We start from the raw sequence: 288,358 nt of genomic DNA, 5'->3' as shown, positions 1-288,358 counted from the left end.
TAACAAAGTAGTGTTAAAGGATGTCTAGAGTTACAAAAAGAAGATCCAGAAGTCCCTTACTTTCTGGTGATCCAAGACACTTTGGCTTTGAAGATAGCCCAAATAACCTCATGCATGTGCCTCTAGGCTTGATAATCATGCCATTTTAAATTTCTCTTTAACACTAAGTCCACTATGAGGATGACAGGACAAACACCGGAACTTCATTGTGAATGTCAAGACCAAGAAATATCAGATTAAATAGGTGGATATAAAATGCTTTTTTTTTCCTTTGATGTAGTCAAGATCAATACACTGTTCTGGCCTGATAGAGAGAAGAAGGGTGATATCCTATTCATCCCAGACCATGATGCTTTGGATGTTGCCAACAAAATTGAAGTAACTTAAGGTATATACATCTATCTTGCTCAACTTGAAAAAAAAATCCAATTAAAAAAAGAGCATTAGTAGTTCCCCATTTGTCAATTTACTCTTGAGTTGCTGCCTATTGCTCTTTCTTTCCAAGAATAAAGATTCCCCCAACCCATTTTCCAGGCTCTAAGACCACCTTAGTGACAGGGAACTTCATCAGTTATTATCAGGAGATCTCATTCCCACAAGAACTTTTTAGAAATTGGACATAAATGCCACCTTCAATTTCCTATTGAAATAATTATCCAGAAACAAATTGAGAACTACAGTGAACAAGTATTTACCCAACAATTGGATAAAACATTTCACCAGAAGTGGACTTGATTTTAAAAGAAAAATAATTCTAAGAAATATTCATAGTTAATCAGATACCTTCATGAATCAGTTTTCTTTTTAATGTTATTTTACTCAGCATTGGTTCATATAAGTCTTCCCAGTATGTAGATTATCATATTTTATGATGAAAAATTAGTCCATCGCATCCATATGCCATCATTTTTTTAATCTGTCCCCAACAGGCGTATCTCCCCTTAATTTCCAGATTTTTGCTATTACAAAAATATCTAGTGTAAAAATTTTTGTGCATGTTGATTTTTTCTTCTTTCTTTGATCTCTTTAGGGTAGAAGCCTAGTCATGGAATCACTGGGTCTGAGAGTATGTAAAATTTATTGATTTTGGAGAGACATGATTCCAAATTATTTTCCAGAATGGCTAGCCAGTTCACAGTTCCACCTCCCAAAAAGGTTGTAATTTCCATTTTTTGTCATTTTTACCAATCTAAGGGGGATAAAATGAAACCTCAGAGTTACTTCATTTTGCATTTCCCTAATTATTAGTGATTTGAAACATTTTTTCACATATTTGTTGATTTGAATTTCTTTCTTTAAAAAATTTCCATTCATATCTTTTGAGGATTTGTCTTTTGGAGAATGGCTCTTGTTTTTATGAATTTAAATCAGTTCCTTATATATCTGGGATTGGTTTTGTTTTTGCAACATTGTTTTAATTTTATATAATCAAGATGTCTATTCTATCTTCTTTGATCCTTTCTATCCCATGTTTGATCATGAAGCATCCTTAGTCCACTAAAGTTAAAGATAATCTTTTCCTTGTGTTTCTACCTTTTTGATGGTATCACTTTCTATGTCTCATGAATCCATATTGAGTTTATTTTGGGATTTGGGGAGAGACATGGATCTATGCACAACTTCTGCCAGAATGCTTTCCTATTATCCCAGCAGAAATTTTGACTGTTGTCAAATAGTGAGTTGGAGGCAGAAAGAGGGAAGAACTCAAATGAATAACATAAGTTTTATGGAAGACTCAAATGCACAAAGGAACCATTGGAAGCACAAAATATTCCAGACAATTTTGGAAATGTATATTAAGAAATGAAACCAACCTAGCTTGTATTGCCTGAGTTTACATAATATAACAGAATTCTTCTGCAAATACATGGTATAATATGACAAGAATGCAAATTGTCAAACAGATTAAAAAGAAATTATTATTTTATTAGACTCTACTATTCCATTCTAGTTCATCATACAGCATTTAATAGAATGATTGTATTTAACCTATATCAAATTACTTGCTGTCTGGGGGAAGAGAGAAGGAAGAGAGAGAAAAATTTGAAACACAAAGTCTTACAAAAATGAATGTTGAAAATTATCTTTATATGTATTTGGAAAAATCAAGTATTATTAATTTTAAAAAAAAGGAATGATTATTTAACAAAGGCAAGTTTTCTGGCATCCATAGTATGGAATTAAAATAAAACACAATAGCTGCCAACCAAAGCAAATCCAAATGGAATAATCAGAAATGAAACATTGAAATATAAATTAACCAAATTATTCATTTATGATGTTATATGCTTCTTATCATCTATATTTAGCTTAAGAATCAAACTAACCCCCAAATATCAATGTATCAATGTTTTGACTCTAGCGTACATTTGTAAAATACATTATTATCAAATAGTGCCTTTAAAAAAAAGGGGGGGAGCTTTGATTACAAGGGAAGCAACAAACTAGGAAAACATTTTTACAGTTAAAGGTTTTGATAAAGGTCTCACTTCCAAAATATATAGAGAATTGACTCTAATTTATAAGAAATCAAGCCATTCTCTAATTGATAAATGGTGAAAGGATATGAACAGAAATTTTCAGATGATGAAATTGAAATCATCTCCACTCATATGAAAGTGTTCCAAATCACTATTGATCAGAGAAATACAAATTAAGACAACTCTGAGATACATCTTAAATAACAAGAAAGATAAATAAGCACAACAAATGAAATAAAAATTAACAAAACAATTAGTCCATTTTTAGAGACTATTTTTCTTTTTAATTATTTATTTCAAATATTTTCTTTTAAAATTTTGAGTACCAAACAAAACTAATGCAGACAAGATTAGAAGGGAAGCAATAAGCTGGGAAAATATTTTTACAGTCAAAGGTTCTGATAAAGGCCTCATTTCTAAAATATATAGAGAATTCATTCTAATTTATAAAAAATCAAGCCATTCTCCAATTGAAAAATGGTCAAAGGATATGAACAGACAATTCTCAGATGAAGAAATTGAAACTATTTCTAGTCATATGAAAAGATGCTCCAAGTCATTATTAATCAGAGAAATGAAAATTAAGACAACTCTAAGATACCACTATACACCTGTCAGATTGGCTAAGATGACAGGAAAAAATAATGATGAATGTTGGAGGGGATGCGGGAAAATTGAGACATTGATGCATTGTTGGTGGAGTTGTGAATGAATCCAACCATTCTGGAGAGCAATCTGGAATTACGCCCCAAAAAGTTTTCAAACTGTGCACATCCTTTGATCTAGCAGTGTTACTACTGGGTTTATATTCCAAAGAAATACTAAAGAAGGGAAAGGGACCTGTTTGTGCCAAAGTGTTTGTGGCAACCCTATTTGTAGTGGCTAGAAACTGGAAAATGGAATGGATGCCCATCAACTGGATGGTTGAGTTGGGTAAATTGTGGTATATGAATGTTATGGAATATTATTGTTCTGTAAGAAATGACCAGCAGGATGAATACAGAGAGGCTTGGAGAGACTTACATGAACTGATGCTAAGTGAAATGAGCAGAACCAGGAGATCATTATATACATCAACAATGATACTGTATGAGGATGTATTCTGATGGAAGTGGGTTTCTTTGACAAAGAGAAGATCTAACTCAGTTTCAATTGATCAAGGATGGACAGAAGCAGCTACACCCAAAGAAAGAACACTGGGAAATGAATGTAAACTGTTTTCATTTTTGTTTTTCTTCCTGGGTTATTTTTACCTTCTGAATCCAACTCTTCCTGTACAACAAGAGAACTGTTCAGTTCTGCACACATATATTGTATCTAGGATCTACTGTGACATAGTTAACATGTATAGGACTGCTTGCCATCTAGGGGAGGGGATGGAGGGAGGGAAGAGAAAAGTTGGAACAGAAGTGAGTGCAAGGGATAATGTTGTAAAAAAGTACCCAGGCATATGTTCTGTCAATAAAAGGTTATAATAAAAAATGACTTTGGTAAATTTTGAGAAATGTTTCAGCTGATTTGTGGAGTTAGAGGCTAGATTGCAAGGAAGTGAGCAGAAGATAGTAAGCAAGTAGAAGCAATAAACTGTCAGCTACTCATTGGAGCAAATTAGCAGTAAATGGGAAGAGAGATAGTACGATAAATTATGCAGAGCAGCAAGTAAGGATTTTTTTAACATGAATTTATTTTTTCAATTAATAAAACCCTATTTTTCCTTCCTCTCCTTTCTTAGCTTTCCACTAAAAAGAAAAAGAAAGTCTTTGTAAATAAATTTGCACAGTCAAGTGAAACAAATTTGTTTTAGCCATGTCTAAAAAATAGATATCATCTTCTGTACCCTGATTCCATCACCTGAAATCGTGGTTTGTCATCAAGTTGATTAATGTTTTCAAGTCTTTTCAAGTTGCTTGTATTTGTTATTATATAGATTATTATATAGATCTTGATTCTGTTCATTTCACTTAGTTCATACAAATCTTCCCAGGTTTTTCTGAAACTAGTTCTTTCATCATTTCTTTTGACCAACATAGATTTTAAAAAGTAAAGTAGAATTAGGAGCCAAGATGACAAGAGTAAAGGAAGCAATGCAGCTGAGCTCCCATTCAGAATTCCTTCAAAAAGATCAAAATAATGTAGATCAAATTTTTATAGAGAAATCCAGAAAAAAATCATAGTGAATTCTTTGCCTAATTCAGGTCAGCATAGGGAGACAGAGACGTCTGCTGACATTGGGGAATGAGGCAGGTCCAGAAGCAGTACTGCAACACCCAGGGAGAAGCTATGCATTAGGACAAGAAAAAGTCCATGACCCATTCCAGGGCACCTTCAGAACCCATATTGTTGCAGTCTTAGGGGGAACCAGTGCCAACTCACTACCCAATTTTGGATTATAGATCCAAGGAGAATTGAGAAGGAGATTTTCTTACAGGGGTGGTATTCTGATAAGAAGGCCTTGTATATTTTATCCAAAAAGGAGGATGCTCAGAACCAAGCAGTAATGCTTTGGCACAGAGCAGAGCAGGATCTCAATTGCAGCATCTATCCAGTCTCCAGAGGAATGACCAGAGAAGGAATCCCAGACCTAAAAGGAACCTGGAGTTCTGCCATTATGAAACGGTAGAATATCCTAGCTAACTGATAGGGCTGAGTCTAGCAGCATTCTATTGTTGTTTTAACCAAAACCAAGGTCAGATACTTGCAGAAATCAGACAAGGTCATTAGTTGATAATCAGACTTTGGATGAAATCTCTCTGGATACACTGAAAGTTTGTAGCCTGCCACTCAGAACCTGGAATAACATTAACCCTCAATATCCCCAAGAAAGCAGTGAGATGACCAGCCTAGATATCCCCCCAGCCTTGGCATCAGTTCTAGAGTCAGGCTGGATTGGGGAAAGGAAGAAGGAAGGAAAAAGTAAGGGAAGGAAGGAAGAAAGAAAGGTGGAAAGAAGAGAAAGTGAGAGGGAGGAGGGAGGGACGGAGAAAGGGAAGGAGGAAGGAAGGGAGGGAGGAGGGAAGGAGGGAGGAAGGAAGGGAGGGAAGGAGGGAATAAAGGAGGAAGTGAGGAAGGGAGGAAGGGAGGAGGAAGGGAAAAAGTAAGGAAGGAAGGATGGAAGGAAGGAAGGAAGAAAAGAAGGAAGGGAGGGAGGAAAGAAGGGAGGGAGAGAGGGAGGAAAGGAGAGAGGGAGGGAGAGAAGTAGAAAGAAGGAGGGAGGGAGGGAGAGAGGAAGGGAAAGCAGAAGGAAAAGAGGGAGGGAGGAAAGAAAGAAGGAAGGGAGGAAGGAAAAAATAAGAGAAGAAAGAAAGAAAGGTGGAAGGAAGAGAAAGCAGGAGGGAGGAGGGAGGAAGGAAGGGAGGGAGGAAGGAAGGAAGGAAAGGAGGAAGGGAGGAAGGGAGAAAGGGAGGAAGGGAGAGAGGGAGGAAGGAAGGAAGGGAGAGAGAGAGGGGGGGAGGGAGGGAGGAAGAGAAAGAAGGATGGAGGGGGGAAGGAGGAAGGAAGGAAAGAAGGAAGGAAGGAAGCTAGAACCCCAGCATAGTTATTATGCAGCCAGATTTGAATGAAGGTCTTTCTGATTCTAGATCCAGTTCTCCACCAACTGTGCCACTAGCTGCCTCTGCCTAAAGGACTTAAAATTAAGATCAAGCTTTACCCAGAAAAAAAAAAAAACTGAATATAATGCTACTGGAGGGAAAGGGGATCTTTAGTGAAATAGAGAATATTCAAGCATTTCTGGTGAAAAGACTAAAGTTGCATATAAACTTTGAAGTTCAAAGTCAGGAATTAGGAGAAAAATAAAAAGACAAACATGAATAGGGAGATTATATGTGTCCCCTCTGAACTCCTGTTATCATCAGGGATCATAAAGAGAATCTAAATACATAAGACCTAGAAGTGGTTGATGATTTTAAAAACTTTATTTAAAACTTACATTAAAATAGAAAAAGAAACAGAAACAGGAAAAAAAGACTGCCATGTATACAGCAGAATATGAGAGGATTCAAAATACGAGACAATAAATTTCCATTTCAAGAAAGCCTATATAATAAATACTAGACATTGTTTTCAGACCAGTCCATCTTTTCTTTATTGTAGGTTTTTTCTTTCTTGTAGGTTTTCTTTTGTTATCTGTTGCGTACTTTTAACTTTATTCTTTTTTCCCCTTTCCTTCCCTCTCCTACCTCCCCCAAGAAGGCTACAATTAAGTATGGATATATTTATATATACATACATATTTATATATATATATATATATATATATATATATATATATATACATACACATACAAACGCAAAGGTAACCATAATCATACACACACACACACATACATGTATATTCATATTCTTCTATGGAAGGTCATTGTTTGTCCTCTATTTCTCTGAAGTTGGATGACATTATCCTTTATAAGTCCAAGTCTTTCCATAGTTTTCTAAATCTACGACTTCATCATTTCCTACACCACAGCAATAGTCCAACCTTATACTATCTAGTTATTTTAAATAGTCTAAGACAATATAGAATAATATAGTTGGCATATAGTGTAGTTTCCCTATTTTTCTTTTTTGATTAAATAAATTTGAGCTTTAATTTTGCCTGAGAGCAATGATAGCAAACACTGATTTTTTTTCCTAGATTCTACTCCTGAACACTATTATGTTTATGCCTGTCTCATATTTACTATCCCTGATTTCTCTGCTTAACTTCTTCCCACTATTTTGCCTTGCTAGCTACCCATTCCCCCAAAGCTCCCTCCCTTTTCCTCTTCTTCCACCTTTTCTTTCCCTATTTATCACATTCCCATTATTCTACAGCCCTTCTATATCCATCCTTTATCTTATTCCCTCCTCTTCTCACTTTATAAATTTATAAGGCGTTTTATGTCCTTCTAGATATATATGCATTGTTCCCTCTTTAACTTTAACATATTCCTAATATGGGTAAGATTCCAGTATTATCAGTCCTCCTCCATCTAATTCTTCTGTGTCAGTTCTTGCTCTCATACCACATTCTTATAATTGTTGTTTTATCTTTTCCTATATAATTTTGCTTTTTTAGAATCACACCATACTAAACATTAATCCAATCTTTCTTTCAAACTATTTAATTACTAAAAACAATCTTAAACATGTGGTTTACATTTCCACATATAAAACATAAAGTTTGTCTTTATTGAGTCCCTTAAAATTTGTCTTTGATGTTTAACTTGTATTTCTCTTGTATCTTATATATTAAGTTCATGGGTTGAAGGTTTTTTTGTTTGTTTTTTGTAACAAAATCCTGAAAATTTGGCAATTTATTGAATGTCTTCTTTTTTTATTTAGAAGTATGCTTAACCTTGCTGGGTATGATATTTTAGGTTGCAATGCTAGTTCTTTTGCTCTGCAATATATAGTGTTACAAGACCTACAGTCTCTTAATGTAGCCACTACTGGTCTTGTAAGATGCTAATTGTGACTGTCATATTTGAATTTTTTCCCTTACTGCTTGTAAAATTTTTTCCTTGATCTAGGGGTTTCAGAATTTGGTATTGATTTTCCTGTAGATTTTCCTCACAAGTAGATTTCCCCTTTTACAAGTGGGATTTTTTCTACTTCTGCTTTCCACTTTTGTTCACTACAAGACAATTTTCTTTAATTATTTCTTCTATTATCATATCAAGATTCTTTTTTAGATCATAGCTTTCAGGTAGTTCAGTTATTCTTATGTTTTCTCTTCTTGAGAAGTTGCTTTGTGAAATTATGAAAAATTACATCTGTTGTTTTTCTAATGAGATGCCTCATATTCTCTTCTATTTTTTCATTCTTTATATTCCTAGCTTTCCCTTGCCCAATTCCAGTTTTCAAGCAACTAAGATTTTGGATCACCTTTTCTAGTTGGTTGACTTTTTCATAACCTTCTTATTTTTTGGATTGTTCTTTTTTTTTATTTTTACCTCAATCTCTCATTTGTCTCTCTCTCATAAGGTCTTTTCTTGAGTTCTGTGAATTTTTATTCAGCAGATGACCATTTAATATTACTCTTTGGAGGTAGAAGAAGCTTTTTTTTTACTTTGTTATCCTCCTTTGAAGATGAACCTTGGTCTTCCTTTTTTAAATAGTAACTTTCTATACTTGGGTTCTTTCTTTTTTGCCTGCTTGTTTTGTTTTGTTTTGTTTTGTTTTGTTTTGTTTTTGTTTGTTTTTTTTTTAATAAGAGCTTGTTGGTATAATCATCTCTGGCACCTAAAGCTAAGAACTCTACCTTCCTGTAAGTGCTGGAAGTCAGCAGTGTCCCTGCCCCACTGCTTTTGCACTCACTGGGCTTTTGCCAGTTCATTCTCACACAGGGCCATTTCTCAGAAGCACAGCTGGATCTGGCATTCCTTATCAGCAGAGATTGCCTCAATCTTCCCGAAATGGGACATGTCCTGCATGGCAAGTCCAAGTTCCCGTGTCTGGGAGGTCACCTCCCAACCCAGCTAGGCCCAGGATCTGCACCTTGCTGGAAATATTTACACTTTACAGAGGCCAAATCTCCATCTTGGTATCTTTCTTCCCCACTACTTGTTCCAGGAGGACTACTGTTCTTCTATTTGTTTTTAACTGCTCTACATTTTCTTTAAGGTGCAATTTTGTCTTGTTTGTGGGGGAAATTTGTATGATATAGTCTATCATCTTCCAAGAATCCTCTCCTTGGGGTTGGATAGAAGAGAAATACACTGGAGGTAGGGAGACAGGCAGAAAAGGAAGATTAGGGGAAAATATCTCATAATTAGAGTGCCCAAGTAGATATAAACATAAACAAGGAGAGAGTGAGGGGAGTAGCTTCAAACTCACTGTCATCTCAACTAGTTAAAGGATGGAAGAATACACACACACATACACACACACACACACACACACACACACACAGGGTGGGGAGAAGAGAGTTAGTTATGTACAGAAAATTATTTCATTCAACAGAGGATAAAAGGGAAAAGAGAGCAAGAGTAGAATTAGAGGGAGGAGGGATTAGACCTAAGCAAAACAAATTCTAAAAATGTACAAGAATATTGATAGCTCTTTTTCACATAGCAAAGAATGGGAATTAGGGTTAACTATAAATTTCAGTGTCTCTGAACAAGTTATGATATATAAATGTGATGAAATACTATTGTGTTCTAAGAAATAATAAAGGAGATGATTTCAGAGAAATCTGGGAAGACTTGTATCATCAAATGCTCAGTAAAGTGAACAGAAACAAAACAATTTATACAAGAACAGCAAATAAATAAAGACAACTCTGAGAGAATTAGAAACTCTGGTCAGTGTAATGATCAGTTAGGATTTGAGAGGATTAATGATGAAACATGCTACCCACTTCCTGATAGAAAGGTACAGGATTTAGAATATAGAATATGACAATTTTTGTTACAGTTATCATGAAAATTTGTTTTGACATATTTGTAATAAAGTTGTTTTTTTTTAATTCTCAAAGAGGGGTGATTTAGAAGGATGATGATGATGATAACGGTAATGAAAACAACAATAACAAAAAGATGACAGTTTAGGAGAGGGGTAATGAAAGCAGTTCATATAGCTGTTGTGTAGTTTGTTCTCCCTGGTCCCAGAAGGCAGAATTATTCCAATTACATTCAGTAAATGAAGAGATATACTGAAGCTGAAGAAGAAAGAGAAAGAGAAGAAGAAATTGTCACAGAAAAAAAGACATTTGGAAAGCTTGGGAATTGTGCAGAAGGCAAAAGAATGAAATTTAGAGCAGAAAAATTGGGGAGAATTGAGGAAAAGTCAAAGAAAGGGCAACAGAGGGTAAGAAGAGAAGAATTTGAGAAGAAAGGAAGGAAGGAGGAGCTGGTAAAGGAGGACAAGAGAGAACTTGGCAATGACCTACATAGACTGTGCAATATTTGCCTTGCTGCCATAGTCAAGTATCAACTTGTTATCTATGTTCAAAGTTCAGGCTTGTCACTCTCCAAAAGAAAAGGGAGTGAGGTTTAAGAAATACTTTACTATTTAGTTTTTCAGGGAGAATAAAATGTACATTTTAAAAATAATAAAGGAAAAGTTTCAATGCAAAACTAAGAAGAAAAGGTATCTGAAGAGGCAGAGAGGGGAAAGCTGGAGGTTTGGGGTCAGGGAAAGAGAAAAAAAAATGTGGCACAGTGGAGAAAGGAAAAAGAAAAAGGACTTCTGAATGTGTGAAGATAAGGCATAAATATTAGGCTCTTCCTAAAAAAGGAACAGGACTCTATAAGGAAAAAGCTACTGCTTATATTCCAGGAAAGAATAATCTGAATCCAGTGTCTTCAAGTGAGAGAACATCCAATAAGGTTATTCCGGGAAGGAAAAAAGAGTAATTCTGAACTTAGCTTACTTCTTGCAGAGGAATATGGAAGTAGCTGACTGTAGACCTGACAATGAAAAAAAAAGAAAAGAAAAGAAAAGAAAAGAAAAGAAAAGAAAAGGAAAGGAAAGAAAAGAAAGAAAGAAGTTGGACAGCTTCCTGGGTCTGGTATCCAGAATGTGAAAGGGAAACACAATATTTTACAAACTTGGTGATTGCTTACTAGCTACATTTGATAGTCTTTTCTAGTCTGCATCATCCTTGACCAATCTAGAACTTTTGAAATTATTGTCTATCCCTCCTCTTAAAAGACTTTCTCCTTCTTTGGTTTCCCTAAGCCTACTCTTTTCCTAGTTCTCATACCATCTGTCTGACCAATCTTATTCAGTACCATTTGCTAAATACTCATCCGTCTCACATTCCTAAGCAATCATTTCTCTTAAGGCTTAGTCCCAGACTCTTCTCTATATGCTCTTTAGCAACTCTATATACATGACTCCTAAATGTATGTATATATATATATATATATATATATAACTTTTATCTCTTCCCCTAAACTTCAGTCCTCTTTTTCAACTGCTGGGAAGACAACATGCCAGGATATCACATTAGCACCTAAAACTTTACATCTTCAGATTTCAAATAAGCTTTGTCGTCAGTATTCTGTTACACAAGTAAAATCAATGTAGTAAGAGTAAAAAGAGAAACTTTTTTAATGAGAAAATTTTATTTCCATCAATATCACTGATAAAAATCTGATATCCAATATATAAGGAATTGACATAAATAAAATCTAAAGTTATTTCCCAAAGGGTAAATGGTCAAAGGATTTAAATAGTTTTCAAAAGAAATGCAAACTATCAACTGTTATAAGAAAAAATATTATAAAATATTACTAAGAGAAATAAAAACTAAAAGTGAATTTACACTGCATACTCAACCTATTGGCTGCATATATTCCTATATATCAGTGTGTATATATGTGTGTGTGTATATATATATATATATATATATGCATATAAAAAGACAGAACCAGTCCATCTTTAAAAGGTTATAAGAAAATAGGAATATTAATACATTTTTTGAACTGTGAAATAATTCAACCATACTGGAAAATGACTAGTAATTGCATCAAAAAAGTCACTAAATTTTTCTTTCTCTTAAATGAGCAATCTTGCTATTACATACATATCTCAAGTAAATAAAAGCAAAAAGAAAGACCCTGAGTATTCCAAAATATTCTTAGTAATGCTATTTTTCATTATTATTGATAGTTTGTTATTATATCACCTTTATTTCTAATGTATTCTTCCTATCTCTCCCCAGCAAACCATCTCTTGTAAAAAACAAAAATACAAAAGAGATTCACATCTGAGAAAGGGAAGTGTGGGGAAGCATTCCAGTCAAACTAAAGAGAGAACTCAGCTCAGACATCACCTCATTTCTCATCTGGATATACTACTTTGGAATTTGTTTGACTGACTTCTATGCCATTTCTTTTGCATCTAGTACCTTTTTCTTTTCCTTTCCCCATGCCTAATATAGCCCTTTCCTCACTTTTTAGCTTCTTTTTGTGTTTTATCTTCCCCCAATAAAATGTAAATTCTTTTATATTTGTATTCCCAGAACTTAGCAAAATGCCTGACACTTAAAATGTTTATTGACTATTAACCAACCAAAAAAATCAATAGTGCTGCACCCAGAGTCTCCCATCTTTGCTACTAATGGAAGGAAGGTATATTCTCTTATCTCTTGATCATTATAGTTAGCAGTTACCTGCAGGTTTTTGTTCTCTTGGGCTACAACATGTGTTCAGAGAAGACTAGTATGGTACCTCTGGTGGGAGAGCTGCCAACTCCTTTTCAGGTTGGTTTCCACTTTTGATGTCTATCTATGTGATTCACCCAACTCTCACCTGTAGCTCTTAGAAGTTATAACATACAGTAATCACATTCCAATAAATCATCTTGTCAGACAGGCTAAGTCAGGTTAAGGGTAACTGAGGGGTCTCAAAGCCTTCAGTGATGTAGAAGTTGTCTACCCAAGGATATGAAGTAGAATGGACAGGCGAGAACAATTTGTTGCAGTGCTCTGAAGGAGGCTAAAGCAAACACAGTGGACCACTTAGAGCTTGGTCAGACAGCAAAGACACCAAAATCATCTACTGCATCCCAAGTCATTACCAGTTATCTTGACTTTGTCTTACCGCTGGACTTCAATGACTCTGGAACACAAGGTGAGGCAATGACTTCTCCTAACTCTGCCTCACTTAAATCCAATTTATGAGCAAATCAAAAGACATCAATCACATCATTTTACCATTTTTGCCGATCTCAAAATCCTGAGATGACAGGCAAGTGACAGAGCAGCATGTATGCAACATTGGGAACTATTGCTACAATCCTGCACACAAATGACCCAGACAACAGAATCATTTTTCCTCTGGTAGCAGCAGTGTGGAATTTAGCAGCCTCCTGGGTGACTGAAAAGTCTTTTCAGTATCATATTGCTCACATCCTAATGTAAAGAAGGGGCTAGAAAAGAGCCTAAAAATTGTTTACCTTACCAAATCTTGATCTATTTACTGTAGCAGTTGAGGATCTCACCCTTCAATTGAAACAAAAAAATATACGAAAACTTCTGTAAAGAGGGTTCCACTCATCACTGGTACTTGGAATGCATGCATGTGTGCTTATGGACAACACAACAATGCTTATGGACAACAACAATAGGCCTGACAAATGAACCATTCTTGTTGCAAGAGAACTCAGTAGGTATCCCATCCAAATAGCTGCCCTAAGTGAAACAAGACTATCAGATGAAGGGAAGGTTACCCAAGCTGAAGCTGGATGCAGATTTTTCTAGAGTGACCTCAATGAAGGGGAGCACCATGAAGCTAGTGAAAGTTTTGCAATCAAAACTAATTCAGCCCACAGCTAATATGCTTACTAAAGGAGTGAATGAGAGGCTCCTGTCAATACAAATGCCACTTGAGAAAAGTGTCATATCACCATAATCAGTTCATATGCTCCCACCATGACAAAATATGATAATTTCAAAGAAAAATTTTATGAAGACCTAGAGACCCTCATCATCAATGTGCCAAAAAGAGGATAAGCTTATAATTCAGGGTGACCTAAATGCAAAAATAGGAATAGACTAGAAGAATAAATTGGAAAAGAAATGAGACTTTTAGAGGAAAATCTTAAAAAGAGAATTAACAACTTAGCACAAGAAGTGTGAATAGATGAATAGATGAAATCTATCCAAGTTAACAGATCGCTGAAAATCACTATAGCCCAAAAAGAAGTAAATGACTCCATGAGACAAGAAATCAACACATTGAAAAAAAGAAGAAAATGAAAAATAACTGATCTAGAAACCAAATCAAAGAGAGACAATTTAAGAAGCACTCAACTACCTTAATCCATGACAAAAAAAAAAAAAAGCCTAGACATCACATTTCAAAAAATGATAAAGGAAACATTTTTCAGATTTATTGTAACAAGAGGAGAAGGTTAAAATAGAAAGAATTCACAAACCACCCCTAGAAACTCCAAAACTAAGACTCCCAAGAACATCACAGCCAAAATTCATACCTTTTCAGATCAAAGGAAAAAATTGTTGAAGTATTCAGAAAGAAAGAGTTCAAGTACTAAGGAGCATCAATCAGGATCACACAAGATTTAGCAACTACTACTATGAAGAAATAGATAGTGTGGAATACAATACTCCCAAAGGCAAAAGATATACACTTACAAACCAAGAATAACTTAACTAGAAAAAGTGAGTATAAGCCTAGGGGAAAAGAAGAATTCTTAATGAAATATAGGACTTCCAAGAATTCCAGATCAAAACACCAGAGTTGATCAGAAATTTTGAAATACAAAAATGGGAATAAAGAGAAACATTAAAAGCTTTATATTTGAGTGAATAATTAGAAAAAATTTTTATAAAGATGAAGTGTTTGGACTCTAATGCAAGGAAGGGAAGATAATATAAGCATTCCCTAAGAATTATAATGTTATGAAGAGTCATAATAGACAAACAAGAGAGAGGACCCAATTGTGATTTTTGTTTATCTTTTTTTTTTTTTTCTGAAGCAATTGGGGTTAAGTGACTTGCCCAGAGTCACACAGCTAAGAAGTGTTAAGTGTGTGAGGACAGATTTGAATTCAGGTCTTCCTTAACTTCAGGGCTGGTATTTTATCCACTGCACCACCTCGTTGCCCCCTGTTTTGTTTATCTTTAAAAAAGAAAGGAAAGGTAGGGGTGAAGGTTACACTGGGAAGAAATGGGAAGGAAGAGAGGTGAGGGAAATGTATTAACTTACTAACTACTTCAAAAACCTTCAAAGGCCTACAGAATAAAGTAGCCTGAAGTTCACAGTCATATGTAATTAAACCTTTCTTTCTAGTATTTTATTACTCCTCTTTACTCTAGCCAGACTGTATTACTTGTTCTCAAACACATCAATCAGACAATAAACATTTATTAAGAACTGACTATATGCCAGGTACTATGCTAAGGAATTAATTCCTTATCATGCCTCTTCTCCCATTTATGTCTACTAACTGATAATTCTATGAAACCTCTCTGATTTTCTCTGTCAGAAATGATCTTTCCCATTCCTTTAATTTTCATAATTTTTTGCTTTTTTATTTCATATGCTCTATTTTATTCAAGAATATCCTACAACATTATAAGTTTTTTGTGAGAAAGAATATGGCTTATGCATCTTTGTATTTCCAATGCCTTAGCATGCAATAGATGCTCATTAAATGTTTCATTAATGAATGAATAGGTAACCAATGATCAATTTACCAACCAGCTTTTAAGTTCCTTCTACATGTCAACTACTTGCTCTTATGGAGTTCACGTTGTATCAGGAAGCAAACAAAGTACAGAAGATATTAAATATATTCAAAATAAATACAAGTTATCTTGGAGGCAAGGATTGGAGGAGAGAGGACTCTAGTCACTAAGATTATCAAGAAAGGTTCATGGGGCTCTCAAAGGGAGATGAGAAGAAAAGTAGGAATTCTACCAAGTAAAAGTAAAAAGGAAGAACATTTAAGGCAAAGGGAAAGAGATAAGAGATGATGTGTCATATATGAAGATGAATAGCAATAAGGTCAATTTGTCTAGAAGATGAGAGTGGATTTTTTTTTGTATCTCTCAAGGAAACCATTACATTGGGTATGCAATGAGCAGTTCCCTCTCAATCTGTCTTTATCTCTTTCTCTGGGTATTCCTGCATTTCTGACTTTATTCATCTGACTTTTCTTTTCTTACCCCCTTTAATCTTGGCCTTCATTTAACCTTCCACACTGTTTTTTGCCCCTCAACTGGGCCATATATAGGACTAAAGCTTATATAGTTATTGTCCTTTTATTTATTGAATAGGCTTTGATGTTCCTGTTTTCCATTTTTATATGTATGAATGGAATATTGCATGTGTTCTTTCTAAAAATTCAATTTTTTTTAACATATATGGTCATGAATAGTATATATAGTCATGAATAAATTTTGTTCCTGTGGGGCAGTAGCCATCAATAGAAAAGTACTTCTCATACTAGTCAATAACCATTATTGAACCATACAATTTACTATAATTTTTATATAGGCATTTTAATTGTATGTCTATGTGTGTGATGGCATATGTATGTACTTTTTCTAAAGTTAAACAGCTCTAAAACCATCAAGTTCATCATTTATGATAGTATACTAGTTTCCCTAATTGATGGATACACCCACAATTTCCAGTTTTTTTTGTCACTACAAACTACATAATAGATTTATAATTTCATGTGCAACATCTTTTTAATTATTATAGGTTACGGAAATAGTTGTTTTATTCCATAAATTAAAAATAAATTAATTAATTAAACCACTCATATTTCCATAGTGTTTAAAAGTTGACAAAGCACTTTCCTCACAATAAACCTGGGAGGCAGGGGGAAATACCATTACTCCCATTTTACGGGTTGTAAAGATATCTGGGAAGTAAACCAGCAATTTGAATAGCTACTCATGATATTATACCCTGAGGAGATTATAACCTAAATCTGTTAAGATTATAGGCCTTGAGACATTGTGTGGAAGCAACTGAACATATTTTTCTTGAAAGGTTAGCATGTCCACTGACTCCATATTGACTGAATTTCATTGACCAGAGCTGTCTCCAGACAACTAGTTGGCAGATCTGGTCTATAAAAGTTGGGTGTGAGACCCACCATTCTTCTTTTTTTTTAGGGGCTTTCAGAAATTCCTTGAGTTTTTATAACTCATTTTCCTTTTCTATACATCAAAAGAAAAAGGGAGAAAATGAAGGAGAGGTGAATTCCTGACTGCAATTCTAACACTTGATGGCCTACAGTCTGTATGGATAAAAAGAAATAGAGAAGGTAGAAAAAAAAAGAGAAGAAGGAAGAAAAGCAGGAAAAAAGAGAGAATATATATTAACAGGTCATCAAGAAAAGAGTCTGTGATATCATAAAGTATAGTTTGGTTGTGTCATTAAAAGTTTGGTAGCTTAGTTGTAAGACATACTCAATACATTTATGAAAATGGTAGGCAGAAGAAAATAAGAATTAGGGAAGAATATACCTAAATAAATAGTGATCTCAAAATATAGGAATATTACTATATTTTCATAAATTTTTGTGTAATCTATATTTTGTGTAAATATTTGCTTTATGGAATCATATTAAAGCCAATCCTTGCACAGCCTGCCCTCACTTAAATCCAGTTCACCGCTGTGATGTTATGTTCTTCTTTGAGAACAAAGCACAAATAACAACAGTTAATATTTGACAACTGTCTCTCTTCCACTTAAGCTTAATCTACATCATTAACATTTTTCTATTGGTTTCTTAAGTCTAGACAACCAACAAAACATTAAATCAAGCCCTGATTTATAGCATTTACTGATTTCTGAGGTAGGAATGTTCACACCAAAAATTTAACACTGGACTGGTTTGAACCAGCTGCAGCATACCCCTGCATCCATACAATTTCATCCTGTGAAAATGTCCATTTTCTCCCATAAATTTCCAAGGAGGCATTACCCAACAAACTGGAAATATTCTTCTAAGTCTTTTACCATTTCGTGGTACCAGAGCAGCTCTTGGGGAATAGTTATTATCCTCTCTCTTTGCTTCTTAGAAGAAATAAAGTTATGGAACATATAGAAAGAAAATGAAAACATACCAAACACACTATATTGTCTATTTTTAAAAAATAAAACATAGACAGTAAAGCTTATTTGGCAAAAAGAAAACTGTTGTCTTTTTTTTGTCAGACAGCAATATTACCAGCTTCAGACTGTCTGAGCTGTACTTATTTTTTTATTTTTCCTCTTGAACAAATGTGTATTCTTATTTGGTTCTATTAGTGAATGTGAAGATAACTTCAGTAAAAATAAATCAAGGACTGTGAGTATGTATGGAGGAAATGAATTGCATAAAGGAATGATAGGAATGGAATTTTTTTCTTTGGGAGCTCAGATTGTATTACTGTAAAATAATTTGTGTGCTCTTAATGATTTACACAGGACTATGATCCAAAGGTCCTGGAACGGAAATTCTTTGTGTTTCTTCTTTATTTTCATCACTACAGATACTTCCTGCCTGCTAGTTTCTTTTTTTCAGAATTAGCAAGAGCTGCTACAAGTATTTCTGGTGTGTGTGTGTGTGTGTGTGTGTGTGTAAAGTTATGTTATCTTTGTTATTGCTGAGATGTTCAATCTTCCTACCTGGGCTATAAATAGCCTTATGTCCCTAGAGAAAAAATATTATGGTTCCCTAATGTATTCTATTATAAACTACATAGCAGAGTTTTCATCCCACTCCTCCAAATCACAACACTTTCCTCTTTTTCCTCTTCTTCAGAGGAATAAATAATGGAAGTAGCAAATCTCTGTAAAGAGAAATTAAATTTTAGGTAGTGGTGTTGAAAATAGATAAACTTAAGAAATTTAAACACAGAATAAGGAGTTAAGATCATTATTGTGGAGAATACAGCATCATTAAGAAAGTTAGACCTCCAAAATGGGGGATTTGGCATTAAATTAAGTTGACCAGTATTAACAGATGCACAACTTAATGTAGGGTTTTATTTTAATCAGTATTAATTAATATCTGATTAGAAAGTATCCATGTCAATTTGTCTATACTAGACATGAATAATTTTGTATTTAGCCTTAGTATCACATTCTCATTATCTTCATTATTATTCTCTTACAAGGTTAAATTATACCTAACATCCAAACATTTGGAGACATAGTAACTATGTCTATACATTTATGACAGTGTCTCTATTCATGTCTCACCAAATTGCTCTGTTCACAAGGAGGGACTGATATTTATGGAACCTTGACATTTAACTTAGGGATTAAAGTGATCCCAAGATTTCCTCTAACAACTTTCCATTCATGTGGTGACAGCAGGAGCTCACCAATGGTCACAGGCTCCAGGAACTGGTTCTGCATTGGAAATTAGACCGTTCTATGAGAGGCAGGGAGGGATTACATTGCCATGATATCCTGGCTAGCCAGGGAACATTATACTCAGGATTGTGAGACAACTATGCTTTATTTGGGAATGATTCCTAAATGGTAAGATAAAAGAATATTTATCCTGTTAGAAAAAAATTCAGTTACTTTAAAAGTAATTTGGAGTTCAGTTTTTATAGTTTCTCATTTAAGATTAATACTTGTGTTACATATATTAAGTATATGTAATATAGAGAGATCTGCCATAAGATACATAATATGTAACATATAATATTAATATTTTCATTCATTGATTTTTCATTGTATTTATTCTGGCATTTTATGTTTAACTCTTTGTAGAGTTAAACACAGGGAAGGAATATCATATCTATAAATGATATATCATATATTGTACAACGAAATCTATACCATACATGAATATAATATATATCTGGTGATACATACATACACATATTATACATTTGAACGTATACATTAGGACAATACTATTCTCCATGAAGAACCAGTTCCTGGGAGGTTACCCATAGTTTGCCTAATAAGTCCACACAACAGATAGAGTTTAGATAAGAAAATCAAGGCAGGAAAATATTAAATAGACTTACCTAACACTCTAGAATGATGTACTTTCAAAAGAAAAAAAAAGGAGCACTGAACTGAGAGTCAGTAGACTTGGGCTGTAATCTTGATTTTATCTGTGACTTCCAGACAGCTCACTTACTTAAATTCTCTTGGCCTTAGTTCCAATTTTCTTTCTCGAGATAAATTAGGCACTTGGGGAAAGTTGTGTTGATTCTTTCAGGCCAGTTGCATGCTTTATGAAGTATTTAATATATTGTTCCAAAGGCCATGAAAGCAGCTCAAGTAGTGCTGTGAATTTGGTCAAACATCAGACACCAAGGTAATCCATTGCATCTTGGGCCATCTTCAATTATATTGACTTTTTTTTTATTATTAGATTTTAACGGAAAGAAGAGAGAATGAGACTGAACTTTGTGCAACTCTGCCTCACTTAAATTCAGCTCATGGGCTATTCAAGACATCATCCTGTACTGTCATTGGTCCTTTTCAAAAAGAAGGACAAGCAACAGCAACAATATATAAAGATGATACTTTTGCTCCTCCTCCTCCTCCTCCTCCTTCTCTTCCTCCTCCTTCTCTTTTCCCTTTCACAACCTGATTCCAATATATCTCTGTAGGTTCCCCCTAATATACTCTGTATTCCAGACAAAGGAGTCTCCTTGATGTTCCCTGTCTCTTACCTCCTTGAATTTGCACAAGCTGTTCCCCAGCCTTAGAATATTCTCTTTTTTCATCTTTGCTTCTTGGAATCCATAACTCCATTATGGGTTCAAATCAAGTGTTACTTCCTACATGTCACCTTTCTTGACCTTCTCAAATATTAGTTTTCTCTCTAACCCCCAAAAGTATTTTGTATGTATTTTGCATTTAGTTGTCTATGTGCCCATTGCTTCCACCCAGTAGAATATAAACTCCTTGAAAGCAATGACTTTTTTTCTCATTTCTCATTATTTTTCTCATTCAGTCAGTATTCCTCCTGACTAATTAGCACACTACTTGGCACATCATAATTGTTTCATTAATGTTTATTCAATTGGTTGTTTAAGGTTGTACTGATGCACTCAGTCATTATCTAATGGCCTAAAAAAAAGGCCATAGGCTACTTCCTAAAAAGAGCTTCAGCACCCAGAGAATCTGGCTCAATGATGGACAGTAGTAAGGCTGCTAGTATGGATCATAGGATCATGGGGAGAATCCAAAATATACTTCTGACTGCCTCCCCTAAGACTCAGCAAGCACAATTACCAATCAAACAACTTCTATAGATTACTTTGATGAAATCATTTCAGAGGGACAAGTTGAAAGCATCACAGAAACCAACCAGGTTTCTGTTTGTATAGGTTGTCACCAGAACAACAACTGAGTTTCTTTCACACTAGTATACCAACTTTGGATCAGCACTTGGCACCTCCTGGGCTTAGGGCCATCCCAGGACTATATTTGGCAGCTGCTGGAATGCCCAGAAACATAAGCAAAAGCAAGCAGTCACTGTTTTCTTTGTTGCTGTTATGACCAAATATATTCCAAGCTTGAAAATATAGTTTATTCTGTTGCTCTGAGAGCTACACCAAACAACTCCTGAGCTATTTTTCCTCTGGCTGACTCATCCAGAATTCTTTGTAGTTTCTTTTTTTAATTTTGTTTGCAGCTCTGTGGTGGTCTACCCTCATCGTTTAGCTTCTCTTAATATTCTCCCCCACCTTCACATCATCACCTAAATGACATGGTACCCTCCTTTGGAAAGGAATAAGGTCAGTGACAGGCTGCTTTTGGGATTAACCCACAGGGCAATTCAATTCATTTCAAGCTACAAAATCATTAAAAGTCCCTTCTTATATATAAGACACTGTTTAATTTCATGAACTACATTTCTCTCTATTATCACTGAGGATGACTATGAGAGTTTCACATTTACTTAAAGTTTGTTTGTTCTTTTCTTGGACCTGATAGACCCAACGACTTATACTTTAATAGTATTAATAATATTAATAATAGTATTCCCAAATCAATGGGAAAAGCAAATAAGTTTCTAAACAGAATGTCAATGAGCTTAGCTTGAGTAGTAATCATGGCTAGATGTATCAAAGAATAAAACCAAACAGATCAAGGAATTTAGTCCAAGGGGACTAAAATATATTTCTATTAAGAGAGAGTCCTCTGGCCTAGTAATTCAACTACTTGAAAACAGTGGATGATATTTCTGAAGCACTTTAAGAATCATAAAGACACTTCTCCCAACAATCCTGGGTTGGTTAATTTGAGTGTTAGTCTCTCTGTTTTATAGTTGAGAAGACAGAAGCTTAGAAAAATGAAGTGATTTCCCTATGTCAGAGATGAGACTTGAACCCAAGACTTCTAATTCTAGCACTACTCAAATGGTCACACTAAAATCACAGTTGTTTCCCTTCTACCTTCTGATCTCCCTGGCTTCCTTTAAAAGGAAACCTTCCTCAGCCTAGTGGCTTCCCTCTGTTCATCATTTTCTATTTATCTTGTACATAGCTTGTTTATGAGCTCTTTGCTGTGAGAGATCGCCTTTTGTAGATCAGCAGTGGTGAAGTTAGGAGGACCTGAGTTCAAATTTGACCTCAGACATTTAACAAACTTCCTGGCTATCACTTAACAAGTCACTTAACCCCAGTTGCCTCAGGGGAAAAAAAAGATTGTCTTTTGACTCTTGTATTGTCAGTGCTCAGAACAGCACTGGTGATTAATAAATGTTTACTGATTGATGAGAGATGATATAAATTAACATTCTGAAATTACGATTCCCATCTTAGAACAATTACCTTTTCTAAGTCTGATAAGGATGCTATGCAAAAGTGGAAAAACACTTTCAGTTTCTTCACAATGAAAGTCTTTAAGCAGAGGATCAATGATTTAATTTATGTCATTTAATGGATGTCATTCAGGATGTCAACCATCAAAATAGAGGTCTAGAAATATTTACCAGCCCCTACTAAATCTCAGAAATGCCCCAAAAGATGAATTATGCACCAGAGATAAAAAGAATTATAATAATTTACATAGGCCAGATACCAAGAGACCTAATAAGGTAATATCCTTATAAATTAACAGCAGATAATTCTCTAAGATATTCACTCCAGATCATTCACCACCCTTCTAGTCCATATTCATTAGTAGGCTCACAACCCAAATCGTGGGCTCCTCCTAAGGAATCTATTCAGTAGTTTCCCTGTAGCTGACTTCATACATCTTGAAGACACACTCTGAACCTACCCTCACTCCATAATTTTATGGCAACAAGCAAGAGCCCTCATTTCTGTCCACCTATTCATGGAAAAAAAGGAGGCATAGTAAGATGGGAGCATGGGTCACTTGGGGTCAAGCAATTAACTAAAGAATAGAGACAACTGCATTATGGCACCCACATATATATGTGACTATATTGAAAACCTGAAGGAAAAGGCAGTGGCAGTCAGTGAGGCCATTTTCATACCTCCTTTCCACCAAAAGTTGCTTGAGTCAGAGACTAAGGCAATAGTGAATTTCTCAATTTGGGAGAAGACTGAGGGGCAGTTAGATGACTTAGTTAATAGGGTCCTGGCCTTGATACTTAACACTTCCTAGCTCAGTGACCCTGAGCAAGTCATTTTATTCTAATTGCCTTGTAAAAAGAAAGGAAAAGAAAAGAAAGAACGAAAAAGAAAAAGAGAAAAAGAAAGAAAGAGAAAAAGGAAAAGAAAGAAAGAGAAAAAGAAAGAAGGTAGAGGGAGAAGCCTGAGATAGTTCTGGGGGTAGAAAAGGGGGACTGTAAATCAAAGTGGGAAATTTTGGAGACTATTAGGGAAAAGGACTAAAACTACCAAAGACAAGAAAGCAATGAAAACAATTAAAAAATTTAGAATACAAGCAGATAAATCAACACCAAAATAATTATAAGAGAAGGGAAGATAGTTACCAAGAAATTTAAATGATTGCAAATACATCTAAATAAATATTGCAAGACAAAGGAAATTAAACCAAATCTTATGAAATACAGCTTCTGTGTATACCCAAGAGCATGGAACATATCCAATAGAGCAGTAATGAAGTGAACCAGCTATACCCAGCAAAAGAACTCTGGGAAATGAGTGTGAACCACTACATAGAATTCCCAATCCCTCTATTTTTGTCCACCTGCATTTTTGATTTCCTCCCCAGGTTAATTGTACACTATTTCGAAGTCCGATTCTTCTTGTGCAGCAAAATAACTGTATGGACATGTATACATATATTGTATTTAACATATACTTTAGCATATTTAACATGTATTGGTCTACCTGCCATCTAGGGGAAGGGGTGAGGGGAAGTAAGGGAAAATTGAAACAAAAGGTTTTGCAATTGTCAATGGTGAAAAATTATTCATGCATATATCTTGTAAATAAAAAGCTATAATAAATTTTTTTTGAAAGAGCATGGAACATAGCAAGATGCTCCTGAATCTTTCAAGAGAGGAATCATGAAAAAGTAATTAAAAGAGGACAAATTGCAGAAATGTTTGGCTTGCATAGCAGAAATATTTAGCAGGATTAAAAAAACTTGCTTCTACATGTGTGAGTCTTTGAAAAGAGGTGAAAAAGAGAGCCACTCATTGGAAATACAAATAGACTGAAATAAAGGAAGAAAAGAAACAAAAATCAATAGTATTAAAAGAACACATACCTTCTATACAAGTAAAATATATTAATCTGGAAGACAGAAGAAAATTTAAAATCATTGACTTCCCAGAAGAAACTGACACATGAAAAAGCCTGAATACCATGATATAAGAAATAAAACAAGACCATTATCCAGAATTTCTGAATAAAAAACAAAAAGATTCACAGACTGTCTCTAGGAAAAACAAAATCTATATAATTTATACTGATAAACTATATATATATAAATTATAAAATATTTAGTGTTCAAATTTAAAAGATCAATGACCAAAAAAATACACATATATTCTATACATGAACAAGAAAAAGACCTTGAAATATTAAGGAAAGGAAATTCAAATAAAATAAGAATGTTCTGTTCCCAGCAAAAACTATAGAAGGGAATAGAATAACATTCTGAAAAATAAAGGAATTCAAGTTGAAATCCTAAATGGACAGAAATTTGACACATTCCTACAAAAAAGAAAAATACCAGGTGAAATTTTTCTATTAGCAAACATCTTAAATAACAAGAAAGATAAATAAGCACAACAAATGAAATAAAAATTAACAAAATAATTAGTCCATTTTTAGAGACTATTTTTCTTTTTAATTATTTATTTCAAATATTTTCTTTTAAAATTTTGAGTACCCAATTCTTTCCATTCCTTCACTGTTCATCAAGATGGCAAGCAAAATGAGGAAATAATAAATAATAATGAGTGAAATGAGCAGAACCAAGAGAATGCTGTATATAGTAATAGAAATTTTCTTTTAAGAATAACTTTGAGAGGCAACTAGATGGTACAGTGGTTAGAGCACAGGACCTGAGTTCAAATCCTTAGATACTTAATACTTTCTAGCTCTGTGACCCTAAGCAAGTCACTTAACCCCCAATTGCCTCAGGAAAAAAAAGAACAACTTTGAGTGAACGAGTTATTTTGACTACTATGAATACCTAAATAAACTACAAAGGAAATAATTGATCAGAGTGGCCAAGTCTTTCACAGTTAATCATCATTACAATTGCTGTTACTATGTGCAATGTTTTCCTGGTTCTCATTTCACTTGTATCAGTTTATATATGTCATGCCAAGGTTTTGTTTGTTTGTTTGTTTGTTTTTTCTGAAACCAACTCCTCATCATTTCTACTAGCACAATAATATCACAATCATATGGCACAACTTGTTCCGCTATTCCTCAATTGAAGAGCATCCCTTCAGCTTCCAATTCTTTGTAGCCACAAAAAAGTAACTATAAATATTTTTGTACATAAGTTATTTTCCTTTTTCTTTGATCTCCTGAGGATACAGAGCTAGTAGTGGTATTACTGGTTGAAAGGATATATACAGTTTTATAGCCCTTTGGCCATAGTTCCAAATTGTTCTTCAGAATGATTGAACTAGTTCACAGCTCCATCAATGGTCCATTAGTGTGCCTTTTCTTCCTCATCCCCTCCAGAATTTGTAATTCCTGATAGATATTGTTTATCAGGTTGTTTTAATTTGCATTTTCCTAATCAATAATGAATAGAACTTTTTTAATATAGACAGCTTTGATTTCTTTTTCTGAAAACTGCTTGTTTATATCCTTTGATCATCTCTTATCACTCTTATTTTTATACATTTTACTTGGCTCTCTATATATTTGAGAAATGAGGACTTTACCAGAGAAACTTGTCCTTAAAATTTTATGATATTACTTTCCTGTCTATGGTGCTTTTTTTATCAAATGTAGTTTCCTTCATTATCTCTTTTATTAAATCTATTTTTGCTTTTGATTTGTGTGAGATCATAATTACTACCCCTTCCTTTTTTTTTAAGTTGAAGCATAATAAATTCTACTTTCACCCTTTATTTTTACTTTGTGTGTATGTGTACACTTGTGCAAGCATGCACACTCATGTGTTTCTTACTCTTGTAAGCATCATATTATTGGATTCTGATTTCTAATCCACTCTGTTATGCATTTCTGTTTTATATGTTTTATCACATCCTATTCACATTTTAATTATGATAACTGTGCAGTTCCCTCCATCCCATTTTCTTGTTTATCTTCTCTGTCTCTCGGTGTCCGTCTGTCTGTCTGTCTCTCTCTCTCTCTCTCTCACACACATACACACACACACACACACACACACACACACACACACACACACACACACTTCTAACTGCTGCTTCTCTTAACCCTTCCTTCCTTCTATCAGGCCACTACCAATATCTCTAATCCTCTTCCCCTCCTATTTTTATATTTATAAGATAGAGTTCTATAACCAAATGTATGTGTGTATGTATATATATATATATATATATATATATATATATATATATATATATACACACATGACGGATATGGAAATATATTTAGAAGAATTGCACATGTTTAACCTACATTCGATTGCTTGCTATCTATGGGAAGGGGTGAGAGGAGGAAGAGAGAAAAATTCGGAACACAAGGTTTTGCAAAGGTGAATGTCAAAAACTATCTTTACATATATTTGGAAAAATAAAAAGCTATTAATTTTAATAATCTTGAAAAAAATAAAGTTTTGAATGTAGCTTTTTAAAATTTTGTTGTCTTTGAGTTTGAGTCTTGATCTTCCCTGTTACCTTTGTAAATTTCTATGGTCAGATTCTTTTTGTTTGTGTGTTTATTTAATCAATTTACCAACTTACTTCCTGATTTTTAACTTTATGTAAAAGTTGGGCTCTACTCACCTAGGAGGCACTGTTCCAAGTTTCAGACTTTGTTGCGCTGCAGTTTTCAGAACTAGTCCTGGGGGTATGTAAGTTTTTCATGCTTCCAGGATGATGTGATCTAGAGAGAAATGTTGTCACGGCCCTCCTAGTCCACACTCTTATTTTTTAACGAGGAAATTCCCCTGTTCCTTTGAAGTTGCAAGTGCTAGCACTCCATTCTTCTCTGGAACTGTGGCCAGAGCTCCTGCTCCCTTGTGACTGACAAGTACTCCTCTCTGCCCTGGAACTCTAATCCAAAACTAGGTATGAGCAACAGAGTAATCAGTCAGCATCAGGTCTACCCAATGTCAGAGAAATGGCTTCTGTAATCTCTTTCTGATCAGTTCTTTGACTCCCTTATTGTTTGAGGGCTGAGACCTCCCAAAGCTGTTATTGCTGCTGTTTTCTTGTTGCTACATCCAAGGTTCCTAGTGCTGAGATGCTGGTTAGGACTTGGTGTGTGTTCTGGGCCCATGCCCATCCTAGTGTCACAAACTATTCCTGCTGACTTCCTAAATTGTCTTAGATAGGAAAAATGTCTTACTTGACTTTTTGTTAGTTCTGCCATTACAAAATTTGGTTTGAAAAAATATTTTTAGGTTGTTAGGAGGGGAATGTTGGGAAAGTTCAGCTGGGTTGCAACCTTTATTCTGCCATCTTGTTTCTGCCCCACTTCTGACACTTATTAACTGGTTATTTGGGGCAAATCTCTTAAACTTTATATACCTCAGACATTTCCCTATTATTTATCTACTAAGTAGAGGGGTTGGTAGTAAGTATATTTTCCAGACATTATTAAAATAAAAAAGACAAAGATACCCATGAGATTAGAAAAAGAAATAACAACAGAAGGACCATTAAGAGATTTTTTTTATGTACAAAAAGGGATAATGATGAAATGGAAAATAAATTAAAAAAAGTTGGATTAGAAGAATGAAACTGAAACACTGTGAACTGAACTTCAACTCTTTCCTGTAGATGAATTATGGTATGTTTGGGGAGTCTATTGCAGAACAGTGGATGCATGAAAGGAGAAACGTGAATTTAAAAATAGAAAGGGAAATATAACGTATCCTAATCAAATCAAAGGTTAAAAAAAATTACGGGGGAAAGTAAACCTTCTTTGGCAAGAAAAAGGACTATAAGTTGAGGTGGTAAAGAGAGGCATTAAACAGAGGAAAAGAAAGGGAGATGTAGACTCAGTGGTGGGAGAAGATATCAATGAAGAACACTTTCATGTGGGGTAGAAGCATATTCTAGAATGGGAAATGGGACCTTTATAATGAATAAATCTACATTAATTTGGCACTCAGAAAAATCATTTCCTTTAAGATACTGGACAGAGAATAACCTCTCAAGAAAAAGAATCAGAACTCCTTAGGGCAATCAGCATCCAAAAATCAGCTGGAAAGGCATGAGTGCAGAAAGGAAATTTAAAAAAAATTATCATGAGGATCACAAGGGATAGAATTGTGCAGAGAAATTTCTACCATGGAGTAATACTTCTATCTTTACTATATCTCCTGAAGGATTTGATACTTCTATAAGTAAGGCATAACAGAGAAAAGGAAGAAGGGGACAAGATCTACAAGTTAGTAACACAGAAATTGTTTAGAAAAAGGATTTCAGAACTGATTATTTACAAGCCTGAATTTCATGAGAAACATAGAGACCAAAAAAGGTATAAATAAGGCATCAATTAATAAATATAGATCATGAATTAAAAAGCAAATATTTAAAATGAAAAGAGAAAATAATTAATAAAGAGGAGGCAAAGACCTTTTTTAAAACTTTAACTTTTAAAGTTTAAGAACTTTAACATTTTAAACAAATGAAAAAAATACACAGAAAATGAAAACAACTAACAAAGAAATTGAAAATAAGGAAAGAAGGGATATTTTAATTAACTGAAAGAGAAAAAGGAGAAGAAAAAAGACAAATAACTAAGCAAAAGAAAAAAGAGTAAAAAAAATGGAAAGAATTTGGAGGTGAGAGGCAGAGTGCTTGTGGGAATCAGGTTGCCTTAAAATAGAGTGAGCAAAAAATATGGGAACAACATGTCTTAAAAGGAGAAGTAGAACATAAAGTCCCAGTTCAGTAATAAAGCAATACTACTGCTATAAATGAAAGAAAATATAAATCTAACTCCCAATGATCAAATGATCCAAAATAATGAAAGAAAATAACTGATTACATAAGAAAATAAAATCCTATAACCTGTTGCTCACAAGAAACATTTCTTGGAAAGCAAGGACACACACAGAATAAAAATTAAAGTCTGGAGCAAAATTTAATATGCATCTGGTAGCAAAGGAAAAATTGTGAACATGGTATCAGACAAAGCAAAAATAAAAATTCACAGTATAAACAAGGATATGATATTATACTGAAAGGAATCAGAGACAAGAAACAAATATCAGTATTAAACTTATATGTTTAAGTGAATTAGCAATTAAATTCATAAAGGAAAAATTAACAACTACAAAAAGGCAAAGACAGTAACACATTTTTTTTTGGTTTGTTTCTCTTTCTCTTTCTCTCTCCCTTTCTGCCTCACTGTTTCTCTCTCATGTTTGGAAAATTTTGGCCAAAACATAAATACAAAGGAAAATACAAAATTGAATAAGCCACATAAATTGAAACTGAAAGATCGATGGTATCCTCTAACATTATATGGTAAAATATAATGTGTATATAGACACACACATTGTATATATTATATATATATATAACATATATATTTCTTAGCACCACATAAATATTTGCAAAAATTGACCATGCATTAGGGCACAGAGATATTGCAAATACATGTAAAAAAGGAAGATAATGTAAGTACATCCCTTATTGGTCATAATACAGTAAAAGATATTTTAAAATTCAGAGGTAACAAACAAAAGACATAGAACTAAACTTAGTAATGAAACTCTAACTAACAAATGGCTCAAATAATTAATCATATAAAAAACTAATTATTATGCAACATACCATAATGATGAAATAACAAACCAAAATTTCTAGGATGCAGCTAAAATTCCCAGAGGAAAACTTAATTCCTAAAAAAGATGCATTAGCAAAAACAAAAGGGGAGAGAATTAGTAGACTGAATGTACAATTTTTAAAATTTGAAACTCAACAAATAAGCAAACCTAAATTAAGCAAAAGGAGTAGACACTGAAAATTAGAGGAGAAATAGATAAATTGAGGAAAAGTGCAATAGAAAGAATAAATAAAACTAAAAGCTAGTTGTTTGAAAAGACTAACAAAATTGACAAACTTTTAACCAACTTGCCTAAAAAAGAAGAGATAAAAAAAATAATAATAAATGAACAAAGTTACCAAAAAGAAAAGAAAAGAAGTATCTGAGTTTACTGTCCATAGTTATATAACAAAATTGAGGATTACCTTCCAAAATATAAAATAACCAAACTAAATGAAGAACAAATGGAGATCTTAATAGTCCCATCTCAGAATTCTGTAATTAATAAAACCCAAGAAGCAATAATAGAAAAGGAAATTTCATACAAAATAACAAAATGTATAAAATATCTGGAGGGGTGTATCTACCAAAACACTTAAAATACTTGCATAAATTCTATTACAAAGTACTTCATAAAGGACAATTTAAATAGCTGGAGAAATATTCAAAGCTTGTGTTTGAGCCATGCCAATACAAGCAAAATGACAGAATTACCAAAGTTAAAATATTAATATTATGCCATGTAAAACATTGAAAGGATATGTTACAGAATTCAATAAAATAACAAAAGGAGAAAATTTGTAAGGAGAAAATATCTAGAATATCAAGGCAAATAAGAATAAAGAAAGAATGTCACGTTTGGACCTCAAACTATGTTATAAAGCTTCAGTCATCAAAACCATTTAATACTGATTTAAAAATATGGAGAGAAGTAGATTAGCGAAACAGTAGATGAAAGAGAATCAGAAATATTGGAAGTCAATAACACAGTGTTTGATAAACTGAAAAACATAAACTACTTAAGAAAAGATTTACTATTTTACAATGCTCCAAAAACTGGAGAATGGTCTGGCAGAAATTAGGCATACACCAGCATCTTGTATTATATTGGATAATAAATTCAAAATGAAAATGTGACTTTATTGTGTCATAAGAAATTCAAAGATCATACATTTTTATAATCATGGGGAAGAAATATAATATTAACCTAACAAAAAACAATACAAAAAATAAAGGCAATTATAAAAAAATAAAATAGATAATTTAGATTATATGAAATTTAAAAGCTTCTGTACCAAAAAAAACAAAAACAAAAAAACAACAATGCAGTTAACATAAAAAGAAAAAAAATCATTTATGGGTAAAAAATATCTATTGCATCAAATTTCTTATTATTCATCATAATAGATAATTAACAGAATAAAAACCGCTTTCTCAATATATAAGTGGTCAAAAGATATGAACAAATAGTTCTCAGGAGATTTGTAATATAGTATCAGAATATAATGGAAAATTATTGAGCCACAAGAGATTCTGAAGGGCATAAATGCAAAGGAAACTGAGAAGACTGATTCAGAGTGAAGAGAGCAAAACCAGGAGAGCAATTTATATAATGACTACAGACAAGCAGCTTTCAAAGATGTAAGAACTCTGATTAACATAATAACTAGCCACAATACCAGAGGACTGATGATGAAGCTCAAGGAACACCACCCACTTCCTGACAGAAAGGGTATGGCTTACAGTAGGAGATGAGAAAAATATTTTTGGAAATGGACTATGTCTGAATTTATTTTGGTTAAATATGCTAATTATAAGAGAGTGATTTTTAAATTTTTAATGAGGAAGAACTGATGGAAAAGGGAGAATTAGTAATAGCTATGGCAATAAATGTAAAGAAAGAAAGGATCAATGAAGTATTTTAAGTGTACAGAAGAAAACAGAAATTAGTTTAATAGGAGGCCCAGATAAAAGGACAACTTTGAAATTAATACGGTGAATATATTTTATACTTTAATAAACATAAAATAGAGATTCACAGTTACATAGAAAATCCTCTTTTTCTTGTATGTGAAAATGTTCATGTTTGTTAGTATTTGTGAAGTCCAGAATAACAATACCCCCCCCAAAAAAAATCACAGAAATTTTAAAAGAAAAAATAAAATTAAAATATGTCCCAGCTCATGAGACCACACTGACTAGGTGCGATAAATATACCTAAATGGAAAATGTTTACATTTAGAGAGGCATAGTTTTCAGGAAAAGGAAGTTAGTAGCCCTATTGTAGTCTATCATGATATTTCTGATCAGTTTAGTTAATAAACATTTATTAAGCCAATGCTTGATACTTAGTAGACAGCTGGTGCAGTGGATAGAATGTCAGGAAGACTCCCAGAAAAGAAGTTCAAATCTAGCCTTAGACTCTTACTAGCTGTGTGACTGGGTAAATCGTTTAACCTTGTTGCCTTCATTTTTTAAACTGTAAAATGAGCTGGAGAAGAAAATAGCAAACTAGTTCAGTATCTTTGCCAAGAAAACCTAAGATGAAGTCACAGACATGACTTTAAAAAAATTACTGAACAACAAAAGGTGCTATATAACGAGAATTTTTAAAAAGGCAAAAGACAGTTCCTGTCCTCAAGAAACTCACAGCCTAGTAAGGGAAGACAGCACATAAAAATGAAGCTGAAGGGGGAAGGAGGAAAAAAGAAGGGACTGGAAGCCTCATGAAGTCCTGCAGCCAGGAAGGAAATTACAAGGCATCTGTCTAGACTCCCTACTTAAATGGAAGATCTGGGATGAAATCTCCTATGTCCATACTCTAACCTCTCCAATTGAGGGAGGGAGGGGACTAAGAGCTTGGGGGTTCTGGGGAGGTATAAATTTCAAAACTGATTTGATCTTTCAGGGATATGAGTTTCTGGAGGTAATGTTGACATTCAAGTCAGCAACTAGGTGGGAAGTGCAGCTCTGAGCATCACATTTTAGAAAAGTCTTCAATAAACTGTAGAATAACCAGAAAAGGTCACAAAATGGTCAAAAACTATGAATCCATGCCACATAAGGAAGAGTTGTAGGGAACAGGGGTTTTTCAATTGGATAAAAGAAAGCTCAGAATAGACATTATAGCTGTCCTCTAGTATTTGAAAGGCTATTATGTAAAAGAGTATGGAATAGACTTGGTCTATGGGTACCAGAGGGCAAAAAAAGTTGCAAAGAAGCAAATTTAGGCTCAATGTCAGGAGGAAAAAACCTTCTGAATAATTATAGTTATTCAAGAGTGGCAAGTTGTATGATCATTTGTCAGGTATGTGGATTCTTTTTCAGGTTTGTGTTGGATCAAATGACTCCTGAAGTCCCTTGTGATGCTCAACATCTGTAATTCTGCACATCTGTGATGGGAAAACTCTTTTCTGAGTATCTTTACATTTTTTATATAATTCAGATTATTAACAAACAACCCCCTGGTCTGGGAAATGGCTCACATCAGAGATTATATATGCAAAATTGGGCTCTAAATAAGCCTTGGTTTACACAGTAGACCTAAGAGGTCTAAATCTGAACCAGGAAAAACAAACAAAATGCAGAATGGTTCCTCCAGGGGAAGGGAAGAAAATGTATGTATTTTGGGGGTGATCATATACTGTGTTATTGTCTTACTGGTGTATATCAGTTATATTATGTTTTGCATTTCCAGCAACAACCTTGAGTTGTACAATTGGGATATGGATGCTCCTGTCCATTAACTGGGCACAGTGAGTGTTCTCTGAAGAGAATTATAGCTCTTTATAACCCTGCTTGTGTAGTACAGCGAAGGTGAAGAAGCCATATGCCGTGTAATTCTTTTTGCCAACAGCATAGCTACTTGAAAGAAGGGACCTACCAACTCAGGTCCTTATGGAGCTGAGTCGGAGATCTCTGGCACCATCTAGAGGTTGTAGACAAGGATACAGAGAAAGATGAAATCTCTGGACATCAATAAAATATATTCAGTTTGAGCTTTGCTGGTCAGCTATAGATTCATTGTGAATGCTAACTTAAGTTAACTTGTAATTCAAATGTGCTGAGGAAAAATCTTGATTGGATTTTTATTTTTCTTCTGAAACTTATGGAAGATAGCCTTCTGATATAATAGAGCAGATGAAAAATGAGATAATAAATACTTAAGGAGATTATAGGATGGATTAATAGAAAGGAACTCATTTGGAACTTTTGGATCCCATATTATATTTTTCAGTTATTAAATCAGTTGATTTGATCTCTTGTTAAATTTAATTTTTAAAATGAGAGAATGTTATGTTTATCAGTCAACCAATATTTATCAAGTATCTACTGTGTGTCAAGAACTATGCTAAATGCTAGGAATGAAAAAAGTATTTGCTCACAAGAATCTCACAATTTACGGGAGGAGGGAGACAAATAGAAAGAGCTATATACAAACAGATTTTATACTGGGACAAGTGAGATAATATCCAAGAGAAGGCACAAAGATTAAGGAGAACTAGGAAAGACTTTTTATAGAAAAGGGGCTTTAGCTAAGACCTGAAAAAAATCAGAGAAGCTAAAAGGCAGAAATGAGGAGGGAGAGAGTTCCAGACATGGAGGACAGTCAGTGAACAAACCTGGAATCAGGATATGGAATATCATCACATCCAAGGAAAAGCCAAGAATCCAGAGTCACAGTGGAAAGAGGGAAAGTGAAGTGAAGGAAGACCAGAAAGGTGGGAAGAAACCAATCTATCAAGGAATTTTAAAGCCAAAGAGAATATTTTATGTTTGATAGTATGGTAAATAAAGAGATAAAGGAAAACTTGTAAACTGTAGCATGCAGGACAGAAGGTTGATGATGGGAAAGAGGGCAGTAACTGATCCAGACCCAATGGTGGTCTCTTTCACTCCAGAAACAACCTTGTTTGTTTCAATCCTTTAGCTTTATTATTTCTGCAAACATTTTATCTCAAGAAAAACAGATGCTGACAAGAAGGATCCTTGAGAGAACTTGAGACAAGAACTATTGGATATTAGCAGAAAAGTAGCATTCCCTAGAATTTAACAGGAATGCTAAACCTTCAGGTAGCAACAGAAATGATGTGCTCAGATCAGACTTTTGCATTAAAAAATTTACTCTGACATTAATGTGTAAGATAAATTGGAGAGAAAACAGGAGAGAGACCAATTAGCAACTATCAAATAAAGTAGTCAAGCCTCTCCTGGGGTGATGGCAATATGAATGGAAAGAAATTTGAAAGAAATATTTCAGGATTAAAAACAAAGCTTAGAAACTGACTGTATAAGTATGGTGAGGGCAAGGTTTCAGATCTAGATATTTTATGAAGAAATACAGTCAACTGGAATAAAGAGGCAGAAGAAAAGGTGGTTTGAGGAAGAAAGACAGTGTGGTCCATTTTAGGCATAGGATCATAGAGAACTGGAAGGAAATTTAGAGATCATTGAGTCCAACCTCTTTATGTTGTAGATAAGAAATGTGAGACTCAGATTTGGATTTTGCCTAAAGTACTAAGTAGTGAAGTTAAGATTGAAACTCTTATTTTATAATCCTAAACCTAGTACTTTTTCCATTGTGCCACACAGACCTTTCAGGGTCTCTTGTGCTGAGTCTCTCATGTTGCTAGTAGTTTATCCAAATGGAGATGACTTACATATAGTTAAAATGCAGATCTGGAGATCTAGAGATCAAGGCTTTACCCTGAAAATATTATCAGGGAGACAAGGGCTTTGCCAAGACAGAAGGAACGTTAGCAAAGGGTCACAGTGTGTGCCCTTTCTCTCCAACGTTTTTAGTGCCTTCTTAGGGCTTATAAAAACTTCAACCCGATTTGCATGGCTAAGTTCTAGCTAAGAAATAGAGATCATGGACTACTATAACTAACTACTCTTGGAAAATAGCTCTTATGAGCCACATAAAGTCTCCTATTGTTCAGATTAGGTATCACTATTTCCTCCAACCAAATCCACATATGGTTCCTAATCCTCTTATGATCCTGGTCATCTTTTCACTCTCCAATCTACACTCCACACAGCTATCACAGTAATTTCCCTATAGCATAGTTCTGATTATTCTACTCTCCCCTTATTAAATAAGCTCCAATGGATCCCTATTGTCTCTAAAATCAAGTACAATTTCTTCCATTTGTATTTAAAACTATTTATAACTTGATTCCAACCTACTTTTCCAGCTTTGTTTTATTCTTTATACATGTTTTGCTCTAGGCAAATTGGCTCGCTTGTTGCTTTTTACATATGATACTCGAATTTCTAGTTCTTTGCATTGGCTATCTCTTATGCCTAGAATATACATCCTCCTCAGTTTCATTCCTTAGAATTCCTAATTTCCTATAAAGTTCAATGAGGGGCCATCTTTGGTACTAAAACTTTTACAGAACTGTTTCTATTTCCCTCCACCAGGTAGGTGCTGGTACTAACCCCACCAAATCACTTTATTTAGCATACATTTGTACATATGCATATAGACATTCTATCTCTCACAATACTCCTTAAAAGCAGATTATTTCATTTGTCTTTGTATCTATATCATCAAATACAATAAGACTTCATTTTAAGTTTCTTGTTGGCTCCTAGAGTCAAATTGAATACTATTTGGTCCAGTCTGACTTTCAGGGAATTTATTGTTTGGGCAAGATTTTATACCTCTGCTATTAATTCTCTTTCCAGTTTTTTCTTCCACAGTTTGCATTTCTTTTCCATGTTTTCCCCTTGATTAATTGCTCTCAATTCAATTCTAAAAATGTTGTTAAAGTATTGCTTTATCTCTTCTAGGAATTCTAGTCGACTTTGTACCAATTATATTTTTCTCTGAATTATTATTGCTTATAGATGCTTTGGAGCAATTTTCTTTTGCATTTGTGTCTTGAGCATACCTGCATCATAAAAATTCCCCCTGCTGTGAGATTGGATACTGCTGCTACTCATGACCTTTGTTTCCCTCTCACCCCAGTGAGACAGATTTTATCTGCCTGGCTGATAAGCTGATTCTCTTTTCTTAGATCAATTCAGAAGCAATTTTCTAGTTGTCTGGAATAGAGTTTGGGAGGGCTTCAGAAGTCTCTTTCCTCACCCCATCATCTTGACACCAGAAATCCTCTACTAAATTTTTAATAGTATATATTTGGCCCAGTTTTCTAGGTGATAGAGTGATTTTTGGACCCTGATTATGTCATCCATTCAACACATTAGTCATTCCTTTGAATTTGTCTTTGAAACTTTGATAACCTTGGTGTTAATGTCTTCATGCAAGTGATTGAAGAAAAGTTAAAAAAACACCAGGCTAATTACAGATCCTTTGGGTACTCCAATGGAATCTTCCAAGTAATATTCAAGCTATTAATAGATAACTACTCCTTTGATTAGTTCTGTATCGAAGACTAATGTTTAGCCCATATTTCTTCATTTGGCCATAAGAACAACATGAAAAACTTTTTCAAATAGTCCACTATTTGCCATAGTCTTGGCAAATTATGTGTAAACTAGTATTTCAAAACTAGTGTATTTCCTTGAGACTCTCCTCATTAATGGAACAAATGACTACTTAACAGTACAAGTCTGAGTAAGATGGTGGGAGATCAGGTGAAAACACATGTTTTTGCTTTTAATTTTAAGAGAGAATGCCAATCATTTCAGGTTCTATTCAAGGAGAAACTTCTGTAAATGGAGGAGATTTCACACTGTAAATGTATGAAGGAGTTAGCATTTTGACATGTCCCTAATTTCCAACTTGTCCCCCTAGAAATTTTTTCCCTTGGATGATACGGAGAATTTTCTCTCTTGGTTGATATACTTCATTCCCTGTTGGAAAGTTTATTCACTTTTTATATTATCTAGTATATTCTAATCTATATAACTTCTCTGATTTCTGTTTGCTATCACTTTGGACAAATTGGTTTATTCATTATTTGTAATGGTCCTTTCAGTAAAATTAGCACTTTATGGGAATGGAGTCAAGCCTTCACATATAAACTTGACACATCTCTTCACCTTTTAAGGTATAGTGATGAGGAGGCTTATATAAGGATATAGATCATTCTTTTGGAGAGCTTTTTTAATGAAAGGCAGGAGAGACAACTTAGAGCAGGGGTCCTCAAACTACAGCCCGTGGACCAGATGTGGCAACTGGCAAATTGCCCCACATTTAACCCCCTCGCCCAGGGCTATGAAGTTTCTTTATTTAAAGGCCCACAAAACAAAGTTTTCGTTTTTACTATAGTCCGGCCCTCCAACAGTCTGAGGGACAATGAACTGGCCCCCTATTTTAAAAGTTTGAAGACCCCTGAAAATTCTAGAGTAACAGCAGGGTAAAATGAAGATTTTTTTAGACCATAGTGAACATATAAGTAGGCATCAGAGAAAAAATAGTATAATAGAGAGGGATTGAAAATTAGAAAAAAGAAATAATCAAAAGAGAAAGCTTCTAGATGAAAAGAGCACAAGTAAAGGGGTCAGTCTTGGTAAAATAATAATAATAATAATAATAATAATAAAAGGGGAAACCTCTTCATCATGGACTATAGTAGAGGAGAAGGTAGAAGGGTTTAAAGGGTTGGAGAAGGGGGAATCATAGGATCAGAGATGAGGAAACTAAAAAATGATGGCTTTAATTTCCTCAGTAATATAAGAGGTTATCAACTGAGAGAAATGGTAGGTAGAGGAATAGTTGGATGCAGTTAGAAATTTTAGAACAAACACTAGGACACATGATAGAGAAATGAGTAAAGAAGAATAAATAGTTATGCTGGAGTTAGAGGAGATAGCATGAATTTTTAGTGGAACCAGTCAGAACAGTTGTTGATTTTTTTCCAGAATTTATTTTTCTAAATTTTCTAAATTTTCCTCCTCCTCCTCCTCCTCCTCCTCCTCCTCCTCCTCCTCCTTTTCCTCTTCCTCCTTCTCTATTGCTGGATACAGCAATAAGACAAGAAAAAATCACTATTTTATGATGATGTGATGATTTGCTAGGAGAATACCAAAAAAACAATTAAAGTTAACTAAAAATGATCATAATTTCAATAAAGTAACAGGATATGCAACACACTTAACAAACAAAAATAATTAGCCTTATTGTATATTATTAACAAAACCTATTGGAAGAGATGGAAAAAGAAATCCCATTCAAAATACCTAAAAAATGTATAAAATATCTGAGATTTCAGCAGTGTACATAGATAGTCTTAAGGCAGCAAGTAATCATGATCTCAAAAGATAGATAATAAAAGATAATTTGTACCTCTTTGCAGAAAGAAGTTGCATTAGAACTACAGAATGACAAATGCACTCTCAGATATGGCCCATATGTTGATTTATTTTGCTTGGGCATGCATATGTTACAAGGAAGTGTTTTAATCCATAGTTGGGGGGGGGGGGAGAGGACATGTAAGTTAGTGAACAGCGATAGAATAAATAAATGAGTGAAAAGAACATTTATTGAGTACTTGCCATGTTAAGAGTCAGGAATCCAAATAGAAAAAAAAAATTAAGATAATCCCTACTCTCAGGGAGCTCATGGTCTAATTGGAAGAAACATAATAAAGAAAATTTAGCTTCAAACCAGATGGAGAGGCCCAGAGATTCTATAGGTGCTGCAATGAATCAGATGGCAAGGCCCAGAGGTTATATAGGTAGTTGATCACAGTGCCAAGGGACTGCAGAGCATGGAGGCAGGACAGATGGTAAAACCTAAAGGACCTTGGGAAGCAATGAAAGGGCAGATGGTTGGACCTGGTGTTCCTTCATCTCATCAGAAGGAAAATGAGCAATCAAACAAACAAGGTAAAGGTGGAAGGCAAGATGAGAGGGTGCTCCAATAGTGTCAGTTCTTCTTCTTGCCCAGCCATCCCAGATGGATTCTGGGATGTTCCTGAACCAAGGAAGAAAAAAAGACATGCAGAAAGGAACACAAATATAGATACTACCTGGTTAAACTTTCTGTGTTTGCTTATATAAATATAATTCTTTTGTAAAAATCCTTTCTCCTGTTCTTTGTATCTTTAAATATTTGTGCTTGTTTATCTTTAAGTTCATGAGAAAAAAAAAAGATTTTTTTGGTTTAAAGAAAGAGTATCCAGGTCCTCTTTGTTGATAAGAATTAAGTCTAAAACAGTTCTCCTTGTTGCTTCCTCCACTTTTTTTTGAAAACTATAATTATCATGGTGTCAAGCCACAAATGTGTTAGCTATTCTTGGGTCACAGAGAACTTCAGCAATTATGCGATAATGAATGTTCTACAAACACTATTAGATCATGTCTTCATATCAAGTTTGTGATCTGTTTTCTGAATTCTTCATCTAACATAGTTACATGTGTATGTGTTATTTCACCACCATCCTTCCCCCATCTCTGGTAGACCTCCTTGCAGACTCCTTGAATGACTATATTACTATTCTTATATTACCAATACTCAGAATAGTTTCTTGAAAATAATAGTTGTTTAATATATGTGTGTTTAATTCAATTAAGAGAAACTTCCCCCTTTTGTCCAAATAGTCTTTAAATAAATAAAATGATCTATAGAGTTGACTGTCTTGTGAGATGGTGAACTCCATGGCTCAGAAGGTATTCAAACAGATGCTGAACTACTACTTGTAAGGGATTTCAATATGGATAAGTAAGAGGATGGACTAAAAGACCTCTCAGGGCTTAGACAGGAAATTAAGTTTAGGAGGCTGGTGTGGTAGCCTCTAAACCTAACTCTATTCTCTGCCTCGATTCTTCCCTAATTTTAATTGCTGAATGAGTGCAGTCTCAGTTAAACTAAGTCCTGTTGAAGACCTTAGCTTAAAAAGGCCCAGGTCTCCCACAGCATCCAGGGCCATTTCCAGTTGTCCTAATCTGTATCTGGCCACTGGACCCAGGTGGCTCTGAAGGGGAAAGGGAGGCAAGTGACCTTGCCCAGCCCTCCCTCACTTAAATCCAATTCACTTGCAAGTCATGACATTATCTCCCTGATGTCATGGTTCTCTTTATGAACAGAGTACAAATAATATTATCCTATCATACCCTATATCCGGGCTACCTCATATCTATCACAGCAGTTTCCTCTTAAAAGCTGTTCCTTAAAATTTTCCTTAAAAAAGATATTGAAGCTATCCTTAACTCCTAATTGGTTCAGGGGAATAAAATCAGGCTATTGGCATAATTTCTTACCATCCTACAAAAAAGTCAAGGCCCTAATATTCACCTGCTCTTCCTTCATGCTTCTAATTGGCAACACAACAGCAGAGATGCTGTGCCCAGCTGAATCAGGGCTCTGTCCTTGCTAAATATCCTTTTTCTGCTTTGAATACCCTTCCCCTGTTACAGCTAAGAAAGTCTCCTCTGTTAACAGATAGATGTTTTATAAGTATCTCATTACATTACAATCTTGAGCCTGAATTATCAGGTCTGAGTCAGATTAAGCCCATTACAGAGTGCATTGGACATTTGTGTGGGTATATCATATACATGTACAAATTATACATATATATTGCAAAATACTACACATATACTTGTATATATTTTACAGCACACATATATAATTTTATTATTACATATTATACTTTATCATATTTTATATTATAATATATATAATAATTTATATATAGCAAGGAGGTGGTACAGTAGATAAAGTGCCATGCTTCCTGAGTTTGATCCAGACTCAGATACTTACTAGCTGTGTGACCCTAGGTAAGTCACATAAACCAGTTTACCTCAATTTTCTCTATAAAATATCTGGAGAAGGAAATGGCAAACTACTTCAGTATCTTTGCCAAGAAAACCCTAAATGGAGTCATAAAGAGTCAAACATGACTGAAACAACTTAATATAATTTTATAATATTACATCTATTATCCTTCTTTTAAGTGGCAGAAAGACTATATATGTATGTATATATATGCATATATATGTGTGTATATGTATATGTAGGTATTTGTATTTGCTTTAGGACCAGATGATAGACATTTCACTGACTGTTCTGTTGTTTTGCTTCAGTCCACTAACCGGGAAAACTTGCAAAAGAGATAATTCCCCAATCTGGGTAATGTTGGATTCCTAAAGCTCTGAAGGGCTCAAAATACAAGTCTATGTATCCATATTGTGAAGAATGGTCTTAATTCAGGCCCAGTAGTTTAGATTTTATGTTGCAAAAAAAAAAAAAAAATGAGGGACTCATAAATCTCTCAGTGTTAACCACAGCACCAAAGCCTTATATAGCCATAGTTTAGAAAGGGTGTTCAACAAGGATACTGTAGCACTTACCTTAGATACGCGTAGTCTTCACTGGGATGGATCTGGCAAGCAGGGCAAAGTAGGCAACAATGAGGATAGAATCTGGTCAGTGAAATATTCATTAAATGCCTCCTATGAGCCAGCAGGCACTGGACCCCTCAAAGACCTTACTTGGAACAACATCTAGTTGCATGAATGAAAGAAGTCCCCGGACTTGCAGCTAAGTCTTCTTTGACAAACATTCTGTCTCTTCAGGGGCACTAACCAGTCCTGGTTTTATTTCTGATGGATTGATCTTCCTTTAGCTAATACAGAAAGAAGCTTTGACACAAGCATCTACAGTAGGGGATGGGTTGGGATGGAAATAAGGGTACCCTGCTGTGTAATTGATCAGGAGGTCACAAGAGGGGAAAAATGATTTTTTTTTTGTCAAGAGCACCAGGATAGGGGACTATGTCCCAACTCTTTTGCCATCTTGCTCAGACTGGACCTGACCTCTCTCCTGCCTGTCTGCTTTCCTATTAATGCATTTCTATCTTGCTCAAAGGAGTGGTGTCTAGGGGCCAATTACAACCCTATAGCTAACACTGAGGATAATTACGTTTTTGCTACTCAGCACATGCATGTCTCTGGTGTCTGTCAACCCAGTGATCCCTAGGCAGCTTTCTCCTGCTAACTCAGCTCTGGTGGGCAAGACCTTCGCAGGCTTTCTGAATCCCTTCTATCCTGCTTTGTGTCTCCCAGCTTTAATTCTCTCCTTTCCTAGCCTGCTTCTATTCAAGGCTGCCCCATCTACACAGGTAGATAAAGTAAGCATTTGTATCAATTACTCTGGTAACTTAGGCCCAGAACAAACTACACTGGAAAAAATGATGGTGTTTTTGCCTCTTGTTTATCTGACATTATCATATGGCTAGATTTTTTTATTCACATCATTTATCATATAATTGTTCAATTCTACATTTTTCCTTGCCTTCAGAGAACCAGACTGAATCTTCAATAAAAAGAGATCCATTTTCTCCCTATTCCATCCAGATTTAAGGGGAATATGTCTTTCTGGGCTGTTGTCATTGACCTCCCTTCCTAATAGCCAGAAACCAGCAAGGCGCATCTTGCTTCAAGTATCTCTGACAGCATCTGTCTGAACATCAGATTCCTGGCACTCCCTTCCCTCCACTCCCACCGCCAAGTGAGAAAAGAAACAGAAGGAGAGAGAAAAGTGTCTCACCTGTCTAGGATACTAGGTTCCAAATGTAAGCAGAGGTCACCATAGTATTCAGATGTTCTTATTTCTCCCTGGATTCAGGTCACCTCTTCAAAATCAATTTCTACCATATAAATCTGGCTCTAGGGAAGGTTTGCTTTTAAATCATCCCTTCCCTACTCCAGAGCATTGTTCTCTGCCTGCCCTGGAGTCTTTCTTATTATGCTCCATAGGCATCTCCCCCATCCCTAAACCTCAATCCAGACTTACCCTTCTGGCGTCACATTTCCTGAGACCCACTGAGAGAGCTCACTGAAACCTAGTGGATGAATAGAGTGGGAAGAACCCAGCTTTAGAATCAGAGGAACAGTGTTCAAATCTTACTTCTGTCACTCATTGTTATTTATTGCCCATATGACTTTGAGCAAATCATATAAGGTCTGCATCTAAGTTTTCTCATCTTTAAAATGAGGGATTTAACGAGGTAATCTTTAAGGTTCCTTCCCACTCTAAATGTATAATCTTATGATCCTATAAATCTAAACTACAATGAGCAATAAGAGCTAAAGTCTAATTTCTCCCCATTCCCTCTACTCTGCCATCTCCAGGTAACATTGGCACTTATAGAAGGATCTTTTGACCATAATCCTCAGATAATGAGTTGTGTGACCATCACACAACTTAAATGTAAGACATGTAAACTGTAAAACATGTAAAATGTAAACTGTCTGCTTCGGTTTCCTCAACTGTAAAATAGAAATAATAGCATGTACCTCTCAGGGTTGTTGGGAAGATCAAATGTGGTATTTTTTAAGTACTTGGTGTTCAGTAAGTGCTCATTTCCTTCCTTCCACCTAAAGCCCTGCCCTATTATCAGTAGCAGATATTTTTGATATCTTTTTGTGTCATATGACACACTGTTTTTTAATTGTTTTATTGTTATTATTATAGCTTTTTATTTACAAGATATATGCATGTGTAATTTTTCAGCATTGACCCTTGCAAAACCTGTTCCAACTTTTCCCCTCCTTCCCCCATCCCCTCCCCCAGATGGCAGGTAGACCAATACATGTTAAATATGTTAAAGTATATGTTAAATACAATATATGTATACATATCCATACAGTTATTTTGCTGCACAAGAAAAATTGGACTTAGAAATAAGGTAAAATTAACCTGAGAAGGAAATCAAAATGACACACTGTTTTTTATAGAGGGAAAGTAAATAGATCTATAATTTCATTGGAAGAGGGATAAAGAAACTCCTTTTACTAATGTGTCTTTTCTACAATTTCTAGTTTTTGAAAGTAATCTAAAGCATCAAGAATTTAAATGCCTTAGGAGTGAAAGGACCCACATGTGCAAAAATGTTTGTAACAGCTCTTTTTGTGGTAGCAAAGAATTGAAAAAAGAGTAGATGCCCATCAATTGGGGAATGATTGAATAAACTGTGGCATATGAAGGTAAAGGAATATTATTGTTCTATAAAAAATGATGAACAAGCTGATTTTAGAAAGTCCTGGAAAGATTTTGAATTGATGCTGAGTGAAACAAGTAGAACCAGGAATACAATGTGCACTAAAACAGCAAGATTGTGTGATAATCACACAGTGGTTAAGTGCTTCAAGACAATCCCAATAAACTTTAGGACAGAAAATACAATCTGAATCCAGAAAAAAGAACTATGGAGATTGAATGTAATAAATCAACACATGCTATGTTCATTTTTGTTTGTTTGTTTGTTTTTTCTCTTCCATGGCTTTTCCCTTTTGTTCTGATTTTTCTTTCCCAACATGATTTGTAAAGAAATGTGGATTTTAAGTTTATATACATATATAATCAGAAAAAATAGAACATTAAGAAAAAGAATTTAAATGATTTGCCCAGGCTACTATAGCCAATGTGATTCAGACATTTAAATCCAAGAATTTCTGACTCAAGAGACACCTCACTATCTACTAATCCATGATGCTGACCTTTTAAAAATTCTTTGTATATGTAACATGTAACCTAGATCTATTGTAAATCTACTGTATTGAATCTTGAGGACTTTTCAGAAATTCAATTCAACAAGCATTTATTAAGCATTTGTCAAACATGGTTCTTCAGACTGGGAATAAAAAAATTGTCTTTCCCTTCAAGAAGTTTACATTTTATAGGGGAAAGCAACATGAAGTAATTGGGAATGGAAATTGAAAGTTTGGTTAGGGAATTTGATATTTAATGGGAATAAATGTCAAGTCTTACTCTTGGATTCAAAAATAAATTTCACAAGTACAGTATGGAGGATATATGGCTATGTAGCAATTGTCAGAAAAAGATCTGGGTATTTTAGTGACTGCAAGCTCCAAATGAGTTAACAGTGTGATAAGAAAACCCCAAAAGCTAAATAATATTCTCTTTAACTATATTAGTACTGGAATAGCATTCAAGACTAGTAAAACAACTGTCCTTTTAAACCCATCTGAATTATTGTGTTTAGTTTGGGGGCCACCATTTAAGGATGACATTGGTAAGTTGGAGAGCTTTAGGAGGACAATTTGGAGTCCATGTCATATGAGGACTAAAGGAATGTGGATATTTAGCCTGAAAGAGAGAAGACTTAGGAAAGACCTTATGTTTAAAGGACTATGGTATGAAAGAGAGATTAGACTTACTCATTTTAGCCCCAGAGGACAGAACCAGAAATAATAGGTAAAAGTTGCAAAAAAATCAGTTTTGGCCTGGACTGCCAGGAGAAGTGAGTTCCCCTTCCTGAAAGATCTTCAAGCAGAAGCTGGATGCTTACTTGGCAGATATGTTATATTAGTAATTGCTTTGGCATATAGTTTGAATTAAAAGGCTACTATGGTCCCTTCCAATTCTCAAATTCTATGATTCTATAAGTCTGCAATTTTTGTGGGGAGAATAGTCCTAATAGAAGAGAAATTTATCAATACAATGGCTATTCTAGAGGTCAAAACAGAAAGGTAGGTTAGAGTAGGATAAGAACAAGGGAGGGATATAGCTGACATGGATGGATATAAGGAAGTGGTGGCCAGAAAGGCCACTTTCATTCCAGGCAGCATACAACTAATTCAGAATTCCTGGACTTTTGTAGGCATCCATGGGACAATTAATTATCTTGTCAGTAATACTAACAATGACATGTTGATTTGCTTATCAATATCCAAGCAAGATGTAAAAGGTGAGGAGATGTATGTTCCTTTATTTGGAAGAGGACTAATGACATGAGAGGGTAATGTCTTGACTGCCATGTGATTCGGGTTAAGTGAGGTAGAGTTGCACAAATAGTTGACCTCATTCTCTCCCAATATCATCATAGTCCAGTGGCAGGACAAAAGTCTGGTTGACCTTGGTGATTTCGATGTTTGAGCAAGATCTCAGCACTCCTCAAGACCCGCTTCAGCCACCTTCATGGCCACCATTGGAATAAATGTTCTTTTCCATGCATTCCATTAGGGAAAATATTCATATGTTTCACATTACCCTCACCCTTTCCACAACTCACCAAAGGATATGAGATCCCTTCAATTATCTTCCACCTGGTTTAGCCTGTCTACTACAACTTCTTGGAGTCACAGGTAATTGTTGGATGGCAGGTGGATACCAAAGGTAGATGAGCAGCTTTGAAAAGAGTTCAACAAGCCTTCATACCAGAGGTGTTAGCCTTCTCTGATTACCCACATACAATCCTTGATATGTAAAGGAAGGGCTATTATAAATGCTGTGTGAGTCTGAGATGAAAAGAGTTTGAACAAAGAGCAGATTTACACTGAAAAGTTCTTATAGAGAGAAAATTCTGGTATAAATAATGTAATATATTCAGATTCTATATTGTATACACTTATCTCTGTCACACTCACAAAGCTTTGATCTCTTCAGGTATTAAAAAGCCATCATGTGAAAGGGAGAGTAGATTTATTCTGTACAGCTTCAAGGGGTTAAAATTAGGACCAAGGGTAAATGTTGCAGTTGGCTTAAAAAGAAGCAGCACTTCCTTTTTTTAAAAAAAAAAATCTATTTATTTATTTTTATTAAAGCTTTTTATTTTCAAAACAGATAACACAGTTAATTTTTGACATTCACCTTTGCAAAACCTTGTGTTCCAGTTTTTTCCCTCCTTTTCCCTCCACCCTCTTCAGATAGCAAGTAATCCAAAATATGATAAACATGTACAATTCTTCTATAAATATTTCCACAATTATCATGCTACACAAGAAAAATAAGATCAAAAAGGAAAAAAAAACAAAACAAAACAAAATTCAAGCAAATAACAACTACGTTGTTCCCACAGTCCTCTCTCTGGATGTAGATGGCTCTCTTTATCATGAGACCATCAGAACTGTCCTGAATCATCTCATTGTTGAAGAGAATCACGTCCATCAGAATTATCGTGTAATCTTGCTGTTGCTATGTACGATGTGCTCCCTGTTCTACTCACTTCACTCAGCTTCAGTTCATGCAAGTTTCTCCAGGCCTTTCTGAAATCATCCTGCTGATTGTTTCTTATAGAACAACAATATTCCATAACATTAATATACCATAATTTATCCAGCCATTCCCCAACTGATGGGCATCCACTCAGTTTCCAGTTTCTGGCCACTACAAAAAGGGCTGCCACAAACATTTTTGCACATGTGGGTTCCTTTGCCTCCATTAAGATCTCTTTGGGATATAAGCCCACTTATAGAAACACTGCTGGATCAAAGGGTATGCACAGTTTTTAGCCCTTGGGACATAGTTCCAAATTGCTCTCCAGAATGGTTGAATCAGTTCACCACTCTACCAACAATGTATCAGTGTCCCAGTTTTCCCACATCCCCTCCAACATTCATCATTATCTTTTCCTGTCATCTTAGCCAATCTGAGAGGTGTGTAGTGGTACCTGAGTTTTAATTGGCATTTCTCTGATCAATAGTTTTTTAGAGCATCTTTTCATATAACTAGAAATGGTTTCAATGTCTTCATCTGAAAATTATCTGTTCATATCCTTTGACCATTTTTCAATTGGAGAATGACTTGAATTCTTATAAATATGAGTCAAGTTTCTAAATATTTTAGAAATGAGGCCTTTATCAGAACCCTTGAATGTAAAATTTTTTTCTCAGTTTATTCAGAAGCACTTCCTAATAACTAGTATTGTCCAACAAATTATCACATGAAGCAGGTAGCTTTTTGCTATAGAAAGTATTTAAATGGATCATCTGTCAAAGATATTACAAAGGGGATTGATTGATTCCTGAGTGAATTAAAAGATTGGGCTGAAAAATATCTTTATCTTGCCTCTCAATTTTAAGATTACATCTAACAATGAGCTTCACTAGATCAAGGACTGACTTGAGTTTTATATTGTGTTTACTTCATCATTAGTATTGACTGATATGGACTTTATTTATAAAAATAATCTTCAATTGTGATTATGTCTTCATACTATATAATTATGTCTCAAACTTAAAAATGCCAGAAATGTCATATTACATCTTTCTAGATTATTTGTGTGTATATATATATATATAATATAACATTTATATTTTCATAAATATATTTACATTATATTTTATATTCAAGTGAACCCACAATTTAAATCCAGTGGTGGTACAGTGGGTAGAACACTATACCTGGAGTGTTCTGGAGACGGGAAGACCTGAGTTCAAATCTAGCCTCACACACTTACTGGCTGTGTGACTCTGGGCAAAACACTTAACCCAGTTTGCCTCAATTTCCTCATCTGTAAAATGAGTTGGAGAAGGAAGTGGCAAACTACTTCAGTATCTTTGCCAAGAAAACTTCAAATAGTTATAAAAAGTCAAATATGACTGAACAACAAATAGTTTATGTTCTATGAATTTATACATTTTTCTTCAATTTTCTTTATAGTTTTGGTGTATGAAGTCCTTTGCTTTTTTAAAAAATACTTGCTTTTATGAATCTTTCAAGCTTCAAGGATGTCCCATACTTCTACTATACTTTACTACACTATACTATACTATACTATACTATACTATACTATACTACACTACACTACACTACACTATACCATACCATACCATACCATACCATACTATACTATACTATACTATACTATACTATGCTATACTTCTCATTCTAGTCTATAAATCTGTCAGTCTGTCATTCATAACTCTCAGACTTATAATATCCAGACTTCCCTTTACAAATCTCCTTTCCCCCTAGATTGAAGCCTTAGGTCTTTTAGTCATTCTTTACACAGAAGTTTCTCTTAATAATTTTCTTTGACATCAGGGAAACAAGCATTTCTACTCTCATTATGTCTTTACATATTTTTGCTGTCCCTGACTGACTGCTCTTTAAGTTACCTCCAGACTCTATGATTCTGTAGTGAGACATTTGTATGACTTTCTAAAAAGGAAGGACAGCAACCATAGTGTCTTTTCTGGTTTGTGTTGGGCTTTTTCTTTATGTAGGTATATTTGAAGAGATATGATTTGACTATCAAAAACAGTAATAATCTATTATAAGAGAACTCCTATACTTAAGGGAGTCCATAGTCACCACAAGGTGCAGAAAGTTTATTTAATTTTGCCATGTGTCTGTCCTAAAGAATTTGTAAAGATGTTAATAGAAGTTGTTAATTGAACAACATCTGAAGGGGAAAGGAATGGACCCAGATACCTCACTGTTTCATTGTCTGGATCTTGAAGAGTGCCTTCCAGAGGGAGTATCAGTCTCTTCCATTCCTTGGGCCATTTTCTAATAACCATACCCTAGACAGCTTCAAACATTTTTGAGAGTGGCAAGCAAATAGGACTCCTTTTAATGCACTCATACGAGGGCACTTTAGTTAGAAAAGCCATTCTAGCCCCCTCCTATCTATTAGAGCCTCAGAGACTCTAAATGGAACCCCTGTTGTTTTTTGTCTATAAAACATGCTGCAACATAAAGCCTTGAAAAACTCGATGAGATTTCTGCAGCATGTTCACACAGCCTCATTGAATCTGTGTGTGGTTTTGAAGCTCACATAGGTCTCTAGTCATCAGCAACTTTTTAAAAACGCCAACTTAAATTTTTTTTTCTAAAAAGGAGAGAAGAAAACTTTAAAGGACTGATAAGGGATTGTGATGAAAATGTGAGAAACTGAATTTGTCAGCCTTCAATGTGTCCAAAGGTTCAATTTAGGAGAAGGAAAGGAAAAAAAACAACACATGAGGATTGGGTGAATAGCCTGGCTTTGTTGTGTTTTGTGGCGGGTTTTTTTTTCCACTACATAGAGGAGCTTCGGAAAGAGAGGGGGAGCCTCAGTAAACACAGCATGAATTAATCTGCATCAAAATGCCTTTACCTGTATCAAAGGAGCAAAATGGTCAATCACCCCAGCCAGAAAACAGCAAAGATTTCGATGTCTGTCGGGAAAATGCTTCTGAGACTGTTACAATGGAAACGTGTCAAGTCCTCCTAGCTCTGCCCCAAGAAGGCATTTCTCACACCATTCTGGCATCAATCAGAGCAGGCAGCCAAGCCTCCGGGTCGAGGGGACAGGGTGGGAACAACATCCCTGTGCCCTGAACACAGAGCATCCCTTTAGCAACCCTTCCTTAGAGGAATTTTGGACCACCTAATACAATGAGAAATGCTGCTTCAATAAAAGTTCTCCCCAAAAAGTTTTTATATGAAAGCCATGGTTCCCTTCTGTGGCTGATTCCACTAATTTCACACTGGTAAACATGATAATCGCTTCTTTGGGTTACTGGAAGAGAGAAAAGGAGCTGGACAGAAGGAAAACTAATTAAAGCAATATTCTTCTTATTACTAAAAATCTTCTTTTTACTTCTTTTCTTCTTCTTCCATTCTTACTCCAAGTGCCCACGTCGTTGGGCATGCTTCTGTTCTATGGAAGATCTGGGTGGCTTGGTAATGCTTTAGCTTGCAGCTCACTTCCTCGTTCAAAATCGTGGTCGCCCCCGGAAGCCCACTTTGAAAGGCATTGGGAAACCCAGAGATCATGGCCTGTGGCCCTCTCTCCCTCCCCACCACTCCCACCCCCTCATTCAGCACCAACTGCTGGCCTCAGAAACCAATTGGAGCTGCCCAATACAATGTGAATATTCCCCCTGGGCTTCTGAAACTTGTTCCTTATGGCTTGCAAGCATGAGATTCGAACTTTTAAAAATGGCAAATGTAAATGGCTTCACTGTAAATGGTTATCTGGCATTCACAACACAAAACAAGCATTTGAATATTTATTGTGAGCACAGCACCATTTTGCAGAGCACACACAAAGATCTCTTACTACAATTATCTTGTTCCAGCTTTAAAATATTAGCTGTCACTTCTTTAATGGAGCTTGTGAGAAAGGAAAAGTTTCTCTTTCTTTAACTCTTTTTTTTCCTGAACGCAATTACCACCTCATTCATCGCTCTTTGTGGCCACCTAATCTTGCTGATTATGTCTGTGACATGGCCACAATGGGACATGACTGACATACCTGACAGCTCTGACTACTGACAGAATAGTTACAATGAAGAATAGCGCTTTGCAGGATGAGTACTACCTACCGCTAGCCATGGAGAAAGACTATGGAGGGAAGGTAGAAAAAAGAAGGGAGGGAACAGAGGGGCCATTTCAACCACTTTGCTAACCCCTGCTGATTTTTTTTTTCCTTTTAACATCAGAAACCAATAGCATGGAAGAGCAAGGGCTTCTTATACACATCTACCTCATTCACCCATTGTTGACTAAATGTGGAACATCCCCACGAATATTTAATTATGAATTCCTAAAGTCAAGAGAGCAAGTTTGGAGACCCACCTCACAAGTGGGTCTTGATATACCAATTTGTCTTCCCTTGATCCTTTTGTGTTTTGCTAAAAATGTAAATTCCTGGGTATTATTCAATTTGCCAGGTTGAGGTAGGTACCAACATTAAGAGAAAGATATCAACCATGTGGCACCTTTACTTTCAGTTCCCATGAAAATTAACAAGGGATTGGGAGTTCTCTGAAAATAACAATTACAAATATTCACCCCCTTGAAATAATATGGCTATAACACAAATAAGTACACAGCACCAACAAAATGCCAAAGCCAAAAATACATTCTTAATCTATTATAGTTTTTGTCCGTTTTCTGTTTATAATTCATAATGTTCCCAACTGTTCATGTCTATATGAATACACTTAGTTACTTTAGAGATTGAGCACCTCTGATGCTTAGCCAAATCTTGCTGCTTTAGGTCAGTTGTGATTTTTTTTTTTTTTTTTTTTTTTTACACTCTTGGTATATGCTCTTCTGTTTTTACTCTGTTTCATAAATGGGATATATAAGTTTAAGCAAGGAGAATTGTGTTGTTGTTTTGTTTTGTTTTTAAGCAAAACTGAGTCTAGTTTTCTGGGGCTAAAAATTTTTCAGTCCCTCACACATCAAGAGAATCCAAGGGAGTTTTGAACTTGCTTTCACTAGGAGTGGAGTAAATGACAATCGTACTGTTCATCTTTATGTGAGATAAATACCTCTTCAGCCACAAACTATATAAACTTGGACAAATCAGTCTCTCTGTATCTCTTCATTTCAGCATTTGCAAAATAAGGGAGTAGCATTAGATGATCTTAAGTGTGCTTCAAAATTAATAAATGTTTATGGTTATTTTATCAGTTCAGAGAACTTTGAAGGTGAAAGGCATATTGGATTATTTCTAATAGCTTTTTAGTAGAATCTCTGGGGTTCTCTAGGTATACCATCGTGATAGTTTGGTTTCCTCATTATCTAGTCTAATTCCTTTAATCTCTTTCTTGACTCTTATTGCCAAGGCTAATGTTTCTAATACAATATTGAATAATAATGGTGATAGTGGGCAATCTTGCTTCACTCCAGATCTTACTGGGAAAGGTTCCAGTTTTTCCCCATTGCATATGATGTGAAAGGTATATTGGAAGTGATTGAATTCAACTCCTTACTTTACAATTTTTACAGAAAACAATTTGTTGATATTCTGAGAGTGGAAGATGGTAAACTGTAGCTACACCTTTGTTATCTCTATGATGATCTACCAGAATCAAGACTTTTAGTCTTGGAGAAACACATGCTAGTTAGACAGGTAGGTGACAAAGTGAATTGTGTGCTGGACTTGGAGTGAGGGATTTGACTTCAAATTTGACTTCAGATACACTTATTTGGGTGGGTGCCCATGAACCAATTATTTAATTCCTGTCTATCTTAGTTTCCTCATCTATTAATTGAGGATAATAATAGAATCAACTTACATTTTTAAAATTCTATATGGGCTATCCCAAAAGTCTTAATGTGACTTAAACTTTGATAAATATATTAAGACTTACATTGCACTCAGACTCTTGTTTACCCTGCAAAAATGGTAACCATTAACTATTACACTGCTTTCCCAAGAAGAGTATTAACCAAGGGTAGCCTTTGCCTTTGTACTGATTAGGATTATAGCATCATAGATTTTAGAGGTGGAAGGTCATGTACTCAAATACCCCATTCTTTTTAGTTAGTGTAATAATACAGTCTTTTAAAGGTAAAGTGAGAAGATAAATGACATTCATTTCAGGGTAGAGCATGAAGTTGTTTTGTGATTTAAAAATAAACAATTCTGCTCAATGTCTAGGATTCTATGACATATACCATGATAGTAAAGTCTGAGTTAATACTAGACTTCACAATAAAACTATCAGCAAGCATTATATGTACTGGAAATAAATTAGAAGCATTCCCATTAAGATCAGGGATGAAACAAGTTATCATTATCACCAGTACTATTCAACATTGTAATTGAAATTTTGACTTTAGCAATAAGAGAAGAAAAAGAAATCGAAGGAATTAGAGTAGGTAATAAGAAAACAAAATCATCACTCTTTGCAGATGATATGATGGTATTCTTGGAAAATCTTAGAGAATCAAATAAAACTACTTGAAATTATTAACTTTAGCAAAGTTGTAGGATATAAAATAAATCTACATAAATCACTGGCATTTCTATGTTACAGCAAAGTCCAGTAGCAAGAGATAGAAAGAGAAATCACCTTTAAAATAACTGAATATAATATGAAATATTTGGGAGTCTCTCTGCCAAGACAAAACCAGGAACTCTATGAACACAATTGCAAATTACTTTTCACACAAATAGTTAGATCTAAACAATTGGAAGAATATCAAGTGCTCATGGGTAGACTGAGCTAATATAATAAAAATGACAATTCTACCTAAATTAGTCTACTCATTCAGTGCCAAGAAATCATAGCATTAGAAAAAAAAAATAATAGCAAAATTTATCTAGAAGAACAAAAGGTCAAGAATTTCAAAGGAATTAATGAAAAAAATGCAAAAGAAGGTGACCTAGCTGTACCACACCTAAAACTATATTATAAAGCAGCAGTCACAAAACTATTTGGTACTGGCTAAGAAATAGAGTTGTGGATCAGTGTAATAGGTTAGTTTCATAAGACACAATAGTCAATGACTACTGTTTGATAGTAATCTAATGTTTGATAAATGCAAAGATTCCAGCTTCTGGGATAAAAATTCACTATTTGACAAAAATTTCTGGAAAAACTGGAAAAAAGTATGGCATTGACCAACATCTATACCAAGATAAGGTTGAAATGGGTTCATGATTTAAATATAAAGGGTGATATACTATAAATAAGTTAGGAGAACAAGGAATAGTCAGATCTGTGGAGAAGGAAGGAATTAATGGCCAAAGAAGAACTAGAGAACATAATGAAATGCAAAATGGATACTTTTACTTACATTAAATTAAAAAGACTTTATACAAAGAAAACTAAAGCAGCCAAAGGGAAGCAAAAAGTTGGGGAAATTTTTTTTTGCATCCAGTGTTTCTGATAAAGGCCTCATTTCTAAAAGGTATAGACAATTGACTCAAATTTATAAGAATATAAACCATTCCCCAATTGACAAATCATCAAGGGATATAAATAGACAATTTTCAGATGAAGAAATTAAAGCCATTTCTAATCATATGAAAAAATGCTCTAAATCACTACTGATCAGAGAAATGTGAATGAAAACAACTCTGATATCACTACACACCTCTCAGATTGGCTATGACAGGAAAAGATAATGATGAATGTTGGAGGGGATGTGGGAAAACTTGGATACAAATACATTGTTGGTAGAGTTGTGCACTGATTCAAACATTCTGGAGAACAATTTGGAACTATGCTAACAAACTGTGCCCGACTTTTCATGTTCCCATTTAAGATTTTCTTGGCAAATATATCAAAGCTGCTTTCCATTTCCTTCTCCAGTCAATTTTACAGAAGAGAAATGGAAACAAATAGGGTTAAGTGACTTTGCTCAGGGTCACACAACTAACAAATGTTGGAAGCCACATTTGAACTCGTGAAGGGTTTAGGCCTGACTTTAGGCCTAGCACTGTCTACTGTACCACTTTGTTGCCCCAGTGTCATTTTAAGGTTTGCTAAGAACAGTATACTACTTAGGACTAAGGGAGTGATAGTCCTACTGTGTACCCTATCCTAGTCAGACCATACTGTAAGTCTGTTGTTCAGTTTTGGAGACATGTCCAAATCTGCACAATGGATACACACACACAGATTAGCTATCCTAAGCTCAAGTGAATGGGTTCACATTCGCTAAAATTACTGTCCAGTTTCTTTGCTTTTAATAGCAAGGGGATACAAAAAAGAATGAAATAGAATGGTTCAATAAGAGTCGTAGCAATGTTCTCCCATAGACCTGGAACATACTCTCCCACAAAAAAATATACCAGAAACGAAAATAATGGAAATGCAAAGGAAAACTATAAAGAAGCATATATGTGGGAACATGGAAAACCACTGAATATTCCTGAAGGTTCAACTTAAGCCTTAGATGTGGTAGGGCTGCTCATATCCCCTAGAGATGTCATTGCCCTGTTCCTTCCTATTAGGCCTGGACATTGAGTTTCTCCCTGGATACAGGGCTATGGGGCTCTGCTTCCAGCTTCAATTGAAGCCCTCCTTTATTTCCTTCTCAGAAAAGTGGGTTCTGCCACGATCCTTCTATTACAAACCAGATATTTTAAAAATATTTCTAGAAAAGCAGCTGCTTCAACAGACAACCAACAAAATGCTTTCTTGGGTGGGACAGTGTAGGAGCAGTAAACTTGCTCAGGTTTCCCTCTGCTATAGCATATTTTCTTTATGTCTGTTCCTAGTTTTCTTAAGTGGCTTCATTATGTAGGCCTTTGATCTCCAGGAGGACCAAGCCCTTTGGAACAAAAAGGAGAGATACTTCTAACTGGGTAGAGAGTGCCCTCAAGCTTAAATCCATGTTTTCTTTGGACTCTCCCTGTCTCCCCCATTGCGGTAGCCTAGTTTCTCCAAGGGCAACTTTATGCTAGCTCATGGTGAGATGACTTTTTTTCCTTTAATATTTTATTTTTTCCCAATTACATATAAAAACAATTTGATGCATTCATTTTTTAAAATTTTGAGTTCCAAATTCTGTCCTTCTTTCCCTTCTCTCCTCTATTGAGAAGGTGAGCAATTTGATATAAATTATACAAGGGCCTCAAGCTTTCCACATTCCCTTCCACATTTATCATTTACCTTTTCTGTTCTATTAGCTAGTCTGACAGGGCAGATAGGTGGTGCACTTGATAAGGAGCCTAAAATCAGGAAAATGCATCTTTGTGAGTTCAAATTTGGCCTCAAATTAAAAACCCAAAGTGAATTACAAAAAGTCAGAAATAACTAAAACCACATGACAATAACAGCACCCAGTCTGATAGGTGTGTTGTACCTCAGAGTTGTTCCAATTTACATTTCTCTAATCAATAGATTTATGGAGTTTTTTCATATAACTTTAGATGGCTTTTACTCCTTCATCTGAAAACTTCCTGTTCATATACTCTGATCATTTATCAATTGAGAATGACTTGTATTCTTATACATTTGACTCAGTTCTTCAAATATGAGAAATTAGGTCTTCATCAAAGAAATATATTTTTAAAAATCCCGCCCAACGTAGTCTTCTGCCTTCCCTCCAGTTTTCACTGCATTGGTTTTATTTGTGCAAACCCTTTTTAATTTAATGTAATCAAATTATCCATTTTGTATCCCATATTGCTCTTCATTTCTTTTTTTGGTCACAGATTCTTCCCTTATTCATAGATTAACAGGTAAATTATTCCAAGTTCTTCCAATTGTCCAAGGTGTCACCTTCCTATTTAATATAAGGATCCCATCATGTTCAAATCATATAATCTACTATCTCCTACCGTTTTAGTGTGAGTTCATCCTGTTCACATTCAGTTCTGATTTCTGTGTATTTCTCTCCATCCTATTTTCCTCCTTGTTTATTCTTCTCTCTCTCCTTTCACCCTGTCCCTCCACAAAAGTATTTTATTTCTGATCACTCCCACTCCCCCCTCCAGTCCACTCTCCCTTCTGTCAGTCTCTTCTTTTGTCCTCCTACCCTTCTACTTTCTTTTAGGTTAAGATAGATTTCTATACTAAATCGAGTGTTCATGTTATCCTTTCTTTGAGACAATTTTGATGAGAGTAAGATTCAAACATTGTCACACCCTTCTAGCTTTCTCTCCACTGTAAAAAAAATTTTATGTGAGAAAATTTGTGCCATTCTACCTCTCTTCATTCTTCTCTCAATGCATCCCTCTTTCTCTCCTTAATTTTTTTTATATCAGCCCAACATAGTCAACTCATACTTGTGCCTTCTATGAATATTCTTTGTAACTGCTCTAAAAATGAGAAAATTCCTAATAGTTAAAAGTATTATCTTCCCATGTAGGAATGTAAATAGTTTAACTATTGAATTCTTTATTTTTCTTTCAAGTTTACCTTTTTATACTTCTCTTGAGTCTTGTATTTGAAGGTCAGATTTTCTGATCTTTTTATGAGGAATGTTTGAAGGTGCTCTATTGTTTCATTATATGTCCATCCTACTCCCACACCCATCCCTCGAAGGATTATATTCAGTTTTTCTGGAGAGATGATTCTTGGTTGTAATCCTAGTTCCTTTGCCCTCAGGAGTATCATATTCCAAATACTACAATCCTTTACTGTAGCAGCTGCTGAAACTTTTATTATCTTAACTGGGGCTCCATGGCATTTGAATTTTTCCCCCTTAGTTCCTTGTAGTATTTTCTCTTTGACTTGTGAGCTCTGTAATTTGGCTATAATATTGATGGGAGCTTTCATTTTGGGATTTCTTTGGGGGAGGTGATTTGTGATTTTTTTTGTCCTCTTATCCTAAGATATTGGTCAGTTTTCCTGAACACTTTCATGAAATATAATGTCTAGGTTCTTTATGTAATCATGGCGTTCAGGTAGTCCAATATTTCTTAAATTATCTCTCCTGGATCTATTTTCCAAATCAGTAGTTTTTCTAGTGAGATTTCACATTTTCTCCTACTTTTTCATTCTTTTGTTTTGTTTTATGGTTTCTTAATGTCTCATTAGCATTTAATTCTACTTGTCCAATTCTAATTTTTAAGGAGTTATTTTCTTAATGAGCTTTTATATTCCCCCTTCCCCCTTCTATCCCTAATTTGGCCAATTCTGCTTTTTTTTTGGTACCTTTTTTTTTTTTTTAAACCATGTGGCCAATTCTGTTTTCTTTAAGTTGCTTGTTTCTTGACTTTTAACTTTAAATTGGGTCTACTTATAATACCAAACTTCAGGCTTTTCATGCTGTTTTTTTTTTTTTTTTTTTTCCTAGAATAAATTCTGAGATTTGTAAGCTTTCAGTTCTTCCAAGGTGGTACAATTTACAGAGAGGTGTGGCCAGTCACTGCGCTTCTTGCCTATATTCTTGTTTGTGAATGACCACAAGCACTCTTTTCCAACCTAGAACTGTGCCCAAGATCCCTACTCCTGCAAGTGCTCCTCCTTGTCCTGGAATTGCCATCCAGAATTGTGGATGAACAATGAAACAGGGAGCTACTCCCATTGTCAACAAAGTCCTTTGTAATCCCCTTCCCATCAGTTGTCCAACCCCCTTACCATCTGAAGGCTGACCACAATTCAATTGCACCCAAGGCCTGCTGCTGGCTTGCCAGGCAGTTTGTGCTGGACTACACACCACTCTCACACCTAGTGAGAAATATTTTTCCTCTCAACTTTCTAAGTCTTGGGCTGGAAAATTGTTTTATCCCATCCTTTTGTTAGTTCTGCTGCTTCAGAATTTGTTTTGAGGCGTTATTTTAATCTTGATTGGAAGGGAACTGGGGAGAGTCTGGGTGATTCTCTACCTTTACTCTGCCCCTCACCACTTGATTATAATCTCTTAACAGTAAACAAACAATAGAGAGGGTCATTATCCATGAAAGGACTATTTGTCCTAAACAAACAATAGAGATGGTCATTATCCATGAAAGGACTATTTGTCCTTTAACTACCAAATACTTCTGGGACTTGGGAATATTCAGTTTTTCAGTTCTAAACTCCTACTATTCTCCTATGCAAGGAAAGGATCAAAGCTAAAATCAGAGGACAAGGTCATTGTCTTTTCCTCCTGTCTTTCCTAGGTAGATGTGCCTGGCAAAACCTGAAAAGGCTCACTTTTAGACTGATAAGGAAACCAGCAAAGAGTAAGTTGGATCCTGAAAGACCTTAAGATCATACCTATTAGTATTGATGAGGTTCGGCTCCCCCTTGATTCCTGGTCAGGGAACCAAATGATGAAGTTCACCGCAGGGCAGAGAGTTGTGGGAACCCCCTCCTGGTGGTGCAGATCCCAAAAAGTTAAACTGGCAAAAGAAGTTTATTATTAAAAATCTAGTAGAGAAATCCTCTCGCAGAGAAATCCCAACAGAGAGGTGAAGAGGGTCTTGTTAGGGAAATAGGTGAGAAAGATAAAGAGTAAGGCTGAAAGAGAATGTCTTTCAGCAGGCAGAGAGTCCCTCGCAGGTAGTTTTGCCAAGAGAGGTCCCTTGGCCTGACATGATTCCTGCTTTGAGGTTCTCTGCTACCAATGATTGAGCCCAGCTGCCCCCTTGTATAACTGAAACCTTGGCTAGAAGCTGGGGGGCAGCTCTTGGTGGGCATGGAGAGCAGTTTGAGTTGGCATCAGACCAAAATCTTTCAATAGAAATTTCAATTGAATGAGATTATTGCCCCAGGCCTAGATTTCTGGTAGATTGGGGCAATTTACTGGGAGTGGTCCTAAGCTAATTTTCAACTCAATAGAAGTTTACAGAAATCTAAATCTCCAGCTCAGGCTAAATAGGAGTGGTCCTGGACTCAACTAGTCCCACCCAGATAAATGGTAGTTGTAAAGATGAAAGTTTAGGGTTTGTAAAAGGAAATTCTAATAATTTACAATGGAAATGGCACTAAAAAAATTCAACATGGAATTGCAATTAAGATTTAAAAAGAAATGATGAGTGCCTAGTTACACTTGAATTCAAATCACCTGACCCGAAGTACACCCTCAGATCCTAAAAGAAATGACTAATGTGATTGTTGAGCCATGTTAACCTTTCAAAGGTCATAGAAAATAGGAGAGGTACCACAGAATTGGAGATAGGCAACTATCACAACTTTTTTTTTTTTTTTACAACTTTTTATAAAGGGAAAGAGAACAGAGGCTGCAAACTTGACTTTGCCATTTTGACTCCTTGAAAAATTCTATAATGGATCATGAAAGAGATGGTTGGCCAATTATCTTCATAGTGATTACAAAAGGCCAGAATTGCTTTATCAAGAACAAGTTATGGACTAAATTTGTTACTAATTAGCAAAGCAAATGCTCTAGATATAGTTTACATAAATTTTAGCAAATTCTTTTGATTAAAAAAAATCAATTTTTGAGGAGAAAATGGGAAAAGTATTAGATGAAAAAAGAATTCTGTCAGATGGATTCAGAACCAGTTGGATGATGACTCAAAGAGTATCTATTAAAATTCAATTTCAATATAGGCAAAAGATGTCCAGTGGAACACCCAAGATTTGTCTATGATATTGATGAGGTTTAGATTTAGGGAATCAAAATGAAATTAGGGTGTCTGGTGATCAGGGAGTCAAATGATGAGGTCTAGTGACAGGTTCAGGGTTCAGGGAACCAAATGGAGAGGTTTGGCTCCCTTGCAACCCCTTGGGATTCGGCTCAAGGATAAGGAGTTTTGGGAACTCCCTTCTGGTGGTGCAGAGGTTCTCTGTAAAGAAATTTACAGACCTGAAAACCTAGAATGATAAAAGAGGTTTATTATGGGGATTGGAAGTAAGGTAAAAGTCTGGTGAGGGAAATAGGTGAGGGTAAAGAGAGGATGACACTGGAAAGAGTATTCCAGTGGACAGAGGCCCTTAGCATGCCAAGCATAGGGCTGGCATGTTTGGAACTTCTGCAAAGAGGGGATTTTAATTTGGCTCTTTTCATAATGATTTAGCGAAAGGGGGGCCCATGGGTGTAGTCCCAAATTGGCTCCTCTCTGGGTTACAGCTAGAGCTAGAATTTGAATTGAATTCAATTGAGTTTCAGGACTGAGCCAACCCCACCCAGATAACAAAGATGAAACTGTTTGTCCTTTGGGGCGGGGTCCCTCACTGAAGCAGAGTTGAAGGATATTTTCTTCTTTAAGGATTTTCAGAGTTTTGGGGTCCCCTCTTCAATATGAACATGTTGTATAATCATTTTACCAATGATTTAGATAATGGCATAGATGATATGCTCATCAAATTTGCAGGTACATTTAGACATTATTTGTTTATAATATAGTGTCAGGTCATGCATGTACTAAGCAAAGAAGATATAAAGAAATCATAAGACAGTTCATATCCCCAAGAAGTTTATATTCTAAGGGAAGACAACACATATAGGAGTGCTGAAAGGGGAAGAGATATAGTCCAACAGCAACATATATTGACCGGGAAGTAAGATGAAGGCCTAGATCTGGGGAAGATAATGTAAAATCCCAGGGTAAATTTAGATCATAGTCCAAGTTTCTAGAGGGGAAAAGGTAGAGATTAACATTAGGACAAAGATAGTATAATTTAAAGGTAGCTAATGAAAGGAATAACTAACATACTGGGTGACAGAGTTGGAATCCAATAAAATCTTGAGATTATAGTACTGGGCCAAAACTAAGAAAATATAATTTAATAGGGCTAAAAGTCTTGTAGTTAAGTATTAGAAAATCAGCTTCACAAAAGTAAGATAGGAAAAGGTACAGCTAGATAATAGTTCAGAAAAATTTCTAGCTATTACTATTATGTGAAACTCATTTTTGCTAGTTATACAAAAGTTACTCCTTTCAGACATTGGCATCTCAAGAGGAATAAAACTTAATATATCCTAAAAGTTTAGAGTTCAGGCATCAGTCAGTTTTTCATAGGATCATAGATTTAGAGCTGCAGTGGACTTTAAATATATCATAGTAAGTCTGAACCCCTCATTTTATAGATGACGAAAACTGAAATCAAGAGAGAAGGGAAGTGACTTTTCCACACTAGTATGGTTGCCATTGAACTCAAGGGCTCTAATAGCAGAGGCAATATTCTTTTCATCCTTCCAAGGATGTCTTTTTATTTTTTATTTTTTTTTTTTGGGGGGGTCTCCGAAATCACATTATATAGATGGCTCCTTGCATCTCTTATTCCCATAGCCAGTTTTTGGACCACAATGATATTGAATAGAGAGTTGGCATTGCAGCCAAGAAGCCAAGGGTTCAAGCTGTGCCTCTCACATATATCAACCATTTGATCCTGGATAAGACCCTTTACCTTACATTAATTATCTAAGACTACAAGTTACAGAAGTGTTGAAAGGTTCCCTATATTAATAAATCATATTGTGTACTATCTCCTCCAACAGATTGTACCGCTTTGGGATCCCCATTCTTTCATTTATTTTCAATCTTTCCCCTCCTATAGTCTACAATAATATATTCAGGTTTCTTTTATCCTAAAAAAAAATACTTCACTTGATTCTTCCATCTTCGGTATCTTCTCTGCCCTTTGTAAACTATTAAAAAAAAAAAAAAAAAAAGCCATCCATAATGGGTGCCTCCACTTTCCCCCTTTGACTTCTTACAATCTGGCTTCCCATTTTTTCTCAAATAGCTCTTGTCAAAGTTACTAATAATTTCTTAGCTGCCAAATTGGAAGGACATTTTAATTTTCCTTGACCTATGTAGTCTTTGATACTGTTGAACATTCTTTATATTCTCTTCTCTTTAGAATTTCTGCTCTCTCCTGATGCTTCTCCTACATTATTTCCTGCTGGATTCTCTTCCAGATCATCTCCTCTAACTACAGGTATCCTCAGCTTTCTGTCCTGGGCTTTTTCTTCTCCCTACATACTCTTCACTTGGTGATCTCATCAGCTCCTATGTGTTTAGTTAACACTTTCATGCTGGTGACTGTCTAATCTACTTGTTTTGCCCCAATCTCTCTGTTGAACTCCAATCTCACATATTCAGTTGCCTTTCAGACACCTTGAACTTGGCTATCTGGTAGATATTTAAAATTCAACATGTCCAAAACACAATTATCTTCCCCAAAAACCTTTTCCCCAATTCCTACCTTCCTAATTAGTAAAGAGAACATATCTTCCTATTTCCCAGACTCAAAAATTAGGAATCATCCTGGATTCCTCATCATCATCCCTGGAGGCTTTCAACTTCACTTAATTCCAGTGCTTTCCCTTGCCATTTAATATTTATCCTACACATAATTTGCTTACAAATTTTATTTGCATGTTGTCTCCATTAGAATGTAAGCTTCTAGGTGCCAGGGGCTGTCTTTTGCCCTTCTGTGTCCCTAGCACTTTAAAAAAGCGTCTGGCACTTAGAAGATGCTTAATATTTTTTTTTTTTTAGATTCCCACAATTTATTCTGTATAAACATTCTAATGTAGTATTCCCTCTTAGGACTATCTCACTTCTGCCTTGCATGTCTTGCATAGTGCCTGGCTTAATAGGTGTTTAATAAATGCTTGTTGATGGATTTCCAAACTGCAGCTTCTCTTGCAAATTAATTTTATACACTTTTTGCATTTTTTTTCCTATGTACATAGATTCCCTCCCATCAGAAACAAAAGCCCCTTGTTGGTAAGGATAGTTTTGTTTTTGTTTCTCCTGGGCCTAGCAAAGTACTTGGAACCTACCAAAGTGCTTAATAGTGATCGAAAGGAATTGAAAAAGAATAGCTTTGGAAAGGTACTCTCCTTGACTAATAACACTGTGCAATAAAAAATAATAGAGATTCCTCTACAGGAGATATGTAATAGGGAAAAGGGAAGATTGTACTAAAAAGCAAGAAACAAAGGTTCAGGGACTTAAGAAAACTAAAAGGTAATACATAGCAACACAGTGATTGGACTTTGCAATAAAGAAAACTTTATTTCTGAATATAGTGCATTAAAATAAATACAATCTTTATTGGCAAATCATAATCAATGTAAAAATAGAACATTTTCCTCCTTTGTAAAAATGTGTAATAATGTAAGAGAAACATGATATATCAGTAGTCTTCAATATTATGGTAAAAACAAAATTGTTACACATAGCTCAATTTATAATACAAAACATTTACAAAAGCATTATTTTGGCATAGAAAAAAGGAAGCTACCATAACAATTTATTTTACACAGACTGCTTTTCCAGTTAAACTTTTTCAAGAGCTTCACCAACCAGTCGAATACCAATACTTTTGCCTTCATCTGTTTGAACCACTAAGAGACTTTCAAATTTTCCTGTTGACTTTGGTTTGAATTGGACTGGCACGTTGATATAATGCTGAGCTCTGTACCAGACAAAAGGAAATATTAGCAGCATAATAGTAATAATACAAATCATCCACTAGATTTTTCAAAATACCATTAGGGCTACAGTAATAACTTAAGGAAAATATGTACTCTTTAATGCCATTATTCCATATCTCACTGTGATTGTTTCAAGTATCTTTTGATAATTTTCCACTATAACACTATCAAACAAATTACTGAAATACTAAAGACTGTATATGGGCTGAACAGTAAGAAGCTCTAAAAAAATATTTATTTCTGGAATGAAGTTTTGACATTATGGGCTCCTGAATAAGTTAGAAAAATGGGTTTATCTGACAGCACACAGAGGTAGATATTATATTTTTAAAAGTAAATAGTGACCTGCCAAAAGTCATTCTTAAAAGATGTTATGACCTCTTGTTAACGTGAATTTAACAAGGTTGCAATGAATGAACTAGGAATTAGAAGACCCATCTTATTCCTAGCTCTGCCACCAAATCATGAGACTTCTTTGGGACTCAATTTACTCATCTGTAAAATAAAAGGCAGCTCTAAGGTACATTTTGGCTCCAAGTATTTGTATTGATTTATCTAATGCTTTTTTATTTTTGTTTTTTTTTGCTGAGGCAATTGGGGTTAAGTGACTTGCCCAGGGTCACACAGCTAAGAAGTATTAAGTGTCTGAGGTCCTCCTGAATTCAGGGTTGGTGCTCTATCTATTTGCACCATCTAGTTGCCCCATATCTAAACCTTTTTTAAACAAAAATTTTCAAGCTATATACCATGTTGAAGAAATTATTTCAGCACATATGCAGCTATATTAGAAGCCATACAACATTCCTAAAATTATAAGATACAATTAAAATTACCATTGCACAAAATAATACTCCAACTAAACCCTTGCCCTATTTTATAGTTTGGAATCGACTGTATTTTTTTATGAGTTTTTCTGACTTTTCACAGACACACATACATATAAAAAAAAGTGACATGATAAGTCAGAAAAACTCTAGTTTGCATTTAGGTTGTGACCATCAGAGGGACTGCAAATCTGTCCTTAAAGGATCAGCCTAGTTCAGAAAAGTTTAGCACCAAAAAGTTGGTAAATTATTATTTCTGATTACAGTATCTCTGTTATTTTATGACTTTTACAGACTTTAATTACATTCTGTTTCATTAAAAAATACTTAGCATTTTAATGGCTTTTAAAAACACATTCCTGGATCAACTAGTTGGTGTAATAGAGCATCAGCCATTAAGTCAGAAGGACCCGAGTTCAAATCTGACCTCAAGACACTTAACACTTTTTGGAAAGTAACAACCCTAAATTGTCTCAGCATTTAAAACAAAAACAAAACAATATTCCCACTAGTCTTCAAAAAATAGTTTACACTTCAAAGATCTATATTTGTGGTCATATCACTGATAACTAAGGTAAGCTTACTGCTTCATTTGTTTTTCTATAAAGTGTGTACACTTCATAATCAATCTACTTCTTCCCACCACCCTCCATTCCTAGCCAAATAGTTGCTAAATCTTCTCAATTTTACCTTTGTAATATTTTTCATGTATACCCACTCTTCCTCTCCCCGTTGCCACTGCCACATTTTTGGTGTTGGACTTCCTTACCATCAGGTAAGAGCGGAACTAGTGAAAAAGTCTCTTGGATTTCTTCAATTTTCAACTAAAATCCCACTTTCTAAAGAAAGTCTTTTCTGATCCTCCTCAATGTGAATACTTTCCTTCTGTTAATTATCTCCTCTTTATTCCGCATTTATCTTATTTGTACATAGTTATTTGCATATTATCTCCCCCAATAGACTGTGAGCTCCTTGAGAGCAAGGACTGTCCTTTGCCTTTCTTTGTAATTCCAAAGCTTAGCAGTGTGTAGCTTAATAAATGTTTAAAAAATTAATAGAACATTAGAGTTGATTTTCTATATGAGTTCAGTATTTCACTACCCATTAAGAATCTGGTGTTATTTGAAGAGTTGGGGATTAGAATCTGTGGTACTTAAGAACATTCATTAAATGAGAAAATTAATGAAGATCTTCCTAACACTGATTTCCAGGGTATATACTTTTCTATCCATCAAATATTTAAACCTTAGAACTAGTCAGCTCCTGTTCTTTCCCAGATTAAACATTCACCCCAGAAGCACAGTAACATTAGTATTATCAAAGATATACAACTGTCAAAATGCAAAATTTTGTAAAAAATTTCTTTTTAAAGTCTAAAAAACCCTTGCCATTCCAAATACAATGGAAGAAACTAATAAAAACTGAACTAATGCTTATAATAAGCTTGAGATTTAGAATTATGAAAAAATCTTTTAAGAATGCAATCTATAAATGATAAAATATAAAATCATAATATCAATAAAAAGCCTTCACATGCAAATTTCCTATCAATGTAATAAATTTAAAGTATTATATTGTGCTATTATCATGAACTGAATTTTTTTATATACCAGAGAAAAAGGGCAGAATAATGCATATTGAACTTCAATGGAAAACAGTTTAAAACCTCAACTATTAACAACTAATTTCAGTCAGTATTAAGAACATGAAATGGATCAAGAGATCTAAAAAGCAACTGTTATAAGTATAATCCAAACAAGGGCCTTGGACAGTCAGTCTTCTCTCACTACATATAACCATCACATTTAGATTCAAAGAGTTTCTAAAAATCTACAAATCCATTACTTTTCACTCATCTAAAAAAATTGTCAATTAAAAAAAAAAAAAGCTTATATATCTCAAGTTGCAAACATTACCACAGAAACAGAAATGGATAGGAAAATAAAGTCTGAAAATTATTACAAGGAACAGATATTTCATTTGATGATTTTTTTTGTTCCTTGCACAATTGCTTGTGATTAAGATCTATACTAAACAAAAACAAACCCTCTCTTCCTCAAAAAAACCCTAAATAAATCCAATTAAACACTTTTGCAAAAAAAAAATAAAAAAAAAAAAAATATATATATATATATAAAAATTGCAACTCACAAGAATGTCTTAATTTTTCAATTATTCCTTTTGCTAAATATTCATTAAAATTCTTTGTCCATTTGCTCTCATTTCCTTTTATATAGTTGCAATAAGTACTCATTCTATTATTCTGGTTTGGCTTTTGTTATTTTTGCATTATTTCATAAAGGCTTTTCTATATATTTTTACAGCCTATAATATTGGCTATCAATTAGAATATTATATTAACATTATATATCTATATGTATTTCTATACATACATGTAGAAATACATATAGCTATATAATTAACATTAACATTAACATAATATTAACATACCAAAAATTAACAACTCCCTTATTATTGAACAATTATGTTGACAGAGAAGCTGCTTCAAAAATCTCTGAAAATATTTATTTTTAAAACTACTCATAAAATCTCAACAATATAATCATTAGCCAAAAGATATTTTCTTTGATAACTTCACTCTAAGACTGCTTTCCAAAAAGACAAATAAGTTTGGAATGAAGGTATAACTGTAATGGTACAATCCCAAATTGTTTTTCTTTTTTTTTAATAAATATGAATCGGTAGCTCTGAACCAAACAAATTATACTTTCGATTTATAGTGAGATTTATTACTTTTTTCATGGAAATTACCTTTAAACTGCTTTTTCTAAAATTATATTTTCAAATTTTTGACAAATTAATCATTGTGGATTAGAAATTATCTTTGCTCGCTTTAATGATTACTTATATCTAAGATATTAAGTTTTTAATCTAACATTGTCAATTATTTGTTCCAATTTGTTTTTTTAAAATTACCTTGTCCTTAATAATAATTTCTTATGTTTTTAATAGGAAAAAAGTCATCTCTCCTTTAAAATTGAAATGAGCAAACTATTCTATTTTTGGTAGTTGGGAAAAATTTTAATGTCTATTCATCCAGAAGATATTCAATGAGATATATGGTATGATATTGGTATAAATTCTTTTCTCACTAGATTAACAAGCAATGTTCCCATATATATATGTCGACTAATGAATTTCACCCCAATTTCTACTTTTTGTAGTTTTATCAAATAATCTTTTGTTAATATATATGGTACCTCTATATTGTCTAGTACTTAGTACTAGCTATTTATAAATAAGGAAAGAAATAGAAAGAGGAAAGTGGTTATAACAGAAGGAAGTAAAACAATTTCAAAGTATCATAAGGGTTTTAAGATATTTTTTCTTTTTTATTATAAATATCTACAAACAAGAATACTATAAAAAGGAGAGTATATGAATAACAGTTTAGCAAGGTAGAAAAAAATCGCTCTACATGTCAATGAAGTTTCTTCTGCTCTGCTCTGAGTATTTTAAAACATTCTGTTGATACTATTTTCCTTCTTTTCTACATCACTATCACTCTCCACTACATCTGTCACAGCACCCAAAGGAAGCCCTCTCTTGTGCATCACAGGATTTAGAATGGAATAGATCTTAAAAGTTCACACAGTTCAACCCCTTCATTTTACATAAGAAAAAACATCCAGAAGGATCAAGTGACTTGCCTAAAGTCAGTCAGTTAACAAGTGAAAGAGCCTAAATTTAAATGTAGGTCCTTTGACTAAATGGAGTATTCCTTTTTTCATGAAATAACAGAGTTGGGTATACAGATCATAAAATTAGATTTCTGTTTTTTTTCACAAGAGCTTTGCCTACTCAAATTTAAGCTAAACAAAAATCAACACTATTAAAACTGGCAGAGACTAGACATGGGTTTTTGGTTTTTTTTTGGGGGGGAGGTTAGGGAGGGTATCGGAAACTAATTCTCTCAATCATGTAAGTTGCCACCTTCTTTGTAACTTATTTCAACAACTTTGCCTCGATTGCAGAGAGGATGACTTGCTTAGGGTCTCAGCGGCAGAAGTAGAACTTGAACCCAAGCCTCTCTGATTGCTAATATGTTATTCTCTTTTTAATGTTGTTGCCAAATTTGATTAGAGACACTTGCAATAGAATATATTTATGTTGTTGTAGTATGAACTACCTGAAAGGAAGTATTTTTTGAGAGCCATTCCTGATCAAAACTCCTTATCAGCAAATGTTGGAAGGGATGTAAAAACTAGAACCTTAATATACAATTGTGGAACTGTTGAAGAGAAATCTAGATTATGCCCAGAGTCAAGAAACTGTATATATCCATTCCATTAACATATCTAGAACTTTCCCTAGCAATATCAATATTACCTGTTTTCCCAAGATGATAAGGAGAAAAGGAAAAACAAAATCTTTATGTTCTAAAATATTTATAGAATTCTCTCTGTAGTGGAAAAGAACTGGAAATGGAGGGGATGACCATCAAGTGAGAAATGGCTAAACAAGTTGTGATACATGATTGTAAGGAATACTACTTAACTGCCCTGTAAAAAATGATGAGGTGACCGATTTTAGAAAAACATGGAAAGACTTCCATGAAATAAAAAAAAAATAAAGTGAACAGAACCAAAAGAATGGTATATACAATAATGGCCATACTATTTGAAAGGAAAAAATCTTATAAATATGTGTAGTTAAGTGAAACTAAATTCTGCACTAGCTTTGATACAAAAGGGAATATGTGTGAATTTACATACCCTTATACACACAGGCAGAGAGACACCTCATTCTGCACTCTGGAGTGTTTCACTTCTCTATCATAAAGGAGATGGCATGTTTCCTCATTAGTTCTCTGGAACTATGTTTTGTCATTACATTGATCAGAGTTCCTAAATCTTTCAAAATTATTTGTCTTTACAAATGTTGTCATTATATAACTTCTTTCCTTGTTCTAGTTCCCTCTTTTGCATAAGTTCAAATGAGTCTTCCTAGATTTCCCTGAAACAATCTACTTTTATCATTTTTAGAATAGCATTTGATCACATTTATACAGTATAAATTGTTCAGCTATTCCCCAATTAAAGATGCCCTCTTAGATTCCCATTCGTTGCCACTTCAAAAAGAGCTGTATTTTTGTTTATTCTTATTATCTGTTTTGCCTAGGACTTATCTTTCCTTTAGTATGCACTCCCTCTAATTTCCCCTTTCACTCCTATTTCTTTGCAAAGTGTATTTATCCACCCAACTCTTTGTGTATGTAATGAGCCCTACTTTGACCAGTTCAGATGAGAGTGATATTCAAGTATCAGCTTTACTAACTTCTCCTTGTAAATACAGATTATATAGACCAGGAATGCTGAAAAGATCCTCTATTTCATTAAAAATAAATTCTCCCCTCCAATTGATAAATGATCAAAGGATATGAACAGACAATTTTCAGATGATGAAATTGAAACTATTACCACTCATATGAAAGAGTGTTCCAAATCACTATTAATCAGAGAAATGCAAATTAAGACAACTCCGAGATACCACTACACATCCATCAGATTGGCTAAGATGACAGGAAAAAATAATGATGAATGTTGGAGGGGATGCATTGTTGGTGGAGTTGTGAACGAGTCCAATTATTCTGGAGAGCAATCTGGAATTATGCCCCAAAAGTTATCAAACTGTGCATACCCTGTGATCCAGCAGTGCTACTATTGGGCTTATACCCCAAAGAGATACTAAAGAAGGGAAAGGGACCTGATGTGCCAAAATGTTTGTGGCAGCCCTGTTTGTAGCGGTTAGAAACTGGAAAATGAATGGATGCCCATCAATTGGAGAATGGTTGGGTAAATTGTGGTATATGAATGTTATGGAATATTATTGTTCTGTAAGAAATGACCAGCAGGATGAATACAGAGAGGCTTGGAGAGACTTATATGAACTGATGCTAAGTGAAATGAGCAGAACCAGGAGATCATTATATACCTCATACTGTATGAAGATGTATTCTGATGGAAGTGGATTTCTTTGACAAAGAGACCTAACTCAGCTTCAATTGATCAATGATGGACAGAAGTAGCTACACCCAAAGAAAGAACACTGGGAAATCAATGTAAACTGTTTGCATTTTTGTTTTTCTTCCCAGGTTATTTTTACCTTCTGAATCCAATTCACCTTGTGCAACAAGAGAACTGTTTGGTTCTGCACACATATATTGTATCTAGGATATACTGCGACATATTTAACATATATAGGACTGCTTGCCATCTAGGGGAAGAGGATGTAGGGAGAGAGGGGAAAAATCAGAACAGAAGTGAGTGCAAGATATAATGTTGTAAAAAATTACCCTGGCATGGGTTCTATCAATAAAAAGTTATTATTAAAAAAAAAGAAAACAAACAAAAAACTCATAAAGAAAAAAAAAATTCTCCCTTTCCCCACAGGATTATATACTCAGTTTTGGGAAGTGAGTTATTCTTGGTCATAAATCTATGTACTTTCCTTCTGGAATATCATATTGTAAGCTCTCTGTATTTCTTTACAATGCTGGCTATTAAATCACATATGACATTCTGACTATGGCTCCCAAGTACTTGATTTATTATTTTTTTTAATAACAGCTTTTTATTTCAAAATATATACACATAGTTTTCAACATTCACTCTTGCAAAACTTGTGTTCCAAATTTTTTTCTCTCCCTTCCCTCACCTCTTACCCAGCAAGTAACCAATATATGTGCACTTTAGCTTAAAATTTATCAATTTATCTTTATATGTGCATAAATATTTCCACATTTATCATGCTGCACAGGAAAAATCAGATTAAAAAGGAAAAAAAAATGAGAAAGAAAAAAAAGAACAACCAACAAAAAAAGGTGAAAATACTATGTCGTGATCCACATTTAGTCCCCACAGTCCTCTCCCTGGGTGCAGATGGCTTTCTTTATCATAACTCTATTGGAACTGGCCTGAATCACCTCATTGTTAAAAAGAGTCAAGTCTATCAGAAATGATCATCACATAACCTTGTTATTGTTGTATACAATGTTCTCTTGGTTCTATACTCACTTCACTTAGCATAAAAGACTTGAATTTTTTGGCTGCTTGCAATAATTTTTCTTTGATCTGGAATCTTTGCATTCTGGCAATAATATTCTTTGGAACTTTATTTTTTTCTTTTTGGTCTTTTTCTTACTTCACAACATGACTAATATAGAAATATGTTTTACATGATTACACATAAAATTTAACAAACCAAATTTTTTAACGTTTTGGAAAGAGTGAAGGGAGGGATGGAAAGAGGGAGAAAATTTTGGCATAGAACTTTCCAATAAAATTCTGGGGGGAATTCTTTTTAATCTATTTAATCACAATTAAATTCTTTTACACTTCAAAATATTTATTATATGGCTAAAACTGAATTAAGAGCTTAAAAATCTAATGTATGTATGCAAATTTTCAGCACACCTTATTTCCAAGAGAGTTGAAATAAATAAAAATATATAAATTAACAGTATTATTATTACTATTATTTTTTGGGGGGGGGGGGAGGAAGGCTAAGGCAATTAGGGTAAAGTGACTTGCCCAGGATCATAAAGCTAGGAATTGTTAAGTGTCTAGAGTTCAGATATTTTTTAATCCTTTGGGGGAAATTAAAATATTTATTTTCTATAGTAGTTCTGAATATCTAGAAAATAGTGGACTTTGATGTGTCTACAACTATGATGCCCTATTCTCATGTAGTCTGAGATAAATCTGTACAAATGACACATCTAGCAGATTTTGAGGTTGAAAAGATCAAGTGATAGTGACAGACAAAATTACAAAGCCTTATAGCAGTGTCCAACTAGAATATTTGTATAAAAGCACTCTCAAATAAATTTTTTGTTTATATTTTACTCACCTCAAAGAATATTTGGAATGCTTGACGGAAAAAGGCTCTCTGGGACTTAAAAACTTCAACTGGAATTTAATATGAAACACTTTTAAAAAGCAGCACACAAATTATTTAATAAATACCCTACTATATTTTAAATAAAACATGCATTAACTAAAATTTTATTTCAATAAGATTTAGATAAAATAATATAGAATAAAGACTGAAATAGCCCTGAAGATCAGTTTGTTTTTTAAGAAAATTCTATGGATTTCTATAAGAATTTACTCCAATTCAGATAGATCAATTACTTTACACTGAAAAACATGGCAACTGGCAAAAAAATTAATTAGAAAGGGCAAAAAAGGATAAAAATAAAAAACAAAATAAAATTGTGTGTGTGTGTGTACATAGTCACTTTCAGTTTTCAAATAAAATATCAGAGTCTTCCTGTGGATATATAAAATTTCTTCAAACAAAGAAATCTCTCAAAATACATTTTTTTGGCTTTAAGTACAAAGCTTAACTTAAATATTTGTCTTTCATTTATTTATACAGCTAGATAGGCATACAAAATAATAATCATGAAAAAACTTTCATATATTAAACTTGCCAAATTTTATAGAAAGATGTTAAACTTACCAAGTGAGTAGAGAAAGAATTATTCCGTAAATTGACTTTTACAGTTCTTGTTTCTCCAACTCTAGCTGGAAGAAATATGTATATATCTTGTGGAGCATAAACGCCTCGCTGAGCCAAATCAACATGCCTGGTTTAAAAAATGGGGATTTAAGTTACTTACTTAAAATTACTAGGAATTGAAATTCAAATTATATCTTTAAAAAGTTAATTTTAATTATTTCCTTTATAAGAAGTTAAAAATGGCTTCCAGCAGGAACACTAAACTTTAGCAAATAATATCTACAGTGAAATAAATACTAGCAAGATTCACTAACTTTCTCATACTATATATACATATTTATATATTCTCTCTTTTAAATAAACTTATGATTTTTACCTTTGTGCTCTCTGTATTCTGTGTTTAACAGAGTGTCTAGCACATAGGAGATATTTAATGTTTCTCAAGAAGGGGGTCATAGGTTTCATAAGGCTGCCAAAGAAGAAATGTGAAAAATCCTTGGAGTAGAGAATAGTGTAGAACTCAAATGGTTTAACATTAACAATGACATTGGGAAGGAAGGAAAGCAGATTTAGTGAAAGGATAATAGTGGAAGGTCAAAATATGAATGAATTACACGTTTGAGGACATAAAACACAGGGAAATATGTAATGATAAAATATGGAATGATTGGATAGTTTGGTTTCCTTTTCATTTAATTGATTGTAGTAGCTTTATACATTGTTTTTCTAGTTGTTTACTACATACTGTATCAGCTTATATAATCTTCCCCTGTCTCTCTAGATGACTTATAGACATTACTTCTTACTGTAGAAGGTTTATAAGCATTTTTTATCATGTTTTGGTGACTGCTCTGCATCAATTACACTTGCCTAAGAAACAGTATATAAGAGCTGAAGTTATTATTTACCTATTTTCGATTTTTCAGAATTGAAAGATTAATCAGGTCACCCTCCTCAAATTACTATAATTATATATTGGATCTTGTCATCTTTATTCTTTCTCCCCATGTGGTATAGATTTTGATCTCTGCTTTAATGATAATCAAACTGCATGGTGACAGGTGTAAAATGACTGCTTCTTTAAAAGCCAGTGGTTTCACATTTATTAAAGTGAGTCAAATTCAATTAATATGACTTTGTTTGATTATCACTATGTCTATTGCTTTTCTATTTGTTCCTTTAAAGAAATTAATATTTTGGAATAGTCAGTAAGCCTTTGCTTATTTCTTGTTTCTATTTCTTATTTCTATTTGCTCATTTTCTAATTCTGAATTGTACTTTCCAAAACATTTAATGCCAACCTCCTGTGTTCATATTTACATTAAAATTATTGAGTATCAGTATTTATATTGATAAAATCTTCCAAATAACTCAAGTTCTTCACAAAATTTCTCAACTTCTTTATCTTCTGTAACAAAGGATGGTATGTAGTTGCAACTATTTTCAAGACTGGCTATTTGCATATATTCAACAAAAAAGAAATGAATGGGCTTATACTAAATTGAACAAGTGATTAATAAACCAGCCATTCCTTATTAATAAATCATATTACCTTAATTCTCTCCAAGCACTAATGTACCATACTTTTATCTTGTCTAAGTGTCTGACTTACTACAAAGGAGCTAGACATCAGCTCTGGGACCATGTCTCATACTTCCTTGTACTCCACAAGGCTGAACATAGTACCAGTCTCTAGTAAGTCATTCTAAGTATTTTGACAAATGACAATAAAGAGTATTTTTTTCATTTGTTAACAGTGCTCTGAACATAATAATTAGGCTTGTTGACATTAACCTGCTTAAAAAAATATGCCATCATTAAAAATTATATAGGCCAAATTGGTGTTTTCTATGCACATATATCTTTGAAAATTTATAAGCATACCATAAACAAGCACATACCGAGTTGTAGGAATACAAGCCTCAGAGCCAGCTCGTCTTCTGGGCCTAGCTAGATTATCTGTTTTTACAAGAGCATCTGTGGAAATTCTTTCAAATCCATTCTCTGGACTGACACTCTAATAGAAAAAAAGATATAAAGATGAAGGAAAAATATTCTTGGTCATGTGATGACAATGAACCTATTAGGCAGTTATTTCTTTGATCTCATAGCAACACCAAGCTATATAAGGTAGTGGTTATCTACATTTTACCAATGAGGAATCTGAGGCTCTCGCAGATTAAATGTCTCATTCAAAATCACACAAATAATTAGTGGCAGAGCCCAGGTTTCCAGATGCTTCATCTATCTTTCTTACTTCTATATCAAAGCTTTTAAAAAGAAGCAAAAGATGTAAAATCTCTCCAAATCAAGTGTGATATTTATGGATTTATCACTTGCCATAGTTAAATACATTACAATAATTAAGTCACTCATTATCCTTTAAGTTTACTTATGAGTTTTATACATCTTAATACATTTAATCCTTCTACTATATATATATACACACACACACATCGATATATATATATATATGACACTGCCAATTTCCATCAGCAGATATAGTTAATATGAACAGCAATTAAGAAAATTGAGTAGAAGAAAAGCATTACTTTTCCAACTTCTCCTTAGCAAAAGGACACAAGGATAATTTTCACTAACAGCATTTAAAAGCATAATTTTCATTTTAAAAAGTTACTTTAATTACAGGAATCAAATTACAATACATGGCACATATAAGCATTTAATCACATTTTTTTTTTCTTTCATTCATCCTTTCATTCATAATACTCACTAATCCAGATAGCTGAAATCTCAATGTATGTTTCATGTGAGATGCTGCACTGGGAAAACACTCAACATCCCAAAACTGAGCATAATTCCCTCTATCTCTTGGTAAAAAAGTGATAGCAACCTATAAAATAAACATAAAAGCTTTGGGTGATATTTTATCTGCTGTTATTCCTAAACATTGATACTTATCTTTTTCTGTTGGGTACCAATAAGAAGTCTTCACATCAAGAAATGGATCAAGAAATGCTTAAGAGTTGGTCACATTTGTCACTTCTTATGGGGAAAAAAAGCTTGTTCAATTCTATTTCAAGTAGACTAATTCAAATCAGGATCCAAAATACTTTATATAAATCAACAGTTCCAAAAGTACATTGTTGGGTGTGGGGTTGGGGGTGGCTCTCAAATTACACTACAGCTGTTGTGTAGGAGAGCTAAACGAGGAAGCAGACTCAAAAAGGTTTAGTAGATTAAATATACTCAAAAAATATAATCAAGATTGTGAATATAATTCTTTTCATTGTTCTCCTTATGCAACCCTCTACTAGTCAAAAGACAGAACTAAAATTTAGGATATACTTATAAGATTTTTAAGTATGTATATGTCATTAAATATTTTTAAAACATCACAATCTTTAAAATGAATTTTGTTATTGACATGATTACTCTGTCAATAAAGGTGCTAACAAGTTTTAAGAATACCTTATCTGTTCATATTTTCTGTATGTGATTCCTGGCAAATGATCAGTCACAGTACTGTAGGAACTGAACTACATCCAGACTGACATTTATCATACATTAAGCCAGATCATGTAATAAATGGCAATTTAATGGGAAGGATACTTCATAGGTTCTCCCTGAAAAGGCAAATATAAGATCTGGCACAATATTTTTCATCACATACTCCAGTTTTAAGAAACAACTGGACAGACTATAAGCAAAAAAACTCATTCTGAAGGACAGAGTAGCTAAGCTCTACAAAGATTAACAAAATTTTTTCAAAGTTAACATACACATTTATATTCAGTAACAACAATGTAAAAGTGGGCATAGGAAGAGTACAATGTTGGAAAATAGTATCAAGGAAATAAAGAAAACAAAGACATATAGACAGCTTAGAAAATTCCCATCTGTATATCATGAACTTTTTCTTTAAGAAGGGTCATGAGGGATTAGAAAGTAATACTACACAAAAAATAAGGCTACTCATTTTAAGAGAAAAGTTGTGATGTTATTTAGAATCATTGACCCAAATCACGGGCTGGTTGAAGTAAAGGTCAAATTAAACACTAAATAAGACAAAAGAATAATGAGAAAACACTGAAAAAAAATCATAGAAACCAAAACTTAAGCTGAGGCTCCCAAATGGATAAAAATATAACAGTGACTTTATTACTACTTCCTGAAGAAGAGGAATTGACCCATAATAGTAACCATAAAGAGCTAAGACAGAACCCAGAAATCACGTTAACCAGCATATACAATCTCTAAGTTAATTAGAAAATCAGGGGGCAAAATAAAAATTTAGAATACAAGCACATTTGCAAAACACAAATGAGGAGAGATGACTTAAGGTCATAGACAGTTACCCACAAAATAATGAAAAATAGTGAAAGTTTAGCTAAACCAGATTACCCAGAAAAATTTTGTGGATGAAATTGTGAGAAAATAGACAGAAGGCTGCTGGATGTGGATAGAACATGAAATCAATTCAAATCTAGTCTCAAACACTTTTACGGACGGATGGACGGAAGGAAGGAAGGAAGGAAGGAAATAGATGGAAAATAGTACCAATTTTTATAATTTTATAATTGTTCATATCTACTAAAGACTACATCTAGCTGATAAAAACACTACATCACTGAATCAAATATCACAACCTTGAAAGACATAAAAATCATAATCCATAGAGCAGTAATAGAAAAATATGACAGATATTACCAATGACAAGTTGAATGTGTATCAGCATGAAAGATATATCAGAGAAAACATGTAAATATAAATAACAAATTTTTGTTAATCTTTGTAGAGCTTAGCTACTCTGTCCTTCAGAATGAGTTTTTTTGCTTATAGTCTGTCCAGTTGTTTCTTAAAACTGGAGTATGTGATGAAAAATATTGTGCCAGGTCTCTTGAAATGAAAGACAGCTGATAAATAGAACAGCTGCTACACTGGTACCCTCTCAAAATAGTAAATGAAAAAGTCCTCTAGGATGTTAAGTAGGTCTTCTTTGGAAAATTTAAAGGAAAAACATGGAAAAGAATCTTACAGAACAAACAGTTATCAGGGATGCAGAACCATGAGTATTTTTCAAGTTACTGGGCATCATTTAGTGTGGAGTTCAAAATAAAATGTGTCCTTGTCTACAGACAGACGATGAAACTAACTTGTTAGCAATACATATACTATGAATTGTTTTCCTTTACTTACTTCTTAAATAGTCTATTTATTTGTTAAACACAGAACATCAGCATCTTCAGGGTGTAGACTACCCTCTCCCTTTTCTATATTTATCATTAGCTCAGCAGCTGGGATATGGTAATTGCTTAATAAATATCTACTAACTTGACTAAGAATGGGCCAGGGTTAGGTAGTATATGCATTATGATTATGGGAAAAATAATCATTTGTATGAAGTTAACTGTCCATATAGGATCAAGACTAATAAAGACGGCTTCTTTAACAGTGTTGACTGACCTCACCTTTTGTTTTCCATGACCTACTAATGTACCAGAAATACGGGAACATCTGAAAGCTGTATAAGTAGCTCTAAAGACATCTCCACTTTCATCAACATCCTACAGAAAGGAAAAATAAAAATTATAAAAAATTATGTAAGAACAAAGATGAATTCCACACTAAAAATAGCATATCAGCTGAATAGCATCTTACTATTTCACAAAGTATATTCATCAAGTGATTTAATCTTCATAGCCCTCTCATATGGCAGAAACAGAAATCTTAGAAATAATAAAATAATTAACAATGCATACAAAGCTTAATAAGTAATGAGAGTTACTGGAATATAAGTCTTCAGGCTCCCAGTCCAGTGTTCTTTCTTTCTTTTTTTGCTGAGGCAATTGGGGTTAAGTGACATGCCTAGGGTCACACAGGTAGGAAGTATTAAGTGTCTGAAGCCAAATTTGAACTCAGGTCCTTCTGACTTCAGGACTGCTGTGCTTTATCCACTGTACCACATAACTACCCCCTATATTCTTACTATTACCTTCTTCCAAATTTCTAAATGAGGAAGCAAAAAGGAGAACCCACTGATATCAAATGACAGAATAAATAAAGTTAGTATACTGATGATGTTTGAGCATGTGCTAGGATCAATTTAAAATACAAAAACAAAAAATGAGTAATACATTTTCTGGAAAAAAAGTAAGAGTAAATAAACTATATATTTTAGAGTACTGTTACTAACCTTGACATAAGGTGGAGCAAAAGATGATAAATTCCACTTTACTTCTTCATCACCATGATTTTCAAGTTCTAGATAATTTTCTAGAAGGAAAACATAAATCCTTAAGTCAAATCTAACTCACACAAGTTACCCAGAAAGGTAAATAGGAGGGAGAGATTTAAATGACATTTCATTTCTGATTTCTTCTAAGCTAACAACTTTCCTCCTGAGACCTCATACAGCATTATTATTTTACAGTTCTCTGATATATTATTTATCAGACAATACTGAATACGATTTAATAGCTATAATGACGGGTTACCTCCCAAAGAGACTATAAATAAACTCCTTAAGAGACTGTCTTCTCTCATTTAACCTTTTTTTTTTCCAGTCTTTATTTGGAATTATTCTTTATTTTAATCACTGTACATCTGATCCAGCTTCTATTGGTCCCTACCTTATTTGGTTCCCTTTTCCTTTCACTAATTTGTACAGACTGTTTCTAATGGTCTGAGGACACTATCCCTTCACTACCAGATGCTGAAATTTTTTTTCTTCTTTTAACTATGGCATGTTGTCCATGACAGTCTTTTCCGGTCTCCCTAAGATGTGTCCCTTGTTGTCACACTTTACTGATATTGGATGGATTTGTGTACGTGTCTTTGTAAGTTAACTTGTCCACAGCTGGGACATTGTTAATACTAATCAATCACTTGAACAAGATTGTTTGTTAAGCTTGTGCAGGGAGCCAGACACTGGGCTGAACATTGGAGACTAAAAAGAAAACAAAACAGAAGTCCCTGACCCCAAGAAACTCACTTTCTAATGGGAGAGTCAGCACAACTAGATAAATAGTAGATAGATAATATCGATTAGGAATGGCCAAGAAGCCCAGGCTGGTGAGTGAGGGAGCTAATCTCAGTGAGGCAGGCCCTAGCATAGAGGGGTACAAGGTGGTAAAAAATGGGTCTTGTTAAAGGTGGGATTTAAGCTGAAACTTGGAGGAAATCAATGAGACTAAATAGCAGAGGGGAGGAGGGATTAGAACATTCTGAGCCTGGGCATTGCTGTGCCCAGCACAAGGCAGATGCTTAATGAATGTTCCCAGGAATGAGCATGGGCCCTGGCTGGCCTGGGAGAAGGTAGGGCTGGAGTTGCTCATGGCTCCAAAGACTTCAGAAGAGACAGAGCAGAGCAGGCAGTTTGATGAGCTTGACTTCTTTCTAGCAAGGGCCACCAGGCAGCAAGAGATAAAATTGGATTGACTGGTTATCTCCCCTCTTTTCTGCAAACTGCCCTACCTAGGTTCCAGCTTTGGGAGTTCATGTCAGGTCAGGGAGAGGAGCACATTTGAGCCTAGGAAAAGGGGTGAAGGGAGTTGAGTGGGGAATAAAGAATAGAAGATCTCATTTAAACTTTTTAATCTCAGTATCTATCAAGGACCTGTGAACATAGTAGGGCCTAAATATTATTTTTTTTCTATTTTACTTAATTCCAAAAAAGTCTTTTTTTGAAATTTTAAATATTAATATAAAATATTAATCCTAGCTGAGAGTTTTTATTTTTATTTTTTTTTCCTGATTTCACTGTTCATTACATTTGTTACAACATTTCAGCAAGTTACATGATTTTAAGCGCAGCTATGACCAACATAATAATGTCCTATAAGCATGGTTTTGTTCCATTATCATCTTCAATCCATTACAAATCAACTCCACAATAACAGCATGAAATACTGCCTCACTTGACTAAAAGCCATAAGATGCCGAATGCATTGTACGTGATAAGACAAAGAATGTGTTTCCTATCATGTTGTTATGCACTGATCATACATAATGGCATATTTCTATTATTTTCTTGGACTAATACATGGTGTTTAATAGTGTTAAAAAAATTTACTTCTGTATTTTAAAAAAGTTTAACTTCTGTATTTTAAGTCCATTTATATAGAATGTTTAACATTACCATGATCAATATTGCAGCAGCAGCAACATCACAGGATTTATATATAGCTATACTACATACCAGGCATTGTGTCAAGCACTTTACAATTACTATCTCCTTTTCTCTTCACAACAACCCTGGGAAGGTACTATTATCCCCATTTTACAGATGAGGAAAAGAGATTAAGCAACCTGTACAGACTCACAGCTATAACATGTATGAGGCTAGATTTGAAACTCAAGTCTTCCTGACCAGGCCCCACATCTACTGAGCCACCTAGATCAGTCTATTCTTTTGTTTGTTTATTTATTTTTTGATCGTGATCAAGAACTACTTCTAACTCATATAATTGAATTTCTCTGCCACAATGGATCCTCTTTTATAACAGTTTCACCTAACGTTTTTGTGGAATTGATGACAGTAGGTAAGCTTTGAGGTTCTTGAAATATATGTAAATTTCTTTTTTTTTTTTTTAATTTTTATTTAATAGCCTTTTATTTACAGGTTATATGCATGGATAACTGCAGCATTAACAATTGCCAAACCTCTTGTTCCAATTTTTCACCTTTTACCCCCCACCCCAAAATATATGTAAATTTCAATTATTTCTGTTTTCCCTAAGCTCATTTTTACAGATAGCTAGCATTTATATAATATTTTAAAATTGAGCAAGCACAAAGTTAACCCATTTGTAACTCTGTAAGGTAGATGCTTTGTCCTTATGAGAAAACTGAAGGTAGGAGAAGATAAGTGACTTGTCCAATGTTACACAGTTTTAAATGTCTGAGGTAGGATATAAATTCAAGTCTTCCAGACTCCAAGCCCAGTGGAGAAAAATTTTCAGGGGCCAGAATCAGCTTAGAATGTACTTTGGAAATGTTTAACAAAATAAATTAAAATACAATAAAACAAATAATATTAATTTGTGGCTTTCTAAGTTAATATTATGCCCAAAGTTTTTTTTTTTTTAATTTGAGTTTCACATCATTGCACCATAGCACCTAACTACTTTAACTATCAAGAAATTAGATATTTCAAGTTTTTTAAATCCAACATTAAGACATGACTTTAATTTCTGATGTTGTCATCTCATTCTCTCCACTTCCCCCACCAAAAAACTTTAGAAAAATCACTCTCTCTATCATTGCTTTATGCATAACAACAAGGGTAAGATAAATAACACTGAACATTTTAATTACGTGATTTTGGGATTCAATACCTGAGGTTTCACCAGGTTCTGTTTCAGGAAAAGTGATGGTTTTATTTTTTATTTCAACTTTTGTCGAGGGTGGTTTTGTAAATGGTTTTACCATATGACTCACTGGAGACTCAGATGTTAAAATTTGTTTAGAGGCCAAGACGGTTGAAGGACCTTCCTTAGTAATGTCTTCTCTAATTTGTACCTTTACAACCTTTTGAAATAAAGCAGGGAAAGGAAATATAAAATACATAAATTTTAAAAAGTATATACTTGTTTTTAAATTTCAATAAGCAAAAGCATATTAAGATACTTAATAGAGAGATGACTGCCTTTAATTATATCTCCTTGAAACAAAACTTAAAGCATTCTTTCAAAATACCACTTAAATTATTCTTTCAGTGTATGAGGAAGTGACTGCTTCTCCAAAAGGTGATTCTTTCCTATTTTATACCCTATACATTAGTAGATCTCTTAAGATAGCTAAGTTTACAAAAAATAAATATTAGAAAACTAATTTTGAGATATCTAAATCTTAAGAAATCTTCCACAGATGCCAAAATCCTTGATTGAGCCTATTTTGTTTTGCTTTTTAAGTTTTGTGGGGGTTTTTGGTGAAAAAAATACATTTAATTCAACATGTCTCAAGTCTACAAGAATGAAATAGGGGAAAATATGAATAAACAGTTATCTTGAAAAAGGTCTTCAGATTTTAGCGGATAGCAAATTCAATGAGTCAAGAACTAATGCAATCCCAGGCAGCACTGAGGGATATAATTTTCAATCTTGACTTCAATGGGCACTCGCTGTACTTTATCTAGAGTACTGTGTTCAACTCTAGGGACCATAGTCTAAGGACAATAATAAACTAGAGTATCCAGAGGAGAGCAACAAGAATGGGGAAGGACTTGAGTCCACATCACATAAAAATCAGTTTTAAGGAAGCAGACATATTTTACCTTGATAAAAGACTCAAAGATGACCTAATATGTCTTCAAGTATCTATAGGGCTATCGTATGGAGAGGAAAATAGATTTGTTCTATTTGGCTCAGAGAGAAGAACTAGAATCCATGGATGGAAATTGCAAAAAGGATAATTTAGGCTTGATGTCAAGAAAAACTTTAAAATTGGAGCAGTGCAAATGTGGAATGGGCTGCTTAGAGAAATGGTGTATTTCTTCTTCATCAAAGTCCTCAAAAGGTGAATGACAATTGTGTAGATTACAGTGAAGATTCTTTTTTGGTATGGGTTGAATAAGATGGCCACTGACATCCCCTTTCAACTCTTAATTCAGTAACTCTGCATCTCTTGCTAACTATGGGAACATTCAAAGTCTCTGTTCTTGGATCCTCTTCTTTGTCTGTCTTAATAACTCATCAGATCTGATAGTTTATGTATCTCCATGCAGATGAGGACTCCCAGGATCAGGTTTACATATCCAGCTCTTGTCTGATTCTCCTTGAATTCAAGCCCTAAATTACCAAATGCCAAATGGCACCTGAAATTCTACATTTCTACATTCTTTTCTCATTGCTCTCTTTCAAAGCCATTCCTCTTCCAAACTTTACTTTTTCAGTCAAGGACACCAATATCCTTTTAGACATACAGATTCATGACCTCAGAATCATCTTTGACCCCATCCCTTACTTCACATATCCAATCATTTGCAAGAGTTTGTTTCTTCTATCTTTATAACAACACTTTAGCTTATCCCTTTATTCCCAGACAAATGGTCATCATCCTAACTTACATTTCCAAAGCTTACTTAGTTTCTCTCCACTGAGTTTTACTCCTTTCCAATTCATCTTTCACATGGCTGCCAAAGTTATATCCCTGAAACACAGGTCTAAATATGCCATGCCTTTATAATAAGATAACAAACTTCACTCCTAAACAAAATACTAACCCCCACCCCTCCCTCCCTTTGACATTTTAAGCATTTCATGACCAGGTTCAAAATGATCTTTACAGCATTACAATATATTTTTCTCTTGCACATAATAGTCTTTGTTACCCATTCCCCCCTCCACTCTCTTACATCTTTGCTTTTGCATTAACTATAACTCTATGCTGACAATAATACTCTCCCTTATCTCCCCACATCCTACATGAAGTTGTTCCTGAATCCCATTGTCCTAATTCCTAAAATTACTCCACATAACTCCAACTATAAGAAGATGTTTTACAGTTTTCAAATAACGAGAGATTCTTAATTTAAGACTCTTAGAGGCTAATAACATGAACTTTGAGCTAAATTGTAACTATAGCAAGTTTCTATGAACATCTTAGCAATTAAACACTCGATATTCTGATTATTACTAGTAATTTTTTAAAGTCAAAAAATGTTCCAATAAATGCAGCAAGGTAGTATCTAAAATGATTTATCTTGTTATTCTCTAGTAAACGCTGACTTACACATTCAAACTTGACTACATAAAAATATGCCTCTGAGTGACAAAAGAAATATATATTTTTAAAAATCCATTTAAAAAAAATATTGATCTCCCACTAATGAGACACAGTACTATCCTCGTGTCAGTATTTGACTCAGTAGCTTGAATTTCACACATAAAAATAATGATCTTATTAGACTAGATTATTGGTTTTCTCTTCACAAACTCAAGTTCTATTAAATTAGACTCAAGACAACAGCTGAAAGTGGAAGATAGATGAAGAAACAGGGCTTTACATCAAGAAACACTAAAGAAAACTTTTCTAGACCTGTCATAAGCAGTTACATGATCTTTAACAAGTTGAAGTTTACCTAAACTTCACTTTATTCACAATTTAGGGGATGGGTTAGATTAGTCTTAAGGTCTCTTTAGCTTTATGTTTTACTTATGTAAGAATAGCAGCATGGATGTTGATATGAGAAGAATCAGTAAATAAAAATTGTTTAGAAGAAAACAAGAACTCGGAAATACTTATGGGACAGACAGCCCTACAGTCCAAAGTTATCTGGAAGGGAATGGTTATAAAATAACTGATTTTCATAAAGGCAATAAAATCTGGAAAATTTATTTATGGAAAAAGGTTTCATTCCCTAATGATACTTAATAGATGAACTGATTCTTTTTTTTCCCCTTTAAAAATCCTTTTAATTTTTCTTGTTCTTCTTTTTTTTTTTTTTTAACAAAGCCTTTTGTGGGGGAGAGGGGACTCTTGGAAAGTTTACAGAAGTGGTAGTAATTAAAGACTAATACCCTTTCTTGTACTCTTTCCTTTTAAAAGTGAAGCATATGACTGCAATCAGCCTCATTAGGAAATAGGAGCTAACACATGTTAATAGATTCAATTTTTTACAAGTTACCTTTTGTCCATTGTCACAATGTATATAGATCAAACCACTCCACGGAACTGGTGAGGGCTTTATGGCAAGTGACGAATTAGGACTTACAAGAATTAATAGTCGACTTCTAAACAAAAAAAAATACAAATACAAAAAATGTTTAATATCAATAATCATAACAAAACCATGTCATATACAGGGATCACAGTCCTAATCCTGGTAACCACTGCCTTAAATTATATTCACTTTCCCCATAGCAACTAAAAAATAAATCAGTAATTTCAATTTACTATTACTACTACTCCTACTACTACCATTCACTCAACACTCATCATGTTTTTGTTATACCATGTCATCAATAGTTTGATAACCACCTTCAAATAAACCCTGAAGAAAATAACTAATTCTTTAAAATAACATTTTTTGTTATTGTATACTACAATGTTATTTTTTAAAAAAGGAAAAAAAGTCTTTTGCTGCAAATTCCAAGTTATATATTGGTAATGTTTCACAAATACAATGGTAAGAAATTCTGCAAGTTACCAAGAAAAGACCTTCAAATATAAAGAAAAGGGAATTTGAATAACACAAAGTTATTATGCATTCAGCAGAAACTTCAGGAAAGAATAATGTGTTTCAAAGAATAAAGCCCAAGACACAATTCAAGGTAATATATCCTGCAAAACTGATCATAATCATTAATGGAAAAGAATTATTTTCAATAAAAACATTTGTAGAAAGAAAAAGTTTTTTCTAACACAAACAACAGAAACACAAGAAAGATAAACAAATAGAGCTATCAAAGACCAAAAAATCAAAAGATGACTAAGAAATCATTAAGAGAGTACTTTCTTAAATTATACAAAAAAAAAAAGTTACAATGTAAGTCAAAGAAGAAATAGAAAAACAAGCCTAAAATATCATGGAATAAAACCACACAACACCCTACATACAAATTAATGAATTTTGGTGAGATTAAACTGCAAAATGAGAGGGTGCATAATAAGAGGAGACAAAGGAAGAAGAAGATATTAGAAAATATATAGTGTATTCTAGCAAGTCAAAGTTTAAGAATGAAGAGAGCCAGACAGACAGACTCTCAGAGGCAGAGCCAAGACTCACCGAGTTCTTACCCGAACCTCTACAAATTATTTTTAATGACTCTAAAACAAATTTTAAAGCATTAGAACATGCAAAAAGATGGAGTGCAACCATTTTTCGTCTAAAGACAACATAGAAGGTCACTAGAAAGATTTATAGATCCACAATATGAGTCTAGTACACAACCCGGTCCTGGACCAGACCCCAGCCCTAGGCCCAGCAAATCCTGAATGGGCCTTGGGCTTCTAATCAGCAGCAGTATTGATGGTTTCTAGATCTTTGCACCCAGGTCAACAGGAAAGGTTTGTCAGTAGGATGAGAGAACCTTGGAAACCAGCAAACCAGGAGTAGGCATGGTCAGTGGTAGCATCTGCAGCTTCCTGAGGCCTCAGCTCACAGGAGGTCTCTCTTTTAACACTGAGGAAGGACTTTGTTACTTTAGCATACTAGAATTTAAAGCCCCAGTGGAATGGGGACACTTCTCATAGTTCCAGGAAAAAAAAGAGGACTTGTGGTCAGGTTCCTAGAAGGAGCTTTGAAAACAACTGCACAAAACCCCTAAAAGCTTGGGAACAGAGCCCTACTTTAACAAAGTGTTTAAAGCTGAGTAATAGACTAGGAAAATGAGCAAAAATTAAAAAAAAAAAAGTTTCGGACCTCTAAAAGTTATCATGGTGACAAGGAGGTTCAAAACACACACTCAGAAGATAATAACAAAGCCAAAGCTCCTACTCCAAAGCCTCCAAGGAAAATCAGAATTGGTATCAGACTATGGAAGAGCTTAAAAGGGATTTTGAAAATCAAGTAAGAGAGATAGAGGAAAAATTGAGTAGAGAATTGAGCAGCATACCTTAAAAAGCAAAATTGGCCAAATGTGAAAAGAGGTACAAAAGCTCATTGAGGATAATAATTCCTTAAATATCAGAATTGAGCAAATGGAAATTAATGATTTTATGAGAAATCAAAATACAATAAGGCAAAATCAAAAGAACAAAAACACAGAAAACAATGTGAAATATCCCATTGAAAAAAAAATGAGCTGGAAAAATTTGATCTGGGAGAATTTAAAAATTATTAACCTGTTTGAAAGCCATGATCAAAGAACCTAGACATCACCTTTCAAGAAATTATCAAGGGAAACTGTCCTGATATCCTACACTCAGAGAGTATAGAGAAATTGAAAGAATCCACGCATCATTTATGAAAGAACTCTCAAAATGAAAACTCCCAGGAATATTGTACTCAAATTCTAGGAAGTCCCAGATCAAAGAGAAAATACTGCAAGCATCCAGAAAGAAACAATTCACGTACAGAGGAGCCACAGTCAGGATAACACAAGATTTAGCAGCTCCTACGTGAAAGGACTGGAGAGTTTGGAAAAGATATTCTGGACAGCAATGGAGCTAAGAATCACCCACTCGGCAAAATTTATTATAATTCTTCTTCAAAGGAAAAAGTAGACATTCAATAAAACAGAAGATTTTCAAGCATTTGTGATGAAAAAAACAGATACTGAATAGAAAATTTGATTTTCAAATACAGGATTCAGGAGAAGCATAAAGAGGTAATCAGGAAAGTAATATCTTAAGAGACTTAATAAGGTTTATCTGTTTATATTCTTACATGGGAAAATGATACTTGTAACTTAGAACTTTCTTATTATTATGGCAGTTAGGAGACAGAGGGCATAGATGTGGGTTGAAGATGAATGGATAACATCTTTAAAAAAATAAAACTAAAGGCTGAAAGGAATGTACTGAGAGAATAGGAAAGAGAGAGGCGGAATGATGTAAATTATCAGTCATAAAGGAGGCAAGAAAAAAGCTTTATAGTGGAGGGGAAGAGGAAGTGGGATTGAAGGGAAGAACCTTAGTAAGTCTTATCAGAATTGGCTCAAAGGAAATAACAAACACACTCAACTGGGTATAGAAATCTATCTTACCCTGCAGGAAAGCAGGAGGAAAAGGTGATATAAAGAGGGAGGAAGAGAAGGCATATTGGGGGAAATATGGTTAATAGCAAAACACTATTGAAGAAGATCAGGGTGAAAAGAAAGAGAGAAGAGAATAAACAGGGGGAAATAATTATCAATAGTAATTATGAAAAGAATTTTGAAGCAAGCTTCTCTGATCAAAGCCTCATAAATGACAAAAGATAAGAACTATGCCCAAAAGGCTGTAAAATCATGCATATCTTCTGACCTAACAATATCACTACTAGGCATGAGTGCCAGAAGAGATTAAAAAAAAAAAAAAAAAAAAAGGAAAAGAACCTATATGTACAAAAATGTTTATAGCAGCTCTCTTCTCAAGACAAAAGAACTGAAAACTGAGGGGATGCCCATTCATTTGGGGAACGGCTGAATAAATTGTGGTATGTAATAAAGGTGGAATATTATAGTTCTATGGAAATGATAAATAGGATAGTCTAGAAAAAACCTGGAAAGATCTCCATGAACTCAAGCAAAGTGAAATGTACTGTATACAAAGTAATAGCAATGTTGTAGGATTACCAGCAGTGCTGTTAGCAATACAATGATCCATGACTACTCTGAAGAATTTATGATGAAAAATGTTCTCCATAGAGAAAGAACTGATTGTGTCTGAATACAGATTAAAGCATACTCTTTATTTTTCTTGAGTCTTTTTGTGGCAAAGAAGGGGGAGATTATGTTTTTTTTCACAATATGAATTATGAAAATATTTTGCATAACTTCACATGTGCTTTCTTAATGGGATGGGATGGGGTTGGGGATGAAGGGCAAGAATCTAAAACTCAAAAGTTTTTAAAAGAACCATAAAAAATTGCCTTACATGTTAACTGGGGAAAATAAAAATATTAATTTTTTTAAAAAAAGAGTCTGGGAGAACAAGCAAAGAGACAAAAGTCAAAAACTAAAAAAGGAAGTTAAGAAAAAGGGAAATCTTGTTTCAGGGGTAGAGTGTTGTGCCACAGTTCTCTTATTATCCTGACTCAGTTTCCATAAATTGTCCTGCTTCGGTGTCCCTGCATTGTTCTGCCTCAATTTCTAACTGTTCTGCTCAATCATCCCTCCCCTTTTAATCATCAGAATATTTGATAAGGATAAAAGATCTTATATTTTAGAATATCAGAATGCCTCTCCCCACGCCTGTCAGAGTCCCATTCCGCTCTTAGCACTCTGACTCCACCCCTGCCTCTGTCTACCCCCTGTATCTGAGCCACATGTATATATGTCATTGAGAATTCACATTGTTTGCTGGATTCTTGGAGACAATAGTCTCATTCAGCCCTGGTGAAGAGGGGACCCTGGAACTCTAAAAATCCTTGAAGGAGAAAATCCCCTTCAATTCTGCCTCAATAAGTGACCCTGTCTCAAATCCCTTTTCCTTTAAATGAATTTAAGTTATGACTGCTTGAGGGGGGGAAGGAAGAGGGGACCCTAAAACTCTGAAAATCCTTAAAGGAGAAAATCTTCAACTCTGCCTCAGTGAAGGACCCTGTCCCCAAGGACAAACAGTTTCATCTTTGTTATCTGGGTGGGGGTCGGCTCAGTCCTGAAACTCATTTAATTCAATTCAAATTCTAGCCCTAGCTGAAACCCAGTGAGGAGCCAACTTGGGATTCCACCCATGGTCCCCAAACTAAAATCCTCTCTTTGCAAAGGTTCCAAACATGCTAGCTATACCATGCTTGGCATCCCAAGGAGCCTCTGCCCAATGGAATACTGTTTCCAGTGCTATCCTCTCTTTACCTTCACCTATTTCCTAACTAGACTTTAACCTTATTCCAATCCCCATAATGAACCTCTTTTATCAATTTAGGTTATCAGGTCTGTAAATTCCTTTACAGGGAGCTTCTGCGCCACCAGAAGGGAGTTCCCCAAAACTCCCTACCCTTGAGCTGAATCCTGAGGGGTTGCAGGGTAGCCAAATCCCTCCATTTGATTCCCTGAACCTTGAACCTGTCACCGCTAGACCTCATTTAACTCCCTGACCACCAGAAATCCTAATTTCATTTGGGTTCCCCAAATCTAAACCTCATCACTGGGACCAAACCCATGGATCCATCTGGGCCCAGTAAATCTCTCCCTTTCAAATAAAATATTAAATATTCTCTAATCTCTATCTTGCCTCAGTTTCTCCAGCATTACAGGAGTGTATCCCACTGAAGAATGACTCCATGGAAAAACAGGAATATTTTGTAAATGGAGACAGTGATTTAGAATGAATTTAATCTGTAAGGATTTAATGTTTAAAGGGACCAATCCTCCTGTTTCAAGAACAGAGGCAAATCAAACTAAGAAAGGTAAAAAGGCATGAATCAAAGAAAAAAAAAAAAAAAGATCATGGCAAAAGCAAAGGATAGTAATGAATTGCACAATTATGAACAGTTAAATTCCTTCCAGGAGCTAAAACTTCTCTCTTCTCTATTACTCTGGAAGAACTGGTATTTCAAAGAGTTTGACAAAGAGGAAAAATGGGGCAAGGGGTAAAACCTACATGGCAATTTAATACAAGCTATTTAGAAGAAAGAATTCAAAATAGGTACCTTAATTAAGGTACCTGAGTAAAAAAAAAGAATAAACATAAGCTCCATGAATAAAGGTAAAGATATTATAGGAGAACCCTTAAATATCCTATAAGCTTTATAAACTAGATAGGCATCCCATCTTCCAAACCAAAACCTTGATTCATCTGTTTTATAAGTTTAAAAAAAAATTTTTTTTAAAGTTGCAAAATTTTTAATAAAAGCAATTAAAAGAATTGGAACAAAAACTCCTTTTTAGAAAAAGGCACAATTAAAATTTAAAACAGTCAATCTAAATTGAAGGGGAGGAGTAGAAGGGGGATTTTTGGAGCAAAATTCCAAAACTATGAACAGTGGGTTTAAAAAAAAAAAGAAAAGCAGAAGCCGTAAGAGTGAAGGGAAGAAAGCTAATAAGAATAGGTTTATCTTCAAGTAGATTAAGACAAGATAATTGAAGATACAAAGTATTATCTTTAGAGAGAAAACGGAGAAATACTTATTTTAAAAATCACAGAGACAAATGAGGAAAAATATCAACTTGACTTTCATAACTTTAAATGTGAATGGATTAAGTAATCTAATGTATCAAAAAAAGTGGCAAATAGAATAAGGAAGGGAAAAACCCCAACACTCAGTTGCTTAAAAGAAACGCAGTTAAAAATGGGAAAATATTTTTACAGTCAAAGGTTCTAATAAAGGCTTCATTTCCAAAATATATAGAGAATTGACTCTAATTTATAAGAAATCAAGCCATTCTCCAATTGATAAATTGTCAAAGGATATGAACAGACAATTTTCAGATGAAGAAATTGAAACTATTTCTAGCCATATGAAAAGGTGCTCCAAGTCATTATTAATCAGAGAAATGCAAATTAATACAACTCTGAGATACCACTACACACTTGTTAGACTGGCTAGAATGACAGGGAAAGATAACGCAGAATGTTGGAAGGGAAGTGGGAAAACAGGGACACTAGTACATTGTTGGTGGAATTGTGAATATATCCAACTATTCTGGAGAGCAATTTGGAACTATGCTCAAAAAATTACCAAACTGTGCATACCTTTTGATCCAGCAGTGTTCCTACTGGGCTTATATCCCAAAGAGATTATAAAGAAGGGAAAGGGACCTGTATGTGCGCAAATGTTTGTGGCAGCCCTCTTTGTAGTGGCCAGAAACTGGAAACTGAGTGGATGACCATCAACTAGAGAATGGCTGAATAAATTGTGGTATATGAATATTATGGAATATTATTGTTCTGTAAGAAATGACCAACAGGATGATTTCAGAAAGGCCTGGAGAGACTTACATGAACTGATGCTGAGTGAAATGAGCAGGGCCAAGAGATCATTATGTACTTCAACAACAACACTATATGATGACCAATTCTGATGGACCTGGCCATCCTCAGCAATGAGATGAACCAAATCAGTTCCAATGGAGCAGTAATGAACTGAACCAGCTACGCCCAGCAAAAGAACTCTGGGAGATGACTATGAACCATTACATTGAATTCCCAATCCCTATATTTTTGCCTGCATTTTTGATTTCCTTCACAGGCTAATTGTACAATATTTCAGAGTCTGATGCTTTTTGTACAGCAAAATAACGGTTTGGTCATGTATACTTATTGTGTATCTAATTTATATTTTAATATATTTAACATCTACTGGTCATCCTGCCATCTGGGGGAGGAGGTGAGGGGAAGGAGGGGAAAATTTGGAATAAGAGGTTTGGCAATTGTCAATGCTGTAAAGTTACCCATACATATAACCTGTAAATAAAAGGCTATTAAGAAAGAAAGAAAGAAAGAAAGAAAGAAAGAAAGAAAGAAAGAAAGGCATTTAAAATACAAAGAATAATAGTGAGGAACTAAAACATAATTTACTATGCATCAGGTGAATCTAAAAGCAGGAGTTGCAGTCATTCAATCAGACAAAGCAAAGTTAGATTCACAACAAAAGAGATTATACAAAAGAGTGATATTATGCTAAAAAGAACCAAACAACAAACAAACATCATCATTAAATTTAGATATTCAAAAAGCCTTAGCATCTAAGTTCACAAAGGAAAAATTATCTGAATTACAAGAAGCCAGAAACATTTAATAAGAGTAAGAAATGTCAATATCTTCTTTTATTTTGAAGAAATTAACAAAAAAGCAAATATAGAATTAGATATTATTGAAGAAACTGAACTAAAAGACTTAGGATCTCTTCTTTCCTTGGATTTGTAAAGACTGTCCATCATGCCAAGAAACATGCTCCATTCCTTATTCTCTGCTTCTCAGTATCCTTATCTTTTTTTCACAAGCCTCTACTCAGACATCACCTCCCCTATGAAGTTTTCCTTTTCCCTCAACTAAGGAAAGATCTCAAACTAAAAATTATTTTCTATTTACTTTCTTCCTTTTAAGGCACTCATCAGCCAGTCCCAACCAGTTCTATAAATCTATTTTCTCATCAATGAATAACTGATCTATTGACTAATGAAGAAAAGTGGTTAGTGGAAAAAAGAAATCCAGGTAAACAACAGCATTCAACTCATTCAAGTCGCCATGCACCTGAATAATAGAACATGGGGTGCAGAATGAATGGAAAAGCATTCATTAAGCAGAAGTAACTGGGCTGGGGATACAGGTGTCAAAAGCAAGACTAACAAAGAGGTCACTTTTTGATTCAGGAGGGATAGGGATAGGGAGCAGTGTGAAAGCTACAAAAAAGACAAGATAGTGAATATTCTTTAATGTGATTATAAAGTCATATCTCTTTTTCTGATATCAAACCATTTGACAGTGTCAAGGACTGTAGTGACCAAATCTCGATCAGAGAAACTAGGGACATTTTTCTAGGAATAGCTTTCTTACAGCTTTTGAAAACTATTTAAATGAAAGAATTAAGATTTGCTTTGTTGGGCCCACAAGATGGAAGAACAGAGGCATGGATATGAGTTAGATATTAAGAAAACTTCAGCAGTGCAAAAAGTAGTGCCTTTCACTACATTTATTTAAGCAGTGACCAGATGACCATTTAGAGGCAAATAAAAAAGGCATTCCTCATCAGGTCTAAGTTGGTCTTAATCTCTGGGATTCTTTTCACTTTTTAGATGCTAAAGGCTTTGTCCAAGAAGTCTCTCTCTTCTGTCTATTGAAGTTAGTATTAAAAGTCTCAATGAAATTCACTAAGAAGCTCAATCTACCAAAGGTAGTGACAAATTCAAGCAATCAAACCCATTCTGGTGATTCTTTTTGCTACTTATCATCTCTCTCCTGGGTGACAGACTGCCTAGAACCTATATGGGCTAAATGATTACTCCTAAGGCTTAGATGGGATCATTAATTTCTTCCTGTATGAGAGAGAAACATGAAGTCTTACTATCTGCTCTCACATCACTTCCTAATTTCATCCAGGAGTTTACACGTGCCTTATTTCTACGCTCCAACACTTAACTTCTGATGTAGCCAAAGGGCCTCTGGGATGTGTCACCCAGAAATACCTTCAGGATTTCTGGGTCTTTCTATCTGCCAGACGCTGAATTTTTTTTGATCAATCTCAATTAGGATGTGCTTTAGGACAAGCAGTGTCTACCCTTTTCTCTCCTCTCAGCACTTGAAAAACAGTATTTGATATACCCAATAAATGCTTTTCATTTATTCATCTACAAAAAAAGGTGAAATTACATAAAATCTACTATCCTCAGACATTAATTGCATTTACTGGCAGCAAAATAATGAAGAGATACTTTCTTTGGTCAACTTAAAATAATAGTGTGAAAACTATTATGGGTTATGAAAACATAGCATCTAAACATTAAAAATTCAAGTGGAATTTAAAAGCAAAGTCTTACGTACTCTGGGTCAATAACTCCATGCTGTGGTGTTATTGTGAGACAATGAGCTGGCCAAGAGAGTTCAAATTTCAGTGACCTAACAGAATTATTTAAAATATGTATATGTCCAGTTTTTGTCATGCCACCTAGTGTATAAAAAACAAAGGAAATATTAAGTACTTAATTTAAGCATTTTTTTAATTCTTAAAAATCAATGCTAATAAAATTTAACTGTACAATTAATTACATTAATAGGAAAAATGCCGTTTTATTCCACTTATAGTCAAAATGGCTCATCTGTTGTGGTCAAATCAAAAAGCTAAATCGAGGTACATATTATTAGTTTTCATGGGAACAAAATATGGCAACAGCAAATTAATAATAAAGGGCAGTTTTAATAAGAAATGTAAAGATTCTCATATTGTACTATTTTCTCTAAAAGTACAACAGCTAAATATTTCAGCGGTCCAAAGTGTTATTATTTACAAACATGAAGATTTCATATCTAAAGCTAAATGTGAGATATATTGCCAGTGTCTGAAAACTTGAAGAAAGGTGAGAATCCATAGGGACTTATGGATTTAAAAGGAGAGTTTAAAAGGGCTTGGAAAACTGCAAACTACTGTGTCATTCCACCAAACAAGAAATAAAGGAATGCTATGATCAAAAATATGTCAATATTGGAGGGCTAGGAAAGCTCTAGAAAATAATAAACACCTAGTTTAACCCAGTCAAAATAAGCATATACATGCAGAGCAAAATGAAGCAAAGGAGTAGAAGATACAATATTCTATAACCTGCCTGATAAATGATTTGATATACTCACAAACAGAAGGTACTTTCAGAATTAAGTGCTCAGGTTGAACAGACCACGTTTGTTGAAAAATTACTGTGTTTTGACCTGTTTCAGCAGCAGCTTGTGAAGAAAGGGGAGAACCTTGAGGTCCTTTAACTGGAAGAACATCCAAAGAAACATTGTTGATATGTTTCTCAGAATTTCTGGATTTGCTTTAGGAATTAAGAATTCCAAAGGAGGAGAGGGGGGAGGAGGATGGAAAAAAGGAGAAAAAAATGCATCAGTTGATATGTTTTTACCACTTATAATGCTGTTAGACAAAACAAAAAATTAAAGTCATTAAAAGCATGTTTTAATAAGGTGATAATTCATATTTAAAACAGTTTCCATTTAAAATATTTTAAACAGGTGTGCTTCATAGGTCAAAGTTCATAACAGAAACTTTGACTAATGAGTATCCTATAATGTAAAGAATTTCCTTTTTGGTTTCAACTTTTAGGAGAAGACAATACATTCCTGGTTTCTCTGTTAAGAAATGGTGACCTAAGTTCTGAAAATCCCAAGTATGACTTCAGGCTAATTTTCTCATTTTTTTTCTTTTTAAGTGGAAATAAGATACTAAGACAATTTAATCAACAAAATTTACAATGAAACCAAAATAATATTTTATTGGATTCAGGATATATTCACCTACGAATCCACTCCAGTGTATGTGTGTGTGTGTGAAGAGTTCATTTTTTCCTAATGTAATTTTAGTCAAGCAACTGTTATTTAAAATAAAGTTATTATCAAAAGCTTGTCAATATTTTTCTTAAGTTTTCATTCTTATTGTGTAATATATCATGATTCCTAGTATAAAGATGCAGTACACAAAAGTTCCTAATAAAAATATCCATCATTAGTACTTTCTAGTAATAGAACAAGTAGCAATTGTTAATGGAAATAATAGTAGTAAGCATTGTAGTTTATAGTTTACAAAACATTTCACACAAAAAACTGAGAAAAGTAGTTAGAAAATTCATTATTCCCATTTGAACAATTGGGGCCTGGGGAGTAAATTGTACAAAATAGTTTTAAATATGTAGTGGAGGTAATCTATCAATAAGTAAACAAACAAAAAAATCCTTCATGCCTAATTAAGAATTAAGTTAACTGCTCTGGTTAAGAAATTTAGCACCTGGCAGTGAACTTGGGAAGGACCCACAGGAATCAGAATATTTCTTAATAAGGTTTTATAGGAAACAGTGTAATAACAAGTACTTGGAAGAACTGTCAAGAACCTCTGGTATTTGGAAATGAATTGATGTCTTCAATTGCACAGCGGAGAAGACAAAACTTTTTCTCAATTTTTGTGCTTACAAAAACAAAGGCAGAAATCTTTTTGAAAAGAATGCTGCCCCAATTTCACACTAATACAGCAGAAATGACTGTTACCAATTTAGATTATGAAAAATAAGACTAAAAACGACTGGAATTGTGGGAAAATTAATGGAAATCTCGACCTAACTAAGCAAGTGGAAACCAGGTAAAACATTCAAATATAAAAAGGCAAGTGGAGGACTTCAATTGAGTATAAGTACATACTACAGACATTTATCATTGAAAATTTCTTAACATCAGAAAACTATTGTATAGCTACTATAATTTTCCCATACTGTGAAGATGTGGAAAGGACCTTAATGGAAATTTAGTCTATTTTTTTGTTTTTAACTAGGAAGAAACTTGAAGCCCAACAGAGAAATTAAATGACCTGCTCAAAGGGCATGGTACATTCATTACTATACACTGAATTTAAATCCATTTTCTCCAAGATTAAATCAAGAAGGTTTTCCTTTTCTATTTAAAAAGAATGAATCTGAAATATGAAAAAAAAAATCAAGGTATTAAAATAGCATTCCCTTTTATCCATAATTAATGTACAATGGAGTAACACCTTATATCAAAGATTATGCTCTTTATTAGCATATGTTGTCAAAAATATCCTATAAGGAAAAATTAAACAAAATCTAAAATTAACACAAAAGTCTCAGCATTCTTGAAAAATGATGGATTTTTCTTCATGTAAGAGAATTCCAATTGTACATTAATCAGTCCTCTACCTCAAAGCTTCTGTGGGTTGCAACCCACTGTGGCGTTGTATAATTGAATATGGGCAAAGATTTAGCAACAGTAAAAGGCTTCTGAAAGCAATGATCAAAAATTAATCTAAAATCAAATGTATAATGACTGAGATGTTTCTGGTAGTGCTTCCTCATGTTGCATCACACAACTTTCACTGCACTCTTGGTTCTGAACACCTAACATACACAATGCACTGCATATGCATGAAGCTGCTAGAAACACCTCAGTTCAGATTTGGTTTGTGAATGGAAAACTTTTAAGAGGACCTGTTCTACCTGGTACTTTATTATAGCCTTAACTCTCCTTAAAATCCATTTCATGGAAAATGAGGAAAGGAAATGGATTCTTTCCTTTCTCTTGTAATCACACCCTATATAGTACACCCTATATAGTACTATCTACATACATTTCTCTTTTTTATTTGCTTAAGACATACAGTTGAATTCTCATACTTTAAATACATGTTCTTAAGATAGAGCTCTCCACTGTGTATCATTAATAATTAATAAATAGAATCTAATCAACTTTACCAAACTGAACTGCTTTTTAATCATTAGAACCCCATTCAATTAAGTTTTTTGAAAGTTCCTAAGTATAAGATAAATATTATACAAATTCATTGTCTGATAAAGATAATTTTAATTCAGTAAAAGAATTTATACTCATTACCTGTTAGAAGCTAAGACGTGTTGTAAACAATTCTGAAGAGAACTAAGATTAGAACTTGTATCAGTAAAGTCACCAATCACAGAAAGAATAATCTTATGCATGTTTCCATAAAAGCACTGGACATCATCATTTGGTTGTTCAGGAAGATCACACACTGAAACAGAAAAAGATTATGCAATACATACAAATCTTCACACAAGAGCAATTTAAAAAACAGATATTTATAATTTGTTTAGGAGATATTTATCCTTTTGTCAGAGTTATTTTCTTAGATTGAGGACCATTATTAGATTTTTGATGATTAATAGTATTGATTAGTTAGTTGTAACTACTAAAATACTAATCAGGACAGTAGGTCAAATACATTAAAGAGAAGATCCATATTATAACCCCAGCAATTATAAATCTAATAATATAGCAAATCTAGATCATTATATGTTAGGCAAAGAAAGTTATGGTTCATAATTAGCCCATTACAACCCATATAATTCAACAATTTCTGTCATTTTCCTAACTTCTGCCCCCCAAAATAGGTGAAAAGAGAAATAATTTGTGCATTCTACGAAAAGGCAATTCATAAGGCACACTGTTTCTAGTTTGCTTATTTCTCCCAAAAGACTGACTGTAAACTGCCTGATTGGATAGAACAAAATTAAGATATATACTCACATGTGGTAAAACCTGTTAAAAACATAACAAATGGCTTCAAGCTTTATTCTGTTCTATTCCATATTTTTCCATCTTCTTCACAAGTATAGTGTAAGACACTTTATTACAAGCTTTGCTAAAATTTAGGTAACCTCTATCCACTGTATCCTACTTAACTACTACTCTTTGGTAATCCTAACCAAAAAGGAAATGAGGTCATTCTTGCTTGAGGAAACCATGACGGCTCTTTGTAATAGCTTTCTTATCTATGTTTGCCTATTCTAAGTTCTTTCTAGGAATCAATCATTTTTGGCCTCCATTTTGCAAATTCTGTACTTTTCCCTTTTTAAAAAATTGGAGCATTTGTTCTTTTCTGTTTTACATAATCTTTCAAATACTGGTTCATACTTTTTATTGTCTTGAAGACCCTGAACTATAAATTTATCCTCTTTATTCCAGTATCTTTAATTTCCCCCTCACTGGCTCCTTTACTTTTGCTTACTAACATGTCTGCTTACTCCATCTATTAACAAAAAACCATCTATCATCTACTTAAATTTTCTATCTCCCACACAGCCATCCTTCAAGATCTTCCCTTGAAATCTCTCAGAGCCTAAGAAAATACAATGTATAAAGTAAATGCTTTAAAATAAGGTAAATTTATTTAATCTAGGGCCCTCTTCTGCTTCATCCCCAGCAAATAATCATTTTAGTTCAAATCTCAAAAACTATAGCAATTGCTAATCTCTACTCTTTCAATCCACCACTTGATTATATGATTCTATGTATTAAAAACTTTCAAATGCACTACCCATGAGGTTTCAAATTCTTGAAATGGACTATAAGGTCTCAAATTTAAAATTCTGTGAATTTAATCATTATTGAATTATCTTCCAAAAACAACTGTGCCTTATATTTGGAGTGAACAAAGATGGTAGAAACAGAAATAGAGATAGAGGCAAAAAAAGTCCCTTTCTCTCAAAAAACTCACATTCTATTATAGGAGATAAAATATATATCGATCAAGTATAACAATAAACAAATAAGTTAGCTGAGAGCACATAGTAGTTCTTAGTACATCCATCCAAGTACATCCACATCTATGAAATATTCAAGTTCTTTGTTTAAAATTGTTTAGTGTAAGAAACAGCCACAGGGAAAAGAACATCAACTAAGAATCATGAGATCTGAATTTGCATTGTGTCTCTGCATAATTAGCTAAGCAATCATTGGGCAAGTTATCCTATTTCTCCAAGCCTCAATTCCTTCTGTAAAATGCAGGATTGTGTTAGATGGGCTCAATGGGCTCTCTAGGCTTAATGAACTATAACAGAAAGGTTTTTGGAATAAGAAAAATTAAGTCTAAATTTATTAGCTGGTAAACATTATCCTTTTCTTCACTTTTGTAAATAATAATAAAGTATACATAGAGACAGCTATAAATCAGATTTATAAACCTCAAAAAATAACGGCAAGATTTGCATAAAACCTGCTGACTTTAGATACTGTTGAAAACAGCAAACAAGATCTTAAGATGTTGAAAAGTGCCTACCTTCAGTTATTAGCTGCTCATCTTGAAATGCTTCATCAAAACAAATGTTCTTCAGCAAGCTATGTTCTGGAAGTATTTGTTCTATCACATCTGGTTTATGTAACAGAGCTCTGTGAAAAGATTTTATATAAGATACATGTTTAACATATTCATATTTTGAAGCATATTCTTATATTTGTTTGACTTTTCTAAGAAAGTAGTATCTTCACTAGTTATGCATGTCATGACATACATAAAAAATGAAGAAATGAGTTTACTTTAAAAATGTGTAACATACTGAAATCAATAACATACTAGGAAAAAGAAATTTCGAAGTTCTGGATCATGAAGAGAAATTTTTTAATGGGAGATAATATAAGGAATATCACCCACAAAAATGAGTGGCTAGAGTAAGATGGAAGTTTGAGAGTATAACAAAGTACATAGATACTTTAAGTCATTACAGAGATCAGGAAGAAGAAGTCAGGCACAATAAACTCCCTGCAAAAGCAGGAAAAGGGAGGAGAGAGGCAGAGATATGACTATAAGAAATATGATAGGATCAAAAGTGTCATCACTGAGTGATGACAGCAAAAGGAAGATCTGATAATGGTACTGAAGAGCAAGAAATGTGCCTACTATTTCTCCTGGCCTAGTGTATAAGAGTAGACAAGAACACCTAGTATAGAATGGGTAGTCAGGTATGTAGTGTGTTAGTGAAAAGAGTCAAGGTTTTATGGTTGCAAAAAAGATGGAATAAATATGAAAGGAAGAGGTTTACTATAACAATAAAATAAAGGTTCAAGGAGAAAAAGCAAATATGTGCTTAGAAGGAACTAGTATTAAGTGAATCAGTAAGGAGTGCTGATGGTATCATGAAAGTTTTTGGTTTTTTTGCCCTCAGATGAATTGCTATATGTAATCACAATATTGATTTTATGTATTTTTATAAAATTTCATATATTTCAAAGTGCTATGAAAGAGTTGATTAGATCACTATTTATAGCTGCAAATAAAGCAGATACAAAAGTTCAAGGAAATTTAAGGTTCCCCTTAAATTCTGACTACATATTCCATATCATCAAGATTTGTATTTTTATTTTTTAACTGCAGTGCCCCCTGAAAGTTAAACTTCATTCACAAAATTAAAAATTAATAAACTTAAAAATAATTAAACATCTAATTCTTTAGAAAAAGAATCAAATCAACACATGGAAGAGCATTCAGGAATGAAGAGAGATAAAGAGCAGTCAGGAAAAATTTAGCAGTTTTGAGTTTGGGCTGGTAGAAGAGAAGAGCAGTAAGGGCTAAAAGTGGATAGGAGTAAATATTTCTTTGATACCTAACTGTGCCAGGCACTGTGCTAAGCCACTTTAAAATATTATTTCATTTGAGACTCACAACAATCCTGTGATATAGGTACTATTATTATTTCCATTTTACAGCTGATGAAACAGAGGCAAAGATTAAAATGACTTGCCCGAGGTCACACACTGAAGGAAAAAGAGAAGGAAACACGGAGCAGTGAATAGAGTGTAGATCTTTAAGTCAGACAGTTAACATAACTTGCTGTGTGACCCTAGGCAAGTCACTTAATCCCAAATGCCTCCCCCCCCCCCACCCCCAACAAAATAAATAAATAAATAAACATAAGACAAAAAACTTTTACCAACCTTCGATATTGTTGCCTCAATATTTCATCTCCACCAAAGAAATATATTGTTGACAATAATGATGTAGTTTGACAATTTTTTTCCTTTTCAGTTGGATTATATATTAAAGTGATAATCTGATTACAAGAAAAATAGGACCTTTTAAAAATAATTTTCTTGGATCAATTATTTCCCTTTAAAAATATTCAATTTTTTATACTCATTAGGTAACATATTTTTCATTGAATATAAATGATAAATGTTTCCAGTTATGTTCCAGACATTTTCTCCCTAGCTGTCTTGCTCTGCAGGATTTAATCCTCTCCAAGCCCCAGGATCCTAACCCTGAGGTCCCCAATGTCCTTATTAGTGAGTGGTTCACTCCTTCTCAGAGTCCTTAATCATCTTTGCATCAACCTTCTCTCCCATTTTATTTTTCTGAAACCGTTATAAAATTAAGTTGGACACTGCAACTGAAAAAAGCACATCAATTCTTCTCTCCTCTATGGCTCCAATAAGAATTCCTGTAATTTTTTACACCAAAAATACATTTCCCTTGGTAATCACTCCCTATATGAAACAGTCTTCCCCAACAACTTGAGAGAGAACTGTCTTCATTTTTGTATTTGTATTTCTACTACTTATGAAGTGTTGAAAGCAGAGTAAGCACCTAATAAATACGTTAAAAAATTTATTCATTCATGTGTGTATACACGATCTATTTGTGTGCTTAATCTCTTAATGAATAAATATCTAGATATAAAATTTAAGCCGCCTCTTGAAAAGATTTTAAAAAAACTAAATTCAGAAAACGAAGTATGTTTTTCATATGGAAATTATACATACCTCTTGTGCTCTTTCCTTGAGCACAAACTTATCTGGCAAAATTCTCATCACTTGAGGATCCAAAATAACTTTTGCTTGAGAGTCCTTAAAACAAACTGCTTTAACATAGGCTGCTCGAGAACCTGTATTTCTCACAGAGAAAACAATTCTATTTCCTTTTCCAGGTACTGGGTCATTTACTCTGATCATGTAACTATCTGAGAGTTTTTTAACTTCTTCCAAAATGAGATTACTTGTTCCTCCATATCCAGACAATGGTATCTAAAAAACACAAAATGTACACTTAAAATTATACTTTATGGAAACAGAAGAGAATAACATGGTCAATAAAAGCACAAATTTGGTAAACTTTTAGACACAAGTTTTTGTTCCTTGATTACTAGATGAAGACTTAACACTAAAAGAATTACCAAAAATAAAATTTCACTGAGATTTTGTCCCAAGTGGAAAAAATAAGAAAATTGCAAAATGTACCATTTTATACTATTTGCTAAATTAAAGTGATACTCTTAATTATGGTAGCCACCTGATCTGAAGAAGAGAAAGTCACAAACGTTAGTCATAGAAACACTCTAAGTCAACTAACAAAAGCTGGCAAAACAAAGACGGGACAAATTGAAATTTGATGAAATCATTTGCTAAAGTTCAGCAAAGATTTTCTTTTCTTTTCTTTTCTTACTCATTTACTTTCCTTTTTAATTTGATTTTTCTTGTGCAGCAAGAGAATGGTATACATATATTTAAATATACTGGATTTAACATATATTAAACATATTATTATATATTATATAACATTAACATATATTAACATATTAACTGGATTTAACATATATTTTAACATGTATAACATATATTGGCTTGTTTGCTATCTAGGGTAGGGGGAAAGAGGGGAAAAATCTGAAACACTATGCAAAGGTCAATGTTGGAAAATTATCCATGCATGTTTTGAAAATAAAAAGCTTTTAAAAAAAATAAAGTTCAGCAAATTCAAAAAATCCCAAAGCTGAAAGAAACCTATCTATGACTGATCATTAGAAATTCTATTTTTCTCCATTTTGCATTATTTATTCCATAAACATTCCCCTCCCCATCCAAAAGTTCCTCAATTCCTTAAAAACAAATCTCAAGCATCATCTTTTTGCATGAAGTATTTCCTGATTCCACAACTTAGTGATCCTCTCAATCCTCTCCTCCCAAAATTACACTGTTTAACTTAATATTTAGGCTGCATATTCTTTGACAGGTACTTGTCTCCATCTATGAAATATAAGATCCTTGAGATCAGAGATCATTTTTTCCTTTTCTTTTTGCACACTCAGTCTTAGCACAGTGCTTGATACATTGCAGTTCTTTAATAATTGCTTGTTGACTGACTGATATGATATATTCAATATGGTAAACCACAAGGAATCACACACAAAACAGATTTTCTGCCTTCTAATTTAGGGATCCTCATACACCATAATGTTAAAACCAGAGTTTATAGTCTGGGGAAAAGTGTTTTCTATGTAAGGATATCAACAAGACTTTGGAGGAAATAACACAGTATTGAAACAAAGATTTCAAACACTTATTTACAAGCAAATAAAAAAATTAATTGGGCTAATATGGTCAATAAAATTGGTCTCTCTATAATTAACATTTTGCTTTTGAAGGGTCAGCATTCCAGATTTTTGACTCTTAGCAAATTCACTACACAATTCAATTCAATCTACTTATAATTCTTCTAAGTAATGGAGGAAGAGAGTGATTCAGAAACTTATTTTGCCCTAAATCTTTAATTTTTTTAACCAATTAGGAAATTACTTTTACCAATGCAGATCCAGACTTTTTGTGCAACTTAGTCTTAGAGCAGCTATGTCAAATTTAAATAGAAACTGATCTCTGTGACTGAATATTGATTTAGAAAACCACAATTTAACGTTACCTATACCACAATTTAACATTACCTATGCTGTACATATTATTATTTGTTAAACATTTCCCAATTACACTGCCCAAAGTTTGATATCTCTATCTTAAGGGAATAACCTAGGGCACTGAAAGACTCAAAATCACAAGAGGTGGGACTTGAACACAAGTATTTCCAACTATCAGACCAGACTAGCTCTTTATCTACTATATAATGGTTACTTCCCATAACTATTATATTTTGGGGGATTGCTTCAAATTGCTGCAATTATAAATTATAACTCAAAGCCTTAAGATGTTAGAAGAAAAATCTAATCTAAGGTATTCCTCCTTTCTTATTCATTTCAATTATCTAGGAAAATATAGCTTAGTGAAAAGTATACTGGCTCTGAGTTAGATGCTACCATCATTGATGTTTACTGCCTTTATGAAGCTGGATCACAGCACGTCCTTGGCCTCAATTTCCTCAGCTGTAATGAGTCAGATAAGACAACTTGAGGGACCCCTTTCAACTCAAAATCTATGATCCTAAGAATTTTTAGGTTTTGAACACTTTAAAGAAAATGTATAGGCTTTTCTCTCCCCAAAATTTCAAAGCCAGAAAATAATTAGTAAGAAAAAGATAATCTTTTAAAGAAGTACAGAATGATATAGTTTAAAAATCTGCCATGTCAATAAATCATAAAATAAAATAAAAACTATGTGATTTTTAAAAATTCTTTTTCTTTTCAACAGTTTTTTATAACAGAACATATGCATAGTTAATTTTTCCAACAATGACCTTTTCAATCACTTCTGCTCCAACTTTTCCCTTCCTTCCCTCCACCCCCTTCCCTAGATGGCAGGCAGTCTGATACATGTTAAAGTATATCTAAAATACAATGTATGTGTACATATTTATACAGTTCTCTTGTTGCACAAGAAAAATCAGATTTAGAAAGGTAAAAATAACCTAGCAAGAAAAACAAAAATGCAAGTAGTCCACACTCATTTCCCAGTGTTCTTTTGCTGCATGTAGCTGGTTCTGTTCATCACTGATCAATTGAATATGAATTGGATCCTCTCTCATTGTTGAAGAGAGCTACTTCCATCAGAGTTTATCCTCATATAGTATTGTTGTTGAAGTATATAATGATCTCCTGGTTCTGCTCATTTCACTTAGCATCAGTTCATGTAAATCTCTCCAGGCCTCATCTGCATTCATCATCAGAACAATTATATTCCATAACATTCATATAACATAATTTACTTAGCCATTCTCCAATTGATGGATAGCCATTCAATTTCCAGTTTCTAGCTACTACGAAAAAAAAAACCTATGTGATTCTATAAGAACTTCAGCAAGACAAAAATCCACTTTTTGACATCAACATTTTAATACAGCTGAATTTTGCTTTATATCAGTTTTCAAATATCTAAATCCTAAAAAATACAATTGAATAGTATACTTCTAAGGGAATTAAACTTTCTGCAAAGTGAAAAATCCTAAAGCCTCACTCTCCCACCCCCCCAATCTGGACCATTACATACAAGATTCTACTAAAAGAAAAGTACACATCCTTTAGTTTGTAAGACAAATTGGTAAACCACAAAGTCACTGTCACATAGTGAAAGACAAAGAAATTATATTATAACAAAGTTTCTCTTACACTGAATTTAATGCCTGGTTGTGATCGAATTCCTAATTGTTTAATTTCAAGTTTAGCCAGCATACAAGATATTCGGGTTGGTGCAAACAATAAGAAGATGTTAATGTCCTCTTTTGGATGAATTCTGATTTCACAGTTACTTGTTAGTTGTTCTTCTAAACCAAAAGTATTACGAAGCTACAAATAACAAAAAGAACAATTTTTATATACAATACATAATAATGCAAGCTAAAATTACTATCATTCCCACATTTGACAGTTAAAAGATAAATAACGAAAAACAAAATTCATTCTTAGGGCAGAGATGTACAGAATGTAGTATAAGTACTATCAAAATTCGTGAACTGCATGTTTTCATTTAATTGTTTTTCTGTCATAAGAGAAGGTACAAGGATGGGAAATAACTGATAACAAAGATAAAACTCAACAACAAAAAATTTTTTTATACTAAGCTAATTCTCCAAAGACTGCTGTTACAAGTTTTACTAGAAGTGTTTTTCAAATTAATAAATACACTCTACAAACCTGAAAGCAATCTTGATCCTGTCCTCTTATCAACAGACGTAAATGCTGAGTTGTAGTTGATGAGTTATTTCTGAGCGCTAGTTTCTGAAGACTTAAAAAAAAGTTTTAAAAGAAACTTTCTGTCTACATGAATGTAACTAGAAACAAAAATTCTTCACAAATCCATATTTTTTACTTCCTTAAAAACTAAGATTTAAAAACTTACCTTTAAAAGCTCCTGTTTAAACTTAACTCTCATGTATGTTCATCACCCCTTTACTCTTAGTATTTATCTTACGGTACATATATACCTTTATATCTAAAGGAAATTCATTAAAGGAATCCCAAATAAATAATTCCCAAACCAATTGGTCATCAAACACTCTGGAACTGGGCATAAATCAACAGAACCTATAAATGCCACTCAAATCATGTGAAGTTATGAAATAAATGGAAAATGAAATAAAAGGATAAATGAAATTTGGAAGGAGTTTTGGGAGGAAGGGAGGAAAAAGGAAAATTTTCATACCTCCAAATTATTACATGTAATAAACATCTTATTTGTATGTCACAGCATAGTTGATATTTTTGGAGGTAAAAGTATTAAATTTTGCCATTAAATCCTTATTTATATAACATGGGATACCAACTCTAAACATCTGCATCATGTTGCAAATTTATTCTGTAGAGCCAAGATATCCAAACTTACTCACCCCGACATTTATATTTTCCAACTAGAAGTTGTAGTTTTTAATACCTACCTCACCCTTCTTGTTATGTTTCTCATTAGGTAAGCAAACTGAATTATACTCTATCAAATTTTTTACTCATCTACTCCATGATACTTTTATTGTGCTTCAATACAATATATATTACAGAAGTGAGAGAGGATGGGAACATCAAAAATTTTTTATCTCTTAAAAGCCATATATAATAGCTAAAGATCAAATACATCCTTAGAAAGGGTAGAACAAATACTTGAATAAATCTTCTATCTACTTGCACCTTAATCCTGAAGACTAAAGTCATGGCTTTATTGCCTTGATCAAAATGTCTTTCAAAAAAAAGGCTTAGGTATTTATAAAAGTTGAAATTCAAAGTTAAACCTAACATTTATGCTTATTGGGAGAAATAATGCTCCTATATTTCTTTCTAGTTGTCCTTTTACATAATAATAAAGTCTTTTGAAGTAAAGGTACTGCTAATTTTGGTTTAATAAAAAGCTAAAATTCATTTGGCATATATTCAATTGGTAGAAGCTTCCAAAATTTCAAAAAACCACTGATCTTAAGTACATTTACTATAATTATTCTTGAGAGAATACAAAACAGAGAAACAGCATGGCATAGTGGATAGAGAGCTGACCTAGAATTAGGAAGATTTAGGTTCAAGTTCTACCTGTGTGACCCTGGTCAAGTCATTTAAGCTGTCAAGGTCATTCTAAAATACTATAAATTGGAGTCTAGATTGATATGCAGCACATGATTGCTTAGTATCTGTAGGGAGTTTTCACATACTGATTAGACCAAAAACAAGGCTATATCAAAAAGAAAGGATTTAAGGAATTATTGTTTAAGGAACCCATTGTTCATGAACTGGCAAATTACGAATCAATAAGATTTTGATTTATCTATAAAACACAAAAAGTTAAATGTATTAATGGTCAATAAAGCTCTATAATCAAGATACAGCTTTTGAAGTAATTAATAATAATGAGTAACTATTAAGATGACAATTATGACAAACCTCTGCAATAAAGTTTCTTTCTAAAATTATCTTGTTCCTCCTAATATCCTTCTCAAAAGAGAGATGAAATAGTTTTTCTGACTCTTCATCTTCCACTAGTGAAATTGCTCATTTGATCCAAAATCACATATGTACTTCTCTAATGATAATCCATTTATATATGTGGGACATAGGTTTTAGTCCTTAACTGGATCAAAGAATCTGGGAGCTGTAATGTATATTAGTAATTATCCCTTCAATAACACAGATTATTATATCGTAACTTATCTAAGAAGATGTGGCTAACAAGAGTAACAAAACATTTTTTTCTAACAAGGCAAAAAGTGTAGAAATTTATTCAAGGGAAATTTTAGGTTTCACTTGATTTCTTTTAAATTTAACAGAATTTACAGAATTAAGGCTCTGTTTTATTCAATCTCCTAAGAGAAACAACAGCATCTTGTTTTAAAAAGGAGATAAAAGAGAAGAGGAGGAAGAGAACAAGCAAAATTTATTAAATATTACTCTATGCCAAGCAATGTGCTTAAAACAGAGCTTCTTAAACTTTTTCCACTGGTTATCCCTTTTTGCCTAATAAATTTTTATGCAATGCTGAATATATAGTTACATAAAATAGATATACAAATCAAACATTTACTGATACTAAATCATAATTTTGTAATCTTCCCATTGTGTTACAACTCCATATGAGGCCACGACCTACAGTTTAAGATGCTTTGTGCTAAAGCACTTTACAAATATCTTTTGATCATGTGCCATCTCTTTTTACAAAATAAAAGCCATTTTCATGAAATAATACTCTCATCTTAAAGTTTCTGAGACTACTACCAAAGCATTTTAAAATTATGTCTTGCTTTCAAATTACTTGATCACATATTATGTTACAATCCCAGATCACAAAGAAAGTCACTTAATTTTTTCTAAGCCTTGGTTAGGCTAATATTATTTTACAAGCTACCTCTCAATTCTCTTCAAGCCTTAAAATTCTGTGAAGAAATTTTGACCTACTGGTTAGATTTGGCTTATTGGCTACAAGTTTCCGCCTTCTCCTTCCTCCCTGCCAAAAAAGAGCTTCTAGAAAGAGGCAATAAGTTCAAATAATAAGAAAAAAAACACGAAATAACAAACACAAGATTACATTTGTTAAAATCAATCTAAAGTTGGTGTAAAATAGAGATGTCAAACACATAGCTGTTTCAACAATCTCAAGGGTTACTCAAACCAGATTAAAATATAGCTGGGAAATGTTTAACAAAATAAATAAAAACAATACAGAAGTATCACATTACATATTTACAATTATTACATTTTAAAATTAAGTTAATATATTATTTAAAGGGATCTCTATGTATGGAATACAGGGCCCTGTTTCTTAGTGTGACATTCCTGGTGTAAAACATTTTGAATGTAGCATTGAAACCTCTATAATTTTAAAATAAAATTTAACAGGGAATTCATTGATCAGAAAAACTTTCAGCTATCAGCTGGAATTTATATCTTGTGTGATTCCTAAAGCAATTTATAATTAGTTTTATGGTGCAACACCATTTTGAGCTATCTATTTAAAAAACACCTCGAAGCCAGGGACCATGTCTCCAATTCTATTCCATCCATTATATTCATTACAGTGGTAACTTAACTTTTGCTGACTGTCTAATTTAACAAGTAGAGGTTAAGCAAATATTTTATGCTTTTTTGATAGCTTCCTGCAGTTCATGATTTTTTTTTTTTTTTAATAAACCACAAAATTACTGAAAAGGAAAGAACTATTGTTCAATATACAATTACGCCATTTTTCAAATGGTAGCATAAAATAAAGTAGAGAAGAGTATTAAACTATAATTAAGACTTGATGTATTGGTACTTACTGTGTTCTTCCAAGTGCAACACCTCCCCATGTCATGAACTGCTTGTTAGATAAAATAGGTGGAACATTTGAGTAGTGAGATGAAGGAGCAGATGTCTGATACTTGTTTCCTGAAGAATCTACTTCACCTTTCAACACTACTTCATACTGAGGCCCAGATGGCTGCACTAGTATTTTCAAGAGGCTATACAAAGAAAAATTTGAATTGAATAGCTTGTATTGTTACTTAGTAACACTTATTTAATTATTTCTAAATATATCATGTGAATGGTGATTTCTAACATGTAAGCAAAATGATATCCTTTTAAACATAAAAAATATCACATGTACTAATAATAAATGAAAACTGGGAAAATACCCCTCTATGGCTCCTTTGGAATGGCATTCTGTGGATCACTGTTGTTGTGGTTGTTGATTTTGTCCTTTGCTCTCGAAGAGGACCAGGACACAAGGAATGTAATGCCATGACATGCATATGAACTGAACTGAAGTGAGGGAGGGCTGGGCAAGGTCACCTGCTTCACTTTCCCCTCCAGAGCCATCTGGGCTAGTAGCCAGAAAAAGATCCAGATACCTGGAGATGGCTCTGGGTACAATGGGAGACTTTGGCCTTTTTAAGCCAAGGGCTTCAACAGGTCTCAATTTGACCGAGATTATGTATATTTGGTGATTAAGTAGAACTTGGCAAAACTTCAAATGAGCATGAATTTTTCAAAGGAAAAAATTAGTAGCAGATGTTGAGTGGCAAAGTTCAATTCAGTGTAATGATTTCAAATAATAAAATAATTTATTTGATGTAAATTATTTAAAAGAAAGAATGGGCTCCTCATGAAGAGGCATGCAACTGAAGGATTTCATAGATGCTTTGTGAAAAGTGGACTTGATTGTTATCTCTTCTGTTTTCTAAAAAGTTGAGGTAAAGATTCAGAGTTTTAAAGAGCAAAAGTAAACCAGTAAATCTTATGAGGCCTTCCTTTTAATAACTTGAACAGTTTCGTTTGGGAAGCTATGAGCTTCACCACCTGTGGCCTAAAAGAGGAGCCAACCATTGAGAAACCTACATGGCTCAGGTTAGTATGGCAAGGCAAATTAAAAAACGGATAACAAACCAGTGAGGTGTAACTCCAAGACAAGAGTTATCATTCACTAAATATTTATGAGTCACATAACTGGGTAAAATCCTGAGATATAAAAACCTTCTCAAGATTCACAAAAGCATAGAAACAAGCTAAAAAGCTTAATATGAATAGGTTTTCAACATTAAAGAACTACAGATTTTGTTTAAAAAAAAAAAAAATGTACCAGATATTTTCAGAGTTCAAAAATCCTGAAATCCTTTTAGAGATTTAGTTTTTTAAATGGTTACAATAATCTATTACAATAAAAAAATAAATTTCAATAAATAAGGAGTGGAAAATTGATCTTTAAGTCAAGACAATATCTAGAATCTAGGGAAAAAATAAATACTTTATAATTCTGATCAGATGGCTACAGCACAATGCTACACTGTAGCATATTCAAATCACTAGATTCACTTAAAGCTAGAACTAAAAATTTTAAGGAACACTACAAATCAAGGTATAAACTATTTTACATCACCTTTCTTCACAAGTTTCGAAATCCTTCGGAGTAAAGGAAACTGCAATTTCTTGTTCCTCTTCAGGTTTAAGAAAAAGATTCTCTGGGTTTACAGAAAAGTAACTGAATTGATCTGAAATCTATAAAAATGTATATGATTACAAAACGAAAGTCAATTTAATGCCCAGATGAACATCCTCTACTTTCCTGCTTCCATTTTTCTTTTTCTCCCTGTAAGCTTTTGTGACTTCTTTTTCTCTGCTTACCACTTTGTCTTATCATTGTTTCTATAGCCTCCAAATCAGAGGTCCGGGGGAGGGAAATTCAATGGTATCTTCTCCCATTTCATACCCAGTTTGCTAGTTTTGAATAACACACCTTTATATTTCATTTTCCTCTAATTATCCCTTGTTACACACTGAAATCAAGGTTATTCAAGCTCAAAATCTAGATCAGGATGAATTACATGTAAAACTCTAGGTTTTGACTAACAAAAATGCTATATTTTTCAATCAATTCTAAAAACATTCTATTGAATATTTTTCCTACTATATCATATGCTACTACCTCATTGTACTTACGACATTCTCAAAAGTTTTCATTCAGCACTATTAATCAGTCTTACCTTAATATTTAAATAGACATCAATATTTCCAGCATTTTTCAAAGGCAGAAATTGCTTTGTTGATGAACCCACACTGGCAAACAAATGCATACTCTAGGGAAAAGACAGTAGGTTTTTTGTTTTAATATTAAATTTAAAATTAAATATAATACTTAAAAATTAATAGTTTTAAATTTAATTTCAATATACCAGTTGAAAGATTAGCTTTATGTTTCATAAATAGTACCTGCAAGTCTTTTGGAGCATGTATCCTAGCTATTCCTACTCTTGCTCGAAGAGCAATACTTTTAATAACAGTAGTAGGGCTTGGGCTATCAACTTCCACATCAATTCTTGCTAAAAATTCTTCTGCTGGGCCCAGGTTCCCTGTAAAATAACATTGATAATATAACTGCTTATATTAACCATCTTATTTTGTGAAACTGAGCTTAGCCAAAATCAGAAACTAAAGTTTCAAATCATGTGATTCTTAACATATTAAAAATTATATGACTAAAATAAAACTGAACTTTGAGTAATTCATTAAGAATATTTGGGTTCAAAGCATTATATATTGTGGTTTGAAAAAAAACAACAAAAAAAAGTTCTATTTCTCAGTTAATATCACTGACGTACAAATGAAAGCAGCCTGTGAAAACAAGGACCAAAAAAAGAAAGGTCCAACTACAAAGGAGCCTAACAGATATCATATAAGGAATTTTATCAGGAGGTATTACAGGTTAAACAATAGCAAGAGGGGTCAAGGAGGGTCTAAAAAATTCTACATAAATAAGTTCACTAAGTCAGAGAAAGAAATACTAAGATGAATTTTAATTCAAGTGTAATGTCTGGGTTAACTTTCTGGAGCATCTCAGGACCAGCCCGAGTCCTTGGTCTTAGTGGAGAAGTGATGAAGGTAGGAGACCCATGAGGATGGTCAAAGATGGAGTCCAGAGTCTTCTCTTGTGTCTGTGTCTGAGACTCCTTCTGTGATTGCGGCTGAGAGAGACTCCTTCTGTGTCTGAGACTCCCTTAGATACCTCAGTATGATTACATCACTACAGCACACTGAGAATTGTGCAGCCATTATAGATAACCATACTAGATAATTTTTACATATTTTCTCCCAAAATTCTTTTGTTTTTCACCATAAGACAAATATAGTGTCTGCCCCTTAATTTGGGGTTTATTAAAAAGTAAAAATTTTTTCCTTATTTCAGAGTTGTCTACTTGGAGGTATACATCTAGCTCTTTCACACAATAGGATTATAAAAGAATAGAAAGCAAAGAGTTTTTGTCCTTGGATGCAAAGGGCTGGAACTCTGAAAAGGTGTACTTGAATCAAGGATAGCAGGGTGCTTATAGTTAAGCACCTTCTCAGTGTGAGATAATGGTTTTCTAAACATATGGTTATAATTTTCCTGACTTTAAAGATGTATTGAACTGAATAATTAACCATTAAGTAACTGTTAAGTGCCTACTATATATAGTCAGGCACTTTGCAAGATTTTGGTGACACATCACAAAAAAAAAAAAAAAAATAGTCCCCGTCATCAAAGAATTTCTATTCAATTAGGGAGAGAAATAGTCAAAGAGTATGTATATATAAATATTAGATAATTTTTTGATGAAGGCATTAATAGAAGAGGGGATCAGGGAAAGCCTCATGAAGGAGATAGCACTTGAATTGCGCTTTGGGTCAAGAGAACTAAATTTTGTGACAGGATTTTGGTAATTAACATTGTTATAAAACAGCAAAATCTCAGTGGAAAGAAAAAGGAAAATCAGTCTTAACCAAGTAACACATTCTGGCACCACAATATAATGAAAAAAGAACTGGGTCTTATAATGAAAGAGTTCATTTTTAATACTAGCTCTACATTTATACATGCCATTTAATCACCTTTTAGCCCAGTTTTCTTATCTGAAAAAATAAATATATATGCCTTATTTATCATATAGGACAGAAAAAATGAGATAATTACAGTTCTGAACTATAAGGCACCCTTATTATGATCAATGAAAAGTCAATCTTTGTCATAATTACATGTATGTAAATGGCTATTTTGATAATAACAGTACAGCCATAAAGACAGTCATACAAAATAATAATTGAACTGGAATTGCTTTTATTTTTCAGCATAAGATGAATATAGTGTCTGCCCTTTAATAATTTTGGGGTAGTAAGTAAAAAATTTCTTCTTATTTTAGAGTTGTCTACTTAGGGGGTATACATCTGGCTCTTTCACACAGTAGGATTATTAAAAAATAGAAAGCAAATAGTTTTTGTCCTTGAATTAAAATTCATCTTAGTATTTCTTTCTCTGACTTGGTGAACTTATTTATGTAGATTCTTTTAGACCCTCCTTGACCCCTCTTATACTATTGTTTAACCTGTAATACTTCCTGATAAATATTCTTTATATGATATCTGTTAGGCTCCTTTGTAATTGGGATTTTTTTATTCAGCATTGAATTGAAATATAATTTGAAAGTTATTTGAAATTTGAAAAATTGAAATTTATGCAGAAGCAATCCAATATGTAAAAGTTGACCAAAATAATCACTGTCTCTATACATTTGGTTATTATCGCTCATTCTTGAGGCCCACTTGAATAGAGTTGGCATCAATTTCTATATAATGTTGTAAAGATCTTAAAAATGATTAAGTAGGTCAAATGTCTCTCAATAGTAGTATATTGCAGAAGAACAGCAGCAGCAAAAAACTATATAAAATGGTTATACTACTATTGTCCTTTTATAACCAACAAGGCACATTTTCACAACTCTGACAATCAGTTCAAGTATTACTTCTACTTTGCAGTTAAGAAAAATAGACTTAATGAGATTAAATGATTTTTCCTAAAGTAAGAGTTCTTTAAAGAAAAAGCAGAAATTGGATACAGACCTTCTGATTTATTGATTACCTTGAACACTTCTTAGATAGTATAGCTTATTAGCAACTTTTGATAAAATTAAGTTTAACCAGGATATAATATAAACTCAACTAATGATTTTTTAGTATGATTTCAAAATATTCTTTTAAAAAAGTAATTCACTATACACACACACACACCTTTATCTCGACCACTCTACCCTAAGTTCACAGTCCTAATGTTTATTTAAAATGTATACTCCTCCATCATATGTTAGCATTAAAAAGCCTTAAATTATCCAATAGTGTTAGTACAAAAATGTATAAATTACAACATTATATCAAAATGCCATTAGGAAATACCTGAAGGAGAGATTTGTTTTTTTGGACTATGGAAAATAACCCAAATCTTCAGAAATTCTAGCTCCTAGAACGAAAAGATATTAAACATAGATACTGTTAAGATTATTTAAAGAAAAAAAAAATATATATATATATATATATTTTTTTTTTGTAAAAGGGACATTCATTACAAATTAATTTAGTGAAAGAAATCTTTAAAAATTTTGCCCTCAACCCTCTAATTAACATAAATGTTAAAAACTCTCAACTTACATGTCCATCACGACTGGCATACATGATGTGGTTTATAACAGAAGGAGTTATGAGCTGAGCAATCAGATCACTTTGAAAAGCAGTTTCTAAAGCAACATTAACTGGTTCTTTAGAAAATGTAAAACAACGCCAAGCTATAGCATTCTGTTTGGAAAACACAAAAATTAATTTTAGTAATACTAACAATGCCTTTTTCTTTTTAACTGGACCTAGGATTTCTTTTTTAAAAAAAATTTTTATTTGTTTGAACTACAGGTAAAGGTAATTTTTAACATTCATTAAGAAAAACTTTTTTTGAATTCCTAATTTTTTTTTCTCCTTCCCTCTCTCTTCTCTAAAAAGATAACAATCTAAATAGGTGATATATCCACATGAATATATGCATATATCCATATTATTTCCACATATTTCCAAATTAGTCAAGTTGGGAAAGAAGAAACAAACTAAAAGAAAAAAAAAAAAAAAAACACAAAAAAGAGCAAGTGAAAATAATATGCTTCTATCAATTTCAATCTGTATTCAGACTCTATCAGTTCTTTTTCTGGATGTGGATGGCATTTTCTACTAAGAATTTTTTGGAAGTGTCTTGAATCACCATATGACCGAGAAAAGCTAAGTTACTCATAACAAATACATATTATTATACATAATAGGAGTTTATTACCATTTGAAACCCAATTATTTCTAAAATTCCAAAAACAAGACAAGTTCTAAATTTGCTTTAGATAGTTGGCATACTTACTGCATTGATGATGAGCCTAACTGGAATAACAGCATGAGTCTTATTTATCAACTTTAATGGAAGAACTTTCCAACTTCCATAAGTTAGATCTCCAAAATCAAGGATGTCTGCCTTGCCTGGTTCCACCTATTTTTTTTTAAAAGATTAAAGAAATAACTTTTAAAAAATTGTCTCATTAAGAATTATAATATTACAATGGGCATAGCACCACTGACAGGAATATCAAACAAAGTCTTAAAGATGCAATTATACTTAAATCCTAATAATCTCAACATGAGTAAAATGAGCATGAATACTTTTTAGAAATTTTAATTTTAAACTCTATTTAAGAAATATTCAAGTATATAACAAAATTTATCTGAAAAAAATTCCAAACTTAGTTATGTTTAACTAATACATAAAGTCTTAAGGCAGTTTTAAGGCTATAGAGAGAAGAGTATCTACACCAAGAGTTTTTGAATACCCTGTATACTGTTATTGTTGTTCAGTCGTTTCACAGTTATGTCTAGCTTTTAATGACTTCATTTCAGGTTTTCTTGGCAATATACTGGAATGGTTTACCATTTCCTTTTCCAGGTCATTTACAGATGAAGAAACTGAGGCAAAAGGGGTTAAATGACTTACCTGGGATCATACAGCTACTAAATATCTAAGGCTAAATTTGAATTCAAGAAGATGAGTCCTGGCTTTAAGCCTGGCACCCTACGCACGAATTCAAGAAGATGAGTCCTGGCTTTAAGCCTGGCACCCTACGCACTGCACTACTTAGTAGGCACTACTTAGGTTCAAAATTACATAGTTATTTTTTGAAGAATTCACAACAGAAGTTTCCTACATGGACTGTTTTGTACTTTTTGCATGCAGTACTTAGCACCTAAGTGCCTAACAGATGATTACTGTTGCATTTAATTCTCTTAAGAAAACACATGTAAGAAGCTGAAAATATTAATTTAAAATAATGATAATCTGAGGTATGGTTACAGTTTAAATGAAAAAGGAAAAAGTAGTATGTGCATGTATAATTTGTATATTCCGTTTTTTCCACAAAACATTAAATCTGATAGTGATCAGAAGTTTAAGTTCTAGATTAAATTCTTCAGAAAATTATTTTAAAAGGCAAATCTCCTCACCGCAGAAGTTCTTCTCACTTCAACTATGCCACATATATCAGCACTAAACTTATTTTTTTCAGAAATCCAATTTTTGCTATGTCATTACCTGCAACTATTCTACCTACAGGATGAAGTCCAAAATCCTTAATCTAATAACTGAAGGCCTTCCATAAACAAGTTTCAATATACTCTTCTAATCTAATCTTTAACCATTATTCCCTGCAACAAAAAATTTTAGTTCAGGTTTGAATAGCCATCTATGAATATATCTTTTGAATTGTTGCCAACTAAGCTGAATTCATTTCATGCCATTTCCTTCAATACTACTTTGGTGCTAGTCAAATCCTACTCATTCTTCAAGGTACAAAAGATTCACTTATGTCATGAAGTCTGTACCAATTATTCCAGCCCTCTCCCTCCTCTGAGTTCTTATTATACTTAATCACTCACTGAGCATTCAATTATGTACTTCCCTATATGTTTGTACATATACATGTACATATACATACAAGATAAGTCGATCAATAATCACTGGTGTGATTTATGTTAACTTTTCTTTAAAGAAAAATATTAGGGAAAGCAGCTAAGATGTTAAATACCACAGAAAATGGTTTCTAAGATTTGAAAATAAATGAGGTGCTTCTGCAAAAGTGAAGTATGATGTAATGTTCTCTTTGGTTCGGTTTTCTGGAGTCTCTGGAAGCAGCCTTCGTTTCAGTTCAGTAATCACCGAGTAGCCAGAGGTTAAAGACCAAATCCTTTATTATATCTTTCAAAGTCTTGTCTCCTTTGCTGGGGCCTGGTTAGCTTTCTTAAAAGCCTATCTCTCTCCTTGGTGCCGGGAGCTTAAGCTCTCGCCTGTCTTCTATGTCCTCTGAATCTCTCTGAATTCAAAGGTTTATGCTTCAGCCTCCAGCCACCACAAAGGTGGACGATGGAATGAATCTGTCTCAGCCTCCAAGAGCTACTAGTGCAATTGTCTTCTCTGGCTCTGAGAGCTTCCCCTCTGTGGCTCTCAATCCCTGCTTATATGTGCTACACTGAGTATATACCAATCATTATATCACCAGGAAACCATTATTTGTTGTAGGATTAAATCAATGTTAAACTAGATTTAACCATTGTCTCCTCAATTCCACTTAGTACCTTGTTTCAAATTCTGGGTCATAACAGTATGGAGAGAGATGTGAATGGATATGTGACCCACATATGGCAATCTCCTGACTTTCAAAAAATCCAACTTTTATTATATACCTTACACTGAGTAGCAACTTATTTTTAGGGAAAAAAAAAAAAAGGTTCCTCAAAAGCCAGTTTTGTTTTTTGTTTTTTTCTACAAATAAACCTTTTTTTAAAAAAAATATAGTAGTTTTATATCATAATATGCATGAATATATATACATGGGTAAATATATAGATTTCTTTCTCTCTGCATAGATAGATGGATGAATGGATCGATAGGTAGATAGAGATATCTTATTTCAGAGTTTCATTCAGATGAACACCATAGTTGTTTTAAATCAATCATCACATCAAAGCATTTACTTAGACCATATGTGCTAGACAATAGGGAAAACAATGCCAAAAATCAATCAAATAGTTGTTATCCTCAAAGAGTTTATATTTTAATGAGAGTAACATGCATAATACTGATAAACACAAAAAAGATTTTTAAAGGATTGGAGGGAGAACATTAGAAAGTGAGTGGATGTACTTACATTCTAAGTTGCTAAATGGCTTAAACTATATATGATTTTGACCTTTATCTTCTTCCTCTCACAGACCCCACATGTCTAGTATATTGCCATGTATAGAACAGGTGTCTAAATCAATACTCAGCAAATGAATGAAAAATACTTCTAGCACACATGATAGAAAGCCTTTAACTATTGCAGAGAATTATCAACTAATTATATATTCAAATGCAATAAAAGGTCAAGAAAAGTGGGTTAAGATCTTGAATTCCCTGTAAAACTAAATACGGAACAGTTATCAATCTTCTCTTGGTAATTCTCTTGGTATTCATTTCGCAAAAGTCTGGAGGAAATGTAATGATTAAAAGATCAATGTATAGAGACAGTGATTATTTTGGTCAACTTTTGCATATTGGATTACTGCTGAATAAATTTTTAAAAAGAAAAATCAATTTTAGATATCATTAAATTTAATTTCATCATCTGCAATACACTATTTCAACTTCTATAAATTCTAAGATCAGATTCTTTGCTTTTCCAGAGTCAATAACCCATTGATTCTAAAAGTCTCACCATATATCCAAAATATACTCTGCCTTCCACCTGTCCTTTATCCATTTCTTCTGCTTACAATTATTAAAAATCCAAACATGGCACACAGTTGTTTAGTGATTGTTTAAAGAAAAAAAAAAGAAAGAAAAAATAGCTACCTTCCTCTTCCATCAGACAGTATTTTTTAACTTTATTTTTAGTGTTTCTAGAAATGCAAACTACTACCTTAGACTCAACTCATACTTGACTATTATAGTTCCACATTCAGTATTTTGTTTCATAAGTCTTTTTTGGGATATCTGGGTTTCTCTCAATCAAAAATTACATATTGACTATAATGCTGATATTAAATACTCATTGAAAATTTCCTCCCCCATTAGACTGTAAGCTCCTTGACAGTAGGGACTGTCCTTTTTTATAACCTAGGAGCTTAGAAAAGGGTCTAGAATATAATAGGTGCTTAATAAATGTTTATTGAATGCTATATTAGTTTTGTTTACCTAACCGTGTGTATGTATACACATAAATATACACATATTATATATATATATATGTATGTGTACACACACACACACCCCAGAAGGATTTTATACAAAACTCTCATTATCTTAATATGTCAACCGTCATAAAATATTTTACAATCACAATAATACTGCTACATGGGTGCCAAATGATCATTAAAATCATTAACAAAATGGACTGGGAGTACATGGAATAAAAACTATACATAATTCCTTAACATATAATGTATACCTTAACTGAGGAGAAAGAAATTAACAATGAACAAAAAAAACTTGCTTTTTAAAAATATCTTGAAATTTTATTTCTTTTGATCTTTTTTTTCACAGAACTGCAGGTCAGTGTATGTATACTCTTCTAGTTCTCCTCATGTTTCTGCATCACTTTTGATTATTTTTATGTATCCTTATAGTTTGTCATCATTAACATAACATAAAATCTAATTTATGTAGTTAATCTCCAGTTGCTAGACATTATTTCCATTTAATACTATTACAGATACTAATATAGTGAAAAAAATGATATAGTGAAAAATAGATCTTTTTTTCTTGTCATGCTATTTTGAGAATAACAAGCTTCAGAGTCAAGAAAGACTGGACACTAGCCATGTGGCCTTTGGTGCCCCTGAAACAATTTACGTGGTAAGTTGAGAGCAGGTGCTAGTTTATATTGGTAGAAGCAATTTTTTCCTATAAATGAAATCCTTGAGTCAGATGGAAGACTTGAGTTTTACCTATAAAATTTTTTTCCATATTTTTCTCAAAAAAAATTGATACTCATTTGAAGTTTTACTAAGTAGTTCTACCTAGCCTTAATCACTAAAGAAGTATGGACTTAGTCAAACTGAAACCTATTAAAATATCTTAGCTTAAAAACATCATTTCTCAAAATAACTGTATGAATATATATATATATATATATATATATATATATATATATATATATATATACATATACACATATATTGTATTTAACATATACTTTAACATATATATCATGTATTGGTCAACCTGCCATCTCGGGGAGGGGGTGGGGGAAGGAGGGGGAAAAATTTTAACAAAAGGTTTTGCAATTGTCAGTGCTAAAAAATTACCCATGCATATATCTTGTAAATAAAAGCTATTAAAAAAAAATAAAAAAAGACCAGTCTCCCACTGTATCTAGAGCCATCTCTAGTCATCCTGATCTACATATCTTATCACTGGACCCAGAAGGCTCTGGAGGGAAAAGTAAGGCAGGTGACCTTGCAGAGCTCTCCCTCACTTAAATCCAATTCACTTGCATGAGATGGCAAAACGTCTCTAACATCATGGTCTTCTTCAAGAGCAAAGGACAAACAACAATAAATGATTACTATTTGATTTTGAGAGAGAAATTGGAAATGACTTGCCTGAAGTGTGGGCAATTAAATCTAAGTATTCTAAGTAGAAACTCAAAGTAGAAACCCAATTTTTTAATGCTATATCTCTAATAAGTAAATTGACCTATTTTAAATGGCATTAAAAAGCATTTATTAAACTGTTACTTACCTCTATCACAGGATTTTCAGCAATAGCTGTTAAAACAACCCTACTTGCTAAAGCTTCTGCCTGTGCTATTGTATCCAGATCTGATGAAACAGGCCAGGAAGAAACTCTTAATATACATCTGAAAATCCCAGGGTGGGTTGGCATAAAAAGCACTTTTATTTCTTCCGTAGAATGTGGTCCTATAACAGTTTTATTCTTAAAAACCAAATAACGGCATGTTGAGAGATCTATCTTTAAGGAGAAAAACAAAACATATCACACCACAGTGTTAACTAAGCAATGTCTTAGACTCGGTTTTAATAGTTATTAACAGATGGGGGGAAAAAGGCAAAAGCAAAGAAAGAATAGCATTCCTACTTAAGTACCATTCTTCAAAAGTAGTACAAATTATTTTACGAATGGGAAAAACAAGCTTTATTCTATTCTTTATTAACACTGTAAGCCCATTTTTGCCAACATTTTGCCAAAAAAGAAATTTAAGCCAATTTCCTAAACTGTGGGTCTAAGTTGTATAACTGTATGTGGAGGCTATGAAAAATCTGGCAACAATAAAAGCTATCAAATATTCCACCAAGATTTAATTATTCATGTAAAAATAAACAAACATATCTCTTCAATACATAAATTCACTTTCATCTTTGATTATAAAATTATGTATATACCAAAGAATTGTTTTAAAATAAATTTCTTTATGATTTATTATCAGTAAATGTTTGATTCACATAACAATATTTTAAAATTATCAGGTGAAAAGGGGTCTCAAGTGGAAAAAGTCCTGTTCTTGATTATCTTATTCACAATTCTATTATCCTTTGTCAATCAATGTCCTGGGAGACAACAACAGTAATTCTGACCTGACATAGTCTAAATCTGGTATAGGCTAAACAACAAGAAAACTATACTCTTACGCTTCTGCTGCACTGAGGGAAAATGTTCATTGTATCACAAGTATGTGAGATCTCAATATGCTCTCTTAAAAAAAAAGTCATAAATGACAGATATAGTACTCTATTTCAGGTACATCATGGGGAAAATAAGCTTTTCTGGGAAGCTAAGGAATTGATTTAATCAATATTTATATCATATTTTCTATGAAAAAAAGGAGATTTAACTTAAAAAAAAAGTTTTGCAATGTAAACTAGTAAGTGCTTTTGCAAGCAAGAATTAAACAGATTGGTGCTAAGAAATTAGTATTCTCTTCTATGTAAGTATTCATATTAAAAAGAAGGGAAGTAGGAAAGAAAATCTGACAAAGGAAGTAGACATCAAAGGACAAATGAAAATAGAGACATTCTAATAGCTTACATGTTCTAATAGCTTACATAGTTCATTCTCAGCAGCTACTGGCTTCTTTAGCCAAAATTCAAACTCGATGATTACTACCTAATGAATGAATCACATGGCCAGATGATATTGCCAGTATAAAACTCGGAAAATATTGCTAAAGATTGAAATGTTTGGGGCAAGAAAACAAACTCTTAGAGGTGGCGTTTTCCTCTTGACATGAAGGAAATCAGAAGAGAAAAGCTGGAAAGTGACCAGGTGATTAAATAAGTAGTGTCTGAAAATGTGATTAATATTTGTGGATCATGACGAAAATGAAAGCAAAGGTAAAGAAACCAGGTATAGATAAATAAGGTGTTAGAGGTCTGTAAGAATACAACTGAGAAATTAGATAAATCTGTTGTTGACATCTATGGAAACCAAAATGGATTTTCAAAGCTATATTCTAGAAAAGAAAAAGAGCAAAGAAAGAGCAAGACTACTTACTGCATGTCATGATCCATGATGGTATTATAACTAACGGCAGAGAAAAACCCTGTTAAACTCTTATTTTGCTTTTTCTGACATGAAGAATAATTTTTGCACTTCAGTATAAAAATGACTAATGGGTACTTAGAACCAAACTCTTACCTGATAAAAGTAAAAAGAGTCACTATCAGCCATTTGATGAGTTAAAAGTCACCTGGCCCAAATAAATTACATTCAGGAGAACAAAAGAACTGACCAACATGATTCTTAAAAGATACTTTCAGTAGTTTGAAAGACTTCAGAACTGAAGAGGAATCAAAATGAGATTCAAGAGTCTAAAAATTATAAGCAAAGGTCTATCAAGACTTACATGAACGAATGTTAAGTGAAGTGAGCAGAACCAAGAGAAAACTGTACATGTAACAAGATTATATGATGATCAACTGTGATGGACTTAGCTCTTATGAACAATGTAGTAATTCAAGGCACTTCCAATAGACTTGTGATGGAAAGTGCCATCCACATTCAAAGTGAGAACTATGGAGACTGAATGTGAATCAAAGAATAAGATTTTTTTTTGGTTGTTGTGGCTTGTTTGCTTGGTTTTTTTTTTCTCCCTTTCATGATTCCTCCCCCCCCTTCTTGAAATAGAATGATGTTTCGAAGAATTGTACATGTTTAACCTATATCAGATTCCTTGCTATCTTGAGGAAGGCAGAGATGGAGAGAGAAGGAAAAAATTCTGAATCACAAGGTTCTGTGAAGGTGAAATTTGAAAACTATCTTTGCATGCACTTGGAAAAATAAAATAAAATTAAGAGGAAAAAAAATTATATACCAAGGAATTTAATTTTGATTCTACTACACATTATTAAGGGAATGATTAGTAATGAAGGAACATTAAAGGAATTTGTGTGAAAGTAGTTACCATAATCATGTTTTCATCAAAAATAGGTCATAACAGACTAACCTTTTTTTTTTTTTTGATAGTCTTGCTAGACAGATAAATGGGAAAAATGCAGTAGATATAGTTCACTTAAAGATTATTTTAGCAAAGCATTTTATATAGCTTCTCATATTTAACTGAAAAAAGATAAGAGGGATATGGGCTAGATAGTACAACAAACTCAGATCTGGTAGAGGATCAGACCCAAAGAATATTCATTAATGATGTGATGTTAGCTAGGGAAAAAGTCTCCTTGAAGTAGGGATTTATATTTGGCCCAGTAATTTTTATTTTATTTATTCTTTTTACTTGGCCCAGCATTTTTATTGATGACTTGGAGAAAGGGATAAAAATGGCAAACTTATCAAACTTGCGGATGACAGAAAGCTAAGAAACACAGTTCATATAATGAAGTATGACTCGGTCAGAATTCAAAAAGATTTTGATAAAAGTAGAACATAGGATCAAATAAGATATGTTTAACACAGGGGATAATAAAATCAATTTTACAAATGCAAAATAAGGGCATAAAATGTGACTAAGATTAGTTCAGCTGAGATCTTAGTATGCTGAGAGCTTTGTCAGAGGAAATTCTTTTGTAAGCATAGGTAGAACTGATGTACTTTTGGGTCTCTTCATATAGTAAGAGTTTGTGAAAATTCTCTTAGATAAGTATATATATATATATATATATATATATATTTATATATATATATATATATATATATATGTATGTATATATAAAATAACAAGCCTATTTTATAAGTCCACAAACAACGGATTAGAAATTCAGTCTACAGAATTATTACCAACTATGAAGCCAAAATTATTTTTCAGAAATAGCAAGCCAAATCAACATTCATAAGAAAATTGCCTGAAAAACCGTAATATAAAATATACTTCCTAACCCAAAATTTAAGGTAACTAAATAAATTAAACATTTTATTTCATAACACTATGAAAAAAAAAGTTTTAGCTAGAGCAAAATATATCACTGAGTTTTTTCAAATATGAGCAACAAACAGAGTATTCAACTGGAAAACAAAGCTTATTATTTTTAATAAATATTATCAGAAAAAAGCAAATGAATGACTGAAAATTGTAATGAGTAAGGTAAGTATTAAAATTAAAGTATTACTGCCTATATTAAAAATTTTCTATTTCACAAAGACAAATTAACAGTTTAAGACACATATTATGAATAGTTGAATTGAAAAGAAAAAAAGTAAAGATTAGTTCCTGACAACCTTTATGTGATAGGCAGAAAAACTTACCTTTTCACCATCAACAGTAATGCAAAGTATTCCAATGTTGACTTGTGACCAACGATCAGTGGGATTAAAAATACTAAGACTGGTTTGAGAAGCAATGCCCACACAACATGCATGAGGAAACTTCAGCTCTTCAGGAACTCTGACATTGCCTGGATAATGATAAAACATAACAAGAATTATGTGGCTGACTTTTTCTTCAATTTGTTTCTGTCATTTTCTTCAATTCAAAATTAGTTTTATACTGAAACTGCCATGTTATCATTCAGCATCAACAAAGAACAACATCTCCTGGGGCTCTTTAGGAGCTCTTAATACTTTGATTTAAAAAGCCAAAACAAAATTCAGTATTATTAAAAATAATACTGAATCTTTCTTGATATGTGAACTTAGAAAATGTTTTTAACTCTTTAAAATTATAAATTTTTTATTTAATAGTGTTTTGTTTTACACTACTTTTCATTTCTATAAATAATTTACTATCTTTAAATATGCAGAGGAGCTACATAATAATGTCTGAAGAATTTAAAACTGAGGCAGAAATCAAGATGGTGGAGAGCAGATAGGTCTGAGTTCTTTTTGGCTTCCCTCAGAACCAACACCAGATGAAGCCTCTGAATAGATTTTGGAGTAACAGAACTCACAAATAGTTGGCGTGTAACAAATTTTCAGCAGAAAATATTTTAGAAGAACTTCAGGAAAGGTCTGTCTTGAGGGATGTGGCCCAGCACAGGCCAAGCACTGGGAGGCCCAGAAAGGAGACACCTCCACTTACTGGGAAAATCTAGAGGGAGGCTCTTAGCCCCAAATATAGTAACACTGGCTACTCTGTCCTGGTTTAGAAGCCAGTGGATCAGCAGACTAGCTGTGAGACCTCACAACTACAGAAGGCAAATATTGAGCCCCTGAACTCCAGAATAACAAGCATAACTTGGCCACACCTACCCAGCACATTAAGAAAGCTGGCAGCACTGCCCCCAGGGCAGCATAAAACCCCAGTCAACTGTGGACAATCTCTCCTTTGCCCTAGGAGTGGACCTCAACTTTTAAAAATGAGCAAAAAAAAAAAAAAAAGCGAGACCTCTAATCATAAATAGCTATCATGAAGACAAGGAAGAACAGACCTCAAAAACTGTGGACAAAAATGGCAAACTGCCTTCAGATGAAGACTCAAAGGATGATATGAGTTGGTCTCCAATGCAAGAAGATCTCTAGCAAGAATTCAAAAAGAAATTTAAAAGAAAGAAGAAAAATGGGCAAAGGGAATGAGAATTTTGCAGGAGAGTTTGGAAAAAACAAATTTCTGAAGAAAATCACTCCTTAAAAACTACATTTGACAAAATGGAAAAAGAAAAAAAAACCAACTCCTTTAAAACATAGATTTGGTGAAATGGAAAAAGATAAAAATCAGTCTTAAACAGAATTGGTGAAATGGAAAAAAAAAGAACAATTGTTTTGTTTTTTTGTAATTTTTTAAAGTCAGTTTCAACCAATGAATTTTTTAAAAATAACTTTTTATTGACAGAACCCATGACAGGGTAATTTTTTACAACATTATGCCTTGCACTCATTTCTATTCCGATTTTTCCCCTACTTCCCTTCACCCCCTCCCCCAGATGGCAAGCAGTCTTATACATGTTAAATAGGTTACAATATATCCTAGATACAATATATGTGTGCAGAACCGAACAGTTCTCTTGTTGCTCAGGGAGAAGGTATAAATAACCCGGGAAGAAAAACAAAAATGCAAGCAATTTACATTCATTTCCCAGTGGAGAACAACTGTTAAAAAAATAGTGAAAGGGAAAAAATATCCTGTTGGAATCTTTACAAACTGTTAAGCCATTGGAGTTGATAGAGACAATAATTATCTAATTTGGCATGGTTCAATATGATTGATTTGATCTTAGAAGGAGATATTTTGGGTCAGAACTTGAAACAAGGTACTAAGTACAACTGAAAGAAACAATGCTTGTGTTCACACCTTTAGAGAGCTCATAAGTATCTAAGTACTCAATGGAGTTCACATGTTTGGGAGAATTCAGGGTTTAGAAAGAGATATCTGAATTCACACCTCCCTTAGGGCCAGAGAGCATGCTGGGAGATATCCCACAATCCCACTCTCGGAGAAGTAGCATAAATATAGCTCCAGTAAGCCACTCGAAAGAGTTACTTGGGAGCATTCCCAGGAGTCGGAGAGCACTCTGCAAGAAAGCCTACCCAAAAAAGAAAGCAGATTCCTTTTGGGGTTTTTTCGTTTTTTATTTGCTGGTTTGTCTTTGATTCTTTTCTGAGCAAAAAATTTAAACGGACCTTATCCATTGATAGCTTCTATACAGATAGAGAGCAGATTTTAAACTCTGAGGAGACTAAAAACAGACTGTCTCCAGGTGAATCCCCAAAGGAGGATATCATTTGGTCCTCAGCACAGATGAATCTCATAGAAGAAATTAAAAAGGCTCTCTCAAGAGAGCTAAAAGAAAAGTGGGAAAAGGAAAGGGAAGATTGGCAAGAGAGTCTGGACAAGTCATCCCACTCAATTAAAGACAGAGTGGATAAAGAAATCAAATCATTGAAAAATACTATTAGTGAACTGGAAACAGAAAATAGTTCTCTCAAAAATAAAATTGGCATAATGGAAAAAAATTCCATAGAACAAAACAACTCAATTGGACAATTAGAAAAAGATATTAAAAAAGTGAGTGAAGAAAATACTTCATTGAAAATCAGAATCGAACAAATGGAATTGAATGACACAAGAAGACAAGAATCAGTCGAGCAAAACCAAAAAAATGAAACAATGGAGAAAAATGTCAAATACCTTCTTGGGAAAACAAAAAACCTAAAAAATAGATCTAGGAGAGACAATCTGAGAATTTTTGGACTCCTGGAAAAATATGATGGAAAAAAGAGCCTAGACACTATTTTCCAGGAAATTATCAAAGAGAACTGCCCAGAAGTCATAGAGGATAAAATAGACATTGAAAGAATTCATTGATCACCTACTGAAAGGGATCCTAAAATCAAAACCAAGAAATATAGTGGCCAAATGCCAGAAGTATAAGACAAAAGAAAAAATACTGCAAGCAGCTAGAAAAAACCAATTCAAATATAGAGGAGCCACAATAAGGATTACCCAGGATCTAGCAGCGTCCACATTAAAGGATCGAAGGGCCTGTAATATGATATTCCAAAAGGTTAAGGAACTTGGTATGCAACCAAAAAATAACACCAGCCAGAATGAGCATCTTTTCCAGGGAAGAAGATGGTCATTCAACAAATGCGAATTTCACCTATTTTTGATGAAAAAACCAGAACTTAACAAAAGTTTGATCTACAAATATAGAACTCAAGAGAAACCTAAAAAGGTAAAAAGAAATCTTGGAACTATATTTCTGCTATAAAGATATATAAAGAATACATGTATACCTTGGTCTAGAAACTAGAGGTGGAAAGGACATTATACCAGAAAAAGGGTAAAGTGGGGGTACTACATCTCAAGAAGAGGCAAAGGAAACCTATTATATCTGAAAGAAAGAATAGAGGGGGATGAATATAATGGGTATCGTAATATCATTAGAATTAGCTTAAAGAGAAAAACTTTAGATATATTCAATTTATGGTGAAACTTCTCCCACCTCACTGAAAAGTGGTAAGGGAAAAGTGAAAAGGGAAGGAATAAGCTAAGAGGAAGGGAACACAGAAACTGGAATGAAAAGAGTAGTAAGATAGGGGGAGGAACTCTAAAGTGGGGGGGAGGGATACTAAAAAGGGAGGGCTGTGAGAAGCAAGTGGTGCTCATAACTTTAATACTGGGGAAGGGGAGAAAGGGGAAAGAAGGGAGAAAAGCATAAACAGGGGTTAACAAGATGGCAAGTATTACAGAATGGGTAATTTTAACCATAAATGTAAACGGGGTAAACTCCCCATAAAGAGGAAGCGGTTAGCAGAATGGATTAAAAACCAGAATCCTACAATATGTTGTTTACAGGAAACACACCTGAGGGGAGATACATCAGAGTAAAGGTAAAAGGCTGAGCAGAATCTTACTATGCTCAGGTGAAGTAAAAATCAGGGTAGCCATCCTGATCTCAGATCAAGCAAAACAAAAATTGATCTAATTAAAGGAGATAAGGACACTATATCTTGCTAAAGGTAGCATAGATAATGAAGCAATATCAATATTAAACATATATGCATCAAGTGGTGTATCTAAATTCTTAAAAGAAATTAAAGAGAGCTGCAAGAAGAAATAACAACAAAACTGTAACAGTGGGATCCAACCACCCTCAGAATTGGATAAATCAAACCACAAAATAAATAAGAAAGAAGTCAAAGAGGTAAATAGAATACAGGTTAGATATGATAGCTCTCTGAGAAAACTAAATGGAGACAGAAAGGAGTACACTTTCTTCCTCAGCATTAGGAACCTAACAAAAACTGACCAATATTAGGACATAAAAAACCCCTCAAACTCAAATGCAAAGGCAGAAATAGTAAATATCCTTTCAGACCACGATGAAATGAAAATTACATTCAACAAAAAGCCAGGGGAAAATAGATCAAAAAATAATTGGAAACTAAATAATCTCATTAAAGAATGATTAGTGAAACAGCAAATCATAGACATAATTAATAACTTCACCCAAGAAAATGACAATAATGAGACGTCATACCAAAATGTGTGGGATGCAGCCAAAGCGGTAATAAGGGGAAATTTCATATCTCTAGAGGCCTACTTGCATAAAATAGAGAAAGAGAAGGTCAATGAATTGGGCTTATAATGCTAGAAAAGGAACAAATTAAAACCCCCAGTCAAACACTAAACTTGAAATTCTAAAAATAAAAGGAGAGATCAATAAAACTGAAAGTTAAAAAAAAAAAAAAAAAAAAAACTATTGAATTAATTAATAAAACTAGGAATTGGTTCTATGAAAAAACCAACAAAATAGACAAACCCTTAGTAAATATGATTAAAAAAAGGAAAGAAGAAAATCAAACTGTTAGTCTTAAAAACGAAAAGGGAGAACTCGCCACTAACAAAGAGGAAATTAGAGCAATAATTAGGAGTTACTTTGCCCAACTTTATGCCAATAAATTCGACAACTTAAATGAAATGGAAGGAATACCTTCAAAAACATAGCTTGCCCAGATTAACAGAGGAAGAAGTAAGTAGACTAAACATTTTTAAAAAAGAAATGGAACAAGCTATTAATCAACTCCCTAAGAAAAAATCCCCAGGACCAGATGATTTACATGTGAATTCTACCAAACATTTAAAGAACAATTAACTCCAATGCTATGTAAACTATTTGAAAAAATAGGGAATGAAGGAGTCCTACCAAATTCCTTTTACAACACAGACATGGTACTGATACCTAAACCAGGTAGGTTGAAACCAGAGAAAGAAAATTATAGACCGATCTCCCTAATAAATATTGATGCTAAAATCTTAAATAAAATATTAGCAAAAAGATTACAGAAAATCATCTCCAGGATAATACACTATGATCAAGTAGGATTTATATCAGGAATGCAGGGCTGGTTCAATATTAGGAAAACTATTAGTTTGGCTATTGATATAGTCAATTATGCTAACAAAAACCATATGATCATCTCAATAGATACAGAAAAAGCATTTGATAAAATTCAACATCCATTCCTAATAAAAACACTTGAGAGGATAAGAATAAATGGATTTTCCTTAAAATAGTTAGAAGCATATATTTAAAACTGTCAGTAAGCATCATATGCAATGAGGAAAAACTGGAACCTTTCCCAGTAAGATCTGGAGTGAAGCAAGGTTGCCCACTATCACCATTATTATTCAATATTGTATTAGAAATGCTAGCCTCGGCAATAAGAGTTGAGAAAGAGATTAAATGAATTAGAGTAGGTAATGAGGAAACCAAACTCACTCTTTGCAGATGATATGATGGTATACTTAGAGAACCCCAGAGATTCTACTAAAAAGGTATTAGAAATAATTCATAACTTTAGCAAAATTGCAGGATACAAAATAAATCCCCATAAATCCTCAGCATTTTTATACATCACTGTGGTGTTCTCTTCTTTTGTATGATGTATAATCGTTCTCTCTGGGAGCAGGTTTCTTGGGGAGGTTTTCTGGAGGCAGCCTTAGTTTCGGTTCAGGGTAATAATCACTTCAAATACAGCCTGCTGATAAAATCCAAATGTTTATTTTCTCCTTCCAAGTCTTGTCTCTTTCCTTGGGCCCGGGTACCTTTCTTAGAGACCTCTCTCCATCCTTGGTTCCAAGAGCTCTTGCAGTTTGTCTTTTAGCTCTTCCAGCTTCTGCTTCTAGCTCAACTCCGACTCGTGGCTTCTCAATCTCCAAATGACGCTCCTCCTCTTAATCTTTTCAACTGAACTCTCCTGACTGAGCTCAGCTGTTTTTATGCTCTTTCAGAGGTGTAAACTCAAAGGTTGACTCGTCCTCTTAGAGTGGGATTATGGGAGGTGTGAATTTGGAGATCTCATACTGAACCCTGAAATCTCCCAAAAGTGTGAACTAATGTGTGAACTCTCAATGGTGTTAAACTTAAGCATTGTTTCTATCAATACTAGTGATTTAACACCTTGTAAGGATTTGCTCCAATGTGTGAACGAATAAACATTGTATCAATTCCACTGAGTTAACACTAGGATTCTAACACATCATAAACAAAATCCAACAGCAAGAGATACAAAAAGAAATTCCATTCAAAATAACTGTTGATAGCATAAAATATTTGGGAATCTATCTACCAAAGGAAAGTCAGGAATTATATGAGCAAAATTACAAAAACTTTCCACACAAATAAAATAAGATTTAAATAATTGGAAAAATATTAAGTGCTCTTGGATAGGCCGAGTGAATATAATAAAGATGACAATACTCCCTTAACTAATCTATTTATTTAGTGCTATACCAATCAGACTGCCAAGAAAATATTTTAATGATCTAGAAAAAATAACAAAATTCATATGGAAGAACAAAAGGTCAAGAATCTCAAGGGAATTAATGAAAAAAAAAAATCAAATGAAGGTGGCCTAGCTGTATCTGATCTAAAACTATATTATAAAGCAGCAGTCACCAAAATCATTTGGTATTGGCTAAGAAATAGATTAGTTGATCAGTGGAATAGGTTAGGTTCACAAGACAAAATAGTCAACTACAGCAATCTAGTGTTTGACAAGCCCAAAGATACTAACTGTTGGGATAAGAATTCATTATTTGACAAAAACTGCTGAGATAACTGGAAATTAGTATGGCAGAAATTAGGCATTGACCCACACTTAACACTGTATACCAAGATAAAATCAAAAGAACATAGGATAGTTTATCTCTCAGACTTGTGGAGGAGGAAGAAATTTGTGACCAAAGATGAACTAGAGACCATCATTGATCACAAAATAAGAAATTTTGATTGATTCCAATTCTTCCTGTGACACAAGAGAACTGTTCGATTCTGCACACATATATTGTATCTAGGATATACTGTGACATATTTAACATGTATAGGACTGCTTGCCATCTGGGGGAGAGGGTGGAGGGAAAGAGGGGAAAAATCAGAACAGAAGTGAGTGCAATCAATTGATCAATGATGGACAGAAGCAGCTACACCCAACGAAAAAACACTGGGAAATGAATGTAAACTGTTTGCATTCTTGTTTTTCTTCCTGGGTTATTTCTACCTTCTGAATCCAATTCTCCCTGTGCAACAAGAAAACTGTTTGGATCTGCACACATACATTGTATCTAGGATATACTAGGACATATTCAACATATATAGGACTGCTTGACATCTAGGGGAGGAGGTGGAGGGTGAGAGGGAAAAGGGTGAGAGCTGTTAAATTATTCATAATTTCCTTATATCATTCTCATTTATTTTCCCAATTTTTCCTCTACTAAACCTACCACTTTAACTTTTCCAGGAATTCTTGCAGGTCTTGAGTCCAATCATTTTTTTTTTTTTTTTTGAGGTTTCCTTGTAGCTGCTTTCACATTATCTTCTTCCAAAATTTATGCCCTGGTGATGGTCTTCCCAGACATCCTCATAGCTTTTTATGGTCAAGTTTTTTGTTGTTTACTCAATCTCTCAGTCTATTTCTTCACTTTGAACTTTATGTTGAAGATAACCTTCAACTTATCTGGAAGTAGGGAAACACTGTGCCAAATTTTAGGCTTTTTATTTTTTGTGTGTGCCATTGTTATCATGTTCTTCAAGTTTTTGGTGCATTCAATGTGGTATAATCACTTGCCCTAATGGCCTGCATTCTGATCTTTACTTAAGAAGTGCCCTTGGTCCCCCCCTTGCAAATACAAGCACTAGAACTCTTCCTGACCCTGAAATTGTGACTAAAATTCCTGCTCCATTGTAAACAAGTCTTCTTCTCTATTCTGGAAGTATGAATCAGAACTGATTACTGTCCTAACTTATTATGAGCTCCCACAATCATCACTAGCTGTACACAGTGCTAGCAAAGAGTCCCCTGTAATTTCTTTCTGACTAGTTATTGGACCCCCTTACCATCTCTGGGTTAAGAGTCCCAAAAGCAGCCAGCTCCTTCTTGAAGGCCCAATACTGGTGCTCTACTATTTCTAGTCTTGCCTCCATTCCAGTGACAAAGACCTCTTTCTGCCAACTTCTAGATCTCTTAAAACTCAGAAAATTCTTTTTTCTTGGCTCTACTGTCTCAAAATTTGATTTGATTTGATGCATTATTTACTTTATTTGGAGAACACCGAGTGAGTTCAGCTGGATCCCAGTCTAAAAACTGCCTAATTAATACATTGTTGCTGAAATTGTGATCTGATCCAACCTGGAGATCAATTTTGGAAAGCAATTTGGAACTATGTACTAAAGGGTTATAAAACTGTACACTCTTTGATCCAGCAGTGTTTCTACTATGCCTATATCCCAAAAAGATCTTAAAGGAGCGAAAGGGACCCAACATGTGTAAAAATGTTTGTGGCAACCCTTTCTGTAGTAGAAAGAAAATGGAAATTAAGTGGATGGCCATCAGTTGGGGAATGGGTGAACAAGTTATGGTACATGAGTGTTATGGAATATTATTGTTCACTAAGAAATGATCAGCAGGATGATTTCAGAAAGGCCTGGAGAAACTTATATGAACTAAAGCTAAGTGAAGTGAGTAGAACCAAGAGAACATGGTACACAGCAACAAGGTTGTGTGATAATGAACTCTGATGGATGTAGCTCTTTTCAATGATGAAATGATTCAGGCCAATTCCAACAGACTCGTGAAGGAGAGAGCTATTTGCATCCAGAAAGAGGACTATGGGAACTGAGTGTGGATCACAATGTAGTATTTTCACTTTTTTTGTTGTTTGCTTGCTTTTTGTTTTCTTACTGTTCCCTTCTTGATCTGATTTTTCTTGTGTAGCATGATAATTGTGGAAATATGAATAGAAGAATTACACATGTTTAACATGTATTGGATTACTTGCTGTTTAAGGCAGAAATTTTGGAGAAGGAAGAAAAATTTGGACCACAAGGTTTTGCAAGGGTGAATGTTGAAAACTATCTGCATATATTTTTTGGGGAAAAAAGCTATTATTTAAAAAAACTAAAAATCTATCTAAAAACTGGCAATCAGACAGGTTCTCTTCTCAACAGTACTAATCACCTACTAAACTCAGTTTGGGGAGATTTCTCCATAATTACTCCAGTAACTCATAAAGGATTTCAAAGGAATGTTATATTCAGTCCCTGATAAGAGAGCTGATTGGACTCCAATAATTATTTGGATGAACTTGCCACCTCAAACAACCTTCTCCCATCATTCTTCGTAAGAGTTTTTAATAAACTATTTTTATTACAAGAAACAGTGCAGTGAAAAGCAAAGGAATTTGTGCTATTAACCTGGATTACTTTTCTAAAACTTAACCAATAAAGTACCAATATACTTATTAAAAACCCACAAGAATATAAGTGTTTGTAGAAATAAAAAAGTCACAGGAATAAAGTTTAAGCTAAAAACAAAATATTTTAAAAACATATGTGGAGACAGATTGCTTTAAATTCAAATGACATAAGTTTGAACCTCTGGCTCTGTTATTTATGTAACCTTTGTGAACTTCAGCAAGGCATCCGACTTCCCTGGTTAACTTAGTTATCTCATTTGGAAAAGATAGTTAAATTAGATGAATTCCCTAATAGCTATAAATCCATAATCCTGTGAAATGGAAACCCACAGGAGAAAAGGAAACATAACCACACATTTACTATACCAGAAAAGAGAATTGTAGACAATCTATACCAAAAGAAAAACAAGTTCAGAAAATGATTATTAAATATAAGTAAAAATTACTCATATTCTGGGTCAAAGATGATACAAGTACATATCAGTGAGCAATATTTGTTCAGCACAATGAATATAGTAGAAAATAATTACATAACCAGTGAAAAGTATAGGGCTGGCTGAATTTTTAAAAACTAAACATCATTTGGTAAATGAAAAAATTATAAAAACAAAAAAAAAATCACAGCAAAATTTATGACTATTATCAAAACTAAATACAACCAAAGCAAAACCCTTCTTCATATTTACAGTTAATGCCCATGCCACCAGAAAGTCAGACTCAAGTTCAGTCTGCTCCTGAATAATCTAAAAAAAGGAATAAAACCATATACTAACAAATAAAGAAAAATAACTAAAATTGTATCAAAGTAGTAAAACAAAGGAAAAGAACAACCTATTTGAAATCTAAGAAATAAAGGGATGTAGGGAAATGTAGGGGAAAAAAAGATGCTGGCCTAGTTCCTAATAATGATATAAAAATATTTAACTCCAAATCAGAAAAGTTGCTTATCTTGACCAATTAGAATTTATAGAATTAAAATGTATATCAGATAATAGACATCAATTATAAAAAAATAAAAACATCATTAATTCTTTGATAATCAATACATTTATGTTTAAAATGTTTTTAAGTAAGATACTGGAATATTTTCTTCAAATAACAGAAAATATTTTCAACCCCTAGCTAATCACGAACACTTGAATCATTCTTATTAAAAAGCAATTATAAAACATAGTTGTTTACTTTGTCTACTTCATGAAAAAAGTAAATAATGGCAACAAAATATAACAGTAAATGATATAATTGTCTAGGAAATAAAATAGCAAGATAAAACAAAGTTGAACTTAAAATAAGGAATACTTAGATTCTTAAATACATCATTTATGCACATATTTTATGTGCATATAATATGTAAAAATTTTATGTGTATATATACATATGTATATTAAGTTTATATAATATTTTTGTAATCATGGACAAGTTACAAGCTCTCAAATTGTGTATAATCCTCTATAAAATGGGGATAATACCTATGAGAATAATCTTGTCAGGGGAGTTGATAGTAAGTTGAAAAGAGATTTGTATAAAGCATTTTGCAAATTTAAAGACCTAGATGTTAGTTATTGTAATTAATCACTGTACAGCCAAATGAGGAAAATCATCTAATAGTACATAAGTAAAGTAGCAAGATCTAAAATATCCACAAAATCTGCATTTCTCTGTACCTTTCATTATCAAAAGAATCATGGAAAAGATTAAGGGAAATTATAGAAATAAGCTTTCAAATAGTGACAGAATATATACATCCTAGACTGGGAGTTTTTAAGATCTGAGTTCAAATCCTGCCTCAGATACCAATTTAGCTGTGTGTCTGAACCAAGTCATTTCCCTTAGCCTTAGTTTTCACATTACTTACATATCAGGGGTCCTCAAACTACGGCCTGTGGGCCAGATGCAGCAGCTGAGGACGTTTATCCCCCTCACCCAGGGCTATGACAAGAAACCTGATTGGATTCCTATAATTATTTGGATGAACTTGCCACCTCAAACAACCTTCTCCCATCATTCTTCATAAAGAGTTTTTAATAAACTGTTTTTATTACAAGAAACAATGCAGTGAAAAATAAGGGAATTTGTGCTATTAACCTGAATTACTTATGTAAAACTTTATTTAAAGTCCCACAAAACTTTTGTTTTTACTATAGTCCAGCCCTCCAACAGTCTGAGGGACAGTAAACTGGCCCCCTATTTAAAAAGTTTGAGGACCCCTGGGCTATATGGTAGTTGTGAGGATCAAATATGATAAAAACTTGAAGAGTTTTGTAAACCTCAAATAAAATACTATTTAAATGCTAACTATTAGAGGGGAAGGAGGAAGAAAAGGAAATAAGAGTTTATAAATGGCTTATCATGTGCCAGCATTCTGCTAAGAGCTTTACAAATATTATTTCATTTGATTATTATAAAAGCATGGAATCAGAGAAGAAAATGTACTCAATTTGTTATCACAAAACCAGAGTTGAGATTCTAGATGTTCTGCTTACTACTCCCTGTGAGGCCTGGGTAAAAACATTAACTTTTCTAGACTTCCATTTCCTCATCTGTAAAATGACAGTGTTGGACAACATAATTTCTAAAGTCCCTTCCAGTTCCAAATGGACCATGCTGAAACAACTTCAAATTAAGCCTGATGTAAACCAATTAAATAATAACTGAACATTTAATGGGCTATCCTCCTGCTCATCTCTGCTGTGAATAAATGTGGTTAAAAACTCAAGTATTTTTAAGAACTAATGTTTTTCTTCCAAGTTTTTTAGATTTTTGTAAATTTAATTGGTTCTAATTCTGTTACGGGCTAACAGCTGGTTTCCTGTTATTTCTATTTGCAGATAAATATTAAATTCAGAATAAAAAATTTTGCAAAGAAATACACTGGTTGGAACAAAGCACAATATTCAGAAATGAAACCTAAGGCATATTTGAGGTTAATGCTTGATAAATTCATTGTCTAAAAAAGGTTAATAGAATTACTATTCAAGAAAAGCCGATAGGAAAGCTGAATATCTCAACAGCAAAAATATGAGTTTGGTCTACTATTATAAAAGTAATCTAAATTTTTTAAAATAGGAAAAAAAAGATATTTATATTTATCTCAACATATGAAGAGCAACTCGTCCCAAACAAACAGAATTATCTAAGAGAAGGTTAATAGATTTTATTATACAAAGATATTTTTCTATAATGAAAAACTCTAAAATCGAAAGAACAGCGAAGCAGATTGGGAAAAGAAATATACTCCCAACAATGAAATGAAGGTCAAAAGATTAATCCTTTTCAAAAGGAAGCAATAGAATTACATAATTAGTTACAATAAGACATTTAAATCCCTTAATAATCAGAGAAATTCCAACTAATTCACACTGTTTCATAACAACTACAGAAGCAAGAGTAGGAAAAAAAGTAACATTCCACTTTAGGAAGTTTTCAGAGAGAATGAATATTAAAAAATATTGTTGTTGGGGTTTGTCCTTAGTTTTCAAAGAATACCATGACACCAGGGAGGTGATGCAATGACATATAAGTGAACTGGATTGAAGAGGGCTGTGCAAGGTCACCTACCTCACTGTTCTCTCCAAAGCCATCTGAATCTAATGGCCAGATACAGATCAGGATAACTGGGGATAGCACACCCATTTTTTTATGAATAAGGCTAGGTAAAACTGGTTAGCAAAACTTCAAATGAGCAGGAAGTATTTTTGGAACACAATATGGAAAGAAAATTTATCAGTAATACTCAAGTCTTCCATTTGACTCAAGGATTTCATTAATAGGAAAAAATTGCCTCTACCAATATAAACCAGCATCTGTTCTCAACTTAACAGGCAAGGTGCCCCAGGAGCAATGAGAAGAGGCCTAGTCCCATGGCCAGTGTATGACAGAGAAAGGACTTGAATCCAGTCCTTTATGTCTCCGAGGCCAGTTATTCTCAGAATACCATGAAAAGAAAAAAAGGATCTATTTTTCACTCACATCAGTATTTATAATAGCATTAAATTGAAAATATCATGCCTAGCAACTGGAGATTAGCCACATAAATTATAATTTATGTTATGTTAATATTGACATAAACTATAAGGATACATAAAAATACTAAAAGATGAGAAGAATTAGACTAATAGGTACACCAACTACAATTCTATGAAGAAAAGTCAAAAGAAATAGAATTTCCAGATAGGAAAAAAAAAAAAGCAAGATATTTTTTGTTCACTGTTAATTACTTTCTCCTCTGTTAAGATATATATTATATGTTAAGGGCTTATGTATAGCTTTTATTCCATATGCTCCCAGTTTGTTTTGTTGATATCATAATTTTAAAAATTTCAATTTGTGAAAAGATCCATTCATACATAAAAATCCTATGACTTAGCTTTACTATCTCTTCCGACAATTCAGTTCTTATCCTATATTAAGCAAACTTAATAACAATGAAAAAAGTTTCTTACCACACCTTGATGCAATTCGTGATTCCCATGGTTCAATTCCATAAGTTCCAATGGGTGGCCCAGAAAACAGTTTTGTAGTACTTAAAAGATTCTGATTTAAAGTATTAGAATGAGCATTACAAAGAGAAGTAGGACCCAGTAATCCAGAACCAGCATTATGTCCTAGAAACATTCCCACTGCAACAGAATTCTGAATATGTTCTCCTGGAATGGCAGTACAAGGATATCCTCCTGAATGACCACAAACTGTAGAACTGCTGATATGATATTGAGGCAAAGCAACATTTCCTGTTGATGCAGTTCCCAAATATTGCTGTGCATTAAATGGTGGTGTGGTAAGAGAATTCCTATTAAGGAGTGTGGGGACTGCACCAGACAAAGACTGCATTTCAGAAGCAGGAGCCTGAGAGTTAATACCAGGAACTGACACATATTGATCGCCCAAAGTATTCTGAGGCAATGGAAAGTGGCTGCTTGAACCACTATATAGTGGTAACATATGTGTAGAGGTTATTTCTTGACTTTGGGTCACTCTGTCCTGGCAAGACACAGGTGTATCTATTTTAGCTGACATGGGTGGATGGAAGGCGCATGATTTGCTTGGTAAAGTCTCAATTACTTGGCCCAACTCATCATGAGTGAATTGCTGGGTGCTTTTAAGAGAAGAGTTTTCAGAAACTTTAGAGTTTGATAGTATATCTTCAACTTTGTCATCACAAGTAATAGGTCGGTCTGTTTCTGTGTTCTTATTCACACTGCTTGGATTAACACTTGAGATTTTATCATTGTTTTGTAATGGCTCCTTTTCTTTGACACTTTCTACAGCTTGCTCTTCCAAAGGAGTTGGACTGGCTCGAACAATTGTTGTACTAAGTTCACTAGGAGCATCACTCTAAATGTAACAAAAAATTTTATTTAGAACAAATTGCAGAAAACTGTAAATGATAAAATCAAATTATCCTAATAAACTTATATGGATGATCCTTAGATGAATGAATATATATATATATATATATACACATATTGAGAGAGTCCTTGTATCAATCAGATAACATCTTCATTTTAAAATTTTCAAACTAAAAAAACTAATTTTACATTTTAAAAAATTTACACACTACAAAAAACATTCATTTGTGCTGCCTTGAATGCATAATTTGGCATGTAAAGCAGGTATTCAGCTCATACCTATGTAAATTGTCTTTTGCAAACCAAATAAATTTCTGTCGTCATATTTCTATTCCAAATGCTTTTCTTTCTCTGTGGAAACTGCATATGAACCTTAACACACCATTTCCGTGATTTTTAAGGTCACTTCCTTCCAAAATTCTGTAAAATCTATGATTTTAAATATAAAACAGTGATTGTGTAACTACCATGAAGCATATTACCTGACTGTTCCCAGAAATATCACCAGCCACGCTATCATGGACAGAGACATAAGTTAACCGAGCCATACTTGGACTTGAATATACGGACTGGGATAAAATACTATCACAAGGTTTCTGAAGATGAATTGATGAGCTAAGAAAATTTGATTCAAGTCTGAAAGAAAAAAGAAAACCTAGGTATCATCAATTATAATGTGATCTTTATTCAATATCCCTAGAATTTCTGCCATTAATCTTAATTGTTCATATTTCAAAAATATGACCTCTCCTAAATTTCTAAAGACTCTTTACACAGCAATTAATGCAAACAAGCAAAGTGTGACAAAAATTATCAAACTACCAAGTTTGCTTTAAATTGTCTCAAATTAAAATTAAACTCTCATTTCTATGTGGTCTTTGTTGTATTTAAAACACTAACCTGAAAGAAACAAGGACAAAACAAGTAATCTATACAGGTAGATCAAATTATTTCTTTTATAGTTAAATGTGCTTAAAATTCCTATTCTACAAGCTAAATAAAAAATGTTATTTAAAGCTTCAGACTGACTAAAAATTCTACTTTATAAAAATCAACCACTTCATTGCATACAAATTAACCATTTATGGCATTAAAAAAATTTTTTTCCCCAAAAATTGTAAGATATGAAGGTACCAGAAAAGTGAACTTATCCTTCCCCCTCCCCATATGTCACTGTTACTAATGAATTCAAAGCATTAATAGACAACAGAAATAGACAAAGAAATAAAGAAACCTGGATTAGGAAAATCTGTTGATTGGTATTTTATGCGTACAGTAAGCTAGACAAATCTTGCTAATAGTGATCGAGCAAGTCGAACATGAGAGACTGACTAATCAATAGAAAGTTTAAGATTTCTAAGGCCTCATTTCAAATGTTTTCTTTTGAGCAGAGAAAACATATATAACTATTATATGCTAAAATGCAAAAGTGCAAAAAAAATTCAAAAATATCATATATGGGAAACCTGCTAGAAAGGTTATAAGACAAAAAACAGCGTTGATTACACTGTTCAATGGAATGTGAAGTAGTTGAACCGCCCTACAAAACAATCTAAAATCATGTAAAGGAAATTATTCAATTGTTCATAACTTTTTTAAAACACTCAATTAATCCCTAGAAAATGAACTGATTCATCAAATCACTTGATTACTAATTAGACAAAAAATTTCCCTTTTATCTTCATAAATAAAGGATCTGTCAAAATTTGTGTACATTTTAAAATTTACATTCTTAAAAGCTAGGTATATAAGGATAACAATTTTGGCACTTCAAAAAACACTTACCCTGAAATAGGTGTTTCAGAAACTTCACTAGGAGAAGAATGAATCAGTGGTGAAGTTGAAGGTCTGAAGCTAAATTGTTCATCTTCTAAACACTGTAGATCACGTTTAGGAGAAATATCTTTCAAATTTGTTAAACAGTGGTTTGTTCCTCAATGAAAACAGGAAAAAAAAAAAACCCACTATGAAATGTGGTGAAAATGATCACAAAACACAAACACACACATGTATAAAGGAACACTTACCAATAGCAGAAGATTTTTCAAAGATCAGATGTTTGTCACTTCTGTGTGGCTCACAATTGCTCTCATTTCGCTTCTGAGTTTCTCCATCATGCATTTCTTTACATTCTATAGATGTCCAGTTCAACATTGTGGTAGAATTCCTTATTGGCAAATAACTACAAGGCTTTGGGGTGTGGATCAATACAGGTTTTTCACATCTACCAACATCTGGTATTTTGGCATTAGTGGAAAATATCTTATCAACTGTTTCTCTATCCCCATTAATAAGGAGTGAATTTAGAGGACTCATTTCGTTGCTCGCAATCTGCTTTAATGAGGAAGATTTAGCTTTGAGTGAAATATCATTCTCTGAACTATCATCCATTAAGGATTCTCTTACATTACTTCTACCAAATGCCAAGGTTGTTTTGGGTACTAAATGTTTAGTCATCATCTTATCAGGAATATTCTCTATACACTGTTTGTTATCCCAGTGTTTTTCAATATTTTTACTTAAGTCAGATACACCAAATGACTCCTGACTTATTATTTCTGTTTCTTTACTAGAAATAACATCTGGATTCTCTTCTGCTTCCCTTACATTTACACTGTCAGTGTGTACATCTACTTCAAGAAAATCTTGTGTGGTCTGTTTATTGGATAAGGAAAAATTCCAGAAACCTGATAATCCAGTTCTCAAAAAGTTATCAGAATTGCCTTCATGTCTACTAACTTCTGTTTTTTTGAGGTATTTTTCCATATCAAATGTATTGGTTCCATTACTTTCTAAATGACTAGGGAGCATTTGATTCACAAAAGACAAGTCCCTCTCTTTATTACTAGCTTCTAGAAAAATCTTCTGTTTGTTTTTATTTGAAAGTGCCATTATCATAGCAGCTAATTGGGAAGGATCAGCACTCACTGAAGCATTAGCAATAGCTGAAGCAATGGTACTTATATTGAGTATAGTATCACTACTATCAGGAATCTTGCTCTCATATCTTTCATTGTTGCTTTTGTGGACCAAAGTATCCTAAAAAACGAAAAGAATTTATATTCAAAGTTAACTAATTCAACTTATGTATATATGTACATAATGAAAACATGATGTGATCATTATAATGCTTATAAGAGACTTAGTACATCCAAGAATTAATCTATGTAACAGCTAAGTGACCCAATAAAACATCAGTATTTATGCGCATCATTCAACCATAAGCTGTTAAGGAGATTTACAAATCTAAACAATTTCAATGATTAAAAAAAAAAAAAAAAAAAAAAAAAAAAACAAGCAATAAATCCAGCAAGAAAAAAATGGCACTTAAAGTTTGTGAATGACTCCTTCAAGCCTTCCAATAAAGCACATATTGAAAAGAAGGGGTAATAAAGACTCAAAATCTTTAAAATGCCAACAACTTAAGCCAGCCTTCAGAACAGGCAAAACAGACAGCTGCTAAGGATAAACATAGTTGGAAAGGAAAAAGAGAAGACAATTTTTTTTATATAAATGCATATATTTTTAATGACAAAGACTTAATTTTCCACAGTATGCCAGAATTTTTTTTGTTTTATCTGTTTTTCTGAAGAGACTCAAATCTACCCTGTACACAATTATATAGGAATAAGCCATGGAATTCTAGGTTTGAGCATTACATAAAATTATGGTAAAAATAACTTTCAGGGATGTCATCAAAAACTGTCACAATTAAGCATAGTGTAAAAATGAAGAATATGTTTTACATTATATAAAAACAAATGTTTCATAAATTCTTAAAACATGCACTTTTAAACATTTATCTATTATCTCTGATCACTAAAGATAATTAGAGAAAAAATGAGCATCAATATTGCTTCTATATTAACAGTAATCAATAACTTTACTTAAATGTGAATTGTTCATTAAAAAAATCAAAATACCTCTGTTCTTTCTTTAAAATTTTTATTTTCATCTGTTTGTGAAGTGGTCTCCAAATCATCAATGTTAAATGTGACTGATCCATCACATACTGGCTTCCTGGATTTTTCTTTTACATCTTCTGAAAAAAAAAAATATTTACAGTGTAACACAGAAATAACAGAATTGAAAACTGTTAATCCATGAGACTGAAGACTACAAGGAAATGACAACTGTCAAAAAAGAGACTTCAATCTTTCACTAAATAAGAGTGAGTTGAGGCAATGAACAAATCAGCAGCTGATGTTAATATCTATGCTGTTTTATTTTGGGAAGAAGGAGAAGAGACTCCTGACTCTTTTCAGACAGTTAAATAACTATGTGGATTTAGTCCATCCCCTGAAAGTTTCAAATCAAAGTTATCTATGCTTTACAAATGTTAAGTCTTATATAAATGCACAGTAAGAATCATGATTAAGGCATAGCACTTTTCTATAAACAATGATATTCAACTAATATATGAAATCATTAATAATGATTATCATGAGACTGTAATATGTCATTTAAATAAATCCATGCCCAAATGAGTAATACAGATTATAAGCATACTGTTCACAGTAAAAGGATGAAAAGAAAAATATTCCAAATGATTACATTTAAATGTTTTTGCCTTACTTTCCTTCTCTCCAGATGATCTTCTGTCTTATTTCACCTACTCAATTATAAATACCTTGAAAACCAAGACTATTTTTATACACCCTCTACACCCTACACAACAATTAGCACATCTAATTTAAACGCTCAAACATTTAAATAAGTGAAATTTGAACTTAAAATAATTTACTTCAAAAAAGATATGTATATTGGACTACTTGCCATCTAGGAGAGGGTGTGGGGGAAGGGAGAGAAAACTGGAACACAAGGTTTTACAAGGGCTAATGTTAAAGAATTGTCCACACATGTTTTGAAAAAGTAAAAAGCTTTAATAAAAAGAAAAAAAAAAGGTATGTAGACTTATGGCATAAATAAAATTTATGAGGCCAAATACCTTCTCCCTTTCTATAGGTCACACAAACTCAAGCCCTCAGTGACAAAGTGTTTTATTCCAGGCCACAAAACTTATCAGAACTAGGATCAGATCAATTCTCTGACTCCTATAGATCCATTCTTGACTACATTCCATTCTTTAATTTCAAGATTTCATTGGTTATAGTAGCAATGCCTTTAACTATTCCAAAGTGGGAAAGGCCTTTGCTGAGAATACATAGGGACTTGGAAAATTCTAGAGCCCTGAAATGACATCTAGTCCAACTGCTTTATTTTACTGATGAAAAAACTGAGTCCAAAAGTGGTTAAGTGATCAATCCAAGGTCTTAACCAGCTGATCTGGGATTTGAACTCATCTAATGACTCTTAAATTCAATGAATAGTATAGAAAATATAGTTACATATATATTTATTATTTGTATTTATTAAATACAAGTCCCTTAAAGGCTTTAATCCTCATTTTTAGTTTCCAAAATAATTTTCACTTTTGTCTTACACTTCCAGAGCCCAATACTTAGAAGACATTTAATTAATTGGCTTTCATCTGGCTCCTTGGGAAGGAATTCATGTTGGTTAAAGAAGTTTCAAGGCTCTTGTGACTTTATCTATGGTAATGATCTTATTTACTTGGGCTAAACTTCTTTAAGAAACCTGTGTTGGTGTCAGTTCTTTAGCTATTTCATACTTTGTTGCATTCCAAGCTATTCAGCTTGATTAAAAGATTGGGTTATAGTTGGCCCAAAGTGGATGTCTCAGGTTTTCATTTTTATTATAATTTGTTTGATATTAATTTTGAAGTTGATTTGTAAAGATAGTTTAACATAGTCAATTTGGAAATGACTTCTATATATGTTATCATTCCTTTTCTGCTAAAATATGATCAGTTTTCTTCATATTATTTGGTGCTATGTAGTATCTAACACCTTCCTTTTCTTAAGAAAACATTCACAATATATAATAGGAGAGACGTCTATGTGATCTAAGTCTACAACTTATTTCATTTTTTACAACTGATATATTCTCTCCAAAAATTTTAGCATCTTCTCTTAAATCATATACCTTTATATTTAGGGTTAGGGTTAATTACCAAGTATTAAAGTATATGTTGATTGAACTTGACTACTTTTTTGAGTTCTCAGCAAACCATTATCTCACTCTCCTCTGCCAAAAAAACTGACAAAAATGCTTATCTTCATGTTAGTCTTTTTATAAATGTTTATCAAGAACAAAAAGAGAAAATTACTAAGAAATGATAAAACCAACTCTGCCAATTTCTTTGTCTCTCAAGGAAGGCCTCTGAACTGTCATCTTCTCATTTTACTTACAGCAGGAATGTCAAGATTGCTCAAATAACACACTTGAAAATAATCAACATTTAACGTTCATCAGATGACCAAAAACTGATTCTCGGCATCCTTTCCTATCTCATTTATTATTCTGCCACAACCACTGCAGAAGCCACATGATAATGGTAAGACTGGGGTCCATTTACATTTTAATTTGTATTGTATTATGTTAATTTAAGTTATGTGTACATTTATCATATAATTAATGGTCAGCCTATTAGTGGATGAATCTATTTAAGACATAGAATGTAGTATAGTCTGTTAAAAACTGTAATTTAGCTATCATAATGAAAGAATCACTAATAGCCACCACAAATCTCTAAAAGAAATTATTAATCTGGGGGTTGGGAAGCCTACAGAAAAACCTTTTTTGGGGTCCAATTAATCAATGACAGGGAAATCTTTCTTGGACCCAATTAATCAACAAACATTTAAGATCTAAAATCCTAAATTAATCTAAATAAATAGTAATGCAGGGAAAAGAAAAACTGAGCATTTTTAAGAGACTGCTCAGTAGCTATCCCTACCAACATTTAAGAAAATATGGATTTGAGTGAAAGCAACTATTAAGATTACAATAATAAGAGTTAATTAGGCCCCAAAACTTCAACCATTACCTGAAAAGAGAACATGCTGCTCTTGATCTCGTTCTAAATTGTCTGCTGACACATCAGATTCCCTCAATAGAGCTACAGGTTCTCTTTTTTCTGGAGATGTAATAAAGTAACCAAACGATGGCTACAAAATAATTGAACATGTTATTTTTAAAAATTTTCAAACTGTAATATAGGAAATTTTACTATAATGCAGTTCACATTTTACAAAGTAGTTCAGAAATATTACAATCCATCATCAAACCCAACCCTCCAAGCAAAATGTCCTTTAAATAACTCAATTATAGCATCTTTCATTGCAAAATGCCATTTCAATTTGATATACCTTGCTTTATAGTCCTGAAAATGGATTTACAATTGGATTTTTTATTTGACAATTCCCTCCTTAATCCTAGTTTCTCTACAATATATGTGAAACCAATTCAACAGAAAAGCATTTTGTACAATGCCACTTATATATCTCACAATTTAATACACTATAAATGCTTTGTTCACAAAGTTGAAAAAAAAAAAACCCTTAAAGTAATCCCTTCTTTCAGGTTTCTACTCTGCAGCACATTAATAAAATGCATGAAAGTACTTCTTCCTCTATTTGCTTATCTTAATCTATTCATATCTGTCTAATCGCTGAAGAACCAATCAAATGCTACCTCTTCTATAAAGTCCTTAACTGACTACAATAGCAGTGGGTATACATTTTATGAACTTATAATTCTGTATTATATTTCATCCACTTAGATGTTAATCAAATTCAAATAAATTAGATAAATAATTAGATAAAAAAACTCAATTTTGCTGGTCATCCTAACTGTATATATACATACACACATATAAAAGGCACATATATATATAAGCATACATAAAATTCATACATAAATATATATATACACACACATATACACACACAAGATTCATATATAGATGTGTGTGTAAATATATATAAAATAGCATTATATATAGGCATTTAACAAATGAGTGATTTTTATTAGAATCTAAGTATACTATTTGTCTGGTACTTAGGGAAGAAAAGGAGATAGAAAGGCACTAAGCTAAGCAGTATTCTTTTGTTCTATCACAAAAAGCAATTATCTTTCAAACATTTTATTTCAAATATCCTCATCATTCAAGAGAGAAAAAAACTACATCAAATACAAATTCACACTTCACAAAGATCCAGGAACAAGGAACAAAAGAGAATATTCTTTTTACCTTGATGAATTAAAAGTATTTTCTTTTCACTTACCAATTCAAAAAAAGAATCTGGATTAAGACAATTTCATTCACTTCTTTGGTCGTACAAACTAGGATTATGCATTTGCTATTTTAAAAATTTACTATTTTAAAAATAATTGACTACAACCATTTTTAGTGATTTAATTTGAAGTTGTAAAATAATTTTGCTTGGGGGAAAAAAGTTTGTCCTGTGATAATTGGTCAGGGCTAACGATGATAATAAAACCAAATCTCAAATCAGATTAAGATGAGAAAAAATTATTGTATGTTGTCAAATAAGCTTTATGAATTTAATCTATATCAATCTGAGGAGAGTTTAGAAAAATAATTTATAATGCTTTAGGCTCTCTGCAAAGTCTAAGCTAAATATATTGCCCTAAAATTTTAGTCTGTCCCAGGAGCTCTGGAACAGTCACTAATAAGGTATTTATGAATCCAATTCAAAACTAAATTATCAATTCAAAGAATTAACTACATTTTTAAAATATCTAAGAATATATAACATAAATCTTCTAAAAGCCAGTATTTATTACTTTAAAATATCCATAAAATATCCCCTTTAATATTTTTCAATTCAAATATTAACTACCTATATATAAAGACACAGAGAGTAATTTACAAATTTCCCTGAATATTTCTATAAAAATAGCAAAAAAAAATTATTCCACATAAGGAAAAAAATCCTTTTTTTCATATAATGTAACAATATCTTAAGGTTTGGATAGAATAGGGCAATGTTAATATTCCTTCAAGTTTGTTAGAAAGAGATTTAGTTCAAAATCTGAGTTCAAATCTGATCTCAGACACTTAATACTTCCTAATTAAGTGACCCTGGGGAAGTCACTTAACCCCAATTTCCTCAGTCAAAAAAAGAAAGAAAGAAAAAAATATAGATTAAAAGCCACCTGTAGATCTTGTGATATGTTTTCACTGTCAGATTTTAAATATAATTCATTTTTTTTAAATAGGAAAGTTTTGCTGAAATGAACTTTCAATGAAGTTGAATGTTTTATTCAAGTTGAATTATTCAAAGAATAACGCAAAAAAGTTTCTATGTTCCAAACTTAGATTTTGATTTCTAAATGCAGGAATGAATTTCCTCATGTAAGAATATAGTGTAACCTAAGTTTTTAAAGACTGTAAAATAGAAATAAACATAAATCTTTAAAACATGTGAGACAAATTATGACCCATCACCTAGTATAGTACATAAGCATAACTAATAGTATAATTTTTCGTTACTTTGATTTTTCTTTGCATTTTCTTATACTTACCCTTTTTACATTATTATCTCCTCCAAGGCAGCCAAGTGCTTCAGATCTCTGACCAAAGAACTCCCCTAAAGAAAGTCGCAAATAACTGGCATCATCTCCAGCCATATCTGATGTGGTCAGTGATCTCCTCAACAAATTATAATTAACAGATGCACTCCATGATGTATCCCCTAGAGCACCTGAAGTGTTTTGAAGATCAATTTTCTCTTCCTATGAAGAAAATAATTTTAGGAGAGTGTATAAATTTTAAAGATCTTTATAATTTACCTTTTAAAATAGCAAATGAACAAGAAAAAGAAATCTAAGTGAAGATATGTTTAAATTCAATGGCACAATATTTTTTGTCTTACTGCAAGTCTCAAGCTATTGGGTTTTATATGATTAAATTCATTAATAAGGTATTTCTATAAGGAAAATGCTCTAATATCAAAACATTTTTAATATCTAACATTGTTATTATTTAGAGCTTTTCATGACAATCAGAATTGAACTACAAAGATATCTTAAAAACTAGTATGCTTCACTAAGTTATTTATTCTGCAAAGAGAACCCTAAAATATTCAAAGTATAAAGGAGTAAAAAAGGGCTTCAAAAGTATACAAATAACTATATGCTACTTGATACTGTACAACGTGCATGCAATAACCATGATCTAAATCCATCCCCTATTAGAAATTATGTTGACTACATTCCAGAAATAACACTGAAAAATAAAAACACTGAATTGGAATAAGAAAAAAAACTTGGTTTTAAATCCCAGACTTGACACTAGTTGTGTCTCACACTACAGACAAATAACTTTACTTTTTCTGAACTTCAGTTTCTTAATATATATAAAAGGTTATGATATTTATAATACCCACCTAAAAAGGTTGTGGGAAAAGTATTTTGCAAGAATTAAAGCATCAAATAAAAATTTTTATTCAAAACAAAATTTAAATTGTACCTTCATTCACACTATTAAGAACAGACTAACATTTTACAGAGCATCAAGTCTGAAGTCAGAAAAATCCAAGTTCAAATTCTGTTACAGGTATTTACTAGCTGTGTGAGCCCAAACAAGTAACACAAACGGTCTGGCTTAGTTTCCTCAACAGTAAAATGAGAATAATAATAGCAACTACCTTCCAGGTCTGTTATGAGGATCACATAAGATAATAACTGTAAAGTGCTTAATACATAGTGTTATATAACTGTCAGCCACTATTAATGACTTGAAACAAATTACTAACCTGCATAAATCTGTGTTCTCTTTCAAATTCTTCTTCATCTTGAGCAATCAAAGCAATTGCTTCAGCTTAAAGAGAGTTTAGCATAAGAATATTAATGGTACTAACAACTACACACCTACAAAACTATATATTAGTTGACAAAGAAAAATATAAAATAAACCTTTTTCAAGTATCCAAAAAATGTCATCTTTTGAAAGTAAGTCCTATCATATTTGGGTAAAAAAGTTATGGTAGAACAAGGAATAAATTTGGAATCAAAAGACAAAGGCAATTGTTCAAATCCTATTTTGACATGGCACTTATCTATAAATCAATCATTGAATGCTTCAAGTGAAATTTTATTATTTATATAAGTGAATAAAACCAAATTATTCACCTATTTTAACAGAGCTGCTAAGGATACCTCATAAGGCACAAGATAATGGACATAACACATTATGATTTCTAATATCAATTATTACAGGTTTCCTGTGCAATATCCCTGTGTCACTAGTTTCCCCAGACTTGGACAATGACACCATAGTAATGCTCCTAAAGCATGACTATGATCATATCAGTCTTTTCTCAAACTGAGAAGTTTTTTTTTTCAAGTTTTTAAAAATAACTAATTACCTTTATTACTGAAAAATTTAAATTTAAAAAATGTCTCTAGCTTTCCAGTGCCCTCAAAATAAAATCTAAACATTTTCATTTGTGTGTTCCATACTTTGGTCCCATTCTACCCTCTTTACTTACCTTCAATTACTCTAAGCAGTCAAAATATTGGCTTTATAACTATGCTCCCAATCAATCCCTGTGGTTTTGTTCTTTCAACCCCATATTTTAATGAATACTTTTTCCTTGTAGATTCCCTTTTTGTCTCTACCAGATGAAATCCCTAAATGATGAAATCAGTGCCCACCCAATAGCCAGAACACAAAACTCTTATAGTAGCCCCTCATGTGTTAAATGTTTTAAATTTAACACATGAAGCCTTAAATTTGTGTATGAATTATCTTCCTTATAGAATTGCAAACCTAGAGAGGATAAAGACTTTGTCTTATTTATCTTCGTATTCCTGAAAAACTAAGAACAACTAATGTCAAAAAAAAAAAATGTTGAATTTTTTGCTTCACTGTTTTTGTGACTCATGATCATAACAAATATCAAGTGTAGTAAATATGCTAAGGCTATAGGGACAATCCCTTCAAAAAACAAACAAAAAACACAAGAGTCCTTGTTCCTAAAGAGTTCACAATCTAAAAGGACAGAGACTACAAATGAATAATTATGTTTAAAACAAGACACATAAGAATAAATTGAAAATATCAAAACAATATAATGGGAGAGATTCCAAGCAAACAATTATGTAAAAACAATATTTATAAAAATTAAAGAGGATCAAAAGAAGAAAAGCATTAACATTAAAGGGGATTGGGAAAGATTTCCTGTAGAAGGTAGGATTTTTGCTGGGACTTAAATGAAACCAAGCAATAAAAGAAGAAATAATGTTCCAGGGATGGAAGATGAAAAATGAAAGGAATTCTTCCTTTGCTCTCTATAGCTTTTTATAAATTCCCATAATATTAAAAATCCTTTATCTTCAAAGTGAACTTTTATTTTACTGAGTTCTATATTTTAATCTAATTCACATGGCAATAAAATTGTAAATTAACTTGGGTAGAACTGTCCATTTTTATTACATTGGCATGGGTAGGACATGAGCATAAGATTTTCCTTTTAAATTGTTCCTCATATTATAAAGGATCATTTTATACTTGAATCTTTACATTTATTTTGTGTGTCCTGACAGAATGATCCCCAAATATTTTATTAATTTTATAGTTTGTTGGAAAGGAATTTCCTTTTCTAATACTACCTGTTGAGTTTTGTTATTATTGTACTGAAATGGTGATTTTTTTGAGGATTTATTTTGTAGTCTAAAACATCAATAATCTTTTCAAATTAATGCCTTTGGCAGATTCCCCAAGATTTTAAAAATAGTTATCATGTGATTAGCAAATAGTTTTATCTCCCCTTTCCTATCTTTATACCTTTAATATGTTCTTATTGTTCTCCAGTCACTTTCTATTGTCTTATGCAGAACTACATAAAACAATACTGGTAAAAATAGGCTTTGTAAAAGATAAAACGGACAACTCTAATCAAACGAAACTGAAAAGCTTCCCAAAAAACCCATCTAAGATAAAAAGTGAGGGGAGGGAGAATCCATCAAAACTTCTCAGAAAAGAGTGTGATATTCAAAATAAATAAATAATTAACAGAAAAATATAAGAACAAAAGTGATCTTCAACAATTAAATGGTCAAAGGGTACAAACAAAGGAAGAATTGCAAAATATTAAGGAATACATGAAAGAATCCTCCAAATCACTAATAAGAGAAATGAAAATTAAAACAATGGGGTTTCACCTCATGCCCTGAAAACTAAAAATGATAACAGATGCCAATAGCCAATGCTGAAGGAGTTGTGGAAAGATAGGCAAACTGCTAAATTAGTAGAGCTATATGAATCAGCACAACCATTTTGAAAATCAATTTGGAATTATTTGAATGAATTGAGCATACTGTCTATTCCTTTTTGCCTAGAGATTTCAGTTTTACTCTATTACTTATTTGATAAGAATAAAATTCCCACATATAGCAAAACCTTTACAATTGCACTTTTCATGAAGATAACCGATATATCAACTGAAGAATGGCTAAGAAATCAATGAATAAACCCTAACCCTAACCCTAAATTCAGGTAAGATTTTAATCCATGATTTGGCTAGAAGTTATTCATAAACACTTATAAAATATTACGAAGGTATAAAATTGAACAAATAACTAGCATAAGAATGACAAAGTAAGGATCCAAAGGGATTGGCTAAACAGGGAAATATACTCCTACACAGGGGCAAAAAGTTAACTATATTAATTCAAAATATAGCAGAAGTGACTAAACAACAGTTTCTATGAAAATGTTCTGGGGATTTTAGTAAATTGTAATCTCAATAAAAGCCAACAGTATGTCAACAGCTAAATCACCTTAGGCTGGATCGAAAGGGGTATAGTATCAAGAGAGGTTACTGTACTCTATACACTATACATCTAAAGTATAGTTATATTGCACCAATTTTTATGAAGGACAATGACAAGGTGAAACACAATGAAATAAGGTGTCCATCATAGCAAGGAAGATGAGACCATGTCACAGAAGAGAACAACTGACAAAACTAAAAATATTTAACTTGGAGAAGTTACGGTAAAGGAAAGAAGGAATCAAGTGAGCTAGCTTGAGGTATTTTAAAGTCTCATAGAAGAGGAATTGGGCTTGTTATACTTGGCCCCAAAGAACAGAACCCAGGGTTCTACCAAATGAGTAGAGGTACAAAGACACAGCTTTTAGAAATATTCAGAGCTATCCAAATGTGAAAAGATTGTCTTAGTAGGAAATGCATTCTCTATTAGTGAAGGTCATCAAGCTGATACTACATACCATCTGTCAGATATCCTGGGAATAAAAGATTATCTGAAATTCTTTCTAACTCTTGAGATGTTCTTTCAAGTAAGATCATTTGATCCTGCAAAATCCCATTAAGTAATTTTTACCAGTACTTTTGCCAAAACGCTATAATGAAAGAACTTAATGAAACCAAGTTGCCACAAAACTCCCAAATTCCCTTTCAGAAAAAAAAAAAAAGAAAAAACCAAACCCATTATTAAAGTTTTTAATATAGCTGAAATCAGATTAATTTATAATCTGAATCACTTTTAGAAACTTTTTATTGACTTTACGGACTGTCTTATTCATCTTTATAATCTCCATTTTGAACAAAATAGGGGCTTAATAAATATAATATTTCCTGAATTGAAATGAGATTAATTTTCCATTAAAAAGCAATATTTTATTTTCTAACAATTTTTTACTAATGACAAGAAAGGTATCTTTAATGTGAATGAATACATTTTCCTTTTGGCAATAAAATTTTCTGAAATGGAACATATGACTACATTTATGTCAATTCTAAAAAGCCCATCACTGTAAATGAAAGAGGAGAAGTACTGACTCAGACTTTAAAACTTTTCACTAAGAATAAAAAATCCCAAAGGCTAATCTTTTATTTGATTGCATCAAGTTTATTTTAAAAAAATGCCTTTGAAGAAAATATAAATAATATGCACTGTATTTATCATCTCTAATTAAACACAGTAGGGGAAAGGGGGGGACAGGTGAGGAGTTCAGGAATGAAGGAAACACAAAATAACATATACTTACATCCAGTTCTGAACTTTTCACTTCCTTCATTATCTCTACAAAGATTTAAATCTTTTTCTTCATCAAAAGAAGTATAATAAGCAAGATCAGTCACCCATTTACCTTCTTCATTTTGATAGACCACACTGTGTGGTAGAGCACCTTCAGAAAAATAATTACACAAAAGACATCATGACAAAGAAAGTAATTAAAAATTAGCTTTAAAATCCTTTAAAATGTGAGATTTAGTTTATAAATGAGAAAAATGTGTTTCATGATAGATTACCTCTGACAGATCGTGGTAAAGTAAGAAATAATACATTTTCCTTTTGGCAATAAATTTCTTGGAATTAGAATATATTTGGTAACTAGATTTTGGTCAACTATCAAACTCTTATCACTCTAAATGAAATGGATAGAGCATTATCTTATCTGAAGAGTAACTAAAATTAAGCACAATAAAAGCAACCTGCTTAGGAAAAAAAACAAAATTAAAACATTCAGTAAAAATACTGGAAAAGCCTATATAATTAAAGGGGAAATTTTTAGCTCTCTGATTAAAAAAGAAAAACAAAAAAACCACCACCAAAAAAATTTAACATCAAAACATTACTCAAGTATATAAATTTTCTAGTTTCTAATTTTCACACAGATCCAGTGCTTAGCATGAAGTAGACATTTAACCAAAATTAGTGAACTGAGATAGAATTTTAAAGAGTTTTATACCAGCCTTTTATAAAGTAATCTATCAAGGACTTTTTGTATATCTTGTAACATTAAAATGCATACATATATTATTGCTTTCAATTAGACTGTAAGCACACTGAGATTCCCAAAAATGGTTTTATTTTTCAATATGTCCCAAGCATATAGAAGGGTAAAATATTATCAAAAATTTATACTTGCTATTCTGGTATGACAAAGTAGAACATAAAAGTCAATTTTGTTAAGCCTCATGGAACTTCTCTATACCTTTGTATGTTATAAAAGGAGAAAAAATCTATTTGTATGTTTCTAACTGAAATGTCTATCAATAAATGTATATCTTGTAACATTAAAATGCATACATATATTATTGCTTTCAATTAGACTGTAAGCACACTGAGGTTCCCAAAAATGGTTTTATTTTTGTCAATATGTCCCAAGCATATAGAAGGGTAAAATATCAAAAATTTATACTTGCTATTCTGGTATGACAAAGTAGAACATAAAAGTCAATTTTTTTTAAGCCTCATGGAACTTCTCTATAGCTTTGTATGTTATAAAAGGAGAAAAAAATCTATTTGTATGTTTCTAACTGAAATGTCTATCAATAAAATATCTAATAAATATTTGATTTCAAAAACAAACAAAAAAAATTACCATTTTTCTTCTTTTCACTGGAATTCCAATTTTCACAAATCCTCCTATCAGTAGTAGGTGACCAGTAAGCATCAACTGAACTAAATCCATTTTCAAGAAGTTCCACAGAATCTGCATCCACATATTTCTGAATGGATATTTTTGGAGTTATAGTATCATCTAAGGATCCATCAGCTGCTTCAGAATCTGATACAGTCTTATTTTTATGAGCAGACTGTATTCCCAATTTTAAGGAGTGAAGATCGAAACTGCCTTGATTGATATTTGTGTTCTGAAAATAAAGTAGATAAAATTTTATCTTAAACTCATTAACTGTCTTCCCCCACTCTGTGGCAACATTTTTGTTTTTGCTTTTAAAAACCCAAGTCAGGGAGGTGCTGCCAAGATGGCAAAGTAAAAGCAAGAACCTGTCTAACCTCTTCCCCAAACCACTCCAAATTCTTTTAAATAAACAAATTTTAGAATGTCAGAACACCCAAAAAGATGGAATAGAACATTTTTCAGCTAAAGACTACTCAGGTGGTTAGAGGAAAAGGTCTGTGACATCGAGGAGTTCAATAAGCAGTCCTGATGCAGGCTATGTCAGCGCAGGCTCAACCTCTGCCCCAAGCCAGCAAAGCAAGAACGGGTCTAGCAATCTCTGAAACAGTAGCAGTACTGGTGGCTTCCAGACCTCTCAACACAGAGACACAACAGAGAATTTGGAAGGTCAGCAGAAAAGATCTGTGGAACCAGAGTGGGAGCCCAGTATGCAATTCCAATGCAGGCCCTTTCCCCTCCCCCCCCCCAGAGCAGCCTCAACCCCAGCAAAGAACCTCCAAATCACCAGCAGCAGCCATAACAGTGTCTAGACCTCTCAGCCCAGAGACACCTAAGATGGCTTATAAGGTTGGCAGAAAAGGTTTGCCAGTAAACCAAAGAGTAAGCATGGACAGTGGTGGCAACTGCAGCTTCCTGCAACCTCAGCTCCCAGGAGGTCTCTTTATTAACATGGAAGAAGGGCTCTAGTGCTTTAGCACACTAGATTTTACAGCTACAGTGGGGTGGGGACACACCTAAAAGCTCCAGGGAAGAAAAGAATGCTTGTGGTCAGGTTCCCAGAAGGATTTCTGAAAACAGCTGCAAAAACCCCCTGAGGTTTGGGACACTATGCCCTCCACCCTAGAAACAGAGCCTTACTTTAACAGAATTAAAGGCTACATAATAAGGTAAGAAAACAAGCAGACAACAGAGAAAGTTTCTGACATAGAAAATTACTAAGACGACAATCAAAATACACTCATCAGAAAATAACAAAATCAATGCTGTTAGATCCAAATCTTCCAAGAAAAATCAGAACTGGTATCAGACCATGGAAGAGATTAAAAGGGATTGTGAAAATCAAGTAAGAGAGAGGAAAAATTAAGAAGAGAATTTAGGGTAGTGCAAAAGTAAATACAAAAAGCTAAACTGGCCAAATGGGAAAGAAGGTACAAAAGCTCAATGAGGAAAATAATTTCTTAAAAAAATTAGAATTGAACAAATGGAAGCTAATGACTTTATAAGACATCAAGCTGCAATAAAGCAAGACCAAAAGAATGGAAAAATAGAAAACAATGTGAAATATTTCATGGGAAAAACAACTGACTTGGAAAATAGATCTAGTAAAGATAAAGATAATTTATTGGTCTATCTGAAAATCATGATCAAAATAAGAGCTTGGACATCTTTTTTTTTTTTTTTTTTTTTGCTGAGGCAATTGGAGTTAAGTGAATTGCTCAGGGTCACACAGCTTAGGACATGTTGAAGTATCTGAGGGCAAATTTGAACTCAGGTCCTCCTGACTTCATGACTGGTGCTCTATCCACCGTTCCACCTCGCTGCCCCTTGGAAATCATCTTTCAAGAAATTATCAAGGAAAACTGTCCTGATATTCTAGAACCAGAGGATAAAGACACTGAAAAAATTTACCCATCACTTGTGAAAGAGATCCCAAAATGAAAACTCTCAGGAATATTATAGCCAAATTCTGAAATTCCCAGGTCAAGGAGAAAATAGTGCAAGCATTAAGAAAGCAACAATTCAAGTATAGTGGAGTTACATTTAAGTTAACAAATGATTTAGCAGCTTATACGTTTAAAGACCAGATGGTTTGGAACATGATATTCTAGACAGCAATGAAACTAGGATTACAACCAAGAATCACGTACCCAGCAGAACTGTGTATAATCCTTCAGGGGAAAAGGTAGTCATTCAATGAAATAGAGGTTTTCAAAGATTCGTGTCCAAAGCTGAATAAAAAATCTGACTTTCAAATACAGGATTCTAGAGAAGCATAAGGAGGTAATTAGGAAAGAGAAATAATAAGAGATTTAAGGTTAATATGATTATATTCCTATATGAGAGGGATACTTGTAGCTCATAAGAACTTTCTCATTATTGGGGTAGTTAGGAGGAGTATGTATGCACAAATGGCACAGATGTGCATTTAATATGATGGGATAATAAATTTTAAAAAATTAAATTAAGGAGAGAAGAATGTACTAGGAGAAAAGGAAAAGGAGAAGAGGAATGGTATAAATTATTTTCTATAAAAGAGGCAAGAAAAAGCTTTTACAGTGAAGAGGAATAGGGGAAGAGAGGGTGAGTGAACCTTACTTACTCTCATCAAAATTGACTCACAGAAGAAATAACATGTACATTCAATATGGGTACAATAACCTGAAGGAAAGAAGGAGGGGAATGATTAACAGGAAGGGTGATAAAAGAGAAAGCATATTGGGGAGGGAATAGTAAGCACCAAAACACTTTTGAGGGCAGACAAGTTGAAAGGAGAGAGAAAATTTAGGAAATAGTTAGGCAAAACTAAATGTAAAAAGAATTTTGCAGCAATTTTCACTGTTGAAGGCCTTATTTTTCAAACAGAGAAGACTGAGTCAAATTTATAAAATAATAAAGAGCCATGCCCCAATTGATAAATGTCAAAAAATATGGTCTCTGATCAAAGGACTATAAATCTATGCATATCCTTTGATTTAACAATACCACTAATAGGCATGAATTCCCAAAGAGATTTTTGTAAAAAGGAAAAGATACAAAAATATTTATATAGCAGCAATCTTCTGAGGGCAAAACATTTGGAAATTAAGAGGATGTCCATCAATTGAGGAATGGCTGAATAAATTGTGGTATGTGATTATAATGGAACACTAATGTTCTTTGGGAAATGATAAGCAGGATGCTCTCAGAAAAAAAGCCTGCAAAGTCCTCCAAGACCCTCAAGCAAAGTAAAATGTACTGTATGCAAATAAGAGCAATGTTCTGGGATGATCAGTTGCAATGACTTTGCTATTCTTAGCAGTACAATGATCCAAGACTACACTGAAAGATTTATGGAAAAAAAAACCATTCATACCCAAAGAAAACACTAATACCCAAAGAAGACACTAATTGTGTCTGAATACAAACTGAATCATTCTCTCTCTTTTTAACTTCATTTTTTTGAGCATCTTTTTAAATTAGGATGGGAGATGCATGTTTTCTTTCACAACATGACTTTTATGGAAATGTTTTGCATAACTTAGCATGTAGTTTCTTAATAGGACCTGAGGGTGGAGATAAAGAAGGAAGAGAATCTGGAATTTGTTTTAAAAACAAATGTAAAAAAATTGTTTTAAACGTAACTGGGGGAAAATATTATTTTTTAAAAACCCAAGTCATTGAAACAGTCATACTAATATTTAGTATTAATACATATTTAGTATTAGTCATGCTAATATTCCACCAGTGACTCTCAATCACAAATCACCATAATCAAAATTGCCATTGAATCAAAAAGCAAAGGCAGACAAATGGCAGACTATCAGTAAGCTTCAACAGCTGAAATGTAGTAAGATATCTTGGGTTTATGGGCTAGATTTCTTTCTTCCTTAAACACAAATCACTCTGGCTCTCAACGACTGCTCAATAATAGGTCCCAGGCCAGGCTGCAGCTGGTCACTGTTTGGGTCCTGATTGGCTCATAGTAAACTTAAATACCAATGATTCCTGTTGTAGCCAGAAACCCTGCAGGTCTAACTTAGGAAGTCCAAAGTTTTCCACTGCAACAGGGTGGAACCTAATATAAATCTAGCTATTGGACCCAGATGACCTTAAGAGGAGAAAGTGAGGCTGATGACTTTACACATCACACCCTCACTTAAATCTAATTTACTTGCATGTTATGGCACCACCCCCCTTTTGTCATAGTGCTCTTCAAGAATAAAGGACAAATAACATTTTACCAATAGTGAATGGAACTCAAGAATAACACAAAAGCTAAATAAGAAATTTATCAGAAAAGAAAATGGGCCAGTCATTTAACAAAAGCAGACTGTTTGAATGATACACTGATTCAAACTAGACTGTTATACAAAAGACAGATATATTTTTTGTGGAGGATTTTTGGGAAGACATTGTTAAGATTCCAAAAAGAGATTAATAAGATCACAGATTCAGAAAAAAGTTCTCAAAAATCACCTTTTCCAACTCCTTTTTCAGGTATAAACTGGGTCTCAAAGAGGGGAATAAACTTGCCCAAGGTCAGAGACCCTAAATGGCAGAGTCAAGATTAGAGCCCAGAACCAAAGACTCCAAATGCAAAACTTTTTACTATATAATTCCGCAAGAATATGTAATGATGAAAAAAAAGTCTACACTGATAAAATTCACTAAAGTCACACACAGCACTGTTTCTTATTTTTAAAAAAATTCTTAAATAGACCTCTCATTAATCAGTGAGGATACATCCTTTTTATCAATATACCTAATAATCTTTTCTCTTCCCAGCTCCAACCTATGCAATTCTTTTTTTGTTGTTTTTTTTTTATTTTTATTTAAAAAAAAATTTTTTTTTTAACCTATGCAATTCTTAGCTGCTTTTCCCACAAATGCTTCACAACACACATATCCCAAAGCAACAGAGGTCTTCTAGTTATTCTAAATTTTTAAAATTATTTTTATCAATAAAATCAACATAGTATGAAAAGTTAAATTTTCTAGATATTTGACATTTTAAACAATGTAAAAAGCCTTAATATCACAATAATGAGAGGGTAAGCTATCAAATATTATGCCAATCCTACATATTCTTTTCAGTTTTTATCCCCCCCTACCTTAGCAACTGTCATTTCTTACTTGTTGCTTTAATAGTGTACCTGCTTCTATGTTTCTTTGCTCTGATTTACTGTGTCTAATGTGCTTTGAGTGACGACCTTTCCATTGAATGAAGTACATGAGTTTTACTCAAAAACTATATGACATTGATTTTGATTGCCATAAAACCTTTTTGCTCAAAGCCAGGTCCCAGATATTAGTGATTGCTGAATAAATAAATATGGTTAAGTGAGGTGCTAGATTATGGGACAGAACAATTACCTTCCATAGGAGTTTTTAGATAATATAAAGCGAGGTAGCTAAAATCATCAGTGAACAAGAAAAATCTGAGCTTTGCGCCCTCTGGAAAATAAGAGGATCAAAAAAAGAACACAGTTTGTGTATAAAGAGGAAGTAAGAAACCAAACCATGGAAGTCCTCAATATGAATTCTATCATAAAAATGATTCAGCAATTTTGAATAAGAGAAGAAGCATAATGAAGTATACTGTAGGAAAATTAAACTAGCATTAATATGACAGAATATAAACAGAGGGGGAAAAAAATCTACAAACTAAGAAACAATAATAATCCAATCCAGGCATGAGATCTAAATTAGGGTACTACCAAAACAAATTAAGGGAAAAGTACCAAAAAATTACTGCAGAACTAAGGGGCCTTAGTGGCTAGACTGAATTTTACTGTAATAGAGTTTTGTCATTTATAAAGTAGAACTACTACAAAATATATACACACATATACATACACATACATATATACAGATGTGTATGTGTATATATATCATCACACACACACACACACACATACACACACACCCAAAAGAATTTTACTGAGAATAAAAAAGAACACATAAAAAATTATCCACATACTAAAAAATAATAAATACTACGAAATAAGATTGCATTTTTAGGAAGACAAAGAATCAAAGCACATATGTATATACATATATGTATACAAAGTTTAAAGCACATTTAGGGTTAGCATTAGGGCCAGGGTTAGAATTTAGAGTTAGGGATACGATTGATACCACAGAAATTAAGATAAAAGTTTTGACCAAACAGTGCCATCACTATCAAAGTCAAAGATTGAATCAAAAATTCAATATATAAGATCTTTATAGCAACACTGTTGAAACAAATGTTTCCATAAATTGGGGAAATGGCTAAAAAGACCAAAGCATAGTACACAAAGAAATGAATAGTAGGAATTCTAAAAAAGGAAAATTTGTATAAAATGAAGTCCAGTAAAATAAGCAAAATGAGTAAGACAATCATTACAACTATGTGAATGAAAACATCACTAAAAGAAAGTCCAATTTTGAATAACTGGAAAACCAATGAGGGTCTTGGGAAAATTCTGAAATTCACACATGATTTGCCCATGAGCATAACAAAAGAAGAGGACAACCTAAGATAGATTCCTGTATATGCTGCTATAGTTACTATTCCAGATGATTTGGGTTTTTGTTTTTAAGGCACTAGAGAAACTTTAATCAGGACTTAGGAAAGGGTGCTCTAATGACTAACAAAGACAAAAGGCTCTAATAAAACTTATTTTTAAAAGGTGAGAGCTAAATATGTTTAAATTTTGCTCATAAGGGTATAATGCAATGATTTGGATGAAATAAGTTTTTCATCTGAATGATCTGAAAGCAATTCACTCAAATATTCTCCCCACAAAAACTGAAAAAGAAAAGAAAGTTGACTGACCTTGCAGTATGGGACATTATTCACTGAAGGATTACATAATGAACCATCATTTTCTTCTCTTAATCCATTTTCTTCAATTTCCCAAGTATTAGAAGGAAACAATGGCACATTATCCATAATTCTTTTTTCTTCAGTACAGCCTTCATTCTCTGCAGAGTATAAGAAGTTTAAGTTTCATGCTTTTAGCTATCCTGTAAATTTGTATTAGTCTGCTGATAATGTCCCAATATATTATCATGATAACAATTATGGCTATTATTTATATAGTGACTTCATGCTTGTAAAGTACTTAAAAATACTTATTTGATCCTTACAACAATTCTGAAAGCTATCATTTTATAGACAAGGAAGTAAGTGACTTGTCTAGCACTCTACAGCAAGTAAGGATCTGAGCTGCTTTTATATTTACTGATTATTCTCTCAATCTGAGCCACCTAACTGCCTGACCATTTTAATCTTAATTCTCTTAGATTGGATGAGGAAAAAAAGGCATGGGTATGGTTTAAATGTAAGAGAGAAAAGGGATTTTAGAGCAACATAGGCTGTAAATACATTTACAATTGAGGGTAGTAATATATTTTGTACACAAAAGGTTTAATAAGCAAGGCTCTTGGGAGATGATAGAGTTAATATTATAAATATAACTTAAAACTTACTTTCCAAAACTAAAAATTTAACAGCTAAATACAAATAATATTGTATAATCATGCTAATCTAAACTGAATTAACCTTTACTTAATGAGTAACTGCATTTAAAAAAAAAAGCCAGCAAATGATAATTATACAAAAGTTATAGCTACATCAGCCCTTTTCTTAATGTTAGGCTATATATTTAATTTAAATAGTCCTATTAATAAAGTACCTAATAATTCAATGCTCAGAGGAATTATCATTTGCAAAGGAATACTTACTGTTAAAGCTTTAAAACTTGCTTATTTCTATGTTCCACAAAAATTCAGCATTACCTTTTTTCTTCCCCAAATAATAAGTCACACAAATTGAGCAACAAAAATACAAACAAAAATTAAAAGGAATTCTAATAATGAAGGGAAAATTCTAATACTTACCAGGACTCTCTTCACTCTGTCTGGAGTTAAGTTCAGATTTCATAACAATTTGTGTTCCAAGAGAATACACAGAGATGTTATCTTCAGATTTGGGTCTATAGCTTGGACTATTATTTGCATTCACCTGTTTAAAAGATATCAATGCTTTAGCAAAAAATTTGTAACTTGATATTTTAAAAAAATTAAATCTGAAAATCTCTGAGGCATACAAAAATAGAGGAAAAAAATTAGAGGAAGAACACTCCTTAAAGATAATATAAACGGGGGCAGCTAGGTAGCACAGTGGATAGAGCACCAGCCCTGAAGTCAAGAGGACCTGAGTTTAAATCTGGCCTCACACACTTAACACCTTCCTAGCTGTGTGACCCTGGGAAAGTCACTTACCCAATTGTCTCAGTAAAAATTTTTAAAAATAAATAAACTTTTTTCCATTGTAAAAAAAAAAAAAGTCAAGATTTGTGAGTTTGTTAAGAGCAGTTACACTGAAAAAATAAATCTTTAAGATAAAACTATATTATATGTGTCTGTGTAGATGGTGTGTGTGGGGGTGTTGACTATATGTGTACCCTTCAAACAGTCAAGAATATATGCCATTAATATATTTATCATTTGAAGAATCACTTTTTTCCTCAGGAAAAACATCAGCTTAAAAATGCCTTTTAATAAAGACAACATTCTCATTAGACTATTATTAAAAGTAAAATCTTAAATGGAGGAACTGTTACTTTGTAAAGGACAGAGGATGCAAAACAGAGTTATTTGTGATAAAAGACAAAAAAGTGAATATCAAAAAGCCAGGACATTTAAACTAAAAGTTTAAATACTAAATATTAAATACTAATACTAAATACTAAAAGAGGTGGATGTGGACTGAGTCCTAATCCCATTGCCTCTCCTACACCACCCCTACTCTCCTAAAAAAGAAAGTAAAAGTTTATAAAATAGGCTCATTGAAAAGTAAATTGTTGAGTCGCTTTTATCAAGAATGTGGTAGGCCAAAAGGTAGCACATATTTCATATTAGATCAAATCTGTGGAAAATGAAGTTTGAAAAAAAAAGCTATTTTAGCCCTGTAAGAACATAAAGAAATTATTACATTATATAGTAACATATTAGTAACCTATAGATATCTCTATAATTTTAAGTCAATGAACCCATAAGTGTAATACCTGGCTGGTCTGATCACTTGATTGCTTAAAAGTTGGGCTAGATTCCAAAAGTTCCTGTTCTTCCTGATCTTCTCTTAGCATTTCTGGGAATGCTAACTGTTGAAAATACTCTTCCAAATGATCATCATAAAACTCTTCATCATCAATGTCTTCATCTTATGATAATAAAATAAAAGGATATTTTTTAGAAGCTCTTAGAAAAGTGAAGTTTATTTTCATTAGAAAGATAGTTTAATCTCTCTCAGTGGCATAAGAAATTTATTTTACCATCTCAACTTTCAGAAAAATTCAGAAATATTCTGTCACCAAGTGATTTAACCCAGGAATTCAAGCATAGTTTAATATTAGAGAAATCAATTAAATAAAATGAAAACCATTATTTTATGTAGAGGAACACAAATAAAATATAGCATCTAATTTGAAGTTTTCTTGAAATTAGGCATAAAAATTGGAGAATGTTCTTAATATGACAGGAGGGTTGTTATTTTCACATTAGTAATAGTGAGGCTAAAATATTTTTACAGGACATGATCACACACCAAGAAAATGTAAGACAAGAAGTTAATTAATTTATCAAGGTAAGTACATATAAAGTTCATTTGCATTTTAAATGCTACAAATAAAACCCATAAAAAGTAAAAGAAAACCATTTAAAATCCAGAAAATAAAAACAAAGAAGACACAAAGATTAACCCACCAAGAAAGCTTCCATAAAGACAACATAAGCTGTGTCTTGGCAGAAATAAAAAATGCTTAAAAGGATATCCATATAACTATATGTTTACGACAACCCAAAATGGTAAATATTGCAATACTTCTCAAATTAAAACTGGATTCAATGCAACATCAACAGATAGTTTTACAAAAAATAGGTCGAACAAAAACTTATACAGATCTACAAGTAAGCAAAATTATTTCTATATTCAATGAAATAGCCTGCCAAATTTCAAAATATAATATTGCTGAAGTAATTATCAATTCTATCCAGGATCAGATTAAAAAGAAAATAGAACAACAATAGAGAACAGAATTTAGAAACAGAACTAAACATATATAAATCAACAATGGAGGAAATTTTTAACTTAACATACTGAAGAAACAATAGGTATTAACAACTAAATAAAATGTAAAATGCTACATAATAAAAAATATAACTGAGATAACAAAGAGAAACAATAGCTAGAAAAAAATCTTTTAAGGTTAAGCTTATTTAATAATCTATAAGATTATACAAACTCAAATATCCATGCCCCAAGAATCTTAGGGATATATCATTCCAATACTTTAAATAATCACTTTCTCAAAATTTCAAACTCTCAGATAAGAGAAATATTATATAAATGTCAATAGCTTTGCAATACTGCATTTCTTACAAGCTGGCAAGAAAAAAAAATCACAAAATAAAGTTTGTATTGATAGGGTTTTGGAGAGAAACATTATTACCTGGTTGATGAAATTAAAAACAAACAATCTTTTGGGGATGCAATCTGGCAAAATATAGTAAAAGTTAAAAGTCTAATAACAGCCAGTAATTTCTAACAACTAGAAATACACTCTGAGGATATATAAAAAGAGGAAAGAGAACTTTCAGCATAAAAATATTCAATTTCTTTTTCCTAATGATGGAAAAACTGAATGAACTTGTATGTCTCATGATTATGATTTATTACTGCCCTGATAAATAAATATGGAATGTAAAGAAAACAAATGTAAAGAAAAAAGGCTTTTCATAGTCTATATAGTGATGCAAAGTAAAGAAAGCAAAATTCCACGTATATAAACACACATAACTATATAAAAATTTTAAAACTACACAAGAGAGAGACCAAAAGGGAACAGAATTTATTTTTTTCAATGTTCTTAACCTTTCTTTAAGAAAAAATGTAAATAGGCAGAGATTCCAACAATGGTCGCCATGTGAGGACACTCTGTCCACTGGACCCTCTGTCCAGTGCCCTCCTTATCTCTACCTTCACCTATCTCCTACTACTAAACTCAGTAATAAACCTCTTTTATTAATCTAAAAAAAAAAAATGTAAATAGCTTGAATTACATATTTTTAGTCCTTGTTATTTTAGCTTGAAAAACATTCATAAAAAACTAAATTTTTTAAAAAAGTGTTTATTTTTCTCAAAGTAGGGTTACATATTTCAGGTCTCTAACAAATGATAGGTTGGTTTACTTTACTAAGTAAATGTTCATATATTATATCCCAAAAGGCTATCAAACTGCTACTACTAGGTCTCTATCCCAGAGACCATAAAGGAGGGAACCCACATATGCAAAAAATGTCTATAGAAGCTCCTTTTTTTATAGTGGAAAGGAACTAGAATTGAATGGATATCTATCAATTTGGAGGTGGATAAATTAACTTATGGTATATGAATGTAATGAAATATTATTGTTCTACAAGACTCCAGAAGGCCTCCAAGAAATCTAACCCAAGCCCCAGGCAAGGAGACATTATGAAGAAGACAATAAAGATTTTTGGACTTTATTTCTGGCTGTTCTCACGGTGATTACTCTACTGAAAAGAACACTCAAAGACCTCCAGAAACCAACCAGAGCACTACAACATCCAGAGAGAGAATTATGGAGAATGAATGTGGATTGAAACATAGTCATTGTACTTTTTGTTTGTTTTTTTCTTTCTCGTGGCTTTTTCCCTTTTGATGTGATTTTTTTTTGCACAACATGACAAATATGGAATTATGTTTAAAAGAACTGAACATATTTAACCTATAATAAAAGGTTACTTGCTGACTTGGAGATGGGACAGGTAAGGGAAGAGAAAAATTTGGAATACAAAGTCTTACAAAAATGATTATTGAAAACTATCCTTATATATATTTTGGAAAAATAAAATATTATTGAACATTTAAAAATAAAATAAAATGTTCAAATGAAAAAGAAAAATTGAGCACCTTCATAAACTTATCACAAGAGAAACCTTAATAAGTAGATCACATTTGGCAAACCATACCAAAATAAGAAAATGAAAGTGAAGTAGAATATAATTTCTGAGTTTATGACACCTGAAAACTTTTCTATAATCTATAATATCACAATTTCTATAATCATAATTATATGGCTAACAAAGAGACTATTAAACATTATCTATACAATAATAATAATGTTCCACAATGAGAATTCCTTCACCTTTGTCTAAAGAAATGATTTGGCTAATTCACTATCTGTAAGGTTTGTATTCCAATTTTTTTTCTGAATGTAATAGTAAGACATACTATTCTACCTACCATTTTTAGCTCTTATTAACAATGGGCCTAGACTCAGAAGACTAATGAAACAAATACTTTCAACACTAGCACAACATGTATGAAAACACAATTCTCTCTTTCATCAATTATGCAATACATTCCGATGTAACAAGGATTGATAGACTTAAAGTTAGGAAAACTTGGTTTCAAATATCATCTCCAACTTCACTACTAGTAACGAGAACCTACCTCAGGAGGGGGATTGTTGTTATATAAAACATTTTCAAACCTTAAAGCATTATTGTTACAGTACTTTGAACAGAGGTGAGAACAGTGAATGATTTTATGTAAAGATAACAAAATTCAAGTATTTTCCTACTGCACAAGATTAAGAATTCTTCAAAAGCGATCTAAAAAGCCTATGTGCAAAATATAACCTAAACAGTTATCTTTTGAAGGTGGATTTTTTTTAAAATTAAAAGTCTATAGTCAAAACTATAAATCACCTAGGTAATAACAAAACTGTGAACCTGGAAAGGAAACTTAGCTTTTCTTAGCTTCAGTTTCTTCATCTATACAATGAAGATGATGAAAACACTTAACAAAGTTGTACTGTGAGGATTAAATGAAATCTAAAACTCATTTCTACCTAGAAGAAGAGAACATAAATAACAGAGCTGGTTTAAATGAATGTTCAGCTAAAAGTATGACTATAAAGTAATGATAATTATTTTCTTCTGCCTCAAACTAGACATCAAAAATAATTTAATTTTAAAGAGATAGGTTCTCCAAGAATATAGGTAAAAGCATCAATGGATTATGTTCCCCGAGGTTAAACATGCTCACTTTAATGTACAGATTTGCTATCCCTATAATACATAAATTGAGACATTTTTCATTTAGCACCATGCCTCATTCTATTTCTTAAACTTCTATAAATATGTTCTCTGCAGACTTCAAAATCTAATAATATACAATAATATATAAAGTAAAATGCATGTTAGATTCAAGGAATCTTGAGATAAATCCAGGAAAATAGCAATTTTTATTCTTAATTTTGTAGAAATTCCCATAAAACACACAGAAACAAAGCAAGAAAGTCAAACATATCATTTCCAATCCTCTACAGAAATCTGGATAAAGGCATGAAAAGGGAAAAAGAGAAAATAAGTGTAAGAACAAGTATGGGGGACAGAATGCCCTGGTTATCTGCCTAATGAAAAACCAAGTGATTCCTAGTGTCTGGATCCTTAAAAAATTCCAGAAAAAAAAAAAAGAACTGGGGATGGAGATGACCCAGTTCAATACAATTATGTTTCAGAAAAAAAAAAATTCTAAAGGCTGCAATTTTTTCAGTTGTAAGCTAAAAATGGGCAACTAGCTGCTACCACACCTGAAATCAAAGATCCGAGTTAAAATCTGCCCTCATACACATATTAGCCGTTCGATTCTGGGGGCAAGTCACTTGACCTTGTTTGCCTCAGTTTCCTTACCTATAAAATGAGTTAAAGAAATGACAAATCACTCTAGGATCTTTGCCAAGAAAACCTCAAATAGAGTGATGAGAAATTAACTGGTCATGAATGAAACAATAAGATAAAAGTAATTAAGCCAAGAACACTGCTCATTTAAAGTCAAAACTGGATAGCATTGGTGAGAGAGGAACCATATTCATGGCTGGTACCCTGGAATAGAATGCTGGACTTGGAAATACCAAGACCTGAATTCAAATCAAAAGCAGGATTATACAGCTAGCCACTCATATATGTAGCTATGTAACCCTGAGAACAAGTCACTTAACCTCTCGTCCTCAGTTTCCTATCTGAAAATGGGGATAGTAACAGCATCTACATCCCAGGATGATTTTGAAGATCAAATGAAATAATATAGGTAAACCTCTGCAAACCTTAAAGTGCTATATAATTACAGACCATCAATCAATAATCAGTATACATTTATGTAGCACCTACTATGTGTGCAAGATAATGTGCTAAACACTAAGGAAAGAAAAGGAAACAAAAAAGTCCCTATTTGGATCATAACATAGAATTTTCACCTTTTTATTGTTGTTTGCTTTTTTTTCTTTTTTCATTTTTTAAAATTGATTTTTCTTGTGTAGCATGATAAATGTGGAAGTATGTTTAGAGGAATTACACATGTTTAACCTATACTGCATTATTTGCTATCTAGGAGGGAGGATGGAAAGGAGGGAAGGAGAAAAATTTGGAACACAAGGTTTTACAAAGATGAATATTGAAAACTATTTTTGCATGTATTTTGAAAATAAGAAACTCTTATTAAAAAGGACAAAAAAAAACCAAACCCAAAACTTTCCCTACTTTCAAGGAGCTTATACGGTGGAGTAGGAGATAACATGCAAATAAAAAAAGACAAAGCAAGCTCTATACAGGATATAAAAGGGAGTAATTTAAAGAGGGAAGGCATTGGAATTAGGACAGGATAGGAAAGATGTTAGGACTTGTAAAAAAACAGAGGGCAGTATATGGAGCTAAGGAGAGACAGTGTTTCAACCACAAAATATTAGCTACATCAAACAATCATAGGATAAGATATTTAAAAATTCATGGCACTGATTTTTCTTGTGTAGAAAAATAACTTATAAATATGTATACATATACTGTATTTAACATATACTTTAACATGTATTGGACTGCCTGCCATCCAAGGGAGGCGGTGGGGAAGGAGGGGCAAAGCTGGAACAGAAGGTTTCGCAAGGATCAATGATGAAAAATTACCCATGCATATGTTCTGTAAATAAAAAGCCATAAAATTAAATAAATTTTACATAAAAGAAAAATTCATGGCACTATAACAACAATTATAACTTATAAAATGCTGAAAAACATACTAGAATAGAAAATTGATATACAGAAGAATGGAAGACATAAGCTGAGAAATATGAGAGGAAGAAATACTTTTGGAAGGAGCAAAAAGCAAACATAGTGAAGCCAAGAAATCAATGAACACAAAAATAAAATTAAAGATCCACAACTTAAAAAGACAAATGATCATAATAGTAAAATATGACAAATCTCAAAAACTGATCTAGAAGAACAGATCTCAGAAAACTAATTTCCCAGAAATGAGGAAAAAATATTAAGTCTGAAGGAATTTTTTTATAAAAACTTTTTATTTTTCAAAATATATGCAAAGATAGTTTTCAACATTCACCCTTCTAAACTTCCAAGTTTTTTTCCCTTCCTCTCTCTCTCCTTCACCCCTAGGGAGCAAGCAATCCAATATAGGTTAAAAATGTACATTTCTTTTAAATATATTTCCACATATCATGTTGCACAAGAAAAATCAAATCAAAATGGGAAAAACCACAAGAAAGAAAAAAAAAAACAAGAACAAAAGGGGAAAAATACTATGCTTTAGTAATTACTTTTTAATTTATTTAATATTCACATTAATTCCCATAGTGTTCTCTCTGGATGAGCTCTTGTCATCCCAAGTCTTGGAATTTCCTTGAATCACTTCATTGTTGAAAAGAGCCAAGTCCATCACAATTGATCATCATCACATAATCTTCTTGTTATTGTGTACGACATTCTCTTGGTTCTACTCACTTCACTAAGTTCAAATAAGTGTTTCCAAGCTTTTCTGAAATTATCCTGATTGTGTCTTATTATTCAGCCATTCCCCAATTGATGTGCATCCACTCAAGTTTCCAGTTTCTTGCCACTACAAAAAGGTATCCTTTTCCCTTTTTTATAATCTCTTTGGGATATAGACCCAGTAGATCAAAGGCTATACACAGTTTGAAAGCCCATTGGACATAGTTCCATGTTACTCTCCAAAATGATTGGATCAGTTCACAATTTCACCAATAAGGTATTTGTTAGGCAGTTTTTAGACTGGCATCCAGCTGAACTTGTTCAGTGTTCTCCAAACAACTGTAAATAATGCTTCAAATCAAATAGTGCTTTATTTGCATTCCTCCAATGAACAGTAATTTAGAGCATTTTTTTCTTGACTAGAGATGGCTTTAATTTCTTCATCTGAAAATTGTTCACATCTTTTGACCATTTATCAATAGCGTAAGTTTGTATTTTTATAAATTTGAGTCAATTCTCTACATATTTTAGAAGTTAAGGCCTTTTTCAGAAATACTGCATGTAAAAAATTTTCTCCCAGTTTTCTGCTTCCCTTGAAGGAAGAATTTGAAGGAAAAATCAAGATTATATTTTTAAGTGCTAAGAGTGAGATAATCTTCTAAGCAATCATTTGGATGACACCTGTGTTTATGCTGATACACTCACTGCCTTCAGCTGTTAGCATTTTGAAATCATATCAGTGTTGGTGTTCTTCAATCGTGTTCAACGTTTCATGACCCTATATTGGGGTTTTCTTGGCAAAGATAATGGAATGCTTTGCTATTTCCTTCTCTAAGTTGGCAAATAGGGTTAAGTTATTTGCCCAGGTTCACATAGCCAGTGAGTATTCTAAGGCTAGATTTGAATTCACCAAGATGAGTCTTCCTCACTCCAAACCCTACATTCTATCCCCTGCACCATCTAATTGACCACCTATTAGTAGTAGTATTCTCCAAAAATCTTTCTGTGGACGAGATTTCTGCTAGAATGTTGCTGCTTAAATCCAAAAACATTCAAAGAGAAAATGCAAAAAAGTCATGGTGAAGTTTGATATTGAAACTGGATTCTGTTTTCCTGATTTTTTTTGATAATGAATTTTTTTTAATGGTTGCAGAAAACTAATCAATTATAATTAATATGCTAACATAAACTCCAAGAAACATACTTAAATTAATTTAATGTTACAATGATACAGATTTTTAAATGGGGAATTATTTTCTACAGATGCAGGGTAGAAAGAGAAAAAGTTAACTTTATCTCCTTGTTATCCTTATGATTTTCAAAAACGAAATTACATCATATCCTTTTAAGTTTAACAAATAGAGTTTAAAAAAAAAAAAAAAGAATTTTTAGAGGACAATATTTTGTTTCTACATATTTAAGAAGGAAGCATGAACCCTGGAGACCAGATTAAATCCTACATGTGACATTTACTCCCTATTTCTTGGACAAGTTATTTTAACTTATCTGGACTGTAGTTTTTCCATGTAAAAAATGAGGTGAAAAACTAGATAGCCAAGGAGGTTATTTCCAGCTTTATATATATCACATTTCTTTATCTAAGAGATGCAATAAGGCACACATAGTAAATAAAGGGTCAGGTTCTGAATCAGAAAGACCCAAATTTAAATCCTTCCTCTGATCTATACTGTGGACCATAAGCATATGTCACTTAAGCACACGGTATCAAACTAAAACTGTGTACAAATTAGAGAGGCACTACCAGAATCAGAATGAATTTCCAAAGGAAGGCATACTTCTAACATCACAGTTCAAACTATGTGCCAAGTTAATTAAATACATTATTCTCTTTAAATTCTTGATTTACAAAGACAATTTTTCAAAGTTGCAAAATAAACAAAAATGTCAACAATCAAATAATAAAAATATTAAATTAAATCAAGATTACTCAGTGGTTTGTATCTTAGGAACATGTTAAACCAACTAAATTATCTCCAGAGAAGTGAGACCTCAGGGGGAAAGGCACTGGAACCAATATTATACGAAATATAAGAATGGGTAAAAGAAAAAAAGGGGGAAGAAAAGTCCAAAACAAACAAGATAGCTGCTTTCAACATATCTGAAGGGATATCACATGAAAGGCATAATAGGACTTATTCTGACTGACCTCAAAAGGCAGAATTAGAAGAAGTTACAGACAAGCAGATTTAGACTTGAATAAGGCAGTGCTAGATAACAATAAGAACTGCCCCAAATTTATGTAAAACGCTTCATGAGAGAGTAGCCTCTCAATCACTAGAGGTTTTTCTACAGACAAAAGCCAAATGACCATGAAACTAAGGTTGTTGAGAAGAGTCTTAAGATGGTCTTAAATGGACTAGACAGTTTTTGAGGTTACTTCCAATTCTGAGATTCAGTGATGCCACATTGGCTTATAAATATGAGCTAAAGGCTAAAATTTGAAAGAGCTATAAAACAAAGTTAAAATGTTCAAATGATGTATATACTATACCAGAAGAGTCTCCCAAGCTTCTAAATGATATTAACTTCTCATTTTCCAAAAGGCTTCCTTCTTCATCAAATAATGGTCTACGGGGATTGATCTACACAGGAAGAACAGAAAAAGATTCCTTTTGTTCATTTCTAAGGAACTGATAAAAGGCAGACACTTAACCAACCATGTTAAAAAACCTCTACTGAAAACAATCAAAAAGCATTTGTATAAGACTCGCTATATTCCAGGCATTGTCTTAGATGCCAAGGATAGATACAAAGACAAAAAATATTAAAGTATCCCTACTCTGAAGCAAAAACATAACCTATTAGAGAAAATAGTATATATTATGGATAACTGAAAAAGTTTGTTTTGTTAAGTGCTCATTATGTACAAAGCAATGTACTAACATTTAGGGACACAAAGAGAAAAGCATGACACACTCTGGTCTCACATTCAAACTCACATTCAAATGGAGGAAAAAACAAAAAATTAGAGATTTCAACTTAAATAGAAGTTTTCATGATCCTTAGAGAACCATCAACATTACCAAATGGTAATGTATCTTCATTGATGTTGATTCCAATGATAAAATGAAATCCATTTCTAACACTGAATATTAGATGACTATGATTTCAGCAGGCAAGGTAGCACCTAAATAAGCAGCTGCCAGTTGCATTTCCTAGTTGGAAGCAAGACCAATGATATGCAAGTATTACTAGGATGCTCAGGCTTATACTCTGATTAACAGCAGGTTTTGATGGTAAAGAAGGTAGGTCCCTTTTCACGAAGAACTACTCCATTTCAATGTGGGCTGCAGGGCCTATGGGGAAAGCAAGGGCATTATTTTCACAGGCAACGTCCTGAGCTTTCTCTGTCAAGGTCGAAGGGAAACAATAGTTGGGTGAAAGGTTTGGTTTCACTTGCCTGGCATGTGTAGCCTCAATTTTCTCCCTTAGAAGGCCTTGTTGCTTCATCTAAGCTAATTTGCCTGTTTTGTAAGAGGCAGTAAGCAGTTGGTGAGGGTAACTAGTTCCTTCACTGCTGGAGTGTGACTGGACTAGAAAGCACAGCCTGTGGTCTATGATAGTGTCAATTAAAATAGAAATAGGGGGCAACTGATCTGCATATAAGGAACTCTGTGGACCCCATGTTGACTTAGTTTTAAAATGTAACATACCATGTATATTTTATTTTATTAAATATTTCCATGTTATTTTTTAATCTCGTTTAGCTGTATTCAGAAGTGTTGTGCACCACAAGAGGAATGTGTGACACCTTCAGCCTAGTTAACATCACTATCTATAGAAATGCAAATTTATATAATGGATAAATATTTAACAGAAAAATACAAAACAAACACAAGATGTTTTGGGAGAGAGGATGTTATCAGTCGGACGAGAAAATAATGCTTAAGCTTAGTCTTGAAATAAATGAGAAATGTGTTATTCAGATTTTGGAGATGGCCAGGAGGTAAAGATGTGGAACTAGGGGATAGGAACATCTTATATGATGAGCAAAGAGGCAGCCTATTTGATGAGAAAGGAAATAATTTAAAATGAGACTTAGAAAGAGAGATTTGGGATTAAGTTAAGAAGGGCTTTAAAAAACAATCAACAACAAATCAGTTAAAAAAAAAAAAAAAACCTAATGGCAATAGGAATCCACTTACTTACTAGAGAGTAAATAGGGAAGGGAAGTTTGATAGAAAGGACAACATGGAAGGGAAAAATAACACCGTCTCAGAAACTTTTGAGTTGCTGATGGAACATTCAGTTTGAAAAATCCAATGGGAAGTTGTTAGAACTGAAGTCAGGACAGAAACTGGGGTTAGCTGTTCATATTTAAACATAAGGAAGATCATGTTGACAGATATGTGGAAAATGGTTCAAAGTGGGAAGAGACTTGAAGCAGGAAGATCAATTATACAGCTATTTAAATTTAAGGTGGTAACTGCAAAAGTGGAGAAGGGAATGAGTGAAAAGATGTGGAGGTAACTACTGAGATCGGAATGGAAGAAGGCTAGTCAAGTGATCTGGCATATTTGCAAGACTCTTCTGTTCAGAGTCTGGGGGCAGCTCAGGGGAAAAGAAAGGTCTTCAATTAGGAGATGGTATTTGAGGTGAGCTTTGAAGTAAATAAGAATCTGTAATGCTATGTTTGTTTACAGGTTTAATTATCTTTTTTAAAAAATTAATAATAGTCTTTTATTTTCAAAATATATGCAAAGATAAGTTTTCAACTTTCACCCTTGAAAAAACTTGTGTTCCAAATTTTCCTCCCTTCCTCCTCTAACCTCTCTTCCCCTAGACAACAAATAATCCAATATAGGTTAAACGTGTACAATTCTTCTAAACTTATTTCCACATTTATCATGCTGCACAAGAAAAATCAGATCAGAAAGAAAAAAAAAAGCAAGCAAACAAAAAAAAAGATGAAAATACTATGATTCAGACTCAGTTCCCATAGTCCTCTCTCTGGATATAGATGGCTCTCTCCATTATAAATCTACTGGAATTGGCCTGAATCATCTTATTATTGGAAAAAAAAAAAAAAAATATATATATATATATATATAAGTTGATCATCATATAATCTTATTGTTGCTATATACTGTGTTTCTCTTAATTCTGCTCATTTCACTTAGCATCAGTTCAGATAAGTCTGTCCAGGCCTTTCTGAAATCATCTGACAACAATAATATTTCATAACATTCACATGCCATAACTTATTCAGTCATTCTCCAATTGATGGGTATTCGCTCAGTTTCCAGTTTCTTGATATTACAAAAAGGGCTGCCACAAACATTTTTGCATGTGTGGGTCCTTTTCCCTTTTTTATGATCTCTTCGGGATACAAACTCAGTATAGATACTACTGGATCAAAGGGTATACATAATTTGATAGTTCTTCGGGCATAATTCCAAAATGCTTTCCAGAATGGTTGGATCATTTCACAATTCCACCAACAATTTATTAGTGTCCCAGTCTTCCCCCATCCCCTCCAACATTCATCATTATCTTTTTCTGTCAACTTAGCCAATCTGAGAAATGTGAGGTAGTACATCAGAGTGGTATTAATTTTCACTTCTCTAATCAATAGTGATATAGAGCATTTTTTCATATGACTAGAAATGGCTTTAATTTCTTCCATCAGAAAATTATCTGCTCATATCCTCTGACTATTTATCAATTGAAGAATGATTTATATTCTTACAGATTTGAATCAATTCTCTATATATTTTAGAAATGAAGTATAAGTTTAATTATCTGTGCAGATGACTCAAACTGATAATTAGGCCCTGTTCCTCTCCTGACTCCAATCTCAATAAGTGCCAATTAGATTTTTCAATGACAACTCGAATATTAATGTGTTCAAAACATCTTCATTTCCCCCCTCCAAATTGTTCTCTCTACCAAACCTATTTTTGTCATTCTTCTGTGTTCATGCCTATCATTAGTATTATCAATGATTCTTCATGTTGCTTTATCTAATACAACCAATCAATAACCACATTTTGTCATTTCCACTTATTCTAATATTCACTAAATTGAATTTACCTTGTTCCTCCTCAACTTCTAATCCCTTTCAAAACATTCTACTTGTATGCAATGTGACAATATAAGGACTGATAACTCAAGGTCAAGATATAAGGTGTTCCTAATCTTAATGATGTTTAAAGCTATTAAAACTGTATATACGTTTATATATTCACATAAATATGAATATATACATATATGTATATATATATATATATGTATGTAAGCTACTTATATATGGGAATGTTACGGGTCTCAATCTTTCTATATACCTATTTATGATCCTCTAAGACCCACACATTATAAGAACAATGAAATCATTCATATCATGTAATTTTAAAAATATAAGGATCTGGCTGCTTCTTAATCACTTAAAAATAGCAATAGCAATATCAGAATGCAAACTAAATTCACTTAGGTATATTATAAAAAGAAAGCAATATAAATCACTTAATTTTGGGTTCTTAATTTCAAACTGAGAAACGTGATACAGTAAATAGATAGCTAGCCTTGCTATCAAAGAAAAGGTAAAAGGGACTATGTATACGAAAATAATTTAACAACTATTTTTGTGATAGCAAAGAACTAGAAATTAAAGGGTTACTCATCAATGTTCCTCTTGGATCACTGCCTTATTATGGTAGAGAGACTTGTGTAGCTCAATGAAACAAGGAGCTATACCATACAAACCCAAGACAGCCAGGTTATACTGAAGATTTCTGAAAAAAGGGTGATCCTTGGGGGATTACAAATTACTCCAGTATCTTTGCCAAAAACACCCCATGGACAGTATTAAAATGCTAAAAGATATGACCCTGGAAGATGAAAGATGGAAGAGTTTGGCATGCAGTGGTCCACAGGGTCACGAAGAATTAAATGTGACTAAACTGCATCAACTGAAGAATAGCTTAGCTAATTATGATATATAAATACACTGAAATACAATTGTGCTATAAGAAATAACAAGAGGGAAAATTTCAGCGGGACTTGGAAAGATTTATATGACATCTAAAGCAGAGTTAAGTGAGCAGAATTCACAGAACAACTTATATGTAACATTAATTTAAAAACAAACGACTTTGAAAGAATTAAGTATTCTGATCAGTCATAGATCTTTTCAACAATGAGATGACTGAGGCCAGTTCCAATGATCTTGTGATGAAGAGAGCCATCTACACACAGAGAGAGGACTGTGGGAACTGAATGTGGATCACAACATAGTATTTTCCCTTTTTTTGTTGTTTGTTTGCATTTTTTTTCTTTCTCATTTTTCCCCTTTTTGATCTGATTTTTCTTGTGCAGCACCATAATTGCATAAATATATATGTATACATACATACATTAAAAAAAATGTTTAACATATATATTGGATTACTTGCCATCTAGGGGAGGAGGTGGAGGGAAGGGAGGGAAAAATTTGAAACACAAGATTTTCCAAGGATCAATGTTGAAAAATTATCCATGTATATCTTTTGAAAATAAAAAGCTGTAATAAAATAAATAAACAAACAGAATTCTGGTCAGTGCAATAAACAGCAATGACTATATAAGACCAGTGAAAAACAATGCTAACCCATTGCCTGACAGAAAAGTAATAGACTAAATATAGAATGAGACACATATTTGTGAACACAGGCAATATGGGGATTTGTTTTGCTTCACTACTTTTATGTTACAAGGGCTTTCTCTAGTCCTCTTCCCAATCTTCTTTGAAGGCATGAAGGAAGTGGAACAGAAAACAAATGCTAACTGAAAGAAAACTTTTGAATTAAAAAAAAAAAAGCTGGCACAGAAGATCTGGGTTCAAATCTTGCTAAACATACTATCTATGTAGCAATACTGACTTAGCATCTTGATATCCTAGGCAGCTAAAACCATAAATTTAAGAGTTGTCCATGTACATCAGAGGAAGAAATTTCCATCTCATAAGTTGGCTTTATCACTGGAATCACCATATCTGAAAAGCCCCTTTCCAAAAAGATGAATTACTGCAAATGCCAAAGATGCTTTACAGCTAATATTTTCATTTAATACATAAAATATAACTATTATTACTTTAAAATGCCTAAAGTTTGGTCAAAAGACAGACAAAAAATTATTCACCATTAATTTCTGCTAGTTATTAGAAAAATATTTAATATTTTACCTTGCTTTCTCTGCTTCTCAAATCTGGGAAGAAACACACATCAGTGGATAAATCTGCAAATAAATACAAACACAGTATAACAAGCAACTATTATATTATAACTAATATAGCAACTAACAGAAAAATAACTGACATGTAAGTCTAGACCAGTAATAACTTTTCCTGTCAAACAGAAATGACAATGTGACAGAAGCATATGTAATATCAAGAGGGTAGACTTGAAATCACAGTACTCAAATTTAAATCCTATCTCTGACATTTAACAACTATTTAACTATGGGCAAATAAAGCTTCTCTACCTCAGTTTCCTAATTTATAAAAATGGGAATTCTTCCACCTTATGCTTTATAAGATTACTATGGGGAAAGCTTAGGTTTAAACTGGTTTAGATTTCAGAAATCCTGTAGTACAGACCTTTCAATTTAAATAGGAGAAAATTAATGCTCTGAGAGTTCAAAATGACTTGACCAGAATTATACAAGGAGTTCTAAACCCAGATATTCAATGATTCTAAATCTAATGCTTTTCCCATTTTACTATTACTATCTTCCTCTAAACCAATTCTATATAATTAATTCCCAAATATCTCCCTCCAGTTCCAACAGCTCTTCCCAATTCTAGACTCATGCTGTCAATTTTAAAGATGAGGTAAAAATTTGTTATTAATTCCTAAAAACTAAACTTTTTTTTGTTTTCTATTTAACTATATAACATGTCACCAAAAGTAGACTTCACAAAAGAAGGTAAAATATCTAATACATGAAATAATATCTCTATGCTAGGAAATTACCTTTCACCTGATCCAGTGATGAAATCCTTCCAAAACTATCTTTGCCCTGAATGGAATGTTCAGCTCTAATATTCTCATCTGGCAATGTGTCGATATTCTCACTCTGGTAAGACAGTTCTTTCTTGAAAGTATCTGATATTCGTTGATTTCCAGAAAGTCTATTGACATCTGGCCTAGAGAAGAAAAAAAATTTTCCTAATTACATTAATTAATCAACATAAATTTAAGTAACTGCTATCGATTTATTTTACTAAATAAGTCACTATTGGATTAGAAGTAGAGTTTCTCACATAAAAACGGATAAAACAATAGAAATGTCCCTTATATACCTGGTCAAATGCGAAAAGTAGTAGACAAAATAACTTCCATGTTAGGCATTCTGAAAAACTGTAGCAAATCTTTTGAGATACTGCTATATGATCCAGCACTATGAAATAATCATAATCTCATACATGTTTATCATCAATACATCAGGGTAGTCTCATAAACTTCATCACTTCCAATATCTTCCAACCCAAGAATTGCCCTTTCTTAATCAAGAATTGCACCTTCTTAATGGATATTTCATTTCTTTCTACCTCAAAACAATTTCCTATCCCTTCCACACTTGTTTTTGACCCTCAGTCAGGGACCTTCAGTTCCTTGATTCTGTTTTTCACAGCCTCTTTATTCAATTTTGAGCCTACCATTAGACAATTTAATAATGGTTGATTTCCAACTTGGAATCCTTACCCCCTTTCTATCTTTTCAGATTTCAGGTCTACTAACAATTAACCTCAGTATCCCTAAAGCTGTCAAACATTCCCTGAAAAACTATGGAATCCTATCAACAAGATCTAAAAACAAAAATTTGCTATCGAATTTCAACTAAACTTGTACTATTATTCCATCAAAATCCTTTTATTTATCTCTTATTGACCTCTCACTGTAATTGTTATTTTCCTTAAGCCCTCAATTTCACCTTTTCTTCTGGGTTCAGCAGAAAACCTTACCAACTATGTTACTGAGAAGACATGTGATATGAATTCTCTCAGTTGTCTTCCTCTATTCCTTTCAAAGACTTTCAACTCAATATACTGTTCCTTCCCTCCAGTACCAGGGAGAACAGCTGGTGCTCCTTTGTTAAAGCCAATTAAGTCAAATGCTCAAATATATTTCTTCCAATTTTTTCCACAACTTTGTCCAAGTATCCAGTTTCTCTCATGTATTTCCTGTATATTGGCTCTTTTTTACTCAGCTAATAAACATAGTCAAGATATCCCTATCCAAAAACAACAACAAAACCCCTTTTCAATGTCTTTACCCTCAAGTTATTTTTCATTACTGCCAAAGTACTAGAAAAGATCTATATTTGCTACCAAATACCTCCCTCCCAATCATTTATTCCATTTTCAGCAACGTGGCATCATTATATTGTAACAGCTCTCTCTGAAGACATCAATGACTTTATGACCAACTGCTTTTGCATTGTCTTCATCCTTCAAATCCATTTGACAAACATTTACTCAGTTATTACTACAAAGAAGGCACTAAGGATACAAAGACAAAAATGAAAAAGCTTACAATCTACTGGAAGGACATTTTACAAATTTTACAAATCCATTTTTTTATTTTTTTGGGGGGGGCGAGAGGGATTAGGGAAAAGAGGAGATTCTTTGCTGCAAATTGCCACCTAGTCTTAATTCCTGAATGAGTGCAGCCTCAGTCAAACAGACCTGAAGATCTTAGCTTAAAAGAACCAAGGTCTCCCATTGTACCCAGGGCATTCAGAACCATCTCCAGTCATCTGGATCTATATCTGGTCACTGGACCCAGATGGTCCTGAAGGAAAAAGTGAGGCAGGTGACCTTGCCCAGTCTACCCCTCTCAAATCCAATTCACTTACATGTCATGGAATCTTCTCCCTGATATCCTGGTCCTCTGAACAAAGGACAAAAATCAACAACTACTACTATCTGCTAGGCACTGTACTCAGCATTTTTAAAAATATTTATTTGATTCTCATATGCAAGGGCAATAGCCTTATTTTACAGTTGAGGAAATTGAGGCAAATAGATACTAAGTGACTTGCTGAAGGTCACACAGCTAGTGTCAAAAGGCTAGCTCTGAACTGGTGTTCCTGATTTCAGATCCAGAACTTTATCCAATGTGCCACCAGCTTCTCCTGGTGTACTCTGAGCCCTAAGACCTTCTTTATAGGATGGTAAAGAGAAGAGAATCAGGAAAGCCTCCACAAAGAAGGTGGCAAGTATACTCTATCCTATGATCAAGGTGAGCATCAAATCCAAAATACACCCTAATCGGAGCCTTATGAGCAATTGCACAAACAATGTCATATTAAGTAACACTAGCTATTATTCTACTCTCAATCAAATTAATTAATGGATCCTTTACCCTAAAAACACTTGCATCAGCAGAATCTTAAGGAATGACAGGGATTCTGAGAGGTAACAGTAAAGAGAAACATTCCGAGCATCCAACATAATTCCAGCAAGCACAGAGAACAGAGCAAATTTTGCAGTGATGTGAATAATTACACCAGTTGTAGCCAAGAAATTATTAAATTGTTCACAGTAGAAATTAATTTCTTGCCAAAAGAGAACTTTTTTTTTTTTTTTTTGCTGATGCAACTGGGATCAAGTGACTCTCTCTGAGTCACATAGTAAGTGTTAAGTGTCTGAAGCTGAATTTGAAGTCAGGTCCTCCTAACTCCAAGTTGGTGCTGAGAAAACTTAGACTGTGCAAAGTACAATGACTGGATTACAGTGGATAATTTAAGAGTCCCATGCCAGCAAGACATTCCCCACCCCCTCATTTCTTTATCTGGAAATCCCTACTAACCTACAGAGATCAGCTCAAATGCTACCTTGTCGATAAGGCTTTCCTGATCCTTAACCTGTAGATAAGGCTTTTCCTTCCACCCACCATAATTGTTAGTACCTGCACAGACAAAAAAATTATACTGTATTTATTTTCTATATATTTTGGTCTGTACACTGTAAGATCCTTGAGATTGTTCCATTTTTGTCTGTGAATAGAAAGCTAGACTTGAAGTCAGTTAAAAACTGTGTTAAACAGCTGCAAACACTGTGTGAACATGAGCAATGAGCAAGTTACTTAACTTCTTTAAGCCTCAATTTCCTTATCTGCAAAATAAAGACATTTTACAGGGAACGGAGAGGGAAATAAACATTTATATGGCACTTACTACTATGAGTTAGACACTATGCTAAGTGAATGAGACATACTTTTGGAGATGGAAAATGTGTAGATCTGTTTTCTTTAATTACACATATTTATTACAAGGACTGTGTTTTTCTTTTTTCATGGAAGAAAAGGCCTTAGAGAAAGGTAGATATAGTGTTTAAAAAAAAAAAAAAAAAAAAAAGAGGGTCATGAGTGTATTTTTAAAATAGAAGGCAAAAAAAGAAGTTCAGAAACAAATAAGCAAAGAAACTTTGAAAACAAAATATATAAAAAACAAGCTGTTCACATAAGCAGTTTCAAAGATTTCATACATTTATCATTTTTTTCTATTCCTCTGCAAAAGGAAATTTTTACTTTGAAAGTCCAGTAAGTTCAGAATTTTTTAAATTAAAAAGATTTGTTGAACCGAGGATTCTCCATTATCAGAATGAATTATCTAAAAAGAAAAAAAAAAGAATGGGAAAAGACTACCACTATCAACTTATTCCTTGAAACACTAAGCCTTTCTCTTGATGTAGTAAAATAAAACTGCATTGGCTTTTTTATTGCCATATTATTTTGATAATTCATACTGAATTTATAGTTCAGTAAAATCCCCAGATCCTCTTCAGAATTGCAATCTAAATATGATTATACTTATACTTGTAAAATTGATTTTTTTGGTACCCAACTATAAGATTTTATATTTATCTCTGATGAATGTCATTTTTAGTCCAAGGCCACTATTATCCAGTAAATGTGGGTATCCATCTCAGCTTGGTGGCATCTGAAAAATTTGAAAAGCCTTTCATTTTTACTTTATCCAAATAATTAATCAAAAATGTTTAACTTTGCAGGATCAAGAATAGAATCCTAGATTATAGTACTAGACTTACTTTATGCTAACATTTACTCTTTAACAATCATGATATGAAGCTGGACACAAACCAGTTCTGAATTCACCTAATTGCATTATCTCCTAATATACATCTTTTCATCCTTTTCACAAGAATAGTATAAGTTACTGAAAAGCTTTACTAAAAGTGAAATGAGCAAAATAACGTGTTAAAAAAAGCAACACTAGATGATGATCAACTATGAATGACTAAGCTATACTCAACAATACAATTGAGTGAAGACAATTCCAAAAGAATTCCAAAATTCCAAAAGATAAAAAATGCTATCCGTCTCCAGAGAAAGAACTGATGGAAGATGCAGACTAAAACATATTAATTTTTTTTTTCTTTTCTTGATTTTAGGAGAAGTGTTTTGATCTGTGTCTTCTTTTGCAACAGTTAAAAAGAAAATCTATTCTGCATAACTGCACAGGTATAGTCTATATATCAAATCGTTTCTCTTTTAAGGGAGAGAAAAGAAGAATGAAGAAGGGAGAGATTTTAGAACTAAAACTTTTTTTTCACTTAAAAGTATTTTATTTTCAATATTTAATTTTTTTTTTTTTTTTTTTGCAAGGCAACTACAACTAGGGTTAAGTGACTTGGCCCAGGATTAAACAGTTAGGAACTATTAAGTGTCTGAAACCAGATTTAAACTCGTCTTCCCAACTTCACAGCCAGTATTCTATATCTCCACTGTACTATTTAACTGCTTCCAACATTCGCTTTTATAAGATTCTGAGTTCCAAACTTTTTTCCCCTTCTTTTCCTTCTCTCCTATCTATCTATAAATAGATAGATACACACACACACAGATACAGAGATATATAGTTATACACACACATACTGCTATACACACACAAATAATTTTATGCACATATAATCATTTTAATCATATTTCCATATTAGCCATGTTGTGAAAGACAAATCAAAACAAAAGCGAAAAACTATAGGAAAGAAAAAAAGCCAAAACAAACAAAAAAGGATGAAAATAGTATGTTTCAATCCACTTTGTTTCCATAGTTCTTCCTCTGGATGGAGATGGCATTTTCTATCCCAAGTCTGTTAGAATTGTGTTAGGTAACTTTATTGTTGAGAAGAGCTAAAGTCTGTCATTGTTGATCATTACATAATCTTGCTATTATTGTATACAATGCTCTTCTGATTCTCCTCACTTCATTCAGCATCAGTTCAGGTAAATCTTTCTACGCTTTTCTTGTCAGTCTGCTCATCATTTCTTATAGAACAATAGCTTTCCATTACATTCACATACCATAATTTGTTCAGCCATTCCTCAATTGATGCCATCCACTCAATTTTCAATTCCCCATAATTAAAAAAAGAGCTGCTGCCAATATTTTTGCACATGTGGGTCCTTTTCCCTCTTTTGTGATTTCTTTGGGATACAGATCTGGCATTCTAGTAGCCTAAAGATTCGGCCTATCAAAGGATATGCACAGTTTTATAGCTCTTTGGGCATAGTGGAACTCAAATTTTAAAAAAACATTAATTTAAAATTTTTTTTACATATAATTAGAAAAAAAATATTAAAAAAAAAAAACTTTACTAAAATATGGCTCAACTATGTCCAGTGTTCTCATTTGGTATTTTGGTAATCCTATCCAAAAAATAAAATGAAGTTAAAAAGGCAGAGACCATTCTTGTGTAGTCATAGTAATTCTTTCTAAAAAGCAACTTTCCTTTTTAGACACATGATTATATTTTAATGATCCATTCAAAAATCAGAAATCAAAGTCAAGATAAATAGAGATACAGACAGACAAAGTAGCCCTGTACAAAAAAATACAGGAGAGAAATCTGATATATAGGTTAAGATCAAAAGGAACAGAAAATGAATCGATACAATCTGAGTACAGACCAATTCAATAGAAGGGAGAGAGATTAACAAACCATAACTCTGGCATGTAATATAATAGTGATGAAAGATTTCACTGTTTGCCAAAAACAAAAGAACTAATAAGCTCTTGATTTGCTTTAATAACTGCATCTTACAAAAGATTAAGTCAACAGGAACAATTATTTGGGAAGAAATGGTGAAGAAAAAGAAAACTAATAAATGAAATAGAAATAAAAACCTTGTAAGAAGCCACCTCAAAATTTCTGAGAAAAATAAAAGTACCATAATAAGGGATATAACTTAGATTTTGGAAGTTCACATTTCTAAGGATTTAGAAAAAATAATCTTACCACTAAGGAAAATTCTAAAGTTAGCCCAGAAAAGCTGTAACACCCTCAAGAATGAAATTTGGAAGATGCAAACATCACATATGGGGGAAAAAAAGGGGGGGGGGGGGGGGGGGGGGGGAGGAGTCAGCTATCAAAGAAAATGTGTTCATTTAGAGGGAACATTTTTTTTTTAAAATGTACATTTTATTCACTTTAATAATATAATTCCAAGCTGATTCGAAGAATTACTGGAAAACTTCACAGCTTCATCAGCAAGCAATTAGTAGATTTTTCATAACCACTCTAGTATTGACTAGTCAAAATCTTTTCTCATCTTTGCCAAACAGCAAATTTAATGCCATTTAATGAAATCTCAGAAATTTTTGATATGTCATTTCTTTTCATTTTTATTTTATTTTTACCAAACAATTTTAATAATTACTTTTTAATTTATATTGTGAACGTGCTATTCCTCATTTGCACTATTAAAATCTTTGAAAATGATAAAGAAGAGTTATTTAAGATTTAAGAAAAGCTATTCCAACTTGTTTCTGAGAAAGACCTTCAAAAATGGAAAAAGTGAGGGACAGGTGACATGAGCCCACTGAAACAACACAAGAAAAGGATGATCCACTTCCTCATGAGAAGGGACAAAACTCTATTTTGTGTACATGACTATATAACATCATTATTAGAGCTTAAGCTTAATACAAGGCAATCTAACAGGGCCTAACATAAACAATGACTATGCTGATGAAAGTTCCAAGCCCGAACAGCTGGCAATTCAGTTCCTAAATGCAGAAAATGCATAGAAGTTTCAGGCAAAATTCAACGAATGAGGGAATAAGACGAATGAAAGAGAAAAGAGAATAGTAGCCCAAAATGGGCAACACTGACAAAATGGATAGCTACAGGAATTTTGTGTAGAGAATAACCAAAGGGCTCAAGGAACAAAGAGGGAGATTTGGAACAAGGATTCAGAGCTGTAATAAATCATCTTATGGGATTATAAATAAATTAGAGGAACATTGGATAGTTTATCTCTCAGACTTGTGGAGGAGGAAGAAATTCGTGACCAAAGATGAACTAGAGACCATTACTGATCACAAAATAGAAAATTTTGATTACATCAATTAAAAAAGCCTTTGTACAAACAAAACTAATGCAAACAAGATTAGAAGGGAAGCCACAAACTGGGAAAACATCTTCACAGTTAAAGGTTCTGATAAAGGCCTCATTTCCAAAATATATAGAGAACTGACTCTAATTTATAAGAAATCAAGCCATTCTCCAATTGATAAATGGTCAAAGGATATGAACAGACAATTTTCAGATGATGAAGTTGAAACTATTACCACTCATATGAAAGAGTGTTCCAAATCACTATTGATCAGAGAAATGCAAATTAAGACAAACTCTGAGATACCACTATACATCTGTCAGAGATTGGCTAAGATGACAGGAAAAAATAATGATGAATATTGGAGGGGATGTGGGAAAACTGGGACACTGATGCATTGTTGGTGGAGTTGTGAACGAATCCAACCATTCTGGAGAGCAATCTGAAATTATGCCCAAAAAGTTATCAAACTGTGCATACCCTTTGATCCAGCAGTGCTACTACTGGGCTTATACCCCAAAGAGATACTAAAGAAGGGAAAGGGACCTGTATGTGCCAAAATGTTTGTGGCAGCCCTGTTTGTAGTGACTAGAAACTGGAAAATGAATAGATGCCCATCAATTAGAGAATGGTTGGGTAAATTGTGGTATATGAATGTTATGGAATATTATTGTTCTGTAAGAAATGACCAGCAGGATGAATACAGAGAGGCTTGGAGAGACTTACATGAACTGATACTAAGTGAAATAAGCAGAACCAGGAGATCATTATATACTTCAACAACGATACCGTATGAAGATGTATAGAAGTGGGTCTTTGACAAAGAGACCTAACTCTTTTTTAATTGATCAATGATGAACAGAAGCAGCTACACCCAAAGAAACAACACTGGGAAATGAATGTAAACTGTTTGCATTTTTGTTTTTCTTCCTGGGTTATTTCTACCTTTTGAATCCAATTCTCCCTGTGCAACAAGAGAACTGTTTGGTTCTGCACACATATATTGTGTCTAGGATATACTGCAACATATTTAATATATATAAGACTGCTTGCCATCTCGGGGAGGCAGTGGAGGGAGAGAGGGAAAAAATCAGAACAGAAATGAGTGCAAGGGATAATGTTGTAAAAAATTACCCTGGCATGGGTTCTGTCAATAAAGTTATTATAATAAAAATAAATAAATAAATCATCTCATGGGTCTCGAAATCTTTCCTGAATTTTTCCCTTTATTTTTGTTTTATTTTTTTTTTTTTAAACTAAGGGGTTATATATAAAAAACAACTGAATTACAACCTCCAGGTTGTTTTCTAAGGTTTTGAATATGACTTCAGCAAATTCATTCCCCAGTCACATGTACTGCATTTATAATATTCTCTTCCATAGTGGACAAACTTACTTATAGTACATCCAAAAGAGTAAATAAAACATTTGGAAATTGAAAATTTCATTTTTATAACATTTATAACATCAAATGCTAAAAAAGAAAAAAAAGAGCTTGCCTACAACAGAATTATTGGAAGAAATTATATAAGAATTTTGGAAGGCTATTTAAAAAGGTAGACACAGAACTGGGGGGAAGAGAGGATCAAAAACTTCACAAAAGAGGTTTAAAAAAAAAAATCTTGCCTTAGTAACAAACTCCCTAAAAATAATAATGGACCTAAAAAGTAAATGAATGATTCCAGGAGATGACAAAAATTCTTGTCAAAGTCACTAGTAGAAATTATCAAGATGAAACAACAAAATCAGAAGAAAATTTTTTTAAAGTAATCAGATATAGTTATATATTAACAAAACAGACAACACCAAAAAAAGAAATAGAATACTTTAAAAATAAACACAGAAGTGAAATAAAAATGCTTACTCTCACTACTATTACTTGATCACATTCTAGAAATCCTAGCAACAGCAATAAGATAAAAGAAAAAAAAAAAAGAAATAAAGAAGAGATAAAACTATCCCTGTTTGCTAATGATATGATGATATATTTGAAAAATCCTAGGGAATCAATTAAGATACTAACTGAGACAACCAACAGCTAATTCAACAGAGTTGTAAGCTACAAAACAAATCTCCCAGAATCAATAACAAATCTATGTTATTATATATTATATATATTATATAACTTATATTATTATATATTATATATTATATATATATTATATATATATATTATATTATATAATATATATAATTATTATATAATTATATATATTATATATATTATATAACAGTAATAAAACATGCCTCTCAAATTACCAAAGGAATACTTTATAAAACCTGATAAAATAACAAGATTGATTTGGGGAAAAAAAAAAAAAAAGATCTACAATATCAAACGAAATGACGCAGAGAAGTAAGAATGAAGGGGGAATAGCACTATATGATAAAGTAACCACTGATATTGGTTTAAAAAAAAAGAAAAAAATGGAACAGATTAGACAAAGTAGGATCAGAAATAACAGAACTCAATAACCTAATGTTTGATAAAAGAAAAATTACATAGGAAAAAATATTACTAATTTGATAAAAACTGCTTGGAAAACAATAAATTCAGGCCAATACCTTACATTATTTTACACTATATGCTAAATTATATTCTAAATTGACCCAACATAAATATCATACTAAAAAAAAATTTAGAAGAAAAGCAAGTCATATACCTTTCACAGCTATTGAAAGGAGATATAGTCACAACTAAACAAAAGATAGAAGCAGTTACATAAGATTAAATAATTTTTATTACATGAAATATTGGTACAAAAAATCTGTTGACTTAAAAAAAACCCTAAAATCATTTAAGTTTGTTTCCCCTCCCCCAGACAATCCCAAGTGTGAAATTAAAATATATTTTCCAATCATTTTGGAGAGAAAAGATAATTCTGTCTATAATTTCAGGGATCTTGGTAACTATGTTGATACCAGACATTATAATTATATGTAGCTTAATTAGCTTGGATGACGCTATTAATCACCTGAGACATACTAAAATTGAATCTTCTATGTTGTACTACTACTCTTTTGATCCATTTTCAGCTTTTCTTTACAAAAAGTCCTATTATTTTGAGAGTATTTGATTTTCATTCATAAGTTATCCAGCTTTTTCTCCTCAGAATCAAAATCCTCTAGAAACTCCATTTTTCATTGAGAAAATGTAAATTCTCATTTGATTAGTCAAGGAACCACATATAGTTTTGTCAAAACAGATAAGGATATTACCTTCATTTTGTTTGAGCCATTTGGCCAGTAGCTCCCTTTAATTTATTGAATTTAGCTATACTAACAAGAATTCATCCCTCATCTATCTCCTTAGCTAATGACAATGCATTTTACTTATTGTGTACTTTATTTCTTGTGTATTTCTTCTGTCAGCTGCACTATATATAAGCAGCTATATCTTTTTCCCCCTTCTTTCTTTCTTGTAATATATAAATACTAGCTGAATTGTAAATGGCACAATTCTCATTAATTACTAGTGATGTGCTCTGAGTTTAATAAAATCTGTTCTTCTCATTTGTTCTGGCTTATTATGTTATGAAAATTCATGACACATTACAAAAATATTTTCTTGAAAAAAAAAAACCTTTTTTAAAAAGATATAGTCATAAATCCTTTGTTGATGACAGATGCAACAAAACAAAATCAGTCATCAAGTATCATACCTGTGCAAAATTATAATGGTTTATTTTACAATTAATTACATTTTATTCCTAAGAAAGTAAAATGAAGAGGCAGAGCCAATATGTAATCCTTATAGAAACTCGCTGAGGTAGACTGGCTAAGATGATAGAAAAGGAAAATAGTAAATAATGTACAGGATGTGGAAAAATTAAGACAATAATACATTGTTGATAGAGTTGTGAACTGAGTCACCCATTCTGGAGAACAATTTGGAACTATGCTCAAAGGACTATCAAATTGTGCAAACCCTTTGGATCCATCAGTGTTTCTACTGGGCTTGTATCCCAAAGAGATTATGTAAAGGGAAAAGGACTCATATGTGCAAAAATGTTTGCAGCATCCCTTTTTGTAGTGTCAAGGAACTGGAAACTCAGTGAATGTCCCCTCAATTGGGGAACAGCTGAATAAGATATGATATACGAAGGTAATGAATTATTATTGCTCTATAAAGCACGATGAGCAGACTGACTTCACAAAAACCTAGACTTGACATTTCTTGGACTCAGGTTTTCTGCTGTCCATTTTACTTCACTTTATTTGTGGACTCCTTTTCTTTTTGGATCCTTGTTTCCAACAGATTAAATTTTTGAAACTCTTTGAACTTCAAACCATTTCTATACTCTTGTGTGGCTGATTGTTTTTCCTGTTTTCCTTCTTAATCTTTCTAACTGATTTTCAAATCTTCCCAATAGATTTGAAATGGAAAGCATCATTTGCATCTAAAATGAAAACTAAGGAGACTTAGTATTTTCATCTTTTCATCACTGTTGTTTGCTTGTTTTTTTCTTCTTTCTCATAATTTCTTTCTGATTTTTCTTCCACGGCATGATGAATATGGAAATATGCTTAGAAGAATTGCACATGCTTAACTTTTATTAGATTGTTTGCTGTCTTAGAGAGGGGGATGGAAGGAAGCAGGGGAGAAAAATTTGGAACAAGGTTTAGAGATGAATGCTGAAAACGATTTTTGCATGTATTTGGAAAAATAAAGTACTATTAAAAGAAAAAAATAAGAAACAAAATGTTATCAGAAAAACCTGGAAAGTCTGCAAAGGGAAATGTACTGTGGACATAATAATAGCAAAATTGTGAGATGTGACTGACTTGGCTATTGTCAGCAATATAATGATACAAGACTACTCTGAAGGACTTGTGATGAAAAATGCTATCCATACCCAGAGAAAGAACTGATTGTATCTGAAAAACAGACTGAAGTATACTTTTAATTTTTTTTTCTTGAGGGTATTTTTTTTAGGGGTGAGGAGATCTATGTTTTCTTTTGCAATATGATTTTTATGGAAATGTTTTGCATAACTTTACCTGTACTTTTCTAAATGGGGAATGGGGGGAGGAAGAAAAAGAATATGGAACTCAAAGTTTTAAAAAGAAATGTAAAAAAAATGTTTTAAATGTATCTGGGAAAAATAAAAAATATTAAAACATAAAATATGAAAATAAAATAAAGGTAGCACTTACATCCTATCCCAGTAGCTAAGATGAAACTTCTCTTTTGGTTCAAAGTCTAACTGACTACCATAAGATGATTCAGAAGCAATTGAAAATCTCTCTCCTCCTATGTAAGTTGCCTGAATAGAAGAGTATCTATAAAGAGGGGAAAGTGTTGGTTAAAAGTAGGTCAAGGTAAAACTTTAAATATAGGAATATTTTATTAAATGATACACTATTGAAAATATAACCAGAGGTTAAGTAACGTAGTCCCTTGTAAGCTCCACAAACCACTTCCTTACATTTTGTCTTCCTGTCCTGAAAAGTGGACTCTCTATAAAAACTTTGTGGCAAAAACATGGCAAAAATAGATCTATCCAATTGGCTGCAGGAAAAAGGTAAAGCAATTAATAGAGGCATGGATAAAATTTACCAACTTACGCATGGATTCTATGAGCAATGGGGTCTATTGTATGGACCCCATTTTTTCACATACCAAGTATTTGAGTGTCATAATGGAAAGAAACATTTGAATATCAGTTGGAAAGAATAAGAAGGAAAACAGAAAAAACAACTTAAAGATTACAAGAAAACATACAGGCAGGTAATCAGCAACACAAGAGTATAGAAATGGTTTGAAGTTCAAAGAGTTTCAAAAATTTAATCTGTTGGAAACGAGGATCCAAAAAGAAAAGGAGTCCACAAATAAAGTGAAATAAAATGGACAGCAGAAAAACTGAGTCCAAGAAATGTCAATTTTATTAAGCAAATTAACTTAAGTCAACAGAATTACCTAAACATATTGATCTGCCATAACCAAGTCTAAACTGAGTTTCAGCTTTGCAATACTTAGTTACTGATTTAGTTGACACATCATCATCTTGATGCTGCAAAGTATTAAGAATCAGAGACAAAATCCTACCTTTCTTCTTACTGTGGAAAGCAAATAATTTTAGCTATTTAAGCCTTTGTTTCTTCACACATAAAATAATGGAATTAGACCAAATGACCTCAAAAATCCTTCCCATCTCTAAATGTAGGACATTATGATCCTTTACACAGAGATTACTACTTCACCATTTACAAACTAATAGGGACAGACCCATTAAAAAAATTTTGATAATTTATCTCTAAAGTACACATTTATATACCTGAATGTGCCATCAGAAAGATCAGAAATTTAGACTATACTTTTGCTAACAAGCAAATATAATTCCAAAATCCCTGTGATGCAGAAGGAAACCTAGATTCTTTAAAGCTAATCCAGCAGAGCTCTAAAAAGTTCTACACCAAAGTGAAAAGTGTGAGCCTAGTGACAAAATTTTATATCAAATGTATGGGAAATCGCAAGGCTGGTCAGCAAGCCACATTTCTTGCTACTATCATACAGAAAAGTGACAAAAATACAGAACAGCTCCCCTAACTTACTCTTGAGAGACACAGAGTTGTGAAAAGAAAGTGTTAAAAATTACAAAGTTCTTAAATTAATGTCTGTAGGTGATCTTTGAGTAGTAGGTAACTAATCTTTATCCAACAACCAAGGAATGCACACTGTTACAAAATAATTTGTGATAACAAATAACTGGAAACAAAGTGCATATTAATCAACTAGGAAAATTGCTAAACAAATTCAAGGTAATGGGATGTTATTTCTGTTGCATAAGAAAAGATGAAGTCAACAAATATCGAGAAACACATTAAGTCTTACATGAAATGATGCAAAGTGAAGAAAGCAAAATTAGGAAAACAATATAGAGAATGACTACAACTGTAAATTCAAAGAGCTACCATCAGAAAAAATCAAAATTGAATACTGGGACATCAAAAAGAACAAGCTTAACCTCAAAGAAGAGATACAAGAAGTTATTTAACTCCCATTCCCCCTTTACAAAGGCTAGAGTTTTGGGGGTTATGAAAAATCCACATATAATGCCAAAATTTTTTCATGTCTTAATTGGTTTTACTTGATTTTCTCCCCTCTTCCTCTCTTTTTCTTTCCTTAGGAAAAAAAATTGCTATAAGAGATGGATTTCTGAGAAAAGGAAGGTACATAGAAATCTAATCAATGTAAAAAGTAAAAGATATCAATAAAATTTATTTTTAAAAAACTATCATGTTCCTAATGTTTGCTCCCTTTGTTAAGGACTGTTAAGGGGTCCCCGGAACATATCTTTTGTATTGCCATATTTCCACAATCACTGGGCCCAAATGTAGTTGGCCCTGAAAGTATTCAAGCCAAAAACCCTCCTCCATCCCCAGTTGATATAATCTAATGTTTATACTCAAAACTAGACGTTGAGTCTCAAGACAGGTGGCAACACCAGACTAGGGAATTTGCTTGTGAAGGTAGGATCCTGTAAATATGTAGATCATCCTCTCTTCATACTTCACAGTCTAGCAATTCCTTCTGCTATCACCTTAGTCTTCTGCTTTGGGAGATGTCTTTCTATCTTTACTCCCACTTCCCCAATGCCATTTTCCTTTAAGGAGAGTTCTGTTTCCTCCTCCTTCCTTTGTCCTGCTGTCATAAATATGCAAAACTTCTCTAAGGACTGTGAATTCTTTGGCTGCCATATGCAAGTTCCATTTCTCTTGAAATAAACTTAGTTTTCACTTAATTTTAGTGAAGTTATGACTCAGACAGCTTCAACTCAAGATTCATGCCCCAAATCTATCTTCTCTGATTCTACTTCTTACCTATTGAATAAAACAAGATAAATTTGATGAGATTGTTGCCCACAAATGAAACCCACAACAATCACTGTAGCCAGCAAGTAAGTCAGCATGCCCTAGTGACCACACCATGTAGTTTAAATATACCATGGAAAGCACACAAAAAATTCACGTTCTCTAACCTCAACCAGGTTCTCACTAATCCACATATGACAAACCTTTTACATCTTCAGGCAATAAGTTAATACATTTTCCAAATCAGGTGTTCCAAATCTTCTGTTCAAATCTTTAATTCCACCCCAACCCAGATTACTGGATCTTACCTATTAGGCCAAGAAACTGAGGTTATCTCCTCTTAGCTTTCTCATTTTCCTTCCTTACCTCAAAACTTCTAGACCTCATGTATCATCTCCTTCATAACTCTAGAGCCAAAGGAAAAGGTAGCCAAGGCTAACTTCATCACTTATGTTCCTGACTCTTTCTCCCAGTATCCTTTGGATCTGCATCATTATCTTTCTCATCCATAATCTACTAACTCACACACATAAGGAAACTAATATGTTTAGGTCTCCCCCATGTTTAAAGAACATTTTCTTGGGCCCCCAGCTCCTCAAGCTACAATATTCTAAACTCTTCCTTTTATTCATAAATTCCTATGTAATTTATGCCTACTTCTTCAGTTTCCTCAATGTTCATTTACTTCTCAACTCTTTAGCTCTAGTTAAGATACTACTTCTCTACTAAAGAACAGCAATTACCACTTAATTGTATTGCTCTTCAGTCTCACATAATAGTAGTCTCTCTTTCCCCAATCTCTGCCTCAGGATTTTTCTCTACCTTTTCTCCTTCAGTGAATGCATTTGCATTTACTTCCCTTTCTTTTTACCCCTCAATCATGTGGAATTATATGGGTGCTCTGCCCAGAGAAATATAAATTTTAATCACTTAAATATTGCATTTTCTTCTCTACAAATTTATTCAATAATTTTTTTAAAACTAGGACAATTAACCTTTTCCCCATGTAGCTTCATTTATGATTTCTTGAAATAGAGCTATAAAAAAACCAATTTTGATAATCCATGGGGATTCAAATGGAGGTACTGGATTGCCTAAAATCCAAATCACTCTGGCTCTCACTGACTAGTCAATAATGAGTCCCAGTTCAAGCTTCATTTGGTTGGGTCTTGATGGTTCATAATGAGTGCAAAAGCAACCATTTCTGTTATGGCCAGAAACCCTGAGGATTTTCGCCTCCCAGATTTTTTGTTTTTTTGAGAAGGCAAAATAGACCATCTTTTGCCTTATTTCTTACCCAGCCTTAAATCAGTGAATGACTGTTGCATCAAACAAACTAAGGCCTGAAAAAACATAAACCATGAAAAACATAAACCTGAAAAAACAAAGACCATGGTCTCCCACTGCATGTAAAGTCATCTACAGTCATCCTGACCTATGTTCTTGCAGCTGGATTCAGATGACTTTGGAGGAGAAAGCCAAGTCCTGCCCTCATTTAAATCCAATTTACTTGCAACCGAAGACATCACTCTCCAGAAGTCATTATTACTTTTCAAGAACAATGGATGAATAACAGTAAACAGTAAAATAGTACCTTCCACACATTAGACTCTAATACATGTAGCTCTATTGTCATATTTAAATTCCAATCCCACATGGCCTACTCAAAGATCTGCAAACGCTTCAAACCATGTTAAAATGGAATACCACTATTTTCTCAAACTTTCCCTTCTACTCCTCATTTTCCCAGTCACCAAGATAGATCTTTTAAGTTTTAAGACTACCTTCTTTCTCACCTTCAATCCCATCAATTATAACTCCACAACATCTCTCCCATTTCTCTGACTCTCTCCACTCAAAGGGCCACCATCCTAATTCAGGCAATCGCCATTCACCAAACAATTTGCTTAAATAAGCCTAATTGACTTTCTGCCTCCAGTTTCTTTCCTCTAAAATCCATCCTTTTTTATACCACCAAAATAATTTTTCTTAAAAAGAGACCATTTTATTCCCCTACTCAAAATCCATCAATAGATCCCTACTATTTCTAGGGCAAGTAGAACATCCTTGGTGAGACATGTAAAGCACTACAAAATCTGTTTCCCACTAATCTTTTTACCTTACTGAACTTGAAACAAAGGATTCTTACAAGATACTAAATCAGTGGACAATAGTTATCTAATTTAGCATGTTTCAGTATGACTGATTTAATCCTACAAGGAGATGTTATGGGCCAAAACTAGAAACAAGGTACTAAGTGGATTTGAGGAGACAATGGTCAAAGCTAGTTTAGCATTGATTTAATCCTACAACAAATAATGGTTTCCTAGTGATATAATGATTGGTATATACTCAGTGTGGGGCATATAAGCTAGGAGCCTTAGCAAGAAGAGATAGGGAGATTCAGAAGCTAGAGAAGGCAGGCAGGAGCTCAAGCTCTTGGAACCAAGTAGAGAGACTAGAAAAACTAGCCAAGCCCCAAGTAAATGAGACAATAAAGAATTTGGACTTTAACCCCTGGCTACTTGTGTGGTGATTACTGAATTGAAATGAAGGTTACTCCCAGAGAACCCAAGAAAACCTCAACAGAGAACATTACATTTTAGAGAGAATATTACACCTTACCTTATTTTACCTTACTTTGACAAACTATATAATACAAGTTAAATAGTGTTGTTTCCCAATCTTGTCCTGCCCTTTTCATTTGAACAGTCTGTCTCCCTGTACCTGAACTATACTGTTTTCTCAATTCTAATTTTTGGAATCATTCCATTCCTATTAAGATCAAGGTAGGCACCAGCTCTTTCATGAAGTCTTCCCCAATTGACCTTAACCCTAACTCTAAGAAAGAAAATAAAACACTTTCTTCCTCACATCTTCCTAAACAATACTGTCTTGAATTTGCTTTGGCCTCTACAATACAGATATATAGATTTTAATTCTCACTCCTTCACTTTCCCAATCCAAAGTAAACTTCTTCAGATTGAGTCAATGTTTAATCTCTGTATCACCCAGTACATTGAGTACATTGCACATAATGGCATTTAAATATTTGAGAAAAGAAGCTGAAAAAACAAAAGTGTAACTTTCCACTTAGGAAGATTCAGTCATTTTACCCTTTACAATCATCAAAAATATATTGTATTTATAAGGGGGAAGGCTTACCTATCATCACAGCAGTATCTATTTCTATCAACTGTTGAAACAGCGACTGGTAGGCCAAGATTCGAAGAAAAGCTGATATTTTCTAAAATCCTGCTGTTGTTACTGGTCAGTGAATTAGTTAAGGGACTTGGAAATGATTCATCAGCTATTAGTCGAAAGTTTTCCATCACACTGTATAAATAATTTTTAAAAAATCAAATTATAGCATTCTTTCAATAATTAAATCACAAGTTTTAGAAAACTAAACTAGTATTTGTTACATATATCAAAACAAAGGGCAAAATGTCACATCATTTTACATTAACCAAACCAAACAACTTAACTTTTTGCAAGGAATAATGAATTATTATACCAATAATATAAATCACATATCATATATCTTACCATATATAATTGTTTTCTATTTCTACCTAGCATATCTCCTAAAATAACTCAAAATTCCTGATTTGTCACTTTGACAATTACTTTCAATACATCTTCGTCTGTCTTGCAGCTATTAAAATCTCATTATTTGCAAAGATCAAAACGATAAAATACTCAAAATTTTATGGATGCTAGAAAAATCAAGTTCTAGAAGCATACTTTACAACTTATTTGAAACATTTTATAATTAAGCATGCATTAAGTTTATTAGGCATCAGAACCCACCTTAAATCCTGCTCACAAAATTGAGAATGGTGGAGATAAGATTTTTTTTAAATGTCACCAGCAAAAGGAAATGTTATCAGGAGAGCCACAGGTGTCATCCAAATGAATACTCAGAATGGGACCTCATTCTTACCAAAATAAACCTGAAAAAGAGATAAGGGTACTTATTAAACATATTTTTATTTATACTTCCAAGTACTTTGCAGAAAGTTTTGCACACATTAAGCATTTAATAAATGTTTTTATTCATTCAATCTTAACAATTCCTCACAAGTTGGCTTATATAAGTAATAGGGTCAAAATATTGCCAAGCTGTTCTATCAGCTGATCACCCCAAAACCACTTAAGTTCTGACTAACACCACTTCTTCCATGTTTAACAAATCTGCTTTATGGCAAAATAAGAAATACAGCCCAAGCCAACGCAAGCCTCCAGCCTGCCCCTGGCACGGGGATACCAAGCTGCCCGGGCACTAGGCCGCGGGCCACCGCTCCGTATGTGGAGTAATCTTGTTTCCCTCCAGAATCAGCCTCTTTGAAATTAGGGGCCTTTCTTGGTTCCACGCACAGAACGGAAAGGAGATAGGAAATACTCAGCAAGACTTACGTTTTTCTTAGCGCTTTAAGATTTACAAAGCGCTTTCCTCGCGAAAACGCGGTGAGGGAAGTAGGGTCCGGAATATTAGGTGGGATGGGCCCCAGGAGGAGGGTAAGAAGGAAGGAGAGGGGCTGTGACGACGCGTTCCACAAGCCCCGCCCCCTACTAGAGGGCGCGAATCCCGCCCCTCTCTCTTCCACAGCCGCTGGCAGACAGCGCTGCCCTTGCTCCAGCTGCTATTCTGACAGCTGGCCCGAGACCCCGCAGCCCGCAACCTGCTCTAGACGAAGCCTTGGAGACCAACGGCCAAACAGAACCGGGAGCAGATCTGCCTCCTTTCCTTCTCTCCCCTGTCTCAGAGCTCCAAGGGATCTTCGACCCAGCATCAACTAGACTAACAACGGCGAGCCCTGAGGGAAAAGCTTAGCCTACCTCTTCTCTACCCAAACAAGAGGCTGCCTCGCGGAGCAAAGAGCGGCCCAGGCGGCGGCCGAACTCTACGCCTTCCCTTCGTATTGTGCTCAGTAGTGGCAGGAAGATTGACCGAGGGTAGAGGGAGAAAGATGAAAAGGAAACTGGGTCACTGTGCGCAGGCGCAAGAAGCTTCTTCGCGACTCTCCCTCAGGGTTCTGTGCAATGAGGCCCGCCCTTTCCGCCCAGGCGGTACGACTGAACACACCGAAAAGGCTCCAGATTGGGTGCCTTCGGGAGAGGGAAAGGACATCCGGTCGCCCGCAATGCCTGCTGATTGGACGAGGGGAGCACAGCTGTGATATTTGAAGTAGAATAAAAGCGCTCTCCTAAAGAGGTGAAAGAGTCAGCCTCTTCGCTTCACCTGCTGAGGAATTTTGAGCCCAATTCTTCCTTCCTGTGGGCGGAGATAAAGACGACTTCTGGTAGCAGAGTGCGCTAAGTAGCATCGCGGCATAAAGAAAGCGCATGCTCCTCCAGGCTTCGTTGCAATTCTCATCTCATCTAGGGCACAAAGAATCCGTAGTTGCTGTTTCCCGTGAATGATCTACCCTAGCAGTAATGTCATTTTAAATTTAAATAATGCTTTTTATTTTAGAAAACAGTAAATCATTTTTATTCTAATATGAACTCTGTTTAGTAGGTAGGAGAAACGGTATTCCATTTTTACAAAAGAGGAAGCCCACATAAACAAATAAAAAAAAAAAAAAAGCCCAGTGTTCCAATTTTTACAATAGATGAGGAGTAATAAGTCATGATTTAAATTTCTCAAGTCCCCAGACTGTTAACTCAAACTACAAACAAACCAGTAAAATAGCTAAATTCTCGACCTCATGCCTTTCTGCGCTGGATGATTAACTGATTTACTGAAGAACTCTTACCTTTCAGCAATTCAGAAGCTCAAAAAGAACCCAGTGGTGGGGGAAGCAGTATGTTACAGGCTTCCGATCTTCCATTACGGCAGTAATTCCTAAGACCTGGAAGGCCAATGTGTAAACTCTGACTAGTGCTGTTATGCTAGAAAAGCTCCCAATAACAAGCATTTAAGCACCTATTATGTGCCAGGCGCTTCGCTAGGCGATAGGGACACAAAGACATGTGAAAGCCCCAGCCCATAAAGTTAACTATGCAAAGGAGAAATATTTACTTCTAAAAATATGTACAAAATAGGATGGGAAGGCGTTTGAGGGGTAGAAGTATTGGCAACTGGAAACGATAAGGAAAGACTAAAAGGAGTTTAAAAAGAAGCACAGAAGGAAACTAGATATTACAAAAAATGTGTTAGAAAGAAGTATGTCATACATGAGTGGGGAGGGGAGACGTATCTCAATCAGACTGTGCAAAGTATCTCAATCAGACTCTGCAAAGACAGGGAGACGGGCTATATAAGGTTCTTTCTTTTAAGAGATTAAAGGGGAAAGTAATTTGGCTCCAAAATGATGTATATTAAAGGAAGGTCCTGAGTAATAAGACCAGAAAAGGAAGTAGAAAACAGGTTGTAAAGCTCTTTAAATACCAAAAGATTTCTCCAGATGTGACACACGTGATTTTAAATAGGAGGCGATAGGAAAATCATTTTAGCAGCTGTGTAACACGACTTGGAATGGAAAAGGAATAGGCAAATTGGACAAATGTAACTTTTACAGTTACAGATGAAGAGCACGTGAACCCAGGGCATCTACAACAGAAATGGAGAAAGAAACTGATATTTGATTATGGAGGCAGAAACTACAAGATCTGGCATCTGATAAGAAATGTGGGGTAAAAGAGAGCAAAAGTCAAGAATGACACCTTATAAGTTGCAAATATGTGTGAAAGAAGAAGTGCTTTTAACAAAAAGGTCAGCAATTTTTTAGAAAATTTTTAGGGGAAAATAAGATCAGTTTTTGATTTGTACATTTTATTATGGTCATCCAGTTTGAACTGTCCAATAAGTTGTTGAGTCTAGATTGGGCCAAAGAAGACTTGGACCAGATATACAGATCTTGCAGCTATCTACACAGAGATAATTAAACTCATGTGAGTTAATGAGATGATCAACTTAAAGACTAGAGAAAAAAAATAATAGAGGCTTGAGGTTCATGAACAGGTGTGTGTTATGGATGCTAAGTTAGCAGAGGAAAAAGAAAAGGAACAATTAGAAGATATCAAGATAGGAGAAAGAGAAGTGTTACCAAAAAAAAAAAAAAAAAAAAAAAGTATTCAGAAGAAAGGGTGGCCAAGTGTCTAAAAGTGCAGAAATTCGTTAAAGAAAAAGCATTAAAAAGCATTATTGCTAAGACTGTTGAGCAGTTTCAGTTGAATGAATTTAGAAAGAGCCTGAAAATATCAGATACCTTTTTCTAAAGGTTTTGGCTCAGAAAAGGAGGCTATAGGAAAATAGTTTGAAGGGACAATAGGGCCTAGCTAGATTTGGCTATATTTGTGAGCAGCAGAGAAAGAGGCTGTACATAGGAGACTGAAAATTAGAGGGGGGAAAAATTATGATTACAGGGAGGATCTGCAGAAGAAAACAAAATAAAGGATACATGAAGAAAAGTTGTTCTCATAGGCCCAGTGAAATGTATGTCATCAGAAAATCAACCTACCCAAGTTTGGAGTATCATCAGGTGATTAACAGGATGAATTTTTTTAACCTACCCATATACTAAATTATAGAGGTTAATCTTGGAATAAAAGTACACTCACATCAAAGACATTGCATCTGTAGATGGCTGAAATATCAGTTAACATTTATTAAGATATTGCAATGGGCCAGGCTCTGTACTAATCTAGAAATACAAAAACAAGAAGTCCCCCTTGAGGACAGTCCCCTGTCCTCAAGAAGCTTATATTATACTGGTAAATATTACCCATAAAAGAAAACTTAAAGGAAGGTAAAAGAAAGAAGGTACCTAGAAGGAAAATAATGAAGTCCATAGTTGTGCAGCTAGTGGGAAATGAAAAAATTGCTATCCAAAGTACTCTTTTTAAATGAAGTTTCTGGGAGGAGTTGTCTAATCTGGCCCAGGGTAGAAGGTACTTCCAAGGCATGAATTGTAGGACAGAAGTTTATATATATATATAGGTATGTGTATGAATGGATGTATATACATTTTAAGAAATGAGCACCTTTTAAACATAAGTTTTTGAACACTGAGACAACTAGGTAGCCATTTAGTAAACAATGGCCTTGGACTGACTACCTTTATTATTAAAATTGGTTTAGACAGGAATTCCTAGGATGAAAAGGGCATAATAAGTGGAAATTAGAGGTAACATCCATTTTCCCAATATAATTCCAATTTTTTTCTATAAAGGTTCAGGGAAAAGTGAAAATGAATTCCTAGAACACTTAAATATGGATCTCTAGTCAGAATAGAGGTTCTTAATCTCTTTAACAGATTTTTAAATGCATAAAATACAAAGGACTAGAAAGGAAATCAAGTCATATTGAAAGTTGTAAAAAAAAATTTAATTCCCAAATTCCAGTTCAAAAATCTCAATTAAAGTTTGTAATTCTATTTTGATGGTGAGCAGCATTTTAGCCCCATTCAAATTACAGAAAGGCACTTTGAAGGCAATTCTAAAAGATTTCTTCCTCCTTCCCCCCTAGGATCATTGCCTGTCAATGTAATACAATGAGCATTTACTAAGTACCTATTATGTCTTAGTAATTATGTTACATAGTAAGGATACCAAGATAAAAATAAGAGTTCCCATCTGATGAAACTTAGACACTACATTAGAGGTTTTAAATGTAAGGAAACTAAACCATATTCTTCTATTCTTCAATTACAACATTAAATCCTCATCACAACCTTTCATTCTTTGGCAAATTAAAAAGGAATAAAATATGTATCATATGTAAACTTCCTTCTTTCATTATAACAAACCAAATGGGTGGATCATTGCTACATAATCGAATAATTCCCTTATCTGAAAACATTTTATTGAAGATATATTGCCTAGTCCTGAACACTTGAAGAGAGATCTAAATGTATTAGTACATGCTGGTAACAGGCTGAGACTGGGGATGATGTGTGTATCCAGCTGGGAAATTCTGACCTGCAAAAGGGCCATATTGATAGGGTATGTGCCCTACTGGCACAAACATAAGTCTCCATTGTAAGAACCATCCCACAAAAAGCAAGTCAAAGCTCCTGGGCAGAAAAGGTGGTGGGGGCAGGGGAGGAGAGGGAGAATTGGACCCACAAATATATTGGGCAAAATGGGGAGACCCAGTCTTAAAAAAACAAAAAACAAAAAAAAAAATACAAAAGAACCTCAGAAGCTGTATCATCCAAATCCTATCTTGGACAATCATTTCCTCTATAACCTACCTGCAAGCAGTCATCCAATCTTAAAAAATTTCCAAAGTATGGTAACCCACCATCTTCCAAAAATGTTCCATTCCCCTTCTAGACAGTATTAATGTCTGGTTTTGTTTTCCCTTAGCACCTTTATTTGACTCTCTGACTTTCACCCACTGCTCCTAGTTCAGCTTTCTGGGGCCATGCTAGAGATATTATGTAACATGTGAATAGTTGCCAGTCACTATACTTTGTGCTTTAAAAATATTATCTCGTTTGATCCTTACAACGAAGTTGAGAAATAGATCCTATATTATTATCCCCATTTTACCTCTGAAGAAAATAAGATAAACAGGTTAAATGACTTGTCCAAGGTCACAAAATAAGCATCTGAGAAGGGATCTGAATTCAGGTCTTCTTGACTTCAAGTCTGGTACTCTATCCACTCCACCACCCAGCTGCCTCTAACAAAATCTTGCACATAATAGCCCTTTACATAGTTATCATATCCTTCCACATAAGTTTTCTTGAAACTGAATACCCCTTCAATCACTTATATGTCTTTTACCATCTAGGTGGCCATATTCTGGACACTTAAAGTGACAATACCTGAAAAGGATGTTACTGATTTTATAATTTTAAATTAATCTGTCATTTTAACTAACTGTATAATAGTGCCGCATGGCTTGAGTAACTTTTAAAATGATGGTACTACTACTTTAGAATGCTTACTTTCAGAGCTGTCCATTTCATTCCCTAAAATTTAATGGCATACAAAATTAATGGGATAGTCAGAAATGCTAACTATCAAAAAAGATACATTCATATCTTTTAATATATTTATTGAGTAGTGAGATCACAATTATAAAATTTGATATTTATGTTTTGAGAGGCAGCTTCTTTAAAAATGACCAAACATTACAGATTATGTTTTGCTGCATGATACACAGGAATGGTTTATTTTGCTTAACTAATCAGTTCCAACACTAGCCTTCAGAATTCAAAAATAATTCCTAAGGTATGTTTCAAAGGCATGTGGAAATTAATAATTATACACTTTCACATGAATGTGACAAATCAAAAACTCAAGACCATGATAATAAACTTAAGTACAAAATAAAATGTAGAGGACAGGCACTTTGAAATAAGCTATTTTTCCACATAGCTAGCTTTCCACAGTTAATGCTTGTACATATCATATTTCATCAAAGGATATCAACCAAAGAAACAAACAGTCCTTTGATGCACAAGCACAAACATATTTAAATTCAAAATTCTGCATCCTATTTGCAATACATGCAAGAAGATCCCTGAATTTAGAAAATACCTGGAAAAAATAAAGGAAAAAAAAAAGCAGCCAGGAATGAAAGCATTTACAAGCATCTGATATAAGGCCTTGTAAAATTTTAAATGTGTGGTTTAAACCCCTTCATTCTCAGGTAAGGGATTAAGAGGCCGAGAGATATATCGTCTGCGAGGGTGAGGATACTGGAAGTTGGCAGTGTCAGCATCGCAAGAGTGCTCTATCAGAGGAGGAGGAGGAGGAGGAGGAGGAGGAGGAGGAGGAGGAAGGATCTGGGCATAACTGGACCATCTCGATCCAGCCCGTGGGGAATCCAGAGGGGGAAAGAAATACCTGAAACAATGAAAACAGGAACAAAACACCAAAACAAACAAACAAACAAACAAAACAAAACAAAAAAAAAAAAACAGAAGAAAAAAGAGAAAAGTAGTAAATACAAGGAGAACCAAAGAGGAGAAAAGACATGCTGGAAAAAAAAAGCTTTAGTATATTCATGCCAAAACTAACAAAACATGATAGCAGAAATCAAGGCCCTGATTCAAAATCAAGATTGCTTAAGCAAGTTTGGAAACTTTTAAAAAAACACACACACACACACACAAGGTACAATATTTTAAAGAAAATACTTTTTAAATCTCAGTACAGATTAAAAAAAAAAAAGGTAATTTGAAAATTTTAAGGATTTTCTAGTCTACTGCACCTTATTTGATGCTCACTTAGATGAGCTTCAGTAATGTTTCATTTGCAGCAGTAGCAGCACAAGGTATACATTTTATGCAAGTGCATACACAATACTAATAACCAATTAAAAAAACTTTCACATAGTATAGGTAGGTATCACAACACTTTAATGACTATCTCTCACAGAAATACAATCATGTGTACTTACATGTTTTTCCTGCAAAAAACACAGTATAACTACAGATTTCTAAGTGAAAGGCTAAAAGAATTATGCCATATCATATTGTATTCTGCCATTTTATTAAAACTTACCCGTAATATTTATGCACTTTAGTACACTTGATATTAGATATTAACTGTAAGGTTTAGAACTCTGGGGAACATTTACTAAGTGGAACACCAAGTAAACAAAGAATCTGGGAACATGCCACCTTTAAGCGTCATTTACATGCTGCATTTTAAGTGGATTTTTAAGTGCTTCTCAATACAGTACCTTTTAGAATGTGTACTTGGAGGAAATCTTACTCCATGAAATCACACCATAGGAACATACAAGCACATGATAAAAATATTCTTTTTAGTGAGCACTAATAAAAAATGCTTACAAAAGCAGTTTTATAATATATAAATGAATACCAAACAATAAATTTAGCTTCATCTGTACAGTTAAATTACTGTCAGTGCATTCTAATTCTTTTAATGCTAACAAATTTAAATGTTACAAACTAATTTACAAGTTATACCAAATATTAATATGAATAAATCAAGACTACAAAAGTAAAACAAATTGGCACTCAAAACAATCTTTATGAAAATTGATGATTTATTCAATCTTCAAATTTAAAAATTATAAAAATTCACCATCCTGTTTATTGTTTTGAGAAACAAAAAAAACAAAAAGGTCTATTATCTTCCAAATGGAGTAATGGGAGTTCTTTCCACCCTCATACCCACAAAGACAATGATCTTTTTTTTTTTCTATAACCCATTATATTTAGCTTCACAAACATTCCAAAGAACTTTAGTGAAAATTTGTCTCAACAAGAAGCCTCTCCATTTAATTTTCAAAAGTTCCATTAGTGTCAACAAATGGCACTGGGAAGTAGAGAAACAGTGTATTTTTTTAAAGGCCTTTAAGAATGCATTTAGGAGTGAGCAGGCTGCTGGTGTATCTTGGGACAGGTCAAACGGCGCTGGGGAGGGGAAAAAGGAGCTTGCTTCCCATTCCTGTGTGCATGCAAGAAGCAGCAAAACTGCAAAGTTACTCCAGTTAAGCTTGAGATCAGCTGTGCTTTCTGTTAAAGGACATAATACAAATGGAGAAGGGAAAATGCATCACAGATCTAAACACACATGGTTATTACTGGCACAATAAGACTATAGATTAAAATTTGAGTGACTTATAAGCTTAAAATTAAAAATACACAAAAGGACTGATAATCATTTTTGTTTAGTCATTATTAGAACTCCACAATTGGTAAAGCCATCTTCATGAATGTCTCACTCTAAAATTAATCTATCTTTTGGTAAAAGTTTATTTTATTTAATTTTTTTATTTAAAAGTTTATTTATTAAAAAATAAACTCCAAAGTCAAATGATAGGGTTTTTTTAATATAACTTTTGCAATTTGAAAGTTGTATAGCTACTTTATAACTGAAGCCAGCTGCATTAATGTCATAAGTAAACCTGATGTCAGTTATAATTTGAAACCCAATTTCACAAGTGCACAATTTAAGCAATGATAAAGTAATATTCTCATCTATACTTAAATTTGAAATATAAAAATAAATTATTCCTCTTCACAGAGCATTAAGCATTATCAAAAATACAACAAAATGGAATCATCAAATATGCTATGTAAAACAAAAGAAATATTCTGTTTCCTACTAATATTCTAAAACTAGGAATTAAGAAATCAGATTTTCTTTTTTGTTTCCTTTTTGTCTCCACTCTAGTTCATTAGCAAAGCTAAAATAAATTTTATTCAATAACAGAAAACCCTACCAATAACTTTATAAGTCTTATGACATTGTTTTAAAAGAATCATAGACTCTGTCTATATAAATAAATTTTCTCTAATAATAGTATTAAATGTCATCAAGGACGATTTCATTTTTCTTAATACTTCAAAATCGACGTGGTGCCTTCAAAATAAGCCATTTACATTCCTAAAGACAGATCATTAAACTTCTAAAGATAATTTATTTTCCTTTGTAGCTGTGATAGCTTTATCAACTAAGTACAAATATATTGAAATACTCATAATATTAAAGATTAATTTCTAAACAACAAATGAATAATTCTGAGGGTTTTTCCTTCAAAAACATAAAACAAGCATCAGATTTCTTTTTAGTACAGATACAGGACAAAGCTGTGAAGAAACTGCTACTTTAAAATTCCAAAGCTTACACACAAAACAGCCTACCTGCTAGCTGATGATCCATTTAATGAATTTTGTAGATTTGGATTGTTTGACCCTAAAGAAGCATTTGAGATTCCCTGCTGAGAAGAGCTCCCATTGACTGGGCTCCCATTACCTTTCAAAATACCAGTGCACTTCCAATTGTCCATATAATTAGCTGGGGGGGAAAGGTGAAATCAATTAATATTCAATTACTCAAGGGGACAAATTAATTTGTTTCCCCAAAGAATATATCAAATAGATACAAGTTCAAACGACATTTACTTTAAACACAAACATTAGTAAAATAAAGAGAGCAATTTCCCCAAATACATTAAATGACCTGGGCTTGCTGGGTTTGTTTGTTTGTTTTTTTAACTCTTCTAAAACAAGTGAAAAAAATCCAACTATGAGAGCTGAGAATTTCTATAAATAAATATTTATTAACTAAATTAAACAACATAAAAAATTGAGTTAAAATTCCATTTCCAAAAAACTTAACAATTATAATTAATTTATAATTTATAATTATAACATTTTAACAATTATTTTGTTGTTAACAGTCAATTATTACATTAAGATTAAGGCTTTTTCTTCTTTATTTCCTGACTATACAAGTCAGTCTCTGAAGGACATGGCTAATTGATGAAATATTCTACTTAACTAGGAGAACTTATTTCTATTTATTAGAGTATAAACAGAATCTAATCTAGGCAAATTCTTGCTCCAAGAAAAATGAGCCCCTATCTTTATTGGATAATGATGGAGAAAACCAACCAGAGTGAGCTGGATGGAGATTAATTCTCCTGTCCAGATTGCTAGAGGCAGTAGAATCCCATGATCAAGCCACATTCTCAAAAAAACTAAAGCCCACCTTTTCATTAAATGACCACCACAATCAGAGTTGAATTCCATTTGTCAAGGTCATGCCCTTTCAAAAAAATATATTTAAGGTATTCAGTGTCTCCATTAAGGGTCTTTGCTTAATGAGAGAAACCATTAACCATCAATTTATAATTCACTAACCTAATAATTAATTATTAATTACCCAGAAACTCTCTCTCTCTGGTTTTTCATTCATTACTTTATCATGCTAAGTTCAGTTAATCAATCATGTCTGACTCTGTGTGGCGGCCCCAACCCCTATGGCCCATACTATCCATGCAGTTTTCTTAGCAAAGTTACTAGAGTAGTTTGCCATTTCCTTCTCCAGTATATTAAGGCAAACAGAGGTTAAGTGACTTGTCCAGGATCACAGAGCTACTAAGTGTTTGAGGCCAAATTTGAACTCGGGTCTTCCTGAACCCAGGCCCAGTGCTCTATTTCCTGAGTTACCCTAAGATGCCTCCTATTTTTTTTTTATTATAGATACAGTTTAGCCCATGTTTGAAAGACTTCCTTTGTTCAAAATAAAAACTTGGCAAATTATTTTTTTTTTTAGTCATTACTGTCTTAGATAAAAGGAGTTTTCTAAGAGCAAAGAAATTTCTCTACTCACAATACAATTGTCATTCACTGAAATCTTACCTTTCCATAGTCTTACACAGCCATCATCTCCAGATGATGCTAGCACTGTCCCCGTTATATTCCAACTCACTCGCCAAACCTGAGAGTTGTGATTATCAAACTGAGCAACTATGTGAATCTCAAATTTTGTTGGCCCACCAGAAGAAGTTAATTCTTTCCTGTTAAAGAAAGTTTTAGTGAAGCAACCTCCAAAGGATTAGCATATGTTGTTCAAAATGAAAAATCAAAAATTATCCAAATATATAAAGATCACATCTCACAAAGTTAAAGGGTTAAAAAAATACAAAGGAATAACAAAACAAAAAGCTTTCAGTTAAAATAGGCAGTCAACTTCTTTACATAGTAAATTTTTAATATTTGAAACTCAGAATGCATCTAATTTTCAATGGATATATGCTTAAGAAATTTAAAACACTGAAATAATTATACTAAGCAAAATAAATCTACTCCCATCCTAAAAATACAGAATTTTAAATTTCTTGTAATTATTTTGTTTCAGAATATCAATACTAATATTTTTAGAATCAATTGTAATATCTTACTTAAAAACTGTTTCAGAAGCTCACCTTACAGGTTTTAACGTGAAAATTCTCACATCTTTGGTTGCTACTGCTAGGATATGGAATGATCTTCCCAAGTTTGGAGCAAATGAAATATCATGTACAGGGTCAGTGACTGTCATAAGGGATTCTGCTTTTGCATATTTCCTAAGAAAATTCAAATTATTTGCATAAAATACTCCACAAGAAAAATAAAATCTTTACTAATATATTTTATCATTTCAGACTACAAGCACTCTGTAACAAAATTACTTTTTATAATTATACTCTTCTATAGTTAACTAACATTTAATCCAGATTTCCAAAAGGCTTCCTTTATGATTTAAAGTTTAATTTAACACAATTCAAACAAAATATCCAGAGTAAAAACTACATTGAAATTGAATCTCAATTGAACAATTACTAATTTGTAGTATAAGAAAATTTCTCAGGAGTATAAATTGTACAGATCTTACAAGATCCTATCATCACTCGGTACTATAATAGTGCAGATTCTCAAGAAGACCACGGTCTTATTTAAACTACAAAATATCTTTCTGACACAAACAGAAAAAGTTAATTTGCTAATCTCTGTTTCCTATAACAAAATTAGATTAATATTTGCTAAATATCAAGTCTGAAAGATCAACTCTATATTGGCAACCAGAATTTATTCTCAGGTAGTCTTCACAAAGTTGTTATCTACATAGTGGAGCATAAATAAATAAAACTAACTCAATAGTGAGCAGAATACAATTTACTTGAGTAAAGATAAAAATTATATACAAATCAAAAAAGTAAAGAAAAACAAATTTAGATCCTTCTAGACTGATTTAAAACTTACCTGGTGTTTTCATTATATTCATAAATCTGAACCTTAGCAGACACATTTGGACTATTGTCATCACTTCCTACAGCTATCATAGGGGAATGAGCACGAGAACTGGAAATGAAAAGTAAACAAATTACTTACACAGACATATAGTAATCATAATGATAAAAATGACTGATAATTGACTTTATATCTCCTCTTACACCTTATTTGGCACAACAACTTACACATACTAGAATTAAGCAGCTACATATGAAAATTACGGAGCTATTGTCTCATTGATCCCTCTATGATTCACCTAATTTTGGAGAGTAAGGTTGTTGTACTGAAATTTAGGGATACATTTATACATTTCAAAACGTTACCAATTATGAGTTATGTAATATAAAGGATATGAAAATAATACACAATATGTGTTTTCAAAGAATACAATCTAATCAATAATTCTAACAGTTAATTGGACTATCTGGAGTGATAAAATGAAAAGAACACTAGATTTGGAATCAAAGAACTTGAATGCAGGTGGTTTTGCCACTTACTAGTGATATAAAAAAAGCTTTAGCAAGTAACTCTCTGAGACTTAGTCTGCTTATCTAGAAGTAATGAAAATCATAATATTATTCACCTCACAAAAGCTGTAATGGCTTTGTAAATTATTAAATGCTATAACCTATTACTATTATATCACTCATATTCAGACCTTTCTGTATTTGTCTTTTCCCACAAAAAAAGACTTCAGACATTTGACAAGAGCATGGGATAGAATGATATGAAACCTTTTTCCCTTATTAAGGCAAAAAATTTGGTCAAAACGTCATTGAAAACTTTTACCTCCCTCCCTACTTTGTAGAGATGGGACACCATGATATAGGATATTGCATTTACTGTCAAATATAATGTATTGTTTGGTTCTGAACTACTGTTCTTCCTTAATCTTTGTTACAAAGAATGTGTTGCTGGGTATGAAAAAGGGGAGAAAAATATTTAGAAATATAAGTCATTAAAAACAAAAGCTATCCATAAAATAATATTTTTAAAAAGTAAAGTAGATTCTTAGGATAAAGACAAATTGTAACAGTATTAGAAAAAAACTAGATATTTTGGCAAATCAGAATCCAGATCCAAGAGGAATAGCAGGAGAGAACAAAAAAACAGCCTCCTCCCCAGATGTCACTGGTTCCAGATTTACTCCTAGGTCAACAACTTCCAGAAGGAAGAAGGAGAATTCAATTTAATTTAACAAATACTGAGTGCAAGGCATTCTGATAGGTGTAATGGGAGATACATAGTTTATACTCTTAAAAAATTTACACTGAGGGGCAAGTAGGTGGCCCAGTGAATAGAGTACCAGCTCTGAAGTCAGGAGGACCTGAGTTCAAATTTGATCTCAGACACTTAACAATTCCTAGCTGCGTGATCCTGGGCAAGTCACTTTACCCCAATTGCCTCAGCAAAAAAAAAAAAAAAGTTTACACTCTAGGAAGAATGATTCTATTTAGGATAGTGCTTATTGTGAAGTTACAGACTTTTCAACTGGCATCTCCCTTGGTTTTCCTACCTAGGTCCATGTACTTTCTCCATAACTAGATTCTCAAAGCCATTTCTACAGAATTCAATACCTTGGCTTGAGTTTCACTGATTTTCCTGTCCTTAAAACTAAAAACAAAGTCATAAAAGTCAACATAAAGAAGTGTTTGTTCGATCATCAATGATGACATAATTAATTTAAATAATGAAATACTAGGTCTGAGTTACAAATCAGGATAAATTTTACTTCTCAGATTGTCCATAAAAAAGTAAATTACATTGAGAATTACAAACTATGACTTAGGTTAACTAAAAATTTAAAAGGCTTACTGTTAATATTCCATGCTGTTATTTATTAGAACATGCTTTGAAGAAAAAGTTCTTTAATTTACAAAACATTTCATAGAGAATTTGAGGTGCTAATGTTAAATGGCATGTATTTTCTACAATGATGAAGACAAGTTAAATTGTAGATTTCCATACTAGTTCATTCAGAAATTAGACTTTCTGAACTTAAAATTTTCTTCTAGATTTTCTTTGACATACAAAGCAAACAAATTATCAAGTCATTGCCTTTAAAAAAAAAAAAAAATCAAGTGATTAGGTTATGACTTACCTCGAGGGATTCCATGAAATACAACTACAGCTTAGCTTACATGAAATTTCATGCTGCAGTGACCACTGACTAAGATTCATAACATCTGGAGCCTCATATATTCTCACTACGCCATCTGCTGAACAGGTTGCTAACATGAGACCCATATGCTTAGGAGCAAACTTCACATCAGTAACTGATGTTCTGCTATCCACCAAAGTGGTCCTCTTAACCTACAAGAAATGAATTAACAAATCATTAAGGTATATCAAGTGAACAAGCATTTATTAAGCGTTTACCATGTGCCACACAATATGCTAAGCACCAAATAACCTTTTATTCTCTATAAAATATATAGTTTCCACAGAGCTCTAAATCAAAGAATATGCAAGTGATTGTTGTTTTCTGAAGGCCATACCAGGGCAGTACTATCTCTGGTAGGCAAAACCATGCTATAAAAACTAAATATTCTGACAACAGACTGAGTTTGATGTCTAAAGACAAACCTAAAATCAAAGATACTCATATTCAATAGGGTGACTGCTTGACGATCACCTCTTTGTTCACAACAATCCGTAAAACAAAGACGACTACAGAAGCGGCCCTAAGTTTTGTATGATCCCTTCCCCCTTCCACAGTTGTAGTGGGAGCATAGAAGAAAAAAAAAAAAAAAAGCACAAGAAGTGCTAAGAATCATCCAGTTTTTAGACCAATTATAAACATTAAGTATTTGACAAGTGAGATTTTTGCCAAATACTGATAAATGGAGATACTCTTAGAAAACTCAACACTGATAACCTTGATATAAACAAAACCAGAGGACAATAATAAAGTGGTTCATATTTTCTCCTTGAAGTGAAGAAAGGAATTAATAGAATTGGTTTCACTGTGTACCCAAAGGAAACAAGAAATATTATTTTCTGGGACACTTGATAATAGCGTAGGAGAAACATAAGTGTAGCTTATATACCAACAGCTATTGCAGAAGATGAAAAGCTAGAGAAATTCTATGAAAATTTTGAGATGATCCAAGTCAGTAAATATTTGGTTATTCCTTAACTACAGTGCAAAAGTAGGCAAAGAGGAGATTTTTAGAAAATTTGGAATAAGTTTGAAAAGAAAGGGCAAAGGCTTGTAGAGTTCTCAAAAGTCTCATACCTATATTATCATAAATATTTTCTTCCAGAAAAAAGTCCAACTGGATACTGTTGAACATGTTGAGCACTGATCATAAAAATAAAAGACTATCTTAACATAAAAGAAATAATTGGTTACGTATATGGAAGTCATATCAGAATCAGCCATCTGAGTAATCAGACCATCAACTAGCTAAAACATATCAAAATCAACAAATTGGCAGGGGACGAAAGATAAAGATGAGATGACTGCCCCCCAAACAATCACAATTTAACCAAACCTATTCAAATGAATCACAATAAGAAGAAAGGCAAAGAGATTTATCACCATTTTGGCAGAGTTCAACTGATATAAGACAGTAATCAGAGGTAAAAATGCCAAAAGTCCAAAAAACAACTTAGCCAAGAAAGTCCTGATATTCTTGACTAGCCTTGCTGTTCCTTGAACAATACACAGCAAAATGAAAAGTAAAGAAAACAGTAGAAAATAAAAGAAGGAAGAATGGAAGGAAAAAGAAGCAGAGGAGAAGAGGACCATGTGTTCAAAGAAGTATGTCACAGATAATAATCTGCATAACTTCTCATCAGTGCCTTAAGTGATTTACTAGCACATGACTCACCCAATGACTCTGACCTCGAAGTTTATCATTGGACTCTCCCACTATTTCTTCCCAAACAGCAGCAGTTCTGTCAAAAGAACAGGAAGCCAAAACCTGTCCAAATTCAGGATGTGCCCATGTCACACGCCACACAGAACCACTATGTGTCTAAAAAGAAAAAACAAACAACATTTTAAGAAGAAAAAACTCAAAATGACTCACAAAAGAAATAACATTCCCCAATTTTTTTGCATAAAATTACCTTCTTTTACATGTCCTTTTTTTCCTTAAGAAAGCACTGCATCAACTAATGCCAAGTACAAAATATTTAAAGTATCTTCTAAAAACTAAAACTATTTTTAACTTTTTTTGTGAAAAAATAAGATATCTACTAAAAGTAAAAAATATCCCCAGCTCTCTTTTTTAAATCTAGCAGTACTGTTTTTTACTCCCCTTGCATGTTACAAATATGAAATCTTAAGTGGTAGGACTGTTAATGGAGAGAAAAAGACAAGAAAAGCCACTTTATCTACTCTAGCTCAGCACCAGTACTTATCTCATGAATAGAAAGGCCATTCTATTTTCTCATCTTCTTTTTTCCATTAGCTCTATGGACTCAGGATAGTCAAACCTAATTTTTTTCCCCTAAAATAAAAATTAATCTAGTTCTGATCCTTTATATTCCCAAAGAACTGCTATCATTATCTATATGACATCTACATGAGAAAAACAAAGAAAGGAAAAGGAATGATGAGGAGAGGAATACTTTTTGCCCCATTTGCTCTTTATTTCTGCCAATACTCAAAATCCTTGAAAACCTCAAAAGGATTCTATGTATGTATGCCTACAAAAGAGTAGGAAATTAATTCATATTAGTGAACTTCATTTCACAGAAACTAGAAAAGACAAATTACTCTAATTGGATAAAGTTGAGAAGTATTTCTACTAATTTAAGTAGGAGATAATACTTTACTCTTTTTCAAGAGCCCCTGTCCTCGATACCTTCCCAATGCCTTTGGAACCCCTTTCCCAAGTCCCAGTCATCATCATTGCCACTTGGAATTAGAAGAATCTGCACTGTATAAAAGAAAGTGACAAGAAGGAGTTCTTGATCATGCTGCAATATGCAGAAGGGGGAGATAAGGGGAGAAAAAGGTATAAGACATGTTCTTGGCAGCTCAAGTTGGATGACTAAATGCTTTTTCCACAGAAACATTCTTATACACTGAACTTAGATCAAAATACTGTTTTGGAGCTATATTACCTAAGTTAAAGCTTTTGTGTGCAGATCATGGAAACTTATCTGTCATTTATAATGACATTGTTTTAAATGGGAAAATGTACTCTGGCTTCTATATCACTGACTTACAAAGTCAAATTCTAGAAGAGAGCCTTTTTCTACATTGATTTATGTTTCAGAATTACAGATATAAGCCTTTTTTATATTAAATTACAAATTAGAGTACTTCCTTTCATCTCATTTCCTATAAGATGCAACTGCCATTATTCAATATTCAACTAACTAGTAATCTTTACTTCACTGTCTGGAAATCATTTCATCCAGGAATTGAATAGTTAAAAAAAAAAAAAAAAAACCACAAGCCTGAGCCTTGCCTTAATCTCAGTGACCTTCTAAGACTACCCCCAATTTCTCCTGCTCTTAGTTTGCACAAAGTTGTTTGAATATTCTCTCCCCATTACACAGTGAGCTCCTTGAGACCAGGTATTGCCTTTCTTTGTATTCCCACTAAGTGGGGTCTTTTAAGTGCCAAATGTAGTGCCCAGTACATAGCTGGCATTTAGCATTAGTTGACTGCCTACTTTTATATAGAAGCCTACTGCTCCTAATAGAAGAATCAACCTTTTCCTGATTTTGTGCTCATACATTTTCAGTTTTTTTCCTCTCACTGTTTTAGATTTGTGTATTACACATGGTAAAAAATAGGACAATTTTATTGCAACTTAGTACAACTGGAATGGAATTCAAAAAACTGAAAAAAATCCCATAAATATTCTTTCCAAGAATTGAATAGCAAGACCATTAAGTCAAAATGAAATACTTAAATTCAGTATGATTTAACAAAGTATTACATTTAATAATCCAAATCATTAAAAAAAAAAAGTTTAAATTAGTATTTACCTTCCAGCTAGCAGTACAATGCCAATCCCCACTTTCACTTTTGTCCCAAACCTGTAAGGAAATCGAAATTATCATCAATACTTGTTTACATTTAGTAAGAAAAGGATTTTTCAAAAAATGCAAAGTGAATACAAAATACATTCTACAAATATATACTACAAACCAATGTAGTGAAGTAGAAGTCTCAGGATTTGTAATCAGTGGAAGTGGTTTTGAATCCCAATGTTCTGCCACTTACTACTTTTGCACTTTTGAGCAAGTCACTCAACTTATACCTAAGCCTCAGTTTCCTCATTTATAAAACGGAGTTAACTTAAAAAATCTCAAGGTTATTTCCAGGTTTAAATTTGTTTTTACAATCTTTCTTTGAAAATTTTGCACATGTCCTATACGTCTTTATAAAACAAAAAATGATTCCCGTGTTCTAAAATAACATCTTAAATAACAAAATGAAAATAACTTCTATCCTCTGAGACAATATTTGACAACTTTAGTGTATTATGAAACCAGCATTGACAGTTACTAATTTGAGAATATCACTTTATGCCAACGGATTCTCCAATAGACAAAAGGTCATGTCCAAGCTCCAGGGGTGGGTGGAGACAGAGAGAGAGCGAGGAAGAAGTGGGGAGAGATTGGACTGGGTTCGAGACTCCGAGCTGCTGGTTGTGTGGCTGCTGGTCGAGCTAGCTTCTTGACTCAGCTGCACACATTGCTATCGCCGATTCTCTTCCACCTCCGATCCTTCTTCACTGAGAATAAAGACTGACGATTTCTCCAGTAAATGGAGAAATGCTCCAAATCAATAATAAAGAAATACAAATTAAAATAACTTTAAAGTATCACCTCATAGCCATTAAACTGGCAAAAACAACAAAAAAGAAAAATTATAAATGATGGAGGTGCTGCAGGAAAACAGGGATACTAGTATACTATTGGCTGAGCAATGAATTGATCCAATCATTCTGGAAAACAACTTGGAACTAACTACACCCAGAAAGTTTCTAAACTGTACCCTTTGGTCTAGCTATATCATTACTAGGACTCCAGAGACCTCGAAGTGAAGAAAACATGCCTATCTATACAAAAATATTTATAGCAATTCTGGAAACTAAAAGGCTTTCCTACTCTTGGGGAATGGCTAAACAGATTACAACGTATAAACTTAATGGCAAATGATGAAATGAATAGTATTAGAAAAAGCCAGAAGAGCCTCTTTGTGCTGAGGAAGAGCAAAGTGAGTGGAACTAGAAGAATAGTTTATACAATAACTTTGTAGAGAAAACCTTTGAAAGAATTTAGAATTCTGATCAATGCAATGATAAAAGAAGAATCCAGAAGACTAACTCACCAGCTGCCATAGATTACAAATGCAAGTAAAATTTTTTATTTTTAAAATAGAAAATAAATATGGGTAGTTGTGTGGCACAAGAGACAGAGGTTTGAGCCTGAAGCCAGGAAGACTCATCACTTGAGTCCAAGTCTGGCTTCTGTGACCCTGAGCAATTCACTGTTTGCTTCAGTTTCCTCATTTGTAAAACAAGTTAGAGAAGGAAAGAGCAAAACCTCTCTGGTATATTTCTGCCAAGAAAACCTCAACTCACAGGACAAAGAGGCAGACAGGACTGAAAATGAGTGAACAACAACAATAATACTATAAGCAAGTAACTGAGAATCTCTTACAATAAAAAAAATCTAAATAATCCTCTATTATGGAAGCTATAGAAAGCTAAATTAGGTTGGATAAATCAGAATTAAAATAGGCAAAAGTTAAGAAAAAAAATCAACTGCACTCAAGGGTCCATCTCAGTGTCAATATTACTAATCTTCAGTCCTATATCTGGTAATTCTGAAACTTTAAATATAAGGATTTGAAACATTTTACTACGTTAAATGTAGTTATTCTGGAAGCATGTAAAAATACCGGAGTAGACAAATTCATAAAATGGTAATTGTAAAATACATTTCAAATCATATTTAAGTAAATGGCAAAGAAGTGGATTTAAAAAGGGTCCTTATTCATAAATGTATCAGGTATAATCTTATTTATTTTTCCAACATGAAAACATTAACAAAACATAAAATAAGTTTTGTAACAATCTTCCTATTCTAAATCGTATCGTCTGACTAACGTGATGTGTCTTTCCCTTTAGTCTCACCAATCCGAGTGTCTTTAGTAATGAAAGCCTACATTAAAAATATGAAACCTAAAAATGGAACATTTGATTTATTTCCTCAACTGGATGGGATAAGATACTCAATAAATATTGTCAGTATTACTATAGGTATTGGAATCAATCTTTTGAAAAAGAAATGGGAGAAAAAACCATTGTGTTAAGTTCAATTTCTTACACTGTCCTCTTTCTTGTTTATTTACTTTTTTTTTGGTTTGGTGAGCACCAAGTTCATAATTTTATAAAATGCTTTTTTTTAAAAAAGTGTCTTCGTGTTTGCTCGGTTTGGGCAGCAGCTGTCCTTTCTGAAAGAAAGCCCCTCTTTCTGGTGGTGGCTCCCAGGCTGGAAGCCCAGGCCTAAAAGCGTTGTTTGTTTGTTGTTCTTTTAAACTTGGAAGCGGAGAGATGTACCAGCCAGAATCCGCTGCAGGAGGGGCAGATACTCCCTAGGATTACATACGAGAGCTCAGCCCGGCTGGGGTGCGCAAGCCAGACAAACAAGGTTCCCCCGAGCTCTCCCGGCCCGCCCTCATTCCGTCAATTTCGCGCACGCGCCTGAGCCCCCGCGGGGGGGCTGCGCCGGGAGGCAGCCCCGAAAACCTGCGCCGAGTCCGGCCATACGGAAGCCCGTCGGTGAGCAGGCGTTCCCGGAACAAGATTCTGGTCCCGCGCCCCAGACGCCGTGATCTAAAGACGGAACTCATTTCTCCCGGCTCTCTCTTCCCCCCCCCCCTCCCCGGCTTCTCTCCCTCACCTTCACACTCTGGTCACTGGAGCAAGTTGCCATTCGCCGCCCGTGGAAGTCAAAGGACACATCATGGATGAGATCCTTGTGATCCGCCGCGATACTGCGCGCCACAAACATCGTCGCCGCCACGGCGGGGTTACCGACTGTTCGGCTCAGGCCTTGGGCCTTAAACTTCCGAAGGCGGTCCCGGGCGCACGCGGACCCTCCATGCACTGCGCGTCCCGTGCGGCGCGCAGCCGGGGGAAATGCGCTTGCGCGATCCCACCCCCCACCCGCTAAGTGAGGAGCCGTGAGAAAGAGCCTTCTCTCGCAGTGCCAGCAGGAGGCGCTCTACATGCCTCTGTACCTCCCCTGCCGCGTAGGAGTTACAGAGGGCTGGAGCCCAGCGAGATTATTTCAATTGTTTAAATTTTCTTTGTCAAAAAAAAAAAAAAAAAAAAAAAAAAAAAAAACACCCTTTCTTTATACAAAGAACAAGTAAACTGAAGTTGATAGTTTTTTTTTTTTTTTTTTAAGAAATGCATACATAAAAATTAAGAAGGCAGTAACAATAGAAACTACCTCTTTTCTCCACTTTTCCATTTACTTCTCTGAAGCTTTTTTAAAGCTTTGTTAATTTTTACATATAATTGTATATTTGGTTAATTTATTGGTGAGCCACCTCTTATATATTAGCTTTGTGACACTGGATAAATCACGTAACCTCTCAATAATCTATACAATTCTGTTGCACGATAAGTCGCCGAAGTGCCAACCTTCCAGTGGGTGGAGCGAATTTCCTCACCTTGGAGTTTTCTCATCTCTGCTAATGAAATTGGATCTCTAACTCCATCCCCCCAATACTAACCGTTAACCTACCGCGCTTGTTCGGTAGAAAGACCCCATCGGAACACTGTAAGCATAGTCTAGTACAACAAAGGGAGTCCCTAGATGCAATGGGCCATGTGTGGGGCCTGGAATCCGAGTTCAGATCAAGCCTCCAACACTTATTAATTCTGTCCCTGGTCAGGTCACTTAATTCAGTTTCCTCACCTATCTTTTGAAATTTTCTTTCATTTTATTGTTTTATAAACTGTTTCCCTAGTACTGCCCATTTCACCGCGTCGGTTTTTACAAGTTTTAAAAGAAATAATATGGAAATTATTTAGAGACCACAAAGTGGCTTATTTAGAATTTTTAGGAGCTGTTGTAAACCCAAAGCACCAACATAACCAGCCTAAGAGACTGTTGGTATGCAAGACTATTGAAAATACCAGGAATTCGTCAGAATTTCATGGATAGATTTCAAGTGATCCATGAACTTGGAAGGGGAAAATAATGAATATTTATTTTCACTAGCCTATGGTTTCCTTTATAATCTTATGCATTTAAAAATAGTCTGTAAAGTGATATATGTTTCCACCAAACTGCCAGAGCAGTCTGTGACCTAGTCTCAAAAAATTAAGAACCTTAGTGTACGCTTTAAGGGAGAATAGTTAACTTGATCAGTTAGAAAAATCATTTATATATGAAACCTATTTGTACAGAAAATATGAAAAGTTATTTGTGGCAGTTAAACATTCATATATGTATTTACATATCATATTTTATGATATGAAATGCAACAATGATGATATTACTTCATCTCCTACCCTCCAAAACAGCAAGTCCTGCCAAAGGCTTCAATTTACTTTACTACAGTACTGAACATTCTGAACAACTTGTGTGAACTTAGAAAGTCCCTTTACTAGTTAGATTATCCTCATTTTATAAAATGGGAAAGAAGAATGTTCTCCAAGTCTTTCTAATTCCTTAAGTATACATTCTATGTGTTCCTTCTTTTGCCTTCTATTTGATACACAACTTAGAGGGCTTTTATAATAATCCATCAAAAAAAAGAAGCACATTCTATCCCTATGCACTCCAATATGCTTTGGTTATAATAGAAAAGGTTATATAATACTTTTGACTTTTCAAAGCATTTTCACATTAATCATTTGAGTCTCATAAACTTTGAGTTAGATGGAACAAGTATTCCATTTTATAGATTAGGAAACTGAGTCACAGAAAACTTATAACTTGGTCAAAAACATTATTATAACCAAAAACAAAAAGGCAAAAAACCAGATCTCAAAAAACTCCCAATTCCATCTTTCTCCTTTGTTTTATGGAATAAGATTATAGTAACTTACATTTCTAGTAATACTTAAACAATTTTATTAAATGCTTTCCTTAAAAAATGTTATGAAGTAGGCATTATTTACTTTTTATAAAGTCATTAGCTTCAATTTGCTCAAATACAGAGAGAGAGAGAGAGAGAGAGAGAGACTAAAAGGGACATAGTGTCAAAGAGAAGAAATAAAAATCAAGGAAAACTGGAAACTACTTGCAGAAGGGGAGTACTTAGCTGTATTTGGAGAGAAGTAAGGAAACTGAAAGAAAGGAAAGAGTTCCAGGCATGGAGGAAAACTAGTGAAAATATTCAATCGGGAGATGGAATGTCATTGAATAGGTAAAGGAAAATAGGTGTTAAGAAGACTGGAAAGGTAGATAAGGGCCAGATCCTATTATAAGAAATGCTGTACTCTATCTTGTTAATTTGTAGTTTTGTTTTTTTGCTAAGGCAATTGGGGTTAAGTGACTTGCCCAAGGACACACAGGAAGTGTCCTCCTGACTTCAGGGCTGGTGCTCTATACACTTTGCCATCTAGCTGTCCCCAATAATTTGTATATTTAACAATATATCTGACTCTCCCTGGCCCTCACTTCTTGAAGACCAAGTATGTTTCATCTCACCACCCATGGGGGTCTTCTGGTACCTTTAAGTAGGTTGGGAATGTTTTAACTCTCTGCCATTAGCTTTAGCATGCACTGATGGTGTTCTCCCAAAGGTAAAGAGCAATTCCTTGCACCTCATTTTCACTAAAACACTAACATTGTTTTTATAAAGAAATATTTAATTCAAAGATGTTTTAACAATATACAAATAGAAGGGCAATTATGTGGAACAGTAGATAGAACACCAACCTTGGAATCAGGAGGACCTGAGTTAAAAATCCAGCCTCAGACATTAATTGTGTGACCTTGTACAAGTGACTGCCTTGATTTCCTCCCCCTCCCCCCCAAAAAAAGTTATATATATATATACATATGTATGTATGTGCATATATGTGTGTGTATGTATATATCTTTATATATAAACACATGCAAATAGCTTACTCTCCAACATGTGGGACATAATCCCCAATAATACCACCTCAATCTGAGGGGACAGGATTAGGGTCATAGATCAATTTATTAAGGCTAAATTCCAAAATCTCCTTCTGGTTTAAGAATACTGGCTTCTTTTTGGCTTTTTCTATCAGGCTGACTGGTTATAATATCTTGCCAGGAACCCTGGCTCCAAGATTACCATCGTGTAAAATTAAGAAGGACAATAAAACCAAACAAGACAAGATCTAGCCATGGGGTAAAAGGAGGCCAGAGGAAGGAAGGAAGCTCTCTTAGTGTTCATGGCAACTAAACTGGGTAGACTATGATCTTCATCCTCTGAATAGCAATAGGACAGAACATGGAAGAAGAGAGCAACTGTTCCAGTCTGGTAGTTTTAAAAGCTGCTTACACAGCCAATGCAAAGAGGATACTCCCGCCTATGCAGTATGAAAATGCAGAGAAATAAATGGGTCTTAAGAGATCATTAAAAAGGGGAAGGACCCACATGTGCAAAAATCTTTGTAGCAGCTCTTTTTGTGGTTTTAAGAAATTGGAAAGTGAGTAGATGAGTAGATCAATTGGAGAATGAATAAGTTATGATATATGAATGTAATGGAATAGTATTTTATAAGAAGTGATGAGCAGCCTGATTTTAGAAAAGCCTGGAAAGACTTACCTGAACTAATGCTACTACATACCTCACACTACCTGAACATACTACAGCTGAATAGCAAGATTGTGTGATGATTAATTATGATAAATTTAGCTCTTCTTAGAAATACAGTGATCCAACACAATTCCAATAAACTTGGGATAGAAAACAGCATCTGCATCCAGAGAAAGAACTATGAAGACTGAAAGTAGATTGAAACATACTATTTTCATCCCTTTTTTTTTTCTTTTTCATGGTTTTTCCCTTTTGTTCTGATTTTTCTTTCACAACATGACTAAGATGGAAATATGTTTTAAATAATTGTACATTTATAGCATATCAAATTGCTTGCTGTCTTGGAGAGAGAGGAGGGAAAGGAAGAAGGGAGAAAAATTGGAACTGAAAATCTTACAAATTAATGTTGAAAACTATTTTTACATATAGTTTGAAAAAATAAAATCCTATTAAGTCAAAAAAACAAGAAAAAGAAAATGCAGAGAAGCAGAGTGCCATTGGGCAATTTGGGCTTGCATTGGGCAAGATCCTTAACATTTCTTTATCAATCTCATGGTCTTGGTTAGGCATATCTTTGTGAACAATAATGAAGAAAGGTTACTGATAGTTTCTTTATATTTTCAGTCTTTTGTTTCTTTCCTTATATGAAATCAATCAACAAATCTTACCATTTCTCCCTTAAAATGTTTCTTGGATTTAACACTTTCTCTTCATTCTCAGTGACAACTAATCCAGAACTTCATTATATCATGACTAGAATACTGTAAGAATCTATTCATGTATTCTTCAGTTTTCTACAACATCATCTAAAACATTTTCAATATTTGTTGTATTTTTTTTCTTTACAATGTTCATTATTCTTTATCATTCTCTGGATTCTGCTTCCTCTCCTCTTCATCACTTCATGTGAATCTAGAATCTATAGACATCTTCAAAATGTAAAGTTTTCTATGAGAATCCAAATCTCACCAAGATTCCAATGACTCCACAATCATGGTCTTATTTTAGCCCAAATCAGAATTACAATGAACATATTAATGCATGGTGTCAATACTTATCTCATATAAAGCATAAAACATTGAGGTATAATACATATCAAATTGGCATTTTTAGCACAATGGAAGGAATGATGAAGCAATAACTGATCTATTCAAGTAAAAATATCAGTAAGAAACACAATACAAAATTTTGAGGTGTGAATTATAATCTAGAGAAAAATAAAGAAGGATGAGGAATATCCTTAATATTATCCTTAAATAATGCACACCAAAGTCTGTCATAGTTCTGAGCAAAAGACTTTCCGAGGGAAGTAGAAGCTAATTACAGGATCTGAAGAAATCAAGTTCTGGAACAAATATGGTTTAACCATCCTTTCCAAGATTTAAGAGACATCAAACTTTGGCTGACACAAAGTCTTAAAATAGTAATTATGGATGGAAATAAAAGTATACAGGAGACAAAAAATAATGAGAAAATATTGTGACTAAAAAGAGATTCCAAAAATAAACTGGAATAAGAGAGTAACTGCACAACAAATATGAGCAGAGCCTGGGGTTGTGGGTAGCTTAGCCATAAAGACTATAACAATACTTGAAAGATGAGACAAGAGATAAAAAATGAAATTAAGGAAAAAATTTAAGGAGACTGAATAAGTTAGGACAGAAGGGGGCTCATACCAAAGTAGTAGTATCTTTAAAAATTAAAATAGACTAAACAAAACCAAATTACTCTGTGATACAAAATATATTAGAAAAAAGTTGAAAGATTTAAAAAAAACCCTCTGTTTTAAAAGTGACCTAGAAAAAAGTTGAGATAATCTAATGACCACTGAGCTACCTGAAAATCATAACCATTTTAATAACTCAAACTGCCCAGAATTATTAAAACCAAAGAATAAAGTAAGAATAGAACAATCCACTTAGCATCTTCTGAGAGATTCCCTAAAATAAAAATTCCCAGGAGTAGTCAAAATCCAGATCCTCAGGTCAAAGAAAAAATATAAGTGTCCAGAAAGAAAAATTATCAAGGAACCCCAATCAGAATATAACATTTTGAGACAGCTAGATGGTATAATGAATAAAATAATGGGCTCAGACTCAAGGAAGATCCGTGGTCAAATATTTTTTTACATATTTCTTACCCAGGTAACTAGACAAGTCACATAAATAACCTCTATCTGTCTAAGAAAACCCACATATAAAACTGGAGTAATATATAGTACCTACGTCCTTGGCTTATATTTTTATAAATATTTTAAAATAATAGATAATATTTTAAAATGCCTGGCACATAGTAGATGCTTAACAAATGTTCATTTGTTTCCTTCCTCTTTCTCTTCCCTCCTTACATATGACTTGGCAACTACATTATAAAGTTGGGGGCAGGGTGGGGAGAAGGAATTTGGCATGTTATCTGTAAAGGCAAAATACAGACTTAACCAAGAATAACTTATCTGGAAAAAAGTGAATTTAATGTCATGGGAGTGAGGAGAGGAGAAAGAACCTTTAATAGAGTAGAAAATTTTCAAGCATTCCTAATTAAAAAATCAAAGTTGAGGGAACATGGAGCTCAGTTATTTCCAAAATCCCCATGTACTTGTTTCTATTAAAAGTACTATGCTACCTCACAGAAAATGCAGGTTGGTAGATTTAATGAACTGGCCTACCCTAACTGCAATTACCTAGATTGCAATCTAGAAAGAAATTTGAAACCATACCAAAAAATCATTAAAATGGGCATATTTTTTGATCCATGATAAATACTGCTTTTAAGCACATCCCCAAAAGTGGTCAAAGGAAGAGGAAAAGTAGCCATATGTACAAGAATATTTCTAGGAGCATTTTTTTGTTATACAAAAGAATTGCAAACTAAAGGGATGTTAATCAATTGAAGAATGTCTGAACAAGTTATGGTATATAAATATAATTTCTTGTACCACAGGAAATTCAGAAGTGACAGTTTCAGAGAAACTTGGGAAGATTTACATGAAGTGATGCAGAGGAAAGGAACAGAATCCAGAGAACGATTTAAAGAATAATGAACATTGTAAAGAAAAAAAAAATAGACTTTGAGGGACTTAAGAACTCTGTGAATAGGATACAAAATAAATCCAACTAAATCATTAGCATTTTAATATATTACCAACAAAATCCAACAGCAAGAGATACAAGAAGAAATTCCATTTAAAATAACTGCGGATAATATAAAATATTTGGGAGTCTACCTGTCAAGACAAATTCAGGAACTATATGACTACAACTACAAAACACTTTCCACACAAATAAAGTCAGATCCAATCAATTGGATAAATATCAAGTGCTCATGGGTAGGCCGAGCTAATATAATAAAAATGACAATACTACCTAATCTACTTATTCAGTGCTATGCCAATTAAGCTCCCAATAAATTATTTTACAGAGCTAGAAAAAATAATAACAAAGTTCATCTGGAAGAACAAAAGGTCAAGAATTTCAAAGGAATTAATGAAAAAAATGCAAATGAAGGTGGCCTAACTGTGCCAGATCTAAAACTATATTATAAATCATAAACTATATTATAAACCATTTGGTACTGGTTAAGAAATAAAGTAGTCAGTCAGTGGAATAGGTTAGGTTCACAGGACAAAATAGTCAATAACTATAGTAATCTAGTGTTTGACAAACACCAAACCAAAGTTTTTGGTATAAAAACTCTTTATTTGACAAAAATTGCTGGGAAAATTGGAAACTAGTATGGCAGAAACTAGGCTACCTAACACCATATACCAAGATAAGGTCAAAATGGGTTCATGATTTAGATATAAAGAATGATATTATAAACAAATTAGAAGAACATAGGATAGTTTACTGTAATGTCTGGGCTAGCTTTCTGGAGGAACTCTGGATGGGCCTTGGTCTTTACGTGGAGAAGAGATGAAGGCAGGAGAACCATCAGGAGGATGGTCAAAGATGGAGTCCGGAGCCTGGAGTCTCAAGTCTTCTCTATGTCTGTAGCTGAGAGATTCTTTTGTGTCTGAGACTCCCTTAAATACTTCAGTACGATTATACCACTATAGCACACTGAGCATACACCAACTGTTAGGAGAGCCATTACATCACCATATCACATTAAGTATATGTTTAGAGAACCATTATCTCACAATGAGTAAGTGCTTAACTATAAGCACCCTGTTTTCCTTGAATAAAGTATTTCAGAGTTCTGGCCCTCTACAGTTTACCTCTCAGATCTGTGGAGAAGGAAGGAATTTGTGACCAACAAAGACCTGGAGCTCATTATTGAACACAAAATAGATAATTCTGAGTATATTAACTTAAAAAGATTTTGTACAAACAAAACTAATGCAGACAAGATTAGAAGGGAAGCAACAAATTGGGAAAACATTTTACATTCAAGGGTTCTGATAAAGGCCTCATTTCTAAAACACATAGAGGCTCAATTTTCAAGAACTCAAGCCACTCTCCAACTGATAAATGGTCAAAGAATATGAACAGAATTTTCAGATGAAGAAATTGAAACCATTTCGAGTCATATGAAAAAGTGCTCCAAATCACTATTGATCAGAGAAATGCAAATTAAGACAACTCAGGCACCACACACATCTCAGATTGGCTAAGATGACAGGAAAGGAGAATGATGAATGTTGGAGGGGATGCAGGAAAATTGGGACACTATCATTGTTAGTGGAATTGTGAACTGATTCAACCATTCTGGACAGCAGTTTGGAACTATGCCCAAAGGGCTATCAAACTGTGCATACCCTTTGACCCAGCAATGTTTCTACTGGGCTTATATCCAAAAGAGAGCTTAAAGGAGGAAGGGGACCCACATGTCCAAAATTGTAGGAGCCCTTTTTTTATAGTGGCAAGAAACTGGAAAATGAATGGATGCTCATCATTCGGGGAATGGTTGAATAAATCATGGTATATGAATGTTATGGAATGTTATTGTTCTGTAAGAAATGATCAACAAGATGATTTTAGAGGTCTGGAGAGACTTACATGAACTGATGCTAAATGAAATGAGCAGACCCAGGAGATCATTATACACTTCAACAATATTATATGATGATCAATTCTGATGGATGTGGCTCTTTTCAACAATGATTGAGGCCAGTTCTGATGATTTTGTGATGAAGAGAACCATCTGCACCCAGAGAGAGGACTGTGGGAACTGAGTGTGGACCAAAACAACATTTTCACTCTTTTTGTTGTTTGCTTGCATTTTATTTTCTTTCTCAATTTTTTTTTCCTTTTTGATTTGATTTTTCTTGGGCAGCAAGATAATTGTATAAATATATATGCATATATTGGACTTAATATATATTTTACCAGGTTTAACATATGTTGAATTACTTGCCTTTTAGGGGAGAAGGAGGAAGGGGGAGGGGGAATTGGGACATAAGATTTTGCAAGGATCAGTGTTGAAAAATTATCCAAGCATATATTTTGAAAATTAAAAAGCTTTAATAAAAAAAAAAGAACTCTATGAATACAATGACCAATGATTCCAGAGGACAATTAGTGAAGCATGATAACTACCTCATGACAGAGAGAGGTGATAAGTATATGGTATAGAATGAAACATGTATTTTTTTATTTGGTCAATATAGGGATTTGTTTTTTCCTTTGAGGTACCACCACTCATATGGAATAGTTTAGTGGTGAAAGGGACAGAAAGTGTACTTTTGAATTTAGCCATGGAAAATAATATAAATTGAACCTTTAGTATCAAAAGGGAGCACAATTGTTTAAAATATATTTTTCCATTTATATGTAAAATAATTTTTCCCATTTGTTTTTAAAATGTTGAATTCCAGATTCTCTCCTTTAGGAGGCCACATCTTAATTTCTTTATCTGTTAATTTTTCATAACTATGTATTTTAAGATTCAGGTAATGTTGAAAGCAAAGTAATGTCTTATCTCAAAATGATTATGACATCAAGTAGTGCAAATATTAGATAAAATGTGGCAAAATGTTGCCCTCCATTGGTTATAAAATTAAAATTTAAGGGAGATAATACAATTCCAAAGACAAATTGACTGGGCCTGAATTCAAATCCAGACTTAATCATTTACTAACTGACCCTGGGCCTGTCACCTAATCTCTATTTGCATCAATTTCCCCAGCTATAAAATGTTAATAATTATTGTACTTCCCCAGCAGGATATATAAGGATCAAATGAGATAATCTATATAAAATGCACTTAGCGCATTGCCTAGGACATAGAAAATGCTACATAAACATTTATTCTCTCCCTCTTTCATGAATATTTAAAATACCTGAATAGAGTAGGAAAAGAATTTTGGTTTATTGAAAACTGCTAAAGCATGTATGTAGAGGCAACATTTTTCAATGAAATTTGGGCAGTTTGGTACAGAAAATGAACTTTAGCAAAAATACAAAGATTTGAATCACCTTATAAAAGATGTAAGCTGATATCTCCTTTGAAAGTGAACAGTTTATTGATTTAAAAAACCTTTATCTTATTAACATTAAATTAAAAGAATTAAAATATGATAATATGTAAGGATGAAAATACAAAATTTAAATACACAGACTGAAATGGTAGAGATCAGCCAGCTATTTCAACAAATAGTTGAAAAATGTCAAGAATTTTATAACTTTTTTTGTTTTTGGATATTCTTATAATGATTAAATCCCTTATGATATCATCTTCGTGATTACCTCTTTCTGCTTCTCCAGAGTTCTGTATTTGAAGATCAAATTTTCTATTCAGCTCTGGTCTTTTTGTCAAGAATGCTAGAAAATCCTCTATTTCATTGAATTTCCACTTGTTTTGCTAGGTAGATGATTCTTGGTCATCATTCTAGTTTCACTGCTTCTGGAATTTCATATTCCAAGCCTTCCAATCCTTTAAAGTAGAAGCTGCTAATCTTGTGTTATCCTGAGTATGGCTCCATTATACTTGAATTGTTTCTTTCTGGATGCTTACAATATTGTTTCCTTGACATAAGAGTCCTGGAATTTGGCTATAATATTCCTGGAAGTTTTCATTTTGGGATCTTTTCCAGGAAGTCATCGGTGAATTCTTTCAATTTCTATTTTATCCTCTGGTCCTAGATATCAGGATAATATTCCTGGATAATTTCTTGGAAGATGATATCTAGGCTCTTTTTCTGATCATGACTTTCAGAAGATAGACCAATAGTTTTAAATTTTTTTCTGGATTTATTTTCTAGGTCAATTGTTTTTCTAATGAGATTTTTTTTTCATTCTTTTGGTTTTGTTTTATTATTTCTTCTTTTCTCATAAAGGTTTTAACTTCCATTTGCTCAATTCTAATTTTTAAGGAATTGTTTTTCTCAGTGAGCTTTTGTACCTTCTTTTACATTTGGCCAATTTTTCTTTTTAAGACATTCTTCTTCTCATTAACTTTTAATATTTCCTTTTACATTATTCTCATTTCTCTTCCCAATTTTTCCTCTATGTCTCTTATTTGATTTTCAAAATCCCTTTTGAGCACTTCCATGGTCTGGGCCCAGTTTTTGTTTTTTCCTCAAGGCTTTGGATGGAGGAATTTTAATTTTATTATCTTCTTCTGAGTGTGTGTTTTCATCTTGTAACCATAGTAACTTTCTATAGTCAAAAACTTTTTTTGTTATCTGCTCATTTTCCTAGACTAAATCTCAGCTTTTAACTCTTTGTTAGAGTAGGGTCTGTTTCCAAGATGGAGGGTGCACTGTCCCAAGCTTCAGGGATCTTGTAAAGTTGTTTTTAAGGACAGCTTCTAGAGACTTGACCACAAGCCATCTTTTCCACTGTGGACCTATTAAAAGTATCTCTGACCCACTGTAGGTGCAAGATTTATTGTTCTAAAGAAACAAAATTCTGCTTTGCTGGCTTTGGGACCAGAGTTGGGGCCAGGGCTATGCTGACATACACTGCCTGCACTGGGATTATGATGCTAGACTCTACATATGTCATGCAAAAGAAGGTACAAGTAGGCAAGTGTATCTGCATTAAAAAAATTCATGAAAAACAAAAAATTGTGTTATTAGTGTTTGTCCTTTCTTCTTGAAGAGACCAATGACATCATACAGGTGAGTGGGGGAATTGTTTGAGTGAGGCAGTGATGCACAAGGTTGCAAAGAAAACTGTTAGCCTCATTCTGTCTTCCAGAGTTATCAGAATCCAGTGGCAAGGAAAAGGTCAAGATGCTTGGCAATAGTCTAGGATGCAGTGTGACCTTGGTCTTTCAAAATTAAGACCTTTCCCAGGTTTCAGTTTGTCTGAGACCATGACCATTCAAGAACTAGAGACTAGGCAAGAATTGAAACAAAAGATTGTTCAATTTACCATTATAAAGATATCAGTCTTGGAAGGGAAGACTGCCTTCTTTTCAACAGAAAACAATTGATATATACCCTCATTCTAAGCCAATAAAACCTAAACAATGAGCAATGAAGGTTTGAGCTAAGGCTGTTATTGACCAATAAAAGACAGAAAAATTTGGGTTTAAAGGGTTAAAAGTAGTTCCATTTAAAACACCATGTGCTTTTTAAGAAGCCTGTTTTTAAAGTTCTGAATTTAAATAAAAATGAAAATTGCCCATTGCAAAAAGTAAATTGCCTCAGCTTTTGGGGGAAAAAAATAACAAGAAGAAGGAGGAGAAAAAGAAGGAAGAGGAAGAAGAGAAAAAGAAGAAGCAGAGGAGGGAAAAAAAAGAAGCAGAGGAGGAAAATGAAAAAAAAGAAGAAGGAAGAAGAAGAGAAAGAAGAGAAGGAGGAGGATCCATTGACATAATACTTCAACTTCTGTTAGAATAGCAGGTTGGGGGCATCTAGGTGGCACAGAGGCAGAGTAGCAGCCATGAAGTCAGGAGGACCTGAGTTCAAATTTGACCTTAGATGCTTAATACTTCCTGGCTTGTGTGATCCTGGGCAAGTCACTTAACCCCAATTGCCTCAGGAAAAAAAATAATAATTAGCAGGTTAGTTGTCCAGAAGGCAGCTACTACTACTACTTATCTCAGATAATATGGTAAAACCAATCCACACAAAACCTTTCTTTAGAATTTGTGATGACATGTGCAAAAACGTCCTTTTTGTAGTGGTAAGAAACTGGAAGCTTAGTGGATGCCCATCAGTTGGAGAATGGCTGAATAAGTTACAGTATACTAATATTATGGAATATTATTGTTCTATAAAAAATGATCATCACTATGATTTCAGAGAGTCCTGGAGAGACTTACATGAACTAATGCTAAGTGAAATGAGCAGAACCAGATCATTATATACTTCAACAACAATACTATACATCAGAATTGATGGACATGGTTCTTTTCAACAATGACGTGATTCAGGCCAGTTCATGATGTTATGATGAAGATATCCATCTGCACCCAGAGAGAGGCAAGTGGGAACTGAGTGTGGACACAATATAGCATTTTCACTTTTTTGTTGTTGCTTGCTTGCATTTTGTTTTCTTTCTCATTTTTTTTTCCTTTTTGATCTGATATTCCTTGTGCTACATAATTGTGGAAATATGCATAGAAGAATTGCACATGTTTAACATAATATAACTAAGGGAGGAGGTGGAGGAAAGAAAGGGAAAAAGTTGGAACACAAGATTTTGCAAGGGTGAATGTTAAAATTATCCATGTGTAAAGTCTGGGCTAACTCTCTGGAGGGCCTCAGGACCACCCCAAGTCCTTGGTCTTTAGTTGGAAGTGAAAGAGGCAGGAGAATCATCACACTACTGGTCCAAGATGGAGTCTGGAGCTTGAAGTCTTCTGTGGCTCAGAGCTGTTGCTAAATGAGCCCTCTGTCTCTGGGACTCCCTTAAATACTTCATCTCACACCAAGTAGGTATTTAACTTCAAGCACCCTGCTGTCTTAGATTCAAGCACACTCTTTCGGATTTCCGGTCTTCTATATCCATGCATGTGTTTTGAAAATAAAAAACTTTCAAAAACCAATCAAACAAACAAAGAAAAAAAACTTGTGATGGGATGCAGGCTGTAACCCAGTATCTGAGTGGGCCTCAGTGAAGAGCAAAATAACCCTGTAGAATTATCCTGTACCAATATTATCACATACAGAGAGAGTTATACTGTACTGATGCCCACTTTAACCTTATACAATCTGGAGAATACGCTACAGACATCAGCTCCGGAGGCTATCTCATATAAACAAAACAACCACAACTACCACCTGATTTACTAAGGAATGCAATTAATATAGTTAGTATACCTTGCTTGGTGTCCTTTCCCAATAAAAGGTCCCACCTTGCCACTTATTAATTACAAATTCATTGGGAATTTTGCCTGCCTTATGTTATTATAAAAAAGCTTTGCCCCTTGACTTGGAAATGATCTTAATTTGTGAATTCATTCTGGATGACTCCCCACTTCATCACTTGCACTTTTGTATCCTCTTAGACCTCATCACTTGATTTACTCTTTCCCACAAATACACATGAGAAAAACTTAAACTTAGACCATAATAATAGTGAGACACGTGTGTAAGAAAAGTGTGTGATGGGGAGATGGAATCAAGATGGCAGAGTAAAAACAGGAACATGCCCAACCTTTCCCCCAAACTGCTCCAAATTCCTTTAAATGAAGACTCCAAACAAATTTTAGAGCACCAGAACATCCAAAAAAGATGGAGTAGAACATTTCCTGGACAAAATCAACTTAGAAAATTGGCAAAAAAAAAGTTTTATAACACCAGGGTGGAAGTCCAGCATGCAGTCCTGTGCAGGTGTGCCATGCAGCCTCAGCCCCAAACCAGTAAAGTATGAATAGGTCTAGGGACTTCTGAATAAGTGGCAATACTGGTGGCTTCCAGATCTCTCAGCCTCCACCCACGAGGACTTGGAAGGTGAGCAGAAAACGGTCCAAGGCCTGGAATGCCCTATTCCCCACACCCTGAGTTTTTAGTTTCCCTGTCTTCCTTCAAAACTCAGCTCAAGGTCCATCTTCTATAGAGTTTTCCTAATCTCCCCAAATAGAAGTGTTTTTGTGTGACACATGGTAGACACTATGTTGATTGAAAATGCCTCATTTGATCTTCCAACATCCTTAAGAAGTAGATAGTCATTATTTTTATTTTATAAAGAAACTAGGATTCATAGAATTTAAGTGACTTGCACATTGTCACACAATACCTGTTGGAGACATTATTTGAACACAGACCTTCCTGACTAGAGGTGTAGATCTTTATCCGTTAGTGATAACAAGCTAACTGTCAATATAAAATATAGCAACATTTCAGTTATTCTCTCAAGTCTCTATCAGGATCCCTTTTTTGTTAATTTTTTCTCATTCATTTTTCCTAGTGCAACAGGTTTTTGGCCACACCTTCAAAGGGCAGTGATTGGGGGGATAAAATCTGTGAACCAAATAAATCTCCTAAGCTATTTACCCAGAAATCCAAGGTTCTAGTTTCTGCTCCTGACCTTGAATGAAAACTGGATTATGGGGAAAAGAAGAAGGAGAGTACTGTGAAAGCTATTGTGAGCAAAAGTGGCTGCTAGGTTGAATTGATAGCATGTCTATGCTATGCTAGCATGCTATTCAATATCTTTTGCTACTTTTATTATGAATTTGCTAGGTTGTTTAAGGCAGGTGTGTGAGAAAGATTAGAGGTGGAAGTATTGGTGAGAACTTTGTTCATTTACCAAATGTTTACTTTCTGTATTTTCATGAACCCTGTGGTAAATGTTGTTTGACACTTTAAAAAAGTGTCTTGCTTCTGATATCAGTTAACTAGCTATTTCCATCCTTTCATGTACAAAAATTGAAAAATGAGATCATATATATTATGAAGTATGAAAGGAATATATGTTTCCATATACATAAAAAATTTTCATACTGTATTAATTTGATGCTATCAGCACAATATTGCCTAATATATTACCTAGAAATAAGAATACCTAGAAGGTCTCTCCACTTAGAAGGACTCCATCTTTACCTTGTCTAGGCTACATTATTAGTAGGAGAGAGTATATGTATTTTCCACTTCTATACAGTAATGAGGTGATTGGATGGATAGGTAAAGGTAGAACTAGATAATGAAGAACTATGAAAAGCAAACTGAAGAATTGAGTTTTTCCTTTGGCAACAGAGAGCAATTACAGAAAAGTTATGCATAACTTAAAGTATAAAGAAATCAGTCTTTTAAAAATGTAAATAGTATTTTCTTTTTTTCTAGTTCCATGTAAAGATAATTTTTGATATTCATTTTTATAAGATTTTGAATTCCAAATTTTTCTTCTTCCTTCTCTTCCCCCCTCCCCAAGATGGAAAGTAATCTGATATAGGTTATATATATATATGCAATCATGGTAAATATAAAAAAAAAAAATCAGTCTTTTTTTTTCTTGGTTTTTATTTAATAGCCTTTTATTTACAGGATATATGCATGGGTAACTTTACAGCATTAACAATTGCCAAACCTCTTGTTCCAATTTTTTACCTCTTACCCTCCCCCCACCCCCTCCCCTAGATGGCAGGATGACCAGTAGATGTTAAATATATTAAAATATAAATTAGATACACAATAAGTATACATGACCAAAACGTTATTTTGCTGTACAAAAAGAATCAGACTCTGAAATATTAAAAAAAATCAGTCTTTTAGGAACATCATTGGGTGGCAATGTATAGGATGGATTGGAATAAAAAATGACTAAAGGCAAGAAAATTATTTCTTCCCCTAGTGTTCTTTAAAGTTATGTCAAAATAGAAAATAGTAATGCTTAATTCATATCAAGTTTAAAATATTTCTGGAGCTAGCATGTATCTAAAACTAAGACCTTTGTGGTTAGAGGAAAAAGAAGACACAACTTAAAAGTAGACTTTACCTTATTCCCACATAGTCCTCTTTTGCCAAGCCCTTATTGTACATACATAAATTTTCACCTTTCTTTCCATTATAATTTTTTTTATTTAATGGGTAGGGGAGTATATTTCCCTACTGATTCTATTACATAGGCCTTGTTCAAATGTCTTGTCAAAATGGGACTACTTGACCTGAAAAAAGAAAATTGAGTTTTAAGTTAATAACATATTCACTGTCCCTAGGATCTAGTTTTTTTGTTTGTTTGTTTGTTTTTGTTTTTTAAGCCACATGATACATATCATCAAGGGAGATAGAGAAATTTCCTGTAAGTCACCTTTAAGAAAGCTTTAGTTCCAAGTAGTAGAGGTTTATTAAGGCTTTAGATGACAAAGTGATAACTAGATGGTTATAAAATTGACACTTATAGGTTTGGAGAGACTTAAATGAATTGATGCTGAGTGAAATGAGCATGATCAGGAGATCATTATATATTTCAACAACAATACTATATGAGGATCAATTCTGATGGACATGGCTCTCTTCAACAATGAGATGAACCAAATCAGTTCCATTTGTTCAATAATGAATAGAACCAGCTACACCCAGCAAAAGAACTCTGGGAAATGAGTGTGAACCACTACACAGCATTCCCAATCTTTCTGTTTTTGTCCACTTGCATTTTTTATTTCCTTCTCAGATTAATTTTACATTATTTCAAAGTCCAATTCTTCTTGTGCAGCAAAATAACTGTTTGGCTATGTATACATATATTGTATTTAACATATAATTTAACATATTTAACATGTATTGATCTACCTGTCATCTGGGGGAGAGGTGGAGGGAAATAGGGGAAAAGTTGGAACAGAAGGTTTTGAAACTGTCAATGCTGGAAAAGTTACCCATGCAAATATCTCGTAAATAAAAAGCTATAATAAAAAATAATTGACACATAATTGTGCAGGAAGCCTTTCTTCAAGTTTTTTCAAAGGTATGTTTTTCCTCCATCATCTATTAGATCCTGAATGATGAATACATTGTCAGTTTCTGGTTTTCTTCCATTGTCCAAGTTCTAAGGAGGAAATAATGGGTATTGATTGATAAAGAAAAATGATACTGGAAATTTTCTGTCTTCAGAAGCTGTCTAGGTTTCAACTTTAAAACTTCACATTCCATAGAAGACACCTAAATGACACAATGAATAGATCAGTAGGCCTGAACTCTGGAAAAGTTGAGTTTAAATAAAGTCTAAGACACTTAGTTGCTGTGTGATCCTGCCTGCCTCAGCCTCTTCAACTGTAAAATGAGGATAATAATGTACCTATCTCACTAAGTTGTGTTGATCAAATGAAACAGTATTTGTAAAAAGTGCTCAACACAATGCCTAGTACATATTAGGTACTTAAATACTTGTTCCCTTGCTTTATACTTCAGTCAAATTTTTCTTACTACAAATATCTGCTAGTTTCAGGAGATTTTTTAGGGCTAAGCAAGATTTAGAGATTTGGGGGAAATATTTTCAAACAATGCATTTAGCAAATGCTAACTTCTCTACAAAACCTGTACTTTCTAATTATCTCTAGTTTGAGGACTTGAGAGGTAGATAGGGCTTCGTTTCAGAGTAGGTCATTGCCAGTCCAGGGCCTAAGGAGGCTGACCTAGGCAATTCTAACCAGCAGGTGGCATTGGAGGACCATTAACAGCTAACAATTGAAAAGACCTTGGGATTGTGTTGGTTAATGGGTTTTGATAGGTGGAACAGGCAGGGAAAGTATGTAAAAGCCAGAACTGAGGCAAACAGCAGGAAATGAAGGTAATAGATTAAAGAGAAGAAAGTTCTTAGAATTTGGATCTAGAAGAAATCTTCAGAAATGACTAAATTTATATGCCCCTCCTTCGGTTCACCTACCAATTGAGAAATGCCTGAATAAACTGTGAAATGTGAAATATTATTGTACCATGAATAAATAGATGGATAGGTGAATGAAAGAAGCATTTGTTAAGTGCTTACTATATATAAAACACTGTGCTAAAAACTGTATATAGATCAGATCGAAAAGTAAGATGATCCCTGCTCTCAAGCAGAACACATTCTAATTGAAGGTAGAACATATGGAAAGTTTCAGTTGGAAAGTCCAGCAGGAAAGTCTTTTGTTCCTTAGGGTATAATACCAAAAATATATCAATGTCTCTGTTTCATTCTCATTTTCATTGATAAAATCATATCAACTTATGCTATTGATTCATACCAGTCAACTGAGCACTGGGAGAAGCTATCTGCTGGGGGTGACCCTGAATTAGGGACCTCTGAAGATGTGTAAATTCTGACCAAAGTAGCCACCATGACCTTTCTCAATCATGCAATGTCAGATATATATATTTGGACCAGAAAAGGAAAGAACAAAAGCCAAGGGGGAAAACGGGATAAGGGACCAGCATATTTGAATGACTACTCTGGGCCTGAAAAGAAAGGGGACTGAACCCAATTAGAGTCAGACCTGTCTTCTTAGAGGCTACTTTGGGCAAAGACAAATGCTCTTGAACTATAAAGTCCCTAAGCAGGTAAAGGCTAAATCAGTTTTTTAGCCTATGTAATACTTTCGACCCACCCAGCAAAAAAGGAGGAGTTACAAAGTTGAGAATGGGAAAGGAATTGAAAGTAAAAAGGCTGAAACAGATTTCAAGAGAAGAAAATTCAATCAAAATCCTAGAGCATATGCAATTAGATCAACAGAGAAAAATCCTACAACTAAAAGGATAGGCACCGAACCATAAAGCTCTTTTTATAAAATGTAGAGAGTATTTTCTGTGGCTCACTATGCCAGAGCACAGGTTCTAGGAATCTGAAGAGTTTGTGAATGTCTTTACTGCCAATGACTCCAATCTCCAAAGTGTATGTTCTCTACACTGTTAGATAGTAGTGAAGAGCACTTCCCCTTTCCACTTAAATACCTAACATCAATTAGTTTTGAAAGGAAATTTACTTGCAATATAAATATATATATATATATATATATATATATATATAATTAAGTGCCAATATTTCCCCACTATATCTTGGAGGCATACTTTCTCCTAAACTACTCTGGTCTCTGGTCAAGAGTGCCCTCAAAACAGAAGTTTCTATAATCATTGGTACCACCAAATGTGGCATTTGTGCCAGATGGGTCCAAAAGGTCATTCCCAAAAGGCATTCTTTGGAGCATTTAGGCTGAATTGGCTGAAAAAGACAGACATTGAGACTCCAGGATACTGCTCTCCTTTCCTTTGCCTGAAATGGCAAAGAACAAGCACTGAGGCAAGAAAAAAACACTACCACGGATAATTGTAGCATTGTCTCTATAAACACTATGAATGATAGAGTCAAAAAGGTGAATACTCAAACAGTGATGACAGGAAGACACTAGGTCAAAGTTGACTCAGACCTTTTAAAGACATTTCCGACTGTATAGATAATTATGATTTCTCTTTATCACATGTTTAGCATACCAGATCCAACATACATATATGTGCCAAGAATGTATATGCTAATTCAAATGTCTTTCCAAGATCATTTAATTCTGCTTTATGAAAAACAGGTTCCACTGGGTTTTCATATAGAAAATTTGCACCAGCTAAGCAAGCTGTTTTGTGCAAACATCAATATTACATAAGGCAAAGGAAAGAGAACCAAAATCTGATGAAGATTAGAATTCTATTGAACCAAATATAGTATAAATTAACAGGAAGAAATTCCAAAATCATTCTATAAAGAAATGAAATATTTAAGGAAAGAAATTGGGAGTGATTTTTTTAAAAGTTACAGTTCTTGAACCCTAACCCTAAATAGCAGATTAGAAAACTTGAATTCATATTAGAGAATTTTCCAAAGAGATTAATTTAGACCTCAAAAACATTGAAGCAAAAGAAAATATGACAAGAGAAATAAAAGGCAACAAAATTAAATAACCGAAGTATTGACCTTGAACTGAATTGAATTTTTAACTGAATTGAATTTTTTTGGTACATATGTACAAAGACAACTTAAGGATTAGAGGTGTCTCAGAAGAAAATGACAAATAAGAAAACTTGTACATCAGAGGTATTTAACTTTTTTGTATCGTGTGTTCCTTTTTCAGTCTGACAAATCCTATGGATTCTTTTTTCAGAAGAATGCTTTAAAATACATGAAATAATATATGCATAGACGATAAACAGGAAGACTATGATCATTTTTGATTTAACAGCAATCTAATAACTATATTTCAAAGTAATGATGAGCATAAATGACATTTAGAGATGTGCAACAACTGTAATCGTATATGAAGATATCTATTAGTGACAAAGTCACAAGTACTATTAATATTAATGTGCTTTGTTGCCAACAGTCATATTTTTTTAAAAAATATAAATTTACATATAAAAATAGCTTTCAACATTAATCTTCATAAGATTTTGAGTTTTAATTTTTTTCTTCCTTCCTCCCAATTTTCCCCCTCCCCAAGACAGCAAGCAATTTGGTGTAGATTATATACTACTTTCATATTTGAAGGAATAAATTTCAGTGATAGATTGGTGAAAGTAAAGATGAAACGTTTTTCCTGTACAAGTTCATATATACCCTTCTGAAATCTATAAAGGTCAAAAACCTTGAAGTAAGTTAGAATGAAAGAAATAATTAAAGAAAACTGTTCATAACTTCTGAATACACTTTTTAGAAGCTTCAGTAGAATCTTTGGATTATTTCCAGGAAAAATCAAGGAAGTATATACATGCACCAAGTACTCCCAGATTAAACTGCAAGAGAATAGGAGAGGCAGTAAAAAGGAAGGATTCAAATTGAGAGAATATAATAGGGAATCTGAAGTAAAAGAGTGCTGGAAGTAAAAGTGCTGAAGTAAAAGACTGCTGGAGAGCATTGTTGGAGAGGTATATGCCTGCGTTGAGAAATGGGATCCTCCTTTTAAATTTAATCTGGCAATAGTTGGTGCATTATGAACCACTTTCCCTGAGATAAAAAGTACCTCCATGAACAATATCCCGATTTAGGAGAAGTTCTTAGGAACAGTTAGCACTTCAAAAAGTGAGGAAAGAAGGAAACATAGACCAAAAAATGAGATGACATATCAACTGGAAAGGAGAATAATCATTTAGAAATCAGGAGATGGAATTGGATGTAAAATGTAAAAAAGATGTAAAATAATTTTTACCATAAAGTATGGTATCTATCCACACCACTTCCCTCAGTAATTAATACTTCTAAGAATAAGGTAAAACAGAAAATAGGGATAATGTGACAAAATCTAACAAGGAATAACACATTAATTGGTTAAAAGAGAAACCCAATACTTCATAAGCTTTAACTCCAGGCAGAAAGCAGAAATTAAAGAAGGAATAAATAAGGATTCAGAGGACAAATCAGGGAATAAAATTTTAGAATAGTTAAGAATGGGAGAGTATTAAGAAAAAAAAAACAAATCAAAGATATTCTTTGAAAATGGTGACGAAAAACTAACAAAATAAGTTGGAGAAGAAGAGAAATAGTGAGGAACAGAGAAGATTCTGATTTAACCACTTTCCTGAGAGAACAAAATAGTAAAAAGATGTAGAAATAAATAACCAAATAAATAAAAGAAACAAAAATAAATAAATGAGACCCTCAAACTGGAGAATGGGTAGAAAAACTGTACTAGAAAGTGAATGGGTACAAAAGAAACAATGAGAATAGAAAAGGATTACATCAAAATACTTACACAAAACTAGTAATAGAATCAAAGTATTAAAAGAGAAAGGAAATTTTATATATGTATGTACATATATACATATAATATTATAATTTAATGGAAGAAAACATAAAAATAACTCACTAATTTAAATATTAATGGGCTCAATAAACCAATAAAAAGATTGACAGAATAGACAAGAAAAAAACAATTTGTTGCTTATAGGAAGAATGTATAATCAAAAAATTAGAGATTGGAACAAAAGTTACTTTGCATTATGAAAATACATTAAAAGCAGGAGTTGCAATGATGCTATCAGAAAAATCAGAAATAAAAATTTTATAATACCAATAGATATAAAAAAGGAAATTATATGAGCCTCAAAGATAATGAACCATTTTAAAAATTACATCAAATGACATACCATATACATTTATCAAGAAAAAAATCAAATTAATTACAAAATAGTTAGAAATACATAAATAACTTAATAAAAGTTTAAGTTTAATCATTATAATTAAACTAATTTAATAAAATATAATAGAAAATATAAAGATAGATAATAATTTAATAAAAGCAATTTAATGTCCTTCTCTCAGAGATGAAAAAATAAAACAAAAAGGTAAACTAAAGGGAAAATATAGAGCTAAACAAACTGTTAGAAAATCTAGAATTAATTTGAATAGGACTTCTAAAGAATACAGATATTTCTCAGCACCATATCTGTAGTTTTACCAAAATGTATATATGTATAATTACACATATACATATGTAATACATTTTTATTATTTATGTATATAACATGTATGCTTGAATAAGGAAAATAAAAGAGAGGATTAATGAACTAAATATGCAATCCCTCCAAAATGTAGAAAACCAACAAAAATAAAGGACTTTAAATACCAAGTAAAGGAGTTTACTCTTGATTCTAGACATAATAGGAAGTTATTGGAATTTATCAAGCAAGGGAGTGACATGTTCAAATCTATGCTTTAGGAAAAACACATTGCCAGTTAAATAGAGGATGGATTAGAGGAGAGAGACTTGAAGCAGGAAGATCAATTAGAAGTCATCCAGTCAATAAATATTTATTAAGTGCTTACTATGTGTTAGGCTCTAAGCATTGTTAAGCACTGAAGATACAAAGAAAAGCAAAACATAGCACTTATTCTCAAGGAGCTTACAGTTTAGGGGGGGAAGACAACATAGAAACAATTATGTACAAACAAGCTACATTCCGGTTGAATTGGAGATAATCAACAGAGAGAAGGCACCAGAATTAAGAGGAATTGAAAAATCTTAGTGTAAAAAGTGAGATTTTAACTGACCTGAAAGAAACCAGAGAACGTAGAAGATAAAGATGAGAAGGGAGAACTTTCTTAGAATGGAGGACAGCCAGTGAAAATGCCAGAAATCAGAAAATGGAGTTTGTTGTAAAAGGAACAGCAAAGAGAGCAACATCACTGAATCAAAGAATATATGAAAGGATGTAATGTATAAGAAAACTGGAAAGGTAGGGGAAGAGGCAAATGATGAAGGACTTTGAATGCCATGCAGAGTATTTTATATTTAATTTCAGAGGTAATAGGGAACCACTGTAATTTATTGAATATGGAACCAACTTACATTTTAGTAACATCACTCTAACAGAGTGGAGGAATCTGTTGCTATAAGTGAGGCAAAAGATAATGAGGAATTGAACAGGAGATGCTGTATGAGTAGAGAAAAAGGTATGGAGGTGACTGATGTTGAGGAAAAAGTGATAGGAACTGGCAACTGTTTGGACATGTGGGGTGAATGAGAGTGAATAATGCCCTTGACAGAAAACAAACTAATTAAACAACTATTATATGCAAAGCATTGTGTTAGGTACAGGGTTACAAAGAAACAATCAAACAGTCTCATCTTCAAAAAACATACATTCTATTAGAAGTATATAACAGATATAAAGTAAAAATAAGGTAACTTGAGAAGGCAGTATAAGATTTATCTTAAAATTACTCAGGTTTGCAGGCTTCAAATCAAAAATTAATTTTAGTTTATGAAGCAATTATAGCAGTAAAGCACTTGTACCTGAACTCCTAGAGAGGTAAGTAATAGCCACCCCTTTCCTATGCCCAGAAACCTGCATCCTTTTCCCAGTCCTGCCTCTTAGAATCCTTACCTTGGGGAGCAAAGCAAGAGAGGAGGAAGGGGAAAATTTATACAGTGCTTGCTACATGCTGGCTTTCATTACCTCTCATCTCGATTACTACTATAGCCTTTTGGTTAACTTGAAAGAAACCAGAGAAGCTAGAAATAAAGATCAGACGGGAGAGCATGGAGGACACCCAGTGAAAATGCCAAGAATCATCTGCTGGTAGATCTGCCTCAAGGCTCTGCCTGCTTCAATCCATTCCCCATTCAACCATTAAAATTCCTAAAACACAGCTCTGATCATGTCTGTCTTCTACAGCTTCCTATTGCCTCTAGAATCAAATTCAAAAAGCTTTGTTTGGCTTACAAACCCTTCATAAACTAATCCTCTCCTACCATTACAATCTTCTTATACTTTACCCTCCGGGACATACTCTATCCAATGACACCAGTTCTTGGCCGTTCCACAAACAGGACTCTTCATTTCTCAGTTCTAAGCATTTTCTCCCATATTGTCCAGTTGTCCCCCATGCCTAGAATTTTCATCCTCCTCCACTCCAACTACTGATCTCCCTGGCTTCCTTTAAGTCTCAACTAAAATCCCACCTTCTATAGGAAACCTTCCCTAATACCTCTTAAATCCAGTAGTTACCTTCTGTTACTTATTGCCTATTAACCGTATATGTGGCTTTCTTTGTATATATTTGTTTACATGTTCTCTTCCCCCACTATTTTGTAAGCTCCTTGTAGACAAGAACTGGTTTCATATAGTCATTGTTAGTCTTTGCTCTGAAGATACATGTTTATGTAGTTTTTGCTGTTTCTAACTTCTGGAGTCTCACTGATATGGTCCCTCTTCCCAATAAGACAAATGTTCTCTATCATCTTTCTTTTAGCAAATGAGGCAGGTCTTTCATAATTCTGGATCAGTCAAGGGAAAAGCCTCTAACCACTTTCATTTCATTAATGGAAGACAATGTCCATTCCCAAAATTCTAACTGTGTCCTATACCTAGAGGTCACATTGTTTTGGAACATGGATGCTGTTGATATGACTGAGCCTCCCCATTGAATAGGCTGGGACACCTACTTCCAGAAGACATGATTAAATGGAATGACTGTGCCCGGGAGAGACTCTGAAGCCTGTGCAGATATTCTGTAACTGGTTCCAGTCTGCTGACCATGTGTTGGAGAGGAGCCTTTTCACTGGCTCCGGAAACAGTTTTAGAACTAGAGGGACATTCAAAGACTTTAGTCAGTCTTGGCTTCAGCTCTGCTTGGCTCAAACTTCTCCTCCTGCCAGGAAACATTTTGTGTCAGACAATACTATAAAATATGTTGCTCTGTGAATACAGTTCTTTGACTACCTTGGCATTTTTTCCTTTTCCTTTAAATAAAAGAGCTAAATTGGACACCATGTCCCTATGAGTTCCAAAAGGTCAGAAGAGAATGCTATCTGGGGTCCAGGAGTTGAACCTATGCCCGGTGTTGCTGCCAGCCCAGCATCAATGTCCGGAGCAGTGACCTTTTGCCAAGGATTCTTCTGACACTGATCCCATGTTTAGATGTAGAACTGATGAGATCCCTGCCATGTAGAAACTGAATTAGGTCTGAGTCCAAACTCCCATCTACCAAGGTAGCACAAGACAAAGTATACTCTTCAAAGTACCAAGAGATAATGTTTTTGATATTTGTATTTAATAGTTATTTAACATTTAATAATGTTATTTAATACTTTTAAAATACAAATATCCTTTCCCAAAAGCTTATTAATGTAACTGGTTAAAAGAACTGAGGAGCCAATCATTGGTGGCTAACAGTGGAGAGAACACAGCTAGTAGGGGCTCAAGCTGACAATTTTAGGGAAGAGATACCCTAACCCTTCAGAGATATACCTTAATATTTGAGGGGAAGATATACCTAGCCTGGTCCTCAGATAGTAAGTTCAGAGAACATATTGAATACGTTAGAAATTACTTTTAATTCCTATTTAATGTGGATCCTGCTCATCATTTCTCTCTCTCTCACTCTCTCTCACTCTCTTTCTCTCTCTTCTCTCTCTCTCTGTCTCTCTCTCTCTCTTTGTCTTTCTCTCTCTCTCTCTCTGTCTCTCTCTCTCTCTCTCTCTCTCTCTCTCTCTCTCTCTCTCTCTCTCTCTCTCTCTCTCTCTCTCTCTCTCTCTCACACACACACACACACACACACACACACACACACTTAGAAAAGGGTCTTTCTCAATTCCTCAAATTCCTCTAGTCTCTTCTTCAAATGGAAATGAAGGGGATAGGAAACTCTAGGATCTATGCTGAGGCATTCATTGCCTTCCATCTCAGTCCTCTGTCCAGGCAAACTTCCAGAACACATCATTAAAGAACCTCTACAAAGGAAGTGGTAAGTACAGAGCCAGCAGGGTGCCATGTTATACAAGACAGGCTATGCTAACCTAAACTTTTGCCTTTTTTGACAGAGTGATTAAACAAATAGATCAGAGAAATGCTATAGATACATCTTAATTAGAGTTTAGAAAAGCATTTGACAAGGTTCATCTTAATATTCTTGTACAGAAGATGGAAAGATATGAACTAGATGGTTATATAACTGTTGAATGACCAAATTCAAAGAATAAACTTAATAGCTCACATTAGTTTGGCAGGAAATCACCAGGAGTCTTGTGTTTAGTTTTATACTATTTAACACTTTTTATAAGTGCAAAATATTAGATTTGAGTCCAAAAAAATCACCTTTACAATTACAAGATGGGATGCTTAGATAGTGACTTTTCTGGGAAAAGAACTGGGGTAGGGATGGAGGGCAGATTAATGGACTATAAGTCTGAATGCAATTTTGGGCTACATCAAGAGAGAAATAATTTCCAGAAATAAAGAGATGATATTCCCTACATATTTTCCCCAGGTCAGATTACATTCAGTAGTAAGGAGGTTATCATTAACTTGGAGGGTGTCCAGAGGAGGATGAACCAGGATGATGAATTGCCTTATACATTGAAAAAAATAGAGAAGATTCAGTAGGAGAGATACATAACAGCTTTCCTCAAGTATTTGAAGAGTTGTCACATGGAAAAGAGATTAGACTTGATCTCTTTGGTCCTGAAGGAACTAATAAAATTACAAAAGGATGAATTTGACTTCATGTCAATAAAATCTCTATAACAGATATGTTTAAAAGTGAAATGGGTTGAGTTTGGGGAATTATTGGTTTCCATCTTATCAGACATCTTTAAGCAGAATCTAAATAGTCCCCAGTTGGATATATTACAATTTTCTAACTACTCCTTTAAGGGGATGAATTGCACTAGATGGAGCCTGAGGTTTCCTCCAACACTGAATTTCTGTGAAATGTCTACCTTTATTATGTTTTTGTGGCTGACAAGTTTCCCTGCCTTTGACCTTGTTGTTTGTCCTTCCTTATCATTGAGACCAATGAGATCAAGAAGATGATGTCATGACTTACAAGTAAATTGTATTTTAGTGAAGCAGGGCTGTGCAAAGTCACCAGCCTCTCTCTCTTCCGAAGCCATCTGGATCCAGTGGCAAGATATAGCTCAGGATGACTTGAGGTGGCTCCAGAAACAATTGGACTTTTTAAGCTAGGTCTTTCCCAAGTCTGAGACAAAACCCATTCAATGATTAAGGCTAGGTAAGAAATAAGATCACCCAGAGATAATTTCTTTTACCTACTCAAAAACAAAAATAAAAACAAAAATCAATGTGCTAAGGGAAGATCCTCAAGGTTTCTGACCAAAAATCTAGATTTTTCCAGACATATAGTGCCCTAGTTTCAGTTCTGATCTGTATCTCTCTATGCTAGGTATGATTCTCTTAGTGTTATATGGAAAAAGTGCTTTAGAACAAAATTATTTTAGTCTGTTTAACTCTCACATTTTACACAGTGCTGGAGGAATAAGTGGGTAGAAAGTATGTAAGCCTCTTTTTTACAGTTTCTAATATGGATGGAGGAGTCCCAATTTTCTTCCTTTCAAACCACCTACGTCACTACCTACGTCTTTCAGTTCCCCCGGGTTGGCTTGAATAAGGATACTCCTAAGTACAGTAAGTATAGTTCTTGAACCACAAGAGAACAATTTGCCAGACAATTATTAAGCGTTTTCCGAAAGTGATGTTGCTTTGCAAAATGTGTTTTAAAATAAATTGAATGTGCACTTCCATTTAAGCATGGAGAGAGGTATATCATTTGGTTTCACTTAACAATGATTTAGATGGTGGTAAGAAGAGCAAATAAATTCCAATTAAGTTATTGATTTCCTCTATAATAAATGAGAACAACTAAAAGGATAAATGAGATATTTTTTTCCCATAAGAATGACTAAATTTTAATTCTTAGAAAGTTGTATGGAAAAACAGGGTCTTTTAAAACAAGTTTATGCAATGAATCCAATGATAGGGGCTGTTATGGAATATTTGTAATGTTCAGAGGTCTTCATGACATAATTATGATATGGTAATTTTTCTAAGGGACAATGACAAATTAATGGATTTTTAAAGCACAGTTCATATTCCTTCCAGTTCAGTCATTGTATTGTGATCTGATGCATGTTTTCCAGGCAATTTATAGAATTTTCTAAGAATTACTCAAGATTCATTGAGCAATCTATAGTAACAATGAGGTCCAGTTAGAAAAGAAATCCAGTCTACATATATCCCATTCAATTTGTCAATAGCCTGATAGCATTCTTCGGACTTGAATAGTTTTAATGTGGGCAGGGAAAATCTGATTCTAGTCAGGAATGAGCAAAGTTTATACTCCAAATCACATGCAAGTCCATTTCTGCAAATTCACTTCCTTGCGTACTGAATGGGTGTGGACCACCTGGTTATTTCTTCCATGTTAAGGCGATAGAAAGGAGTTTCAAGAGTAGGAGATTTCTCTCAGATTCAATATTCCCATATTTGGCCAGATTAAAGGAAATTATCATTAAGGTTTTTTACATTTCACTACACTAAGGAAGGATTTATGAACCAGGCTAAAAGGTATCTTGGCAAATATAAAAGTACATGTTGAAATCATAATAAAGAAACTCAGGGCAACATATACTCTTTTCCCCTAAATTATCAATCACTTGTCGTTCCTTTCCAGGCTTCACTCCAAACTTCTTCTACGATACCCCAGCTCTTAATTCTAAAACCTCACTTCAACCTTGGAATTCCTACACTGGAAAGTGCCTTTATGAGGCATTTCTTTAATTGGATGGAACCTCCCAGAATCTCCTAAATTAAGGAGGGCACTCAGGCTACCTTGTATTCTTCTTTGGATTGTATTCTACCGCAAACCCTTTGTTTACTCCTCCATTTTCCAAAGAAAAGAACAAAAAGAAACTCAGTGTACAGTACAGGGGACTCAGGAGAGGATATTTAGCCTCAAATGGAGAAGATCCTAATATAGGCTTGTGCCAAGAGCCAAGGAGGACAAACAGGTACTCCAAATTTGGATTGATCCTTATGGGCATCACCTTCCATGGATTTAATTATGTTAAATAATTAAATTATTGATAATTTTCTCCTAATTTACTTACAGTTATCATCCTTTATTTCTAAATCATATACCCATTTCAACCTTCTTTTGATATTGGGTATGAGATGTTGGTCCATACTTAGTTTCTGGCATACTATTTTCCAGTGTTCTCAGCAATTTTTCTCAAATAGTGAGTTCTTATCTCAGAAACTGGAATCTTTGGATTTATCAAACAATAGATTATTATAATCATTAATTATTGTGTCTTGTGTATTTAATCTATTCCACTAATCCAACACTCTATTTCTTAGCCAGTACCAAATGGTTTTGATGATTGATGCTTTATAATATAGGTTTTTTGTCTGGTACTGCTAGGCTACCCTCCTTTGCATTTTTTTTCATCAATTTCCTTGATATTCTTGACCTTTTCTTTCGTCCTGATGAATTTTGTTATTAAAATTTTTTGGCAGTTTGATTGGTATGTTACTGAATAGATAGATTAATTTGGATAGAATTGCCATTTTTATTATATTAGCTCAGCCTACCCATGAGCAAGTGATACTTTTCCAATTGTTTAGATCTGATTTTATCTGTGTGAGAAGTGTTTTATAATTATGTTCATATAGTTCCCGGATTTGTCTCATGCTGATGATTCTCAAATTTACCTCTCCTGCTGCAGTTTCTTTGTTGACTGTCAATCTTGCATCTCTGTCTTTCAGACATCTCAAACTGGGTACACAACAAACATCTTACACTCAATACTATGTCAAAAAGAGAACACTCATCTTTCCTCCTAAATTTTATCTCCTCCTCCTCACAACTTTCTCCTATTAACTGTAGCAGGCAACACCATCTTCCCAGTGCTTCAGGCTTGCAACCTAAGAGTTATAATCAAGTACCTGTCAAGACCTATAGATTTCACCTTTGCAATCTCTCAAATATGCCTCCTTTTCTCATCTGACAGGGCTACCAGTCTGACGCAGACTCACATCACCTTTATTCCTACAATAGCGTGATGATGGGCCTATCTGGCTCTCTCTTCATATTCCATTTATCCTCCTTTTAACCATTAAAATGATGTAAATAATTAATATGATTGTACATGTATAACCTATATGCAACTGCTTGCTGTCTTAGGGAGAACGGGAGAAGAGAGGGAGAAAAATTTGGAACCCAAATGTTTTAAGTAATTTGGGTTTTGGGATCTTTTATTTAATTTGCTTTTAAAATCATGAGCATCCTAGAGGATGACATGTGAATTAGTCAGTTATTTGTAGTATTGTCAATAATTAGGATTGGCTTTAAAAATATACATAGTAGGGGCAGCTAGGTGGTGCAGTGGATAATGCACCAGGGCTGAAGGCAGGAGGACCTGAGTTCAAATCTGATCTCAGACACTTAACAATTCTTGGCTGTGTGACCCTGGGCAAGTCACTTAACCCCAATTGCCTCAGTAATATATGTGTGTGTGTGTGTGTGTGTGTGTGTGTGTGTTGTGTGTGTGATGACAGCGTTAGCACTCTGGATATTTTAAAATCAGCTGGAGTCAGGATAAGCAAAAGTCCTTGATTTTTATTCTTTATCAAAGGGAGAGGAGAGCTCGTGGACTTCCTTTAAATCCCTGCTAAAATTCTGCCTTATTACATGAAGCCTTCCCCAGCTTCTTTTACTTCTAGTGGCTTCCATTTGTTAATTATTTCCTGTTTATCCTGTACATAGCCTGCTTTTTTCTATATTTGTTTGCATTTGTTTATATGTTGCATGTTACAAGAGATTAAAAGTTCCTTAAGGACAAGAACTGTTGTTTGTCACTTTTTGTATCCCCAGAACTTAGTATAGTATCTGGACATAATAGACATTTAATAAATGTTGATTGATTGATTGATTGATTTTGTATCCAAAAAATTCCTGGGTGTGTCCCAGGATTAATAAAAACTCATTTTACAAAGTACTTTAAGATTTTTATAGTACTTTCTTCACAGTCTATGGTATTTCACTTTTGGGTGGATCTAATTATCCCTAATATCAATTTCACATTTAGTTCTCTTTAAATTTTGCCCATTGCTGCCAGTTGTGCCTTCTGAGACTAAGAAAAATAAAACTAATTTTGCATGTGATAATATTTCAAATATTCAAATACACCTAGTATGTACCCCACTTGAAGTTAAATAGCCTCCATTCCCTTAATTATTTCAGACATCTCTAGCTATGCTGACTCCACTTGGGTCATCACCTCCATTCCTTCTTCAGTTTGGCCTTATTGTGATTTGTTTCACACCTCTCCATACATCTTTAGTCATTCCACCATGGATATCTGCTCCACACTTTTCAGTTTCCTTTTATGTGTTGTTCTCCCCTATTAAAAATAATCCCCTTGAAAGCAGGGGCTATGTAGCATTCTTTTATTTGTATCTTAAGCTCTTAGCACTAAGTTAATATTTAATAAATGATTTAACTATCTACCCATCCATCAATTATCTTTTTACCTTTCTATTTATTCTTATATAATATATATCATATTGTTGCTTTTCAATGTCTTTCTCAAAATGTAGTGCCCAAACCTGAACATAATTCTTCAGCTTCAGTTTGACCAAAACAGATTATAGTAGAATTATCACTAACCAATCCTGAAGCTGATTCTTCCCTTAGCATAGAGTTTTTGTATTAAACGATCAATTTATCATTTTTGCAATGATAACTTAAAAGTCCCTACTATTAAGCCGTATCTTCCACAACTTGTACTTTAGAAATTAACTTCTCTAATCTTAGTATAAGATTGTGCAATTATCCCTATTGAATTTCCTTTGGCTAAATGTCCTCCACTGTCAAGATCTGTTTGCACCTGACCCTATGGTTTAGGTGGCCAGCTATCCCAACCTGAACATTTGATATATATGCCATCTATGTCTTTATTTTAGGTCACTGGTGGGAATATCAAACAGAAAGCCAATAACAGGTTGCGGCAACACTTTACTGGAGACCAAAGATAGAACAAGCATGAGAGAACAGATAGGACTTTTCCTCAATTCTGAAAGATATCTCCATTTTTTTCTAGCAAGTGACTTTCTTACCTACATCCAATCCTAACCTCCACTACCCCCACCTCCCTAGCAAAGACTAGCCACTAAACAGCCTGCTCTAACCCTGCCATAACTTGTAACACAATTGATCACTTGCCCACCAAGACAACTTTCCCTGGTTTGGTATGTTGCCTGGTCTGGTAACCTGACATCATGTGGTTGAAACTCTTGAGATTAATGGAAAGGGTGAGACAGAGATCTTAAGAAAAGATTCTTGCCAATACCTCAGACACTTAATACTTCCTGGCTGAGTGACCCCAGCCAAGTCACTTAACCCCAATTAAAAAAAAAAGTTAACATTATATCAGGTGAAACAACATTTATATGTGTAAATATATACAAAATGTATTTTTGTCAGACTAATGTACCCTTGGTCCCAGAAAAGAGATGAAAAAAGGTACCTCCCTCTTTTCATTGAAAGGTATAGGAAATATTGCATATGCTATCAGATATGGTCTATATAATTGTTCACTTTGCTGAACAATTTTAAAAAATCTTGTTACAAGAGAAGGGGAGAGATGGAACCAGTTTTATATTTGGAAATACATTTGCTATAGAAGCAAAAGGCAACAGTAACACTTTAAAATTATTTATGTTTATTAATTTTAATTGAGGGTTTATATCTTTCTCCATTTCTTCCCCCCACTGAAGAAGAGAAAAAGGAAAAAGAAAATTCTTATAAGAAATATGCAAAGTTAAACAAAAAAATATTCAGCAGTGCAAAAAGGTATACCTCATTCTGCATATTAAGTCCATTACCTCCTTGGCAGGAAATGAGTACCATTCTTAATTATCAGTCTTCTGGAATAGTGTTTAGTCATTGTATTGATTGGCATTATGTCTTTCAAAACTATTTATTTTGGCAATGCCATTAATATATAAATTATTCTCCTTGTTCTGTTCACTTTATTCTTTATTAATTCATATAAGTCTTCCCAGGTTATTCTGAATTTACTCATTTATCAATTAGGGAATAGCTTTTATTCTCATATATTTGAATCGGTTTCTTGTCTTGGAAATGAGACCTTTATTAGAGAAACTGCAATTTTTTTCAGTAAGCTATTTCTCTCTTAATCTTAGCTGCATTCAATCTATAATTTAAACTAAAGTATTTTTTTTTAACTGATGAAAATCTACTTTCTCTCCCTCTTACTTCTGCCCTTCCTCCTCCTTCCCTTGTGTTTTTAAAAAAGAAAAATTCAAAACCCTTGCAACAAACATGTCATGATCTGAATCTATCACTTCTCTATCAGGAGGTGGGTAACATGTTTCATTATGAGTGCTCTGAAAAAGTGGTTGCCCATCATTGGGTTTATCAGAGATTCCTGTCCCTTTTATAAGAACAACAATGTTGTTTTGAGAACAACTTTGAAAGACTAAGTATTTTGATTTTTATAAATATACAAAAAACCTACAAAGGACCTATAAAGGAAAGTACTATCTATACCCAGAGAAAGAACCAATAAATAGATGCATAGAATTATTTTCTATATGTGTGTGTATATACACACATAAATATACATATTTGTGTTTATGATACAATCAGATCAGGGAAAGGAAGGAAAAAGAAAGTTACACAATAACTTTATTATATATAAAAGGAACAGCAAGTTATACAGAATAGATTTTCATGTGTAAATCATCTTTTTTTTTTTCCTATTCTATGCTATGGAAATGCCTATTTTATTTCTTAAGTTCAGAGTAAGATAAAATTTTAATTAAAAAGGTGATGAGAGAGCAGTATATTTAGTCCTAGTACTCTAAATTTGATGAAATCTGCCTTTCCTCACTAGTATCTTTTCTCTTTTCCTCACCCAGAACTCAATAGCAATTTATCATTTTTTTTCTTTCCAATTAAATCCTTCTTGACTCATTTGTCCACTGTTAATTTGTTTTGCTTAGGATAAATCCCTTAATCGACCCTGTTTATCATTACCTACTCTCTTTTCCCATTTGTTTCCCTTTTAAGTGAAATACAATTCTATACTCAACTCTGTATGTGTGTAATTGGTCTTCCCAACTTTTACTGGTTCAATTGAAAGTGAGGTTCAAATGATGTCTTCTCCTTTCCCCTGTGTTCATTCTTCCTTGTTTGTGTATTCTTCTATTTGCATATCATGGCATAATTTCCTTCACTTTTCCTCTTTATGTCCCCTCTCTATTACTTCCTTTCACTCTTTTCTTCTTTTAAGATCATCAAGCCATAATAGAACCCCACTCCCCAGGGCTCTTTATCTCATTAGATTTCCGCCACGTCCCCTGATAATCATAAGGCTCTTAAAAGAGATATATCATTTCTCCATATTAGCACATAAACAGTTCATCCCCATTTTGTCCCTTGTGAGTGCAAGTTCATGTTCCTCTTGCCTCCTGTGCTTATATTTCAATTTTTCTATGCAGTTTTGGTTTTTTCACCAAGAATACATGGAAATATATTTCATTGACTTTCTATTTTTCACTGTAGGATTAATCATGCTCATCTTTTCTATCTATGTAATTCCCATTAATTAGTCTATATCTTTTGCATTCTGAAATATTTTAAAAGCTTTCCTTTCCTTTTAGGTTATAACTACTAAAATCTGGGTTACTCTAGCTATGGCTCTTTGATACTTATTATTTTTGACATTTTGCAGCATTTTTCTTTTAACTGGTAAGTTCTAGATTTTGACTATAATGTTCCTGGAAGATTTTATTTTGTTGTTTCATTCAGGAGGTGATCGCTAGTTCTTTTTATTTTCACTTTGTTTTCTAGTTCCAAGAGATTTGAAAGGTTTTCTTTTAAGATTTTTGAAATATAATATGCAGAGAGTTTTGGTCATAGAATTCAGGTATTCCACAAAATCTTACATTTTTTCCTCTTCAATCTGATGAAAAGGTCAATTATTTTTATATGAGATATTTTATACATTCTTCCATTTTTTTCCACTCTCTCTCTCTCTCTCTCTCTTTTTTGTCTCAAATAGTTACTAAGTCCCTTGGTCTCTTGTAATTTTCAGTAGCTCTTGGTAAGTTTCAGTAAGTTATTTGGGTAAAATTTTGTACTTCTTTTGCTGAGTTAATTCCTTTTTCTAGTTCTTTTTTCCATAGATCTTATTTCTTTCCAATTGTTTTCTCTAACACTCATTTAAATTATAAAATCAGATTTAAGCTCTTTAAAAAAAAAAAAAAAACAACTTTTGCTTTATCTCTTCTAAGAGTTTTAGTTGAATTTTCCCCCAAGTTGTGATTTCTTTGAGGCTTTGAATATTCTGGATTTGTAACCTGAACAACCCTCTCTTTATGATAGGATTTTTTTTTTTTTTTTTTTTTTTTGTCACTCACTTTTCTAGCCTTACATAATGACTCTGGACGTCCTGCTTTGAGCCAGAGTCAGATTCAGAGTCACACAGTTGCTGTTTTATTTATTTATTTATTTTTTTGCCTGTACTTCTTCTTTAGCACATAGCCTAAGACATAATGTCTATTCTTTATACTGAATGCAGTCTCTAAATCAAGTCTTTTTTTTTCATCAATTCAATTTAATAAACTTTTATTATGAGGTGCTTAATGCTAAGCATATACTAAGCATTCAGGATAGAAAACAGACAAAAACCAGTTCCTGCCGTCCAGGAGCTTACACTCTAATGTAGGGAGAGAGCTTGCAAACAAATATAAAGAAAGCAAGCTATATATACAAAATAAATAGGAAATAAGGAAGAGAATGGAATTGACATGTTAGAAAGGTCTCTTATAGAGGGTAGAACTGTAGCTGGTACATCTCTATGTAGCCAGAGAATTCAGTAATCACAGTGGAGGAGAATAAGCATTCCTGTAATCCAGGGAAATTTGGAGTGAAAGCTCAGAGCCAAGAAACAATGTCTGGTTCATGACATAGCCAGGAGGTCAGTGTCCCTGGATCCAAGAACATGGCTTGAGAAATAAAGTTTAAGGTGGCTGGAAAGATAGGAGGGGGCTCGATTTTGAAGGACTTTGAATGCCAAAGTATTTTGTATTTGATCTTATAGGCAACAGGAAACCATTAGGGTTTGGGGAGGAAAGGGGAGGTGATCAGACCTGCACTTTAGGAAAATCACTTTAATGGCTGAAAAGCAAATGGGGTTGGAGTAGAGAAAGAAGTGAGGTAGGCAGATCCATCAACAGGCTATTGCAGGAATCAAGTCATGAGGTGATAAGGTCCTGTACTAAAGTGGTGGTGGTATCACAGGAGAGAAGGAGGCATTTTCAAGAGATGTTTCAGCAGTGAAATCAGTAGTCCTTGGCAACACATTGCATAGAGAGGGCAAGAGATAGTGAGGAATCCAGGATGATTCTTAGGTTGCAAGCCTAAAGGACTGGGAAGATAGTGTTACTCTCTACAATAATGGGGAAGATAGGAGAGGGTAGAATTTAGGGGGAAAGATGAGTTCTGTTTTTGGATATATTGAATTTAAGATGTCTACTGGGCATTCAGTTTGAGATATTTGAAAGGAAATTGGAGATGTGAGAGATGGATTCAGTAGAGAGATTGGGTCAAGGAAAGGTAGATTTGAGAATCTTTAGCAAATCATTAGCATAGATGGTAATTAGATCCAGGACAGCTGATGAGATCACCAAGAAAAGTAATATAGAGTAGAGAAGAGAGCCCTGGACAGAATCCTGAAGGACATCTATGTTAGAAGTCATGATCTAGTGGAAGAACTAACAAAGAAGACAGAAAACAAGACCAGAAAGTGGTCAGAGAAGTAAAAAGAAAACCAGGAGAGAGTGGTCTCCTAAAAACCTAGTAAGAGAGAACCAAAGAAAGAAAGCTGCAATTGCCAGAGTCAAAGGTCAAGGAGAATGAGGAGTGAGAAAAGGCATTGGATATGGCAAATAAGAAAACACTTGTAACTTTGGAGTTTGGGTGGATGGATAAGGTCAGATGCCAGACTATCTATCGTAGCCATGCTTTTCAAGGTATTTAGCTACAAAGAGAAGATAATAAAAAGGATGATACTTCTCTGGATCTGTGGTCCAACTCTGGATAGTGGGCAAGATTGCTTCTAGTTAGTAGTATCTTGCTTCCTGAGAAAAAGCCAACATTCTCTGTGCTTTATGGGACAATCAACAAAATTTTAACTAAAAACAAAAATAAAAGAAGAGATGTATGGTGATCATGAATAGTCTGAGGAACCAGAGAAACACAGAGAAAATATAATCAGAGATCTGTATAATCTGAAATGTAGTGAAAGCAAGAAATAACCAATGGAAAACCAATGGAATTCTATAGACAGATTGGGGCAGGAAAGATAGATTTGATAATCATTAGCACAGAATAATAATTATATTCTGGGTAGCTGATGAGAGATAGTATTTTGATAGATGATACATATCTTTCAAAGCATGAAATTTTTTCCTTCTCCTTCCCTTCCTTTGACATCTATTCCAGAGTATCAGTTAGTTTCTATTCTTCTAATTTATAGGGACTAAGATTATGTAGTGGAAAGTGTGAACCAAGTTCAGAGACAAGTTTATACTTCTATTTCTTAAAAATATCTTCTCATCAAATGATCCTTTGTAAAAGTTAATGTTCATTGACACTGAGATATTAATCACTGAGTTAATGAATTAAAAGGTACCTATCTGTAACAAAACCTGGTCAGTCTGTCTTTTCTGTGAAAAACTTCTAAGTTCCAGAAGAAACTGAAATGGTCTGGGATAGAATAACTATATTTTATTTGCCAGCATTTTAATATTTTTGTTTTATTATTCATTAATGGTGTTTTCATGTAATTTTCTTTGTTAGAAGTAGTAAGGTGGTGCAGTAGATAGAGCAGAGAAAGGGAATCAGGAAGACATAGAGTTCAAATTTGTCCTCAGATATTTGCTAACTGTATAACCCCAGACCAAAAAATAAATAAAATAAAATGTTTGCCTCAGTTTCCTCAACTGTAAAATAGGGATAATAACACCACCTATATTATCCTAGGGTTGTCATGAAGATAAAATGATATAATATTTGAAAAGCATTTAGCATAGTGATTGCCACATAATGAGCAGGATATAAATGCCAGCTATTATTATTTACTTTAACTTTGCTAGGTTTGTTGTCACAATATAACTCCAAACTCCCTTTCTAGTTTAATTTAATTCTGTCCTTTTTGTTCATATTTGAGCAAAGTGGGGATTGTTAGTTGTTCCTCACTTTAATCTTAAAGCTTCCAGAGTCTGCCATAGTATAGTCTCTCATGCTAACTCTGTTTCCTGGAGTATGGTTACTACACATCTCTATAAATTGAAATTCTACTCTTCTTTCAGGATCTTTCAAGATCAGGTGTCACTTCTTTCTTGAAGCTGTTCTGAGTTCCTTATTTGAAAATGATCTCTATCTCTACAAATGTACTACATTAGTGTGTCTAGACTCCTAATTTACTTTTATCACATTCTACTTTATATTATTCTTATATATTTATCTTCCTGACTTCCCACATATCCCAACATGATTATAAGATTCATGAAGATAGGGATTGTCTTTATATACCTTTATATATATATATATATATATATATATGTATGATATTCATTATGTAAAATTAAATCAAAAGGATAGCTTATATAGCACAAGTATTATTTCTTGGAAAATTTAGAAGAATTCACAATGAAATTTATTAATTATCAAACTTATTTGCATTTTCAAAAAAAAATTATCACTTAAATTTTTGCTTTCTATTTAACTTCTGCCCTAATATAAAAATATTTTCTTTTTTCCTTGTTCTCTCCCCTCTTCTTTCTCCAATTTCTTTAAATATAGGCTAATCTTAATGTAACACTGATTACTTTGGCTCCCCACTGAATTATTACATTTTATTCCACCCTTCTTAATAGTTTAGTAGGGATTGGGATATGTCTAGAGACCAAACTAAGAAATTTGCAATGATGTAATGCCTACATTATGAGATTTCTGCAAATGACTCCAGCTCTCAATATTGATTTTCCTGTAAGGGTGAGGTGGGTCACCTTCCCCCCAGTTCTATGTAATGCTTGACAAGTTGGATTAAATTTTTACAAAGGATTATTTAGCTCAATAGTAACAAATAATATAAATTTACTCAACTCAATATAAGGGCTTAATCTCCCTTATATCACTTTCCCCTCTGGGAGAAGACTGGGGTTAAATTTGTAGTTTAGTTCAATTGCTATAGAACAGTCTCAAATTCCAAGTTTAAAACCCTGGTTTCTGCCAAGTTCCAGATGCCCTGACTTCTCTGGGCTTCTCTGTTAGGCTGCTTGACTGCAACATACCACCAAAATCTTGCCTTCAAGGTAACCATAGCCCAAAATTCCAGGTCCATTGAGGATCACAAGTGGTAGCTGAAACTAAGAACAAACAAAACAGAACACGAACAGCACATCCATTTTTAGAACCAGGGTAAAACAGTAAAGGGGAAGGAAAATCTACCCCTTCCAGTTCAGTTCACCCCTTATTCTTTGGGTAAATAATATGTGGCCCTCAAATTCTGGATTCATCAAGAAAGAGAGAGAGTGTTCCAGTCTGGAAATCCTAAAATTTATCCTGACTACAAAGCTATTGGAAGGAGATTATTCCCACCCATGTTGGAGGGAAGGCAAAGAGGCATGATACTTTCATGTTAGGTGATCTGAAAATGTGCTAAAGTCTTCATTTACATTCCTTTCCCCTTTTCTCATTGATATAAGCATTCAGCATTACTAATTTGCTTCTGTATTTTCGGCATCCTGCAGAAAATGATAGATATAGCATTCTTACTTTTGATGTAATCTGTTGGTGTTTTTAACTATTTTTTTTCTCCCAGGTACTAGTTAATAACTTTTGACCTATGCCATTTGCCCTTATCACTATTATCTACTGTTAGTTTTATTGTTATATATAAATTTAAACTTGTTGTTCAGTCATTTTTTTCAGACATATCTAATCCCAATTGGGGTTTTCTTTGCCATTTCCTTCTCCAGCTCATTTTATAGATGAGGAAACCCAGGTAAACAGAGTTAAATGACTTGCCCAGCCTCACAGAGATAATAGGTGTATGAGGTCAGATTTGAACTCACCAAGATAAATCTTCCTAACTCCAGACCTGGAACTAAATCCACTGTGCTATTTAGTTGTCCAAAATCATGAATACGTGATCTTAAAAGATCGAGATCAATTTTTATAAAAGTTCCTATTTCTGGGCATATAATATATGAAGGTTAAAGACAGAAAGAACGATCCCATATACTCCAAAATTATTTTAGCAGCACTTTTTGTGGCAACAAAGAATTGGGGAGGGGGGGGAAATAGGTACATTTTGAATGGCTACATGAATTGTGGCATAGACTTGTAATAGAATGTTACTGTTCCATAAGAAAATATTATTATGAAGAATTCAGAGAAGTGTGGGGAAAACATAAAAACTGATGTTGAATGAAATTTGAAAAAACAGGCTAACAACATACACAATGACTACAACAATGTAAATGAAAAGGATAACCATAAAAAAACCTTGAATGCAGTACAATTATAATGACCAAACTAACTCCTAGAGAAAATTAAGAAAAATGCATTTTCTTTATTTCTTTGCAGAGATGAAGGACTTATATGTTTAGAAAACAGTTAAAGTTTCAATTAGCTGTAGTTCAAATAATGAATCCCTGAGTAGTCTCATTATTCAGGTCTTATTATCTGAAATTATAATTACATATAAAATGTGGTGACTGGTTCCAACCCAGTAGAAATTTACAATTACATTTTTAATAAGTTTTTTTTAATCTGCTAATTAACATAACAGCAAAGGATAAGAAAAATGTGTTTTTGATTCATTGATTATGGAGTAATAGGCTAGAATCTTTTTCTTTTTTTTCTTTTTTTAAATGCTTTTAATTCTCAAAACATATGCACAGATAAATTTTCAATATTGACATTTGCATAGCCTTGTATTTCAGCTTTTCCCCTTCTTCCCCTCACCTCCTCCCCTAGATGGCAAGAAATAGGATAGAATCTTTTTTTTAATTTTTGAAGCTTTTTATTTTCAAAACATATGCATGGATAATTTGACAACATTCCCCCTTGAATAGCCTTGTGTTCCAAATTTTCCACTCCTTCCTCCTACCACCTCCCCAAATGGCAAGCAATCCAATATACATTACATGTTAAAATATATGTTAAATCCAATATGTGTAAACATATTTATACAATTTTCTTGTTGTACAAGAGAAATCAAATCAAAAAAAGAAAGTAAATGAGTAAGAAAACAAAATGCAAGCAAACAACAAAAAGAGTAAGAATGTTATGTTGTGATGCACACTTGGTTCCCACAATCCTCTCTCTGAGTGTAGATGGTTCTTTTCATCACAAGATCATTGGAACTGGCATCAGTTATCTCACTGTTGGAAAGAGTCATGTCCATCAGAATTGTTTGCCATATAGTCATACACTGTTGCAGTGTACAATGATCTCCTGGTTCTGCTCATTTCACTCAGCATCAGTTCATGTAAGTCTCTCCAGGCCTCTCTAAAATCATCTTGTTCATTTCTTACAGAACAATAATATTCCATAGCATTCATATACCATAATTTATTCAGCCATTCTCCAATTCATGGGCATCCACTCAGTTTCCAGTTTCTAGCCACTATAAAAAAGGGCTACTGCAGTTTTGGACATGTGGGTCCCCTTCCCTCCTTTAAGCTCTCTTTTGGATATAAGCCCAGTAGAAACATTGCTGGGTCAAAGGGTATGCATAGTTTGATAGCCCTTTGGGCATAGTTCCAAACTGCTGTCCAGAATGGTTGAATCAGATCACAATTCCACTGACAATGATAGTGTCCCAATTTTCCCACATCCCCTCCAACATTCATCATTATTCTTTCCTGTCATCTTAGTCAATCTGAGATATGTGTGGTACCTGAGTTGTCTTAATTTGCATTTCTCTGATCAATAGTGATTTGGAGCACCTTTTCATATGACTAGAGATAGTTACAATTTCTTCATCTGAAAATTGTCTGTTCATATCCTTTAACCATTTATCAATTGTAGAATGGCTTGAATTAATTTTTTTAAGTTATTTATTTATTTATTTACAAAGCATATGCATGGGTAATTTTTCCAATACTGACCCTTGCAAAACGTTTTGTTCCAAATATTCCCCTCCTCCTCCCTACCCTCTTCCCTAGCTGGCAGGTAGTCCAATACATGTTAACTATGTTGAAATACATGTTAGATCCAATATATGTATACATATTTATACAGTTATCTTGTTGCACAAGAAAAGTCAGATCAAGAAGGAAGGAAAAGAAAAACCGAGAAAGAAAACAAAATGCAGGCAAATAACAACAGAGAGAGTGAGAATGCTATGTTGTGTTTCCATGGTTCTCTCTCTGGGTGTAGATGGCTCTCTTCATCACTGCACAATTGGAATTAGTTTGAATCATATCATTCTTGAAGAGAGCTATGTCCATCAGAATTGTTCGTTTTATAATCTTCTTATTGCCATGTATAATGATCTCCTGGTTCTGCTCATTCCACTTGGCATCAGTTCGTGTAAGTCTCTCCAGGGAATGGTTTGAATTCTTAAAAATTGAGCCTCTCTATGTTTTAGAAACGAGGCCTTAGCAGAAACTTTGAATGTAATAATGTTTTCCCAATTTATTGCTTCCCTTCTAATCTTGTCTGCATCAGTTTTGTTTGTATAAAAACTTTTTAACTTAATGTAATCAAAATTATCTATTTTGTGTTCAATAATGAGCTCTGTTTTTTTTTTTTGGTCACAAATTCCTTCCTTCTCCACAGATCTGAGAGGTGAACTATCCTATGTTTTACTAATTTGCTTATAATATCATTCTTAATGTCTAAATCATGAACCCATTTTGATATTATCTTGGTATATGGTGTCCTAGGTATAGGTCAATGCCTAGTTTTTGCCATACCAGTTTCCAATTTTCCCAACACTTTTTGTCAAATAAAGAGTTTTTATACCAAAAGCTTTGGTTTTGGCATTTGTCAAATACTAGATTACTATAATTATTGACTATTTTGTCGTGTGAACCTAACCTATTCCACTGATTGACTACTCTATTTCTTAACCAGTACCAAATGGATTTGATGGCTGCTACTTTATAATATAGTTTTAGATCTGGCACAGTTAGGCCATCTTCATTTGAATTTTTTTCATTAATTCCTTTGAAATTTGACCTTTTGTTCTTCCAGATGAACTTTGTTATTTTTTCTAGTTCTGTAAAATAATTTATTGGAAGTTTAATTGGTATGGCACCGAATAAGTAGATTAATTTAGGTAGTATTGTCATTTTTATATTAGCTCAGCCTACCCATGAGCATTTGACATTTTCCCAATTGATTAAATCTGACTTTATTTGTGAGGAAAGTGTTTTGTAGTTGTGTTCATATAGTTCCTGACTTTGCCTTGACAGTAGACTCCCAAATATTTTATATTATCAGCAGTTATTTTAAATGGAATTTCTTCTATCTCTTGCTATTGGACTTTGTTGGTAATATATTAAAATGCTAATGATTTAGTTTGATTTATTTTGTATCCTATTCACAGAGTTCTGTTGTATTTTTTTTTTTTTACAATATTCATTATTCTTTAAATCTTTCTCTGGATTCTGCTTCCTTTCCTCTGCATCACTTCATGTAAATCTTCCCAAGTTTCTCTGAAATTATCACTTCTGAATTTCCTGTGGTACAAGAAATTATATTTATATACCATAACTTGTTCAGCCATTCTTCAATTGATTAGCACCTCTTTAGTTTACAATTCTTTTGTATAACAAAAAAAAATGCTCCTAGAAGTATTCTTGTACATATGACTACTTTTCTCTTTCTTTGACCTCTTTTGGGGATGTGCTTAAAAGCAGTACCTATCATGGGTCAAAAAATATGCCCATTTTAATGATTTTTTGGTGTGGTTTCAAATTGCTATCTAGATTGGGTAGGCCAGTTCATTAAGTCTGCCAACAGACATTTCCTATGAGGTAGCATAGTACTTTTAATAGAAACAAGTACATGGGAATTTTGGAAATAACTGAGCTTCGTGTTCCCTCAACTTTGATTTTTTAATAAGGAATGCTTGAAAATTTTCTACTCTACTAAAGGTTCATTCTTTCTCCTTTCCTCACTCCCATGACATTAAATTCACTTTTTTCCAGATAAGTTATTCTTGGTTATAAGTCTATATTTTGCCTTTACAGATAACATGCCAAATTCCTCCTCCCCTCTCTGCCTCCAACTTTATAATGTAACTGCCAAATCATATGTCGGGAGGGAAGAGAAAGAGGATCTCTTTGGGATATAAGCCCAGTGGAACCACTGCTGGGTCAAAGGGTATGTTTTATAGCCCTTTGGGCATAGTTCCAAATTGCTTTCCAAAATAGGGGAATCAGTTCACAACTCCACTAACAATGTATTAGTGTTCTAATTTTCCCACATCCCCTCCGATATTCTATAGGATAGAATCTTGATCAAACGACTGTCCCTACCCACTGACCTCCACCATCACTCATTCTGCATACAGAATCCTCAGTTATGGAAGAAAAGTGATCTGGTGCAAAAGACCAAATTTGCTGAGCAGACTGAGAGATATGATGACATGGCAGCCTACATGAAGTCTTTCCCCAAGCAAGGAGATGCATTATCTAGTAAGGAAAGGAATCTTTGTGTTTCTTGCAAAAATCCTGTAGGAACCTGAAAGTCATCTTGGAGAATTGTTTCAAGTATTGAGCAAAAGATGGAAGAGGAAAGAAAAAAAAAACAGCCGATAGTCCAAGAATATAGAAAGAAATTTGAGGCCAAAGTAGAAGATCTTTACAATGATATAATGCCTCTTTTGGAAAAGTTCCTGATTCCTAATGCTTGACAAGTAGAAAGCAAAGTTTTCTATTTGAAAATGAAAGGATGTTACTACCATTATTTGCCTGAATTTGCTGCTGTTGATGACTAGAAAGAAATATTGACTTAATCACAACAAGCATATCAAAAAGCATTTGAAACTAGAAAAAAAGAAGCAATTAACATATCCTACAAGACTGCATCTGGACTTGAACTTCTCTGTGTTCCATTATAAGATCTAAAACTTTCAGAGAAAGCTTGCTCTTTTGGAAACACTTCAGCTAAAGCCCTTGCTAAACTTTGATACATTTAGGTAAGAATCATATAAAATTTAAAAGTGCAATTACTGGGAGACCACTAAAAATCTTGGACAAAGGATATCATAGGAAATGAAGCTGAAGAAGAAGAATTGGGGAATTAGCCATCCTTCCAACTTTTTTCTGCTTCATTTTAAAATTTATACAGTATACTATTTATCATCTATGCTATTGGACAAAGAGTTTTTGTTTACAACTTATGGTAAGTTTATGTAACTTTTCTTTGGATTTCTATATTTTCCATGGGAGTTTAGGGTATTTGAAGAGCAGACTCATTTAACATTCAAGGAATTATCTGTTGTAATTTTAGGTTTATTAGTATAGACTAAATGATATTTTTTCTATAAATTTTCATATATATGCTGGCAAGTACTGAGAGCGTTAGGCATATCTCAGTGAATTTGCAAGTTCATATTCTCATGTAATGAACCAAATATAGTTGGATGACCTAGAGCATTATCTAAAATTAGTAATGCTTTAAACTTGATATTGTTATTTTTACAATAATATTCAACTAAATTGGGCTAAAATAATTTGAAAATCAGTCTTCAAAAACAACTTTACTCAAGCTTGCTTTTTTTTTTCCTGACTACCAAAGAATAGAATGGTTTTAGCCTTTCAGAGTTCAAGGATTTCAAGATTGATAAGCAATAATTGATTTTAATTTAAAATCCCTTTTCCTGTCATATCCCAGTGAAATTTTCTGGTTATCTTTGTTCTTTCTTAGAAAAGTAAGTTCTGGAAAATACTGTTTTCCAGAATAAGCCTGTTTCATTTAACTTTTTAAAAAATGTTGACCAGTGTGTCCACTTTCTTTGATAATTTTCTTCAAAACATTAGGATACTTAACTAGTACATTCTCATCTTCACTAGCTGCCTCAGCTAATTCTTACACTATGTAACTGATTTTAGTTTTTATTATCAACTAATACTTGCACCAAAAATTTCTTCTCTATCCATTTAATTTTCATTTTCACACTGCCATAAATAAATTTAGAACATTTATCAGACTGGTTGTTTTGCTAATTGGGATGCCTTTTTTAAAATTGCAATCTTAATCTCATACAGCTAAAAGATACCTGCATTTCTATCAACACAATATTTTTATTTCCTTGTTTTTGTTGTTGGCAAACCACAAAAAATACATGCAATTCTGTCTTTTTCTTTTATTTCACCAATGGGTTTTTTTTTTAAGTAACATTTCATACCATATTATTTACTATTTACAAGGCATAATGACATCTCAATCTATTTTATAGTTATTATGACCACATTTATAATGCTCAGTTACATAAAATTTTTGTTTTAATGTAATAAAAAGTCTCGGGAGAGGGAGCCATTGGTAGTGTTTCCACCTAAAGTGTTCTTTCTTTTGTCCATTTTGTTAAGGGCTCTTTGAAAAAAATTAACACAACAGTTGGTAATTTGGTATGCAGCATCATACGTATTTGCATGTGATAATAGGCAAGTATCAGATTGCCAATGGGGCAGCTTATTAAAATCTTCAAATAGTTCATACTTGTCACAATTTTGGCTTACATTAAATAAGACCACATACCATTTTATAATTTGCACTAAATAGTGCTTTGCATTATTTGAACTTACATTATGTCCTAGCTGTACAGTATATTTATACTGTATATATATATATATATATATATATATATACCTACATATGTGTGTGAGTGTGTATATATATATATATACATATATATATATACATATGTATACATAATGTCATAGTAGTTATGCTGTTTGGTTTTACTAAACTTTTATTTTTTTACTCTTTTATAAATTTTTTAAAAAGTGATAACTTGTTGCACAGAGTATAGGGAAGGAATACATTTAGAAATAAAAGTGATATAAAAAGATGTAAATAAAAATTTTTAAGATTTTATATATTATACATAATACACACACGAGTATTTCCCTTGTGTAGCCTTTACGGGACTCTCAAGGTTTTCATACCAACTTCTACTTTTACAGAGAAGTTGAGTCTCCCAGAGCAAGTGTGGCACTTAAAAAGGTTTGAGAGACATAATTTCTGGTAATTTAATCATTTTATTAATAATTCTACCATTTCAATAACAAAGTGATCATTTGGTCTTCTCTGTCTTAGAGCAAAGATCTTCACAGGGCAGGCTCACAGTTTACATTCATCTTGAAGAGTAGGTGTTCCTGAAGATGACAATTAATTCTGGTCAACAATTAATGAAAGAATGAATATTACGATGAGGCGGTGGACCTGAACTTTGATTATGTCATTTTCTTAAATTATTCCTAGTCTTGGGCAATCTATTTATTCTCACCCAAACCTGAGTGGAACACAATGGCAGCCCCACCTTTTTGGAATCTAAATGAAAGAGAATTTTAGCTCAAACTTCAGAGATAGAGAAAAATGAGAAAAAAATCTGAATCTCCCCCAAATCACTGGTTATTAATAATCATTTCTCTCACAGGGCTGAAGGGCTGTGGGTGACTTTCTCTAATGGTATTGCTTTAAAGTCCCATTTCTGAGTGTGTTCCCCAATATCAATCAAGTGACTAGTGTTCCAGGATTACTCAGTCAATCAACATCTGGTTGGTTGGTTGGATGTTGTCCTTCGTTCTCAAAATGACATCACTGTGTTAGAGTTGAGTTACAGTGTGTCCAGCTGTGGCAGATCAGATCACTACGAGCTTGGAATGCTCTGCCCCAGGTCAGACACAAATAGTCCCCATGAACATCTGGAGTGGACTCTCTAACTTTGCGCATCTCGCATTTCTTCTGAGCTAATTCAACTCTGCTTTGCTCCCACAGCCAGGCACCTTCTCTGATGAGAATGCTTTGGATAAGGTCTTTTAACTTGGCAGTACACTTTCTAGGGACGTCCACCTTGATAATGAGATTGACACACGCATTGCCAGAGCTAGCTCAGGGTTTGGGAGGCTCTGAAGGAAAGTGTGGGAGAGGAGAGGGATTAGATGGACCACCAAACTCAAGGTCTGCAGAGTCGCTGGGCTGACCTCATTGTTGTATGCCTGGGAAACCTGGACAGTTTGCCAATGCCATGCCAGGACACTTGAATCCCTTCCTTTTGAATTGTCTCAGGAAGATTCTGAAGATCACCTGGCAGGATGAGATACCAAACACTGAGATCCTTTCTCAAACTAAGCTGCCAAGCATGTAACTTTACTGCAGAGAGCACAATTTTGTTGGGCTGGCCCCATTGTTTGAATGCCAAATGTATACTTGCCAAAAAGATTATTTTATGAAGAACTTACATATGTTAAGGGCTCACAGGGTGATCAAAAAAAAGCAATACAAAGACACTTTCAAGGTCTCTCTTAAGAACTTTAGAATTTTAAATATTCCATGCATATGTTTTGTTTTGTTTTGTTTTTCACTGAGGCAATTGGGGGTAAGTGATTCGCCCAGGGTCACACAGCTAGGAAATGTTAAGTGTCTCAGGTCCTCCTGACTTCAGGGCTTGGTTCCCTATCCACTGTGCCACCTAGCTGCCCCATGTGCATGGGTTTTGAAAATAAAAAGCTCAAAAAAAACCTTTAAAACTGATGTCATGGGAGACACTGCAACAGGACTGCCCAGCATAGTGTGCCCTCATCAAAGAATCAAGATCTATTAGCTGTATTTCAGGTTCTTAAATTGTAATTAATGAACACATATAGGGTTTCATAACTGAATGTGGGACACAAGGAGAAGTCACAAAATTATGATTATTATTGATTTGTATACCTACTTAATAAGCCTATATATCTGGGATCATGTAAAAATTTCTTAGGTGGAAAGGGGTCACAAGTGGAAAAAGTTTAAAGCCTTGGTCTATATTACCTCAGTCCCTAGGGAGAGTGGGCTCCAAACGTATAGCATTTTCTACAAAGCATTGGCCTTCACCAAGTTTACTTTCAAATGTGGGCATAGGTTAGTCCAAATGTCAGTTCACACTGGTCACTCTTCAGGGACTATAGCTACTTCAACTGTGTTCTTTTATCTGCAAAATCTGGCACAGAATCTAGCTCCCAAACTTGGGTTGCTTGCTATTCCAGTCTTTTGAAGCTCATAGTCAGAATTGCCAGGGTCCACAGCAGAGCAATGTGCTCATGGCTTCTTCATGTATGTTCTGTTTTGGAAACAATATAAGCCACATACCTCCCTCATTGCCCAAGAAGCTTAAAGTTTTAGTTTCTACAGTTTTCTTTTTTAAAAAAAAAAAATCTCTTAATGCTTTCTGGTTTGAATTTAAGATTATCAAATACTGTTATAGCTTTAGATTTTCTTAAGCTCATTAGACATGATAAATTTTTATACAGTATTTTAATTTAAATTTTTTTTGCATTAAATGTACTGCCTAAAAAAAGTTAGTTCATGTTTTTAATCCATTTTATATCCCTTTATCTTTCTATAAGAATTTTAACTGATTTTATTTGTTATAAGTATGAAATTTGAACAGTCAATAGTTGACAAAAATTTATTAAATACCTACTGTGTTCCAGGCAATGTGTTATATGTTAGGAATACAAATAAAATTAAAAAACAACAGACAAACAAACAGTCCCTGCTCTCCACAAGACTATAATTGAAACAGCACACAAAAAGAGAGTAAAAACCAGAGGGGTGGGAAAAGAAGGTATCCATCTTGAAGGGCTGGTGAAGAAGTCAGTCAAAAGTCTCAAATGAGTGTAGCCCAGTGAGAAAAGAAAAGCTTGTCTGGTCTAAAATCTTTCCTCAAGGAATATTTGTAGCTCAAAGAGTACCAAGGAGTATCAAGGCTGATAGATCTTACAGAATGATGAGGTTATCTGAGTAATGAGCTTTCTGGGGCATGGTAGAATCAGAGAAGTCAGACAAGTTCCAAAGTAATGTAACCTGGTGAAAAATTAAATATCTTCTATAGTTCTTTAATAAATGGATTATTAACTGTCAATTCAAGCAAAGTCACTTGCTCATTTCTAATGCAAAACAATTAGTAATAATACTAAATAAAAATCCTATAATTTTGCTATTACATTTTAAATATTACATTCCTGTAACCCAATTTCTTACTTCTTTCCTTTTTATTCTCTATTCCCATTACCCTCCTTTTTGCCCCCAAAATACTATTGGCCCAAGATAAAACCTTTGAATTAGGATTACTATGATCTCCTCCTCATTCATACTCTGTCTCTTGACTTTTTTTTAAACCATAATAATTTTTTGTTCTGTTTTCCTTATTTGGGATTTTATAGTTTTATGCATATAATGTTTTTTGTATTTAGCTTAGTGTTTCTGTATGTAGTGTTAAATTCATCACAAAAAATATTCTATAAAACTAAGTACTATATATTTCTCCTAGCATCTAAGTACATCCCCAATCATAAAAACTTTTCTTTGACCACAAACTTAAACGTTACAAGAAGATAAACTTATTTCCCTTCGCAGGATTACACTTGTCCTTATTAGAAGGGCAAGTTTAGAAATTCTTGGAAGTTTTAGAAAATCTAAAAACTATGGCACATATAAGGGTTTCTAAGATTTTCATAAGATCATAGATTTAAAGCTGGAGGAGATTTGAAAGACCATTTAGTCCAATACTCTCATTATATAGATGAGGATATTGAGGCTCAAAAAGATTATGTGACTTGCCCAAAGTCAAACAGACATTTTATGTCAGAGACAGAATTTGAATCCAGTCTGTCTGAGTTGCAGTCTGGTACCTCAAGCACTACTCAACACCACCACTTATCTTAGTATCATGGTTTTAGGGAAAGGGAAAAAAAGCATTAATAAACTGCTGGATCCTTTACTAATCTTTCTTAATGACCATTTCAGCTTCATTTTATCAATTTGCTTTAGTTTATAGCATCTTCCTATTGCCTATTATTCCAAATCACACAGCCTAATCTTCACTAATTGTCATCTATTCCAACATTTCTTTAATTCCTTATTTTTTTTTAATTTCCCCCTCAGCTTGGCTTCCCTACTCTAATCAAATTAAATTACTTATCATATTTTTTATGAAATCTTACACACCCCATGCATGCTATTCCCACCCATTTAGAATTTTTCTCTACTAATCTATGTTCATCATTTACCTTGGCACGAAATGCCTTTCAGTAGAATTACACTAATCATCCTCTATGGGGACTGAATCAATAACCCTGACCTAATTATCACTGTTTTCTAACCAAATAGCGTAAAGAGTAATACACAAATGCATACTAAATGTTTATTAACTAGGAGGAAACATTAAAGAGTATAGGATTTGAAATTAGAGGATCCAGATGTGAATGCTAAGGACATTGCTCACTACCCTGTATGAACCTGGTGAAGACACAATTTCTCTGGACTTTAGTTTCTTCCTCTGTAAAACTGAACACGGGAACTCTGAAATATTGAAGAATTTTGATCAACTCAGCAACCAACTATGATTCCAGAAGACCAATGATGAAGTATATTACCTATTTCCTAACAGAACAATAATAGATTTATGACACAAATACATTTTTCAGACATGACCAATATGGGAATTTATTTTGCTTAACTTTGCTTATTTGTGCAAAGGATTTCATTTTTATTTTTTCAATAGAGAGTGAGTGAGATGAAGAGAGAGGATAATGATAGAGTTGCTAAAAAAAAAAAAGAAAGAAAGAAAAGAGGGCTCATGGAAGCATTTTAAAATTGCACAGAAGAGAACTATGGGAAGGTCAAAGGGAAACAGATAATCAAGACAGCTTTTACACATTTAATTTTTTTTAATAACTAAAAGGAAAAGCAACCTATATAGAACTAGGATTCACAGTTTCATGTATAATCCCCCTTTTCTAATATACTTTATATATACAAATGTTCATTTTATTTGGTATTAAATTCAGAATTTTTTTTAAAAATGAGATGATTATGACCTCTAAGCTCCCAACTCCAAAACTATTAGCTTCTAAAACTATTAACTGAAAGATGTTATTGAAAATAATAATAACCTGTCTGTCATTACTAAACTTTTATTATGATTTGTGATCATTCAGATTCCCAACATGAGGATATATTTTCTAGGTCTTTTTCAATGGTCTTTTAAGAAAGAAAGTTTAACTTGAATTTCTGAGGGAATAATATGAGTGATATTTTCAAATTTTCATTTCCTAGGATGTGTGTTTTTCTTGAGTTTTCTCTTTTCCTAAGACAAATACCATACCACTTTACATTTGGGTAAAATTTCTTTTAAAGAAATTTCCTGTATATGAAGTAATTTTCCTGGTTTGGGTTCAAGCAAATCTTATTGAGTAATGCATTTATGTATGAGAAACAAAGAAAGCAAAGAAGAATAATATACTTAGTTTTTTATTTAATTGATTTTTTAAAGACACCAATAGAGGTATAAACCTTCATGCCCAGTACAACTTTGAGGGAAATACTTATTGGCATTTTAAAATTAAAATAAGTTTAAATAAATCTAACAGTCAATATGGGATGGCATATTTACCCAAATAGAGTACTTTAGTTCCTGTTTTCAAAGCAGTGAATAACTCCCAGAAATTATAACATAGAGTTATACACATACTGTTTAAATATTAGTTAGAATGATTGCCTGAGAACTTTCTTTGGATATTTTTCTTCTTGGGAATGAAACTATGATTATGAATAGGGCCACTCTCTGGGCTCCAATGCAAATGGAGTTGTTAGTATAGACAGTGTCAAACCATCTGCACACATCACCTCATCTTTTTAAAGTATGTGTTATACTAGATTTAGGTAGTCATACAGATGCCTTGGACACCTATAATGGTAACTATTGCTTGGGCAATACACCCACATGCCCACAACAGCCTGAAAGGATGTTGATATTGAGACCACAGAGGAAAAAATGTACTTCCCTTCAGTCTGTGGTCCATGCTGGCTTTATGGAGCCTTAGGCTTGTTTGATTTTGTTTTTGTTTGGCTTTACTGCTTTAGCTACTTGGCACTTTCAGTGCATGGTTTGTGGTTTGGCAGGGACTTTTTTATAGTCTTTGTTAACATTTAGTTTGGCACTATGTTTGCATATGGGCAATGGTAAGACAGGATACTTCTTGAAATTAGGGTAAGTAGGGGAAATCGTAGGAGATTTTTTTAAAATCAAGATACATTAAATTCTATAAAATTATATTTGTTTTAATATATTACAAAATCCTAAATTATGGAATCTCTATTAAAGAATTAATTGTAGATTCCACAATTACATATCATAAAGTCACTGAATTTAATTATCTAATTCTAAAACTCTAAAATCACAGAAGATCAAATGAAATAGAGTGACTTTAAGGAATTCTTACGGGGCAGCTAGGTGGTGTAGTGGGTTGAGCACTAGCCCTGAAGTCAGGAGGACCTGAGTTCAAATTCAGCTTCAGACACTTAATATTTCCTAGCTGTATGACCCTGGGCAAGTCATTTAACCCCAATTGCCTCAGAAAAAAAAAAAAAAAAGAATTCTTATAATAATCTATGTAAGATAGCTGATCAAATGACGCCTGATCAGTTGGCTCCTCCCAAGCCCCACTGATGAAGTCTTGGAATATGAAAGTGTAGGTAAAATAGATAAACAAGGTGTTTAAATGAAGTGTAAAAAAAGTCAAGTTTGATGGAATCAGAGAGCAGCTAGCCACTGACCCCAAAGGATTTGACCACACCCTGGCAGCCTTTTAAAAGGTGAAATGGACTCCTTATGCAGCCAGTCAGCAGCAGAGAGTTATGAGAAGTATGACACACACACATGAGAAGTATATCCACCCCACCCAAATCAGAAGAGAAAGCCAGCTATGCATTCAAAGGAAAATTATCACTGGCAGTTGGGAGTCAAGATACAAAGAGGAACACTCAAGTTTATGCAGGGACTGTTTTCTAACTGTTATTTCTACAAAATCTGAGTAAGAGCCTTTGCTTTGAGCTAAGGGCATCTGAGTTACAAAAAAAAGGAAGCATACTGATGGTCTCTCATGGGCACATGACCCACAAAATACTCTGAATTTGGATACCTCTGAAACTTATAAAGTGTGAATTATGGTATAACTTAGTGGGAATGATACAATGAGTGCGTGAAAAATAATGCTGCTGGGGTTAGGAGTGAAAGGGTTGAAAATAGTTGAAAATTGTCCCTGAAAGGGACAAATCTCAAAAGATGGAATTGCAGATGGGGGAATCAGATGTCAGCAGGGGGAATGGTTTGAGCAAAGGCACAGGAGGCAGAGAAGGATCAAAATAGGAGACTGATAGCCGTTAGTTTGGATGGAACAAAGTATGGATGAAAGGAATAGCACAAAATAAAGCTAGGAAGATAAGAGAGAGCTGCATTTGGGAAAAAGGTCTTGAATGAGTAAAATTTTTAATTTTGATTACTGGTTTTTTAATGGAAGGATGACATATCCAGAATAAATTTGAGGGTTTATTATAGGAATCTAAAAGGGGGATTTACAGGAAGATCAGATCGGACAGTCTTGGAAATAAGAAGCCCTTTTATTGGGCATCTTTAAATGGAAGGTCCCATGATATAACTGGAAAGGGGGTTTATGTTGTAATAAGGGATACAAATATATATAGATAGATAAGTAAATATAAGATATATGCAAAATAAATAAGCAGAAAAGGTTTCTTGAAGGAAGTAGTCCATAAACTGAAGGGAGCTAGGGGTCTTGAGAGGCAAAGATGAGGAGGGAGAACATTTCAGGAATGGATTGAAAAACAGAAAGACAAGTAGGCTAGTTTGACAGGCACATAGGATGCATGAAGAGGAAAAATCTGTTATCAGGTTGGAAAGATACAATGGAGTCAAACTATCACAAGTTTCAAATGCCAAACAAAAGATTTTGTATTTTATTCAAAGGCAATAGGGAGCCAATGGAGCTTCTTGAAAAAGAGAGTGATTGTCTCTTGACCTGTTTTTTGAATGTTCATTTGACAATAGTATCAAAAATACTTTGAAAAGAACAGGGGTAGAGATATGTAGATGAAGACTTGAGGTTAATTGGAAGACTGTTATATTAATCCAAGTGAAAGCAAATAAAGTCCTGAAGTAGACTTCTTGTCACGTATATAAAGAAAAAGGGGTGAATTCAAGAAGTACTATACAGATAGAATCAAGAAAACTTGGCAACTGATCAATTGACTACTACAGACTGCAAAAACATGTGGCTAGCTATCTAGATACCATTTTTCATGAATACTTAAGAGGTCTTGGATTTCTACAAACTTAATATGAATCAAGAAAGTAATATAATTATCAACAAAGCAAATGCTGTGTGAGGTTGCATTTACAAAAGCATAGTATCTAGAAGAAAATAGAAATTTGGCACTGTTCATGCTATTACTAAAGAATTGTGTTTGGTCCTGGGCATCAAATTTTATTTTTTTCCTGGGCATTACCTTTTAAAAGACACAAAATGAAAAATTATCTAGGAGAGTGACCAGGATGATGAGGATACTTAAAATTTTTTTTAAAGTAATGGTAAAAAAAAAAGAATTGGTTAGTTTATTCAACCTATTAAATAGCTGGATTTGGGAAAACTAGAAGCAGTTAGGAAGCTATTATAATTGTATAAAGAGATTTTGCAGAGAGAATATAAAGGGATGTTACAAGAGATATCATGGAGATAAACTTCTCATGTGGCCACTGACAGGATACATAAAATTTTAAAATTGTGATGACTTGGCTGCTAGGATCAACAGAAATAGAAAAGTTATTCTATTGGTAGACTTTGAGGGAAAAGATGGGGTCTTTTAAACATGTTATTGAAATTTCAGCTATCCAGGAATCAGTCATAAATCAATTTAGCTAAATTAAACAACCTTTTCATGATATTTCTATATAAATGAGATTGGTTTAGTTAATATGTTCCATTATTACTGAAGTTTCTGAATTATACTGGCATATTTCTGCTCATACCCAGTCCAAACTTTTGGGGTATAGACTCCTGTTATTCTGATAACAGTCTTGTTATGAATGCCTCAGGGATGCTGTTGTAGAAAATGTTCCTCATCAACAGCTCACATTTTTCACTTACACACTGAGATATAGAAAACATAAGAATTCATTCTGTCCATCTGTTAGATGGACACTTAGAACACTTTACTCTAAAAAACCAAACAACAAGCTGGTATATTTGTTATGTAATATCTATGTTTGCTCTTTTAGGGGAAAAACTCTTCACTTCAGGCATTTTCCATATCTTATTTGTTATGGTAGTTGTTCAGTAATGTCCAGTTTTTTGTGACCCCTTGGACCAAACACTACCAGGTCCTTCTATCCTATCATCTCTCAAAGTCAATCCGAGTTCATATTTGTTGATTGTATAACATTATCTTCCTATTTCATCCTCCGCTATCCCCTTCTTCTTTGGCTTTCACAGCAGAATCTTTGCCATTTAGTCTTATTTTCTTATTATATGACCAAAATATTTAAATTTTGGCTTCAGTAATTGTCTTTCCATTAGTCTGAATTAATTTTTTAAAGTACTGACTGCTTTAATTTCCTTCTGTGCAAAGGACTCTCAAAAGTCTTCTCTAGCATCACAATTTGAAAGCATTGATTCTACATTATTCAGCTTTTCTTATTTAGGCCAACTATAATTCAGGGTTCAGACTTGATACATTAGTACGTCTTCCCTTTCTGGTGAAGAAAATGACTACTTGAAAATATTTGCCTGCATTAAAGGTAAGGCATTTAAAAATTTGGAAAGGAAAATATTTATTTTTCTGGCCTACAGATACAAAACACTTATTTCTAGCATCTCCTCAGGGAGAGGGAGAAGAAAAAGGGGGGTGGGAATGAAAGAGACAGAGAAAGAGAAAGAAGGAGACAGAGACAGAGAAGAGACTAATACTTAAGAATGAAGCAAAGATGCAGAGAAGCTAGTCTTCTGACATGTCCCTGATGTTTACCTAGCCATACCAATAACTTTGGGGATGGTTCCCCCAGGGTGAGACTGGGAATTCTCTCTCAGAATTGAGATGTCTCTTCAAGCTCGTTCACATCATGGATGGCTCAGTATATTCTAATCTATAAAATTTCTCTGATTTCTATTACCTTGGAAAAATGGGCTTATTCTTTATTCACTAGTTGTGATGGCCTTTTGTAATTATCCTGAGCATTTGATGAGATATAGATGGATATTTCTTGGGACACTTCTTCCTGGTCAAGTATTAGCAACTAGGAAATAGACTTGAATCTAAGCATAATTTCCCCTAGTTTAGCAATATTTAGGGGGCAGAAAGAATTCTTTTCTAGTATGAGCAGTGATCCAGTTTTGTAACCCCAATCTCTTGAAATTAAAAAAAAAAGACAAGAAATCATTTAGATGGCTACTGTTATCAGTAGAATCAAAGTGCACCTGCGGAATTAGGTAAAAATTATGAGATTAATAGATATATCATTAGCACAATTCCCAACACCTGCTAAGACTGGTTGAAGAAATGAAGATTTAGCCTGGGGAAGAGAAATTTAGGGAGAACATGATGGTGGTTTTCAAATATTTAAACAATTACCATGTTGAAGAGGAAATATACTTGTTCTGATTGCCTCAGAGGACAGACTTAAGAGCAATGAGTAGAAGTTGAAAAAAAAAGACAAATTTAGACTCAGTGTAAGGAAAAATTAATTGTAATTGAGGTAAAAAAAAAAAAAAACTTTTAAATCCTTACTATGTGCTAGGTACTGGACTAAAATCCCGAAATAACTAAATACCAACAAAAGCCTTACTTAATAATAAAATAAATATTTTACTTAAATTATAAAACAGCCATAATTATATCAAAAAGGAAGCAGAAATCATCACCTCCCCAAATTAAAATTATTTTCCTTTGCCCCACTCTGCCTACAAATGGCTAGGATGTCTCAAGTTAAGTTATTATCTCAGAACAACTTTCCTTATAAAGGTAGAGAGTCTTAATCTTTTTTGTGTTACATGGACCTCTTTGGCAGTCTGATGAAATTGATGAATTCCTCAAAAGAAGGTTTTTAAATGCATAAAATAAAATGCAAAGAATTACAAAGAATGTCAATTATGTTGTTTTACATTCATCCAATATATATATTTTACATCAAGTTTATAAGGGTATACAAAAAACAGTAGTGAAACCAAGTCTGCCTATTTGTATATCTAGATAATATATATCACAGAGACAGCAGTAGTTTTTAAGAAACTTGTAATCTGTCAAAATATTTCACTTATGTAGAAGATAGCCAGTCAAACCACATTTACATATGAAATAGGAAAGTGTCCTTATTATCAAGGGTAGACTTGGAAGAATAAACAAGGCCTGATATGAATCATATTGCTATGTACATTACTAATTGATTTCCTCACTTTTTATCATACACTATGTATGAAAGGAAGCAATCTGAAAGATTTAAACTAAAAAGTTAAGCTAAAAAATTACAAAACTAAAATTAAATTTCTTGGACTTTGTGATCCATAGAAACATCTTATTATTGAAGATCCATGGTACAGAAATAATTCCAATTTTGAGACTGTGTACGTATTGCTAATGGCCAACAATGACTGATACTTACTTCAAAATGATATATTTATTGTTTCTTCAATTTACTTAATGGTCAAACTAAATTTTAATTAAACTAATTCAATATTAAAAGATAATGAAAATTAGTCATTATTTCTGAAGCAAAAAATCTACCAATCTCTGATTCAAATTTTAAAAATGAGCTAAATAACACTACTAAACTTTGCACATGAAACCTAAGAAAACTTAATAGCATACTCATTCCTTTTAGCACCTAACACCCTATACCAAAACAATGTCGAAATGGGTTCATGATTTAGGTATAAAAGGTGATCCCACAAGCAAATTAGGAGAATAAGAAAATAGCCTACCTCTCAGGTAGAGAAGGAAGGAATTTATGGCCAAAAAAGAACAGTATAAAATGCAAAATGGATGATTTGGATTGTATTAAATTTAAAAGTTTTTGTACAAATAAAACCAATTCAGCCAAGATTAGAGGGGAAGGAGAAAATTGGAAGAAAAACTTTATATCCAAGGTTTTGGATAAAGACCTTATTTCTAAAAGATATAGAGAACTGACTCAAATTTTTAAGAATATAAGCAATTCTCCATTTGGTAAATGGTCAAAGGATATGAACTGATGTTTTCTGATGAAGAAATTAAGATCATTTCTAGTCATGAAAAAATGCTCTAAATCACTACTGATTAAAGAAACACAAATTAAAACTACTCTGAAGTAACACTACACACTTCTCAGATTGACTAAGATGACAAGGTAATGATAAATATTTGAGGGAATGTGAGAAAACTAGAATACTAATACATTGTTGGTGGAGTTGTGAACTGATCCAACCATTCTGGAGAACAATTTGGAACTATGCCCAAAGGGTTATCAAACTGTGTATACCCTTTGATCCATCCAGCAGCAGTCTCTACTGGGCTTGTGTCCCAAGATCATAAAAAAAGAGAAAAGACCCACATGTGCAAAAATATTTGTGGCAGCCTTTTTTGTAGGGGCAAGAAACTGGAAACTGAGTAGATGCCCATCAGTTGGAGAACAGCTGAACAAGTAATGGTATATGAATGTTATCGAATATTATTGTTCTATAAGAAATGACCAGCAGGATGATTTCAGAGAGTCTAGGAGAGACTTACATGAACTGATGCTGAGTGAAATGAACACAACCAAGAGATCATTGTACATGGCAACAACAAGACTAAACAAGGATCAATTCTGATGGACATGGCTCTTTTAAACAAGGAGGTGATTCAAGCCAATTCCAATAGACTTGTTATGGAGAGAGCCATCTACATCTAGAAAGAAGACCGTGGGGACTGAACGTAGATCACAATATAGTATTTTCACTTTTTTGCCATTTACTTATTTTGGTTTTTCTTTCTCATCTTTCCCCTTTTAATCTTATTTTTCTTGCACAGCATGATATATATGGAAATATCTTTAGAAGAGTTGTACATGTTTAACCTATATTGGATTATTTGCTTCATAGGAAAGGGACTGAGAAAAATTTGGAACACAAGGTTTTGCAAAGGTGAATGTTGAAAAGTACATTTGCATCTATTTCGAAAATAAAAAGCTAATATTTAAATTTTTTTAAGTTTGGTAGATGCTATTGAAAATTTTTTAAAAAATAAAACCCTTCAACATAAAAAAATTTATAGATTTTTGATTTAGAGGCTGATTCATTTGTGTTTAATTGGGATATTTAATAGGTAACAATTATTAACAATTAATCTTTAGAATCTCTTAATCTCTTGATCTTTAAATAGGGTGTCCCAAAAGTTTAGTGCCATTTTAAATCACTAAAACTTTTGGAACTTTTGTATTTAAGAACTTGTTTAAAGTTAATTTATTAATTATATATTTAAATTTAATTTAACTTAAACTAAACTAAATTAAAATATATAATTAAACTTTGCTTAAAAGTCAATCTATTTGTCCCTGGAATTGCATTATCTCCCTTAAATTTTAAGTTTATCACCAAAATAGGGCAACATGTTGCCACACCATTTTATGTCATAATCAATTTTAGATGAAGAGATTACCTGAATATTAGAATATATAGTTATAGAAAATGAAATATATTGAACATTTGGTATCAAAAAAGCAACAATTTTTTAAAAATATATTTTTCCATTTATTTAATATTTTATTTTTCCAAGTTACATATAAAAAAATTGTTTCACATTTGTTTTACATTTGTTTTTAAAATGTTGAATCCTAGATTTTCTCCCTTCCTCCTTCCTCACACCTTCCTCATTGAGAAGGTACAAGTGAAATGAAAAACATTTCCATAAAACTCATGTTGTTTAAAAAAAAAAGTCTTCCCCCCAAAAAAACCCTCACATACAAATCCAAACAAAATAAATCTTCAAGAAAAGTAAAATTTAAAAAAAAAAGAAAAGAAGTACACTTCACTCTGTATTCAGAGACAATCGGTTCTTTCTCTGGATATAGATAGCATTTTTCATTATATCTCCTTCATATGCTTGGAATACTAAAGTGATTCACAGCTGATCATCCCACAATATTGCTTTTATTTTGTACACTGCATTTCACTTTGTGTGAGATCATGGAGGACTTTCCTGATTGTTCTGAGAGCATCCTGTTCATCATTTCTTATACAACAATAATATTCCATCAAAAGCACGTACCACAATTTATTCAGCCATTCTCAGATTGATGGGCATCTCTTCAGTTTCCAATTCTTTTGTTTTGCTTAACTTCAGATATGCCTTCTCAGTGGGTACTGTCAGGTCAAAGAATATGCATGATTTTATAGCCCTTTTGAGATTAGTTCAAAACTGCCCTACAAAACAATTGAATCCATTCTCAATTCCACCAACATTAATGTCTCATTTTCCCCACATTGCCTCCAATATTTTTCATTTTTCTTTTCTGGCCCATTACCCAATCTAATAGTTACGGCAGAATATTTCAGGATTGTTTTAATTTTAGTAAGAGTATTTTTTTTCATATATGGCTATATATAGCTTGATTAGTTCATCTGGAAATTGTTCACATCTTTTAATCATTTATTAATTGAGGAATGGCTCTTTTTTATAAATTTGACTGAACAATCTAGACATTTGAGAAATGAGATCTTCATCAGAGAAACTTACTTCAAAATTCTTTTCAGAATGACTATTGCTAACTGTATTTTCCCATGTTTAATCTATCCTCTCTCTCTTTTAATCCTAACCCTCCTCAAAAATGTTTTGCTTCTAACTATCCCCTCCCTCAATATGCCCTCTCTTCTGTCACCCTCTCCCCCTTCTCATATTCCTTC

The 288,358-nt window shown here is 33.5% G+C and overlaps 2 protein-coding genes and 1 pseudogene across 9 annotated transcripts; 1 reads left to right on the top strand and 2 right to left on the bottom strand.

Moving 5' to 3' along the window:
- Positions 1–64,987: 64,987 nt before the first annotated feature.
- CEP192 (centrosomal protein 192) lies at positions 64,988–205,935 on the bottom strand. 7 transcript variants are annotated; one of them, XM_031946670.1, is made up of 47 exons: positions 205,773–205,935; positions 204,430–205,395; positions 203,824–203,966; positions 203,176–203,346; positions 197,353–197,478; positions 184,807–184,979; positions 184,017–184,069; positions 178,350–178,440; positions 169,042–169,196; positions 167,873–167,996; positions 166,806–166,954; positions 159,965–160,235; positions 158,624–158,764; positions 154,365–154,429; positions 153,133–153,342; positions 150,629–150,749; positions 147,642–147,760; positions 145,746–146,757; positions 145,504–145,651; positions 144,201–144,354; positions 142,813–143,704; positions 128,482–128,630; positions 124,510–124,740; positions 119,104–119,229; positions 118,362–118,505; positions 118,110–118,173; positions 115,119–115,258; positions 114,893–114,985; positions 114,289–114,407; positions 112,691–112,873; positions 109,098–109,188; positions 108,573–108,749; positions 105,013–105,273; positions 104,188–104,303; positions 102,536–102,645; positions 100,336–100,489; positions 97,576–97,757; positions 96,772–96,895; positions 87,332–87,437; positions 84,042–84,234; positions 80,900–80,979; positions 80,175–80,270; positions 77,477–77,596; positions 76,644–76,759; positions 74,743–74,869; positions 74,128–74,186; positions 64,988–65,412 (listed from the first exon to the last, which is right to left on the bottom strand). In XM_031946670.1, the coding sequence occupies exons 4-47, from the start codon at positions 203,340–203,342 to the stop codon at positions 65,274–65,276; spliced, it is 7,671 nt and encodes a 2,556-aa protein (XP_031802530.1). In that variant the 5' UTR covers positions 203,343–203,346; positions 203,824–203,966; positions 204,430–205,395; positions 205,773–205,935; the 3' UTR covers positions 64,988–65,273. The 7 variants fall into 7 exon arrangements, 6 of the variants coding, with proteins under 6 accessions (XP_031802530.1, XP_031802531.1, XP_031802528.1 ...); XM_031946671.1 differs by lacking the exon at positions 204,430–205,395; XM_031946668.1 differs by lacking the exon at positions 205,773–205,935 and having other exon boundaries at positions 204,430–205,442.
- A 4,073-nt stretch (positions 205,936–210,008) lies between these two features.
- On the bottom strand, positions 210,009–225,645 carry SEH1L (SEH1 like nucleoporin). Of its 2 annotated transcripts, none has more exons than XM_031946674.1 (9): positions 225,393–225,645; positions 222,465–222,515; positions 220,346–220,492; positions 218,611–218,822; positions 216,480–216,578; positions 215,663–215,803; positions 215,097–215,254; positions 213,594–213,747; positions 210,009–210,819 (listed from the first exon to the last, which is right to left on the bottom strand). In XM_031946674.1, exons 1-9 carry the CDS (start codon positions 225,501–225,503, stop codon positions 210,603–210,605), a joined length of 1,290 nt encoding a protein of 429 aa, XP_031802534.1. In that variant the 5' UTR covers positions 225,504–225,645; the 3' UTR covers positions 210,009–210,602. The 2 variants fall into 2 exon arrangements, with proteins under 2 accessions (XP_031802534.1, XP_031802535.1); XM_031946675.1 differs by lacking the exon at positions 210,009–210,819 and adding an exon at positions 211,314–212,462 and having other exon boundaries at positions 225,393–225,643.
- A 36,150-nt stretch (positions 225,646–261,795) lies between these two features.
- LOC100922287 lies at positions 261,796–271,513 on the top strand (annotated as a pseudogene).
- Positions 271,514–288,358: the final 16,845 nt, after the last annotated feature.

The sequence above is a fragment of the Sarcophilus harrisii genome, chromosome 1, assembly GCF_902635505.1.
Source record: "Sarcophilus harrisii chromosome 1, mSarHar1.11, whole genome shotgun sequence".
NCBI lineage: Eukaryota > Metazoa > Chordata > Mammalia > Dasyuromorphia > Dasyuridae > Sarcophilus > Sarcophilus harrisii.
The sequence above is the reverse complement of the archived record's forward strand: the minus strand, read 5'-3'. Positions and strand labels throughout refer to the sequence as shown.

Coding starts and splice junctions, on each gene's coding strand:
- CEP192 (XM_031946670.1), bottom strand. CDS start 203,342: ATGGAAAACTTTCGACTAATAGCTGATGAATCATTTCCAAGTCCCTTA. Junction 197,479..203,175: donor AGATACTGCTGTGATGATAG/GTAAGCCTTCCC, acceptor CCCTCTTTATAG/ATACTCTTCTATTCAGGCAA. Junction 150,750..153,132: donor GAGATAATAATGTAAAAAGG/GTAAGTATAAGA, acceptor ATTATTTTGTAG/CCATCGTTTGGTTACTTTAT.
- SEH1L (XM_031946674.1), bottom strand. CDS start 225,503: ATGTTTGTGGCGCGCAGTATCGCGGCGGATCACAAGGATCTCATCCAT. Junction 218,823..220,345: donor TTCGAGGTCAGAGTCATTGG/GTGAGTCATGTG, acceptor CATTTCTTGTAG/GTTAAGAGGACCACTTTGGT. Junction 210,820..213,593: donor AATGGATCATCAGCTAGCAG/GTAGGCTGTTTT, acceptor TCATTGTTTCAG/GTATTTCTTTCCCCCTCTGG.